The sequence below is a fragment of the Suncus etruscus genome, chromosome 2 (assembly GCF_024139225.1).
Source record: "Suncus etruscus isolate mSunEtr1 chromosome 2, mSunEtr1.pri.cur, whole genome shotgun sequence".
Taxonomy (NCBI): Eukaryota; Metazoa; Chordata; class Mammalia; order Eulipotyphla; family Soricidae; genus Suncus; species Suncus etruscus.
This window is the reverse complement of record NC_064849.1, coordinates 76,771,704-77,039,203: the sequence shown is the minus strand read 5'-3', so window position 1 is coordinate 77,039,203 and position 267,500 is coordinate 76,771,704. Positions and strand designations below refer to the sequence as shown.

Sequence of the window (267,500 nt, the reverse complement as noted above, 5' to 3'; positions counted from 1 at the left end):
ATGAAATAAATGCTTCGCCAAGAATACTGCACCCAGCAAAACTAAGTTTCAGGTTTGAAAGGATGTATACATGGCTTCACAGATAAACAAGCAGCTAAAATCTTTGCAGAGTCAAAACCCGCCTTATAAAGAAAAACTGAAAGATCTACTCTAAAAACAAGACAGAACAAAAAAACACACCAAACTTCTACACAAAGATGGGCAGATAAATCCATGACAATTATTTCTTCTCAATGTCAATGGATTAAAAGCTACCAGTTAAGAGGCACAAAGTGGCGAAATGGATCAAAAAACTGAAGCCAACCTTCTGCTGTCTACAAGAAACACACCTGAATAGTTCAGAATAAACATAGACATCAAAATCAAAGGCTGGAGGTAAATCATCCCAAGCAAACAACACCCTTAAAAAAGTGGGGGTGGCCATACTAATATCAGATGACAACAAACTTTTTACTCAGAAAAGGTTGTAAGGGACAAAGATGGATATTATGTACTAAATCAAGGGATTTGTACAGCAAGAAGAAATCACTCTCCTAAACATATACGCACCGGAATGAGGGTCCAGCAAAGTATTTAATACAATTGTTGACAAATCTGAAGAAGGATATCAATAATAACACAATATATTGTGGGAGACCTCAAACACAGGCTTGTCAACACTTGATAGGTCAAACCAAATGATGGAAACCCAACAAGAAATATACTAGGACCTGAAAAGAGAAATGGTGGATAGAAGAGGGCCTAGTAGATATATATAGGGGCACTCTATCCTCAGAAACAGTGGATACACATTCTTTTCCAATGTACATGGGATCATTCTCCAGGATAGATTCACGTGCTGGCACATAAAACATACCTCCATAAAATAGAAAAAAGAATAGACATTTTGCAGGCTGCCTTTGCTGACCACAAGGCTATGAAGTTTAGATGTGAAACTGCAAAAGGACACCAGAAGAAAAAATTTAACACCTGGAAGTTTAAACAGCCTCATACTCAATAACCAGTGGGGTCCGAGATGAAATCAAGGAGAAATCAAAGAGGTTCCTGGAAACAAATGACAATAAAGACACAAACTATCAGAACTTATGGGGCCACAGCAAAAGCAGTACTGAGAGAAAAATTTATAGCTTTGCAAGCACACATCAAGAAGGAAGAAGGAGCTTACCTTGAGTAGCTTAATGACACAACTAATAGAACTAGAAAGTGCTCAACTAAAGGACCCAAAAATAGGGAGACAGAGGAAATAACAATGCTGAGAGCAGAAATCAACGAAGTGGAGAAACCAAAAAACAATCCGAAAGATCAACGAAGCAGAAGTTGGTTCTTTGAAAAAATAAACAAGATTGATAGACCATTGGCAAAACTCAAGAAGCAAAAGAAAGAGAGAAACTTGATAACGCGTATTAGAAATGAAAAGGGGGAGATCACTACAGATACTGCAGAGATTCAAAGGGTATTCAGAGAATAATTTGAGAAACTCTATGCCACTAAATATGAGAACCTGGAAGAAATGGATAAATTTCTGAACTCATATAACCTTCCACGGTTGAATAAAGGAGAGGTAGCATATCTAAACACCCCCATCACTATTGAGGAAATTAAAACTGTAATCAAAAATTTACCCAAAAACAAAAGCCCAGGCCCTGATGGATTCACGAATGAATTCTTTCAAACCTTTCAAGAGGAACTACTACCAATTCTGGCCAGGCTCTTTTATGAAATCGAAAAAAACAGGAATACTTCTAAATAGCTTTTATGAAGCCAACATCACCTTAATACCAAAACCTGATAGAGATGCTGCCAAAAAAGAAAATTACAGACCAATATCCCTGATGAACACAGATGCAAAGATCCTCAACAAAATCCTGGCGAACAGGATCCAGTGCCTCATCAAGAAGATCATTCACTTTGATCAAGTAGGTTTCATCCCAGGAATGCAAGGCTGGTTTAACATCCATAAATCTATCAATATAATACACAACATAAACAACAACAAAAATAAAAATCACATGGTCATATCAATAGATGCAGAAAAAGCATTTGATAAGGTTCAACACCCATTCTTGATGAAAACTCTCAGCAAGATAGGAATAAAAGGAACCTTTCTCAATATAGTCAAAGCCATCTACCAGAAGCCAGTGGCAAATATTATCCTCCATGGAGAAAAACTAAAATCCTTTCCTCTAAATTCTGGTACAAGACAAGGCTGTCCTCTCTCACCACTCCTATTCAACATAGCACTGGAAGTACTTGCTATAGCGATTAGGCAAGAAAAAGATATCAAGGGAATCCAGATAGGAAAGGAAGAAGTCAAGCTCTCACTGTTTGCAGATGACATGATACTCTACTTAGAAAACCCTAAAGACTCTACCAAAAAAGCTTCTAGAAATAATAGATTTGTATAGCAAAGTGGCAGGCTACAAAATTAACACACAAAAATCAATGGCCTTTTTATACACTAATAATGATAGGGAAGAAATGGACATTAAGAGAACAATCCCATTCACATTAGTTCCACACAAACTCAAATATCTTGGAGTCAACCTGACTAAAGATGTGAAGGATCTATACAAAGAAAACTACAAAACACTGCTCCAAGAAATAAGAGAGGACACGTGGAAATGGAAACACATACCATGCTCATGGATTGGCAGGATCAACATTATTAAAATGGCAATACTTCCAAAAGCATTGTACAGATTTAACGCGATTCCTCTAAAGATACCCATGACATTCTTCAAAGAAGTGGATCAAATACTTCTGAAATTCATCTGGAACAACAAACAACCTTGAATAGCTAAAGCACTCCTTGGGAAAAGGAATATGGGAGGCATTACTTTCCCCAATTTTAAGTTGTATTACAAAGCAACAGTTATAAAAACAGCATGGTATTGGAATAAAAACAGACCCTCAGATCAGTGGAATAGGCTTGAGTACTCAGAGAAGGTTCCTCAGACATATAACCACCTTGTTTTTGATAAAGGAGCAAGAAATCCTAAATGGAGCAGGGAAAGCCTATTCAACAAGTGGTGTTGGCACAACTGGTTAGCCACTTGCAAAAAAAGCGAACTCAGACCCACAGCTAACACCATGTACAAAGGTAAAATCCAAATGGATTAAAGACCTTGATATCAGAACTGAAACTATAAGGTATATAGAACAACATGTAGGTGAAACACTCCAGGACATTGAGACTAAAGGCATCTTTAAGGAGGAGACAGCACTTTCCAAGCAAGTGGAAGCAGAGATAAACAGATGGGACTATATTAAGCTGAAAAGCTTCTGCATCTCAAAGGAAATAGTGCCCAGAATACAAAGGCCACCCACTGAGTGGGAGAAATTATTCACCCAATACACATCAGATAAAGGGCTAATATCCAAAATTTACAAGGTACTGACAGAACTATACAAGAAAAAAACAACTAACCCCATCAAAAAATGGGGAGAAGAAATGAACAGACACTTTGAAAAAGAAGAAAGGCAAATGGCCAAAAGGCACATGAAAAGATGTTCAACATCACTAATCGTCAGGGAGATGCAAATCAAAACTACTATGAGGTACCACCTCATGCCACTGAGATAGGCACACATCACAAAAAAGGAAAACAAGCAGTGCTGGCGGGGATGTGGAGAGAAAGGAACTCTTTTTCACTGCTGGTGGGAATGCCGTCTAGTACAACCTTTATGGAAAGCGATATGGAGATTCCTTCACAAACTGGAAATTGAGCTTCCATACGATCCAGCTATACCAGTCCTAGGAATATACCCAAGAAACACAAAAATACAATACAAAAATTCATTCCTTACTCCTATATTCATTGCAGCGCTATTTACAATAGCCAGACTCTGGAAACAACCAAGATGCCCTTCAACAGATGAGTGGCTGAAGAAACTGTGGTACATATACACAATGGAATACTATGCAGCCATCAGGAGAGATGAAGTCATGAAATTTTCCTATACATGGATGTACATGGAATCTATTATGCTGAGTGAAGTAAGTCAGAGGGAGAGAGAAAGACGCAGAATGGTTTCACTCATCTATGGGCTTTAAGAAAAAAGGACATTTTTAACAGTATCTCAGAGACAAGAGAAATGAGGGCTGGTAGGTGCAGCTCAGGACATGCAGCTCATCACATAGAGTGATGAGTGCAGTTGCAGAGATGACTACACTGAAAACTATCATAAAATGTGAATGAATGAGGGAAGTAGAAAGCCTGTCTCGAGTACAGGTGTAGGGGGGTGGGGAGGAGGGAGATCTGGGAAATTGGTGGTGGGAATGTTGCACCGGTGAAGGGGGGTGCTCTTTACATGACTGTAATCATACAACTATAATCATGTTTGTAATCACGGTGTTTAAATAAAGATAAAAATAAAAATAAAAAAAATTTAAAAAAATTTTTGAAAATAAAATGTAAAATAGCTGTACTAGTATCAATATTAATAATTACACTGTAAATATGTATTGTAAGAGTTAATTTATCCTAAAAGCCTACTTTATCACTAAACTAAATGTTCTTGTGCAGAGGCCAAATTAATTAGTTGACACTATAAAAGGCATGCATTTGACATAACATTTTAGAAAAGGAAAATGCTTCAATTACTAATAAAAGGAAATAAGTTCAAGTGCCTCAAACACAAATTAGTGAGATTAACTGAACTCTCCCTAAATTTGAAAATATAATAAAAATAAGCCTATTCTAAGAATTTTGGAATGAGATTATTTTACTACAGAAATTGTCAATGTATGATTTCTCTTTTCTCTAATTTCTTGATTTAATACTTAATTTTTATATGGAAAATTCTTAGTTACCTTTATGACATTGGTCTTTAAAGATTAAACATTATATGATAACAGTTACCAACATGAACTGTGTTGTTGAGCCTTTTCCTGAAATAAATGTTTTAGAGACATCCCAGAGAATTATTAATAGATACATTTGTAACTGAAATTGTAAGATAATATTCTATGTTGATCATTTTGCTATATCAAAAAACAGCATTTTATAAATACCAAGAGGTATAAAATTAATAACTTATAAAATAAAAGTTAACAACATGAATATTTGGTTTGGACCAGATACATAAAAATAGTATATGCTTTGCACCTTTAATAAAATATTCACGCATTTCTGAGGATGCCTATCCAAGTAACAGTAAATAAAAGAGTGTATATGCATAGTTGTATACATATCTACATATATAGCTCAAAAATAAGCCACAAACTAGAACAAACGATATTTGCAATTTACTACAACAAATATGCTGTGTAAAAAGTGATAGGATTATAGTAACATGTATAATAAGTATTTCTTTAACTCACACACATTTAAAGCAAACTGATATTTTTTGGTCTGCTGATTTTGGTAGGATTTATTCACATGTTGTGACATTTTCCTGTGAAGACTGTGGTCTGCCTTACAAAAGCAGGCAAGTAGAGGTATCTCATCCCAAGACTCACAAAGACAGAATGGAAACAAGAAGTACTTTTCCTAGGCCTCTACATGCCTTCCATATTTCCATGTTCAGAGATGTCAGAAATTATCTGACTGAACTCTGAAACTGAGGTAAAGGTAAATAGATCTAAGTTCTGTAATAAAAGGATCAATTAAGTCATATAGAAAAAAAACGAGAACAAAGCCAAAAATTCATGGATACATGTGAAAGGGATGGAGAGCTAGTCTTATGCAATAGAGTTGCTTTGAAAAAAAAAAAAAAAAGATATTTGTGTTGGTTACAAATGCTCTGTAATCAAGTCACTTGAAAGGCTGTTTTCACTACACCATATAGTTCCATTGCAACTTTAAAGACTATGAAAATCTGACTTATAATGCAGTTAAGTCCATTTTATCTTTTGAAATAGTTGGGGGGGTGTTAAAACCATTGCACCACTTTGGTCTGTGATTTGTATGGTGGAGTACTGAAGTTAAAAAGGGAAAATGTGGGGTAATGATGGTTGGGAGTGAGGGAGTTAAGGAGTAAAACTGAGCTTTGTAGGGGTGTGCGAAAGGGCAGACATTCTGTATATATAAAACATAACTTAAGGATAGGAAATACTATTAATATATACTGTGTGCATAGTTTTGAACATGGAGACTCGTAAGAAGTTGCCAGTGACTGCCTTAGTGCAACCGAGCAACTCTCAGCACCCCCAAATTTAGGACCCACCAAGGACTCGGTAGAGAACCGGAAGCCAGACATCTGCCCGCCCTCCTCCCTGTGCCCTTCCCACCCTAGTGCTGGGGGAGGGTGGGAAAAGCTTGGGGGCCCCTCCAAGAGGGACCACCCTGCATCCACCTTTTCTGGCCGCCTGGGCTGGCACCCAGAATAGGCCTGGAGGCCGGGGTAAGAAGAGGGGGTAGCTGGGGGCCTTCCAAGGCTCCCAACACCCCCAAGCTAGGGAGAAGGCCCTAGACATGGGGTCTCCCCAAACCCCATGCCAACTAGAGCTAGCCTCCAGATCAAGAAAGGATCATAAAATTATATATTTAACAGTAATGAGAAATTAAAACTATCTTTATTGTCATGTGTAATATTAAGTGCTTCTTAAGATGAATCTCTATTCTCTCATTTGAACTATTAAAGGTAGCAAATCTATTTCAATTTTTCTCTATATATAAATAAATTAAGATTCAAAATAATAACATACACATTGGAAAATTATTTTATTCATATACATCTATAGCATCTTGTTATATTTAATAGTAATATTCTTTTAATAACTCACTTTGAAAGCCTGTATTTTCTTAAATATATTTAATTTATGAGATTTTGGGGGGATATATATAGATCAAGAGCAAGCAATCTCAGATTTTATCACCATGTCTACAGAGAAAAGAAATTCTTTACTTAAATAAATAATCCATACTTAAGAGAAAAAGAACTTTGATTTGCTACTATTGCTAATAGAAATGAGACACTTCACAGTTAAGTATCAACAACTGACACATTGCCGAGAATTTTTAATATCTCAAAAGCAGGTGAATGAAATTATAAAAATATTTAATTATATTTTGTTATATATCTATTAACATAGTAGCAAGGCCATTTTAAAATATTATAAAACATGGTAGGACTAAAGTAAATCACTAATAAAATAATATTATAGCTTCAATATTACTCAATTGATATGAGGAAGCAGAGTTCCTGACCTCTTGAAGGAATTTCTCCAGGATATTCACTGGAGCATAAACAAACATTTTCCAAACTGTAAGACTGAAGTTAAATACCTTTTCATTGATTGGCCTGCTTTCTTACAGTGTTTGCATTCACATTCTTAACACCAATTGTTTTTTTTGTGTGTGTGTGATGGTCAAAAGTATTGTTGAAATACTGAGTGTGGTTAGTTCTTCAAAAGAAAGGTATCTCTGTGGCATCCATTCAAATGTATTGTTTCACAGGGGATGTATCTTGAAGAAGGGCAGATGGTAGCATTTCCCAGAACATCTGTTACCCATCATTCTTTCACAGAGCAACCCAGATGCTGTTGACAACTTGTATGTAAATCATGCTGACAATTTGTTCAGTGTCTTTCCTGTTGAGACTGAGGTTGTCCTGGTCATACCATTTATCAGCTTTAGGAGATAGTGCAATCCCACAAGAGGTCCAATTGCTTTTTTTCCCAGGGGAAAAATAACAGCCATTAAATAAATGAAAATATTTATCTCCATATTATAACAAGGAATTCCAATCACAACTTCCCTCTTTCAATCTGAAGGTGCTCATTAGTTATGAAATCTTTTACAGAACAGGAAAATGCCAAACTGTTCCCTCATACTAGTCCTGAACTTCTATTATTATTTGTTAAGGGTAATCATTTCTTTGACCTTGTATTTAAAAATTACTTTCATCTCATGGAAATGACATATAAGAGAAAAATTATGCATGCATTGCTATATAAATGTCAGATTTTTTAGTTTGCAAATGTCTGCTATAAAATATTCACAGTACAGAAGTTGATTTACAATCCATTTCAGCTTGTAATCTATCTTATTCTAATTTTGTACCTTGTATCAGAGTGCATTTTTCACATTGTTGAAAAGAAAACAAAAAAGAAAAACTAAGCATTTCTTTAATCAACAAACCCTTGCAAAGGATAAACTGAAAAATTGAGTTGCATTTATTAAATGATTATGGTATTTCTAAACAAATTAAATTAGACCATAATGGAAGTTATAAAATGGAAAATGCATAGTTTAATTTTAAAATACCTAAATCTATGAAGGCATATTTAATATGAGCTTTCTGATAAAACAATAAAGATTAAAAGTGTTTAATTTAGTAAATCAGCTATCATAACTGTACATAAAATTGTCAATTTAATCTGAGAAGTAGGTTCATTTTACTTCTGCATGTTTATTAATGTTGGTTTGATTGTAATTTATTTTATTTCAAACAATTTTGTTTCATAATTGAAAGTTTAGAATGTTGAGGTCAGACTATGGTACATTAGTTTTCTAGTAGCTTTAAACTGTATGATATGTAAATATATATTTATATATAGTGGACATATCTAAAACTAACCAAAACTAAAAGCAGTAGATCTATTATTATAGGCCAGAGGTTCTAGAAAGAAAATATAATTTCAGCTCTATAAAATGAGATATTGTTTGATGTAGGTTTATTTTCAAGCAATATATTAAATTATAACATTATGCCTTAAATGAAACACAATGATAAATTTTAATCATAGCTAATATTGAGTCTTTTGGTCCCATGATACAGAGAAGGAAAATCTAATCGATATTAAATGTCACTGAATTTTAATTAACTTCTTGAGTGAAAAAAAAAAACTTTTGGTCATTGAAGATAGGAGTGAAAAAATAAATGAATCTATAATTTTAGTTTTAACTGTACCAGAATATGTATAGTACCTGGAATATATTCATTCTTATGTTGTTAATTACTTAACTATAATACTATAAAATATATTTTCTCAAGTACTAATAATTTTAACTAGCAACAACTTTAGCTCATTACTGAAAAAAACTTAAAAATAATATTCTGGCAGCATTCCAGATATTCATTATGTACCTTTTACACATTGTTGTCACTTGGTTTAATTAGTTAAATTACTTCAATCAGAATTAAGAATTTATGAATCTGAAGTTTCATTTAAGTAACTTCTTAACAAGAGAATTTCTGTGTATCACTATATAAGTTTTTACTAATGAATACCTCTGGGCACATCAAAACTACATATATACACACGTGTGTGAGAGAAACAGAGATGTATTTTTTTGACAGTGGTGGGTGATATTCCAAATGCGGCTAAAAGCAGAAAACTGGATTCAGAGACACAAGAGACCCTTCAGGATCAGTTAGTTCAGTGTTACAGCTCAGCTTCACTGCAGAAAGTGTGTTTATTTATATGGTTCTGTGCATGGATAGAAAATATTTCAATCCTTTAATTAGCCTTTTCAAACGAACTATATTATTAATTAGTGTACCCAAATTGAACAAAAACATGATATTTATAAGGTAACTTAATCCCAGCATCATTTTCTCACCAGGTATCAAACTTAATGTTAGCACTAATTAATATAGCTTTACCTATAAGTATAAGATACTTAATGATTTATGCTAATCTTAATAAATGTTTTCCAAATGCAATAATAATTGATTATGAATATCCAAAAGCCATTGGAAATTTATAAAACTGACTTAATGTTTTTATTGAAGAAGGTCTTAAAGGTCTTTAATAAATGCCAGGGGTTATCATTTTTGACCAGATTGGTGTAAAATTGTCTAGCAACTTGTATTTAAATTTACAGAGGGCAGTTTCAAGTTTCCCTTCTAAGAGCATGAGCTCTGGTTTCTAGGCTGTGGTCTTGGGAAGCTGGTGTGCCTTTGGGGGGAAGTTATAGAAAAGAAAGTAGATGCTTGTACAAGAAAGTGAAATCAGTTTATTGTAAATTAGTTTTTTATAAGTATATCTTTCAATTATATCTGCTGAAATGTTCTAATATTTTAGTTTGACAAGTCTATGTAAATGATGCTTAGATGCTTTAAACTGACTCATATTATAATGCTCCAAGAAAATTGGGCCATTGGAAAATACAGGAAATAAGTTTTTTTTCCAAATAAAGCTAAAAGAATCAAGAAATCATGATATTGTTTAAAATGTATATGGCTGAAACACACCAGGAAAGATTAATGATAAAATTCAAATTATTCAACAATTTATTTTATTCAAAAAAAGGATAATGGATAAAAGGATGGGTGAAGTTTTCAAAGAGAGGGTATGGTTATATTTTTACAGAAAAAGATGCCCAACCAGACAAAGATGAAAATAGTGATGAAATGACCTATCGAGCATCATTGTCAACCAGGAAACAAAGAAGTTTTTCAAGGAGTCAGAAAAATATTGATCCAAATTAGTACCAGTAAAACACCAACCACTGTATTTTTAGCTGTGATTGTCATTTTGAAAGTGTTGGTAAATTATGCAAATGAGCATAAATGAGAGGGAGTGAAATATACCACTTATCACATTTATTTATATAACTGTATGAATGCCCAATACATGGGGCCCTAGAAGCCCAGGAAAATTATCTAGAAATCGAATGTACCTCAAATTATGTACCCCAAACTGTTTACACTTTTGGACACAGAACCATCAATAAAGCTGAATTATAACACTGAACTGCTCCCAGAAGGTCTCTCATGGCTCATATACCATTCTCAGATCTTCGCCCATGTGTTTGTTTGCCCATTACCTTCAGATGACAAAAGGGCAAGTAAGCGATTGAGAGAGAGAGACAGACAGACAGACAGACAGACAGACAGACAGACAGTAAGTCAGACAGAGATAGAGACAGAGAGAGGGAGAGGGAGAGGGGGAGAGAGACAGGCAGACAGACAGACAGACAGAGACAGAGAGACAAAGATAGAGACAGTGAAAGAAAGAAAGAGGTAGAGGGGAGGGAGAGAGAGAGAGAGAGAGAGAGAGAGAGAGAGAGAGAGAGAGAGAGACTAGCAGGATGAGATTATCTAAATAAATCTGTACTAAAGTTTGTAAAACTTCGCCAATATCGCCAATATTGATTTTTAACAATATCACATTGTTAAAAAAAAATCTCTGACCTGAAATCCTTGATTGAATGTGTATTTTTTCAAGATCTATTGTCAATAACGAAGGAGGAGGAGGAGGAGGAGGAGGAGGAGGAGGAGGAGGAGGAAAATAAACTATTACTAACAGATTCATGAACTTGTAAACTGAGTGACTAAATATTCTTGCTTTACTAAGCCATTTTCATAGTTCCTCAACAATAAAACAATTCCGTACTCACTCTAAAATATTCACTTATAGATGACAAATGATGTGACCAAATTTTATAATGTAGCATAATAGAGTTAGAATAAATTGCTGTATCACTTCATATCTGAGAACTTGTTAAAAGAGTTTGTTTCTGATTTATACATCCTGATGAATTATACAATCAGTATGTTTGGGTCATATTCCCAAAAATAAATTTTACGTTTCCATGTTTCCAAGATTTGCTTATAAATTCAGTCATGCTAGAGTAAGCATTTTATTTGTAGTTTACTATTCATATTCTGGCAAGCCAGAAGGCCCACTATTATTAGGACCACCCAAAGCATCAGATAACTGGAGTCGTTTTTCATCATCAGCTGACAAAATGACTAGGCTCAAACACAGAATTAGACTTTAAATGTGTTTAAATGCAAAGTACTTGTCTGTTTTTTAATTTATCATAAATTTTCTCTTATAAAGAAGTGATATTCAGGAACCTAAAGAGAACATTGTATAAAAATCAATACAAATTTTCTGATATACATAAAATTTCACCTCATAAAACTTGTCATACTTTTATTTATGAATTTATTAGTTATTGACCATATTTACTAAAGTGATGAAATTTTAGTCATAGTTGCCTTTAAGTTTTGTTTTAAATAATAACAAAAATAAAAGGCCTTTAGAAAACAATCCTTGTTAGTAATTTAGCAACTAACTAATACAGTGTACACTTTTTAATCGTTAACTTCTCTTTTTCTTTCTTTTTTTTTTTTTTTTTAGTCTTTCTGAGAGACATGGGTCTAGGATTTATGGAGAGAGAAAGGAGGAGGGAGAGGAGGAGGGGGGAGGAGAAGGAAGCAGAAGAAGAGGAGAAGGAGGAAGAGGAAGAGGAGGGGGAATGGAGAGGCAAGGAGGAGAGAGAGGGGGGAGAGAGAAGAGAGAGAAGGGAGGTAAGGGGAGGGGAGGAAAGGGGAGGGGAGGAAAGGGGAGGGGAGAGGAGGGGAGAGGAGAGGAGATTGATCAACTTCTCTTTTTCAATTGGTATATTTATGAAGATTAACTACTACATGAAATTCAACTACAAAACTTTATACTAACAAACATACTTCCTCTTATTGTAATCTAGGTGGTTGCTAGTATACAGTATTCCCTGACTTCTTTGCACTTGATGTTTTGAGGCTTCAGTGCTTCGCGGGTTTTTCAAAAAAATTCATCAAAAAGCAAAGATGAAAAAATACAACCATGTCCACATTGCGGAAAGGAGCGTTGTTTCATGTTGATGCGCAAGAAAGAAGAATCCCTACCTGTCAAATAAAGAGATGAATTGACTTAGGGTCCATAACACGGGCTCTCATAAAGGCGTGTAATTGGGTTCTGGTGCGACATCGACCAATGAGAGCACCATAGGATTTACAGTGATCCCTCGTTTTTATTACTATATAAAGTTCTGTAATCAACCTTATTAATTAGGACTGACACGTTTAAGTAAAAACGTATATGTTGTAATTTTTGTCTTAAATGTGTAAAGTATAAATACTGTTACATATTTAAATCATTCTTTTATCTGCAAAAATGAAAATTTCTTGGTGCAAATCCTACTTTGCGTTTCTTCAATTTTTATGTCAGGTTCTGTTTCCCCTTAACCTTGAAAAATGGATCATTGCACTAGCACATGAAGTTGGGAAAAGATGCTTCTGGGAGATCAGATCATGTTTAAAGTTGGATCATAACTATATTATTAGCACATTTATTCTAGGGACCAGAAAGGATAGTACAGTGAGTAGGGTACTTGCCTTTCATGTGGCCAACTCAATTTTTAGCCCTGACACTCCATATATCTAAGCTTATGAACTCTGTGTGCAGAGCCAAAGAATGAGTTCTGAGCAACAGTGAATGTGTCCCCAAAAGACACAAAAAATTAAAAAAAAAAGATATTAATGCACTTAGTCATAGCTTTTGGTATTATAAAATGTTGAAAATAAATATTTCACAGAGTTTTAGTTTCTAATAACAAGCTATAAAACCTTCAAACCAATACAGTTTTTTTGTTTGTTTGTTTAATTTTTGGTTTTTGGGTCACATCCAGCAGCATTCAGGGGTTTCTCCTGGCTCTACTCTCAGAAATCGCTCCTGGCAGGCTCCGGGTACCATATGGGATGCTAGAATTCGAACCACTGTCCTTCTGCATTGCAAGGCAAACGTGCTACCTCCATGCTATCTCTCCGACCGAAAACAATACAGTTTTAAAATATTTCTCTATAATTAAAATAAAAAAGAAAATTTTAGTGATTAGAAACAGATATATTTCCAATCTTTAATGAAAAGAACAATAAAATAAAGATCAATATATTTTGGGAAACATTCAGATATTTAGCAGAGCACAAACAGTATGCCAGTTAATATGCCAGTGAAATTTCTACTGTAAAGTGGTAGCATTTCATCAAAGTTACAGGTTCATCTAAATGAAATATTTAAAGACAAAGCAATCTATAGATTTATTTTATTTTATCTTATATGACAACAATCTTTTTATGGCATTAATTTTGGCTTTGATTTATTATTTTATGGTTGATACATTTATTTACTAATGAAATTGTCCCAATATTTCATTATCACAAATACACATATATTTTGGATTATTTCTTCTCCTATAAGGTGAAGATAGTTTTGGTTAAATTAAATGGATAAATTCCATTAGAACACTTTAATGCCATAAAGATTATCTCTAAACTGGCCAGGATTGATTTCTGAGCAATTAAGCAGGAGTAAACCTTGAGCACCATAAGAAACGGCCCAAAAACAAAACAAAACAAAAGATTGTCTCTAAGGTTGTTCAATACAGTGATTGAAGTTTAAATCTCATAATTTTTGATAAATATAATATAATATTTTTATTTTTATTTTATTAAATTTGATATTATTTTGTTTGTCTGATTTTAAATTAGGAAATGTTCCACTTCTGTAAACATTAAGAAATCAGCAATAGAACCTATATATATAGCATATATATAGCTTTATCCACATTTCTTTTGTGTATAATAACTAGCAGAAGTTCTCCAGAATTAAATACGATTTTCTATTACCAGAAAAAATAATTTTGTATCAGTGGTATAAGTCAATTTGAGAGAAAACCATTTTTCACATTTCCTCAAGAAAGATAATGTTCTTCCTAACAGTATTTGGTTAAACCCTAACCTACAAACATTTATGACATAATATACTTTAAAAAAAGTTTAAATTCTAACTGTATTTCTCCAGAGACCTTTTTTTATACAACTAAATATACTAAATTATATAAATATATTTGTGTAAAGTATAAATACTGTTACATATTTAAATCACTTTTATATTAAAATATAATTTGTTATATCTCAATTGCTGCTACATTGTACACGACCATCACAAAAAAGCAGTATATTTATCTCAATCTTTCCTTCTTTAATTAAAGCAAAGATAAATTAAAAACGAATTAGTAAATAGTACTTTTAGTTTGCATTTTATAATTTCTATATTTGCAAATCAAATATATATGCCAAGGACAGTAAGGACGATGTAGCACTAATATGTCATTCACAAAATAAGTTAATAAGCTACCTTAAAATACCACTATTTGGGGGGCCAGAAAGATAGCATAGAGGTAAGGCATTTGCCTGCATGCAAAAGGACGGCGGTTCGAATCCCTGCATCCCATATGGTTCCCTGAGCTTGCCAGGGGCGATTTCTGAGCGTAGAGCCAGGAAGAACCCTTGAGCGCTGCTGGGTGTGACCCAAAAACCAATAAATAAATAAATAAATAAATAAATAAATAAATAAATAAATAAATAAATAAATAAATAAATAAATAAATAAATAAATACCGGTAATTTAACATTTAGAAGAAATAAGTTACAGAAAGACCACTTTAATCTGGCTATAAAATTTGTGTTCTATGTCTTTTTTTTTTTGTTGTTTTATTTTGGATTCATACCCATCTTGGCTCAATGATTATACTTGGTGGGGCTGGGAGAAAATATTGGATGCTGAGGATAAAACTCAAGTAGCCAACATGAAGGGCAAACAACCTACCCATTACACTATTAAAGAGAGGTTCAGGCCCTCTCTGTTTTTCAGTTTATCTTCTTGTTGGCATTTTAAGATTACACCCAGTGGTGCTGACAGCTTACTCCTGTCTCTGTGCTCAACGATCATTCCTGAAAGTACTTGAAACCTGGGATGGAACCAAGGCAGCCATGTTCAAAGCATTTGCCTTATCAAATTTTTAGCCTTTGTTAGGCTTTAAAAACAAAACGAAACAACAAAAACAGAAACAATCCTTTGGAGTAATGTAGGACAATAGTGCTTCTTCACAAATCATGTAATAATCTGAAATATTTTACATCTATGTATCTTATTTTAGAAATTTTAATGCAATAGCATATAGTTAGATACAGTATAGACTGAAACAAAATACAAAAAGTATGCAAAATGATAGACATGTTCCCTATATTGGAGATATATTCCTTTATCATTATCAAGACAAAATTAATAGCAAAAATGTTTCTAGTGAACTAGCATAAAATATAATGGCTTATATTTGGTTTTAATTCAGTGAAAATTTTCTCAGATATGTGAGTTTTTTGGGCTGGCTGCTAACTAAGTAACTTAAAATAACATAATGTATTGACTCACAGTTTTGAAAACTGTATGCCTCATATGAAAGCATTGACAGGGCCTTGATCCCTTAGTAATCTATAAAAATTTTTCTCTTCTAGTTTCAGATTTGTCAGAACTCTTTGATTTTCTACTTTTGTCACTGTATAATTCCATGTTTATCATCACATGAAATTCTCCTAGGTTTTCCCTGTCTTCATAAGCCATGTTCTATATCACTAGTCATGTTGGGGCCAGAAACTTAATATAGTGGGAATGCATTTGCCTTGATTACACCTGACCTGGGTTATGTTCCCAGCATCAAAATTCATCCACTGAATATTACCAGAACTATTTTGTGAGCAGAGTCTCAGTTATGTGGACACAAAACAAACAAACAGAAGTAAAAAGCAAAATAAAGCAAACAAAAATATTAAAATAATTAGATTTAGGTTCTGTTATTCAGCATCATTTTTATCAATCCAATATATTTATGGTGACCATATTAAAAATAAGATCACATTCAGAAAGTGATTGGACACTCAAATTTTATATAACTTTTTGTGAAATTGAAAGTAAACTCATAATTTTTGTATTTTAAAATATAATTTTAATTAATAATCTTTAGCAAGACAACTTGGACACATTTGACTATGAACATTTTTATCTATCCTGGGTAAATAGCAAAGCATCTATGCCAAAGGGTATATTATTAAATTGTTATAGGTATAAAGAAAATTAATGCTCTAAAATTTTTAAATTAAGTGTTTCACCATAGGCAATAATTGATAATTATGGTACTTCAGTAGAATGTTTGTGATAGTTTGAAGGTTCAAATAAACTACTTCTGCAAGAAAATTGTGATGCTGTCTATTAGCACTAATGCTTTACTTTGATTAGGAGGAGAAAAACTCTACCACTGGGCAGAAAAAGACCAAATTTTCTAGTTTTTACTTCAAAATATAGTGTCTATTTTTCTTCCTTTGGTTTTGGAACATAAAGTAGAACTTGAGACTCAGTTCTGGTGACACCCACAGAAACTCAAAGGTTTCTATCCCATCAATACAAAATGTCTTCATAAACATAAATGTCTCAAGAGAAAGTAAAATCTATACATATAAAATTATCTGTGGACATATTTGATCACAGTAAAAAATAATCAAAGTCAAAGAGCCTGTTTCATTGAACCAGCAAGTGCTCGAGATTACATACTAGAATATATATTAAAACATCTCAATATTTTCAGAGTAACAACTACATTCAAAATTCACAAACAAAATTTAACAATGATTCTTAAAGAACAAAAACTTACATTAATGAAAACGTAAGTTTTTACCGACATGGTCTTTTATTTTTAACCAAAAAAAAAAAAAAACCACGATTTTCATGGTTCATACATATTCATAGGGTTTTAGACTTACAATGTTCCAGTGCCATCATCAACTTTCCTCCACCAAGGATGACTTTTAGAAATACAGTGTACTACACACCAGTGTCAACTTCCTTTCACCAACGTTTCCAGGTCTCTTCCCATATACTTTATACCCCATCATCCACTGTTTCCCCACTCCCCATATTCTGAGGTCAAGAGTGATATAGGGAGCAAAGATTTGTACTATTGAATTTCCTTCTCCAGGTTTTCTACCATGTAGAAGTTATTCCATCCTGTGTTTACCTATCCATCTAGCTTAATTCATTTAACATGACATCTTCCATTTCCATCCATGTTACAGTACATTATTGCATCATTCTTTATAGATGTGTTGTGTGTATATACATATATAAATTAAATCTTTATTATACACTCATTTTGAAAATTGTTCTAAAATTTTTAATTATGGCAAGAGAAACTAAAAGATAGCTAATGAAGTGAAGTATTTTTCATTCAACTGGTTAAATTTGGAGTTGTTACTCATGTTACATAAATTACTCACAGAGATTAAGAAAAAAACGTAGAAACCCCATCAAAAAATGGAAAAGGAAGTGAACAGACATTTCTCCAAAGAAGATCAATAGGTAGCCAACAAAAATGTGAAAAAAAATTTATCATCTCTTTAATAGAAAAATCAAAATTGGGGCCGGCGAGGTGGCGCTAGAGGTAAGGTGCTAGCCTTAGGAAGGACAGCGGTTCGATCCCCCGGCGTCCCATATGGTCCCCCCAAGCCAGGGGCAATTTCTGAGCACTTAGCCAGGAGTAACCCCTGAGCATCAAACTGGTGTGGCCCGAAAAATAAAAAAAAAAAGAAAAAGAAAATACAACAGAAAAGGCCTACTTTTATAACTTTTTATTTAATAATTATTTAATTTTAAAAATAAGTGAGTTCAAACATTTTTGCATGGATTATTCCAAAAACTACTTTTCAGATGTTATCCATTTCTCTCTAAACATTTATAGGCCATTTAAAACTATTCTATTTACAAAATGAAACTTAATATACTTCTACATGTTGTTTCAAGGTGATAATGAACAGAGATGATTGCTTAACTTAATTATCAGTTCTTAAATGATTTCAGAAGCCCACATCTGATCGCTAACCATGATCTTGTCCTGAGTGTCCCAATGTCACCAAAGTGCTAGAAGTGACAATTTCACATGAAAAAATGTCCCTCTGCATCTCTGCAACCTGTCTTTGTGCCTTGATATCCATTTTACTAGTCTACCATCTGTCGCATCACTGAAGTGACCTATAATTAAAAATTTGAAATCAACTCTAAATTATTACTGGAGAAAATCTCTGATGTCCTCAAACTGCAAGAAGTTTTTCCCACCCGTTTAGTCAAGAACTTCCTTGCATGCACAAGAGTAAAAATTGACATGTATGTAGCATAACCTTACTGTCTGAACATCAAATAAGTATGCATTTTGCTTTTCAAAAGGCATTTTGTGACATCTACACAGCTGCTTATTCAAGTCAGAAGAAAAATTATTATATATCTGTTGCCAATATTTTATGATATATCTGTCTTTGGAATATTATAATTTTTGTCTTTTCTCATGAAATCCCCTTTTACCAAGTTCTTTTCTACTTTCTTTTAAAACATTTAATGTAATAATTTAGTTAGTGTTGCATTATAAGATTATTTTTGCATTAGGAAATTCATGCTTGGAATAGAAAATAATGGTTAATTTGAAGATATCTACTAAAATGATCAATTATGCATTGTGAATAATATTGTACAATTTCATGAATTTTATTTTAATATCTATATTCCAAATGCCAGATGTTCCCAGAATGATAAATCCTGTGAGAGGAGGAACTTTTCTCACTTTATTTTTAATGATTTCAAAATTTATTCAACTCACAGATTTGTTAAAAACACTGCAGATATCTTCTTGAATTTCCATATTTTCTGCTTCTTAAGACAACACATTGCCATGTGGAGTACCTTTTATGGCAAATTAAGCTACATAATTTGGAAGTATAATGTGAAGCTTCACTCAGTAAAAAGGAGGTGGAAAAAGTGTTTCGGTTATTAAAAGATGAGTGAAGTATTACTCTTAAAAAGTTTTCTCATCTTGAGATATTGCGTGGTACCTATTTTTTTTTAAATAAACTATCATCTAAATATGTTCATTCATGGGGGTGTTGATTAAAACTCTAGCATCATTCCCAGTACTCCCTTCATTAAATCTTTCATTTGGTAAGAACCTCTAGACTATTTACCAGTAAACCGACCTACTGGTTGATAATTATTGTAGCTAGGATAATCTGACTTAATAGTAAATGCAAGTTCTTATTCCAAAGTTGTATTTTTTTTTACCTTGGGAGATAACATTGCGAAGCAAATCCCCTTTACTCTTCAGTGCAATAAGAAATAAAATATAGGCTTTACACTCCAACATCATAACTGAACTTTTATTTTGAGGTAGCTAGGCACCAGATTTTGCTTTAGATATATTTATTCAATTCTGACTTTATACTCCAGGATCATTCCTAGCAGTAATCACAGGACCATACGTGGTATTCTATATAGAATTCAAGGAAACCACATGCAACATTGGTGTCTGACCTAATACATCATTAATCTGTCCCCTAAACATTTATTTTTTAACAACTTCTGAAATGACAAGGGTATTTAAATATCATTAATGTATGAGCGCTTATTCTAGAATTGCAGCTTTTTGTTTTAATATGCTAAGGATGTATTGTATAATGTCAGTAAATCTTCAAAATTATATACCTTATGAATTCTGAATTTATCAACATAAATGCACCAAAATTCTATGAGTTCACCAATATAAATTCTGTGATTCATCTGAGTTATCAATGTAAAATTATCTGACAAATAAGCATATGGAAGATAAATTTTATGATTGTACATAATACCTCTTAATTCATGTATTAAGAACATAATATCTCTTCATGTTTAAAGAACAAAAGAGATACTAAAATTATGTTAATGGCCAGTAATTATGGCTTACTCTTAAGAACTGTTGACATACATATAATCTTAGTGTATATTTAAGTAAATTGCATACTTAAAATAATGTTTGTATTTATTAAAATAATTTTAATTACTATTGTGGTCAAAGTGAATTACAAATCTTGCACAGTAACATTTGTCACATAGTGACAAAGGGAAGAATGATCATCAATGACAAAAGGAAGTCACAGAAGCAACACCTAGAGCCAGTTTCACGTTTAAAATAATTCTTATATATGTATGCCTGAAGACACATATTCATATTGCATATATTTATTTAATATATATTGATATAAATAAAATGTACTTGCATACATAAATATTATATAAGTATGTATATAAATCAAATACATATTTATATCAAATATGTAAACACATTCAGAGAATGATATGTTTAGTCTATTGACTGAGTTTTGATATATATAGTTCACATATGCGCCAATATAGCTAATTACTGGCTTGAATGAAAAAGGCATTATGTTTGTTTACTGACTGATACATGGAAAAAAAATGGAGGATGCTTCATTCCTTTCCCCAATTGTTTATTCTTCCTCACTCATGTTAACCACTCACTGAGTGAGCATACATGACAGACATATGTGAGACGTGAAGTGAGCTGCATTTGTGGGCACATGGGTATAGATAATGAGTGAAGATCAAGTAAATTTAATTTTACTAAAACATGAATCCTCTTGTAATCTTTATATTCTGTTTCTGAGACAAAATTGAGGTACATTTTTGATTGCTTATTATTAATTGAGAACAGTAAAGGATGGACAGACATATATAACCTAAAAGAAAAAAATGTTTACAATCAGTCAATTTTAAATAATCTCATACCTTTAGTGTTTATTATTTAATAAATATTTAACCTATTTAGAAGCTGTATATGTTTTGCCTTATTTTTATGTAATGCAGAATATTTGAAGTTTAATATACTACCATTACTAGACTTATTTCTAAAAGACTTGCATGTGTGATATTTACTTAACATACTTTGCAACAATTTTTACTGATTTTGCTATTTTTTAATACCTTCCTCTTTGTTTAACTCAGAATCTGCAGCAAAAATATGGACTTTATTTTAGGATACAATAAATAAATATCATATAAAAATTATTAGCCAACTACAGAACATATGTCCTTTATCATATCATATTGGTATTTGGCATTTTAATTTTTCAGATTTTAGAAAACATCAATCTAACTGTTTAAATGAATAAATTAAAAAGAACAAATTGGACTACTTAGTAGAATAAACTGATTAAAGTGAAGGCTCTTTTATTTGGTTAGTAATCAGTTTGTTATTTATTAGACTTTTTCATAGTTGATCTGCCATTTTTTTCTTGAGAATTAACATCAGTTGTGAAAACAAAATAAAAAATGTGGCTCAAAATTTAAAATTACAACAAGGATTGTAATCTCTTTTTGCTGTTGTTTTGTTTTAAGGGGGCAAACCACTGATATTCAGAGCTTATTTCTGACTTCACTCAGAATCACTCTTAGATGGGTGCTTAGGAGAACATATGGGGTATTTGGGATAGAACATTTATTTACCTTCTAAAAAACAAGCACCTCACTGAGTTGTGCTATCTTTTCAGTCCAACAAATACCTTTGTTAAGTATGTGCAAATATAGTGTTGAATAGGTGTATAAAAATTTTATAAAAATATTTTTCTACATGAGCATTATTTTATATATGTACATATTTACATGCTTAAAAATAATTTTTATTGTTTTTGGACCACAACTGCCTGAGCTAAGGAGTTACTCCTGGCTCTGCTCTCAGAAATTACTCCTGGCAGGCTCGGGTGACCATATGGGATACTGGGGATCAAACCTGCCTCAGTAACATGTAAGGCAAATGCCCTACCTGTTATGCTATCATTCCAGCTCCATTTTAACATTTTAAAGTCCACATCAGTATGGACATACATGCCTGAATATATGACTGTTATAAATTTTTTCACAATAATCTCTGAATATTTTTAGTCATTTGTTATATATTTTGAGATGATCCTGGTAATTTTTATATAACAATTTTTTAATTAATACATCTACTAAGCTAAAAGAAAGGAGAATTTCATTAGTTCATAAATTCTACCCAACCTTACCATTAAATTCACTGACATTACTGAGCATTTGTAAGCCTTTCCCTTTTCAAGAATTTTCAACAACACTGTTCAAGCAACCTTTTTTCACTTCTGATAATCAATGTAGACTCTCTGGAAACTTGGTTTGAAATCTCCTGCACTGCATAAGCATGGTGTCATGAGCATTAACTTATATATGAATGTAAACCTGTAACACATCTAAAAAATCAAGATTACTTGATTCTTTATATAACTGAATTCTCCCTTTCCTTAGAAATTTAATATATAATTTTGAATAACAATGAGACTCCAGATGAATGAGTTTTTCTCTCTTTAGGTAAACATTAGGCATTCTTCAAGTCAGGCAAATCACTATGACAGTTTTCAGAAAAGGGTAACATTATTCACATCACATAGAATTCTATCATTCTATTTGATTAGCATTTATATTGTATGGAGTTTCACAGATATTTTTATTATGCACATTAAAGCTTTTATTTGAAAAAATGAATCAAGATTAGAAAAGATTAGAAAGAACTAAGCAGAGATGATTTTTGCTTTATTTGGTTTTTGTTTAGGGATTGTAGTAATCAGGAGACACAAGTGACTCATCCCCTGGGTGGGATGAGGAAGGAGAATGTTATTGCTCCTGGCAGCTTTTGGTGCTCCAAATCTGGGCCTACAGCAGACAAAGCACATATTCCAGCTCTTTGAGCAAACTTCCCTAATCAAAGTTGGTTTATTTATAAACCATATTTTCAGGTGTATTATATACAATTTTTGAAATCATAACATAGATTTAGACTACATGTATGTGAATATAAGAAGAAAATTTTGTCATATGTTAGCATCACGCTAATAAATATGTACTAAAAACAAAACATCAAGCATTTATAGAGATTTTTAATATGTGTGTATTGATGAAAAAAGATAGAAACAGGGTGTTTAGATTTTATATATAGGAACTGATTAAAGCAGAGATGACTTTCTTACATATAAGTTTTCTTAGTGATAACTTTTGTGAAGGAGAGAACAGTTATTCTGTGCATAATAACTCAAATTTATTCAAATAAAAGGAAAAAATGTGAAGTTAACAAGAAAGCTTGATGAGATCCAGGTCATGAATGACACTTTAAATCAAATTATATTTATTGACTTTCTTTTCCAGTTCATGCTGAAGGCAATAGAACTAGTGGGATTTGGAAGGCTGATGTAATATGATCAAAACTACATCTGAGGAAGAAGAGGGTTCTAAGGGATAGATTTGAAACAAATAGTGCCTGAAGACAGAAAATCAGTTAAATATATATCCTCTCTCCATCGTTTTAACTTGAAATGTAACAAGCATTAAAACTTTCCTGTGAAATCATTTTGGTGATCCACAATCACTCAAGCAGTGTTACTCTTAGAATATTCATTGTGACAGTGTTTTCCTACTGCATGTTTATTTCTTTTGGAGCCTATAAACTTCTTCATACATCTTCTTAAAATGGCAATTGGCACTACAAAAATTCTCTTTCATATCTTATTAATATTGCAATAACCATTAAGACCAGGCAACATATATCTCAGTAATATCGCAATAACCATTAGCTTATTTTAATGCTAATAAAATGTATAAAGCTATCAGTATAATATGTATTACTGAGTTCATATACATTCATTTGGTGGTGACTTTAATTGTATAAAGGAAAATCAGAAACATCTTAGAGTGGAAAGCTATGGCCTTTGGAGTCTGTTAGTCCAGGATTTAATTTGTCACCACAATTTTCTAATGAAGAGACTGAATATAGGTTCCCTTCTCTTTAAAACTCAGTTTTTAATCTTATAATAAATATAGATGGTAGTGACAGTCACACAGTATGTTGGAAGGATTCAATGAGTTAACATTTGAGAAATATATAGCCCAGTTACCAATATGTAATGGTTCACAAATAAAATGAGTTGGATCCAGGATCTTCTAATATCATATAGCAGAAAAGAAAGCATGGGTCTGCACATGTGCAAATGTGTGTATGATAGAGAGACATGGATATTGGGGGCTTCTGCAAGACTAATAATATGTTTAATGAAATATCTTAAAATGGAAAAGGAAAGATTAATTATTCATGTCCAATATATTCAAATAATTGAAAGCGTCCCAGTGATTGACAAAAGGTTTTCCCAGCTACTAAGTCATCATTAGTTTCATGGTAGGTTAAGTGAAGTACCTAAAATAGAGTCTAAGAAATTATACAAATCTGGAGAGCTTAAAATTATTCATATCTGTTAAATGGCAATGAAAAACCAGCTCTGTGTAACATCTGCTATTTATGGCTAATACAATACATACTTTTAGAATCACCTTTGTGTAAGTTTCACAGAAACTTTAAGAGCTCCATACATTGGTACTTTTAGCAATGGGTATTTTAATATGTGTGCAAGTTTCACTTCGTAAAATAATTATTAGGTAATAAAGCAAACAAGCAGACTGAAAGAAGTGTCCAGTTCATCCATTTTTTAGAAAACCTGCTAAACCTGCTAATGTACCCCTGGAAGATGACCATATTTACGCAGAACTTAGTTTGGAGCCCCACAATAGAGCACACTGTAGATCAGAACTCCTGGACTCAAATATTTCCTAGTTCTCAGTCATCTGAGTAACTGGGACTATAGAGTGTGCCACATCAGCAATCTTTACATTTTAAGGACAGATTGTCTGCACATACTCCCTCATCATCATAATGAGAAAAATAGGCATCAGGAGGCAAGCAGCCAAGTACATTCCCTGGTACTATACATGTTGTCTCCTGAGTCCATTGTAAAAATGAGGCCACAACTTCTATATACTTCTGGGCTGGTCTTTCTTTTAAGATTCAAGCCTTTTTTCAACTCATTGCAACAAGAAATTGAAAATGCATCAACACTCATTGTTTATAGGCAAGTGGATCATTTTTTATGTTATTTACAGGGCAAGATCCTCTTTGGAGACAGTTCATCAAAATGATCAAGATGGTTTCTGGTTCAGAAGGCACAAAAACTTCAGTAAGTCATTTAAAGATGTTAAACTGACCTTCTGTTTTTAAGTTTTTCTTTCTAAAATCAAATATATTTGTTTCCCATTTCCTTTCCCTTTCTTGTGTTGCTGTCATGACAACAAACTGTGACTAACATTAGTGGCTGTTCACATACATTTGGATATAAGACTTGCCCACTTCTACTGGTGATCACCAATGAGCCACAACCTTGTGTTGTACCCAGGATGCCACATTGAGTTGTGATACTGAGAATACCAAACTTCAGTAACATGGTGATCATATTGATTTTGCGAAGTGAACTGGCACAATTTTTGTGGTCTCTTCACCAAAGAAAGTCACTGGGCAAGCCTCATGGAACTTAGGATCTTCATATTCGTATAGGAGGCACTGGGCCACATTCAAATTTAATGATTCACTACATGAGAACATGTCATTGTTGAAATTTCAGCTATGCCTTTGAACTACTTTTGAATAGTGCTCACATAAAGACCAGTTGTAGTACCCAGGTTCTGAAAGGTGGTTCACCAAAGCAAAACCTATGGTGAATGTAGATAGAGCGTAGCCTGAGTTTTCATATAGTGGTGAAATCATCCATGAAAAACCTCTCTGTCTGTCTGTCTGTCTGTCTGTCTGTCTGTCTGTCTGTCTGTCTGTCTGTCTCTCTCTCTCTCTCTCTCTCTCTCTCTCTCTCAATTCATCTGTCCAGGTCAAAAGAATCCTAACTTAGAAAAATAGTAGATTGTTATTTTTAAGGAAGAGTAGCATAGCAAGTGCTGAGTTTTCTTAGTTCTTATTCTAAAGAGAAACCATTTTTATTTGAGTTCTTCTGCATTTTTGTCATGTGAGTATATATATTTCAGTTTATGAACTTAATTTTTTTTTGTTTTGGGGCCACACTCAGCTGTGCTCAGGGGCTTTTCCTGGCTGTCTGCTCAGAAATAGCTCCTGGCAAGCACAGGGGGACCATATGGGACACCGGGATTCAAACCAACCACCTTTGGTCCTGGATCAGCTGCTTGCAAGGCAAACACCGCTGTGCTATCTCTCCGGGCCCTATGAACTTAATTTTAATTCTTCTTTTTTGGGTCACACTCTGAGGCCCTCAGGCGTTACTCCTGGCTCTGCACTCAGACTTCACTCCTGAAAGGCTCAGGGTGACCATCTGGGATGCAGGGGATCACACTTAGGTGGCCATCATGCAAGTCAAACGCCCTGTACTCTGTGCTATCGCTCTGTCCCATAAACTTAATTTTAGACTGTTCAATTTAGTACAGTTAAAATATAGTCAGTGAAATGTGTGAGAACATGTGTTCATACAAGTACTGAAAAAAGATATAAAGATTTCAAAATTAAGAATGTTGTTTCCAAAATGTATCATTTTTAAGTATTTATCTTTTTTTGTTTAGTATTTGATCTATACAAGTTTTGTCTGGTGCTTTCATTTTGCAGGTGTCAGTTTAGGTGTTTGTTTAATAAAAAACTTAAATATAACGTGAAATCATACTTGGAGCTTCATGTATGTCTTTGAAATGTTGTATTTGTCGTTTCTAATAAAAGAAAATATTCAATTTCAAAAGATGAACAAGCATGCTTAGAAATCTAATATTTGGTACACAAATGAATGTGAGTGCTATCATAGTGTCTAAAGGAGAGTCTACATATATTTTCTCAGAGAAGATTAAATGTAATGGCTAATTATTAGTAATTTTATTAAATTGTTTCTAGAAAAATGTGTGCCTATTTTCCTGGTTTCATAAAGTGAAATTTCACGATAACCTGCATTTAGACATAGCATTTCAAATTCTTCATGTAATTCTCTCTGTTTCCTCATTATGGTTATTTTCAGCTCAAAATATCTAAAAACATTTTTCTTTAAATAATACTTCTTCCATCCAAAGGACTTAATGCATGATGTATGACTGCATACCGGTTTGTTTGCTTAACACTTTACCTTTGAGACTGATGCAAGTTATTTTTTAATGGTGTGTATTATTTATTTCCATTCCTGGAAGGTATCAAATTATGTGAATGTTTACTTGTACTTTTTATAGTTTTTCAACATGGGTTAAAGTCTAGTTTGAACATAGTAATAAAGGTAATTTTTGTTCAAGTTTTTTATTGAATATATGTTTACATTTGGGAAGAGATATGTCTAGAATTAGAACCCCTGAATTGTTAAGTTCTGTTTTTATAGGTACTGCCTGAAGCAATATGGAAGATTTACACCACTTATTCATCATTTAAGCAATGGACTTTTTTCTCTTGTATATATCTAGGCATTGTATTTTATTTACTAGATCGATTTTTTAATCTTTAAAATAAAAAATTTTATTGTTATTTTATTATGAAGAAAAAAATTAGATCTTTGACTATTAGTTTGTACTTCTATTTTATTAAACTACCTTTTATCTCTTTCATTTTTGCTTAGACACTTCTTTACATACCCACATTTTGTTGTATTACATTTTATAATAATGTAGCTCAAATTACTTTTTATTTTTGTGACTTCTTTGATTCAATAGTTATTAATAAATATATTTCAAAAAGAGAAAACATTTGTTAATGAATTTCACAATGACTGAAGATTATTCTATAAATTAGTCTCTATCTTAGTGATACATTGAGTTTCAAACAATATATACTAATCTGGAATATGTTTGTGGCAAACAATTTCTTTATACATGAAAATATTATCTGTCCATCAATGTTGGAAATAAAGATTTATATATTACATGTTACTCAATGTTATTATGTGTAAATCTTCTTCATTATTATTTTATTTGCTAAAACTGTGTATTAATGACCATAATTTTAAGAAAATATTTATAAATTGTTACATACTATTTCTATGTATTTGAAGTAAATATTTATTCAGGAAACTTAATACCAGAACTTAGATTAAAATGTTAAATAGGGCTGGAGCAGTAAGTCCAGCCGTAAGGTGTCTACCTTGTGTACACTAGCCTAGGACGGACTGCAGTTCAATCCCCCAGAATCCCATAGCCAGGAGTGATTTCTGAGTGCATAGCCAGGAGTAAACCCTGAGCATCACCAGGTGTGGCCCAAGAACCAAATCAAACCAAACTAAAACAAAACAAAAAGGTTAAATAGAAGTTTCCGTTTCCTTGTTTCAGATTCCTTTCTCTGTTTTATTCTAGTTTTGTGTTCAAATGAATCTTCTCTTTTTACTATGAGTTCTAGAAAGATTTCCTTATCTAGTCTGTCCTTATGCTTTTGAAAATCATCACCACATATTCAGAAATTAATTACATTTCTACTTAGAATCATAATCTTTATATCTCTTTAATTGTCTCCTCTCTGATGATAACAGCTTGATTCTTCTGTGGAATTTCCAAGGGTTTCGGAACATTTTAACTTACAGTTTTCTCCACTAGGGGCCAGTGAGGTGGCGCTAGAGGTAAGGTGTATGCCTTGCAAGCGCTAGCCAAGGAAGGACCACAGTTCCATCCCCCAGCATCCCATATGGTCCTCCCAAGCCAGGGGCAATTTCTGAGCACTTAGCCAGGATTAACCCCTGAGTGTGGCCAGAGTAACACCCAGTGTGGCCAAAAAACAAAAAACAAAACAAAACAGTTTTCTCCAATAAAACTGGATAGTCTATTCATCCACCAATAAGCCATGTGTTTTCCAAAACCAAGTATTTGTTTTTATGATTATGTGTCCTTGGGATGCTAGTTTAGTTCCATCGTTGTCCAAACTGAAGTATCTATGAAGTGTCTAAGAACACCAACAGGTATTCACATCTATTTCTACATGTGGTTTTAGAGTCACATATTACATTGTTTTGTAATTATTGATGTCCATTTTTTGTACTTGATAGCAATGTTTACATGTGTGTAATTTTACAACATCATATTTAGGAAAATACCATGATTAAAAGCACTTGGAATTTAAATATATTGTAAATGACCAATCTTTATAAAGAAACAAAGGAAAGGACACCTAGTAGTGTACAGGGCTTATTTCTGAATCAGTGCTCAGAAATAATGCCTTATGGTGTTCAGGAGATCATATGTATTTCTAGGGATTTGAACCAGGGTCCCAGGTAACTATACTCAGAACAAGAGTCCTACCTCCTGCTCTGTATCTTTAACACTGCAGTAAGCTTTTTTAGGGGGCGGGAGAACACCAACATGCAGCAAAGAAGTAGAGTATGTCAAGACCTGAAACTCTTCTCTGAATCTTACTAAACAAAACATTCTGGTAGAGGACTGGCAGTGTGAAAGGTAGGTGTGGATTGAGATTTCACTGCACATGGAAATAAAGGTTTGGTACCCAGTAGTCAAAGACATTTAATTCTAATAGCCATAAAACTAAGCCATTAAATTTTGTCCTCCATCCAAAAAAGGGAAGAGTGGGTCTACAAAGATGGGAATTTCTTTACTTTCCCCTGGAGGACATGGAAGAAAATTGTAAACTCTCACAGACTCAAAACCACTGCCTGCCATCCTGCCTAGTTCAGTTACCTTGTAAGTGATAAGTGCAGCATTGGTCTATTTAACTAAGACATCTGTGCACTGACAGAGTTAAAAGATAATTTTACAACACATCAAATTTGGAAATGGCTCAACCTGTATCAAGAGACTGCTTTGCAGGAAGACTCACTGATGTGTGGTTATCCTTAACTCAGCCATACAAAATAATTGATTAAATAAAACATGGGTGAAATTTAACACAAGTATTGGGTATTTTATAATGGATATTAAGAAGTTCAATTTTTATTAAATTCAAAGTTTGTATTATCCTATAATTATAACTATATGTATATTATTTTATATATAACACTGTCATCAGAATACTAGAGTGTATTGAGAAAAACAAACATATTTTTAATTAAGTATTTTACTTAGAAGTCTACATAATTATTTTATAAACCACTGAAAGTGTAACATGTTGAAAATGTTTATGCATGGGGGGATTTGACAAGTTTAAATTTTAAACAATTGTCTTAAATGAAAAAACCTGCCAATAGCTGTGATATATTTTTGACATTTATTTTTGGTTTTAAACATTGAAATTGTTTTCTTATTCTGAGTATCTTAGTTAAATTCTATTTCTCTGCTCCTACTTTTCAGAGATAAAAGTTAAATGTATGAAATATATAAATTATAATGCCTGCTACTATAGGCTTGAAGAACAAGTAAAATGATTATATAATAATAATTGTTCAAATAATTGTTCAAAATTGTCCTTGCTTCAAAAATAGAGAGTAACATTCATTTGTACAACATATACTAAATAGTTTATTATTCTTTTCTAAAGTCTTCATTTTGCATCTCAACTAAGTTTCTTAATCCAATATTGTGAGAGGAAGGTTAAAGTTAATATTGTGATTTTCCACAAATGCCAGTGCATGTCTTATGAGATTTAGATTCTTTATAGACAGATCACAGAAGCATAGGGCTTGGTGAAATATATGATTGTGGTACTGAACTCCTCCAGATGGATGTAAATATATTGGATTAGGCACTTAAAGCAAATTGCTTTCAGTCATCTCAATGATTAGCAGTCACCGATAAGATGTGTGCATTTTAGATGAAAGAGGATGGATAAATTTAAATCACATTCAAAGACTGACATTTACCTCATTTTGGTGGAGAGGAGAGGAATATATATGAAGTTGAAAAACAATTTTAAATACTCTATATGAATTAAAAAGTGTTGGGAATTTAGGCACAGAAATTCATTTAGATTCATTGTAAGCAATTGAAGCAATGTTTGCTTGAACTATTTGTGTTTTGGTAAATAGACTTGTTCATTTATTATGAACTAAAATGCAATGTGTGAGGATAAATTGCAGGGTAATGATTTCTTGTTTCATTATCAAGAAATTAAGAAAGAAGGTCCAATTATAAAAAATACCTATATTTATATAGTTTTCTAGGCTTCTCCAATCTGAATAACACTATATAGAGTACTTAACTTAAAACAAGTCATTAAAATGTTATGAAGTTCTGCTGACTACAATTTTGATTAAAACAGAAGATTCTTCTAATTATAAACCATTGAGAATTTTGACTTTGCAAGATAATATATGATTAGAAATATATAATTTAAAATGTGGAACTTTCAGCATTCAATTGAGTATCATTTAATGGGTAAATCAGAAAATGGTCTGGTTAACAAGACAGAAAAATAAAAATTTTGATATAGTATTTTAAGTGGTATCAATATCTTGATGACCCAGACCCAATTCACAAAAACATTTTTATAGGAATTACAATTCAATGCCAGGTTCTGGGTAAAAAAATGAAGGGTAGAATTTTCTCTCTTATGCATGTGTGAAGAAGGGATTCCAGCTGGCACCCACCTAAATGCTCTATAGCTTCTAAAAGACACATTTTCGGGTTCGAAACATTAAACTAGATGATAATGAATGTGACTGGAGACAGAAAATATTAAAATTCAACAATTTCAACCACCATGGAAAATTCTACTCCAGTCTTTTTAAAAGAAGTCCCTTTTTGACTACAATAATCTTCGAAAATGGTCATTTTAAACTTAATGTAAGATGCTTATGGTAAACACACATAATGATGTCACAACAACAAATGCCATTATTCTATTTTCATTGCCAAAGATTTAATTATCAAGATAATTCTATGGAAGTTAATTTAAAGTAATTCAATGTAATTCAAGTCAATATTAGCTAAAATGCTAAAATTCTCTTAAGCTAATGTAATCAAAAGAAATAAGTAGTTATTTAAAAATAATAAGTTTCCTTAGAAATTTTAAAAACTAAAAAATAAAATAAAATAAAAAGGGGCCAAAGAGATAGCAATGAGGTAAGGTGTTTGCCTTGTATTAGGAAGGACATTGGTTTGAATCCTGGCATCCCATATGGTCCCCCCAGCCTGCCAGTAGCGATTTCTGAGCGTAGAGCCAGGAGTGACCCTGAGCACTGCCAGGTGTGATCCAAAAAACCACAAAAAGAAAAAAAAAAGAAATTTTAAAAACTATAAAATATAGTTTAAAAACTATAGTTTCTAAACTATAGAATAGCTATATTCTTTCAATAACATTTAAATATATTAATTCCATGTTTTACATTGGGTTTCCAATCAAATATAATTTCAATGTGCTTTCTTCTGCCACTCCTCAAATGTTCATGGAATCTGAGCAGAATTAATTTTTTTCATGAGTAGTCAAGAACATAATTTTGTATTTTCTTTAGTAATCATTTATCACTGATATCAGCAGTCCCAGTGAGGAAATCTGTAACTCCAATTATGTACTAGCCATACATGGATATAGGTGCTTGTTGTGGAAAGCCAATTTAAGAAATTTTCATTCTGTCAGGTAGTAACTAACTACAAAACATATGGAGATGTTCCATACAGAGATGCTAATATCCCCAAGGGAGAAGGTATTTCAAATTTTCAATTATTTTTAAAAAATTATTTTACAATCTTTTTTACAAAGAGCATTACAAACAAAATGTATACTAATACATGATACTATATGGGGAATCTTTTTCAACATACCAAAATAACTTTAAGACCTAGATAAGTAAACAGAAAGAAATATTCCAAATTAAAATGTTAAGCAAGACAAGGACTAAAGTGTGTGATTTACATTCAAAAGACAAAAATTGACCAAAAATCCACAGTATCCAAGACTCCTGTGATGAGTCTAGGAGCAACTTCCAAATTATTTTGGGAGTAGGACCAGAATTCCTCTGAATCTTTCTCTGTCTCTCTCTGTCTCTTTCTGTCTCTTTCTCCCTGTCTCTGTCTCTCTCCTTTTTTTCTTCCTTCCCTCACTCTCTTTATCTCTCTCCCTCCCTCCCTCTCTTTATCTCTCTCTAACTCACATAACTCACTCTCTTTTTAACTCACTTTCACACATACAGAGTAGATAAAAACATGTTCAATGTACATGTTCCTTAACTTAGAATGTATTCTTCATAGCATGTAACTTTCTCTTACCTGTTTTTTTTATTTTAAGTGTATATTTATTTTTAATGATTAATTTTCTTAACAATAGAAATCCTATTGGTATTATAGTTGTTATTGGTTTGTATTTTTTGGGAGGTCACACCTGGCAAAGCTTAGGGCTTAGTTCTGACTCTGCTCAGAAATCTCTCTTGGCTGTACCAGGTGGAACTTCTAGGATGCCGGTGATTGAACTCATGTTAGCTAAAAGCAAAGCAAATGTGTTCCTCACTGTACTTTCACTCGGGTACCATGTTATACTTCTTTCTTATATGCAATAATCTTTCCTTTACATCTATGGAAAAGCAATATAAGAAGTTTCTTCTGCACTGCTAAACTTTTAATTATTAAGTCATATTTTCTGCCATATACTATTTATCACTACTGAAGCTTTCTGTGACTAAAACATTCAAACTCGGTAGATATTTTTAAACAAGAAAATGCTAAGCTTAACTATTTTTCAAAGATAAATGGTTTCTCATATTTTTTAAAAACAGAACGTGTTTCTTTTTAAACTGTGTATTAAAGAATATACACAGACAAACACAGATTCAGATACAATAAATACAACAAAAAGCAAATCAAAGATTTCATCACTAAAAAAAACATCTTTACAGGAATCCATAACAGACATTTTTCCCCTTTCAAATCAGAGGCTATACCTGTTTTTATTGGTTTGAGCTTTCTATAAATTTGTAGCCTCCACTGAAAAATATGGTGTGTTTAATCTTCATCAGCTTATTGTAACTTCTCCCCATGGTGTCCCAGAATAGATTTCCTGAAATTTACAGCCACTTTGCTCATGGTGTATTGGATTTGGCACCGTATACAATATCTCAAACAGTAATTCCCATTACCTAACAGTACAGACCTAAAGTGAAACAAATCCATTGCTCCAATCAAGCAAGACCCCTCAGGCAGCTAGGACTAATTGAAACTTCCTCAGGCTTCATGTTTCTCCCCTGTAGGGCCTACGCTTTGTAACAATATTACACTTACCTCAATACTATTTTGTTTGTAACAAAAAGAAAAAATAATTGATTTGTGTTTTATTTCAAAATAGTTCCTGACTGAGCGTTTATAATGCTTTGTGTATTTCAATACTTGGCATTTATATTTTACCAGTAAATTTCAGTGTATCACATTGGGTAAATTTCACTTACTGTTCTTGTTGCTTTAAGTGTTCTTTTCTTTTCTTCTTCTTTTTTTAATTTTAATAATAATTGATTGGCTCTTAATTGTTTTGCCCTTGTTCATTTTTAGGCTTTCATAAAAGTAATTGAATATCATAGTATTTTGTGGGGATCAGAGCTATAGGACAGTGGAGCTGGCATTTGCACATGTCCATCCAGATTCAATTCTTAGCACCCCATATAGTCCCTGAGCACAGCCAGCAGAGAGTCATGAGCACAGAGTCATAAGCAACCCCTGATCACCACCAGGTATGGCCCCCCAAACAAACAAACAAACAAAAAAAGAAGAGTATTTTGTGCTGCAAGTTCTAAAATTCAATATTATTTTTGTGGGTTAATTTATTTTTTTAAACTCAAATTATGTATTGGTTGCCCTGGCATTATAAGCCCAAATATTCTGTTCACCTATCTTATAGAATCAAACAAAAATTGCTACCAAGATTAGGCCTTTCATAGTTTTATTAATACTATGTTTTCTCTAGTCCTTTCCTTTCTTTTATTTTTCATTTATTTAAAAAATATATCACATAGTTGACAAAATTGATCAGACTACATTTGTAGTACTACAGAGGCAAAGTTATTAAGTTATTAAGAAAAATAGAAAGACTAACTAGATGGAAGAGAAAGAATAGGTTCAGTAGCAAGTATATTTTTGAAAATCATTGAATGACCAATTAACTCATTAAAGACCCAGCAGAAGGTTTAATTAGCTTTTCTTCTCTGTCTCTCTATTTTTTAAGGATAAGAGTTAAATAAGTACAGTAAAAACAGTGATAGTGGCAATTTTTGTTAGCATAGGTCCAGCAAAATATGGAGGACATAAAAAGGAAAAGCCTTGGCCTAAAAGCAATAGTTACCCCTGAAGTTTTCTGGCATAAGATCAACTTTAGGCTCCAGGCAAACTAGGTTGTCCAACCCAAGTCATTGTCTGTAGTGCTAATAAACTATATTTGTTCACAGTCACTATTGTTGGTGTCAGGTTTCTGTAATTAAAGATCCTGGAATCTGTGCATATCCTAGATCGAAGTCAGGATGATGTGAAGCGTCCTCTAGTTTCACCTCACAGCCAAGGATGCCCCCAGCCATTTTCCTCTTCTTCCCTCGGACTCCAGGGTCATCCATGGGTGCTGGCCCAGGCAAGCAGAAGGTGGGTGCCAGAGGACTCTAAAGGGGACCACAGGCTTTCCCACCCTCACCCTGAATTAGAGGAAAGGGGCATGGTGAGAAGGCAGGTGGATTTCTGGCTTCCAGTTCTATACTGAATCCTTTTCTGTTCTATTCTGGAGGCTAGCTATTGCAAGCATAGGGTGTGGGGAGGCCCAAGGCGGAAGGCCTTTTCCCTAGTTTGAGTGGTGCTGGAATGCCAGGGATTATCCCACCCAGCACAAGAGTGTTGTGCTGGGACAGTCACTGGCAACATTTTTTCCTCACTGGTCTCTATTTTCAAAACAGTATAAATTAATAGGATTACCTATGATTAATGTATGTTTGCATATGCAGAATGTCCATCTTGTATTCTGCCCTTGCCCACAGCTCTGCAAGCTCATTTCTAGACCTTCACTCCCTCACCCCCCAACCATCATCACCCCACATTTATCCCTTTTTACCTTCAATTCTTGGCTCCTCAAGAAGCAGATCATTAGCCCCACACAAAGCCAGCTGCCCACTGCACCCTAAGTGATAAAATAGACTCTCAGCCTGAGAAGATCCCAATACACTGTGATATTGACCACTCTCAGATGCCTCCTTTCCTCCTTCTTCCTTCATTGTGGACCTTTGCTTGCTAAGAGACTCGGTTTCTGAGAAGTCTCACCTCAAGAATTTTTCCTAATACTGGACTATTTTGAGCCATTTATCAGACTGTGCAGGCCGAATCACAGACCATACTGGCGCACTGGACTTAATATCCCCCAACTACTTTAAAAGACATAAAAAGGATATGTATATATTCTTTATCTTATATGTATTCCCTTAACAGCTATAACCCTTCCTAAATATTCTCTTATACAGTGACGATTTTCTCCACTGTTTTGTCTGTTCTACTCTTTGTGATCTGATCTGTTCAATAAGGAATTCTGGTAGGACTGTCCCTCAGTTTAGAGCTCACGTTAGAACCAAATTACAGGGATTGTTGGACTTGTTTCAGCGGCCCCCATATGCACCAATAATGCCATGTGGCATTGTTTCTCTTTTGCATAGGCACATTAAAATGGGAAAATACTATACATACAAACAAGTTCTTATCTAATGAGATAGAAACACACAAATATTGTGATGCAATACACCTTGAACATTGTCATAATGTCCTGACTCAGGCCTAAGAAGAACAGGCATTGTCCATTCACCCCTGAACCAGGGATGCCAGCTACGAAACAACCATAGTTGTCTATAACATCATCTGGAAGCAATCCTCTACCAAGGAAGACCCTACTACTGCTCCAGCACTGACCTACTTTAAAGAGACTTCCCTTAACACCCAGGAGACTTAACAACAACGACCTGCTTTCATGACAGGGCTCTCCACATAGCCCTCTATTTGTGAGTTTATTTCTATATTTCAAAAATTAATTATGGCTTCAATATTCTATTAATTTATAAGATATTAAGTCTTTAACTTTCTGTTTTTCAGTGAGATTTTAATATTGTTAATGGTTCTTAGAAAATTGTTATGTATTTAATATAACCCTATCTTCTATACATAAACTACCAAGTTCAAAAATATATAGAAAAATAAAATAGACTAACATAACAGTCTGTTTCTTTTATTTTAAATTAATGATAATATGTGTTCCTTATTTCTCTCTATTAATTAATTAATATTAATTGCTTAATCTTCTTTATTAATAAAAATTTAAATTTCTTTGAGTATTCTGGGGCCAGAGAGGTGGTGCAGCTGTAGGGCATTTGCCTTGCACATGGCTGACCTAGGATGGACCATGGTTCTGTCCCCAGCGTCCCAGATGGTCCCCCAAGCCAGTAGTGATTTCTGAGCTCATAGCCAGAAGTAACCCCTGAGCATCATCATGTGTGGCCCCAAAACTAACTAACTAACTAACTAACTAACTAACTAACTAGCTAATAAATCTCTTTTAGTATTCCTAGTGCTCCAAGCAATGTAGTACAGAGTGAGAATTTTTTTTAATAAAATCTTTATTTAAGCACCGTAATTATAAGCATGATGGTAGTTAGGTTTCAGTCATAAACAGAACAATCCCTTCACCAGTGCAACATTCCCACCACCAATGCTCCCCCTCCCTTCTTCCCAACCCTTGCCTGAATTTGAGAGAGGCATTCTACTTCTCTCATATTGAGAATTTAATATTTTAGATGGAGATAAGATCACACATTCTTCTAGTTTATACTAGAAGAAACAGACAATAATTGAAGAAAAAGACAATAATAAAATAGCCAAATGTAATGCAGAGAAATCTGTGATAGTGGGTCAGCCATAACATCTCCCAGTTTATAAAAATCAGAAAATTTCTAGTTTGTATGCTGAAAAAACAAAGAACTTACTTCTTTATACATCTTCTTTCTTATTATCCCATAATCCTCTTATAATATTTACTGCTGTTAGCATAATGTGCATATTTGAGGGTTACAATGTTAATAAAAAATGAGCATAGTTTTAAATTTTATTAAAGTAGAGTTAGTCATGTTCCCTTCATAACCATTAAACTCTTAAGACATTCAGCCACAGGAAAACATATCTATAACTAAAATTGTAATTAGTTTCAAAATAGAAGTAATAATTGTGTTTATTTTCTAGAGTAGAATTTTTTAATAAAATACCTTCATTTAATTTTTGTTTGTGTTTGGAGCCATGGTCAGATTATTCCTGGAACTACATTCAGTAATTACTCCTGTTGAACTTAGTGGAACATACAGGGGTACAGAAAATGGAGCCTGGGTCTGCAAACAAATGCTTCACTCACTGTATTACACTCTTTGACTCAAGGATGCTGCTATATTTAGATGGATATATCATAAATATCTGTGGTCTTATAAAAATAATGAATAATGTTCTAAAACTATGTAATATAGAAATTTTACAATAAAGATAAATAAAATACTTCTGAAGTACTTCTCTTTGCATAAATTTTTTTGAGGGTGGAGGGATTGGAAGGTTGGATCATAACCTGCAGTTCTCAGGACATAATCTTTTTTTTATAATTTTTATTGTGACCAATTTGAATTACAAGTCTTTCATAGTTATATTTAAGGTACAAAGTGACAGTGAATTAGGACCATTCCCACCACCAGTGTTGTCAGGACATATCTTTATTCTGCTCAATATTACTCCTGGCAGTACTCCGGGACTATATTAGATCTAAAGATCAGATCCATGTTGGTTATATGTAAGGCAAATGCATTAACTCCTGTGCCCAAAATGTTCTTTTCTTTCTTTCACTTATTTTTGGAATGTTTTTTAATTAATATCTTTATTTAAACACCTTGATTACAAATATTACTGTAGTTGGATTTAAGTTATGTAAAGAACACCCCCCTTCACCAGTGCAACATTCCCATCACCAATGTCCCAAATCTCCCTCCTCCCCAGCCCACCCCTGCCTATAATCTAAACAGGCTTTCTACGTCCTTCATTTATTTACATTGTTATGATAGTTCTCAATGTAGTTATTTCTCTAACTGCACTCATCACTTTTTGTGGGAGCTTCATGTCATGAGCTGGACCTCCAGCCCTCCTCTCTGTTTCTGAGAATTATTGCAAAAATGTCTTTATTTTTCTTAAAACCCAAAGATGAGTGTGACTACTCTGCATCTATTTCTCTCCTTGTGGCTTATTTCATACAGCATAATATTTTTCATGTGCATCCATGTTTAGGAAAATTTCAAGACTTCATCTCTCCTGATGGCTGCATAATATTCCATTATGTATATGTACTACAGTTTCTCTAACCATTCATCTGTTGAAGGACATCTTGGTTGTTTCCAGAGTCTGGCTATTGTAAATAGTGCTGCAATGAATATAGGTGTGAGGAAGGGATTTTTGTATTGTATTTTTTTTTGTTGTTCCTAGGGTATATTCCTAGAACTGGTATAGCTGGAACATATAGGAGCTCAATTTCCAGTTTTTGGAGGAATCTCCATATCATTTTTCATAAAGGTTGGACTAGATGGCATTCTCAACAGCAGTGAATAAGAGTTCCTTTCTCTCCACATTCCCGCCAGCACTGTTTGTTCTCATTCATTGTGATGTGCGCCAATCTCTGTGGTGTGAGATGATACCTCATAGTTGTTTTTATTTGCATCTCCCTTAGTGATGGGGAGCATTTTTTCATGTGCCTTTTGGATGCAAAATGTTCTTATTTTATTCTATTTGTTTTGTTTTGTTTTTTGGGGCCACACCCGGCAGTACTCAGGGGTTACTCCTGGCTATCTGCTCAGAAATAGCTCCTGGCAGGCATTGGGGACCATATGGGATGCCGGGATTCGAACCATCCACCTTAGTTTCTAGATAGGCTGCTTGCAAGGCAAACACAGTTGTGCTATCTCTCAGGCACCCAAAATATTCTTAATTTAAATGAAGATTTACTCTTAAATATCTGAAATATTTTTTACTCCTATACGTTTGAAACAATATTTTGTTTTATTTTTTAATTATAATACCTTTATTTAAACACTATAATTACAAACATGATTATAGTTGATTTTAATTCATAAACAGTACACCCCCTTCCCCAGTGCAGCATTCCCACCACCATTGGTCCCATGCCTGCCTGTATTTGAGAAAGTCATTCTACTTCTCTGACTCACTAACATTGTCATCATAGTTGTTAGCTATTGTTTTCTCTAAATGCACTCACCACTCTTTGTGAAAAGCTTCATATTGTGGACCAGTCCTTCCAGCCCTCATCTCTATTGTCTCTGGGTATTATTACAATAATGACTTTCATTCTTCTTAAAACCCATAGATGAGTGTGACTATTTTGTGTCTATCTCTCTACCTCTGACTCAAAATAATATTATGTTTTAATCATAGATGTAGTGATTTAAATACTATGAGAAAACTAAAGTGTTTACTGCTAAAAGTCTCAGGCAGATAAACATATTTTTCATAATTTATTTAAGAACTGAGGTTACAGAAATGTTCATAGTTGGGTTTCAATCATAGAATGTACATTGATTGCCTTTACCAATGTAGATAGGCATATTTCATTGACATTTATACTTATCTTTGTATAACAGATTAGAAAACAGAAGTATATCAAAAACAAATGTCTTTAGATCTAGAAATAGTAAAGGATTCAATCAAAGGTTAAAACATTCAGTTTTTTAAATTAACACTTGAAATCGGGGAGGACAAGTCATTTAGTGATTAGGACTTTACATTTAAGTGGCCAAAATTTAAAATGATGCACCACTAAAAGTATCTCCCAAACACAGAAAGAATAGTAAATCTTGAGTACTGCTTGCTGTAGTCCACCAAAAAAAATTTTTAATTAAATAAAACATATTCTTGGTAATGCCCTATATAACTTTCCTTTATTACCAGCTGTTTCACCATTTTAAATATTTTAATTAACCATTGAAGTTAAGAGCAAGTAAATTATTTTTTACTATAGAATTTGCAATCACATGCTCACTTTGCAGCACATATACTAAAATTGGAACAATACAGAGATTAGCATGGTCCCTGAGCAAGGATAACACAAATTCATGAATGGTCCATATTAAAAAAAAAAAAAGAATTTGAAATCACTTGAACATTTATATAAAAATGTCCTATTTTTCATATATAAGAGTATTTTTAAGGTATTATATGAAAAAATAAAAAAATCAGCAGATCCACATACTGTCATTCTTTAACAACTACATTTTAACCATTTTTCATAACTTGCTGAACTTTCCTTTATAGCTTATCAGTACAGTACTACCCCATTTTTCATAATCAGCATAAGGTTTATTATTCTCTGAATGTCATATTCACATCTTATAATTCATAATAACTAGAAGCATGAGTATTTTTTACTAAAATTAGAAAACTTTAATTTCCTTCTCTTTGAAACTTTGTTCAGAAACAAACTAAATATTAAGTTTTATAACATTCTGCATATTATGGAATATACATAATTTGGAATGTTTTACTATTTTTTTATGAAATGGCACTTCTCAATATTTTTCTTTTTTCGGGGGAGAGGTTTTAGCATCACACCCAGTGACACTCAGAGGTTATTCCTGGGTATGAGCTCAGAAATCGCTCCTGGCTTGAGAGACAATATGGGATGCTGTGTAATCTAACAATAGTTTGTCTTAAGCTAGCATGTGCAAGGCAAACACATTACTGCATGCACCGCTGCTCCGGCCCCGATATTTTTCAAAATCTTTACATTTAGAAAAATTTCTTCAGAAATAATTCTATGCAGACATTTTTTTTTTTTTTTTGGTTTTTGGTTTTTGGGCCACACCCAGCAGTGCTCAGGGGTTACTCCTGGCTGTCTGCTCAGAAATAGCTTCTGGCAGGCACGGGGGACCATATGGGACACCGGGATTTGAACCAACCATCTTTGGTCCTGGATCGGCTGCTTGCAAGGCAAACACCGCTGTGCAATCTCTCCGGGCCCTTTATTTCGTTTTTTTTTTTTTTTTTCTTTTTTTTTGGGTCACACCCGGCATTTGGGACACCGGGATTCGAAACAATCACCTTTGGTCCTGGATTGGCCGTTTGCAAGGCAAACACCGCTGTGCTTGTGCTATCTCTCCGGGCCCCTATGCAGACATTTTACTTTATTTTTCTTCACATATAATTATCAACATTTTCAATATATTAAGATATACTTTACAAAATGCTAATACTCTTATCATTTTAAAAGACCTTCTTATTGTATAACACTTTTTCCCAAACTCACTGGTCATGCATTTATATATCAAATATATAGTCTATGTGTTAGATATTCTTCTGGGTAGTTAGATAGGAAAAAATAGAGTATTCCCTTATTCTGGACTTTTTAAATTTATCATATTTTAAAGGATTAGGCAATGCATAGTCACAGAAAACTATAATAATCATATAATAGACATACATGTGTGTTACTCTGGTAACAATGAACAGAAGAGCATTGTATCTTCATGTAGATTGTTTCATGGTGTATCTTTATAAGGAAAGTTGCCTTTTTAACAGAATTCTACGAGTATTTTAAAATTTTTGCAAGATGTGCCAGGATATAGGATATTTAAGAAATGAGAATGTATGTGTGTGTCAGAGAGAGAAAGAGAGAGAAAGAGAGAGAGAGAGAGAGAGAGAGAGAGAGAGACAGAGACAGAGACAGAGAGACAGAGACAGAGAGATAATTTAAGCAATTTAAGGACCTGGCTTCCATATTTTTGAATAAAACTATTTATTTTCTTTTCATATAAAACTGTAAATGTTAATTGCATATTTACAAATATGACTCAATGACTTAATATCCACAGCAATATCTAAACTGAAAGCTGACCGAACAATTAAGACAGGGCACTCTATCCTTAAGAGATCCTTGCAAATAACTAGCATTGCAATGAACAAATAAAAGCAACATTTGAAGTGTTTAGTCATAATTTTGTGAATATATGATGAGAAATAAAGCTAGATTTGCTATTTGAACACTTGGATATTTGCCTCTGTACCCCAACGTTTAATCCCTTTCCATCCCTTCTTTAAACAGAGACAGATGTGAAGGAAAGCACACTGAAGTTAGAACTAAGTCTATATGTGGCACATAGAAAAAAAAAGTACAATATTTTTTCTTATATTTCATTTATAAATGACAAGATGACTGGAAGAGAAATTCTAAAACTAGGAGTTTTTTTTTCCAATAAGAAAGACTAATTTTAATCAGGTAAAATTCTGTTCTATAGGCATGAGGATAGATCAGCTGATCAGGCTTCTAAGAAAGTGCCTATATACATTTTTTTTACTGATTTATATAATTATTAAAACACATATGCAATTCGGATCATCATATCTTATTCTGAATCTCTTCTTGAAAAATGTCTGACTCTCCTACTAGACTGTAGGAGAATGTAGTGGAATAGAGGCAACAGGAAGTGTCTCAGTTACAGCACCATGCACTCTATTTTATCTATCATTATTGGCCTCCTAAGATAGTTTAACGTAATTCACTGACATCATTCATCTTCATTTCTTTCTCATACTTTACTTTAAAATCAAAATTCAACTAGTATTTAGTGAGTGCCCACTAGGTGTCAGACAATCTCCTAATAATTTCAGAAACCGACCTTGCCTAATATTTTTAAAATATGTATATAAAATAAATGATATAAGAAAATCCAGTGTGAGAAAAGGCTCATTTCCTGTCATTTTACCCTTGAAAATGTTGATTAAAAATAGTTCCTAAAAGCATTGCAATTGCAATTCATTTTATAGTTGATTTGATTATAACACCGTTGCTTTTTTAAAATGACTGTGAATGACAAATTAACCCAGGAAGGTCATTACTGTCTCAAAGAGTCATACTTAGAAAAGCATGCATTGATCAGAGAAAATCTTTTTTTTTTTCTTTACTACTAAGTCATTTTATTGTTTGTTTTGCTTTGGGGCTACACTCTGTAGTTTGAGGGTTATTCCTGGCTCTATGCTCAGAAATTACTCCTGGCAGGCTCAGGGAACCGTTTGAGATGCCAGGGGTTGAACCTGGGTTGGAAGCATGCAAAGTAATTTGCCTACCCACTGTGCTATCTTTCCAGCCCTAATTGAATTATTGTGAAATGCCTTGCTACAAAGTTGTTATGATTGAATTCAGTCATAAAATCTCCAACACCTATCACCTTCACCACCACCAATATCCCGTTTCCTCCAATCCTCATCACTGTCCTCCCTCCTGCCTGCCTCTATGGCAGATATTTTTCTTCTCTCTCTCTTTTTCTGTCTTTTTTCTTTCTCTGTCTCTCTGTCTGTCTCTCTCACTATATATATGTGTATATATGTACATACACACATATGTATCTTTTCCTTTTAGATTATGTGGTTTGCAATACCACATATATATGTGGTATATATATATTTCTTTTAGATGATATGTTTGCAATATGGTTACTGTTAGAAGAGTTATATCACTTCCTCCCCTTTCAGTAGCCAGTTCTTGTCCAGAGTGATTATTTTCAGTTATGATTGTCATAGTGGTCCTTTCTCTGCCCTACATGCACTCCCCCACTATTTTTCAAGCTTCTTACCATCAACCAGTCTCCTGGTACTCGTGGCTATATTTTGGGGTATTATTAATATAATATCTGTTTTGTTTTTAATTTTACAAATGAGTGTGATCATTCCATATCTAGACTTCTTCCTCTGACTCATTTAATTTAACATAATATTCTCCATATTCACTCATGCATGAGCAAATTTCATTACTTTATTTTCCTAAAAGTGGTGATGCATTTGTAGTTTTGCCACACTTCTCTATCACCTATCTATTTTATAACACATTGTTTCCAGATTCTGTGATAGACATAGGCGTTCACATGCCATTTTTTCATTTTTCTGCCTGTGCTTTCTTTGGGCCTCCTAGCTTTTATTCCAGAAATGGTGTTGAAAGGTCATATGTGACCTTAATTTTTAATATTGCAAGGCATATCCATATTGTTTTTCAAAAATGCTGGACATCTTGGTTCCCACAAGCAGTGAATGAGAGTACCTTACCCTACATCCACTCCAACACTTATTGTTCTCGGTATTTTTGATGTGTTGCAGACTCTGTGGTATGAGTTGAGATCTCAATGTTTCTATTTTCTTCTCTCAGATCATTAATGATGATAGTAATATTTTCATGTGCTCTTTAGCTATTCGTATTTCTTCTTTGAGAAAAATTTTGTTCATCTTTTTTCCCAATTATTTTAATGAAGTTACATGTTTTATTCATGTTAAGCTCTACCAGTGTATTATATACCTTAGATATTAACTAACCCCTTTTTAGACTGCTATGGGGTGAATAATGTTTCTCAATAAGTGGGTAGTCTTTGTATCTTGGTCACCATTTATTTGGAGGTGCAGAAGCTGTTGAGTTTCACCTTATTTTACCCAAAATAAAGTTTATCCCTGGTTTCATTGTATCTCTTTGTTTACAAACTTGTTTTTATCCCAAACAAAGATTATCTTACTTGTAAACCTGTAGGTTTACTGCCCCACCCAGGGGTAATCTCGGTACTCAATAAAAATGGTAGTTCTGGCAGGCAGCGAGGAGGTCCATATTGCTAGACTACACGTGTTTCACCCTCAGAGTAGTCTGGATTGTTTATTGTGTGATCCTGATTTAGACTCATTCACCTGGGCTTGGAGATATGATGCGTGGGTGATTTTACAACTGGCTTCCAAACCTTTGACTGACTTAAACCCTGGACCCAAGAAGAAAACTGCAACAATGGTGAGTGCTTTGGCCTTATGGTGTCTTGCAATTGATTTCTTAAGCTGGACTGAGAATGGAGAAGCCAGAAAACACATGGCGTCTGTTCTGAACATGGTAGATGCTCCTTTAGGTGGGTCATACACTAGAAATGAAGGGGAGAGAGCAGAAAATTTGGAGCTTCCCCCAGAAGCTAGGCACCCGACCTTTCTCCTACCAGAGGTGCGTTTTCCGACGACCACGGCCTCTCAAACTACAAATAGAGGTCACTGATTGGAAAAAAGCCAGAAAGAAATCTCCTTATAAAGAGACTGGTAGCAGAGAGAGGAGTGGGTTCCCTGCAACCCAGATTCCAGCCCAGAGGACCTTGGTAGCTTAACAGAAGGTGAATATTGAGAAGATGTAGGATCCAAGACCAGCTAAAGACCAATAAAGGAGAAAGTGTTTTTCAGAACTTCCAGCATCTATCTTAACTTTGGTTCAAGTTAAATCTCTTTACTCCATTTGCATGGTAATTGTCTTGCTGATTAATTGCGTTTTATCTATAGGATCTTATTGTTTTGTTCAAAGCAACATTGCAAACAGAAAATTTTCTAACTTTAGTTAGTTCTTTAATATTTGCACAATTACAGGGAAATGCATGTTCGAGTTTTGAAAGTTTTCAGCTATAGTAGTGAGTGTTTCTCATTGGCTACAAAGTTTTATTGTGTATCTTATGTAGCAACTTATTCTCAAAATAAGTCTGCAAAGATGTTCTCATCTCTGTCTACAGAAGTAGATGGAAAAGAAACTTGGATACTATAGACGATTATTAACAGTGCTCCTTATAAGAAGGTTTTAACGAACTATTTTCAAACTGTATATATCCGTGGAAATGTTCTTGTGATTTTTGTTTAATGAAGTTTATGAAAAGAAACTAGGATATTCTAGACTTGTACTAGAGTGCTTGGTGTAAGAATGTTTAAGAATTTTCTAATTAAGTGTATCTGCAGAAAGGTTCTAATGTTTATGTTCAGAGAAGTCTATGAAAAGTGTTGTGAGATGTGACAGATATTTAAAAAACTGATTGTTTTGAAAATGATGTATACAGTTTAAAATTTGATGCTATTAGAGCCAACTTTTACTGTGTCTATGCAAAATAACCTCTTTTGCAAATTCTGATCTGGGGTTCCTGCCTCTCTCAGAGAACAATAGAACATGGCTTATGTACCCTTATATTTTTTGAACAAAAAGGGACAGTTGTTGGATTACACCTAATCTTACCTAAAACAAAGTTTATCCCTGGTTTCATTGTATCTGTTTGTTTACAACTTGGATTCACCCAAAACAAAGATTGTCTTACTTGTAAACCTGGGTAGGTTTACTGCTCCACCCAAGGGTGATCTCTGTACTCAATAAAAACGGTAGTTCTGGCAGGCAGCAAGGTCCATACTAGGTAGAAGACTGCCAAACTGCACGTGTTTCACCCTCAGACTGGTCTGGATTGTTTATTGTGTGACCCTGGTTCATATTCTTTCACCTGGATTTGGAGACATGGTGCATGGGGGTGATTTAATGAAGTTTCTTAATTTAATGCAGATTCATTTATTTATCTTTGCTTCCACTAACTTGGTGATGTTTCATTCTTGAAGATATCATTAAATTCAGTGCCTTATAGAGTTTGATGCATCTTGTGATTTTAGTTCTGACATCAAGTTCTCTAATCCATTTTGATGTTTAAAAATGGTTACATTGTGCACAATGTTAATAAATGGTCTTACTCTATTTTTTCTTTTTTAATCTTTTTTTTTATTTTGCAGTTTTTTCAACACCACATGTGGAAGTTTCTTGCTCTACTTCATATTTTTGCTCCTTTATAAAGGTTAATTGTCCATATACCAAAGCATCTGTCTCAGGCTATCCTGTATGTTTCAGTAATTTGAGGATCTCTCTTTATTGTGATACCTACTGTTTTAATTACTTCCTGTTATAATAAAGTTTTAATTTGAAGAAAGTGAGAAAGTGTTGCTTCTCATCTTCTTTTTCCCCAAGATTAAAACTAAATATTTTAAATAACTGTGTGAATAATATTTTTCTAAATAGTTGAATTTTAGTGGAAGTCAAACAAGAGGAGAGGGAAGAAGCAATAAGTAATCAAATAATTTAATTGGTCATTTTAAATCTCTCCTGGATAATAAATAAGCCAGATAGATAATGCAACTGACTTGCTGTTACCAAGTAGAGCACAGAGCTACAAATGCAGAGGTGGAGAGATAGAAGAAAGAAATCAAACTTCCTCTTTGGCCCCTCATCTGTGTAGGGTAATGACAGGAAACAGAAATTCTCTCTCACTTTCACTTTACCTAAATAATAATAATGATAAGAAAAATCAAAGGGACAAAGTGCAACAAGGCAACAAAATATTAAGAGGGTGACAAGGGAACACCAGGCTTCAGAATAGAACAACTGGAGCACAGGAAATCTAAGAACAAGGGACAATGTTAGTGGTGTCTGGCACTATAAATGGTAAGAAATTAGGGGAGAGGCATGTGAGGTCAGAGATAGGGTATAAGGGGAGAGTACTTGAACATATGATGAAAACTAGAAGATTTCATTTGTGTTGTATAATAAAGTAACTTTAGTATTTAAAATATGTGTATTGCACATTTTAAATTTACAAATATATGTCAAAATTATGAATAGGAATTAAAGCAGTTTCAAGGTAACAACTGAAAATCTACCTTATGCAGTACTTATGTTAAAAGTACAAATAAAAAGTAATTCTCCTCAAGAGACTTAGAAAGAGATAAATTAATATCATAATCTTATTGAAATGCACACTCTGGATTGTGGACTTTATGTACTCAGTCATTAAAAAGGAATTTAGGTGGCCAAATAAAACATATTTTATGCCTGTATATCTGTACAATTTTACAAGCCAGTGGATTACAGTATTCTATTTATTTTAAACTAAAAATACATTGTTTTCCTGTACAATTTTAAATTCAAAAATGTTTAAGTATTATGATCTTATTATGAATTTTTCCCTGTTTCTGATGAACATTGTTTTAAAATATTTAATTAAGCCTAACTAAAAATATGTTTCAGAAGGTTTGAAAGTCAAGATTAAGTGCTTGACCAATAAATTTATGAATTTTCTTCATTAAAAGTATATGTTTATTTAAGACAGCTCAATTCAATTACTCAAATACTTAGAGGAAATTTACATTATTCTGAAAACCAAATTAAAACATGTGTACAATAGCTGCTTTTTTTGTGGGGGGTGGTTTTGTTACTCCTGACTATGTGCTCAAAAATAAATTGCTCCTTGCTAGGAGGACCATATGGAATGACAGAGAATCGAACCAGGTCTTTCCTGGATCAGCGGCATGCAAGGCAAATGTCATACTCTGTTACATTGCTCAGGCCCCAGTTGTTTGTTTTTTCTATATATTTAAGAATAAAGATCGTCTAAGTTGTTTTATTTTCTGCCTCCCTTCTTTTTTAAGTCTTTTAGTAAATATGTTATAGTCACCCTGTAAATTATAACTATTATTAATGTATTTCAGAGCTAATTTACTGAGTTTAGAAATCAAACATGTAAATAATAGAAAGAATGCACTGCTAAAACTGAGAGGAATAAGCTAGAATTCTTTCTTCTGAATATGAGCTGTTCTCTCCCTAATGGATGTAATTAGCAGCCAAGACCATTTCTCTGTCTTTTCAATCTCAGGACTGACACTGCTCCAATTCAAGTGCCACTACTGCCAGTCTGGGCAGAAACAGGAAGAAACAGTTAGTCAAATGGACTAACAGTGCCAAATCTATTTTTCCCATTAGTCGCCTTGACAACAAATGTTTCCAAGTTTATTGTTGAATCTTGCATGCATTGACCCAGCTAGAGAATTTTAGAATAGCTTTTACTTTTGCAGTAATTATTTGCTGTCACATTTTGGGATGTCTTGTTGCTGTTGTTGCTGTTGTTGTTTTGTTTATGTTTGTTTCTGTATTTTATGTGAAATCTGAGAATTCTGCTTGCTAAATTTTAGTATTTCTGTTCAGTGATATCCACTTTCCTGTTTGTTGTTTTGTTAGATTTTTACATATTCATTCTTTCTAGTTTGTTTGGGGGTAACTCCCTGTGGTGCTCAGGGCTTTCCTCCCAGGCTTTGCTTTGCTACCATATGGTGTGCCCCAGATCCAACCAAGTCATTCATGTACAAGGCAAGCACCTTATGGCCACTCATTTTACTTACTATTTTTTAAGTTTATATCTGTTCCATTCATGTAGTGAGAGTGAAAGATAACATGTGTTTCTCCATTTATCATTTTGTTTTAGTACTTTCATTTTCTAAATTCTATTTTTACCCATTTTGGTTGATGTTGGTGGGAGATGTGGAGAGGGAGAAGGGGATATTCTTCTGTTTCTGAAAGATTCTGGTCAGGATCATTGTCGTTAATGTCAGATGAAGGTCACATGTTGATGGCATCTATAAGAAAGAACCCAAGCACCAGATGGATACTTCAAGGGTTAAGTACGAAGCCTGTGTTCAATCCCTGGCAACACATGTTTTGCAAAACAAGGAGATGGAAAGCTCCCATGCACATCTGTGTGTCTCCGCAAAAATAACAAAAACAAACAAACAAAAAACTCAAAATTTAAGCACAAGCCAGAATGTAATAAAAATTTTCACTGAAGGATATTCACTTAAGAATTCTGCTCCAAAAATGAGCAGACTTGTTTCTAAATTAGACAGACCCTAAAAGTCAGAGAACAAATTATGAGACAGAGTGAGCACATATTCTAGAGACTGTTGTGCCATTTCTGTACACAAGTCTAGATAGTATAGGCATATGGACAGGACAAATAAATTAGGTACAAGAAATTGTTAATTTTGGGGGAGGGAATAACCCTCTAGGATTTGAAGGGAAGGTAACTCATGTTATCAGTCTACTTGCAGGTAGACTGCCAAGTTTGATGCTGAGAAACTTCAGGAGTGATCCTTGACCACAGAACTAGGAATAAACTTTGACCATTATGTAGTGTTGTTCAAAGACAAAAAAACGGGGAGGGGTTTATCACTGAACTGGGATATCCTAGAGTCAGATTACCAACCACATTCTGACAATGGTTGATCCATTCTCAGGATTGCCATAGCAAACTGCAAAACTTTCCAGCCATTTGATTTTTGTTTATTTGTTTCTATCTAACAAGATATTTTTACTATATATTTGTATGTATTTCAAGATATAAAATTTACTTTGCAACAAAAGTAATGAGCATATAATGTTTATATGCATATAATGTTTTAAAAGCTAGTTATGTTCCATCTTTCATTTGTTATTCATCTTGAACATTTTTTACTTCTTATCCTATATTCTGATGAATTTTAGTCTTCATTGTTTTTGACTATTCTGTTTAACATCAATAACATAAAGTTTTTTTCTAGAAAAAAATAACATTATTTGATTCATGTTCAAAATGGGTGTGATTTTAAAGAATGATGGTTTGTGTACAGGGAACATTCTTTTTTTTTTTTTTTTTTTTTTTTTTTTTTTTTTTTTGGTTTTTGGGCCACACCCGGCTATGCTCAGGGGTTACTCCTGGCTGTCTGCTCAAAATAGCTCCTGGCAGGCACGGGGGACCATATGGGACACCGGGATTCGAACCAACCACCTTTGGTCCTGGATCAGCTGCTTGCAAGGCAAATGCCGCTGTGCTGTCTCTCCGGGCCCAGGGAACATTCTTATATAAAAAATTCTGACACTTTTTTTCTAACTTTATAAATCAGAACATTTCTACAAAACACTCGCACCAGTAATTTCTCATTCTCACAAGCATCTACTGAAGGACACCAACATGCTTCCAAGTTATGACAGTTAAGCATTAAGTTGTCATAAACATATATATAAACATATATATATAAACAATACATGTATTTTGTATAGATTTTTTTATATTTTTGATAAAAAGAGAAAGGCTTGAGTAAGAATCTAGAGAGTAAAAGTGTAGGGTACTTATCTGAAACCCACCCATTTCTGGGAGGGGTCTTGGGAACCGGATAATAGGTGTGACTTTACCTGCAAAGCCCGGCCCATTCCTGGGAGGGGTCTTGGAATAGGTAGATAAACCCGGAAGCCAAGGGATTAAGGGGTCTTTGCCTCCCCATCCTTAATTATTTAACACTACATAAAAGTACATTCCATGTTGTTAAGATTATTACAAATTATATCCCAAACTTATGTAAACGTTTTTATTTTTATCAAGATATATTCAATTTAGTTGCTTATATGACACTTTCACACTATTCATGAGTTCTAATCCACATTTTCCTAAGAAACCTACAGCATCTTTAAGAAAAGCAGAGATTTTCTTTATTTTATTTCACATTAAATTGTTAAATTAATCTTCATTTATATGTAAGTCATACCCCAAATGAGATCATATGGAGGAATAGAGAGAAGTGTTCTTTGAAAGACCACCTTGACAATGGTCAAATAATTGATTTAACTGATACCTTTCTGGATTCTATCATTGCTCCATAACTGAAGACAGCTGAATTAAATTATAGTTTTTCAGATCCTTTTAGGTCTATCTTAACATGAAACTTCTGTCAAGTTAGCACATTGGCAAGAACATCATTTTCTCCCTTTAACACTGAGTGGATATTTTCAGATAAAATGGTCATGTCCTAACACTTGGTGCTTCTTTTTGGGAACAGAAATGGTAGGAATCATCATTTTGAAAAGGGACTGCCTAATCTCTGTTTTATCTTTTCTTTGAAACCAAACCTCTGAACAAATTTTTTGAGAAAATCAAGCACAACAGTGATATATGGCAATAAGTTTACTTACATAAACTGTCCACTTTTAAGGGTTCTGCTTTGATCAAGTTTATTCATGATATAAAATCAATCACCAGATGGGGGAGAAGTAGGGAAAAAGACCAGACAGAGGTGAAGGTGGTAGAAGAGAACAGGTTTCCTAAGTGTTCCAAAGTAGCATTTTTATATAAATAATATACTTTTATTTATTTATTTTGGGGGTCATATTTGGTGTTGCTCAAGAGAAGTTCTTGACTTTGTACTCAGAAATTTGTCCTGGAAAGCTCAGGGGACCATATGAGATGCCAAGGATTAAATCCAGTGTTCAAGGTAAATGCCAACCTGATACCTAAATAATCTAAACTTTCAGACATTTTTTAAAATATAGAAGAGGCTAAGCTCATATAGCAAATATATATATATATGTATATATACATATATAAGTTTTAGGTATATGTCATAATGCATAAAGTGAGAAATAGATGATGTAATACATTTTATGATTTGCATATTGACTATATGTAAATCATGTTAGGTATGATAATTTACGTATACTTGAAAATAACTAAACAACCTTTTTTGGGGGGTGTCACACCAGTGACACTCATGATTACTTCTGGCTATGTGCTCAGAAATCGCTACTGGCTTGGGGGACCATATGGGACACCAAAGATTTGAACTGTGATCTGTAGTAGACTAGCACATGCAAGGCAGATGCCTTACCATTTGTGCAACCGCTCAGGCACCCTTTTTTAATTTTTGATTTTTTTTTTGAAATAGCCTTTTTTGTAGAAACTGGCAAGTTGATTCTAAAATCAACATGAAAGTGTATAGGCCTAAGATAGAAAAACTATATTACTTGATTTTAGTACTATAGTTACATTGAACTTATAGTAATTAGGAGAGTGTGAGGTTAGAGAAATACTTGAAAGATATAAATAAAAATGAGGAATAAGGATAGTCATGATTAAATAAATATTTTATAAATAATTATTTGGGAAAAGTGCTTCTTCTAAAAGAACATCCTATCTCTCTCCATATGTATGTGTAATATGAAGAAAAAACAAACAAAAATATTAAAATAATTTATAAAATTCAAATTGAAATGATAGTTGAACAAGTATAAAATTCACATCTATAAAGTTAAAATTTTGTATTTTTCCTAATATCTTTTAAGTAGGTAATTTCCTAATATCTTTTAAGTAGGTATCAATGGTTTTAATGTTTTAGAATAAATTAAGATATATTATTCTTAGATAACACATTAAGTTAAGAAATGATAGATACAGTGTTAAAACCGATATTGCTTTCCACAAAGATTGGACTAGATGGCATTCCCACCAGGGGTAAATAAGAGTTCCTTTCTCTCCACATCCCCGCCAGCACTGCTTACTCTCATTCTTTGTGATGTGTGCCAATCTCTGTCGGGTTATTGCTGGCTCTGTGCTCAGAAATTGCTCCTGGTTTGGGAGACCATATGGGGCACTGGGGGATCAAACCACGGTTCATCCTACGCTAGCATGCACAAGGCAGACACCTTAATGCTTCTGCCACTACTCACTGCTCCGGCCCCTATTTTCTCTTATTTCTATAGGTTTATCTCCCAGCATGCACCACACATGAAATGCTCATTTTTTTGGATTTTTTGTTTGTTTGCTTTGATTTTGGGGGGGTGTCACAACTGGCAGTGCTCAAGGGTAACTCCTGGCTCTTCTATCAATAATTGCCCCTCGGGAATGTGGGGAATTGAACGACAGTCTCCTGGGTTGGCAGCGTGCAAGGCAAATGCCCTACGTCTGTGCTATCTCTCAGGACCCATAGGAATGGTTGTTAATAACAAATAATAATAAATTGCAAACTTTACATTGTGATGCCCATAATACAAAATATCAGAAAAGATATTCTGAGTTATGCAAATGCCTGTGAAAGTTATATGGTATGGATCTTCCATGAAAACAAAGTTAGCAGTTCAAATTTCTCAACACTGCTTATATCTGGGTCACAGGATGACTGTAATAACTAACAAGGATTATGAGTGTTTAAATTTGAATAAATCAAAACATCAAGATCCATCCCATAAATATCTATAAGACATAAAATTTATATAAACTCAGCTTAAAATGAATGAAAAAACACATATACATATATGTGTAAAATGATAGTTCTGTTAAGACTTTCATGAATATTGGATTGTTCAGTCATGAAACTTAGAGAACAGACTGGTCAGGGGAATTGGAATTTTTTATTAACATTCAGTAGCATTTATTTAAAAAATACAAGTCTGTGCAACTCTATCAAAGGATATTCTGAAAAAAATTAAAAACAATATATAGCTTTGAAAATAATGTAATTTTAGGTGAATAAACACAGAATAAGATTCTTACCTTTCTCCTTCCTATATTTAGCTAGAGTAAAACCAATATATATAATATGTGTATGTATATACTACATATATATCAAACATATGTACCAGGTGTATAAGAAAGGCAATCACAGATACTAAAGAAGGGAATAAAAACCACTAAGAATAAAGAAGCAAAATAAGAGAAAGAGAGTGTTGTGTCTGTATGTGTATATATGTGTTAACACATATACATTTGTGTAACAGGAAAATAAAACAATGAAAACAGAAAGAAAAATATCAAATTTTGTAATAGTTGATTAAAGATATTGAGCATGAAACTCTCACTATTGACAAAGAGAGCATCAAATTTAAAGTTCTCTTATTCAAAAAGAAAATTAAAATTGGAAACTGCAATAGGAAATGATTGTTTCATGTCTGTACATGATCTTTGGATCATTATATGAAAATATATATTTGCGGCTGCACACCCAGGAAAGAAGGGAGGAAGGAAAGAAAGGAGGAAGGGAGGTGTCACACCGCACCACACAGCACTGCACAGCACCGCACAGCACCACACAGCACCGCACTGCTGGGCCCAGAGCTAACACAGCCTCCAGGCTCTCTCCCTCTCTGCCTGGTCACCCTCTGGGATGATGAGGGGCTCGGGCCGGCTCAGCACCTGCGCCTCTGGCATCTGTAGAGGCTTCTAGTGAAATCGAATTATGCAAGACTGGATTTTCTGAAGATATTTACAGTGCAGTCTTATTGCAGAATGTGCATGAAGGACAGCCTCTCCTCAATGCATTATTGTACCCAGATATAGAAATATTTTTCTTCTTCTGAGAAAACTGAGGACCTAAAGAGAACCCTGTCCTGTGCTCTTCTCTCTTTCCTGAATCCTTCAAGCTCTCCTCAGAGCCCTGGGAAGCGAACCCCCAAAAAACCACATTCTGAAGCTACCCAGCAAACGAGTGAATAAGAAATGGCTGAATGTGGGGACTGTCAGGTGAAGTGCTGATTGCTTCACCTGCGGTGTCTCCGCACTGCTTTGCTTCTTCTGAGGAAACTGAGGACCTAAAGAGAACCCTGTCCTGTGCTCCTCTGTCTTTCCTGAATCCTTCAGTCTCTCCTCAGAGCCCTGGGAAGTGAACCCCCAAAAAACTGCATTCTGAAGCTACCCAGCCAGCAAGTGAGTGAATAAAAAATAGCTGACTTTACAAGCCCAGAAAGGGGAAGCCGCTGAATTCTGATGGAACTCAGATGCCAGCCCCCTTATCTGCCTGTATTCTGTGCTGTGCACCATTTTTGGCCTGATTTCATTCTGTGTGTGGCTCATCTGCTGATGGCTTGCCTTCCCTGGAGCCTTCCCTGGATGTGAGTTTACAATCCCAGAAAGGAGAAGCTGCTGAACTCTGCTGGAACTCAGATGCCAGCTCCCCTATGTGCCTGTCTTCTGTGCTGTGCTCCATTTTTGGCCTGATTTTATCCTTTGTGTGGCTCATCTGCAGATGGCTCGCCTTCCTGCAGATGGCTCGCCTTCCCTGGAGCTTTCCCTGGAGGTGAGTTTACAAGCCAGGATGGGTGGAGCCAGATGAGCATGGCTGCTCCGCTTAGCTTCACGGCCATGCACTACATTTGACCAATGAATACAACCACAACATGTAGAAAAACCCACAATACAAGTGTGACAATGGGGAAACAACGCAGGCCAGCGCCAGACAGAGAATGACGATGGCAACTCTAATGACTTGAACATGACCAACCAACTAGTAAGTCTCTCAGATAAGGAGTTTAGAATCGCAATATGGAAGATGTTCAAAGAACTCAAAGAAAGTATAGAAGAGAACTAAAAAGAATCAAGAGAACATGAAGATAAAATCAGAAAACTCCAAACTGAAATTTTAGGTCAAATAACAGGTCTAAAAAACTCAGTAGATGAATTGAAGAAAAACATGGTTGAACTTTCCCACTGCTTATCCCTCAGCAGCTGAGAATAGAATTAGTACAGTGGAAGATGAGATTTATAACAATTCCATACAGCAGAAGAAATTGGAAAAAAGCCTTAAAGCAAATAATCAAACAATAGAAAAATTACTCAAAGAATGGGAACAGATAAAAATAGAAGTTTATGATAAGCTCAACAGAAACAACTTAAGAATCATTGGAGTCCCAGAGACCCAGGAAGAAAATCTCCATGAAGAATCGTTGGTCAATTACATCATTAAAGAGAAACTACCAGAGCTAATGAATAAATGCTATCAAATCCTGCATGCCCGAAGAGTACCAACTAAAAGAGACCCCAGAAAAAGCACCCCAAGACACATCCTAGTCACAATGATGAATCCCACAGATAAAGACAGAATTCTGAAAGCAGCAAGATCGAAAAGAGAAATTACATTCAAGGGAACATCCTTGAGATTTACTGCAGACCTGTCACTGGAAACACTCAAGGCCAGAAGGCAGTGGTGGGACATAGTGACAAAACTCAATGAAATAAATGTTTCGCCTAAAATACTGCACCCAGCAAAACTCACTTTCAGGTATGAAGGAACAATACATGGTTTCACAGACAAACAAAAGTGCAGAAACTTTAAAGACTCAAAACCATTCTTTTTTTTTTTTTTTTTTTTTTTTTTTGGTTTTTGGGCCACACCCGGTGACGCTCAGGGGTTACTCCTGGCTATGCGCTCAGAAGTCGCTCCTGGCTTGGGGGACCATATGGGACGCCGGGGGATCGAACCGCGGTCCGTCCTAGGCTAGCGCAGGTAAGGCAGGCACCTTACCTTTAGCGCCACAGCCCGGCCCCTCAAAACCATTCTTAAAAGAAAAACTGAATGCCCTACTTTAAGACAAGACTGACCAATAGACACACCAAACTTTGATATAAAGATGGCACTAACTCCCAGGACAATTCTTTCTCTCAATGTCAATGGACTAAACAGAGTGGATAAATGGATCAAAAAAACTCAATTCAACCTTCTGCTGCCTACAAGAAACGTACTTGAATAGTCAGAACAAACATAGACTCAAAATAAAAGGCTGGAGGAAAATCATCCAAGCAAACAACACCCATATAAAAGCTGGAGTGGCCATACTAATATCAAATAATGCAAGTATCCTAGAAATATACCCTAGGAACACAAAAATACAATACAAAATCCCTTCCATACACCTATATTCATTGCAGCACTATTTACCATAGCAAGACTCTGGAAACAGCCAAGATACCCTTCAACAGATGAATGGCTAAAGAAACAGTGGTACATATACTCAATGGAATATTATGCAGCTGTAAGGAGAGATGAAGTCATGAAATTTTCCTATACATGCATGTACATGCTATCTAGTATGCTGAGTAAAATAAGTCAGAGAGAAAGAAAAAGATTCAGAATGGTCTCACTCATCTACGGGTTTTAAGTAAAATGAAAGACAGTCTTACAATAATAACTTTCAGACACAAAAGAGAAAAGAGCTGGAAGTTACAGCTCACCTCATGAAGCTCACCACAAACAGGAATGAGTTTAGTTAGAGAAATAACTAAGTTTGAACTATCCTAATAATGAGAATGTATGAGGGGATAGAAATCCTGTCTAGAGTACAGGCGGGGGTTGATTGGGGAGGAGGGAGATTTGGAACATTGGTGATGGGAATGTTGCACTGGTGATGGGTGGTGTTCTTTACATGACTGAAACCCAAACACAATCATGTATGTAAAATATATATTTGCATTTGGTCTATTAAAGTCCCATTTTGAGGCTTCTGGTAGATTCAATCAAGCAATTTTATTTCATTCTGAAAAAAATTTTATTTGCTAAATAAATTTATATTACTTTTTCTGTAACTCTCTTACATTTTAAAATGTACCTACACATGGATATTCATGGAATCTATCATGCTGAGTGAAATAATTCAGAGAGAGAGACACACACAGAATAGTCTCACTCATCTATGGGTTATAAGAAAAATAAAAGTCATTTTTGCAACAATCCTGAGACAATGAGAGGAGGGCTGGAACTTCCAGCTCACTTCATGAAGCTCACCACAAAGAGTGGTGAGTGCAGCTATAGAAATAACTACACTGAGAACTACCATAACCATGTGAATGAATGAGGGAACTGGAAAGCCTGTCTAGAGTACAGGTGGGGGTGGAGTAGGATGGAGGGAGATTTGGGACATTGATGGTGGGAATGGGGGTGTTCTTTACCTGACTGAAACCTAATCACAATCATATTTGCAATCAAGATGTTTAAATAAAGATATTATAAATAAAATTTTTTTTTAAAAAAGCGTACTTTATCAGGGCCAGTGAGGTGGCGCTAAAGGTAAGGAGTCTGCCTTGCAAGCCCTAGCCAAGGAAGGACCTTGGTTCGATCCCCTGGGGTCCCATATGTTCTCCCCCAAGCCAGGGGCGATTTCTTAGCGCTTAGCTAGGAGTAACCCCTGGGCATCAAATGGGTGTGGCCACAAAAAATAAAACAAACAAAAAGTACTTTATCATTCTAAAAAAATGATGACTGTATAAAAGTCATTATCATTATAGAAAATAATAAACTCCCTGTAAAATTCATTTTATTTATGTTTAGCAGTTTTGAATGAAGACATCCAAAGACAGCACTGTGTTTTGTCTGGATTTATGTACTGGTTGGGATCCTACCCCTTTCCTCATTGAAGGTTGTCTGATTCTTGACCACTAGGCCTGAGAGTCAGACATAGAATTTAGGTTTCTTCAATGTTACCTGTATCCTATTGAAAATATTTCATTGAGTTGGTATAATTTAGCATCTCAACCTTGTCTTTTGTGAGCAGAAACATCCTTGAGGGTCAAGCACAAAGTCTTATCTTCCTGATGTGCTTGCTAGCAAGATTTATGGCTAGTGGGTCTCATGGTGACTTCCTTTCTCCTGAATTATGCCTAGGAGAAAGAATCTGTTTTTATAAAATAGAAGAGACTCTATTTTATAACTGTTGCCCCTTCACCTCTAAATGGAGATCTTGCTATTCAAAACTCATCAGAGAACAGAACTAAGGTGAGATACAAAAAGGTGGAAAAAGATTTTTCTGATGAAGATAAATCAAGAAGAGAAAAAGAAATTGGAGTGGGATAGAGAACTTAAGTGCCAACATAGAGGAGAATTAAAAAGGTCAGGAACCCCTATCACCCACAAAATTATATATTTAAAGGCTTTCATGTCAATAATATAAATTTTATGAATCTGACAAAATAGAAGTTTTAAAACTTGTAACTTTGTGTAAGCAAATGATAATAACTTTGTCATTTCTGACAGCTGTGCAGATATTTTCTTCATACAATTACAATGTAAGAGATTAACTTTAGGGACAAAGGGGTCCTTAGGAAGAAACATCTGCAGTGTTATCAATCTTGTATTTGATAGGGCTTGTATGTTTTATCTGTGAGCAATGGCAGCCGCCGCATTACAGGAAACTCAGTGTCTGGGACAGAGACTTTAGTGGCAGCGCTGATTATCTGTCACATCTCACCATTTACAGATCTGTCACCTGGACACTTCAGAGTTTTGCCATTTGCTATCTCTGCAACTTAATGCTTGCTCAATGTTTGCTTTTCTCCACTAGTTTCTGCCCCTTTGGGTTGTCTCTTCCTCTGTTATATTCTGAATGGTCAATAATGCTGTGGCATTTTATAATATATTATAATATATAACATATATTATATAATTTATTCTATATATATATATAATTAATATGTAATATATGTTATATTATAAATCATATAAATTATATTATAAATCATTTATATTAACATATATATATTGTATATTGGTAGGGTAGGGTCTGGAGTCAAAAGATGACACCACACAATTGTAATAAAAATATTATTCGGTCAGCCACAAGCCCCATACTGACTGGTCAGGGCCATATCCCCAAAGGAGACAACCATGCCCATTGTCACAAATTAGATATTCTAGGAGGGGATATAGGGAACTTTTAGCTTCTGATGATATTTAAAATTATTGACTGCTATTTATGGTACCTTTCTCATTCTCCCTTGTGTTTTTTCCAGATAGGCTACCTGGTATGGCCATATGAGGTGTTTATGAATTGTTAATGGAAACAGTGTTGAGAAGGCCTAATATGTGGCTCACAAAATTTGGTACTTACAAAATGACATTCCTTCTTTTACAAAACCCAGGGTCACACATATGTATATATGCATATATGTATATATAATACATCCCAACTTCTTTGTTGTTGTTGTTTGGGGGCAATACCTGACAGAGCTCATGGGTTACTCCTGGTGCTGTGCTCAGAAATTATTCTTGAATGGCACAGACTATATGGGATGCTAGAGATCAAGCTGGGGTCAGTCCCAGGTAGGCTGTGTCCAAGGCAAACACCCTATTCTTGTGCTATCACTACAGTTACTGTCCCAACTTCTTAATTTCTCCTATAAAAGTACCAAAAGATAGGAAGCAAATAGGAGAGAGGTTGTGTCAATCACCTGACCTTGAAGTTTGAATTTGTCCTTGAAGTTTAGTTGAATCTAGTTGGTTCATGAAACTCAGTAGCAATGGAAGTAAATCTGAGTGTGAGAAGTAGCAAAACAAATAGAGATTCCCATACACAGAAAACTGTTGATGTCTAAAAAAATAAAGTAACCTTTGAAACTTGAAAAGGGCAAATAAATAGATTCTTCCCAAGAGCTGGCATAAAGAAACTGGTCTGGGGAATATTTTGATTTTGCCCAGTGCTACCAGTGTCAGACTTCTAAACTATGAAACTGTAAGATAAGCAATGTGTGTTATTTGAAGCCTCTAACTGTTTGGCGATTTATAACAGTGACAATAGAAAACTAGTGCAAACTCCTACCAAATTTTTCAAGTAAGAAATATTGCAAATTCTACATTCAGAGACATGATGAATGTCAAAATGTGCCAGCGAGTAATCTGTGTACTTGTTACACGTACACTAGTGCCATATGTCAGAAATAATTATTACTGATACTTGAACTGTTTACTCAAAACAGGATTTCTAATATTCTAGAAAATAGAAGATCCTTAAATCAAATATCCAATAATTAAGGAAATATAAGACGAGGAATAAATAAATATTTTATTGGTTCAAAAAGATATAAAATATGAAAGATGGTATCAGCAATTAAAAAGAAATAATCCTCTGAGCACAGCCAGCAGTTATCGCTGAGCCAGGAGAAAGCCCTCAGCAAAACCTATTTGACTCCAATAAAAATCAAACAAAAACCAATTATTTGCAATTGAAATTTAAGACAGGGAAAGGGCCAACATGCAAGTAGTTGGGGTACTAAAGAAAAAAGAATTGCAAATTTATATAAATCTACAAACAATAAATTTTTTAAATTCATTATTTAATATTTAATATAAGAAAGTTATTATTTAATGCATTATTATTAAAATTAACTATTTTAAATCCTAAAAACATGAATTTGCTCATTAATGCTATAGAAAAATTGAGTTAATCCTCAACACCCAAAAAGAAATAAAGCCTGATATTTATTTTAAAAGTTTGGAAGACAGAGAGATGGTGCTAGAGGTAAGGCATCTGCCTTGCAAGTGCTAGCCTAGGACAGATGGCAGTTCAATCCTCCAGCGTCCCATATGGTCCCCCTCAAGTCAGGAACAATTTCTGAGGGCATAGCCAGTAGTAACTCCTGAGCATCAAACAGGTGTGGCAAAAAAAAAAAAAAGGTTTATACTTTAAGACATTTCCACCCTCCAAATAAATTAGCACCATAGGCATAAAACCTGGAAATACAAGAAAATTGAGCAAACTCATACTGAGCTATATTATCCTTCTTTGAGGAAGGAAATCACAAAACTTAAAATGAAGGAACCCAGCCAAATAGTAGTATTGGAACAACAACAACCCTTGTCCCCAAGCCTAGATAAGGGTAGTTGATCCTAATTTACTCTTTTCCCACCCACTTTACTCTATTTTGGTTTGTAGATAAACCTGAATATACCTGAGAACACTAATTCCAGGCAATCTTTGTTTCCCTTTCCCCCTTGGTTTTGGGGCCAGGTCTAGTGGAGCTGGGGGTGTTATTCCTGACTCTGCATTCAGAAATTATTCCTGGCTGTTCCAGGGACCAGGGATGCAGGCCTGGGCTGCAGGGTAATCGAACAAGCTTCCACCTCAGGAAACCACCTTTCCTGTTGTACTAATGCCAGAGCCAGGTGTCTACTAGTCTTGGGTGTAGCTTCGACCACTTTCTTCCAGGCTCTTAACCTGTACAAATTCCTCTCAGATCATGCACATAAGACTGATTTTTGAGAACAGGGAGTCTTCCCTTTATCATTTCAGGATTAAAACTGTTTTATTTCTCAACATTTATCTCTCAAGGAATGCTTCACCAATTCGTTTTCTTTCTCTAAGCAGGAAACAGTCAAGGTTTCTGTTAACAGTAAATTTAATGAATTCCTTTTTCCAAATCAGAAACATTAATTAATTTACTATTGTTCTGTTTTAATAAACTGCTATTGCATAGTTGACTGACTTATTTTGTGGTGTGTGTGTGTGTGTGTGTGTGTGTGTGTGTGTAAGATTTCTTTCCGGAACTCTGAGGACTATTTCTATGACCATAAGATTAAAACTGTTGAAGTTTCTTTTTTGGTTTGAATTAACAAAACTTTTCTTAGCCTGGGAGCTCAAAAATATACTATATATTAAATATAATAAATAAAGCATGCTTTATTTTGTTATTTGTTTGGTTGGTTTTTTTGGGGGGGGCCATACCGGGTACTAGCTTGGGGGACCATATATGACTCTGGGGGATAGAACTGTGCTCCATCCTAGGTCAGCCACGTTCATAACAAATGCCCTACCACTTCGCCATAGCTCCGACAGCCCCCAAATAAAACATGTGCCCCAACATTGGTCTCATTGTCTCTGAAAGAAGCAGCTACAGTCTCAGTTTCCATCCCAGCTGCTTTGAGCAGTCGGTTTGGGTCACACCTTTCCTACATTTTTCACATTCCTGGTAACTTTAAGGCAAAAATGGCCAGACCACTGTAGGAACCTTGCATGTGCCCATACATTCTTGCCAATTGATAGAAATCAAAAAATATCCCTTAAAAGGGTACCTACCCTTTACTTTGGCTAACTCTTCAATAAATTCTTCCGCATAAAGGGAGCTTCTATTTCATTCTCTCCTACTTTTCAATAAATGTTTTTACCTTCTAACTCTGAAGCTGAATACCTTTATATTGAGAAGCACTTCTTGACCTTGTGTGACCTCTGAAGGTGTTCCCAGAAATAAATTTCAGTTTTTCAACTTCCCTTTGTGGCACCTGAGCTCATCATTCCATACCTCAGGGCTTAACTTAACAAATGTAAATTTGACCAAGACCAGCAATTTTCTTTCAGGACAGGGGGATGTTAAGTCAAATTGCAGTCTACCACCAGAATATCTTTTAACTGTAAATCATTTTCTGATTCCCTAGGATGGATAGTTTTATGTAGAATCAGTTTATCATTTAGTGTAGTCAGTTTTTTTCTGTTTTCACTGAAATGAGTTAAATGCCTTTTTACCTTGAGTTTTTATTTCAAGACAATTAAAGACAACTACAGCAACCAGCATTTACCTAAACCTCGGAGTATTGCTCATATGCCCTGGTTTGATGTTTCTGGAATGTTTTCTGTCATTAGAACCCCAGAGAAGCATTATAAATGAAGAGTAAATTTTCACTGGCCAAGATTTCCACAGGGTCCCCTTATGTTATAAACCAGAACAAGAGTGTGATGTTCCAGGTCCAGGATAATTGTGCCAGGTAAGGCCCTTTGAAGCAACAGAGGGATTCCTCTTCCTTACCACCCACCCTGTTTGTTGGCAGTTGCAGGACTAAAGACTTACTTGATATTGCTGCAGGATACTGGCACGAAAAGAGAAGTATAAGATTCTTTTTCAGGAATCAACTGTGCAGAGGGAATATTAGAATGTAAGTTTAGAATTAACTGCTAACAGTTTTGCTTTAGAATGTTAGAAGGAAATATTAGTTTGTAAGTTTAGAATGAACTGCTATTTCTCTTAGCCATGAGGACTACCATGACAGGCTTAGCCTGACGAAAGGGGAACTGGACCTTCAGCAAACAACTAGTTCCTAAAACATAAAAGGTGCATTCCGAGAAATACCGCAATGGCCACAAACTAAATAATTTTTGCTATAAATATTAAATGGTTCTTTGTGTGTTCTACAATCCCCAGAGAAGGAGATGGATCCTTATGCCTCAAGTCTGGTAGGAAAACAGATACAAGTCCAGCAGCCATTCTGACGCACACAGTTAGGAAGAAATAACAACCCAGAAACTCACACCCCAAGCTGTTCACCAGCAAGCCAGTCACTTCATCACATGGAACCACCAGCCAAAATGGCAGCTTCTCCTTCAGGCAGGCCTCCAAAGCAGCTTTTATTGAGAAAAACTAAGCCAACCTCCAATGGGAGGGGAAAAAGCCAGATGAGGAGGCAATGCGGAAACATCTTTTTAATATGTGGAACCAGTTGAGATTCATCTAATTAGAAAGTCAGGGCCGGTGAGGTGTCTCTAGAGGTAAGGTGTCTGCCTTGCAAGCTGTAGCCAAGGAAAGATCGCAACCGTGGTTTGATCCCCCAGCATCCCATATGGTCTCCCCAAGCCAGGGGCAATTTCTGAGCACTTAGCCAGGAGTAACCCCTGAGCATCAAACGGGTGTGGCCCAAAAAAACAAAAACAAAAACCAAAAGTAAAATGAGGACCTCTACTAACAATAAAGTAATATGAGGCCTCTTAGTAACAATAAAGGGTGCATTCCAACAAATATCAGGATGGTCAGATAATTTAAGGAATCTAATTGTACCCAGAGACTGATTACACCCAAAGGCTTGTGGACACCCAAAAGGAATATGAGCCATAAATCTATCTGGCTGCTGCCAAAAGGTCAAAGGGCATAGAGCTGCTCCTCCACTTCTCAAGCTAATCAGTTTAAACCTAGCCAACACATTATGTATGAATATCCTATAGTTTTACCCCTAGCTTGAATCCCACCATAACCCTATAAAAATGGCTTGTTAACTCCCCTTAAGGATCACCACCTTCTAGAGGTGCAGCTCCAGAATCCTGGAATGAACTCCTTTGACCTTTTGCATTATGAACTTGTTTCCTCTAGTCTTTGTGGGAAGGATCTTGAGCCCAGAGCTAGCACAACTTTATTAATTATGACACCTCACAATTTCAGAGAATTATTTTTATTATTTAAAACGCAAAGCGAAAACAAAAAGCTTAAATAACCATCTCTCTTAGAGAATGGACTTGAGTACAGAAGCTGAAAGCAGGTTACACCATATAAGGGCATTCCTTCCCTTCTAGTTGATGAAAGAGCCCTATATCAATATTCGAGGGACACCCTCTTTCCCCAGTTCCCTAACATGTGAGCTTGGCAACATCTCCAGAGCATTATTTTATGGACTCAGTGGCTCTCTGAGGCTTTTTACATCTCACTAAGACAATCACCTTTTTACTACTTTGGTGATCCATAGGGATAAAGGTAATAACTGAGTATTCTTAGCTCTGACACCGGAGCCAAACTGTTTTAGGTAACCTCAATTTTCTAAGGAAGCCTCCTCAAGTCTAAAAGGCATTGTGGATTATGCTATGAAGAAAATGCACATCAAATTCTCTGTCTATTGGCACCAGAGTTCTAAATGAATTTCCAGTGCATTGACCAACCTCTTGGGGTTTCCCTCTTCCTTTTTATAGCTTGTTGGTCTATACGCCTGATGAAGTTCTCAGATTCCGAGTCTTTTCCATAAGAGCTGCCTTGTGGGAAACTCTAATTTCTTTTCGAGTGAAAGTAATGAAATAAGAATTCCTGTTTTCCCCTTAACAGAAGTTCATGTGTGTCCATTGAACTAGCACATACCCCATTCCCAAGGGCCTGGATAATGTTGTAAACATTTTTTACAGGAACAGTCAACCTCAAATTTTAGGCTCACTGAGAGACTAAGATAATAATTAATGCCTCAGAACAAATAGCCAAACCCAAAGGACTCAGACTAGCTAGACAACCTTTAGGATCCTTGTATTCTTTGTAACATTTTTAACAATTGATAAAGAATCAAAGAGCCTTTTAAGGCTTACACAAAGACTCAGTTTCTCTATAAAACCCTTACAAAATGAGCCATATTTAACTTAGTTCTATATTATGTTTCTTCCCTACTTGGGGATTTTCTCTTATTTTTTCTTTACTTGCCAATAAACTTTTCTATATTATAACTCTGAATCTCAGCATCATTAGTACTAAATATGCTCTTTCTTGAAAATATTGGAGAACTTGGAAACCATGAACCTCAGAGACCTGCCAGCATCACTCCTGCCTCAGTAATATATCACAATAATAGCTATTGTCTAGGCTTTAGTAATATACCATTATAAAATCTAGCATCAAAGGGCAGTTCACCTAAGAAAGGTCTAAAAATAATTCTCACGATGAAATATCAACTCACTCTCAAACTTCCCACGTTAGGATGTATGGCAGCATACCTAAATGTTTATTTTTTACCTTTCTATTCTATACTTGCCCATTCTGCTTTACCTTATATTCATTTATTTATTTATTTTTGTATCAGGAAAATTAGCTATGTCTCACTAGGGAGAAACTCAATAAACCTTTATATGACTAACCCAAAATCCATACTATTCTTTATCCCCATTTTTACTTATATATTAACATATTGACAATCTCCTCAGGGAATAACTACAGTAAATATTTCTCTCAATCCATGGAATTTTAGAACAAACTCCTTCAGAATGCAATGTAAGACACACTACTGAAGAACCAAGCTTTGGAAACCTAGAGCTATTTTAGAAAGAGAAGTGTTATCAGGCTCACAGTTTTGCATATAAATTCTGCTTTACAGGCTGGAGAAACAGAGCAGTGTGTAAGGTGATCATCTTGGATATGGCCAACAAGTGAGCTATATATAGATTTCATATGGTCTCCCGAGCTTCACCAGGAGTGATTCCTGAGTGAACAGCCAGGAGTATCCCTAGCTGTGGCTCAGAAAAACAAACCAACCAAACAAAACGTATTCCGTTTTTGTCTACAAGATCCCATTAACTTACCTTACATTAAATATTCAAGATTCAATTCACAAGAGTCTCCCTATGAGTTCCAAAGAAATTAATATGAAATACTGAATATGGTTAAAAAGAAGTGGTACTTTTGAATAATGCTAAAGTGATATTCAGAATCTTTTCAATTGCCTAGAATATGTATAATTACCCTCTTTCCTTCTCAGTATCTTGCATGTCGACCAGCAATGTGCAAGCTATTAGTTTCACTGACATTCATCACATATATTGGGAGCATCTGAGTATAAGGCTCTTTCAAAGTAAAGGGTCAGTGTTTTTCACTGATAGTACCTCATCCTATGTACCCCTTTAAAGCACATCTTCAAATCACAGAGTTAGAGCACATCATTCCTTAGTAAATGCCTGGAGATTAGATTATTAGTTGGCTCCTGAGTAGTTCATAAAATAAGAATTCTAAAAGCACACAATTTTGCTACTCCTTGATTTTTTCAAATGTTCTCAAATTTTTTTGTTTTTGTTTATTTTTCATGAAAAATGTCAAAAGGAATCTTTCAAGATTCAGTAATTTCTCCCAGGGAAGGCTCTGTTGGAAAGAGATAATCAATTCACCTAGGCTGCTTCTAGTAATTGATGTTTCTACTTACACAGGCCAATCAAAACCAGAAAAACATTTGAATAAGATGACAACCTCTGTGCCAATTTGTTTGTTGCTCAAGAATTTACATAAACTTCCTTTCCATTTGTTTTTACAAGGAAAGTCAGAGCATACTTCTCTGTTGTTGTTCTTAACCTTATTACTTATCTTGACCAACAAAGTCAGTTGACATTAAATAAACAAAGTTCAAAGTTTTTTGTAATTTACTTGTAATACACTATCTGCTATGAGAGGGACATGGATTAACTAACCTGAACAAGGATAAGTGAATTCAAACTTTAGCTTGCTGCAGACACACATATTCACACAAGCAATCCATATTAAAGAGATTCTGATTTATTCATGTTTGTTAATAATTACAAACATTACACTTAGAAATGTGGAGACTTTATTGTCTGACCTAAGATTAGGCCTCACTATTTTGGTATTATTAAGAAATTAATATGGCTATTAAAGTTCTCACAAACTTTCTGGAAAGGCAATTCCTAATCTATAGGAAAGGAATTATTTAAAAGAAATACAGAGGAAGGGCTGGAGAGATAGCACAGCAATAGGGTGTTTGCCTTACATGTGATGACTCATAATGAACCTGGCATCCCATGTGGTCCCCAGATCCTGTCAGGAGCAATTTCTGAGCCCAGAGATAGGAGTAACTCCTGAGTGCACCAAGGTGTGAACAAAAACTAACCAACCAAACAGACAAACAAACAAAAAAAAAAAACAAATACAAAGGAGATTCTTCCAACTTCTAATTATATTTAAAATATTTATTATTAATATTTGTTTTTAGTGAAAATTGAATCAAGATCTCTTAAAATTCTTAGAAAGTCAATAGAATAGAATATTATAGTGCTTTTGGCTATGTATACAGTTTAAATACACTACATAATTTGAAGTAATAAGTTCATTTTTAGTCTGAGGAGGTGGCTTAGTGATTGAGCCTCATACATTTAAACTTCTGTATTATGTTTCAGAAGTTGAAACATATGAACTTGCATGTTACTAACACTATTACTTATCCTTGACACCTTATAAGGTTTGCTAAGCACATTTAGAGGTCACTCATAAGTACTGAATCATGAATAGTTACTATACACTGACTGTTATGGGAAAAAAAACCTTAAAGTTCTTTTTTCTTAGCAACATTGTTGATAGCAATTTCTCATCTCAACATTGCAAATGGAGACATGAAGCCTGATTATATAATATTATCAATTATAGGCTTGAGTTTAAAAATACCAACCTTGGAGATGAGTCACTTGTGTTTACCAGTTTCACATGTAATAAAATAAGAGTTTTATTTAGTATCTTGGATTTTCCTCACATGTAAAATGAAGAACTTAGGAAGGCTTCCCTCAAAAAGTTATTGTGAAAATTAAATGTGTTAGTATATAAGACATTGAACAAGCCTTAAAAATGAGATACAGGAATGTAAGCTTCTATTATGTCAATATGAAATATTGTAATTGTAATAATTTCTGTCATTTTAATTATAACTAGTATTTTAAGGTACACAGGAAATAGATGCTTCTTTGTATGGTTACCTAAGTTTATAGACTAAATATATTAATTAGTTCATCTACTTGATTTACTGTCTACATACATCATTAGGCTTTAACTTATTTGAATAATAACCTTTTTGCATTTTCTCATTCTTCCACAATATTTAAAAATCTAATATGACTCTATCAAAGTAAAAACTTTTAAAATTATTTTCATTATTTTACATTAATAGCACCAAGGAAGTGATCTTAAGAAACTGGTGATCTTAAAATAATAACCTATTCACCTTGACAATAAATAAACCAGAAATTGAATATTACTTTTTCATTTCTGTCTTAAAATAAACTTTATCAAAGGGTACATTGATTTTGTGTTTCCTTCCATCCAGTACTCTATATGCTGTCTTCTCAGGCTATCACTTTTGGGAAGATGATCTAAGTAAGTTTCAATATATAGCTGGTGTAATTGTGCTTAGCTGCTGTCAAGAATTCCTAGGCAGAGACTGTCATCTTAAAGGTTACTGTGACATTTCTAAAATATGCTTTTTCAAATATGAATGAAACATGTTGCCTTTTTGGTGGAGGATAGGGAAGGAATAGGACCTGACATTTACCACAGTGCCAAAATTAGAAAACAAAATATTAGAATGCCAAGATTAATCAATCACTTTAGTATTCATGTAAGACCTACTTAAATGTATCCAAAGCCTAGTTTTGAAAATTGTATTTCATCAGGTTTTCTTATTTTACCAAGTGCAACCTAAAAACCAATGATTTATTATGAATTATACACATTTTCCAAAAAAGCAAAAAAAATTACATCTACTGAAACTACAAAGGTATCTACACTTTTTTGAATGGATATTTCACTTATTCAGGCTGTGACAGCTATAGAATAAAATTTTGTCTGAAATATTATTTCGAATTTTTAAAGAATCAAACACATGCAATGTATATAATTGAGCTAAATAAAATATATCAAATCAGAGTATCATCAACCTTAATTTTATACAACAAGATATACATTTCTATCTCAATAAAATAGGAAATATAACCAATAATTTCATACAGAGAAATGATTTTGTAATGTTTTTCCTTATCTAAAAACATAGTATAATTCATATATAGAACCATCACCATGCTTTGCAGATTTTTACAGACATTTATCGACATTAATAGAATAATTTAGAAAGATTTTTTAGGCTACTTGTAATAGTAAGTGTATTAAAAATAAATGTAAACTAACAGTAGGCATAGATTTTTTTCATATTGATTTAAAAACTCATTTGAATTTATCTTGATTGTAAAAAGAAGAGAGACAAAGATCATTACAAGAGTTTCAGGAATGCTTCTAAATATTTCACATCATGTAGGAGGCTTGCCAGATAAATTTGGGAAAGGAATGGCTTTGCTATCTTTCCTGTGGAGTTATAAATGTCATGTTCTAAATTCAGGATAGTTCCACAGCTGGAACAGAGTTTTCATGAACTGTGCAGCGTTTTTATATTATGCTCATATGAATTCTTCATCTTTTCCTACATAAATCATTAAATTTAATGAAGAGTATTTGTTATTCTCCTTTATACATATTTTAAAATGATCTCATTTATAATTATAATAGAAAATAATGTTGAACAAACTTTCTTATCTTTATTGTTTCTTTTGTTGTTCTTTATTAGAATTTTGAAAACTATTTTTCCATTTTTCTGTTGCTATCGATTTCTGCATCTGAAATTGAAATAGCTAATCCAATATGATATAAATTGTATGTTTCTAGCCATAAAGAGCTAATAAAACCAAGGTAATCAGATGCAAATGTTATCATTTACAGTAAATTACTATAAGTTTAAGTTGACTAAAATTACATATATGATATATTTTATACATACATAGATATGTTTAAGGCTTTTGAGAGGGAGGTTGAATATATCTATACTAAACATGCCTTAGCCGTCACTGTCCCTATGGTTTCAAAAACCTTTTCTTATTCTCACTAATTTTATAACCCCATTTCCTTGATCTTCTGTGTATCCTTCCTTTCTTTTGTGTTTGTTTTTGTATTACACCTGAAGGTACTCAAGGCTTACCCTACCTCTTTCCTCCAGGATCACTACTGAAGGGCTTGAGAACCCATGCTTACCAGCAATCAACATGCAAGTCAAGTTCCCTATCCTCTATATTCTCTCTGTGTCTCTCTCTGTTTCTCTCTATCTAATTCTATTTAACTCTTCTCTCTCTCTGGTTTAATTTTGTTGTGGACTCTTGAGTGTTTTTTAATAGACTATCCCTAGATAAGTTTGAACTCAGTCATGTCAATAACTTGAGGACTTTAACAAAGAAACCATGATATAAGTAACAAAGAAGATATAAATCTCTTTATACCAGTAATTATAGCCTGTTTGTAACAATCAAACAAACAAAATATGCTAGGAGCAAAGGCATTAAAGAATAAACTCAAGAAGAATTTAATTTGTTTCTTTGTTCTAATTCCATTTAAACATTCTCTTTTATCATAATATTCATTGAAGTAACCTTGAAAAATTTTTTGTTTCCACTGTTTCTAGAGGATCAATCAGAGACACAGTGTTGGATAAAGAAATAACTTCATTGATAAGAAATTATCAAGCTTGGAAGATGCCCACAAAGTATACACATCTTATATTCATGGCATGGAGGTTTTATTTTTTCAGAAAATCGTATTTATAGATTAATATAAAATTCTCGTTAGGGCCAGAGAGATAGCATGGAGGTAAGGGGTTTGCCTCTCCTGCAGAAGGTTGGTGGTTCGAATCCCGGCGTCCTATATGGTCTCCTGAGCCTGCCAGGAAAGATTTCTGAGCCTAGATCCAGGAGTAACCCCTGAGCACTGCCAGGTATGACCCCAAAAACAAAAACAAACAAACAAACAAAAAATCCTCAAGTCAAACCGGATCCTCAAGTCAAACAGTAACCATTTAACTAAAAACAATGTCACAGCTTTTTGGGAAAGGGTAAACTGAGGACACTGTCTATATTTTTAGACTTTGAGGCAAGTGCTTTCATACTTCGACCTTTAGCCAGTCTTGAAGAATTTCCTTATTTTCAGTTCTTTTATTTGCAACTTTCTGGCACTCTGCTAAGTTCGCAAAATAGTAGCCAGCAATCCAATTCCCTCAGGAAAGAACTTGGAAAGGCAGTTTTCTTTTTCTATCTTAACACTTACTTGTTAGTTCTCACTACAAAAGTTGTTTTGTCATTCACAAATGCTTCAAACACATTTGTAACATAAATTTATATGATTTTCTAGGACTTTTGTAAAATATTTAAGACTATGTTTAGGAATTGGGAGACAGTTCAATGACCATGACAATAGCCTTACAAGCATGAGGCTATTAGTTTGACCCTTAGTGTTACTAGATGCAAAAAGTTTGTTCCTGACATTTCTACTGAGATTTATGGAGTAGTAAGACATTTTTAGTTACACCACATTCACTTGTATTTGAGCTTCTTGACTGACATGTGTCCCCCAGAATAATTTCCATGTCTAATATGTATCACCATTAGGACTGTGACTCCTATGCAAGTTGGGGCATTGTAGTAGTCCACATGAGAAACACTGCTGGGATGTGTGCAGGCATCCCAAGTCAAGGAGTGTGAACACCCAGTGAGGACTTTCATCACTGAGCATTGCTATTTGGTATGGAAATCGTGACTTAAATAAAAGTATGCAAGCACCACAACAAACATATGTGACCCTCATCATCACAATATCTACAGAGGAAATGGAAGAAGAAAAAATAAAAGATCATAAATATTTATGCTTAAGTCCCTAAAACATTAATTTTTATTAAATTTTTACTGAATGATTACACTTCCTAATGATTACACATTCTACCCCCATTTGGTCCTTAATAAATGCATGAAAATCAAAATAATTTCAATAACTTGAGTTGTTCACAATCTATAAATTATACATAATATATGCATAAATATACATATAACATGCATGTTTATCCACATGTAAATTTAAGTATGATAAATGATAAAGCTAAGAAAATAATACTATTTCTTTTAAGAAATGTCCAGGAAAGGAAACTGTAATTTAAGTAACTGTTTCATTTCCTGGACATTTCTGTTAATAAAACTGACAAAAAATATGCTTGCTTTTTTTTTTAGGAAGATGTAATAGTCATAATGAACAATAGGTTACATAATTTTTTTAAAAGGTGAAGGTATAAGAAGAGGAAAAATGTAAGAACAATGATATAGTATAAGGGAATAAGTATTTTAACTTGAAGCAGAGTGGAAACATAGTCCACCACTTTAAAGTAGAATTTGCTGAAGAAATTAAACAAGGTAAGAAAACAAGTTATATAAAGAGTGAAGATCTGTGTAAATACTTATATTAAGGTTGGAAAGAACAGCTTAACCTAGTGACAGGTGCAGAGTAAACAAATAGATGTTTAAGGGGAACAGAATGTATTTTAAGATGTTTTGCTGAATCAATTCTTCTACTTGGTATAAATGAAGAAGGAATAAAGAATTCATAACCTAGGAATAATCAAAGCGGAAATTCAATGAGAATATACTTCACTGCCACTTGTGTAAAGTGGTGAAAAATGTGGCAAGAGAGAAAGACCAGTTAAGAGATTGATTTTGATCATTGAGAAGTGTGGTGATGGTAACTTGGACCAGGGAATAGGAATAATAAGAATAGTGAAATGTCGAGGCCTGAGAGATAGCATGAAGGTCCGTGGTTTGAATCCCAGCATCCCATATGGTCCCCTGAGCCTGCCAGGAGCGATTTCTGAGCATCTGAGCATAGAGCCAGGAGTAACCCATGAGTTCTGCCGGGTGTGACCTAAAAACTAAAAAAAAAAAAAAAAAAAAAAAGAATAGTGAAAAATTTATTTGAGTCTTAAAAATGACATGAATTTCAATGCTTGATGTAGTAATTATAAGACAAGAACAGTCTCTCCAGTAACCAGAGAATCTTGTGAATGAACATTTTACTGGAGAGAAACTATTGTTAATTAGAGATGAGAATCTGTTTAATATTAAATGTTCCTAAGAAGTGGTGATATTCTTAAAACTTAGAAATAAATCCAAAATTTCATATTAAATAAGCAAAAATAGTTGTGAGCTGAGATTTAATGGACTGAATTTTGGTAGGTGTATTCATCTCTAATAAAAGAATCCAAATTAGAGCTGTAGGCAAAAAAGACTTCATTTTCCTTGACAAATAATCTTTATAACAATGTTTTTTTTCTCCAGAAACATATAACATTAAAGTTTCTGTACTTCACTGATCTTTTATTTAGAAACCATGTTCACTATGGAGACATCAATATACTGAAAAACTATGGTCACAATTAATAACGATTTAATGTACACTGCAGAAAAATGAGAGAATAACACTCTGATATGGTAACTGGGAAAAAGAAGGCAAATTAAAACAGATTTGCTTTGGAAAATAGTACAGCAATGAAAGTCTGATATTCATGCTAAAGGAGATAACTGAGTGGAACTAACAAGTCCTAAATTTACTTTCAACAACAGTAATTGAATAAGAGGCAATTGAAAATTTAAAAAAAAAATCTTACGTTGAAAAGCTGTACTTATGTATTAGATTTATTTTCTGATCTGGGGCTGTGTATTTAAAGAAATAGTGGAGAAAAGAAATACATTTTTGAAGATCCTAAGGGATTTTATTATTTCAAATGCTCACATTCCATATTGAATGCTATTTTGCTGTTATTTCACATTTGATCAATATTAAAGGCAAATAATAGTCATCTATTTTGTATCCTCATTTTATAAGACACTATCGTTGATACTTAAAAACACTATGAATAAATATTGGTAATTAAAATGGAAGTTTTGATAAATGCATGATTTTCCTATCCATACATTTTTATATCTAGTGGGTCACTAGGCTTGCAATGAATATATGATTAAACTTTTTGTTAAAATGTATGCTTGTTTAATTTAATGCAGACACATGTATATGAATATCTTTATGTGTATCATAAATAATCTAAAATATCCCTATCATACATCACAATTTATTTGTAAAACAGGCATATGTATGTGTATATAAGTTAGATATATTTATGTAGGTATTTGGGTACAATAATGTGCTAGGTATATACATTCTTTAATTACCAATTATAATATTTTAAAGTTCTTATTTATTTTAGAAAACCCTATGTATAAAATTGCTTAGAATCTATGTATATAAATGAACAAAAACATGCCTAAAACTCTTGCACATGTATGACATTATCTACTTTATAAAGAGGTCAGTGTCAGCCTGAGTATAAGCTCATTATGATATACTTTTATGGTGACTTTTTGTTGTTGTTGTTTTAGTTTTTTGGGCCACACAAGGCAGTTAGTTATCAAGGTTGCTTCTCAGCTCTATGATTGTGGTTCACTACTGGCAGGGCTCCAGGTAGACCTCGTGTTTTGCTAAGGACTGAACTAAGTGAGCTGTGTGCAAGGCAAGCATCTTTCTCATAATACTACTCTCTTTAACTCTTTCATAGATAGATAGATAGATAGATAGATAGATAGATAGATAGATAGATAGATAGATAGATAGATAGATAGATAGATAGATAGATAGACAGACACACAGACAATTATTAATATATTTAATATTTCTAAAATTATTTTGCAATTTTTATAATAAAAAATCCAAATAATGCTTAGACTTGATCAGTTCATTAATAGAGTAATAAAACACATAGAATTTTATAATTGTTGTTCAATTTTTTGTTGAAATAAAGAATAAATCAATATATAAAAGATACAGCACATATGGTACAGTACAGATCTATGTTCTGTCTTTGGTACCTCTTATTTCCTACTGCATTTTCAGGTTTGATCCCTGAGCACAGGGTCAATAATAAGCCCCTGGCCACATCTGGGTATAGCCTCACAAAGCAAATAAAAACACACACAAAAAAATAAATGAATGAAAATAAATGAATGGATAGATGAATGAAGATTTTAGGTTAATCAATAAAATCAACATCGACAAAAATAGGTCCCTTGTTGCTTATTTGTCTATTTATACTTTTGATGTGAAGGAGCACACCTAGTAATACTTGGGCCTTTCTTCTGGTTCTTTTCACAAGAGATCACTTCTGGTGGGCATGGGGGGAGCTTCTCTGGTGCTCAGGAGCAAATTTGGGACTGTTGTATTAAAGGCAAGTGTCTTGCATTTTGTACCATCTCTTTGGCTCCATCCATACCTTAGTTAAAGGAAACTTTGTACATGGAATTACACACACACACACACACACACACACACACACACACACACACACACACACACACATTTTCTTGGTAAAACATCATGCAAAGAAATAATTTAGCAAATCACTATAGCTTTTATTTCTTTTTTATTTTCAGGATCTCTAAAAAATTAAAGACATTGCTTTCATAAATATTAGAATATCTTATATTGAGTGAATTTAAATGTCCTGAAAATTTATCTCTGCCTAGTAAAGTTTTATTTGCCAGAAAAGCCTGCTAATCAAATGCTTTAAGACAATTTTTTTGGAAACCTATTTGGATTTACACCAAAGAGCCTGCCGAAAGTTCCATAAAAAATGAAATTAGAATAAATCATCCAGATGATCATAACTAAAAATAGAGAAGTAGAATTTAAAGTATTGGCAGCTAATATTATGAAGATAAATAATACTAGCAATAATTTAACAAATTTTCAGATAAATATCCAAGTATAAATCCCAAATGTGAAATGTCTATGTGAAACTTTCCTTCCTTCCTACCTCCCTCCCTTCCTCCTCTCCCTCCCTCCCTCCCTCCTTCCTTCCCTCCCTCCCTCCCTCCCTCCCTCCCTCCCTCCTTCCTTCCTTCCTTCCTTCCTTCCTTCCTTCCTTCCTTCCTTCCTTCCTTCCTTCCTTCCTTCCTTCCTTCCTTCCTTCCTTCCTTCCTTCCTTCCTTCCTTCCTTCCTTCCTTCCTTTCTTTTTCTTGGCACACCCAGTTGCATTAAGAGGTTACCCAGCCTTGTACTTAGAAATTGCTCCGGGCAAATATGTAAAACAAAAATAAAATAAATAAAAAGTAAATATATGATTATTAAGAATTCTTTTTCCTGGTAGGCCAAAGAGACCATATGGGAGCCAACCGAGGTTGAAGGTATGCAGGTCAAATGCCCTACTTACTCTGATCGTTCTGGCTCTATGAGATATATCTTTAATATCTTTCATTATTTTTGGATGCTTATTTCACTTGCTTGTTTCTTTTTTTTTTTTCGTTATATTGATGCTATATCTTCTAGACTATGGAAACTTAGGATCACATCTGGTGGTAGTCAAGGTTAAACCCAGGTTTCACATATGCAAAGTATATTCTACCACTTGGGCCAAATCCTCAGACTATTATTTCATTTTTTCTTAATATGTTTTGTTTTTTTTTTAAGCCACTTATGGTGGTGCTTTTGACTTTGAAGTCAGAACACATTCCTGGAAGTGTTCATATGACTATAGGCAATGCTGGGGAACAAACAGGGGTCCACCTTATGCAAAGTATGCATATTAAATTTTGATGACCTCTTTGGCTTATTGATTTAATTTTTAATGAATAATCAATTCTTTAGAAGTTAGGGACTTCTCATCAGTTAAACATATACTATCAATCTATTTTCCCTTTATAATTTATCCATTTGAAGAAATCATAGGTTTTTGTATTATAAGAAGTGGACATAATTTGTTATTATTAAAATATGATAAGGCACTTAGTCCTTGTAAAGATGCTATAATTTAACTAGACCTCATTGATTGTTTTCTTTTGTAATTAGATTACTCTGTAAGTTAAATTGTCTTCGGTCAGAGGAATTTTCAGCCTTTTCAGCCTAGAAACTGGGGCAGGAGATGGCATTATTCATGGAGATTAAAATAATTAAATCTTTATAAAGCATATGTTATGCACTCCCAAAGCATAACATTCTCACTAATTGGAAAGCACACAAAGCTTTGGTATTATTTATGATAAACTCAGCATGGAATGTGATTTCCTAGTGTAGACCCAACAAAGTGCTCTGAATATAAATAAATCATGTTTGGAGCTGGAGAAACAAGGAGTCACTTAAGTAGCAGTTGGTCTCATGATCTAAGTATTTCAAGATAATTAACTGCTAATATCTGTATCTCTGTACATATGTATCTTTATATATGGTAAAATAATTTGTTATAAATATGTAATCATACACTGGAAACTTAACATAAGGTCAAAACTGTGCCTTAATAGAATATTCTGCATTGTTATTGTCATTGTTAGTCATTTTCAAAGTCACAGTAAAGGGTCAGTGTATTTTTCATTAAAGAATTACTGCAATATATTTGAAGTATTATTTCCCATAAACCCACAAGAACAAATTCATAAGACATAAAACTTTTTATTATTTCAGACATTACTTTAGTATGAATAAAATGAAATCAAATTATTGCATTGCTGGTGTTTGGGAATATTTAACTCCAAATAGACATGTCTTGGCAATGTCACTGGTAAAAGTTTAAATTGTCTAAATATGAGAATCTCTTTTTGTGTGAAGAATTTTCACATCTCTCTTCATAGCAAACATCAATGAAAATCAAATTTTTGTCCAAATATTATATGTCTAAAATGCCCTGAAATGAACTCACAATAATGATTCACTATGAGATCTTATGAGATACTTATGAGATCTGCATTTGATGTAGTGTTTTACCAAAATATTTAATTAATGAAGCAACTTTCAGTTCCTAGAGAATAAAGAGGCTGGAGACAATCTAGTTGTAAAAACTGGTTTATTTTTTTTAAAAATAAATACAAAAATATAAATATAAAACATTAGCAGATAGAATTTGATGAAATGAAATTGCACAAACATTTGTATACCAGGTTGCATATCACACCTACTAACACCACATGTACATTTGTTTGTTTTAATTTAATGTACAGAACAGGAAGTACCTTAACATGTCTTCACCTCTTTTAAAAGCTTCATTTGCAAGGGCAAAGGCATGGATTGAACAGAAGTGACAAGTTGGTGAGGTTTTTTTTTTTTAAGGGCCAAGATCCTGCTCATGTTTCTGAAGTTATCTTTTATTTTCTAAGATGGACAACACTGAATTTTCCATAGCTTTGGCTCTTGGAAGTGATTAAATAAAATGTCGTATATATTTCCATGAGACATCCTACAGGAAAGAATTAATGTAATTAATGAACAAATTAAAAAAGGGGGGATGGGAGGGGTGCAGAAATTGTGCCAAGTGGGTGACAGGAACATCTTCCTGGGTCTCAAATAGGGTGAAGTGGAGACGATGGAGGTCAAAGATGCTTTTGCAGGGAACCTGCATCCTAGGTTAGGAGTCCTTGTCGCTCTCCCCACCACCATACATCTCTGCCAGCTTATTGAAGCGAGGACCCCATTCTCGGAGGTAATCATAATTTTGGTCTCCCTCTGTGGTCCCTGATTCCAAAGAACTCAACGACTCTGCAATGGAATCATTCCCCTCGTAGGCATAGGTGGCCAGGGAGTCGTAGGGTGGTGCAGTGGGGTCTAGGTCATGTTCTTTGAGCCTCTCGTTAATGAAATCCCGCACATCTGTGTTATCAGGGGCAGTGGGAGTCCTCCTGGGAATGAATAAAGTTTCAGGCATGATGTCACGACGCAGCTTCTTCTCCTCGATGGCTGCAGGATTTCGCAGGGTGCCAATGTCGAAGGCCTGGGTGTCTTCCTCGCCTCCACCTTCGTCGTTATAACTCACGATGTTGTCTCTGATATCTTCCTTGGACAAGATCAGGGGCTCTTTTTTCCTCTGTCTTTTTAAGGCTGCAAAGAGGACCACTATAACTTGAGAAATAAAAAAGAAGATAATGTTAGAGTTATAACCAGCACATGCAGACCCAAAGGATGCACTCCCGAGAGGTTATTTTAATGAGAATGTCCTTTGTAGGTTCAGATTTAAGCTGGGTTTGGCAGTTTCATGGAATTTTTTGGCTGGGGAAAGAGGGAACTGAGAGGGAATGTGGAAGAATTTAGCCAGGATGGATAATGTTAAGACTTTTTTAAAAATTTTATTTTTAAAGCAATGAATGCAAAATATTTTTTTCAAATCCAGTGTATTTTCTGCTTTCCCCTACCTTTTTTTTTTTAAATAAAGATAGCTCTTTTTGATCATATAAATTATATTTATAATTGGCATTAAAGGTGACATGACATGATGTATTAAAATAGAAATCAACTTAATTTAGGTTCCAATAAAACAAGTGAGGGATAAAAATAGGCAATTTTTACAAGATATGATAATACTGCTTTCTGCTACATAGATTTGCTGAAAGTTTTATCAATTTACTTTTTATATTGTTAAAAATGGACTTTACTTCTGGGAGGAAATGATTATTTTAAACACTAAACATATAAAATTGTCACGAAAATTTATATGATGCAAGAGTTTAAAAATAAATGTAGAATATTATCATGGAAAAGATTGAGTTGAAAATACTATTTAAATTGCCTAAAAATCATACATTACTTTCCTTTAAATGGTATTTAAACAAATTCAAATCCACGCATAAGACATTTTGCTCGGAAAATTTTCTTCCATGGAAAGTGTTTAGAATCATCTCTAATATGTTAAGTACTCATCATAATTATATTAATAATAACAATAGAACATTATTATCAAACCCATCTGATTACATTAGTCTCTTATCATTCATTCTTCTTGTACTTTTTGCTTTTTTAAAAATGTGGACTTGGTAAAACTGGTATGAGTTCAATTTAGATCAGTAAAAGAATGAAAACTGTTTTTAATATATGTGTTACATATATTATATGTATTTGAAGCCTCTTAGACAAATATTTATGGGATTTATCATTGCTATGGACTGAACAACCATAATACTGAAGTATTAAAGTCCCTTTATTATGTTATTTGTGTTGGGACCTTATGGAGGTGATTGCGTAGTGAGGGTGAAGGTCTCATAAATAAGCCCTTATAAAAGCTGACTTAAGAGATGAGTCCGGAGAGGTGGTGTAAGCTGTAGGGCATCTGGCTTGCACACGTTAACCTAGGATAGGCCGTGGTTAGATCCCCCAGCTTCCCATATAGTTCCCCAAGCCAGGAGCGATTTCTGAGTGCATAGCCAAGAGTAACTCCTGAGCATCACCAGATGTGGCCCCCAAAACAAACAACAACAAAAAAACTGACTCAAAAAGATTGCTCCTCTATCTGCACTGATCTATGTGAAGGAGTCATAGAAGAGAGTCATTTTTAAACTAGGGAGTGTATGCTTCATCAATATTGAAAGTCGTGGGACTTGAGCCAGCATAACTAAACTGTGTGCTTTAAGCTAAAAGTTGAAGGGACTAAATCACAGCAATCTCAATAACCCTATTATATATTTACAGGATTGATTACAGTTAATTTTCCTATTCTTTAAATTAACTTATGATAAATCTTTAATTTCAAGCATGCATTAGAGGGCAAATAACTTTTTTAATACAACACAAAAGAAAGTATTCATCTGTTGATAAGTGTCCTTGACCTTTAAAGGGATTTAAAATATGCAGGCCACCACTATTCATTTGTTAAAGAAATGATGACTTTCTCCATAGTCTAATTCCATGTACTCATAAACATACACATTTACTTGTTTGCACAAACTAAGAATGCTGAGTTTAATCCCCCAATCATTAACAAATCTTACCCAGTAAAACTAATAATAAACTAATAATAAAATCAGGATAATAAAAGCTACAATGATTGACTTTAAACTCAATGTTTTTTCTTCTTTTTAAATGTCAGATAATTTTTTTTGTCATTGCACTGCAGTAGTTTTAATATATTGCAACCAAGCTATAAATTTTATATGACTTTCATCCCAAAATATATAAAAACAATTTGCTATAGGTTGTAAATTTAGTCTTCCTTTTGGAGATAAACCTAAACTAGGATGGGGATTCTTTGAAAAATATTTTCTGGAAGAATTGAAATAGTAGACTACATTCAGGCAAAATTAAAAAAGAAAGCAAGTGTAAATCAACTTTAGACTAAGTGAAAAACTCTGTATACGTCAAATAACAGCAAAGTACCTTGTGCTTGTTGGCTTAGCCACTCAGAAATTGTGTGACTTTTTAAAATGGCTGGCCAATTTCTAACTTTTGGTGGTATTATTTCAAAAACTAAAGTCATGCCTCGTTGAGATTGCCAACATTTTGGGATATTTACAGCATCCCAGATTTAATAGGTATCTTTCATTTTAATCATTGCGGTTCATTTGGGAAGAAGTATTTGAAAGCAATGTACCTTATTTACATCTAGGCAATAGCCCCACGTTCCTGACAGTTACTTACCCAGCAGAATAATGATGCAAAGCAGAATAGCTATCAAGGCCCCAGTGCTCAGGCCTGCAGGGAGAAGCAGGGCCTCAGCACTGCATGATTGCATGTTCCCTTGGCTATCACAAGCACACACGCGGATGGTAAGCGTGCCGGTGCTGCTCTGAATCGGGTAATCGTTGTCTGATATCACCACAGGCAAGAGATAGGTACTTATTTCATGTCTATTGAATCCATTTTTTCTTGTTAAAATTCTGGCTGTGTTATCTAAAATAAATTCAAAAGCATTACAAATGGCTTGGGACAGACACTGCATCTCCCAATAATAAACTCTAAAATTGATATCCATTCTCTTATACAAACTTTACAGTGCAATTAATATGTAGATAAGATAAATCAGATATAAGTTGGAGCAATCCAATACAATGATTGTTTAGTTATTAGATTGAAAACCCATTATCAGATGCTTCCCAAATGACAAATCTTATAAGTGACTTTTTCTGATGACTGCATAGTTAATTATACTTTTCAGATTTTTCAGAAAGCAGAATTATTTTTGATACCAAGAAGTTCATCCTTGTATGTGGTAACTGGCAGGCACAATTTGCACATTAATTACATTAATTCAATTTGAACATGTATAGACTAAAACTAAGAATAGTTGCACTTTTAGAATGTAATTAATAAATAATCAACAATTATAAAGACCTAATTTATGAGTAACAATAGGAAGATATTTTCTTAATATGTAAAATTTTTGACTTTCATTAATTAAGATGACTGCAACATATAACTTAAAAGTATTGGTGAAAGACAACTGGTTTTGAAGAGCCAAATAATAAAAAAAAATAAGCACATTAATTAATATTAGCATTCTATTCCTAGATGCTATGCTTATTACTTTATTTTAGGGAGATATGTTTTTTAGACCACATTTGTCTGTGATCTTTCTTCTGGCTTTCTTCTGGCTTTGTGTTCAGAAAGCTTTCTGGTTGAACTTGCGTAATAAATGAGGCAAATTCCTTGCTTCTTGTACAGTTTGTCCTAACAAAAACTTTCTTCTTTCATCTGAAAACTCAACTACTTTCCTTAACTGAAAATTGTGCAGTTTATCCAAACCAAAGATTCTTCTTGTACTTTATAATAAGTATTAAAAATAAAATTAATAATCATAGTCTATTTCGTTCTTTTCATTTAATAAAAAGTATTGTTTGACAAATACAGTCATTTATTAGACTGCCTTTTTGGCATATCTCCATAGTAATAACTCTTATGACAACAGAACCAAATGATCAATATAGAAAATTAGAAAGCAGAACAAAATTTTTGAAAAAGTAAAACATATTTTATGTGTCTATAGTCAATACTATAACATTTGTTCTTATACTACTGAATATTTATATAGGCACACACATTATTATATTGACATCATACAGCAAACACTTTTGTATGACATTTTTTAGCTAATGATTTCTATCCCAATATTACATTCACATTTCTATATTTATGGTTTTGTCGAGAAGTCTCAACTTTGATGTGGACCATTTGTTTATTAGCTATGTTCACTGAATAAAAATGTGCATTTATCAGTTCTAACCTAGAAAATTGTGAAACTTAATAGTGTGTTCCACCAAAATAATTCTAAAATTTTAACTAACATATACTAATAAAACTCTGAATTTTCAGAGATTCTTATACATAGACCTTAATTGGACCTAATTGTGGAATTTTCCTAAAAATGTATCAACTACATACATTCAGAAATTAGAGTAATATATAAAAAATAAGCCCATTTGACATGTAAAGTATAATCCTATTTATTTAAAAATTGTATTTATCTGCCCAAAAGTAAGGTGCTATCATATTTATATTTTCTAAAATATACGAATGTAATCACACATACTGTATATAATTTTAGAATTATATGAATTATTTAAAGTTTCTAAATCTTAGGTTCAACTTTTTGCCTGAACAACTTTGACATAGTAAAGAAGCAAATGAAGCTTATAATTAAAATAAACATAGCTTTCACATTATTTTTATTAAAATTTCTAAACATTTATTTATATATGTTTTTGACCTATTAGGTTTGAGACACAAGGGCATTTCACTGAAAAACTCAAAGTATGATTTTATGTTGAATTTGTGGTTACTTACAGCATATTTTCTTTCTTTTTTTTTTATTGTGGCCAAAGTGAATTAAAAATCTTTCACAGCGGTATTTAAAGTACATAGTGACAATATGAGGGCAATTTCATATTTTCAAAGTTTATCAACATAAGATATCTATGTCTTTAAAATTATTTTTAGAATTTTTTTTCAATAACAGTATATAGTGTGTCATATCAAATATTCTATAAGATTTTAGTGGAATGATCTTATGTGACATAGTCAAGTTTATATTCTAATGATTTAAATTCTTACTTTGAATAATCTACACTACAAGATCAGTAATGCTTCCTAAAATAAAAAAAAAATATACTACATCCCAAAAGATAAGACTAGTCTTGAGCTTTTTCCAGAGTGAGTGTGAAATATACTGATAAGAAATCTCTATTACAAGTTTACATTACTTTTTAAAATTGGGAGCTACCACGTTTGGACACAGGACTCCATTTAACAGAAACAGAAAGGAAATTATAGTTACAAATGCATAATATTGTCAACTTAGTGATAAGACTGTACAATGTAGATTTTATATTTCATTTCCAGGTTCAACAAATTGAAATGGTTAATTGAATTTAAATGATCCAAAATTTAATGTAGCTAGGTTATATCTTATCTACAAACTTTCAAATTTTTCCAATCTCAACCGTTTAGGTATCCAGAGGATAGAAGACATAGACAGTATATAAACTTATATTTAATATATTGAGTTTATTCCTCTAGTCGTTATTCAAAATTTTATACTCTAACAATATCTTAAATAATTGTTAGTTTAATTGAAGCTACCCTTTTATCTTTGACTACCTTCTGTTATCTGTAAGCAACCTTGAGTGAATATAGTAGCCTGACATTTCCAACATAACTACAATATGATTAATTTATTGTAAATATGCCAATGTGCTTAGTAGGTTTATTTTAAAATAACTATCTCTGAACTTTCTTCAAAATAGGCATGCCTTTTTAAATAAAAGCTGGCTGATAAAATTAGTTTCGCAAATGTTTAAGGTAAAAAAAAGTTATAATTAAATGCTTTGTTGAGACTAAAATAATTACCATATTTTCCAAAGAATAAAGCTGTTCAACTTTTTAAAAATAGTCACAATTTTCATATGTTTTTCCTCTAAGATGTTTCTGAATTTTTGAGAATAAAAAATACAATTTCAACGTTCTATTTTTTTTAAGTCTCAATAACATAAAATTCGCATTACTCAGGATAATGGTAAAGTTCCTTTTGTAAAAGGGGTTTGCTCTTAATCTCTTCACAGACTAATATGATTTCTCATTTTTTTCTTCAGTACCTTTCAGTTTTAGAAATATAAAGCTTAATTAAAAATAACACTGAATTTCCCTTAAGTTTCTACCCAATGATTCCTGCTTTTTATTGTAAAAAAATTTCTAGCCTTGCTAGTATTTTCAAGATTCATTCTCCTTGTTAGCACCCAAAATAATATTTCTTGCATATTATTCTTCTAAAATTTAGGAAGCTAAGCACTGTCTATGAAGACACATTCTGATATAACTTTTCTGATAAAAGTTGTAATGCAAACAAATATATAATTATAGTTATGGTAATGATAACAGGAGAAATTTCCTATTAACATAACCTCAAATCATAATGAACAATTTAAGATTACCTTCATTATCTTGTACTGTGAAGTTTGGATTGACAGCAGCTAAACTGAAGAAAAATTTCTGTCCACCTAAAGGATCATCTTTGTCTACTGCACTTATAGTTTGTATTAGCTGCATAAAAGAGAAAAACACATATTTATATAACTTTATGGGTATCATCTATTGTATACTCTGTAATTTTAACATAATTTTGTTTTAAATGTTTGAAAGACAATCGACTTTGATTTTTCTTCATATAACTTCTTTTGAGTTATTCCATTTTTTGGTCTTATTTTGAGGTTTAAACAGGACACAATCCTAGTTTTCTGTAAGGGATCATACACGGAAAGGTGATCAGAGGAATATTTTGGATGATATCGATCAAACTGGGTCAGTTGCCTGCAAGCCAAATTCTGAACTTACTGTATAATCTCTTTGTCCCCAATTCATCATTTTTGAATGTTTTTAATTTAACATTTTCTGACCCCTTTCTTCCATTTTTTTTCTGGTCAAATATGTTCTTTTTTTCTCTCAATTTCTCCTAAAGATCAACTCATTTCTTAAAATATAAAATTATAATATTTACTAACATGTTAGTGAATTTTTAGACAATATTTACTAAAATAGCAAATGGCTATATTTTTTCAGTTTATTAATACAGTTATATAACATTTGTATTTAACATTCCATATGCATTTAAAATTTAATATAGAAGACCTTATAAAATGTAAAACAATTAAAAATCTGTTGTGCTTATTACTGTCCTCCTTATCACACACTAGGTAAAAGTTATTCAAAGAACATAGGATTTTTTAAATTTTTGTTGTGGTCATTTATATTTGTTTTGTTTTGCTTTGTTTCTTTGCGGGGCACACTTATTAGTGCACATGGGGTTATTCCTGGCTTTCTGCTCAGAAACCACTTATGTAGGGTGGCAGTGGGGACCATAAGAGATGCTGAAGATTGAACTCAGGTTGGCCATATGCAAGGCAAAGGCCCTACACATTGTGGTGTCTCTTGGGCCCAGAACATATGGGTCATACTCTGCTGAGGTAGATTAACAGCACAAGGCTACTCTAGGTCATGTTTAGATCTGGAACCACTCAAAATACAGTGAGAGTGCTTATGAATATTGATTTATTGAATTCAGTCTTACACATACTAGGTCTATTTCTTATTATTTTAGCAACAACTCTGACTCAAAAGAATGTAGATATTTTTATAGGAAATAGTTTATATGACTTAAGAATTATAAACATCTTTTAATATTACTTTATTTGAATTTTACATTTAAGAATATTGATGTTCTTTTTTTATAATAATTTTTATTTTGAACAATAGGATTACAAATCATCCACAGTAGTATTTTAGGTACATAGTGGCATTGAATCAGGGACATTCCCACCTCCAATATTGTCTTCCCTCTACCGCTGTTCTCACCATGTATCTCTTTTGCCCCCTGAATTGCTAGTGTAAGTGGTCCCTTCTGTGTCTAGCTTGTTGTAGATTGGGTATCGATTCTGTTGTTGTTGTAGTTGGCTTTGGATTTTGTGTTTAAGTCTGATTATTTTTTATTTCTACTCAATGTTCATACACCTCTTTGGTCTTGGTGACCTCCATTATTTCCCCCTCAATTCTTTAAGTGTAATGTGTGCATGTTCTTTTATAAGAGTCTATTCTTGATTTATTTAAAAATAAACAGAAATAGCATAAAATTAAAATATAAATGTGACACTATAACATAATTCTGTTTGGACATGCTATGTTATTAATATAAATGATAATAAATAAACATAACAAGTAGAATTACTTTTGCATAGATTTATATTTGATGTAGTTTTTTTTTTTTTTTTTTTTTTTTTTTTGGTTTTTGGGCCACACCCGGTGACGCTCAGGGGTTACTCCTGGCTATGCGCTCAGAAGTCGCTCCTGGCTTGGGGGACCATATGGGACGCCGGGGGATCGAACCGCGGTCCGTCTCCTAGGCTAGCGCAGGTAAGGCTTACCTTACCTCCAGCGCCACCGCCCGGCCCCTATTTGATGTAGTTTTGACATGTGATTTCATTAAATGACTTCAAGTTGTTAAATATGTACTTACTTCCTTTAGCTATACTTATTTTTAATTTTAAGTAATATATATTTTACTGCATTAAATTTAAGGTTGTATACACTTAGAAGTATATTATTTTCAACTTTTTTTTTTTGGTTTTTGGGTCACACCTGGCACTGCTTAGGAGTTACTCCTGTCTCTGCTAAGAAATCGCTCCTGGCAGGCTTGGAGGACCGTATGTGATGCTGGTATTCGAACCATTCAATCCATCCTGGATTGGCTACTTGCAAGGCAAATGCCCTACTGCTGTGCTATCACTCTGGCCCCTGGTTTTCAATTCTAAAGAAGTTTTAAATTTAAAAAACTTTATATTTTTTAAATTATGAGTTTGGTTTTAATTATTTTTTATTTTAATGCTTTCTATACCATGTACTTTTTATAAAAAAATTATTATGCTATTATTTTGGGGCCCATATGGCATTCAGGGATTACTCCGGGTTCTGCACTTAAAATTTTTTCCTTGCAGATTGAGGGACCATATGGAATGCCAGGAAATAAATCTAGGTTGGCCAAGTGCAAGGCAAACACCTTATCACTGTGCTATCACTCTAGCTCTACATGAATATTCTTAATTCTAATATTCATTTATTTTTAAGTAATGCAAAAAATGTAACTGAAGCAAGCAGAGAAATATTTACAGTTAGACATAAGTAACATAAGGAAAAATAAAAAGCATAGCTGGTTTAAACATATATATTTTAGAACAAAATATAACATAAATAAAATTAGTTGACAGGCAAATTGAAGCAAAACTATCTAATTGCTTAATAAAAATTTTGGCATAAATATAGCTTAGTCATAATGTAGATTAGAAAGTAAGCAAACATTTATGATTGTGCTTATCCATTTAATAAAGATGTGGTAAAATATTTAAATATACTACATTATATTGTTAATAAACTAAAACAAAAAATCTGAATAAACTAAAGGAAAAAAAAAGAAAAATAATCTGAACAAATGTCCTTTAAGAGTAGCCAATTAAATTATTTTAATATTTTTTGACTCATTCATAATGTTATTCTTGACTCATAAACATAAAGATTTTAATAAAATCGTGATCTACAAGAATTTTGTTGTTGTTGTTTTATGGGCCACACCTAGTGCTGCTCAGAAGTTACTCTTGGCTCAGGAACCATATGGGATTATAGAGATCGAAATGCATCCTTCCTGGGTCAGCCATTTGCAAAGCAAATACCCTCCCACTGTGCTACCAATTTGGGCCCAACAAGAATATTTTGAGAAAAAAGAATGGCATAAACAAAAAAATGGTAAGAAAACGGTAAACTAATAGTTTATTTTTAGATCATATATTATTAAGATAAATAGTTTAAAATTAATATGTAGACACAAAATATCAAGTTTTATAACAGAGTAAGTGATTTTTTAATATCTTATTTGGGGTGAGGAAAATTAAATCAAACCCACCCTACAATGCTCTAAGGATACAATCAGTTTGGGGAATCATGTGATGCCAGAGAAAAATCTAGCATTGGTCACATAAAATTCTGTGATTTAAAAAATAAAAATATCTTGAAAAGATACCTAATTGCAACTGCACTTATCCATTACTATTAAAGTTTCTTTATATAGATAAAAATAAATGAGAAAATGAATGGTATAAATATTCATATATTGGGGAGGCGCGGAAACGGCCTTGTAAGGCCCGTTCCCCCGCGGCTGCCAGGCCGAGCCCCTTCCCTGAGAACCCGGGAGGCGCGGAAACGGCCTTGTAAGGCCTGTGCCAGGCCTAGCCCCTTCCCTGCGAAACCGGGAGGCGCGGAAACGGCCCCGCGGCTGCCAGGCCGAATCCCTTCCCTGCGAACCCGGGAGGCGCGGAATCGGCCAGGTAAGGCCCGGTCCCCCGCGGCTGCCAGGCCGAGCCCCTTCCCCTGCGAACCCGGGAGGCGCGGAAACGGCCTTGTAAGGCCCGTTCCCCCGGGGCTGCCAGGCCAAGCCCCTTCCCATGCGAACCCGGGAGGCGCAGAGTCGGCCAGGTGAGGCCCGGTCCCCCGCGGCTGCCAGGCCGAGCCCCTTCCCCTGCGAACCCGGGAGGCGCGGAAACGGCCTTGTAAGGCCCGTTCCCCCACGGCTGCCAGGCCGAATCCCTTCCCTGCGAACCCAGGAGGCGCGGAATCGGCCAGGTAAGGCCGGTCCCCAGCAGCTGCCAGGCCGAGCCCCTTCCCCTGCGAACCCGGGAGGCGCAGAAACGGCCTTGTAAGGCTCGTTCCCCCGCGGCTGCCAGGCCGAGCCCCTTCCCTGCAAACCCGGGAGGCGCGGAAACGGCCTTGTAAGGCCCGTTCCCCCGCTGCTGCCAGGCCGAGCCCCTTCCCCAGGAACCACAAGCGCTGAGGAGAGTGGCTTGAGGGAAGCCCTTCCTCTGGGTAGGCACTTGGAAGGGCAACTTGAACAACCCGAATAGACAAGGGAGATAGGGCCAGTCGTCTGGCCCCTCAGGTGACCTAGAACAGTCCATCCCCTAGGGCCCTGGAGTGGACCAGGGACTCCCCAAGGACGAGAGCTCTGGGTTGGGCGGAAGGAACACCTTCAACAGAGGCTTGGAGAGGACGGAGCTCCATTGATTCTCGGAGAGAGGAGGGGGGATAGAGAACTAGGCTCAACAGCGCCAGCAAACATTGTGGCCAGGAGCGGAACTGCACCGCTGACAGAACTAAGCAGAAAAGGGACAGGACCCACAGGGAAGGCTGACCCCTAGGCAGCAAAGGGGAGGAGAAAGAGCTAGGTTCAACAAGCTCACCCAACAGGCCCCTCTAGAACCACCTTCAGGAAGGGGAACAAGCAGGCCGAAAAAAGAAGCCACAGCACTCCAAAACACACCATTAAATACAAAAAACCATGCACAAATCAAGGAGATCCCTAATAACTGGAGACACCATGACAAATCCTAGCAAGTTCCCAAGTCCACCAAATCGCACAGATCCAGGGGAAGAAGACTTAAAAACGGTAATGAGGAAGGAAATGCAGGAATTACTAACAGTAATGAAAGAAACCCTAGCTACCGAATATAAGAAAACCATGGAAGAACGGATCAGCCAAATTAAAGAAGAAATGTCAAAGAACATGAGAGAGACCATACAAAAAGAAGTGAAGGACTTAAGAGACAAAGTAACAAGCCTTACGAGCAGAAACACAGAGTTGGAGAAGCACATCGAAGAACTCGAAGGAAAACTACAATCAAAAAAAGATCAAGAAACCAACAAAGAAATAAAAGGCAAAGCACTGGAAGGAAAAATCCAATATCTAATGAACAAAGACAAAAGGAACAATCTAAGAATTGTGGGTATACCAGAAGGGGAGGAAATAGGGAAGGGGGAAGAACAGGTAGTCAGGGAGATAATAACAGAGAACTTCCCCAGCCTCTGGAAAGACACTTCAGGACAAATCCAGGAAATCAAGAGGGTTCCTAATAAAATAGACCCTAATAAGCCAACACCAAGACACATAATAATCCAAATGGCAAAAAACAAAGAGAAAGAGGAACTCCTGAAAGCAATAAGGGAGGAAAAAAACCTCAAGTACAAAGGAAAGGACATAAGAATCAAACCGGATCTCCCATTTGAAATAATTCAAGCAAGAAGACAGTGGAATGACATATTTACACGACTGAATGAAAGAAATTTCCAACCCAGGGTCCAATACCCAGCAAAACTATCATTCATATGGGAGGGCAGAATAAAAACATTCTCAAACATGAACGAACTTGAACTATTTGTGCAAACCAAGCCGATCCTAAACGACTTACTCAGAGATGAATTACACAATCCAAACCCCCGATTGTAACAACAACCACTCCACACAATACAACGGTACAACAGTCCTCTCTATCAATAATTTCCCTAAATGTGAATGGACTGAACTCTCCAATTAAAAGACACATAGTAGAGAACTGGGTTAGGAAAAATAAACCGGACTTCTGCTGTCTGCAAGAAACACACCTACAGTTACAGGATAAGCACAGGCTTAGAATAAAAGGATGGAAAGTAATTATTCAGGCCAATGGAAAACAAAAAAGAGCAGGAACAGCCATTCTTATATCAGATCAAATTGTATTCAACCTCAAGAAAGTGATCAGAGACAAAGAGGGTCACTACTTACTGATCAGGGGAACATTAGATCAAGAAACACTAACCCTGGTCAATATCTATGCACCTAATGTAGAGTCAGCAAAATATGTGAGGCAACTACTGGCAAACGTGGAGAAACACATGAAGAGAAATGTGATAATAGTAGGGGACCTCAATACTCCACTATCACCATTGGACAGATCCACCAAACAGAAAAATAGCAAAGAAATAAGAGCTCTAAATGAAAAATTAGAAGATTTAGGGCTAATAGATTTATATAGAGCCCTCCATCCCCAGAAAGCAGAATACACATTCTTCTCAAACCCACATGGAACCTTCTCCAGAATAGATCATGTCTTAGGATACAAAGCCAACCTATATAAGACCACAAAGGTAAGGATCATAAGAAGTACCCTTTCAGATCACTATGCAACAGAGGTTAAAATTGATGTCAAGAAGAAGCAATGGAGAAAAACTAATACCTGGAGATTAAACAACATGCTGCTCAACAACAGCTGGATCAAAGAACAACTCAAGGAAGAAATAAAAAGATTCCTTGAGACAAATGACAATGAAGAGACAATATTTCAAAACTTATGGGACACAGCAGAAGCAGTAATTAGGGGGAAACTCATAGCAATACAGGCCTATGTCAAGAAACAGAAAAACAACAAAACCAAAGGTTTAAAAGATCACCTCAAAGAACTGGAACAACAGCAACAGAGGAATCCAACCACAACCAGAAGGCAAGAAATAATAAAAACCAGAGCAGAAATAAACAACATCGAAACCAAGAAAACAATACAAAAAATCAACGAGACCAGGAGTTGGTTTTTCGAAAAAATAAACAAGATAGACAAACCATTGGCAAAACTCTCCAAAAAAAAGAGGGAAAACACCCAAATCAGTAGGATCACAAATGAAAGGGGAGAGATTACAACAGAACCCCAAGAAATACAACACATCATGAGATCATATTATGAACAACTATACTCAACTTAGTTAGAGAACCCAGTAGAAATCGACAAATTCTTGGACAAACACCCTATTCCAAGACTGGAAAAGGAGGATCTAGAAAGACTAAACAGACCAATCACCTCAGAGGAAATTGAAGATGTAATTAAAAAACTCCCTAAGAACAAAAGCCCAGGCCCAGATGGATTTACAGGTGAATTCTATCAAACATTTCAAGAAGACTTACTACCACTTTTCCATAGGCTTTTCCAAACCATAGAAAAAACAGGAATCCTCCCCAACTCCTTTTATGAGGCTAATATCACACTCATTCCCAAAGAAGGCAAAGACACCACCAAAAAAGAAAACTACAGACCAATCTCACTAATGAACATAGATGCAAAGATACTTAACAAAATCTTAGCAAACCGAATCCAACACTTCATCAAAAAGATCATACATCACGACCAAGTGGGATTCATACCAGGAATGCAAGGTTGGTTCAACATACGCAAATCAATCAATCTGATACATCACATCAACAACATGAAAGACAAAAACCACATGATCATATCAATCGATGCAGAGAAGGCGTTTGACAAAATCCAACATCCTTTCATGTTAAAGACACTCAGCAAAATAGGGTTAGAAGGAACTTTCCTCAAGATAGTTACAGCTATATATGAAAAGCCTACAGCCAACATTATACTTAATGGCAAGAAACTAGAAGCATTCCCACTAAGGTCAGGAACTAGACAAGGCTGTCCACTTTCTCCACTCTTATTCAATATAACCTTAGAAGTCCTAGCAATAGCAATCCGACAAGAGAAGGGAATCAAAGGAATTCAAATAGGGAAAGAGGAACACAAGCTATCTCTATTTGCCAACGATATGATGATATACATCGAAAACCCTAAAGAGTCCACAGTAAAACTCCTAGAAACAATCAGCCAATACAGCAAAGTGGCTGGATACAAAGTCAATACACAAAAGACAGTTGCGTTTCTATATACAAACAATGAAGCTGAGGAGAGAGAGATTAAAAATGCAATCCCATTTAAGATAGTATCAAAAAATATCAAATATCTAGGAATCAACCTTACAAGAGAAGTGAAAAACCTATACCAGGGAAACTTCAAAACGCTTCAGAAAGAAATTGAAGACGATCTAAAGAAATGGAAGAACATCCCATGCTCATGGATAGGTAGAATTAACATAGTCAAAATGACTATCCTACCCAAACTTCTATATAGATTTAATGCAATCCCTATCCAAATCCAGACACAATTCTTTAAAGAAATAGAACAATCAATCACAAAATTCATCTGGAACCACAAAAGAGCCAGGATAGCCAAACACATACTCAAAAACAAGAAGCTGGGTGGAATCTCCTTACCTAACTTGAAACTATACTATAAAGCCATAGTAATCAAAACAGCATGGTACTGGAACAGAGACAGGACCTCAGACCAGTGGGTTCGAACAGATTTCCCAGACATAAACCCCCAGATATACAGCCAACTAATATTTGATAAAAGAGGCAAGAATCTGAAATGGAACAAAGAAAGCCTATTCAACAAATGGTGTTGGCACAACTGGAAAACCACATGTACGAAAGTGAAAATCAACCCATACCTCACTCCTTATACAAAAGTCAACTCAAAATGGATCAAAGACCTTGAAATCAGACCCGAATCTATAAAATTTATTGAGAATAAAATAGGGAGAACACTTGAAGACCTATATATCAAAAAGGTCTTCGAGAATGGAACACCAATGGCAAGAACCTTAGCAGCAAACATAAACAAATGGGACTACATCAAACTAAAAAGCTTCTGCATGGCGAAAAAAACCTTACTTTATGCAAGAAGACAGTTAACAGAATGGGAAAAAATCTTTTCACTAGACATATCAGATAAAGGGCTGATATCTAGAACTTACAAAGCACTCAGAAAACTGAGCCCCTCAAAACCAAATAAAGCCGTAAAAAATGGGGAGAAGAAATGAATAGACACTTCTCTGAGGAAGACAGAAGGATGGCTAACAAACACATGAAAACATGCTCACCTTCACTCATCATCAGAGAGATCCAAATCAAGACAACAATGAGATACCACCTTACACCAGTGAGGATGGCTCACATCAAAAATACTGAGAACAATCTTTGTTGGCGGGGATGCGGTATGAAGGGAACCCTCATCCACTGCTGGTGGGAATGCCCCCTAGTCCAACATCTATGGAGAACAGTCTGGAGAGTGCTCAAAGAACTCAGAATTGAGCTCCCTTTTGACCCAGCAATTGCACTTCTAGGTATATACCCCCAAGGTGGAAGAACATTCATCCCAAAATACGTGTGCACCCCACTATTTATCGCAGCACTCAGTATAATAGCCAAATCTTGGAACCAACCACGATGTCCAACAACAGATGAATGGATCATTAAGATGTGGTATTTATACACAATGGAATATTACATGGCAGTCAGAAACGATACAATCACAGATTTTGCAGCAACGTGGATGGACCTAGATCATGTTATGTTAAACAAAGTAAGTCAGAAGACAAAAGATAAACACAGAATGGTAGCACTATTCTGAAGCACATAGAACATACATCTTAATCACAACTAATACTTAACAATCAAATAACAGGGTCTAACAGGATAGAAACTCCAAACACTGTAATAGTCAACATATACCTGGGAACAGTGCCCAAAACACATGAAAAACTAACAACACAAACTTTCGACTACACATTATACCACGAAGAAAACAGCAACACCATAACAGCAGCATAGCATAGCTACGTAATCAACCTTCTACAACAAGGGCTCATAATAGTCCTGTAGAGATCGTATACAGGAACACAGGTAAAGAATACCAAGGCAAACCACTGACTCCAATGGAAACATCCCATAACACTACGTATTAATGCCTCTATCTTACTATATGTAAAATAACCTCTCAGCTTCTCTGTCCACAGGCGTTCTTGGATACAAAGGGCGGACAAGCTAAGATGGCAGCTCGGGATACCACACGAGATACCATACCTAGTTTGCACTACGAGATGACCCCGAGAAAACTCTTTTTTTTTTTTTTTTGAGAAATCTCTTTAACATACACTTTATCTCTAGGTTTAACTTCTTTTAGGGTTTCAAGCACGTGACCAGTCAAACCACCGAAGCAGTAACAGCGACGAACAGACTCAAACTACATGCTCTATTCACTGAACACATTCAAGCAAACTAGCATTCCCTTGTTATTCTCTCCTCTCTTCTCACCACTTGCTTTTTGATTTTTTTCTCTTCTATTCTTTTCTTTACTTTCTATCTTTTCTTTTCTCCCTTTCTTTCTAATGTATTTTTCTCTTTTCTCCCTCCCTACCCCTTCCATTCACCTTACCCTTTCCCCCCTCTGGAAACCCAACTATCCCTCCACCCCTCAATCCCATCCAAACCTCCCTCTATATTAAAACACTTCACCCTCAGTCCTTAATCTATTAGACAACAAGATCGACCTCCTACCCCAACGAACCAGTACCCAGCACCCAAGAGAAGGGACACCCAGTCAAACCCACACCTCATCCCGGACAAGAAAAGACAGCCAACTCCCCTGCCAACTCATGCTGCGAGGCCCTCCCTACCAACTCCCCCTAATGTGGACTGTTACTTGAAACCGGACCTAGGTCCAAAAGTATCCCCAATGCAAGAACTCTTCCAAGACCTCCCTGCCGCAAATTTTTACCAACCTGAAGAAGGTCAGGGGGTGGGATAGGAAGATGCCTGAGAACCCACACATTACAACAAAAACCCAAAAGACAATGGGAAAAACTGTACTTCCAACATAGGCATAGGACCTGTAATACACCACCTCGTTACCTGCTCTCCCCCAAATGTAAGGTAGTCTTTTGCACCACTTTGGCCCTTTAAAACCTTCGCGAACTCATTTTTCTTCTTTTCTTAAATTTATGTATTTTTTTTTAAATGTTGGTCCTACATATACATTTGCGAGCACATACATTTTTATTTATTTCTTCTTTCTTTTTTTTTTTTTATTTTTATTTTTATCATTTTTGGGTATGTGACCTGTGTCTGTTATACCCTCTGTCCACCCCCAGCTACACCGACAATATAATGTAGCACCACTTCCCCCTGCAAAGACACACTAAATAAAGGGGAAATCTTACATATATATATATATATATATATATATATATATATATAAAACAAAAAGAGCTCTTATCTACTAGAGATAGGAACTCATAGTTGTTTACAATACAGGGATATCTCCTACCTTGAAAATATGTCATGTGGAATCAGCTTAGACCTTAGGTGATTAGATACCATTCATCCAGCCTTGAAATCTGGATTCCAGACATAGAATCGGCACAGCTCTTCACAACAGCTACAGGAAACAAACTCCATCTGAGCCAGCCTTAATACTGCGGGGTCAACAACAAGGGCCAGCTCTAACATGATATCCTGACAATGAGGAAAATGCGAACAACTTGTCCTGAGAGCAGATTAGCATACCTTACCAGCTAACGACAAGACAAAACCAGAAGACGCGGCACCATTTGGTAGGTCCAAAAGCCAAGATCGTGACTTACAGATGACTGGCTACTAGAACCACGACCAGACAGTATACACCTTGGGCCTAATATAAAAGCCCTAGTTCAGGGTTTGCACTATGACTTGCACAATAATCATGATCCCTAGTCCCAAAGGTCTGACAGAGACAACTGCAACAGAATGGGGCTTCTGGAAGCACAAAGAATGATTCTAGGTGCCATCCTAGGTTCAGTGCAAAGACCAAGATCACCAACCACAGAAGATGGATTAAAACGACACTGAGGCAACAGAACCTCTAGAACCACAAAGACTGACTTCATCATAAGTCCCACCTCAGGATCTGTGCAGATACGGTGACCTCTACACACAGAGCTCTGATTGTATCACCCTGGACAGAGCAGAAGTCTTCCACACACACAAAAAAAACACCACCTGGAGAATAAATGATCCTGAGCAAAGTCTAGAGCTGATCCCATGACAGTATACTCCAAGGACGGAGAAACCCCATATTTCTTAGGCCAAGTGAATTCCTTTCCGAATGACCCCAATATTTACTGTGCCAGGGCAGGAGGGGAAAAAACAAAAATACAAAAACCACAAAACCTTGGTTATTTCATATATACATATATTTTTCCCTTCATTTATTATTGTTATTATTATTTTTATATACCTATCTATTTTGGTCGATTTCTCTGTTTGGGTGTGACTACTGAAATCGTGGTCCCCAATTATACTTATTTTTTTTTCTCTTCTTTTCTCTTCTTTCGTTATGTGCTATGCCATGTTTCTTATTTCAAGACCATGGCGTGTTTTTGGTTTGTTTGTTTGGTTTTTGGTTGTTTGTTTTGTTTTGTTTTGCTTTGTTTTTCATCTTTTTTTTTTTGAGGTGCCTATCGATATAGATGGAGTCCCCACTGGATAATTGACTCTTTTTTTGGTACTGGTGGAGTGTTTCAACTTCTTTTTCTCCTTCATCTCCCAAATCGATGATGAGAGCCTCTAGAAGGATTCCATTCATTTTTGGAGTATTAGACTCTTACCCCAGTTTATTTATCTTCTCTTTTTCAGGCAAAATCATGCAACTTGAATTAGCTAGTCCTGCCTACAGTTAGAGGGGGAGATAAGGGAGGCATTAAGACCAAACAGGGGCAAGACTACTAAGTAGTGGGTTGGATACAGAGGGGACCACATATTCTAGCCTCCCTGGGGGTGAGGGAAGAGGAAATGGGAGGTAGAACAAAAACGGAGGTGTAGGGAGGACAAATTGGTGATGGGAATCCCCCCTGATTTTATGTAAATATGTACCTAAAATGTTATTGTCAACAATATGTAAGACACTATGATCAAAATAAAAATTATATATATTATAAAAAAAATATTCATATATTACATATATCTGCATGACCACTCATATAACTATATTAGGACATGTATACATAAAGTAATATGAACTATATTATTAAAATATGATAATACCTGAATTTCAAGTTAGTGTTTATTTAATATATTTTATTTATATTGCTAGAGGAAATATATCAACATTCAAATATAATAAATTACATATTATACATTTTATCACACTTCAACATATATGAAAAAATTTTTATTTTAGACAGATATTCTTATTACTTTATAAAATTGATCATTTTTTCCAAAATGATCATGTCCTTATCTTACTTCTTCATCTAATCTTTCTGTTTTAAATCAGACTAAAACAAAAAAAAACCTTCATATTACTCTGATTTAGTAAACAGACCATGAAATATTGAAATAGAAACCAGCAGATGGCAAAAGGAGCTAAAACCATTTTTTTTTGTTCTCTGTAGAACCACTCAATGTTTTTCTCCAGCAAACAAATTCACTTTTACTCATTTTCACAGAAAGGACTGACAAAAATATCTAAAATACCTATGATTTAACTTTGAACAAGTAAAGAATATGTATGGCTAATTGTTTATAATTCATATTCTTATCATTTATATGTTTTCTCTACTTTTATTTGATTATTATTTTAAATTAATCTCAAATCAAAAATTTTTAATTTAATTTAAAATCGAGGAAAATTTGGTCATTGCATTAAAATTCAGTATGGAATGACACGTACATTTTTTGTATTTAAAGTTAAAAGCCTGATCTTTAATTTTAATATGCTTTAGCTTTTCCAGTGAAAAGACTAATAATTTTCATTAATAAAGAAAAATAGCAGAGTCCAGAATGATAGTACTGTAGTAGGGGTTTGCTTTGCACTGGGTTTGACCCCTCATATTGTATATGTTACCTTAAGAGTAATTCTGAAATTCAGAGCTAGGAGTAAACCCTAAGAACTTAAACTTGTCCCCATAACTAAAATAAAACAAAAACTTCTCTGTATTCTGATAATATGTAACATTTTGTTTATTAGGAGGTAAACATTATTTTAAAAAAATATATAAAATACTTATTCTGTAAGTTTCTAGAATATAAATACTATTCAGAAGTTGTAGGCCTCCTGGGGAAATACATGACACTGATATGCTATTCCTTAGCTACGTGTATAAACATTATTAAATATATTTTATTGACCCATAGAATGAGTGGGAAGATGGAACAGAGAGAAATTATACGGTTGTCTCCTCCTTTTTTCAAATGTCCTTGACTCTGTGAAAAGGGGAAAAAATGGGAGATCCAATAGTCTTCTTCAGACACAAGGAAAATTACTAATCCTACCTAATTGTAAATTATATCTTTTCAAAAGGGCAACTTTTCCCTACTCCAGACCAGAGAATCAACAAGAACAAGGGATAAAGGAAAAAGAGTGGTGATCACTGTTATTTTTATCTCCACATTTATCTGCCTTACAAAATGAATGGAATTGTGGTCCATGGCCGTCTTGTTCTAACAACTTAAGAACACTTAATTTGGAGGAGTATTGGGTAGAATAAAATGTTCTATAAATAACTAAAGCACATACTGAAAGCCCTTACAAGTGCTTACTTAACTTGGGAGAGGACACCCAGATGAGTAAATTTAAGAAACAATGACACACTTTATCAGCTAACTGTGTTGAAAATGTCTGCTCGTATCATAATTCAGAATTCCCCTCTCAAATCAATAGCAAATCAATTTACTTAGCCATTTTTTAACCCTATGAGACTTTAGGACACCCAATAAACTGATTTACATTAAAATGAATTGTATGGAGGGGCCGGAGGTGTGGTGCTAGAGGTAAGGCATCTGCCTTGCAAGCGCTAGCCTTGGATGGAACGTGGTTCGATCCCCTCCCCCCGAAGCCTGAGTGCATGTCCAGGAGTAACCCCTGAGTGTCAATGGGTGTGACCACAAACAAAACAAACAAACAAATAAAAATTAAAATGAATTTTATGGAAACTATTGCATAAGCAATCTTTAGATGGCTTTGTTAATAAGATTCATTCTCACAAGTTCCTCAAGATAGGGCAACTACTTTAAAAAGTTAGTTTTTTTTGTTTTGTTTTCTGTACTTGTTCTGTAGCAGACCAAAATATAAAATTATTGAGTCATCTTTTAAAAGTGAAAATTGTTATAAGAAAAGATGAACCTAATCCATTGTTTGTATACTTGGAATATATTTGAAAATCACTATTTGTAATAATTCAAATACTCTCTAAAGATAGATTTTAAAAAAAATCAACTAGAATAACAATAGAGAGAGAAATATGCAGCATTTGCAAAGTGGGAATTTTACCTCTTAGAGAAAATATTTGATATTATATCATGCTGAGCCTACCAAACACAGCACTATTTGGAATGGTATTTTTAGGGCATATATTGTATCATTAAAGAGTTGGCTGGAAGCAGCTATGCCATTTAAATATTTCAAATTAAATATTTCCATAAACATTTTCAAACAAAAAATAAATCCAATTGCAATAATATAGCATTTCCACAATAGATAGACTACTAACTTCTTGTTGGATCTTCAGAAGAAAGAATTTGAGCTATTCTGCTATATAATTTGCATAAAATCTAACAGTGACATTGATGCTTTATGAAGAGCAATGCAGTTTTTGCAATGGCTCCTCTTTAATAAAAAAAACATACTCGATTCCCAATTATTATTTATAACATGCAGCTTCCTTCTGTGAAGATAGCACTCAAACCAATTAAGAGCATTTCTTTCAGCTATATACGCTAGAGCTTTTCAAACAACAAAATGAGTCCACTGAGAAAAAGACTTAAAGAGTTATAAACAAAGCTGATGTAGGAAGAATGTTTTAAAGGACCAAAGCTAAGTTATTAAGAATTTTATGTGCTTCTATAATGATGAAATAAAATGTTAAGTTTAAGGAGCATATTTTGGAAGTGATACTTCAAAATCATATTTGCATATGTAGGAATATTAATGAGTATTCAACGCAACCAACCCATTCTATTTTCCTGGTTTTTGCCTCATGGAGCAACAGACATTACTTTCACTTTGCCTTTATAAGAATTTTTACTTTGTAGAATTTTTTTTTTTTTTTTGTATTTTGTTTTTTGGGTCACACTGACAACACTCAGGAGCTATTTCTGGCTCTATGCTCAGAAATCACCTCTGGTAGGCTCGGGGAACCATATGGGATGCTGAGTTTTGAACCACCGTCATTCTGCATGCAATGCAAACGCCTTACCTCCATGCTATTTCTCCAGCCCCTACTTTGTAGAAATTTTAAGTTATTTAATTTTTAACTTTATGTTTAATGGGACAATAACCTTCTCATCCTTTGTACTAGAAATTCACAAACATATATGAAAACCAGTGGACAATAATTTAAAATATTTATTTTATAGACTTTTGCTTTTGTGCCATACATGGCACTGCATAAGGGTTACATCTATTTATGTGCTCAGTGGTCACTTCTGGTGGAGATCTGAGACCAAACAATGCTAGAGATACAACTGGCAATGGTGATTGAACCTTCTTTATGCAAAGCATGCATGCAGGTCAATTGAGCTTTCTCCCTTACACTAAAAGATACTTACTTCTAATATATGGTTTTTTTAAAGGTATATATTAGAATTACACATCTTTTTATTTCATCAAAAGTAAAAAAAATAAAATATTAACAACAATTAAAATTTTCCTGTGATTTTATTTTCTAATTCGTGTTCAAGTTTTTAATTTAATGTCTGAGAATATTAATAATGGCAAGGTTTCATGCAAATAATATCCTTACTTCATGACTATCTCATCAGACCTTCAACCATATGTTTGTATCTATCCCCACTAACTCCTCCATAAACTCTACAGTGATATAATTCCTATTAAGGACCATTTCTTTGTGTTCCCTCTGAGTATTTGTTGTTTCATTAGTATGTTATTTTAGTTACCATATATGAAGAAGATCTTTCAGTGTTGGTCTCTCTTCTTCTGACTAACTTCACTAAGTATGATACTCTACAGATTCATCCATGTAGCAACAAATTGAATGATTTCATCTTTTTCTACTAACTGCACTCACCTGTCCTGGTCTGGCATTTTCACATACAAAAGTATCATAGAAAACAGCAAATTGTGGGGCATTATCATTAACATCCAAAATTCTCACAAAAACAGCTACACGAGTCAGCTCTTTGGGATTGTCTAAACCAGGGAAATAAGAAAGAAATAATTATTTAGAAGGACACATTTGTGGCACCAGTTTTAATTTATACAAGCATCTTGTGGATATTAATGGCTACATACAAACAAACACTGCATTTATTCTACTCACATAATGAGCAAATGTAATAAAGAAAATTACAACAGAGCCTAATTAAGCAGTCATGAATTCACTCATCATTGGACTCAAGAGTACTACTATTATTTTGGAAAATCATTTTTAAAAGCCAACCCAGAGTAATTGTGTTCATATTACATTTGTGTCTTTAGAGTTCAAATACATTAAATAAAAACAAATAGGGTACATATTAATTGTCTTATAAATTATTAAATTATTTAATATTTAATAAGTTTTGGATGAAGAAATAGTTTTAAAAGAATTAATAACATAGGGGCTGGGCGGTGGCGCTAAAGGTAAGGTGCCTGCCTTGCCAGCGCTAGCCTTGGAAGGACCACGGTTCGATCCCCCGGTGTCCCATATGGTCCCCCAAGCCAGGAGCAACTTCTGAGCGCATAGCCAGGAGTAACCCCTGAGCGTTACCAGGTGTGGCCCAAAAACCAAAAAAAAAAAAAAAAAAAAAGAATTAATAACATGTCCAAGGTCAATATCTTCTAAGTGGCAACTATAACATTATAACTTATCATATAGATCATCTTAATACCAGAATGTATTCTATTAGCTACTATTTATTTCTTCACAAAATTTAATTTACAAGTACTAATTTTACAAACTGTAGAAATTTACAATGAAATATAATAGAACAATTAGTTTTAGTATAATATTCTACTATCAGTTTGATAACCAAAGGTCAATTTTGCCTAATAAAATAACCACAAAATATCAAATGTATAGTGACCATGTTTATTTGCTACAGGTAAAAAAATCAAAACTATGAAAGCTTCCTCATAAAATATGTATTTGAAAAGAGTTTTGCTTTAGAAATTGAATTTAAAACACAAATGTTTATTTAGTTTTGCTAACTTAGTCATAATAACTTTTTTAATTATGCCTTGAATTTTTTCTTTGAATTTCTACTGATAGCTGAGAGTGTTTTGACATTTAAATTCAGGTTATGTTCATCAGCTTCCATTCAAAAAATATCTTACTCTTTCCATATGATTCAACTTTTCTGAACATTGACAAAGTTTAATTAAAAATTGTATAAATATAAAAGGAGCTAATTAGCTAAAAAGAAAGAAAATTTTATAAATATAGGAGACTTCCTGTGGATCAGTAGCAATCTTGACAAATAACCTTTAACAACAAGTAGGTATAAAGAAGTAGTTTGGATATGCATGCCATAATTCCAATTTTTCTATTTTTATTAATGCAATTATGTTATTAAAATATGATCAGCATTTAAAGAAAAACAAAATGTAGATATAAAACTTCTCTACAAAGACTTCCCATTGCAGAGCAAGGCATGAATGTACTTACCTTTCTTTAATCTTTCATGAAAGAACATTTAAATTCTTTACCTTTTGAATACACCCAGTCATTATTCCTTTAACTTCTTAATCCCTCTATGTATTCAGTGCTGAACACAGATCTGTTATTATATTGCTAAATAGCATTCACTTTCTAAAGTCCAGGTGGTTAAAAGTTACGATCCTAGCACCTTAAGTTCTGTTTAGAGTTGCATGTTTACCACTTATTTTTTTTCATATTTGTTCCATTGACTATACACCTCTCTAACATTTTAGTTTATTTAATATAAAGCAAAGCAGAACTTTTTGTCTTAAGCAGTTATTTTAAAAAGTCAGGGGTACTAATGTACACCAAGTTCTTTCTTTGTTGATAAGCACTGCATGATAATTAATATATCAGTATATTAATATATACTGTTTTCCTTCAGAGGGAGCATCCATACAAAAAAAATCATTATCAAGATTTCCAATAGATCATGAGGCTGAAGAGGAATATATTTGGAAGATGAGATGAGAAAAAAGTAGAGATGCAATATAATTCCACTCTTCTCACTTCTGTTATTTCTAATCCATTCTCTAATACCCAGTGTGTACCCTTTACATATTAGTGAGACTTTAGCCACAGTAATTTGTTGCTAACAATAAGACTAAGCAGATTGATTTTTCCATATTCTCTATACTTTTCTCTGTAACCACATTTCTAGCTAGTAACCATAAGCAAAATATTTTCTTTCAATATGGAAAGAAACATAAAGTAACTTAAAGGCACTTTTTAACTATGTATCCTTTAGTATAGTTAGAATGGGAGAACTTTCATATCAAAAAAAATGAGAGACCTTTCACATCTAAAAAAATATATTAGTCAGCCTCTTCCCTAACACAATATGGAGATTCACCAGTCCCTTTACAAATAACTCAAGGCCTCTTTAAATCAATAGCTAAATCCACAAGGATAAACAGGCTTTGTAAAGCATCAGGCCTGGAGTCACCTATTCAAAAAATAGTGCTTAAACTAATCTTTTTACTGGCATCTGCTGCTGCCTAAATATAAATAAAAATATAAAGCTTTCAAAGGCACTATCATACTGAAGAGGAGATAGCATATATTTCCCATCTGAGTCTCTCCCAGAGTCATCCATGAAAATTCTTTTATAGAAAATCTGTATCAGCAATAAAGAATCTGAAATTTTTTGTCCTGAGGTGAAACTGTATAAGTATTAACAGCATTTTTTTCTCATCTCCCAGAAGAAAACTTAAATCATTACCTAGAAATCTCAGGTTTTAGAAATACGTATTTTTGGTAGGTGCTTAGGGCAAGAATTTCTACTAATAAGAAACCGGGTATAGACAATGGAGTTCTGTCAGACTTTGATCTATAGTCAGAATGTGTTGGAATGACTCTAGTAAAATTTTCAGATGGGGTGCGAGGAATTCATTGTCTTCTACAACAAATGTGTTCTATTTTCACTCACTGCGACCTTAGCTTTAGCTAGTTTTTCTCCAATGACATTTAAAACTATTATGATAGAGAGAAAGAGAAAAGCAATTCTGTGGTATAAGACATTAAACTTTCTTGCCATAGGAATATACAAAATATATGATCTACTATTTCGAACATAGTATTAAAAGTAAAAGGAAGATATGGAAATATGGTTATTATTGTATTTACACTGTGTTCTATACTAATGATTACTTTATATGTGGCATATACAACATAAAACCAGTGTTTAACATCTAAGGAAAAAAATCCCTCAGTTCTGTGTCTCCCCATTCATTGACTTCTCAGGAACATCATAATGGGCCCCTGACTGTTTGGAGTTTGGCAGGTAGGTATTTCTGATAGTTCCTCTGTGGATTGATTGTACTTAAGGACAAAAAAATTAGCTTTAGTTCTGAAAAAGAATGTAATTGGTTTAGCTTTTAACACAATTGTAATTACTTCAACTAGCTTTCAAAGTTAAGTTTCTCAAAGTATCTGACATGGAAAGTACAAATGCTAGCCTATCTGGCTTAAAAAATGATTGTGAATTACATGCAAACATCCATGATTCTAGAATGACGATTTAACCCTGTTCAGCATATCTAACCATGGTAACATGGAGACCATATTGATATAGTATCAATAGAGACCATATTTCTAAAAAAGAAATATTGAAAAATCTTACATTAGCCATAAAAGGCTAAGCAATGTACACAGTTCAGAAAAAAAAGAGCTTCACCATATGATTGGTAGGATTATTTCAGAGTAGATCGTAGGACAGAACTCATGCTTTACTGATTCTTCAAGCTTTCAATTCATAGCTGACATTTAGTGAAGTTCCATCCTTCTGAGATTAATTAAATGATAATAAAATGCAAAAATTTGACTTTCTAATCTGTGAGTGGTTGGTGCAAATAATGTGACTTTGTCACACTTTAGTGATTGGAATTTAGTACTTCAAATTTAGAATTCATAGGCTTAGTCGTTCACCTTGACTCACTTCCTAGTTAATGTTCCTTTTAAGAACAGTTCAGAATTGTTGTACACAACTACATAATAATAGTACAAGAATTAGAAACTGGGGCCGGGTAGGTGGCGCTGGAGGTAAGGTGTCTGCCTTGCAAGCGCTAGCCAAGGAAAGACCGCGGTTCGATCCCCCGGCGTCCCATATGGTCACCCCAAGCCAGGGGCGATTTCTGAGCACATAGCCAGGAGTAACCCCTGAGCGTCAAACGGGTGTGGCCCAAAAACCAAAAAAAAAAAAAAAAAAAAAAAAGAATTAGAAACTACAAAAGAGTTTTTTGGGGGGCAGAACTAGATTATTAGGTATGTGCACTTGGCTATTGAGAGGTACTCTACAAGTATTCATTGCATGGTTTTTGCCATGCTATTTTTTTTTTTATGACATATTATTAAGAGAAGTCATTTTCACTTTACAATGAGTTTTGCAATTTTGGTAGTCAATGTGGTATGGAAAATTCAGGTTGTTGTTGTTGTTGATTTTTTTATTTGAAATGATTGTGGATTTGTTTTGTTTTCTTATATTTGTTTTTCTTTTGAACCATAACCTATGATTCTCAGGGGTCACACCCCACTCTGTACTCAGAAATTTCTCCTGAGGGTGCTCAGAGAACCATATGGGACGTTGAGAATAGAACCTTTATAGGTTAAATCTAAGGAAAAGAGCCTAACCACTGTCCTAGCTATTACTTGGGCCCCATATGTTAAGAATCCCATCTCTGCTTGTTTTTAGTTGTATGAAATCTTGCAAGTTAAGTAATGTATTAGATAGAAAATGATTTGTTGAAATTCTAGTTTTATTGCTGCTGGCATTTTGATTTTGGACAAGTTAATAAAATCTTCTGAGCTTTATTTCCTACCCATAAAATGGAGTTATTATAAATTTTAATAGGAAAAATAGTTCTTACTTTATTAGCTGACACAGAGTGCTTAATGTTAGCTAGTATTATACTTTACATCTATAAAAAAGAAGTGACACTATCTTCAAACTTATTTCTTAAAAGCAAATAAAACATCTAGCATTTAGCAGTCTAATTCATAATGTGCATGCAACACTTTAATGCATATCTTAATTGGAAATAGCTATGAATTCTAGATCACCATTTTTATTTTATTTTATACTCAGGGATGAGTATATTAAATCATCCACAGTGTAATTACCCTATTGAAATAATTAAGATATTATGATTCCTTTGTGTAGTGATAATTTATTAATTCCATAAAACATACAAGTATATGTTAAATGTATAATAAATTCCTCTTACTAATTTCAGCAGCTATAACTGTAAGATTGTGCCATTGCGACAATTCTCGGTCAAGTGGCTTTGATGTATAAAGAGATCCATTTCCAGAATGTATATTAAAGATCCTGTCAAGATCAGTATGGCGATCCAAGGAAAACCTGAATATTGGGACATAAACACATGGCAGTATTACTGGTGTACAGAAGAAACATAAAATTTAAAGACATCATGATAATTTCAGAGTAATAATACCTTTAATTATCATGGCAGTTTCAATCATCATATCTCACATATACACACAAACACACACTTGTTAAACTAGCTGTCATTTTGTCCTGCACTCAAACACAAGTATCCAGAATATGTACTATTTTGTCTATTACCACATTCATTCAATTCAACTGGATTTATTGTTCCCGCAAATAGTGGCCATTACAAGTACTTGCATTACCAATTGATTTTATCTGCTGATTGAAAATGTTGCTGAGGAATTATTACAAAGACCTAAGGCCAAAGATCATTGCCAGGAGATAAATCTTTTGTCTCAGTGAGAAAATAGAAGACAACTTTAGTTTTATGTTATGATTTTGTGGAATTAGTTTCTTAGCTGCCTATAACATTAGTGAATGTATTTAAGATCTATATATATTATTTAAATATATAAAAAACAAAGGATATGTGTTTGTGTGCATGTGTATGAACATCAATTAAAGCCAGGTATATGTTTACTGAAGAATGCTGCATATAGATCAAAGAAAATGTGCCTAGAAGCATTCAAAGGCCTAATATCAGGGGGCTGGAATGATAGCACAAAGGTAGGGCATTTGCCTTTGATGCTGCCAACCTGGGATGGACCCGAGTTAGATCTCCTGCATCCCATATGTTCTCCCAAGCCTACCAGGAACAATTTCTGAGCACAGAGCCAGGAATAACCACTGAGTGATGCCATATGTGGCCCAAACAAACGAATAAAACCTAATATAAGACTTAATAATCAGTTTGTTAAAATAGTCATTAAATCCTATTATTATGGGCATTTTCACACATGTTTGAAATTGGTATACTCCATTATTTTCTTCTACTTCACAATCCTAAGTTACATGTGTATTATTCTTGAGATAGCAAGAAAAATTACCAAGTTACATGTAATGCTTTGTGTTAAAAATGAATAAAATGGGAGCCAGAGACATAGCACCAGCGGTAGGGTGTTTGCCTTGCATGCAGTCAATCCAGGACAGATGGTGGTTCCAGTTACCCTTATAGTTCCCTGAGCCTGGCAGGAGTGATTCTGAGTGAAGAGCAAGGAGTAACCACTGAGTGCCACTGGGTGTGACCCAAAAACTCAAAAACTCAAAAAAAAAAAAAAAAGAATAACACATGAGGTATTAGTTATGGTGCATTTTTCCTAAATCACTAATATTTATATTTAAATATATCAAATATTTTAGCATTTTATAATAAAAATCATTAAAATGTGCCATATGGGAACAGGAGTGGTGGCACTAGAGGTAAGGCATCTGCCTTGAAAATGCTAGCCTAGGATGGAGTGCAGTTTGATCCCCCGGTATCCCATATGGTCCCTCAAGACAGGAGCAATTTCTGAGCACATAGCCAGGAGTAACCCCTGAGAGTCACCGGTTGTGGCCCAAATAAAAACAAACAAAAAATGTGTCATAAGATACATTTCCTTTTTTTTACTATCCCAATACAATCTTTGAATAATAACATTTGAAATATATGTACTTTATGTCTTGTTTCAAATAAATTGCATTAAACAGTTTATTAAACCAATACAGCTAGTGTTATTTTACTTTTGAGGACAGATTATTTTAAATTTGTTTTATTTTATTTATTATTATTATTATTATTTTGGTTTTTGAGTTACACCCAATAGCGCTCAGGGGTTACTTCTGGCTCTGTGCTCAGAAATCACTCCTGGCAGGCTCGGGGGATTATACGGGATGCCTAAAATGGAACCTGGGTCCATCCTGGGTTGACCACATGCAAGGCAAATCCCCTACAGCTGTGCTATCTCTCTGGCCCATTTTTGTTTTATTTTATATTAATTCAATACAAGTCAGAGAGAAAGAAAAGAAGGTATGGGACATGTCTTACATGTGGCCTATACAGTTAGATCCATGGCACCCCAGATGGTTCTCCAAACAATGCCAAAAATTCTCTGAATATAGAGGTAATATAATCTTCCTTGAACTCTTGAGTTTGACCCTCTCAATAAAAATTTTAAAAAATGCATAGATTTAGAATAGTCAAGTAATATGCAAATTTTAAATTCAAGCTTTTACTATTTAGATAATATATATACAATTTTATATCACATTTTTATAACATGCTTACCATTGATGAGAATTATAATTTTATATAGTTATAAATAAAATAATTTACATATTATTTTTATGTTGACATAATTTAAATAAGTGAGTCATCATAAATTTTACCTTTTTCCTTGAAGTATTTTATTATTGCCTGAATTAAAAATTATTTGTCTTCATTTATCTTTTATAAAATTTAACTTTGCTACTTAGCAGGTTATTAGAAATGTATTTCATCTCCCATCTCAAAAACAAAATCAAATATGAAAACAAAACATTACATTTGGAGTCCAATGGGAACAAATGAATATGATTTCTCAAGTAAAATAGTTCACTACAGAATACTTCAAGAAATATGTTTATATTTGATATGGTGATTCCGAAGTAATTGTTAAATGTAAAAGAAAGTGAGAAATTATTTGTTATTTGGCAATTTATAGGGTTCCTTATTTCTACAGAAAAATTATGTGTAGCTGCAGTATATGTCACTATAAAGCATCCATCGTTGCCAAATTCATTACATACCTTTCCTTAATTAAGTCTTCTCATGTAGTTTGAAGGAATAATGATAAAATTTAGAGTATCATGTAAAATTTCTTGGGGATACATAAAAATACCGGTTCTTTTTCATGTTATTATGCTTCCCAGTTCTCTTTTGGATAACACTGTGAATTAACTTATTTACTTCTAAAAATGTCATCGTATAATATACATTTTAAATTAAACTACAGAGTACATTAATAATTAAGAAACATGATGTAGGTAAAATATGACCTTGCTAATGCAATACCACCCATGAATATATTGCATTATTAAGGCTATTCTATTTTCTTGATAATATATTCATATATATGTATAAACAGATGCAAATTCTCATTTTGTGCTAATTAGCTTTAATAATATTAAGAATATACAAAAATATTTATTTGCTTCTTATAAATCAGGGTAACATAGGTTTAAGTATACACTGCTTTTTAGCATAGATCTTCATTAATAAGTTATAAATTGAATAATTCACTGAATAAAGTTAAATATACATACATGAAATATTTCTTCTTTGTCAGGATTCTTCTTTATTAATGAGATATTTTACTTATTTTGTTACAAAGATCACAGACATTTTCACATGCAATAACTATCAGTCTAACAGAAATTAAAATATGTATATCATTGTGTTGAGTAATGCCTTACATTGCTAATTGAACACATTAAGATTATATATATATATATATATACATATATATATATATATATATATTTTAAAGCAGGTTAAATGTTTCAAACAAACAGTGTAAATAAGGCAACAATTTCAATAAAAGTAAATGGATTGAGGAAAAATCATCTATGAAGCAGAATAAATAAAATCATAGATTGAGAGCCAAGCTGTAGCTCAATGGATTTGCTCATTGGCATTGCATAATGTTTGATGCTGTATGCCACAAAAAGATTTTTGCAGGGCGCATGCTCTAGTCACCAAAGAAAAGAAAAATAACTTAATGAAATGCATAGAGTGCATGAAGCATTATAATAAGTATATTGGTTTTATTGTTACAAATACTCATTTTATAATATTCTAAAAGCAAACATAAAGCAATTTGGTTGCATTGTAAAAGCTGAAACTTTATCTTTTGTTTGTTCATTTTTACCGATGTATAAATAAATATACTTTAATTAATCAAGGGTCTGTAAAAAATAAACCAATCTCTAAATTTTGTAATTTATATCTAGTTCACTTTGAAACATGAACAGTTTACTTTAAGTGGGTATTCAGCAAATGTGTGTAGAATTACTGGAGAACTTCTCTGACATATTTTAGTGCATCAATATTTTTAAATGCACTCATTTGTTTTGTTCTTGGGCCACAGCCTGCTATGTTCATAGTTTACTCCTAATTCTTGCTTAGGAATCACTCCTAGAAAGGCCATATGGGGTTCTGGGAAACGAGATATTTCTGGCCACATGAAAGGCTAGCAAACTTGGTTTGTGTTTTTTTTTTTTTTTCTTACTTTTTTTAGAGAGGGAAGAGAGAGAAAGAGAAAGACCTAGACAGATAGTCAGACGAGTGAAAGAGACACGATCCCTCTATCTTGTACTATCTCTCCAACACTTTAAATGGAGCTTCCTCATGTCTCTATATCAGTTTCATTTCTTGTAATATGAGAAATAGGCATAGTTACCTAATAGGGCTCGAGGTAGAATCAGGATCCCTTGCCATTACGGTTCCTATGATGGTGCCTACTTCAATATCCTCGTGAACCTCAAAGAGATAGGAGGACCTGCTAAAAACAGGAGCTTCATCCACATCTTCGATGGAGATTTTCACAATGGTGGTGTCTTTAAACGGTCCAAGGTAATAAAATCGAGGGTCCACATGGGTGTTTTCTGCTTCAACTTTCAGGGTATAAAGTCTCCGGCTCTCAAAGTCAAGAGGCTGCATAAAGAACCATCGATTTGTGAGAGTAAGAAATTACTTTTTCAAGTTACAATCTGATGTTTGGAGACTGTGGACCAGTGATAATATAGCAGGTAGGGAACTTGCTGTGCACTTGGCATTTCTGGGTAAAACTTCAGGTACACCTATGAAACCCAAAGATCCCTGCAAGGAAATATCCCTGAGCAGAAAGCCAGAAGTAAGTCCTGGGATCTTTTGGTGTGTGGCTCCCAAAATAAGAACATACAGACTAAATTATGTCAAGTTATTAATTGATTAAATAATTTAAGTAATAAAGTTAATATTTACTATCAGAATGCAATTTTTATTTGTTCAATATATATTTAAAACTAAAATTTCAGGGTTTTTATTATTGAGAAAAATAATGGTCTACTAAAACATATCTCAGAATGTGGCAACATTTTATCATAATTGACAGGCTATTAGAGCACATGTATATACACGGCTGCATACATATGTATATATATGTTGGTGTGTTGAATTCTACAACCATTTTTGAAATAAAATTAAAATATGTAACTCTTGCTTTTTTATAAGGGCCCATTTCAGCCTTTTTCTAGGGTTATTACTAGTGGATTTGAGCTCAGGAATCACTCCTGGCCATGCTCAGGGATAGAATGTAGTAGGCTGAATGTAAAACAAATGTACTATAGCTCACTGTACTATAGCTCAACCACCCCCAATTCAGTTATGTTTTTTAATTTGTTTTAATAGTTTCACTTAGTTTATCAGGGTCATGTTACTACATAATACTTATGCAATTTTAAAGATCATTACAGAGTTTTAACAATTTTATGAAACACTGAGGAATAAGAAAATCTTATATAAAGAGAGAAAAATAAGATTGCAAATTGGCAATTATAGGTTTCATTATGAAATAAAAACAAGAAACTTAAAAATACTTCAAGTGTTACAAGATTAAAATTGAAATTTACTGCTCCTCAACCATTTTACAATGTTTTTATTTGTTTATTTGGGGGCCTCACCTTGTGGAACTCAGGGTTTATTTCTGATTCTATATCAGGGCTCTCTCCTACTGAATTCAGGGGTCTGGATAAGCACAGGTCAGCTGAATGTAAGGAATGTAGTTTAGACACTATACTACCACTGCACTATGTATTTTTTATACAGAAAAAAGAGGGTGAATGATTGATTTACAATCTCTCATTTTGTTGTATGAGAAGTTGTCTATTTGCCTTATTCTGTTGTCTTGAAAAACCACAATAAATTGCTATTCCCCTTTGATTCTGCCATTAAATAATGATTAGTTTTGTACTTTGGGTTTTAAAGTGTAATTTCAGGAAAGTTTTATAGTTAACTAGTGCTCCAGGAATTCTGTCAACAGGCAGTGTTCAGGATATTTCATTAGGACCTAAATGTTTGTACCATATTTTTATCTTATAATAATGATCCTTACTCTATAATTAAAGGAAAAAAGAAAAAGAAAAATTAGTTACCTTTTACACTATATTATTGAGCATATGTCACCAGAAATTTTTAATTTATATAGCAGAAGGAAAAATGTGTACAATTAAATTATCTTCTAATTCATGCTGTCTCCTTTTTTATTAGCAATGCTAATTATTGCTTCATACATCTGAATAGGTAACAGATTACATTTTAATGCCTTTAACTCCTAAGATGTATCACCATTATGAGTTTAAAAAATTTTTTTAAAGAAAACACTATTCTATTTAGGCAACAAGGTAACCAAATTAACTCAGAAAATAAATCAGACATATAGCTTGTATTTTAAATATTGTAAAATCTAAATACACTGGTCTCAGAAATTCAATGCTTTAAGGAAATAGTTGGAATATGCCCTTAGAGCTTGCTATTTCAACCCTGGTCAAGATCCTTAATGCTTGAAGAAAAACAGTCTCCATTTCTTTGCTTCTTCTTTGTATTGCATTGACATCCTAACTCTAGTTACATGCCCACAGAACAACATAAATAGCAACATCAGACCACAAAGGTCATGATGAAAAAGCAATGCAGAGCCCCACAATGTTTAGTGAACAAAGGGAGTAGCCTTGAAAACCCAAGTAATTTTAACCAGATATATAACGTCTCTTATAATGATATTAAAAAGGAAATGTTTAGAATGTTTATGTACTCAAAGAAACAATGGAATGGTGAGTCTGTAAACTACACAAGGCTGATAGAAGATATTAGAAAAAAAGTAAAAAAAAAAATAGCAGAACTGGGCCTGGAGAGATAGCACAGCGGCGTTTGCCTTGCAAACAGCCGATCCAGGACCTAAGGTGGTTGGTTCGAATCCCGGTGTCCCATATGGTCCCCTGTGCCTGCCAGGAGCTGTTTCTAAGCAGACAGCCAGGAGTAACTCCTGAGCACCACCGGGTCTGGCCCCAAAACAAAAAACAAAGAAATACAGAACTGAAGAAAAAATAAAAAGAGGGGAGAAGAAACTTCTTCAAAAAATAAATTCATAAAAGGCACATGGGAAAAGGCTCTATATCACTAATTGTCAGGGAAATGCAAATCAAAACAAGATACTGGCACTCAAAGAAATAAAAGAAAAGAAAAGAAAAGAAAAGAAAAGAAAAGAAAAGAAAAGAAAAGAAAAGAAAAGAAAAGAAAAGAAAAGAAAAGAAAAGAAAAGAAAAAAACAAGTTGGGGAAAAAGAGACACCCCCATGTACTGTTACGAGGAATATAGACTGGTTCAACCTTTAAAAAATGGTTATTTTTCAATAATTTGAGTTTCCATACAACTCAGCAATTCTACTTCTGAGAATATTTCCTAATAATCCCAAAACGCAATGTGTGAAAGACATCCAAACATCTATGTTCATTGCAGCACTATTCACATTACCCAAAACCTGGAAACATATCAAGTGCCTCAAACCAAACAATTGGGTAAAGAAAAGATAACATATATACACAATGAAATACTTTGTGTGTATTAGGAAATATGAATTCATGAAATTTTATGGTGCATGGATCGACACAGAGTATCATGCTGAGTGAAATATGTCAGAAGTGAGGGCCATACATAAAGATCACAAACACTCATAAGTTCACACAAGACATAAAAAAAAAAAACAATAGGAGAGTAATACTAAATGACAGTAAAAACAAAAACCAGGAAGGAGTACTGGTTTTTAGGAGAAAGCTTTACAAAATGAGGGAGGGCAGGAGTTACAGATGAAGTCACTATGACAATGAGAGTGCAAGTGAATAATGGACTGGTTGATGAAGTCAGACAGCAAAGAAGGAAGGAAGGAAGGAAGGAAGGAAGGAAGGAAGGAAGGAAGGAAGGAAGGAAGGAAGGAAGGAAGGAAGGAAGGAAGGAAGGAAGGAAGGAAGGAAGGAAGGAAGGAAGGAGGGAGGGAGGGAGGGAGGGAGGGAGGGAGGGAGGGAGGGAGGGAGGGAGGGAGGGAGGGAGGGAGGGAGGGAGGGAGGGAGGGAGGGAGGGAGGAAGGAGGATAAAGAAAGAATGTCTGCCATAGAGGCAGGCTGAGGCAATTGGAAAACTGGGGACATTGTGGACAAAAATAGACACTAGTGAAGTCATGAGTACTCAAAAATTATATAAAACATGAACAATGATTTAATAATTTCCTCATAAATTAAAAAAAATAATCAGAACCTTCCTGTTTGCCTCAACAAAAATATTTGAAGAAGTTCAAGATCGATTTTCTATTCTCATATTTAGATTCAAGGTCATTTACTACTCATTCCAACAAATGCTGTGCACCTTTTTTACAGTTATGATTCCTTCCTGTGTGTCTTTTTCCGTGATGATGTCAAACATATCTGTCCCATCACCATCTATAATTCGGTATTCTACTTCTGCATTTTTCCCGGTGTCAGCATCAGTAGCTTTCACGCTCCCAATGGCTGTGCCAACTGGAGAGGATTCAAGAACTCGAAGATGGACAGTATCTGCAAAGAATAAAATGGTAGAGAAGATGAAAGCATGAAGAAGAAGTGAAAGTCATTTCTCCATAGAATATTCAAATGCAAAAGTTGTATCAAAGAAAATTAATCTCAAACTATACAAAGTCATAGTACTGCAGAAAAGTTGCTTGTCTTATATGCTCTCACCCAGGTTCAATCTTGGCAACCCATGTGGCTCCTCAAGACCTACCAGGAGTGATCCTGAGTGAAAAACAAGGAGAATCTATGATGACGGCTGGGGTGTGACCCTGAAACTAATGAACACTAGCTTTTGACTAACTTGAACACATAGGAAGATAACAAATTCAGAAAAATGTGAAACTTTTAAAAAATATTATGATCTTTACTTATTATTAATTATGAGTATCTTAATCATTCTTCAATTGATAGCATTTTATCATAGTCATCATTGGCATTATTACTATTGTTGTATATAAGATTTAATGTTCAAGGGGACACCAGGGAACCAGTTGAATGTGTTTGGGAGGGCAAGCAGTATGAGGGATTGAGCTCAGACTATCAAAAATATGTGCTTTACCGCATAAGCTATTTTCTCAGCTCCTAACTTTTAGGGTTTTTTGTTTGTTTGGTTGGTTGGTTGCTTTGTTTTGCTCTTTATTGGGGGTGGTCACACCAGGCAGCGCTGAGGGCTTACTCCTGGCTTTGCACTTAGAAGTCGCTCCTGGCAGGCTTGAGGTCCACAGGGGATGCCAGAATATAAACCGGGGTCCACTCTGTGTTGGTCATGTGCAAGGCAAATGCCTTACCACTGTGCTATCGTTCCAGCCCTCTAACTTTCAGTTTTAAAGATAAGCATGTTATCTACTGTTTTTCTTTAAGTGACTAGATGTAGCTTTGAGAGTTGATATGTACCCATGTTTATGTTTGTTTTGTTTGTTTTTCCATCACACTCAGCAGTGCTCAGTCTACTCATAACTATGTACTCAAGATCCACAACTATTGTACTTGGGATATCATATAGGATGCCTGGAATAGAACACTGGTCCACCACATGCAAGGCAAGAGCTGAACCCTCTGTACTATTATTATGACACCAACTCAAGGATAATTATATTTTTTATTGTCTTTAATAAAGAAATTCTTAGTTCATTTCAGTGGCAGGCAGAACATTATAGAATCTGTTAACCAGCTACGAGTCCTATTTCTATTTGTGAGATGACAAAGAAAATAGTCTGTGGGAGAAATACAAAGATGTTCTACATATTATTAATAGAAAACAATAAATATCATACATGAACACCTCTACGGATAATGAGATTTATGTTTTTTGCACCTGCTTATAAACCACATCGTACTGACAAATTAATCGAACTGAAGCACACTTCTGATTATAGCAACCTTCTTGCTCATAAACCTTAAGCAATTTATTTAATATAAATAATAAATTCTAGACCTGTTAGCCAGGCAGGCTCAGGTCAAAATGTATCTCCCTTAATGAATTTGGCCTTTTGTCACATTCATGAAATATTTGTACCAGACTAGATTCAACAGTTTTTTACATATGCACTGTATCTCCATATATATTCTGGATATTTTTTCTTTCTCACAAGATAATTTTACTACTGCTTTATTATCACAACTTGCAAAACTGACATAATAAGCTTCATTTTGGAAGCCTTCTGTTTTTTTCAAATTTATATGTTCAATCTCTAACCCTGCTTTAACAGTATCTTTCAATGAAACTATATATACACAGATACCATTAAAGCACTAAAAATAATTATTTAAGGTTGATTTCTTAAGAGTAGTCCCTAATTCAATTTGACTAGTGTTCTTAAGAGAGAAAAAAGAGAGAAAGATACTTATATGGGAGGTGCCCATGGGAAAAACCATCAAATAGATCTCAGAAGAAAATTAGTCAGATGATTTCTTGACCTCAGAATCCTAGCTTTTAGAATCAGAGAAAATCAATTATGCTATTAAAAACACTAAGTCTGCTGTGCCCTGTTATTACCCTTACAAAACTTGTATCTGTGTCTACATCAGCTCTGTTTGGGAATCATTTACACTTATCTAACCAGGTTGTAATTAAGGTGGAGATTACTGCAGAAGTGAGATCCTTACATCTCCCTGTTCTAAACTCAAAATTAAAGAAAAAGTAATGAAAATTAAAGCTTGATTTCAAGTGTTTTTATTTTGATTAAGTAATTTATATGTCTATGCTGATAGATACAAAGAGAGGAGCTGAAATAATGAAAGTAGCATTAAACATTAAAAACTAGAAAAGAAAGATTTATTTGTCAAAGAATTTGAAGATGGTTGAGATACAAATATTTTATGATGAAGTTTAAAACAAATATGTAATAAAGAGAATTAAAATTCTGAAAGTTAATATTTAAAGGCTCAGGAATAACTGTACATATATATATATAATGATACTGTTCAGATAAATGGAAGAAAAGTCAAACATATTTTTGAAATAATTAATGAAAACATAGGAAATACAAAATATGTTCTTTTGGCTAATATAAAAAGTGATCATTTAGTTAAGTAAAACATATTAAATTATATTTGTGTCCTTGTAATTAAAGATAGATAATTCAGTTCAAAATCATAGCTGAAAAAACATTACTGTCATTGGCAGAGATTTGACATAGAAAAAGTATAAATCTCAAACTGAAGGAAAATGACCAAACTAGAAAATGAATTAGAAAACTCAAGCACAGATATGTGGCCTAAAGATAGTTGGTATTTTCACAAAACTGATCTTTTTCTGCTATGAGATTGAAGTAGGAAGGCATATATCAAATGCCAGGTAGTCCAAAAGTGAATACTCAAGATAAAATAATCTCTACCACAAACTAGTCCTAGCAATGATTCACTCAGGATAAGCGATGTTCAGGCATAAATCCCAGGATTAACATTTAACATCCCCATTATGGGTTCAGGTAACCCTGCAGAGCTATATTTTTTGAAGACACAGATAATTCAAACCCCCAAGGGGCACTGGCACCACAACACCAGCAGAGCCACAATCAAAAGGGAGATGCTAATGACTTCTCGGAAAATCAATGCACATGCAAGAAAACTACTGAACTTGGCTTTCTAAAAGGATTCGTGTTGGCTACTTTTTCTCAAACTATTCACCTCTCAGAAAGACAGAAAGGACAGAATTAATAGTCATATCACATCATAATAAAATATAGTTATAAATAATTGGCTTATGAAATTGTGAGGCAGAAAATTGATGACATTGGGTATTGCAGGATATAAAAAATAGATCAGATTTACGTTTTAGTATACACACAAATATATGTATAAATATATATCTATGTTTATAAATACATGTATTTAATTTATACATAGCATTTATATAAGCATATACATATAATAGAGTATATGTGCATTAAAATAATACAAAATTGTTTATCACTTATAGGCAAAATATTGAAAATCCCAGGAATATTTCTAAGTAATACTATTTAGAAGCTTTTTGAAGTATACATGTTAAATATAAAACAACAACCAAAGATTACCAAGAGAAGCTGTCAATAATTCATCTAGGCAAAAGGTAGCAATTTTGTTCTTTATAGAAGCAGACATCCATAGAATTAAAAGTAAGTGCTCAGAGACTTCAATGACCATTACTGATTACAAATTTTAGAAACAAATATTACACATGTGCACACATCAAATGGAAATTTCTGAGGGGCCAGAGAGATAGTAAAGTGAGTAATATGTTTGTTTTTCATATTGCCAACCTAGTTGTATCCCTGTTAGCTCAAATTGTCTCTGGAGCATACCTGATACTCCTGAGGGTTTCTTGAACATCATAAATTATCCCTGATCTCAGAGCTAGGAGTAAGCCAGAAACCAGTAGGTGTGGCTTGAAAAACAAACAAACAAATAAAAAATATGTGAATCTAAAAGTAAACCTAAAAGCTATAATAAGAAAAATAAAATTAAAATGCAGATATACATATATAATATGCTTTCAGTATTACCGTATGTGTATATGCTAAAATTATTTATAGAAATTTCATGGTGCCAGAGAGAGCATGGAGGTAAGGCGTTTGCCTTCCATGCGGAAGGTCGGTGGTTCAAATCCTGGCATCCCCTATGGTCTCCTGAGCCTGCCAGGAGTGATTTCTGAGCATAAAGCCAAGAGAAGCCCCTAAGCACTGCAGGTGTGACCCAAAACAAGCAATCAAACAAACAAACAAACAAAAATGTAAAAAAAAAGAAAAAAAAGAAAGAATATTCAGTTGGGCATAAAGAATTAACAAAAAAAAGAAAAACTGGATATAATGAGTAAAGTGATGGAATGAAAAACTCATACGCATAAAGCTGTTTTATTTATATTTAAAAATAAGAAATTTTATCTAAAAAGATAAAATACAAAGGGATAAACATAACAAATAAAAACATATACTTTGCAAGCTAGACTGCATTGCTGAACAAAACTGAAGACCTAAAGAAATGTTAAAATATCCTATGTTCCTTGATTGAGTGAATAAACATTATTAAACATTATTATTATTATTATTATTATTATTATTAAGGACACTTTACCTAAAACAATCTGTAGATGTATCCTTATTAAGATATAAATGACAATTTTAAAGTAAACAAAACAAATATTTCTAAAGTTGCTTTGAAATAACAGAAAACTCTAATGAAAGTAATCCTTGGAGAAAAAATAATATAAGAATGTTGAAAGTTCCTGATGTTATATTTCAAAACAGTAGTAATTAGAACTGTACTGAATGAAAACAGAAACAGGCATAAATACCAATAGAACATAATGAAAAATGGAAATAAATTTACATGTATTTGGACAACTATTATGTCGCAATAAATCTAAGATATGAGTGGTGACATTTCTAGGGAAGAAAATAATTTTGTGTTTAGCTAACACCCAAATAATTTCAAGGCTGCCAGGTTTGGCCCAAAATAAATAAATAAATAAATAAATAAATAAATAAATAAATAAATAAAAGTAAACAAAAATAAACAGGGAAAAAGGCAAAATATGTTTTAAAAAAGTAATATCTTTAATTAAGCACCATGATTACAAACATGTGTGTATTTGGGTTTCATTCTTAAAAAGAACACCGTCTTCTCCAGTGCAACATTCCCACCACCAGTGTCCCACAACTCGCTCCTCCCTCACACCCTGCCTGTATTCAAAACAGGCATTCTACTTCTCTCACTTATTAACATTGTCAAGCTAGTCATCAGTGTAGTTATTTATCTAACTGCACTCACACCTCTTTGTGGTGAACTTCATATCATGAGAAGGTCCTTCTAGCCACCATCTCTATTGTCTCTGGGCATTATTACAATATGTCTTTTATTATTCTTAAAACCAATAGATGAGTGAGACTTCTGTGTCTATCTCTGTCCCTCTGACTTATTTCACTCATCATAATAGAGCCCATGATCATCCATATATAGGAAAATTTTATGATTTCATATAATAATAATAATAATAATAATTATAATAATAATGCCAAGAGACAATAGAGATGAGGGCTGGAAGGACAGGCTAACTATATAAAGCTCAACACAAAGAGTGTATATTCATAATAGTTGTTCGTGTAATTATTTTTCTATACTATTTTATTCTATACTATACTATACTAACTATACTATACTATACTATACTATACTATACTATACTATATTATACTATACTATGCTATGCTATGCTATGTTATGCCATGCCACGCCACGCCATACCATGCCACACCATATCTCACCACACCACACCACACCACACCATACCATACCATACCAAACCATACCATACCATACCATACCATACCATACCATACCATACCATACCATACCATACCATACCATACCATACCACACCACACCACACCACACCATACCATACCATACCATACCATACCATACCATACCATACCATACCATATCATACCATACCATACCATACCATACCATACCATACCATACCATACCATACCATACCATACCATACTATACTATATTATACTATACTATACTATGCTATGCTATGCTATGCTATGCTATGCTATGCTATGCTATACTATACTATACTATACTTTACTATAGTGCAGTTATTTCTCTAACTGTACTCACCACTCTTTATTGTACAATAACAAAGATATCTAATTCCACAGGTCTGACTTTGACAATTACAATTGAGCAGAACTTCTGGAACCATAATTACTCTATACTAGGCTTCGTCCTAAGAACTGTCCAAAAACCAAGACCACTAATTACAGAAGATTGATTACTACAACAGTGATGGAACAGAAATTCTAGAACTGTAAAGAAAGAATCTATACTAGGCTTCATTCTATGACCTGTGTAAATACCAAGATCTCTAGGTACAGAGACCTGATTTTATCATCCCCAACTAAGGGGTTATTATTTTATATAACAAATTTAACTATTCCTTTTCATTTAATACACACTTTTCAATGCATTTCAAAATGCACATTTTAACAATATTCTAGAATGATATCTGTTTTCAGGAACTATTGTGTGGCCAAAATAAAGTACAATTTATTTCCAAACTTAAGAATACATTTCTGTACTGTGAGTGTATAAAGAAACTACTCAATCATAATTAAAAAATTTCAATATTAGTTTGTTGAACACAAGTATCCTGGTTCATTCAGCAAACTAAAATATTTTAATTTCGAGCTCCAAGTGTATAAACTGTGTAGTGCAGGGGAGCTGAATTAGGGAATGGAAAGAAAACATGATTGTTATGTGTCTGTGACAAAGGCAAAGCCCAGCTTGTCACCCATCTACATTTCATTTCCCCTTAAAGACATCCATTTGCATGTTCCTCATTTTTTATCTTCCAGATGACAGAGCTTTAATTATGTGGTATGCTTTCCTATCAATTTCAATTTATGGTTGTTTTAAATTCACTCCCAGGTGTCAGATTAAATCATCTGCTTCTCTTTTCATGTTTAAGGAAGATAAATATTTCATCCTGGTGAGTATGTTCTTGGTTTTGTTATCGATATAAGCACAAAAGCATGAATGCTGGGAGGAGAAAGGTAATTGCTATTTCTGTCTCACATACAGAAAATTGCATTTAGCAGTAAAAATCTAAAAGGCAATGTTGCGACAAGTGCTTACTAAAGACCAGGTAAAATATATACGGCTCTTTACATAAGTTCCATTTTAGACCATCTAAAAATATTAAATTACCATCGTCTTGTTTAGTTTTATTTTTGCTCACACTATAGTGTGTTCAGGGACCTTTTCCAACACTGTTCAACACAGGAGACCTTCTGTGCTGCCAGAGTGAACCTAGGTAGAATATATGCAAGTCAAGTAAATGCCTTAGTCCCTGGAGTAACTCTCTAGCCCTCAAGTACATCTTTCATATTTTGAGATTTTTAGATTCAAGGTTAAGTATTACAGATCACTTGTTCTATAAAAATTTGACTAGTGAGACCTTAACACTCAAAATTTAAAATCACAGCTGATTTATGTTCAAGAATCAAAAGTAATTGACAGTTTCTTGCAATAGATGCTAGACAAAAGACATAAACTGTTAAACTAAGGCAGTGATGTCTTGGAAACAAAAGACATGCCCCAAAACAAGGAGACCAAAAAGAGCGGCTTAGGGTTTTGAGATTGTCAAAAGAAATAACATGTTTTGTTTGTTAATAAAAACAGGAAGGTGCTATATAGGGTATAGCTATGAATTGTTTGTGGTTTAGGTTTGTCTCTTAAGAAGGATTCCTATCGCTGTGTGCTCCTGCCCCCATATAAACATATAGAAGTTAGCTTAGGTATATATTAAAGTAGAGAGGTGGGGAGGGCAAGAGATACACTGAATACAGACAGATAGGTAGGTATAGTACTTGTAAGGAAAGGAAATTAATAGATCAACTTTTGGATATGTATAGGTTTTGTGTCTCTAGTACTAACCATTGTGTTAGTGAGGTCTATCTATATAGGTGTTTGCCCTTTGCAGTATTTTCCGCAGCATTCTATATATCAGCTTTCTTTCCTTTCCTATAGAGGAGGTAACCATGTGGTTTTTACTTGACATGGAATGAATTGATGGCAATGAAGAGAAGAAGGTGGAAGAAGAGGGAGACAAGAAGAGAGAAAAGGGAAAACAAAACAGAACAATACAAACCAACAATTAAACAACACCAACACAAATATGAAGTAATGAGAAGGTAAAGCAAGGACATGTTAGTTTGCTTGAATGTGTTCGATGCTTAGGCCCTGTAGTAAAAATCTGTAGGTCACGGTTCTGCTTCGGTGGTCTGGCTGGTCATGCACTTCCTAAAAGAAGACATAATCTAGAGATAAAGGGTATGTTAAAGAGTTATATCTGGACATTTTCATGATGCAAGATGAGTATGGTGCCTCGTGTGACTCAGCATCAAGGTACCACCGTAGGAATTTCACCCTTTGTATTCAGGAACCCCTATGGGCAGAAAAACTGAGAGGTTATTTTAAATGTGGTAAGGTTAAGGCATTCAACCATAATGTTTTGAAATGTTTCCATTGGAGTCAATAATTTCCCATCATAACATTTACCTGTATTCCTGTATAAGATTCCTAGTAAATTATTATGGGCCTTTGTAGTAAAATGATAATTACATACCTGTTCTCTCTATGCTGCTGTTTCTGCTGTTGCTGGTTTCTTTATGATATAATGTATAGTCGGGCTTCGTGTTGTTTCTCTTCCCTTTGTTTTGATATCTACTTCCCAGTATATGGTGATTATTACAGTGTTTGAGGTTTCTATCCTGTTACACCCTGTTATTTAATTGTGGGGTTTTGTTTATATATCTGGTACCTATATAACCCCTCCCATGTATTATCCCCTCTCCCCAACTCAGAAACCTGACTATCCCTTCACCCCTTAATCCAATCCCCGATATCCCCACCATGTTATAACTCTTCACCCTCAGTTCTTAACCCATTAGGCATCAAGACCAACCTCCTACCTACACCAACGAACCAGTACCCAGTTCCCAAGTGAAGAGACACCCACTCAAACTCACACCTCATTCCTGGCAAGAAAATACAACCAACACTCCAACTGACTCATGCAGTGTGGCCCTCCTAACCACCTCTCCCTATTGTGGACTGTGGCTTAATACCAGATTAGCTCCAAAAGGACTCCCATTGCTAGAACTCTACCTAAGACCTCCCTGCCTGGAGCCCACATCTCACGAGGAAATCTCAAAAGACAATGGGGAAGCCCATACTATCATCATTATAGACCTATATAACACTAATTCTTATACTGTTTCTCCCCAAATGTAAAGTAATCTCCTGTATCACTTTCTCCCTTTTTCTTTGTTTTCTTTTTCTTCCCCCCCTTGTTCGTTTTTTTTTTTTTTATTATTATTATTTGTTTTGTTCTACTTTTTGTTTTTTTGATTTGATTTGTTTTGTGCTTCTTTCGGGTCACAGCTGGCACAGCTGGCGGTGCTCGCAGGGTGCTCCTGGCTCTGTGCTCGGAAGTTGTCCCTGGTGGGCATGGGGGACCATGTGGGATGCTGGGATGTGAACCACTGTCCTTCTGCGGGAAGGACAGACGCCTTGCCTCCATGCTATCCCTCCCGGCCCCACTTTATTCTTTTAATTATGTCCTTTATTTAATCCTTTTATTTTCTTTTAAGAAACTTTTTTCTTTAGATATGTCTGAGCATATATAATTTTAGTTTCTGTCATGGGTCTGTTTTCTTCTCTCTCCACCCCCAAATCGACCAGCAATATAATGTAGCACCACTTCTTCCTGCAAAAGCATATTGAAAATAGGGGAAATTTTACGAGTATAAACAAGCTCTTATCTACTAGGGATAAGAATTTATACTTTTTTACAATACAGGGACATCTCCCATCCTGAATGTATGTCATGGGGAACCAACCTAGACTCCAGGGAAATAGGCACCGACCGTCCAACCTTGACTCCTGGATCCCAGACATAGAAACGACAGAGTTCTCCACAACAGCTCCAGGAACCAAGTCCCCTCCAGGGCATTCATAATGCTGCTCTGATGCCAATATACACCAGTTCTAAATTGATAAGCTGACAAAGAGGAAATGGTAACAACTAGATCTAAGAGCAAGTTATCCTTCCTCACCAGCCAATGATAAGACAAAATCAGAAGAATTGTTATCCTTTGATCTGTGCAAAAACTAAGATTGCTATATACAGATGACTGGTTGTTACAACCAGGACTAGACAGTATGCATCCCGGGACCACCTCCAACAACAACAAGAAGCTATAACCTAGCTTTTGGTCTACAATTGTTCAACACACAAGATCTCCAATTCCAGAGTTCTGACTGAGACAACCGCAAGTGAACTGGTCTTCCAGAAACATAACGAAAGACTCTGTCCCAGGCTCCATCCTAGGAGCAACATAATGACCAAGAACACCAACTACAGAATATGAATTAAAACGACACGGGCGGTGGCGCTAAAGGTAAGGTGCCTGCCTTGCCAGCGCTAGCCTTGGACGGACCGCGGTTCGATCCCCCGGTGTCCCATATGGTCCCCCAAGCCAGGAGCAACTTCTGAGCGCATAGTCAGGAGTAACCCCTGAGCGTTACCGGGTGTGGCCCAAAAACCAAAAAACCAAAAAACAAAAACACGACACTGAAGAAGCAGAACTGCTAGAACCACAAAGAAAGCCTTCATCATTAGCTCCATTCCTTGAGCTGCACAGTCACCAAGATCTCTAGATATAGAGGACTAATTTTACCATCCATGACAAAGCAAAAGTCTTCCATACACCACAAAAGCACCGAGAGGAGAGTAAATGATCATGCAAGGAGTCTATAGTTAATCCCATGACAGTATACTTCAGGGATGGAGAAACCCTGTGTCTCCTAGGCCAAGGAAATTCCCTCTATAATATCCCCAATAGTTACTGTGCCTATGCAGGGGAAAAAAGAAAAAAAGGCACAAAATAATCATTTTTCCACATATATATCTATCAATTGATTGTTTTTTTTTTTTGATGTCCTTATTTTGAAGTTGATGTCTCCTTTTTATTTTATATTATTTAATCTTATCTTTCTCTTTCTTTTTGCACTCTGGCATGATTTGAATTCAGAACCAAGACTAATGTGTGGTGCTTCTCTTTATTGCTGTAGGGCTCAGTGGATATTTAATTTGACATATATTTTCGTATTGTTATGGTGTTTCAATTACCTTTTTCAAGTCCTCTCTTAAACTGAGGTTGATAGCCACTAGAAGGACTCCGCCCATTTTCAGGATATTTTTATTATTTTTTAAATTTTTTTTTTGCTTAATCTTTATCCCATTCTATTGCTTTTCTTTTCCTCAAACAAAACCACATAACTCGATTTATCTAGCTTAGCCTCTCAAATAGAGGGAGAAACAAGGGAGGGTACCAGGACCAAACAGATGTATGATCACTGATAGTAAGCTAGACAAATAGGGGACCACCTACTCTAGCAGCCCGGGGAGTAATGGTGGGGGATATGGGTTGCAGAAAGGGAACAGGGAAGCGGGAAGGACAAATTTGGTGATGGGTATTCCCCTGATCCAATGTTAATATGTACCTAAAATACTAATGTGAAAGATATGTAAGCCACTATGATCAAAATAAAAAATAAAAAAAATAAAAAAAATAAAAAAATAAAAACAGGGAGGTGCAATCAAATGTCACTTGTCTTTTCCTTTTGTTCTCTGTCCTTATTTCAATTCACATTTATAGAAGCACTCTATTTTTTTCAAAGATGAAAGAAAAATTCATGACATATATGAATGAACAAAATAATTTCACATTAGTTTATTTTATTTGCTTTGTATGTAATCTCATTGTTATATCTCTATGCTGCCTAATAATCTCAAACAATACTTGCTTCAAGAAAAATGGCACAATTATGCGCGTTTATAAAACATTCCATTGTATAATGTTTAAAAGATGTTTTTTAATGAGCTTAACAGGAAGAAATTAAAAACAAGATAAGGCTCCTTGGAGAAAACTGCAGAGTAGTTAAGGAAATTATGCAATGCTAAATGGGCATTTAGGAGAAAGGAGAGGATAGTTGAAAGTCACACTAGAGACTGAAACAGAAATTCAGGCTCTGGAAAGACAGGAACCTATGTTTGTGAGCACTGGAGACAGAATCACTGACTTAGCTTTGGGCATTTCAGTTAAATCAGAGCAAAGTGAAAACGTTGGGCCAGGGCTGGGTTTCCTGTTCCTACTGCTGAAGAAAGCAACAAAGAAAAAAGTCTTTTAGACAAATCCTGACATTCGTTTCCAAAGAAGAAAACATATCTAGATGCAGATCTTGGAAATGGACTTTATGCAATTTGGAATTGAAAGATACACACTATTACAGCTACTTGAAATAATTAAAAATTTCAATGACTAGAAACATGTGAACATTTTCCCACTAAGAGAGGTTAAAATTGTCTGAAATTACACTTGCAATAGAGGAAAAGATAAGTATTCTGCAATGTGCCCAATATAAATCTGTATATTACCAATATTTCCAACAGAAGCACAATGAATTTTAATGTATATACATATAGTTAGATTTAGATTTTATTTTTCATAAGTCAACCTGCTATTTTCATTTTTGTAGAGGAGAGCATAATATAGCTCTCTAAATCTCAGAATGCTGAATGTCAAGTAATTTGACTAAAACCAACTTACTTTGGTTTAAATTTTATTTGGTGTCATTTCTAGGTGTGCAAATAACAACATTAGAATATCATACATTGTTCACTCTTGGAAAATTGTATATGTCCACAGTGATGTCTGTTTCCTATAAATCACATTGTGAGCTTCATCCATACCTTCAATTATCTACTATATATTTATAATCAATTTTCTTATTCATGAACCCCAGAACCAAAGGAACAGATGAATCTAAAATCTCTCACTTTCTTCAATAATAAATTCTGTGATAAAAAAATCTAAAAAGTATCTTTTGTTATCCTTTTTTCCATTTTATTATCCTAATTTGCAAAAATTCTGTGTGTATTTCAATTTATTTAAATATATCTTGAAATCTTCCTTCTCCTCAAAATCACTTCACAGCCTCTCATCAACTCTCGCTCTTCTGGTTCATAAAATGGGCTTTATTGTTGTCAGGAAAATGAGTGATCTCATAAAGAGTACTCCCTTAGAAAATATATGTGGCAGTTCATTTCTCAGTTCAAAATTTTTATGTTGATGACACTGTCAGTATTTCCATTCTCATTGCTTACAGCCCATATATGAAATGCTGATTTCAGACATACCAATTCACACTCATTTCCCTGAACAGCACCTTTTGACAGTCAGCCCCACCTAGCAAATATAGTCTACAGAATTCTTGTTTATCTGCCTGTAAAAACAACTTTCTCTTTTTCCCCCTACACTGAAGAATTCTCATTTTATGACATGGAGTTCCATCAAGACTAAAGTGTTGATTAATTAAATACATATATATGCTCATAAATACACACATATAAAATACATGAATTTATACAACATATACAGACCACCAATATCCAAAGTATGAAAAAAAATTTGTGTTTAACAGAACATGTGAAAGAAAGCAAAAAAGGAAGGAAGGAAGGAGGAGAGAAGGGAGGAAATGAAGGAAAAAGGAAGGAAGAAGGGAGGGAATAAAGGAAGAAAAGAATGGGGATGGAAGGAAAGTGTGAAGGAAGGAGGAAGAAAAGAAAGGTGGGAGGAAAGAGGATAGAATAAAGAAAGAAAGAATGGAAGGAAGATGGGAGGAAAGTGGATAAGATGAAGGGAGAAAGGAGGGAAGGAAGAAAGGAAGAAGGAATGAAAGAAGAAAGAAAGGCAGGAAGGAAGTAGGAAAGGAAGGAGAAAAGGATGGATGGTGGGAAGGAGGGGAGGAAAGAAAGAGGGAAGGAAGGAAAGAGGTAGAGAAAGAAGAAAGGAAGGAAAGAAGAAAGTATGGAAGGAAAGAAGGGGGAAGAAGAAAGGAAGGAAAGAAGGAACTATAGAAGGAAGGAGGGGGGAGAAAGAAAAGGAAGGGGAGGGAGAAAAAGAAAGAAGAAAGAAGGAAAGGAAGAAAAGAGAGAAGGAAGGAAGTTAGGAAAGGAGGGAGGGAAGGAAAAGGGAGGGAAGGAATGTGTGAGAGAAGGAAGATAGGAATGAGGGAGAGAAAGAAGGAAAGTAGAAAGGAAAGAGGGAGGGAAGTAAAGAAAGGAGGAAATATAATGGAAGTGGTGAGGGAAAATAAAAGAAGGAAGGAGGGATGGAAGTAAAGAAAGAAGAAAGGAGGGAGGGAAGAAAGGAAAGAGAGAATGAAGATAGGAGAGAAGGAAGGAAGGTAAGAAAGAAGGAGGGAGGAAAAGAATGAAGTAGGGAGGGAAAGAAGGAAGGATGGTAAGAAAGAAGGAGGGAGGAAAAGAAGGAAGTAGGGAGGGAAGTAAGTAAAGAAAGACGGAAGGTAGGTAGGAAGGAAGGTGAGAGGGAAGGAAGGAAAGAAGGAAAGATGGAGGGAAGAAAGGAAAGAAGCAGGAAAGGAGGGTGGAAAAGCAGGAAAGAAGGATTTTAGTTTAGTATAACCTAGCAAAGTTTCTGATTCATAGTATGGTTTCATTTGGAGTTTTATAAATTAGGCAAATTTTTGATGTTTTTGGGTCATACGCATTGATGTTCAGGGTTCTACTCTCAGTAATCACTCCTGTTGGTGCTCAGGGGACAATTTGGGATGCTAGTGACTGAAAAGGGCCATACAATCACAGAACATTCATCCTATGCACGGTACCATGTCTTTTCTTCCAAATCAACTAATTTTAAAAACTTGATGTCTTTGTAATTTTTGCCACAGATAGGCATTGATCGCATGTAAAAAAAAATCTAGCAAAAATCTGAATTTTGGTGAACAGCAGATATCAGAGTTCTATGTAACTAGCACAAATAGTTTCCAGATATAAGGATATTTGTTTCTCTAAATAATAAAAATAAAAAAGGAGGGAATGAAAGAGACATTTAAAAAAATTCATTTCTTCTTCTCAGCCCTTAAAGCATCCTCCTTGGGACAAACTTGACTATTGCTCTAGTGAAAATGTGCTTGGTAATTTAAAAATATGCAGATTAGCCTGGGGCCTACATTACCTTAGAATCCCCAGCAGAGGAGAGCTTGATTCTATTTACAAAGCAGAAATCAGCACTTATTAAATCAAATCTCTCTTGTATGGGGCAGGGATTATGGGAGTCTCACAGCTCACTGAAAGTACGTGTCTTAAATCCCTATGTGTATCATACAGACATTTCCTTGAAAGACCTTGTCTTCTGTAAACCTGTTTATTTATTGCTGAAGCAGTAAAAAAAAAAAAAAAAAAAAGCCTGTGAATTTGTCATTCGTGTTTCATTCCTTGAAGTTGCAGAAGCAACAGCTAATAAAAGTTTTATTTCCCTGTATTTGCATTAAAATGTGTAGACATTTAAAAGTCCAATCGTTAATCATGAAATTAGCCAAAGGTAGATTACATTGGGAAAAATAAGATATATTTCATGCAACCATTTATTTTTGGGTTAAGCAATTAGAAGAAAGTACAGTTCTGAGTCATAGAACCTGGATTTTTAATCCGGCTCATATTTTCTGGCTCTAGAATCATGAATAGATGATTTGTTCTTATTATATCTTTATTTAAGCACCATGATTACACACATGTTTGTAGTTGGGTTTCAGTTATAAAAAAGAACACCTCACTTTACCAGTGCAACCTTCCCACCACCAATGCCCTATCTTCCTCCTCCCTACCCCTTGCTGGTATTCGAGACAGTTATTCAAATATTTCTCTCACTCACTACCATTGTCATGATAGTTGTCAGTGTAGTTCTTTCTCTAACTTCACCCAACACTCTTGTGGGAAGCTTCATATCTTGGGAAGGTCCTTCCAGCCCTCATCTCTATTGTCTCTGGGTATTATTACAATAATATATTTTATCTTGCTTAAATAATTAAATACCATATATTTTATCTCCCTTAATACCATAGTGAGACTATTATGTGTCTATTTCTCTCCTTCTGACTTATTTTACTCAGCATAATAGTTTCAAGTCCATCCAGGTATGGGGATATTTTTGACTTCATTTTTTCTGATGGCTGCATAGTATTCCATTGTGTTTGTACCACAGTTTCTAGAACCACTCATCTGTTATCTGTGTTTATAGATTCTGGCTATTGTAAATAGCACTGCAATGAATTACAGGTGTGCAGAAGTATTTTTGTATTGTGTTTTCATGTTCCTAGACTATATACTTAGGTGTGGTATAGCTGAATCATATGGAAGAAACCATAAGGTATATAGGAGAACACGTAGTTAAAACTCTTCATAACATTGAGTCTAAAGGCATCTTCAATGAAAAAGCACCATTATCTAAACAAGTGGAAGCAGAGATCAAACAAACAAGACTACATTAAACTATGAAGCTTCTGTACCTCAAAGAAAATAGTGAATAGGATACAAAGGCTACCACAGAATGGGAGAAACTATTCATCTAATACTCACCAGATAAGGGGGCTATAATCTAAGATAGTAAAGTAATGTCAGAAACTTAACTAGAAAAATTAATTTATACTGTCAAAAAATGGAGAGAAGATATGAACAGATACTCAAAGAAGAAATAGGAAAACTGCCTAAAAGGCACATAAAAAAATTCTCCACATTTCTAATCATCCGGAAAATGCAAATCAAACAACAAGGTACCATCTTGCCACAAACAATCTTTACAGATTGATATTGGACTCTGTAGAAATTTTACCTTTTGTATTTTTCTTATAATTGTAATCCTTTGAATTTATATTTGGTACTACACTTTTTTGACTATCGTAATTAATGTTTTTTCTATTTTAGTTTTTAATCTTAGGAGTTGATGTTGTATTACATTAGGGTTTTGCTTTCTTGACTTTAGGTTAGTAGGTTAGATATTGTTGTCTATAATTTCCTAAATGATATTTTTGTCTGGTCTCAGGGCTTTTTGGGTGGGCACATCATAGGCAAAATACTAGGTTTATAGGAGGTTCCATCCATTTTGGATGTATCTTCAAGTTGTTTATTTACACAGGGAGGGTCTCTGCCTTAAACATTTTGTTTTGGTTTGTGAATTAAGCCCCCATCTATAAATAATCGACCTTATTGGTACATCAATTTCGGATATCATATGGACTTCAGCCTGGATTAAGAACTTGGATTAAGTTCAGAAGCCTATTGATCATCATTGCAGTGGCCCCCACTGTGCAGGGGGTATATGCTTCTTTCTCCAAAATAAGGGCCTAATTCAATGACCTCAAAGATGGGCTGTCTGGTCTACCTGGACTTGAATGAAAATGGGGCCGGAGAGATAGCATGGAGGTAAGGCGTTTGCCTTTCATGCAGAAGGTCATTGGTTCAAATGCCGGTATCTGCCAGGAGCGATTTCTGAGCGTGGAGCCAGGAGTAACTCCTGAGCAATGCCAGGTGTGACCCAAAAAACCACCACCATCAACAACAACAAATAAAGAAAAGGTGCTTCTTCTTGTCTGCTACACAACCTTTCTGGCGTCTCTTCGAAGGATCTATGTATGTCTTAGATTTATCTTCTCAGGAGCTTGTAGTTGATTCCTTGATACATGTTTCTGGTATTAGACACCCTGTGTTTAGGTTAGAAGTTTTTTCTTTACATTTTCCTGTGATGCGCTTATGCAAACAGCCACTCTTTTATTATTGACTAGTTTTTCCTTTAATAATTGTAGACAATATTGTTCGTTTACTAAAAACAAATGGGGTAATTGTGTACGTAAATATTTTAGGGGATTATTATGTTACTGACCCTACCCTGAACTTTGATTTTGCCCTACCCTAGGGTGTGACCTGGCATTCTGCTCCCACCCTATGGTGGTATCTGATTCTACTTCCACCATTGGATGGTACCTGATTCTGGGGGATAAAAACAAGGGTCTGTGGAAGGCAAGAGGCTTTTGGCTGGAACTTATGCTGAGTCTTTGGACTTCAGTCTTGTCCACCGAATAAAGCTAATATTTCCACAAGCCTGACTGTCTGCGAGCTGTTTACCCGCTGTTTCACCTCAGAACCGTCCGAGCTGGAGGGGAAAGACCTCATCCCCTAACCCTCCATCAGTCATCCTCTTCAGGGGCTGACTTGCAACATAATAGGGGGGATTTGGGGAGAAAAAAGTCTAATTCATTGCTGCTGGTTATGCTGTCTTGTCCAGCCTTTATGGAAAACAATATGGAGTTTTCCTCAGACATCATAGTTTTTAGAATTGGATATGACTATTTAAGGGACACTGTTAGCCTTCCACACATAGATCAAATGCTCCAAACATTTAGGCTACTGACTAGAACACAATTTTTATGGTGGTGTTTGCTGCTTTTAGTCAACTATGCACCTCAAAAACTCTTATTAAGATTACTATATTAATACTTGATTTATATTCACAAACATTTTGTATTGATATAATATTGTTCCTATTACTATTATTTTTTGGAGAAATCTTTATTTAAATTTAAGCAATCCATACAAAATTTTTAAAGTAATTTAATGAACTAAAAAACAAGCTCATTCATTTATATCAATATATAATACCTTAGAGAGTGCAAATGCGGGATTGATTCTATTACTTTCAATTAGCAGCAGTTTTGTATAAATTTTAGAGATATTTTGATGGGAAAGTACATATATGTAATATCAAATACTCAAGTAATTAGAATCTCATTTAAGTTATTGTACAAATACTAAATTATTTTCTACATTTTATTTTATTAAAAATTTTCCTGAAAATAATAACTTGGATTTTAGACATCCTGATAAACAAACAGATGGTGAAGTATTGTCTTCATTATAATTCTTTATTGTTATGGCAAAACATAATAGATAACAATAAATTTACTCTGAAAATCTAAGCATAGATAACATGCATATACAATTACCTTAATTTTATTTTTTATTTTATTCTATTTTTTTAAGATTGTTCTTTGGCAAAGTAAAAATGCAAAAATGCTAGTAATGTAGAGCATAAAGCCTAAAAAGACTGAAAAAGTTCTCCCTAACAGAACATAAAGTCAAATTTATACCAGTTTTATTATAAAATTTTACAGCTTTATTTGAAAAAATAAATCTAATGTCAATTCTGCTTTTTCATTTAGTTATTTAATATAACAGGCATTTTCTTACTAGCTGACAATATGTATCTTTTATAATTTTATAGGAATCCTTCAATTTAGGATCCTTTAGTTTGTATAAATTATAAAACAGTTGATTTTGATATTTCAGAAAAGAAGTAGGTATGTCTTAAATTCTTTTTAGAGCTAATTTGATAGTTTCTGAATTTCACTTTATTTTATACTATATTATATTCCCATTTTTTCTTTTTTTTTAATCCATATCCTGCTTTTGAATTAGCAGGATTAATATCATTAAAATGGCAATACTCCCCAAAGCGTTGTACAGATTTAATGTGATGTCTCTACAGATACCCATGACATTTTTCAAAGAAGTGGATCAGACATTTCTGAAATTCATTTGGAATAATAAACACCCACAAATAGCTAAAGAAATACTTGGGAAAAAGAATATGGGAGATATTACTTTCCCCAATTTTAAATTGTATTACAAAGCAACAGTTATCAAAACAACATGGTATTGGAAAAAAGACAGACCGTCAGATCAGTGGAATAAGGCTTGAGTACTCGGAGAATATTCCCCAGACATACTTTCACCTAATTTTTGATAAATGGGACAGGAAAGGCCTCTTAAATAAGTGGTGTTGATACAACCGGTTAGCCACTTGTAAAAAAAACAAATTTAGACCTCCAGCTTACACCATGTACAAAGGTAAAATCCAAATGGATTAAAGACCTAGATATCAGACCAACATATAGGTGAAACGCTCCATGACATTGAGACTAAAGGCATCTTTAAGGAGGAAATGGCACTCTCCAAACAAATGAAAGCAGAAATAAAAAGAAGGGACCATATTAAGCTGAGAAGCTTCTCCACCTCAAAGGAAATAATGCCCAGAATACAAGAGCCACCCACTGAGTGGGAAAATCTATTCACCCAACACCCACCAGATAAGGGGCTAATATCCAAAATATACAAGGCACTGACAGAACTTTACAAGAAAAAAAATCATCTAACCCCATCAAAAATGGGGAGAAAAAATGCCACTGACACACACCATGGATGCTCCACACCACTAATGATCAGGGAGATGCAAATCAAAACAACTATGAGGTACCACCTCACACCACAGAGATTGTCACACATCACAAAGAATGAGAACAAGCAGTACTGGCGGGGATGTGGAGAGAAAGAAACTCTTATCCACTGCTGGTAGGAATGCCCTCTAGTCCCACCTTTATGGAAAGTAATATGGAGATTCCTTCAAAAGCTGGAAGTTGAACTCCCATATGATCCAGCTATACCACTCCTAGGTATACCCTAGGAACACAAAAATACGATACAAAAATCCCTTCCTCGCACCTATATTCATTGCAGTGCTGTTTACAATAGCCAAATCTGGAAACAGCCTAGATGCCCCTCAATAGATGAATGGCTAAAAAAACTGTGGTACATATATACAATGGAATATTATTCAGTCATCAGAAGAGATGAAGTAATGAAATGTTCCTATACATGGATGTATATGGAATCTATTATGCTGAGTAAAATAAGTCAGAGAGAGAGATAAACACAAAATGGTCTCACTCATCTATGGGTTTTGAGAAAAATAAAAGACATTTGTGTAATGATTCTCAGAGACAAAATAGAGGAGGACTGGAAGGTCCAGCTCACGACATGAAGCTCACCATAGAGAGTGATGTGTGCAGTCACAGAAATAATTATACTGAGAACCATCATAACAAAATGTGACTGAATGAGAGAAGTAGAAAGCCTGTCTAGAATACAGCTTGATGTGGGGTGGGAGAAGGAACACTTGGGACATTGGTGATGTGAATGTTGCACTGGTGAAAAAAAATTATCGTAATTTTATATTATTATATCATCTGGAAACTTTAAAAAAATTATAATCATAGGCCAAGTGATTGTGCATTGGGCAGGGTGCTTGTCTTGGAATTAGTCAGCCTAGATTCAATCCTTGGAACCCCTATGGTATCCAGTGCTTGCCCGGAGTGATCTTAAACAGTGAGCCAGAGTTCATCTTGAACACCACTAGTTGTGGCCCAAACACCCATCCAAATCCAAATAAACTACCATCATTTTACATCTGATATTTTCCTTACAGTTCATTAATTCTGCCTAAAGACTTAGTTTAATGACATTGTTTAATTTAATGACATGTAATTTATGTGTTCCCTGTACAACCAGTGTAAAATATGCCTGGTGTTTAAGACATCTGTATGACTCTCTGAGAGCTTGAGTATTCAGGACTCAACATAATTAGGTGTTCATTGTGAGCATATTTTTTTATTTTGAGTTTTGTTTTAGGAATATTTTTAGCTGTGCTCAGGAATCACTCCTTGCAGCACTCAGAAAACTATTGTGCTAAGGTTGTGCTAAGGATCAATTTGGGTCAGTAACATAGAAAGCACACACTACTGTAGTGCTCTCTCTTCAGACCTGAAACCCAAGGTTAAATAACATATGAAAATAATCTTATTTTTTGTTGTTCCCTTTGTTTTTTGGGTTTATGATATAATAAGTGAAAAATCACTAACTTGTGAGTAATAAACTATTATTAAGTATATTCTAGAGGTGTCTTTATCTGTGTACTTTTTGCCTGAGTCCCAGATACTGAAATTCTCACCAACTTTCCAAGTCCTAATAAGTTGCAGCTTCTTGCAATAATTAGAGAGTAGTCCTTTGTATATATCCACTGGCTGGGTCCCTGGCCATCTGTAACACTTATTTGGTAAATATTTTGTCCTGCTGGGCCTGGCCCTTGCATCTGATGCTTATTATACTTTAATATCTTTGAGGGGTTCTTTTTTTTTCTTTCACAATATTAGTCTCTGCTATATTAAAGCTGTATTAAGGAAGTCAAAGATGCCTAAAGTAGACTGGCCAGTATAAATAAGATATTCTTTAATCATAGGTTCTGGTGTAGAAGAAAATCAATACCTAAATATTTTCTCAGAGATACTGTAGAAAAGACCAATTAAGCAAAAGTATTGTTGTCCCAGTTGTTGGATTCACCAATTCCATACAATGTAAAGGTTCCTGCAATGTAATTTGTATAACTCTTATCCCTGAAGTCTGGTTTTTTCCTAACTAAAGAGAAAAAAGTGAGATAATAAGCAAATGTGGATTTAACTATTAAGTGGAATTGCCAGGTGTTTAGATTTTTGGTAAATACTTGTAATATCTTCTTTTTCCTATGTGAATACAAAGAGACTTTTCAAAAATTACTTCAAGTTTGACTATTTGAAGAGAAAAAAAATTACACTAAAGCTCGCCTTCATAAGATCATCTGTTCATAAGAAATTAAGTCAATTTATTTTATTGTCATTGACAATGTAATAAGCATCTGCAGGCATATGGTTTGATTTTTGTTTGTACATAAAAGAACTATTTGAGGAGTAAATGGCCATGGAAGATAATCCATGTAGACTAAAATATATTAGACTTATGATTGGATATATTTTAAATATGACTTATTTCTCAATTGTATTACTGCAAGTATTTTACAGTAGTGGTCTATCAAAGAAATTAAATTGTCCAATTTTGTAAATTTTTAAATTTTTGACTATTTAGCATTAGGTAAACCTTTCCTAAAAATTCTTCCTAAAACTGAATGAATCTCATCATTTGTCTGATTGCTACTGATCTTTATGTTTTCACAGTGTTGTGTTAGCAGATACTATTGCCTGTGTCCATGTAGTCATTGCTTTACTCTCTGTACCTTCAACCAGTAATGCAGTATCTATGTCAATCATCCAGCAAAAAAGGATGAGTAGGTTCCTGAAATGAGAACCTACTTACAATCATAATTATCTATGTACTTTGCATAATCCAGGATTTCTTATTACTGCAGTGTATTCCTTTTTTTAAGTTAAGATATATAAATATATCTTACATATATAAAATATAATATATATTATATATAATATATGTCACTGGGCACACCCGGTGACACTCAGGGGTTACTCCTGGCTATGCACTCAGATATCACTCCTGGCTCTAGGGACCATATGGGACACCAGGGGATCAAACCATGGTCTATCGTAGGTTAGTGTGTATAAGGCAAATGCCCTGCTGCTTGTGCCACCGCTCCAGCCCCAAGCAAGATATATTTTTATGAATAAAATTTTCTTAAAAAATTTTGAGAGATGAGATAGAGGGAAATTTTTTGTTAAAGAAAGAACACAGGCTTATCCAGAGTGGATAGGCAAGCAAAGAAACAAGAGACAAACAAGTATGAAAGGAAGAACATGACTTGGAGAGCAAGCCTTTGTTTTATTTTCCTGTTCATCTTAGCAGTATTTCTTTGATTCTCTCTCTGCCTTTATTTTATTCCCAAAATGTTAGCCTCCAGCTTTTTCCAAAAACAATTACTACTCTAAAACCTTATTAGGATATATAGTGTACAATTACTCCCAATCATTTCAATTTCAATAGTTTCTATCCAGAGTTCATTTTATTGAACTTCCTCAAAGAAAGCATCACTTTCACCCTTTTCATCCGTGGACAATCTGCTTTTCAAAATATGATCAGGTCACAAAACATAAAAAATAAAAAATTTGGCAAAGCAAACATTAAAAGCAATGATTATGCCTTAAAAATTATTTTCACTTTGAAACATTATTAGCCATTCTGTCTTCCACAAAACTTTGTGAAACTTTGTTTTTTAATAATTTTTTTTTCCGTTTTCTAACCTAATAGATTCTCTTTTCCTAACTTTATGGCTTATAATAGCTTAGTGACATTTTTTAGAAAAGTTAATTTCTTTAAAAAGTGTTTCTACTGACTCCACATGCCAGGATTTCTTGTGCCTTTGACTGGTATGATGGGGGCTCTGGGCAGAACAGCTAGCCATAGGACCCCTGGGCTGACCACTTAGTCCAGGCGAACAAGATTCCCCCACACCAGGCGGGTCTTCAGGGCCATGCCTGGTTAATCGGGCCCTGGGGGGAGGGGGTGAGAAATTCCTCCCTAGGCATCCAAAAACTACAGAGGCTCGGCTGGGCTCAGAACACTCCACATGCCAGGATTTCGTGTGCCTTTGACTGGTACTTCATGTATCAAGAGTATTTCTTTTGTTATGTTTTGCATATACAGAATGTTCATTTTGCATTCTGCCCTTTCCCACACCCCTATGAAGCTCTTTTTTACTCCTTAACTCTCTAACCCCCTCCCAAACGTCACTAACCTACATTACTCTTTTTAACTTTAGTAGTGTACAATCCTAATCACAGTCCAAAACTGTGCATTGTGTATGACAACCCCAAACTGTTTCAAGATACATATAATGGACACATATTTCTTTAGAATATTTTGTGTTTCTTCTCTGACAGCTATAATCTTACTAAATGTTGTCTTATACAGTGACGATCCTAACCACTTTATATCTTCTTTTTTTGAGCTGTTTAATGAGGAATTTTGGTGAAAGAGTCCCCCAGTTTAATGCTTATGATTGAACCATATCATGGGAATAATTGGAATTGTTCTTATGGCCCCCATATGCGACAATAACACCCCGTGGCATTGCTTCTTATTTGCATAGGCACATTAAAATGGGAAATTACTATACATACAAATAAGAGCCTATCTAATAGAGATTGGAACACACAAATCTTGTAGTGCAAAGGGACCTTACACCCTGAACATTGACATAACGACCTGGCACAGACCTCAGAAGAAAGAGCATTTTCCCATTCTCCCCTGAACCAGGGAAGCCATCCACAAAACATCCAGGCTGGTCTATAACATCACCTGGAAGCAGTCCTCTACCACGGAAGACCCTACACTGCTCAGACATTGACCTGCTCAAAAGAGACTTCCCTTAAAACTGAGAAGACTTAACAACAACAACGACCTGCTTACAGGACAGGGCTCCCTGCATTGCCCTTTGATTGTGAGGTGAAAGGAGAGGACGCTCCACATCCTGACTTCAATGTAGGATATGCCTATTCCAGGATCTTTAATACAGAAACATAATACCAACAACAGAGACTGTGTGAAAAATAAAAGTGTGTTGGCACTACAGACAATGTCTTGGATTGGACGATCTAGCTTGCCTGGAGACTAGAGTTGGTCTTGTGCGAGGAAACTTCAGGGGTCGGGTCTCTTTGTATTTAGGCCAAGGTTATTTCTTTCCATGTCCCTCGTATTTTGGTGGGCCTATGCAAACAACAATTGCCACTCTAACACCATTTTTACTGTGCTCCTTTGACTCTAATTCTTAAAAAGAACTCACTTAAAATTTGAGGTTAACTTAAGCTAATATGCATGTATATGGAAATGTAAGAAAATACTATGCCTGTAATGTTTAAGGAGTTACGTAAGTTTTATGGCTTTGGATTGCCTTGTGTGCTGTTAAGAAATATTATAATGTGTTACAATCTGGGGACTTGAGGAACAAAGTAATTTTACATGGATTCTGTCTTATTTATCTTAATGTTCTTTGGCTGAAATTTCAAAGTTAAGATATCAGCAAGGGGACTTCTGAGAATTATGTTATGGGTGATTGTCCTTCCACTGTAACTTTACCTTGTCCTCTTTCTTTGCATCCTTGTTCTCATAATTAAAAATAAAAATTAAAAAAAAAAGTGTTTCTACTGGGTCAGTGGGATAGCACAGAGGTGAGGCATTTGCCTTGCATGCAGCTGATTCAAGATTGAAGGTGGTTCGAACCTCAGCATAACATAAGGTTCCAAAAGTCTGCCAGGGGCAATTTTTGAGTGCAGAGCCAGGAGTAGTAACCCCTGAGCTCTGCTGGATGTGACCTTTCCCCTGAAAAAAGTGTTTCTACTAAAAAACAGTGCTTATTTTCTCATGCCTCATATTTGGATCAGTGAGGCTCAATATTTATTACATTTCTATTGGATAATTCTCTTATTATCCTTATATTTTATATCAGAATTTCCTGTGGTGCTAGACAATTAGCCACTTGTAAACAGAAATTGAGACATATTTTTTATGAGCTTAATTTTATTTTATTTTTTTTGTTTATTTTATATTTTTGCTTTAGGGCCACACCCAGTGATGCTCAGGGGTTTCTCCTGGCCACTGCTCTAGCCTCAATGAGCAGTGGTTCTTTGAAGAAGATAAACAAGAATCAATTTACTATTTGTATGAAATTTAACCATTTATATTAACTGCATTTTAAAATAATTTCAAAGAGGTATTTTTAAAATGAAAAGTACAAATTCATTTCTAAAATGAAAGAACAGGATTTATTTTTGATAACTTTATTAGAAGGTAAAGTGTAAACTGAATCTATGTCTAACCATGCAAATATGCACATTATATTTAATTTTTCTAGTGAAATATGGTTATTAGATGATGCTAATTTAAATCAGACACTCAGTTATGTATTATCATTTTATTTGTTATTGACAGAATATTACTAGTATATGTCAGTTTAGAGCCCATTTATTATCATTTAATATCTCACTAACTTTGTTAAACAGGTACATTATTCAACCTACAACTTGCATTATTCTCAAGTGGTTTGCTCTTGCTTGGAAGGTTTACTCACCGTGATTAACAGGGTTTATTCTATTATATACTTTTCAGGTGATATAGCCTATCTTGAATATGACCTTCACCTTTATTTACCCAATAAGGAACCACCATCTTCACACATACATATCCCATCTTTTATCCAGAACTCAATACACACAAATATAACTGAACACACATGCATACATATTTAATATTTATACATTTAAATGGGTAAAATATATAGATATATAAATAGTATAGAAAAATTGTAGAGGTAGTGAACATTATATATTAATTATATGTCATATGATCACACTTCTCTGATTTAATGAAAGAACATATGTGAAAAGCATGCATTTTATTTCAAAATTTATTTATCTTGTGCCCAAACTAGTATTCATGACAAGAGTGTTCTGAACTAGAATTTTTAGGTAAATATACATATAATTTTATTTGAAATGTTCTTCATATAACAAATTAGTTATTCAGCCTTGGCAACATTCATACTTTTAGCCAACCTATATTTTATTATATTAATTTTAATGTTTAGCAGAATCCCTAATTAACTTCCAACATGTTCAAGATATCTCTAGTTGAGTCAAATAAAAATACCTCAGGGCAATGCCAAGTATTCACTAAGGTGTATGAGTGACCATGAAGATTACTGTTATTGATCCACAAAATAATATAAGATAACCAATTAAAAGAATCTGAGTTTTTATTTTTTCTTGTCCAAACAATTCATTGAAATTCATTCTTCCATATATGCAATACCTGCAAGTTTCTGATATGACCCCTATAAATGACAATATAATAAGACTAAGAGAACATCATTTGTACAAATCGACATTGTTGAATACACCAATTCATTAGTGCCAGCCACTGTATCGAGGGCTGCATAGAGGCTAATGACTTGGTCTTACACGACTTCATTCCATTTTAATGTATGACTCTCACAAATGGAGAATTAAGTTAAATTTATCAAGGTTTAAAGCTATTAAACAAAAAAGAATTAACTTCACAATTAGCTCTTTAGCCATTTGGCATTCATTATTAACTATAATGTAGATATTAGTGTAATCATAATTAGTCTGAATCTTTTTTTTTCTTTACTTTTTTGGGGGGTTTTGGGTAATACCCAGTGAGCTCAGGGGGTACTCCTGGCTATGTGCTCAGAAATTGCTCCTGGGGGCTGGGCGGTGGCGCTGGAGGTAAGGTTCCTGCCTTGCCTGCGCTAACCTAGGACGGACCGCGGTTCGATCCCCCGGCGTCCCATATGGTCCCCCAAGAAGCCAGGAGCAACTTCTGAGCGCATAGCCAGGAGTAACCCCTGAGCGTCACAGGGTGTGGCCCAAAAACCAAAAAAAAAAAAAAAAAAAAAGAAATTGCTCCTGACTTGGAGAACATATGGCATGCTGGAGATAGAAGCCAGGTCCATTCTGGTTCAGCTGCTTGCAAGGCAAACTTCCTAACCTTGTGCTATCACTCCAGCACTTGAGTCAAGTTCTTCAACTGGAAAATACTTGATATATGTGGACATTGTAAAGAATCATAAGAAAAGAAGGTAAATATACAAAAAGCTTTTATGATTGTGTCTAAAATATAATAAATTTAAAGAAATATATGAATAAAACAATTGGCACCCAGCCAACACAGGATGAACCATGGTTTGAATCCCAGCATCCTGCTAAGGAGCGAATTCTGAGTGCAGAGCCAGGAGTAATCCCTGGGTTACTTTTAGGGTGTGACCCAAAAACCAATAAAAAAGGTGATAAATATTTCATATATTTTAGATTTGTGTTATATTTCTATTAGTAGCATTTTTATTACCCACATCATTTCTTTTCTAAAATCTTGTTTACTCCTACCAAACACTAGATATTAATAAAATATAGTTGAGTTGTAAGGTTTTACTATTTATGTTAAGGAAGTATATGAAAGATTATGGAAGTCTTCAAAAACTCTAGAGATCTCTCTAAACGTTGGCGATTATTGTAAGATGTTATTAAACATAAGTGTTTTTGAGTTATCAGTCTATCTGTTAACATTTTAATAGCCCTGAGAGATTCCAAGATTAAGAGACAAATAATTGCCTTGGCAAAAATATAGTTGTCTTAGTGAAAGTATAATTTGTAAAATAAAAGTCTATAAAGTATGTTTTAATCTATTAACTAAAAATAATAAATGCACAGAAGTCGTAAAATTCTACTTTATGTGTTGAACATCTTGGGTCTGAAGCAGTGGTCAGGATGCTTGCCTGGATTTTTGCTAATCCAGGTTCAATCCCTAGCAACCCATATATAGTCTCCTCAAAGAGTGATCACTGAATGCAATCAGAATGAATACTGAACACATCTGGGTGTGACTCAAAAATAAAACAGAAAAAAAAAAAAGACTAAAACACATAGCATGAAGGTCGGTAAGCACCAGAGCTGCTCTTTCAATACTCCAGCCAACCAGTTTAAACCGAGTTAATAAAAAATATACTAAAAACCTATAGTTTTACCCCTATCTTGAAGCTCTAGCAACAATATAAAAATGGCTTGTGAACTCCCTTTTGGTTGTCACCTGTGAAAAGTGCAGCAAAGCATACTTGTATCTGAATAAACTCCTTTGTTTTTGCATTACTGAAAAAAGTATATAATAAGGGGTCCAGATTATTATTCACAATGATTTATGCTTATGATTAAAATATGATATTAATAGTAACATTAATATTATTACTAATACTATTATATGATTGGGGTTATATGAAGTTATATGAAGTTCCTACCAAATACTAATAACAAATTCTGACTTAACAGTGATATTATGGGGCCAGCAGCAATGTAGCTGATAGAGTATTGGCCTTGTAGGCAGCTCAATCACCAGCACCCATAAAAATAAAAAATGGTCTACCCAAAAATTAAATCTCCCCCAAAAACAGCAAAACAAAATAAAGAAAATAATTTTAGCTTATTAGTAAAAGCACTGAATTAAATAATTTAAATCATTTTATGCATAATTGTTTTGTTTTGGGGGTTTTGGGGGGGGGCTGTATCTGGTGATGCTCAGGGGCTACTCCTAACTACGCACTCAGAAATCACTCCTTACTTGAGGACCATATGGGACCCTTGGGATTGAACCCAGGTCCGGGTCAGCCACTTGCAAGGCAAATGCCCCACCGCTGTGCTATATGCATACATTTTAACTAAGACTATACACTTCCCTTTTATTTTATTTTATTTTATTTCATTTTATTTTATTTTATTTTATTTTATTTTATTGAAACCATTGTGATTTACAATGTCCTCATAGTTGGTTTCAGATGTACAATGACTCAGGGCCAATATCGTTGTCGACCTTGGTCCACCAATTTTCCCAGAGTGAATCCCACACCACAATCCTGTTCCCCTCACTCCCAGCCTGCCAGTATAACAGGACCATTTTAAGTTTAGATTGTTAGAATTTGGATTTCTTGATTCCATTATTGTTGTCTTTGGCTTGGATATTTAGTGCTATCATTTTAAACACCACCAACACATTAAGAGGTTAAATTTATTGCATTGTGTGAGGCTGCTTATTAAAGTTTAAAATCTATCGCATTTTATGAGGTTGCAAGTAGGTTTCTGTTCTTGCAAGTGACCAGCCAGTGCTTTTATCCCTGATGCTTGCCCCAGAGATGCCAGGAGTTACTTCTGAGAAAAAATGCACAAGTCATTCTGAGTACAAATGCAAGAGTGAAAATTGGTCACAAATCAAAGACGATTGTATTTAAAAATGCATGCAGGTATATTATAGATTATCTAAAAGATAATATTCCAAACTTGTCACTTATTATAAAATAACCATATATTAATGTATTAACCAAAGATATTTGAACATAGTTGATTCTGCAGTTAACTTACATTAAATCTTTGATTTATATGTTTGCTATCTGGTACAGAAATACATATAAAATGTGAAATTTAAATGTTACTAAAGGTACCCCAGTTTTTATTTAAAATTAAAACAATAAGAAATAATAATTATTTTTTCTACTAATGACAAAGTAATTTGGAGCTGAATTGTATCTAATTAAAAACAGTTCAAGTAAGGGAATTTCTGGGGTATAGTAGTACAAAACATGTTCCAAGATCAAGTAACAAAAGAATTATCACAATATATATATATATATACATATTACTGTGCTCAAAAATTATATCTTAATTCCAATATTTCAAACATATGAAAAATTGAATTTATGTTACATCCTATAAAATCTCATTTAAAAGAGGTAAAGTACTGTTAGAGCAGCAAAATAGTTCTGTGAATTCTTAAACCATAATTTTTTTGAATATTTGATTTAAGTATGGTGTTTTGTATTTTAATGCTCCATCACATAAGTATTTAAACTAAAACATAGGTAAATGAACAGCAAAACTGAAAAATTAGATAACATTCTATCTTGGAGGATAGGGGTCTTTAGAGGAGCAGAACATTGGCTGAGATTACAGTATGACTCAATCAAATTTTTTCTAATTGCATATCTAAAAATCTGCACAAAATATAAACACATGTATTACAGAATCTTATGTAAATCATTTATATATGCAATTTATTAGTTATAACTAATATACAAATATATAATCTATATTATATGCTATGTGTATACATTTATTTTACATATATTTATGTATATATACATATATAACATGCACATACATATTTTTGGTTTGGGGTCACACTCAGCTGTGCTGAAGATTTACTCCTGGCTCTGCACTCAGGTATCACTCTTGATTTACTGGGGACCATATGGCATGTTTGGGTACCATATGGGGTACCAGGATTAAATCTGGGTCAGTTAGATAATTTACCCTCTATCCTACCTTGTTGGTCCCAGATATAATATTTCTTAGACCTTGATTCTTGATTTCTTGTAAATTAGAACATTTATTCTCTAACAAATGATATCTACAAATGTATGAAAAATAGACATATTGGTATGTTTGCTATGACAAACAGGAATATTTAATGAAAGCATGACTCAGAGGTTTCAATGCATATTGCATTCAATTATAAGATTCATCCTATGCTATATTTTATGACTTAGTTATTGTAATTTGTCAAATTCAATTTTCATTAAAAAGTTACCCTCAAGTCAACATGTTTTTTCTTAAATATGAAATGAATATTAAAAATGCTCACTGTTGGGACCTGAGTGATAGCACATTGGGTAGGGCATTTGTTTTTCACGAGGCCTAACCAGGTTGGATCCCCAGCATCCCATATGGTCCCTCAATTCCTCCAGGAGCAATTTTTTGAGTATAGAGTCAGGAGTAACCCCTAAATATCACTGGGTGTGGCCTAAAAGCAAACAAACAAAAATTATTGTAGAAAGATCTCTTTACCTCCCTCCATAAAGCCTCAGTTTATTTAGCTAAATGAAAGAGTTCTGAGATTAGAATTGTATTTTGTACTCTTATGGAGAATTTTGGGATTGTAATTCATCCTGTATCTGAATGAAATATGGTTATTTTTTGTTTTATTTTGTTTGCTTTGGGGCCACACTTGGCAGCCTCAGAGGTTACCACTGGCTATTGCTCAGAAATCACCTTGATTGGTTTAGGTGACCATACGGGGTGCCTGGGCTGAAACCTGGGTTGATGCATATTATTTTATTCTTATAGAATAATAAATTTAGCAATCTAGATAATTTGCAACTTTTTACAATTGTCTTTCTTTTATAAGTGGTTTTGGGGGCTGTCCACAAGTTCTGGTGCCCAATACTTACTTTGGCTTTGTGCTCAACAATCACTCCTGGAGATGCTCTGAGGACCACATGTTGAGCTGTGGACCATTTGGGGCATGATGTATTTATTGTCTGCAAGCACTTTAACCCCTGTATCATTTCCATGACCACACCATTTTTTTACAACTTTTAATGCATTTTTGATAAAACTATTACCAGTTTCACTTACTTATTTTTTTTAAACTCGTATGTTTTGCCTGTAGAAAGACATTAAAGATCACTTACTCTGGGAGAAACGGGGAGGATTGTCATTGACATCCGTCAGCGTGATGTTCACGGTGGTGGTCCCTGATAAACCTCCCATCTGGCCGCCCATATCCTTGGCTTGAATCACTACTTGATATTGCTCCCTGTTTTCTCTGTTCATGTTGGGTAAAGCAGTCCTGATAATTCCTTATAGAAAATGAAAGAAGGAGAAAAGCAAAGAAAATCTTTGTTATTGTTATTAAGTTCACAGTTATTCGCAGAACAAAACTATACATTGGCTATCTAAGAACAGTGACTTTCGAATGACAACTGATTTTGGTTAAATCTATTCACAGGTATTGATTAGAAAGTGTGAAAGTGATTCAGTACAAATGTCCTCCAGAGTATAAAGTTGTTTTTCTTTATTCTATTTCCTGGAGATTTTATTACTAGTTTATTATGCTATAAACCCTTCTGTAAAATGTCTAAGTATATGTTTTCCTAAACCTATTTCATCATTTACCTGAGATTTTAAAAAAATTCAGGTTGTCATCAACACTGTTCTAAAAGTCTAATGTTTGGTTTGTGTTCTTGTTTTTTTTTCTGTTTAGTTTGTTCTCAAAAAGATTACATAGTAAAGATTACAGAAAAGTCTGTAAGTTTTTATTTTATGTGGGGGGGGGGTGGTGTCATACCAGCTGTGCTCAGGAGGTTCTCCTGGCTCTGCGCTCTAAATTGCTCCTGACATGCTCAGGGAACCATATGAGATCCCTGGATTTGGATCACCATCCATACTGGGTCAACTGGTGCAAGGCAAACACCCTACTGCTGTGCTTTATCTCTAGCCCCCAAAGTCTGTAAGTTAATAAGTAGAAAGACTTGGTTCCTGACCTGTTTCAGGCTCCACAGAGAAATATGGCTGCCCTTGAAGAATGCTGTAAATGATTCTGGCACTGTTCCCATAGGAAGGGTCGTCAGCATCTGTAGCTGTGACTTGCACCACAGAAGTACCTGAAGTATCCAAATTCAGCTTAGTTCTGCACAGTACCAGAAGGAGGAGCAAAAGTACTGGTTTTCATGGAAGACTTAATGAGTTTTGGCTTAATTAATGACCTCTTAAAGAAACATATATACATAATTTAGATAGCAATCATATAACCAGTGACTACATGAAGTTCTCCAATGCAGCTACCCATTGTTTAGACAACATCTATTTTTGGAAATGTAACAGTGTACCATGTTCTGGTAAATGCAGCAGCTACTAATGTTCGTTTTTGATGTTTGAATTCATTTTTACATGCTATATCATCAATAATACATTTGTAAAGGGCATATCTAATCACAAAGGAGTAAGTAGGCTCTTCTTTGCCCCTCTGTACTAATTAACTTTAAAACAATTAACATCTGCTCTGAAATACAATTTTATGAATAGATTACATTTTAAATTTAGAAACAATCCAAGATGATCCCAAGTTCCATAAACTATTAAAAGCTGCTTAATAAAGTCCGAGACATTTAAAAGGGCTTTGTAGTAAGATGATTGCAAAAAGTACTTGGGATTTAGTGAAGCAAATATTAAAAACTAATCTGAGACCAATGGTTTTGAGCAACACAGATCTGAAAAATGATATTATTGCTGTGGTAATAATAAAAAAGTATCATCATATTTATCATAGGTTTATTCATTTTCTCCTTACATTTGTGAAATGAAACAGTTCTATTAATCCAAATATACAGTTCAAATATTAACAATCTTTTCATGCAATATAATGTTAAAAAATCTTGATTCAGTCTTTTTTGTTTTTGTTTTTAGGGTCACACCCATTTGATGCTTAGGGGTTACTCCTGGTTAAGTGCTCAGAAATTGCCCCTGGCTTGGGGGGACCATATGGGACGCCGGGGGATTGAACCATGGTCCTTCCTTGGCTAGCTCTTGCAAGGCAGACAGCTTATCTCTAGCGCCACCTCACTGGCCCCTTGATTCAGTCTTATTTTAATTTGTTTTTAAGCAAAATTGCAATTTATTTGCTTTGAAAAAAGTTTCCCCTAATACTATACTTCCATTACTTACTTTTTCCTATATTTTACAAACCTGAATGTGTAATTCTATATCAAATATGATCAAATGTGGATTTTCAACTGAGTAGCTTAAATTTATAATCTATTCATGTATACTAAAATGATATTTAAATGTTATACAAGCATAACTTAGTTAATATAATTAATATCACTATTTTTTAATATTATATGATTCAGAAAAATGTAAAAAAATTATGACAATGTATAAAAATACATGGATGTTACTCTAAATGTTCTTATATATGGGACCTGTATTTCCAAAAGCTATTAATCAAATAATGTGACAAATGTGACAAAATTAAGCATTTATTCAGAAGAGAATAAACTGATTTAAATCAATGTATAATAATGTTACTCTTTATAGTAATATTTGTATTCTTAAAATAATAAGCTCTGTAAATGACTCACCTACAACAGACATCTCAGGAACAGTAGCTGTATAAATTTCCTCTGGAAATGTGGGTTCATTATCATTGATATCATGGATTTTAATCACAAATTCAGACTCAGGTTCAACTGGTCTCAAAGTTCTTCTGTTAATAGCTTGTGCACGTAGCGTATAAAAAGCCTTTTCTTCTCTGTCAATTCTTCTTGTGGCATGAATGTCACCTGTTTTTTCATCAATAATAAAAAGTGTTCCAGCTCCATCTCCAGATAAAATATATTTGAGTGATCCATCTCCTTTATCTTGGTCTGAATGAAGCTTGAGTAAAGAAAATAAGAGCATATCTATGATAGCTTCTAAGAATCCATAATACTGGAACTATTCAATAAAGTTCTTTGCAATCTCAACTTTAAAAAGTGGGGCCAGTTTTCTCTGGTCTTAAAATAAGTGTTAAATATGTTCAATCATACTCATCTATATAATTTAAATAATCATACTAGACTTTTACAAAGCTGTGCTACTTTATATTAATGAACAATAAAATAGAGACCCAGCTTCCTCTCCTCTTTGCTAATCATGATAAATAATAATGTCCTATTAAATAACTCCTGAAAAAAGCATGCAAGTCATCTGCCTTGCTATACAGTATCATAAATATTGCTTTTATCATATCATTCTGGGAGTGAAGACTTCTTTTATATATGGGAAATTTATCTCCTGAAAAGTTACTACTGACTGTGATTTTTTTTAGAATTTAATAAAATTGTAATGTACTAAAAGTCAGACAATAGTAGATGAGATATGAGCCAGATCAGTAATAAAATAAGTAGAACGTATGCCTTGCATGAGGCTGACCTTGGTTCCATCACCAACATCCTATATGCTCCATTAAGCTTTACAAGCTTTGAACTTTAAATTCTGAGGCAGGACTAAGCCCTGTAATTTTCAGGTTTAGAACAAAAACAATATAGATGTCTATTTATTTCAACTACTCTAGAAATATTATGCATCATTCTTGGGTTTGAACAAAAGAATTTATTGGGCTCACAGATATTTGTGGATCTCAGACTAAGTGCACATATTTTGTTAATACGTTTCTCTATATTTTAGTGTCATGAAATTAATAAACTATAATTGTACTCAAATCAGCTATCTGATTTAAATCCATCAACGTATTTACTTATGGTTTTCATCAGAATATACCTGTCACCAAGATTAATGTGCAACCTTGCAGTGCCAGGCTAAATGCCAGTAGGTATCATTGGCATAGCCCATGAGAGCATGTAGTACTAGGGCATGGCCTTTGCACCACCTGTGTACAAAGCATGTGCTCCAAAACTTTGAGACTTATACACATATCTCTAATCTATATCTTATTTTAAAATCAATATTTAATCTCTCACAATCTCAAACATGTTCTGTATGTGTATAAGTAGCAAAAATAAAGAAAATCTGTTTCTGGTTCCTTTGTGCATGTTTGCAACCATTTCCAGAATTATGTCATTATGTCAAAAGTTTTCTTGTTGTGATGAAGCAATAGAACAGTGCGTAGGTACTTGCAGTTCATACAATTCATCTGGGTTTGTTTTTGTTTTTGTTTTGTTTGTTTTTGTTTTGTTTGTTTTTGTTTCTGGGCCACACCCAGCGGTGCTCAGGGGTTACTCCTGGCTCTACGCTCAGAAATAGCTCCTGGCAGGCCCAGGGGACCATATGGGACACCGGGATTCGAACCAACCACCTTTGGTCCTGGATCGGCTGCTTGCAAGGCAAACACCGGTGTGCTATCTCTCCGGGCCCTCATCTGGGTTTGTTACTTGATACTACATATGGTTCATCCAGCATAAGAGATCCCTAAACATAGAACCCTGAGCAAAGTCTTATATGTACCCAAAACAAAACAGCCAACAATTTTTCCACATTTATATGAAAGTTTCTAGTCAATACAGATTTTATTCCACTCCAAATATATGCCTATACAATATATATGTGTGTGTAGGTTTATGAATTTCACTAGCATAATTAGAATAATATGTATAATATATGTATAATATGTATAATATTATGTATAATAATAATACATATATAATAATATGTATAATCATTATTCTAAGCCCCAGGATCACACATAACAGTAGGTGAAGCTGCAATTTTGGTTTACTGACATGAGGAAGAGACTCCATCCTAGCTCTTACAAGATTCAAAGAAAATAATAGGGTATACATATATGTGGAAAGCCTGAGAATGAATGTATCACTTCCAGATGTAGATACTCCAAGATATTTTAATCCAAAGGAAGAGAATGATATAGACGAAAAGACAAGGCTTCATAAGACACGAGTTTATATTATACTGTAAGAGTCCTACTTTGTACTATTACTCTGGCCTTTCAACAAATTTTTTTTTTGGTTTTAGACCACACCGGCTCTGCTCAGGGGTTACTCCTGGCTCTGAACTCAGAAGTCTCTACTGGCAGGCTCAGGGGACCATACGGGATTCTGAGGATTGAACCCAGGTCGGTCCAGGGTTGACAGCATGCAAGACAAATGCCCTACCACTGTGCTATTACTCCAGGCACCCCAAAAAACCCTTTTTTTAATGTTAGGATCACTGTCTTGCTATTGGCAGTAAGATATTATCTTTAATCTTTCTATTCAAAGTGGAGTAGAAATAAATATATATAGTTTTTTTAAACTATAAAAATTTTAGTTATTTTACTATAAATCATTTATAACCTAGACATATTCATGATTGTTTTTTCCTTTTACTATTCAAAAAGTTAGTTATAAAATACATATAAAAACAATCTAGTCTAAAGAATTAAAATTTGTATAGCACCCATCAATCTGAAAAATAATATTTATCTAGATTAGCTTGAAAATTTCTCTTTAAATAACTTGCATCAACAAATTTTAATCTAATTAAACCTAACAGGGTAAAAGTGCTTTTGTTGGGGCCAGAGTGATAGCACACCGGTAGGGCATTGCCTTACACACAGACAAATGTGATGGACCAGAGTTCAAGTCCTGGCATCCCATATGGTCACCCCAGCCTTCTAAGCGTGATTTCTGAGTGCAGAGTCAAGAATAACTCCTGAGCTCCACAGGGTGTGGCTCCAAATCCAAATATATATATATATATATATATATATATATATATATATATATATATATATAACTTTTGTTTAAAGTAGAATTTTGTTTATTTTTCTTTTTAGGAGAATCCCTGACTATAAAAAGTTTTATATTAAAATAAAATTGCTTAAATTAAAAAGTATTCAGACACACAAATACTATTATATTATTTCTTAACTTGATTTTATAAAAGTCATCTAATTTATTTCCAATTATTTATAATAAATTAACATGTATTTATCTTTGTCAAACTCATATTTATTTCTGGAAAATAATTTATTACTAAAAATTCTCTAACAGATTTTATTTTTAAAACACAAATGAATATACCTTTTTAGAAAACTTTTGTTTGTTAGAGTTTTAAAAACTTATGAATCATTCTAAAAAATAGTCACAAGACTGATTTTTTTCAGAAACTCAAAATTGAGTATATTGTTGCTGGGAATATTTTAAACATATAAATGATAAATATGGTGGTGATTTTTAAAACGGGAAAAGTAAGAATTTAATATTTTTTGCTATCTGGAAGTCAAAATATTGATATCAAAATATTGATTTGATGTTTTTATTGCTTATACTATTATTTATATTGTCTAGTAATACAATAATTTTAATAGAGGAAATCTTCATTTACTCACATAAATTAGGTATCTGTAAAAGTAAAACAGCAATTCCATTCTAATGTTATGGAATACTCAAACAGTTTATAGGATATTCACAAGTCAACCGTAATTAGACCATAGAAATAAGTAAAGATTTCCTTCAATATATATCTAAGGTGTTCAATATAGAGCAGGTTTTTCCCCCTTTGGCTCTGTTTTTTTTTTTTCATATTTAACAATTTTATAATTCATTAAGAACTTTGGATCAGTATTGATTGTAGCTAGGAATGAAGACTATAGACAAAATGGAAATTATTAAACCAGTTCTGCTTATATAATTAATAAATTAAAAATAATAGCTTGGTAATATTTTAACTTGTATAAAACTAGCTTTAACTATGTACACAGTAGGATTTACCTTCAATTTTTCTATAAATAGCAAAAAAAAAACAATTTTACAAATCGAATCACAAGCTATGTAAGTTTGTATAGGGTTAGAATGATCAACATAGTCATAGGACATTGAAAAAATGAGGGTTTAATGTACCCGTTTTAGTTCTGAGAATCAAAAAATAAAATGATTTTAATCTTCTCCAAAGGAAATAGAATTCAAAGAAAAATTAACTCTACAGGCTTAAAATTTTAAATCTTAAGAAGTCAAAATTAAAAATAAGAACACATGTTGTATGATGACACTTATTTGTGGCACATAACAGACAAGAGAATAGATCATATAAAATGATAACAAAACTTTGGTCCTTAATTACAAAATCGAGTTTTCCAAGCAGGGAAGATGGAGTGGGGAGGAAGAATTGGACCAGAGAAACAGAAGGACACTGGTGGAAAGTCAGACAATTTGGAGGTGGTGCAATGAAATAATGTGGACTGCAAAATAGCAAACAACAACACTATTGTAAATCTGTCAACAGCAGTAAAATAATTTAAAAAAAATAGTCAAACTTACAACATTTTCCCCTTGCCTTTCTTAAGAAAGGAAAAAATAGGCACTTTAAAAAATAACCAAAAGGAAGATATTTGAAAGCTTAATATTAATTAATGCTTATTGAAAGTTAGGGGCCAACCAATAAAAGAAAATGTCAATTTCTGATATAGATTTGTAAGTCTTCTAAAAATTGAAAAATTGTTTACTTTCTTAAGTGAAGTTGCATGATTATAAAAGATAGAATATAACAGGCATGTTAGTGATGATGATGTTCAAAGAGTTCAGAAAAAGAACAGTAAATTAAATTATTTTCATTTTTGGTCTCCAGGGTAAGCTCTTCCTGTCCTATTTGCTTGAATTGTCTCTTAAATTCAGAAATGTTTTTACTCTTGCCTTGGGTATCCTCTACATTCATTTGTGTAGAAGTGGTAGTATTTTACTTCAAATTCAACTTGTTTACAAACAATGGTCACACAATGGTTTATACTGAAAACTTTGGTTTTTTCATTAATCTTCCCTTGATTATTGAATAGTAGTTCCAAAACTTAGAGTTCGCAAACTTAGTTGAATAAAATCAGCTGATTTTCTTAATGAGAAGTGGAATTATAGATGATGTGTCAAATAACTTACAACATCTACTTTGAAATAACTTTTATATTGATTTGACCTTGTGCTATTTTATTACATGAGACATAAAGTTTTCTTTAAACATATAAAAAAATATCAGATTATTTTGGCTTTAGTTCTTGGGTAACACCTGTTCTCCGGTGTGAAACATTTGTGCCACAAATCTTTAAGAAGAATTTTATGCTAATACTGACCTTTTCTTTCCTTGAGGAAATCCTATTAAAAATTCACAACCTGCTGTGTTCCTTGTAAACTCACAAGCAGATAAAGGACATGGCAAGATACATGACAATTAATGAAACTAGAACAACTGGTACTGTGCTGCACATTTAAAAGTCATTTTTCTATTACTCAACTTTTTTCTTTAGATTTGGTTAATCATAGAGTATTACCTTATTCAGAGTAGCAAAAAGTAAGCGGTGCAGTGAATTAAAATTGTTCTTAATCATGAATATTAATTACAGTTCTATAATATAAAGTTTATACTAATATAGATATACTTTAATAATTTGTAAATTTTTATATAAAGAATTTATTTGAACATATTGCACAACTAAGGTGACTACAATGCTTATCTAATTTAAAGAAACTGACAAATGCTTTTTGTGTTAAGCAAAAGGTTACATTTTGGAAAGGTGCTATTTTAATAGAAAATGAACCTATAAAAAGTTTATTTTTAATCTTTCAGTTCCTCCCTTTAAATTATAATATATTATACACAGTTATTTTATTTCTCATGAACAGGGAACTTAACTTGCTAACCAAAGAATATCTAATGACAGATTGTACTTAACAATTTGCTATTGGCTAGAGGAGAAAGAACACATAAAATAAAAACTCCTGCTTGCCAATGTCTAATTATTAGAAAAAATTACATTATTTGAGATTCTTGACACATGTTTTAATATTTTTAATTATTAACATTGGCTTCTATCCCTAAACCTATGAAAGAAAGTAGAGAAAATTAGCATTATGTTTATTGATTTATATAATAATAAAATTATTGAACAAATGCTAAAGGATATACATTAACTACATAATTTTAGCAATTTTTCATTGTTAAATACTTGATATTATTAAGTGCACTATATAGTCTAATTAATATACATGCCAATTTTATGCTTACTGGTATTTCATTCAGCCCCAAATTTTTTTTATTTATTTCTTGTTTTCTTTTTAATCCAGAAAGTAGAAAAAACTCTGATATCATCATCATAAGTACTTTGCTCTATGTCCTACAGGAAGCAACATAAAAGCAAAATGGAAATGAAGCATTCAATCAAATCACTTGAAATTTGTAACCAATAAAATATGTATCAGTGAAGATGGCCTCTCATTAATTAGAGTACAGCTGATGGAAGTTAAGCCAGCAAACATAGCACAAATTTAATAAAGAACTTTCTTATTTTGTTGATATTAGTAGACAATTGTTGAGGCTAAGTGACAAATTATATGGAAAAGTAATATGCTTCCAGATTCTGATTCAGTATAATTGAAAAATTAATAACAGGAAATATAGATAAATTTTATGAATCTCAATAAAGCACTTTTTAAATAATTTTTTATTGTGAACAAAGTGAATAACAAATCTTTCACAGTAATATTTAAGGTACATAGTGACAATGAATCAGAGTGCTAACTATCATAGTCTGACTTTGACAACCATGACTGGGCAGAACTTATTCTGGGTCCTAGAAGAAAGACATTAGTCTAGGCTTCAGCCTAGACTTGTGCAAAAATCAAGATCTCTAATTCCAGAAGTCCAACTCTGACAACTGAGACTGAGCAGTATTTCTGATACTATAATGAAAGACTCTATCCAAGGCTTTGTCCCACTTATTATAGAAGACTGATTACAACAACAACAATGATGGAACAGAACTTCTAGAACTGTAAAGAAAGATTCTTTCCTAGACTTTGTCCTATGACCTGTGCAAATACCAAGATTTCTAGCTACAGAGGCCTGATTTTATCATCCACAACTGTATGAAAAGATTCCTGGCACCATAAAAAGACCTTGGGGTGTGATATTAATTGTTCATGGAGCCAGTAGTTGTTCCCATGGCAGTATGCTTCAAGGGTTAAGAAACCCTGAATATCTTAGGCCAAAGATATTCCCTTTCTTATTTCCCAAAAGTAACTGTGCCTATGCAAAAAAAAAAAAAAAAAAAAAAAAAAAGCAAAAAAAACATGAAGCACAAAACCTTGCCACACCAGTACTCCTTCCTTTGTTTGTTTGTTTTTTTTTTTTTGCTTTCTTTTCTTTCTTTTTAACTCTTGTGGTTATTATTTGGTGATTTTTTTTAATGCTGGGTGCTTCTTGCTTCTTCTTCTTCTTCTTCTTTTTTTTTTTTTTTGGTTAGTTATTGTCATTTTTTTTACTTTATTTCCCAATGGAGCATTTTTCTTTAAAATTTGAAAGGGGGGGAAGCCATAATGTTATTTGTAGAATAGATTGTAAAGAAATTATGACTATGTAAAGACATTTCATACAATGAGGCTGGAGAGATCATACTGTTGGTGAGACATTTGCCTTTAAGTGAAAATATCTTGGTGTAATTCCTAACATGGCACATGGTCCTATGAGTACCATCATAGGTCACTTCCTAAGTACAGATCCAGGAATATTCCTAAGCAATGTAAGACCATTTGTTCCACACAAATACTATTTATTACAATAAAGGTATATATTTTAAGTATTTTGCAATCATGTCATTTAGGGCATTTTCTGCTTCAAGACACTAAAGAGTGTGTGTGTGTGTGTGTGTGTGTGTGTGTGTGTGTGTGTGTGTGTGTGTGTGTGTGTGTGTATGTGTGTGTGTATGTGTCCCTGTGTGTCTGTTGGCTTTCGGGCCACACCCGTTGACTTTCAGGGGTTACTCCTGGCTATGCGCTCAAAAATTGTTCCTGGCTTGGGGAACCAAATGGGATGCCGGGGAATCAAACAACAGTCCTTTCTAGATCAGATACTTGCAAGGCAAAGGCCCTACCGCTGTGCCACTACTCCAGCTTTGAAGAATATGTTTGATATATAGCAGAATTATTATTTTAATGCATTAATTTTTTCTTAGCTGGTGAAATATTTGCAGTGGTCATAAACTTTTATATATCAAGCATATAGCTATTATATAATTTTAACAGTTTTAATGATTTATAAATCATGATAAGCATTTTATTGTGGTATCATTATAACATCTGAACTGAATAGACAAAGCACAAACACATTTTGAATGGAAATCCACTCTAAATAAAATATAGTAATTTATTGGGCCAGAGTGATAGTCAAGGGAGTAGGACAGTTGCTTTGAATGCTGTGGACACAGTTTGATTCCCAGATCCATATGTGGCCATCAGAGCCCAGCTAATAATGATACTTCTAAATGAAGAGGCAGGAGTAAGCCTCATGGTATGGTTCAAAAAAAGAACGTAAATAAAATAATAATTATAAATTACTAATATTATTAATAAAAATTGATAATATCTGAAAAGGTTCCTTCTACTAATATGTGGATTAGTGTTTTACCAAACAATGAGGCATCAATAGCTAAAATAGGTATAAATAAAACAATGTAATAAGAAAAATCTAAATAATTAATGAAGTATTTAGTGTTTTTGGTAATAAATGACTCATATATTAAGTTGCAAAGGTAACATGACATTCAAGACTAGAGAGATTTTTGCTGTCTATACTACAGAAAGTGAGGATGTCTGAAATATTATAGTTGCAAACAAAATTGAAAGATTTAAAATCTCTATATCAAAAGTATAAAAATGATGGGAAATTAACAATACATATAAAAATGACACAAATGAAGACAAAAAATAAAATATTCTACAAGCAAATATATAACATCAAGCATTAACAAAGTACCACATAAATCTATTTTATAACTCATTAGATGAAAAATATGATGAGTATTATGGAAAATCACAAAGTTTCTCAATATGGAGTAAAATATGCAAAAATATGTAGTGCAACATAAAACATAACATAATAATTAGATGTTCATAAAACTTATAAGTGAGGTATAAAACTTATAAATGCATGACCTTGGACATTTAGTAAGATATATTTGAAGGTAAATGAACTAAACTTAACTTAGTGAAAGATATCAATCAACACATTTAGTAATATGTGACTTAGAATGAATCAAACTAATGTCGCACTGCTGAAAAGAAAAATATGGAGCAAACTATAAAATTATCAAGAAATAAAGTACCAAGAAAAAAGAACCAAGAGAATAACAAATTCTTTAACTTTCAATGTTTAACCATTGATTAAACTAAAAACTGAATGAGGTTTTCTTAACAACTGCCTAGTGTGATATTGGCACTAATTCAAGATAGTGCTTGACCAAAATTAGCTGACCATCAAAATCAAAGAAAAAAAATACACTCTCCAATAATTTTAATTCTTGATTTTTATATGACCCATATATTCAATATTTTGTAAGTTGAAAGAATAATTTTCACTAATTTCTGAAATTAAAGTTTTTGTTAGGCGTTTGTGTATTTTTATTAAAGTTTTAGGACATTCACCAAACACTTTACCAATAATGCCATGCAGTTCTATGTTGGCTTTTCTACTGATTTTGAATATTCTCTACCCTTTCATTTTTTTTTTTTTGACTCTGGATCATCTATTGTTCAGATGTCAGCTCATTGTTTTTATTACTAATTTCAATGTAATTTTGCTCTTATTTTCTATTGATTATTTTATTTTTCTTCTTAATTCTAAAAATACCTGGTTGTATTTAGTTACTTTTTTTATGAGGGGGCTGCACACTCTTGAGTGCTCAGGGCTTACTATTGCTGGAGGACTATGTAGGACCCTGTGGATCAAACAAAGGTCAGCCAAGTGCAACACAAGTGCCCCACCCACTGTACTGTTGCTCTGAACACTAGCTTTATTTTTAGATTGTATTCCTATTGCTCTTCCCCATACAATTAATTAAAATTATAGGGGCGGCGAGGTGGCGCTAGAGGTAAGCTGTCTGCCTTGCAAGCACTAGCCAAGGAAGGACCGCAATTCCATCCCCCGGCATCCCATATGGTTCCCCCAAGCCAGGGGCAATTTCTGAGCGCTTAGCCAGGAGTAATCCCTGAGCATCAAATGGGTGTGGTCCAAAAAAACAAACAAACAAACAAATAAATAAATATAAAATTGTTATATATTACTTATAGAATATCTTTACAATTATTTCTTTTGGGTATACATTGTTTAGATATAGATGTATGAATTTTAAGTATTATATTATGCAATATACTATATAACAAATTATTTTACAGATCATACTATATACTTTCAATAAATTTATATTTCCTCTGATTACCTAATATTCTTTAATTAAAAGATATCTAAATAGTCCTTCTTTAAATGATCAATAAATGATGGATTCCATTCCTTTTCTTGAATGAATTGTAATAGATAAAATGCAGCCAATATGTTATGGCATTGTTTTTGTGATAGATCAGAAATAAAGTAGATATTTTTTCTATCTTTCCTCACTTCCCATGTCTTTTCCATTTCCGTGTCTCTCCTTTCTCTCTCTCCTTTCTCTCTCTCTCTCTCACACACACACACACACTCACACTCCAAGTCTTTCCATTCCTCTCTTTTCTTTTTCATGACTCTATTCTTTTTTTCCATGACTCTTTCTCTGTCTTCTATTAAATTTCAGTCTTTCTTCTATTAGAAACAGTAGATATTCTACATTTATCCACTTCTTTTTTATGTTGAATCAACCTTTTAAAATTTTCTTGACCTTTGAAATAAAGATCTGCTTATCTCAATGATCTGCCCTTCCACTTCCCCAATCTCTTAGAAGTTATACCTCAATCATTGTAAAATCCTTTACTGTTTTCAGACTTATTTCATATTGTCTCCAGAGAATAGTGTTACTTTCAACAAAGTTCTTTTGCTAGAACTTAAAGATTTTCTTAATGTATCAGTGACATTTCCTTGTTCATTTGAATATTTAATAAAATATGTTCACTTGAGGTGTCAATGGTCGTTCTTCTTCCACACAAGTCTGAACATTAGGTGAGGTGACATTTTGCCCTGGCCAAATGGATGATCCAGCTGCCAAGCTGTTTCTAAATAATGAATGGAAGCAGAGCTTGCCTTGTTACATTTCTGTAGATGTGGCCATTAATATTACATTAATCTTTGATAACGTTAGATTGTTTATTGCTCTAAGTAGAACAGATGGTATATTTCTTTTTTTATGTTTCATGCTTGCACTGGATCTGAGCGTCAAGGTGGTGCCATCAGAGATTTACTATATAACTGGAAGGATTGTCACCCCTGAAACAGGCCCGGGAAGTACCCATGTCTAACATAGCCTTTGTTTCTTTGTAGCTAACCTTACATTGAAATGGGATATAGATATGTCTTACTATTCTGGACTATCACTGAGTCAGAAAATATTTTATCTTTGTAGTGTCTTGAATGCTAACTAATCTATAAAAACTTGTCCTTAACTGTAAATTAAGAAATGTAAAAACTATATGAAAATATGTTTCCTAATAAAGTTCTAAAGTACCAGATAGGTACTATATAGGTGCCATATCAGTCTTATTTAGTTCTCCAGTCCTGCCAGGAATGATTTCTGAATGCAAAGCCATTAGTAAAGCCTGAACATTTAGGAGTGTGTACCCTCTCAAAAAAATTACCATGTATTGTTAGAATTAGGAAAAGAAATAAAAAAAAAAACGGAAAGTTAGAACAAATTTACTATGTAAATAGTATTGATTATCATATTGCTGAACTCTAATATTGGCTGCCAAGTGAAAATATTGTGGATCAACAACAACCAAATTATTGACATATCTACTTTTAGGAAGATACTTAATTAAATTTGTTCTTTTGCTTTAACTATAAGAAAATTTTTTGAAGATAGCAAGAGCTTGTCCTCTTCACCAACCAACATAGCTGTTAGTTGAAGAAGAGTAAATAAACTTAATGAGCAATGAGCTCAAATCAAAAAGAACAGTTTAGCAGTTTCTATACTTTAATCACATAAATGTCTAATTTTTTAGTGTTTGGTATTATTATCCTACTAATCCAATAAATATTTAATCACTCCTAAATTTTTCATACTTTCAAACTATTATAAATTTTTTCATAAATAATTATTTTTCTTTCTTGGGTGGAAACACCTGTCAGATAACTCCTGGTTCACTATTAGCTCCTGGGCTCACTACGAAAGATACTGAGATCAAATCAGGATTGGCTGTGTGAATGCCAAGCACCTAAATACCTCTGTTATCTCTAGCCTCATCAGTTGGTCTCTTATATAGCCCGTTGTTATCTTGCTTATAACCAGTGTCATTTCATTTCCTTTTTATGAGGGGAGTCATGAAGTAATTAAAAATATTCAACTGATATGATGAAAAGACTCTAAGAAAGATAATATTTGTAATTTTCTTTTCATAATCCTAAGGCTATTTGTTAAGTCTTCTTAGGTATATTTTTCTGTTCATCTTCTCCAAGCTTCATATGGAGCTCAATATTTTGTTATTGTTATTCAGTTTTACTAGATCAGGTTTACCCTCTGTTGTTGGATGTAACTTTATAATCTGGTTATGGTTTATTTTGGTGTTTGGGTCACACCCGGCAGCGCTCAGGGTTCACTCCTGGCTCTATGATCAGAAATCGCTCCTGACAGGCTCTGGGGACCATATGTGATGGCGGCATTTGAACCACCGTCCTTCTGCATGAAAGGCAAACACCCTACTTCCATGCTATCTCTCCAGCCCCCTGGTTACAGTTTATTTTGTAGTGTAGAAGTTCTTAATTTATGATCCTATTTATTTTCTTAGCTAACATTTGCAAACATATTCTCAAAAAGACTAAGAATCAAAGTTTCCTATAACTCAACAATTCTCCTTGGCATTTACCTCAATGACCACAAAATTCTATTCAGAAAAGCCACTTTTATTAATAGTTGAAAATGTGCTAAGAGGGGCCGGGTAGGTGGCGCTGGAGGTAAGGTGTCTGCCTTGCAAGCGCTAGCCAAGGAAGGACCGCGGTTCGATCCCCCGGCGTCCCATATGTTCCCCCCAAGCCAGGGGCGATTTCTGAGCACATAGCCAGGAGTAACCCCTGAGCGTCAAACGGGTGTGGCCCAAAAACCAAAAAAAAAAAAAAAAGAAAAAAAAAGAAAAGAAAATGTGCTAAGAATATTGCTTCTTAAATTAATAAGACTAGGAAGCAGGCTATCCACAATATGGAAAAAACTATTACTAAATACCCATATGATAGGAAAAAGAAATAAAAAGACATTTCCTCAAAGAAAAGACACAGATGGCTAAAAGGCACATGGAAAACTGTTCCACAAAACTATGCCTGCTCAGTGGGGCCCGACTGTGAAAATTGTGAGTGCTGCCTGTGTGTGTCTGTCTCCTGTCCTGTCGAATGAAACTCTTGGGAATGGGTCGAAAAAAGGCTCCAGAAAACTGGCTCTCCCAGAAGCTCATTCTAGGGTGGGAATGCCAAGGAGCTGCTTCATAAAGTGAAAACCAGCTATAAGCAGTACTTTGCAGAAGCCAGGTCCCTGTTTGTGACGTCAGGCTGGGAAAATCTACGAAACTACACCTGCCCATTGGGGTCTGACTGTGAAAAATTGTGAGTGCTGCCTGTGTGTGTCTGCTTCTGTCCTGTCTCGTGAAACTCTTGGGAGTGGGCTGAAAAGAGGCTCCAGAAGAGCTTTGCTACACTACCATGCACTCTTTCTAAGGAAAGAACACGATCTCAACAAGAAGAAAAAAATCACACTAAGAACTGTGCTGGATCGCTGAAGCCCAGCATTTCTCTCCGGACTGTCTTCTCTGCTACGTGCTCAGGCCTAAGTTTTGATCATGTGAGAGGCTTCATCCATGGAGGACTCCCCTCCCTTGGAGGCAAATAGACCCGCCCAGAAAGGGTGGAGCCAGAAGAGTGTGGCTGCGTACATCAGTTAGCCAATGAATACCACCACAACACGTAGAAAAACCCACAATAAAAGTGTGACAATGGGTAAACAACACAGGCCAGCATCAAACATAGAAAATGAAGATGACAATTCTGATGACCAGATAATGACCAACCAACTAATCAAGCTCTCAGATAAGGACTTTAGACAACCAATATGGAAGATGCTCAAAGAACTCAAAGAAATCATGGATCGAGTTGAAAAGAACACTAATAAGAACCAAAAAAATATGAAGACAGAAATCACAAAACTCCAAACTGAAATAACATGTCAATTAACAGACCTAAAAAACTCAGTAAACAAAGTGAAAGACAAAATGGATAAACTCGGGGACAGGGTAACAGAAGCTGAGAATAGAATTGGTGCTGTAGAAGATGAACAGACAATGGAAAAATTAGACAAAAAATGGAAAAAGATGAAAATAGAAGTCTATGATAAGCTCAACAGAAACAACTTAAGAATCATTGGAGTCCCAGAGACCCAGAAAGAAAATTTCCAGGAAAAATTAATGGTCAAGAACATGAATAAAGAGAAACTTCAAAAGCTAAACAATATATGTGATCAAATCTTGCATGCTCAAAAAGTACCAACCAAAAGAGACCCCAGAAAAAATACCACAAGACACATCCTAGTCACAATGAAGAATTCCACATATAGAGAAAGAATTCTGAAAACAGCAAGATCAAAAAGGAAAATTACATTCAAGGGAGCATCCTTGAGATTTACAGCAAGGCCAGAAAGCAGTGGTGGGATATTGTGACAAGACTGAATGAAATGAAGGCTTCACCTAGAATACTGTACACAGCAAAACTTACTTTCCGGTTTGATGGAAGAATACATGGTTTCACAAAGAAAAAACAGCTCAGAAACTTTACAGACTGAAAACCAGTCTTAAGAGAAAAACCGAAAGACCTAATTTAAGACAAGATTAACGAAATGACACACCAAATTTCAATATAACGATGGCATTAAATCCCAGGACATTTCATTCTCTCAATGTCAATGGACTAAATGCACCAGTTAAGAGACACAGAGTGGCTAAATGGATCAAAAAACTCAATCCAACCTTCTGCTGCCTACAAGAAATGCACATGAATAGTCAGAACAAACATAGACTCAAAATAAAAGGCTGGAGAAAAATTATCCAAGCAAACAACACCCATAAAAAAACTGGAGTGGCCATACTAATATCAGATAATGCAAACATTATACTCAGGAAGATTGTAAGGTACAAAGATGGACATTTTATATTAATCAAGGGGTATGTAGAGCAGGAAGAAATCACTCTCCTAAACATATATGCACTGAATGAGGGGCCAGCAAAATATTTAACACAATTGTTGACAAATCTGAAAAATAATATCAATAACAACACAATAATTTTGGGGGACCTCAACATGGCTTTGTCAACACTGGATAGGTCAACCAGACTGAAACCCAACAAGAATATACTAGACCTGAGGAGAGAAATGGAAGAAAGAGGCCTAGTGGATATATATAAGACACTCCATCCCCAGAAACCTGGATACACATACTTCTCCAATGTACATGGGACATTCTCCAGGATAGACTACATGCTGGCACATAAAACATACCTCCATAATATCAAGAGGATAGAAATTTTGCAGGCTACCTTCACTGACTACAAGGCTCTGAAATTATTTGTGAATTCCAAAGGGACACAGAAGAAAACATTTAACACCTGGAAGTTAAACAGCCTCATACTGAATAACCAGTGGGTCCAAGATAAAATCAAGGAGAAAATAAAAAGGTTCCTGGAAACAAATGATAATAAAGACACAAACTATCAGAACTTATGGGACACAGCAAAGGCAGTACTGAGAGGAAAATTTATAGCTTTGCGAGGACACATCAGGAAGGAAGAAGGGGCTTACCTGAATAGTTTAATGATGCAGCTCATAGAACTAGAAAGTGCTCAACAAAAGGACCCAAAAATAGGGAGACAGAAGGAAATAACAAAGCTGAGAGCAGAAATAAACGAAGTGGAAACCCAAAAAAACAATCCAAAAGATCAACAAAAGCAGAAGTTGGTTCTTTGAAAAAATAAACAAGATTGATAGACCATTGGCAAAACTAACAAAGAAGGAGAGAGAGAGAAACTTGATAACTCGTATTAGGAATGAAAAAGGAGAGATCACTACTGATATGACAGAGATTCAAAGGGTAATCAGAAACTACTTTGAGAAACTCTACGCCACTAAAAATGAGAACCTGGAAGAAATGGATAAATTCTTGGACTCTAATAATCTTCCACTGTTGAAGGAAGAGGATGTAGCATATCTAAACACCCCATCACTATTGATGAAATTAAAATGGTAATCAAATGTCTGCCCAAAAACAAAAGCCCAGGCCCAGATCGATTCATTAATGAATTTTTTCAAACTTTCCAAGAGGAACTACTACCAATCCTGGCAAGATTCTTTCATGAAATTGAACAAATGGAAACACTTCCAAATAGCTTTTATGAAACCAACATGACCTTGATACCTAAACCAGACAGAGATGCTATGAAAAAAGAAAATTACAGACCAATATTGCTGATGAATGCAGATGCAAAGATCCTCAACAAAATCCTGGCAAATAGGATTCAGTGCCTCATCAAGATGATTATCCAATGAAAGTTTGGTTTAACATCTATAAATCTATCAACATAATACAAAACATCAACAACAAGAAAAATAAAAATCACATGATCATATCAATAGATGCAGAGAAAGCATTTGATAAGGTCCAACACCCATTCTTGATCAAAACTCTCAGCAAGATGGGAATGGAAGGAACATTTTTCAATATAGTTAAGGCCATCTACACAAGCCAGAGGCAAATATTGTCCTCAATGGAGAAAAACTGAAAGCTTTTCCTCGAAATTTTGGCACAAGACAAGGCTGTCCTCTCTCACCACTCCTATTCAATATAGCACTGAAAGTACTTGCTATAGCGATTAGGCAAGAAAAAGATATCAAGTGAATCCAGATAGAAAAGGAAGAAGTCAAGCTCTCGCTGTTTGCTGATGACATGATACTCTACTTTGAAAACTCTAAAGACTCTACCAAAAAGCTTCTAGAAACAATAGAGTCATATAGCAAGGTGACAGGCTACAAAATTAACACACAAAAATCAATGGCCTTTCTATACACCAATAGTAATAAGGAAGAAATGGACATTAAGAAAACAACCCCGGGCCCAGAGAGATAGCACAGAGGTGTTTGCCTTACAAGCAGCCGATCCAGGACCAAAGGTGGTTGGTTCGAATCCCGGTGTCCCATATGGTCCCCCGTGCCTGCCAGGAGCTATTTCTGAGCAGACAGCCAGGAGTAACCCCTGAGCGCAGCCGGGTGTGACCCAAAAACCAAAAAAAAAAAAAAAAGAAAACAACCCCATTCACAATAGTGCCACACAAACTCAAATATCTTGGAATCAACTTGACTAAAAATGTGAAGGACCTATACAAAGAAAACTATAAAACTCTGTTCCAAGAAATAAGAGAGGACATGTGGAAATGGAAGTACATACCCTGCTCATGGATTGGCAGGATTAACATCATTAAAATGGCAATACTCCCCAAAGCATTGTACAGACTTAATGCTATCCTTCTAAAGATACCGATGAGATTTTCAAAGAAGTGGATCAGGCACTTTTGAAATTCATTTGGAACAATAAACACTCTCGAATAGCTAAAGCAATCATTGGGAAAAAGAATATGGGAGGAATTACTTTCCCCAACTTTAAACTGTACTACAAAGCAATAGTTATAAAAACAACATGGTATTGGAATAAGGACAGGCCCTCAGATCAGTGGAATAGGCTTGAATACTCAGAAAATGTTCCCCAGACATACAATCACCTAATTTTTGATAAAGGAGCAGGAAACCCTAAATGGAGCAGGGAAAGCCTCTTCAACAAGTGGTGTTGGCACAATTGGATAGCTGCTTGCAAAAAATTGAACTTAGACCCCCAGCTAACATCATGTACGAAGGTAAAATCCAAATGGATTAAAGACCTCAATATCAGCCCCAAAACCATAAGATATATAGAACAACACATAGGCAAGACAGTCCAGGACATTACAGGCATCTTCAAAGAGGAAACTGCACTCTCCAAGCAAGTGAAAGCAGAGATTAACAGATGGGAATATATTAAGCTAAGAAGCTTCTAAGGAAATAGTGCCCAGAATACAAGAGCCACCCACTGAGTGGGAGAAACTATTCACCAAATACCCATCAGATAAGGGGCTATTCTCCAAAATATACAAGGCACTGACAGAACTTTACAAGAAAAAAACATCTAATCCCATCAAAAAATGGGGAGAAGAAATGAACAGACACTTTGACAAAGAAGAAATACAGATGGCCAAAAGACACATGAAAAAGTGCTCCACATCACTAATCATCAGGGAGATGCAAATCAAAACAACGATGAGATACCACCTCACACCACAGAGAATGGCACACATCACAAAGAATGAGAATAAACAGTTTTGGCGGGGATGTGGAGAGAAAGGAACCCTTATCCACCGCTGGTGGGAATGCCGTCTAGTTCAACCTTTATGGAAAGCGATATGGAGATTCCTCCAAAAACTTGAAATCGAGCTCCCATATGATCCAGCTATACCACTCCTAGGAATATACCATAGGAACACCAAAATACAATACAAAAACTCCTTCCTTACACCTATATTCATTGCAGCACTATTTACCATAGCAAGACTCTGGAAACAACCAAGATGCCCTTCAACAGACGAATGGCTAAAGAAACTGTGGTACATATACACAATGGAATATTATGCAGCTATAAGGAGAGATGAAGTCATCAAATTTTCCTATACATGGATGTACACGGATTCTATTATGCTGAGTGAAATAAGTCAGAGAGAGAGAGAGAAAAACGCAGAATGGTCTCACTCATCTATGGGTTTTAAGAAAAATGAAAGACATTCTTGCAATAACAATTTCAGACACAAAAAATAAATGAACTGGAAGTTCCAGCTCACTACAGGAAGCTCACCACAAAGAGTGATGAGTTTAGTTAGAGAAATAACTACATTTTGAACTTTCCTAATAATGAGAATGTATGAGAGAAATGGAGAGCCTGTTTAGAGTACAGGCGGGGGTCGGGTGGGGAGGAGGGAGACTTGGGACATTGGTGATGGGAATGTTGCACTGGTGATGGGTGGTGTTCTTTACATGACTGAAACCCAAACACAATCATGTATGTAAGCAAGGTGTTTAAATAAAAAAAAAAGAAAAAAAAAGAAAATGCTACAAAGGTTCCCAACATCATCTGGATTGTTGAACCAAGGAAATTCAAATATTCAAATTCTGGGAATTTGTAATTCTATGTTTATGTCAGTATGAAATGTATTTTTATGTACCTTTAAACTTTATAAGGAAAATCGTGACTAGAGTTTCATCAAAGATGTATTTAAAATTAGTTTTAATTTAAATATTAAAATGGAATATAAATTTGTTCTAAAAAATAGCTAAAGCAATTATTGAAAAAAAGAATATTGGAGGAATTACTTTTCCCAACTTTAAACAGTACTACAAAGCAATAGTTATCAAAACAGCATGTATTGGAATAAAGACAGGCCCTCAGATCAGTGGAATAGGCTTGAATACTCAGAGAATGTTCCCTAGACATACAATCACCTAATTTTTGATAAAGAAGCAAGAAATCCTAAATGGAGCAAAGAAAGCCTCTGCAACAAGTGGTGTTGGCCCAATTGGCTAGCCATTTGCAAAAAAATTGAACTTAGACCCCCAGCTAACATCATGTATGAAGGATAAATCCAAATGGATGAAAGACCTCTATATTAGACCTGAAACCATAAGATATATAGAACAACACATAGGTAAAACACTCCAGGACATTGAGACTAAAGGCATCTTCAAAGAGGAAACTGCACTCTCCAAGCAAGTTATTGCAGAGATTAACAGATGGGAATATATTAAATTGAGAAGCTTCTGCATCTCAGCAGAAATAGAGCCCAGGATACAAAAGCCCCCCACTGAGTGGGAGAAACTATTCACCCAATACCCATCAGATTAGGCGCTATTCTCCAAAATATACAAGTCACTGACGGAACTTTTCAAGAAAAAAAAAACATCAAAAACTGGTTAGAAGAAATGGACAGACAATTTGACAAAGAAGAAATACAAATGGCCAAAAGACACATGATAAATTGCTCCACATCACTAATCATCAGGGAGATGCAAATCAAATCAACTATGAGGTACCACCTCACACCGCAGTGATTGGCACACATCACAAAGAATGAGAACAAACAGTGTTGGCAAGGATGTGGAGAGAAAGGATCTTTATCCACTGCTGGTGGGAATGCCGTTTAGTTCAACCTTTATGGAAAGCAATATGGAGATTCCTCCAAAAACTGAAAATCGAGCTCCCTTACGACCCAGCTATACCACTCCTAGGAATATACCCTAGGAACAAATAAATACAATACAAAAATCCCTTCCTTACACCTATATTCATTGCAGCACTATTTACCATAGCAAGACTCTGGAATCAGCCAAGATACCCTTCAACAGATGAATGGCTAAAGAAACAGTGGTACATATACACAATGGAATATTATGCAGCTGTCAGGAGAGATGAAGTCATTTTTTCCTATACATGGATGTACATGGAATTTATTATGCTGAGTGACATAAGTCATAGAGAGAGAGAGAAAGACGCAGAATGATCACTCATCTATGGGTTTTAAGAAAAATTAAAGAGATTCTTGCAATAATAACTTTCAGACACAAAAGAGAAAAGAGCTAGAAGTTACAGTTCACCTTATGAAGCTCACAGGAATGAGTTTAGTTAGAGAAATAACTACGTTTTGAACTATCCTAATAATGAGAATGTACGAGGAAAATAGAAAGCCTGTCTAGAGTATAGTCGGGGGTCGGGTGGGGAGGAGGGAGATTTGGACATCGGTGATGGGAATGTTGCACTGGTGTTGGGTGGTGTTCTTTAGATGACTGAAACCCAAACAAAATCATGTATGTAATAAAGTTGTTTAAAAAAAGAAAGAAAAAATATTCCACATCACTAATTATCAGGGATATGCAAACCAAAGCAACACTAATGTATCATTTTATGTTAGAGACCCTGGCACACATAACAAAAAACAGGAACAACCAGTGCTGGTTTGGCTGTGGGGAAAAAGGAACTCTCCTTTACTACTGGTTTGAATGACTTCTAGTCTAGCCTTAATGGAAGACAATATGGATATTCTTTGAAAAACTAGAAATTGAGGGGCCGGCAAGGTGGCGCTAGAGGTAAGGTGTCTGCCTTGCAAGCGCTAGCCAAGGAAAGGACCACGGTTCGATCCCCGATCCCCGGCGTCCCATATGGTCCTCCCAAGCCAGGGGCAATTTCTGAGCTCATAGCCAGGAGTAACCCCTGAGCATCTAAGGGGTGTGGCCCGAAAAACCAAAAAAAAAAAAAAAAAAAAAACCTAGAAATTGAATTCCCATATGATATGTCATCCAGAAATATCACTTTTTAGTACATACCCTAGAAACAAAAACGCACAATATAAAATGCCCTCTGCACTCCTATGTTCATCACAGCATTATTTACAATAGCCAGAAATAGCCCAGGTGCCCAACAACAGATGAGTGGCTAAACAAACTGTTGTACATCTACAAAATAGACTACTATGAAGTCATTAGAAAAAAATAAAAAGGAGTCATGAAGTTTGTCTACACATTGATGGACATGAAGATAATTATGCTCAGTAAAATGAGTTAGTGGGAGAGGTAAAGACATAGAATAATCGCACTCATCTGGGATATAAGAAAACTAAAATACCTTAGGGTAAATATATCCAGAGACAATAAGATGAGGTCCAGAAGGACCAGTCAATGATACAAAGTTTTCCACAAAGAGTCCTGAGTGAAATTTGATTAGAGAAGGGTCTACTGTGACAATGTTAGTTGGAACTGATCACTCTGAACAAGAACTGGGTTCTGAAAGAAGATAAAGTAATACACCTGGGCCACTCATTAATTTTAGTGCAAACCACAGTGTCATAATAGAAAGAGAGAGAGAGTGTGTGTGTCAGAGAAGCAAAATGGCTGCTCCAGAGATGAGGGTGGGGTGGTTAACAGGGGACAATCGTGGCAGAAAAGTTGCACTGGTGAAAAGCAGAGTACATTCTATGACTGAAACTCAACTTTGGCCATTCCTGTAACCACAGTGTTTAATAAATTATTGCAATTAAATAAACCTAAATTTTATTAAATTTTAGGTAGCCTTGTTACATTAATAGGACATGTATGTTACTTTTTAAATTTCTTTTATAACTTTATGTATTTATTTATTTAGTTGTATTTGGGCCACACCTTGTGGCGTTCAGGGGTTACTCCTTGCTCTATACTTAAAAATTGACCCTGGCAGGTGGGGTCCAATATCGGACACCAGGAATTCAACAGATTTCCTCCCCGGTCAGCAGCATGCAAGGAAAATGCTCTACTGTTGTGCTATCTCTTGGTCCAGGACATATATATTATTGATGTGCAAAGTTATTGCACTCTACCATTTTAAAGGGCTGAAGTCCTTCCACCTACTTTATCTAACATCTACGAATTCACTCTCCATCTTTCCATCTATTGCTTGGGAATATGAATTCTGTAATCCAATGGTGTGTCATAGTTTGAGGTTGTGTATTCCTTTGTTCTTCTATTTATACAACTTATAAATGAGACCATCTAGCATAAGTCCTTACTCTGTCTTATTTTGTTTAACATATTATACTCTAATCCCATCATGTTGAGGCATGCTGAACAATAGCATCAATTTGTATGTCTGCATAATATTCAATATTCAATATATACCACAGCTTCTTTATCCAGTAATCTCACATTGACATTTGGCTTTTTTTATATCTACGTTCTTATATTAAATGCTACAATAAACATAAGTGTATAGTTTTTAAAATTAATTATTTTACAGTAAAGCCCACTGGATAGGATAGCCCACATGGAAACCTATGAGAGTGTGAGGTACCTATATATTGTTCAGTCATAAAGGCTGAACAGAATATTTTAACCAACAATGAGTGAGGCTTCCTTTGTGACCACATTTCAATTAATACTGATTGTTTCAGTCTTATTGATAAATTACATTCTCATTGGTGTAAGATCATATATCATTTTGGTTTACATTTTCCTGAAGATCAGACAGGATCTTTTGCTTGTCCCCCAAAAACATACTAAATTTAGTGGACATTAAAAAACTGCCCATTTTTATTTACTATTTAAGTTATTTGTCTTTATCTACTTCACTGCAGATTATTCCTACTTTTGATAACCTAATATGATGTTTTAAGTTGAATTTTTGTGCTTTTCATTTTTAATGTCATTTAAGGCTAAGAAAAACTTGATGCTTCTGTTTTAAAATCTTAAATAATAGATCTTTTTTTAATGTTCTGCCATTTTTCATTTAATTCCATTCTGTTCTTAGTAAACTAGAAATGATTACTAGTAGGAAATTTCCATATAATTTCATGCTTAATTTCTTTTGTCATCTTCTCCACATAGAAATGAAGACAACAGATCATTAAAATTCCATAGCTAAAACTCATTTTTCAGTTAAGTTGTTTGCTTATTGCCTTAGTCAAGGGAAAACAAGATGAATTCACAGAGCTTATATCCAGTCATTGCCAATGCCAGTTGCCAATATACATCACTGTTTACCATAACATGTTATTTTTCAGTTTCTCCAGAAGCTGATTTTCCAAAAAACACTTCCTGATGATTTGAACAATTACTTAAATCAGTATAGTCATGAAACAAAAACATAATTAGAATGGCTAGATATGTTATAGATATTATGTTATGCATATACATATATACATATATTACATATGTATGTCATACATATATTAGATATGTAACTCCAATGGTGCATTATCAATTTTTTAAGCATGAATTAAATTTAACTTTTTTGAGAAACCATTGTGAATATTTATATTTTACTTTAAACAATTAACCATTCTTAGAATCCAAGTATTTTTAGACAAGAGATATTATGAAAATAAAATGGTTTTATGTATTATTATTTAATTTTGAGCAACAATAATATAAAAAAAGAAATTATATTCTCAAACCTAATAATTTAAAAAGTACAAGATAAATCAAAACAGTGTTATTAATACTGAAAATTTTTAATACCTCTGAAAATAATTTTTATTTTAAGGTGAAAAATATATATACATATTTCAAGTATATTTGAAAGATATATGCAAATATATGCACCTTTTAAGTATATTTTATTATATAGAAAGATAAATTATATGAAATTTTATTTATCACTGTTAAATGTTATATTTATACTATGATCAGGATTTTTAATTTGGAATAACATTAACAATATCAAATATTATTAAAAATTATTGTTAATGCTAAGTTCTGTCAGTACCTTTTATATTTTCGATATTAGCCTCATATCTGATAGGTATTGGGTAAGTAGTTTTTCTCGTTCTGTGGGTGGCTTTTGTATCATAGGAACAATTTCATTTGAGGTGCAGAAGCTTCTCAGTTTAATATATTCCAGTCTGTTTATCTCTGCTTTTACTATTTTGGAGAGTGGTGTTTCCTCCTTAAAGATGTCTTTAGTCTCAATGTCATGGAGTGTTTTACCTACATGTTGTTCTATATACCTTATGGTATTGGGTCTGATATTGAGGTCTTTAATTCATTTGAATTTTATCTTCTTTGTACATGATGTTAGCTGGGGGTCTAAGTTCAATTTTTGGCAAATGGCTAACCAGTTGTGTCAATACTACTTGTTGAAGAGGCTTTTTTTGCTCCATTTAGAATTTCTTGTCCCTTTATCAAAAATTAGGTGATTGTATGTCTGGGGAACATTCTCTGAATACTCAAGTACTTAACAAGAAAAAAACATCTAACCTCATCAAAAAATGGGGAGAAGAAATGAACAGATACTTCCTCAAAGAAAAAATACAAATTGCCAAAAGACACATGAAAAAATGTTCCACATCACTAATCATTAGGAAGATTCAAGTCAAAATAACGACCAGGTACCATCTCACATCACAGAGACTGGCACACATCACAAAGAACAAGAGCGATCAATGCTGGCGGGCTGTGGAGAGAAAGGAACTTTCCCACTGTTGGTGGGAATGCCATCTAGTCCAGGCTTTATGAAAAACAATATGGAAATTTCTCCCAAAACTGGAAATTGAGCTCCCATATGATCCAGCTATACCACTCCTAGGGATATCCTCTAGGAACAGAAAAATACAATTTAAAAAATCCCTTCCTCACACCTTTATTTATTGCAGCACTATTTAAAAAAGCCAGACTCTGGAAACAACCAAGATGTCCTTCAACAGATGAATGGCTAGATAAACTGTACAATTAAATGGAATCTATTATGCGAGTGAAATAAATTAGAGGGAGAGAGACACAGAATAGTTTCACTCATATATAGGTTTTAAGAAAAATTAAGGATATTATTGTAATAATGTCCAGAAACAATAGAGTTGAAGGCCAGAAGGACTGGCTCACAATATGAAGCTCACCACAAAGAGTGGTGAATGAAGTTAGGAAAATAATTACACTAATGACTATCATGACAATCTTAATGAGTGAGAAAAGTAAAAATGCCTGTCTCAAATACAGGCAGGTGTTGGCAAGGAGGTGGGGGATATTGGTGGTGGGAATGTTGCACTGGTAAGGGTGAGTGTTCTGTTTATGACTGAAATATAAATACAACCATGCTTGTAATTAATTGTAATTAAGCTTGTAATGCTTAAATTAAGATTTATATATTAAAATTATTGTTAATGTTTAAAAATCTAGTATCCAATGAGAATAATTTTAGGACAAACATAAAGTAACAAAAATCTACTGGAATAAATATTTTAAAACCACGGGGATGGATTGAAAGTACAGAAAGTAGGGCCCGGAGAGATAGCACAGCGGTGTTTGCCTTGCAAGCAGCTGATCCAGGACCTAACGTAGTTGGTTCGAATCCCGGTGTCCCATATGGTCCCCCGTGCCTGCCACGAGCTATTTCTGAGCAGACAGCCAGGAGTAACCCCTAAGCACTGCCGGGTGTGACCCAAAAACCAAAAAAAAAAAAAAAAAAAAAACGAAAGTACAGAAAGTAGCAAATTTGCCTTAAAAGTGATTGAGTCAATTTCAATTCCTTGCAACATATTTTTCTCTTGATCTGCAAAAACTGACCCCCTGAACAGCGAGAGAGGAATAAGTCCTGATCAATACCTAGAATGGCCACAAGTGGAAATTTTTAGTCTAAAGCATTAATTTAGAAAGTTGTATTTTTATATGCCAAAATTTTATATCAGAAACACATATCTCAAAAAATAAAAACAATATATTTTAAGACTTGGCAAATTAAATTTAGTGAAATTTTTTTGGTATGCTTTGGACAACAAAAAGTGAATGAGTGATACTTCCAAAAAAATGGAAAGGCCAAAAGAACAAAGCAGAAAAAACACAGAAATAGGGACTTTATAAATAGGAGAGGTAGTAGATACATTTTTTGCATATGGCCAACCTGAATTTAGTATCTGACACACCTCCTGGTCCCGAATGCCCTCCTAGTAATGATTTATGTTTGTAAAGCCAGAAGTAAGCCTTGAACCCCACTAGGTATGGTCCAACAACCCCTATATATATTCATATGTAGCCATAATCTCTCTGAATATGTAATTGGAAAAGATATATAGATGTTTAACATTCACATAAATTGGGCATGGTATCAAAGAATGTATCAGATATTAGAATCAGTATGCTCAAGAATGGACAAGCCTTTTTGAAATAGTTATATTAATGAATCTCAAGATCGAGCATCTTTTCTCTGGAGCCTAGACAAATTTCAGTATGTGTCCATTGTCTCTAATTGTTTAAATCCTTAGAAGCTGTCTTTACTTTTATTTTTTTCCCAGTCTTTTCTTTTTAAAGCAATTTTTTTTGAGTGGAATGGAATGGGTTATATGAGTTCAAGGTGTCTAGGAGTGGTATGCTTAGTGTAAATTACTTCTTATAATTGCTCTCTTTAGGGTGATTTTTCTTATAAAATCATACATTTGATTCCCTATTTTGTTTTATTATTGCAGAGAAATAAATATCCTGCTAGGAAATAGGTATCCAAGGAACTATTTTTCCCTTGTTTAGAAGAAATAAACAAGAAAAGAAAATGGGCTCTGGCCATTTTGTTCTTCAGGCAAATTATCTTACCAATCTGTTTTAGACACATTGCATATAATAATCAATTTTAGTAATGAATATATACTGTTGAAATTTTTTATTTGGTTGTGATGTGTTTAGCTATTTATTTGCGAGTACAATCTTTGTCTGAGGATTTAAAAGCAACATTCTCAGTGAATTACCTTTTTTATAACCAAAGAATGCATAGCTGTGATGTGCATAAATTGATCCTAGATCAATATCCAATCAACAAAACTTCCTTCAGACATTTCACTCCAGCACTGATTCACTGTGTACTATACCTTTGATCTTGGGAAATATACATATTGGAAAAGTAGTCTCAAATGAGTTTCTGCAGACTTAAGAACATTATGGACAGAAAAGAGAAGCATTCTCTTCTGTAGCAAAAGCATTTATAGTCAGAGAATTACCAAAAACGATGTATCTAACAATGGAGTGAGCAGCAACAGTTATTAGAGAGTTTTAGAGAAGATAAAGATTCACTGTAAAATAATGCTTTGATAACACATCTCAAGTTTTCTTAAGAGAGAATTCTTTCAACATTTTAAAACTGAAAATAATATATCAAATTTAATTTGTTTGTTTGTTTGGTTTTGGGCCACCCCAGAAATGCTTAATACTTAGCTTGGATTTGTATTCCGGGATCACTATTAGTGTGATTCAGCAGATAATATGGGCTGCTGAGAATCAAACCCAAGCCAGTTGTGTGCAAGGTAAATAACCTAGCTGCTCCATACAATTTTCTTGTCTTCCCCAGCTTCCTTAATTTTTGCAAGCCTGTTTCACACATTATATTAATTTTGACAAGAAAACAAAGCAAATGAGTGCTTTGTTTAATATTTTAAAATATACCTTTTTTTGTTAGTTCCAGAGTACTGTCCTTAAAATAACTTAATGGTTTCATCATTGAAGTTCCAATATTTTGAAGATTTTTCTCAGAGATAACTCCTGTCTTTGTGTTCAGGGATCACTCTTGGTAGTGCCAATTCAACCTCCAATTTTTAACATCTATTTCTAATTTATCTTAATATTGCTGGGCATGTTGAGTACAGAAATTACTGATTTGAGCTATTCAATTACATTTTTCCTCTTATTTAGAATAAGAATAAAATATAAAGGTTTTCTTTGTTAATATCAACAATATTCACTGTATATTTAATATTCTACATAATTGCCTTGACTTGTATATTTTTGCATATTATATAGATAAATATGTATACTGGAATATTATTCACCTAGCAGAGTATAATAGATAGAACATTGCAAGTATGTCTTTATTAATCATTCTGCCACTTCCTTTTAAGTATTTCATTTATATTCCTTTTTATATTTATACAATTAAAATTACAATGAACTGACTATAATAATCATTATGAATTATATTGTTATTTTTGATGTATGACCTTAGTTGTAACAATGTTGCACATTGAAAAAGACCCTGGTACATTTGAGGGACTTGCATATTTATTACCCAGTTTTCATTTACAAATTAGGGCTTGAATAAATAGATTTATAAAAACTTGGAGTCTGAGATTAGGTCATGTTACCAAGGAATATTTGTTGTTAATAAATGCTGAAATGGAAATTTCAGGTAAAGGTCATAAGTATCTGATTGTAAAGTAAATCTAGGTTAAAAAATGATTGCTAATAGAGTTAAATATTTAAAAAAATTCATATCAGAATTAGCTAAATAATTAGATATAACATCTAAATAAATGATTCCCCAAGCCTGGAGCAATTTCTGAGCTCATAGCCAGGAGTAACCCCTGAGAGTCACCTAGTCACCAAAAGCAAAAAGAAAAAAGAAAAGAAAACAAAAAATGCAAGGCAAAGTGAAAGGCAAAATTACAATCAGAAGAAACTGAACAACAAAAGCAGGGATTGGGGCATTACGAAACAAAAAGTTGATATGTTAGGCATATGATAATTAGAAGTTGATTGACACTATGATTGATGCCTATGGTTAGGCATCTATAATAGTGGATGAAATAGAAAGCATGAAAAAAACAGATGGAAACTCTACGTGAATATATTAATATCTTAAGAAACACTAAAAAATCTGATTGGGAATATAAAAAAATAATCACTGCAGTACAGCAAGAATGCCTTGAATAGACTGATAGACTGGAGAAATTTAATGTGTGGAAAGCACAGGGAAAGACACTGGTCACCTCCCAGAAGTTAGACACTCCCTGGCCCCCTACACACCAACCCAACTTCAGGGTAGTAATAAAGAATTAGTCTTGGTTGCTGGCCTGCCACGACAGCTCCCAGATGAGAACAGAAACATAACTAAAAGTGCTAGCACTATCTTATTGGCTCATCACAGTTTTGGTCAATCTCAATCTCCCCCTACTTTCATTGAGTCTTGCCTTGTGTTAAGATCATTTTTTGTTCTGCCTTTCATCTTGAAAAACTCTTGGTACAATTAAAGTACCCAGATAAGCACAGTTAAGGTACCAAAACTAGGCCACCACCACTACTTTCATACTCTGGATGGGTATGAGTTTCTCAGTTTATTCTAGCCCAACTAATTTTGTTTGAGTGTGAGAGATATTACAGTAGATATTTGTCTTGCATTCTACAGACCGAGGTTCAATCTTTGCATCCCATATCATCCCTCAGATGGACTGAAGTGATTCCTGAGCACAAAGCCTGGAGAAAGTCCTAAGTGCATTGAGTGTAGCCAAAACAAAATAAAAACAAACCAATTAATTTTTCTTGCTACATGTTATTTGAAGATCCCATAAGCACACAACATTGTCTTGGAATTGGTTATTTTATTCATAAATGCAAATATAATACAATTAAGGAAATAATCACTGAAGCAAATTAAAAGAAACTTAAATGCTTAAAAGCTGAAAAGAATCTGTGGCTGGTTAGAGAGATAGTTGAGCAGGTAAAATTCTTGGTATTGTTTGCAAGGGTCAATATATTCCATATATTTTGCCTATATATTTCACCAGCCTAAGAAGGAGTGAGATCTGAGCTTGGTACTAGAAGTAAGCCTGAACACAACTTGGGTGTGGTCCCCAAAACAAGAGATAAACAAAACAAAAAAGAACTGAGAAACAAATCTTTAAGAAAAAATTTAGAAAACTGAGTGTCAACTATAAAATACTTACTATATGCTTAAGGAAAATATCAAAGAAGAGATAAGGAAAGTAAACAGGAAAGAATAAAGGAGAAAGAAATGAAATAAAAATAAAATTATGAAATGCTTAAAATAATAATGATGCATATTTTCCTTAAATTAATAAAACTAAAATAAAAACACCAGAGTCTCAAAGAGCAACTGGGATCAACTATATACATACAGATACACTTGATCAATAGATATATCAATTTTAAACTAGAGATTGTCAATGATAATGAAGAAATTCTAAAAGAAATCAACGGAAAAAATATTTGCCCGCAGTAAAGGAACAATAAAAATAAGTAGATACACATTTTTCTCAGATACATGGAAAAATATTTTAAATCTTGATCAATACATTTATAAAATTGATATTTTATACCCTATAGAATTATCTCTAGATTATGAAAGAGAAATCACATTTTACATGAAAACAATATATGTACTCTAAAACTATGTTCAGGTAGAATAATAAAAATAATTAAATGAAAATAAGTGAAAAGCAAATTAACAAGTTTAAATATTAGGGATGGTGTCAAAAACCTCATTATTATAACTGTAACTAGTTTATTTCAACATAGAACTACAATATTTAATATTGGCTTTAATTACGTCAGCTTCTCTGATTCTATGATAAAACAGATTTCAATAAATTTAGTAATGTTCCTAATTGTACAAATGACAGAATATATAATTCAATATAGCTTGATAGAAAAATACCTGAAAATCACCTTTAATTGTGTTTTTGCCTTTAATTTCTATAAGCAACTTCAAGACTATATTATCTATTAATGTTAGTACAACCTGTTGTAAAAAAAATTGTAGAATGGTTTAAACCTAAGGACAATACTTTACATTCTTTAGTGCATTTGATATTGAGAATCATAGTAAAATTAGATGGTTGGAGAGGCGAATGGAAAAATATCCAGACTGAATAGAAACAGGATGTAAGTATAATAGGAAGAATTTTAATTAAGCCAAGGAGAGATTGATATTATTAAAAAGTCAGTAGATTCTGCAGTAATAACATACATCAGAGAAAGAAATAATTGAGTAATTGAAAGACCAGGAAATGAAGCAATTCTGAGGCCAAGTAAAGTATTATTTTTCAGTTCAAGTGGAGGTCGGCTTGAGAACCAAATAATGTTCTCAAGAAATTCATGTGTTCTAAAAGAAAATAATTGTTAGAAAATAGGAAATAGCTATGTTTCTAATACCTATTGAGATTTTACAATATTTCATAAAGCATACTTAGCATATTTTATAAATTATAATTAATATTATTTTTAAAATTAATGATAGATACAATACATCGGTTACTTGGAATAAATAAATATTTTATCTAAACTACCATTATGGCATCAACTGGAATGGAAAACATTTTTAAAAAAAATTAGTAATAAAAACTTTCAAACATGCTTCTTTGTCCTGCAGCAAACCACCACGCTATATCTAGTACAAAAGTAAAGACAGTCATACAAATTCACAGCAGAATCAACTCAAAATTACCAAAGATATTTAGTTCAAAATTCATGGTGCGCTTACTAAACTGATCTTTAGAGAAAAAAAAAATTCAAAACAATGCATATGACATTCTGGACTACTATAAAAATCTCATTATTGGTCTAATGCTTGGGCTAGAGTAATAAAGAAACTCAAATAGCAATGTATTTTTCTGCCTCAGGGGATATTTTGAAACCTGCCTTATAACTATGGGGGAATGAATATAAATATGTGTATACACACACACACACACACACACACACACATATATATATATATATATATATATATATATACAAATATATATACAAATAATACTCTTCTAGACTTCTTTTTATTATCCAAAAGTAGAACATGTTAATTTGGTATTATTTATTAGGTTTGTTTGTTTGTTTGGGACTGGGAACACTGGAAAATAAATTAAAAGTAGTAGCATTCTCAGACAAACAAAAATAGGCTCCCAAGAAAAACTTACTCCTTTCAAATATATTGCGACTAAGAAAGAGGATTTTCCTTTTCCTTATCTTTAAAAGGCCTAAAGGAATAAGAAAATCCAGAATAAAATGCTAGCCTACACATGAATAAATCAAGTGATATCCTAAGGGTACCCATATCCATACATTTTAAAGCAGCAGGGGGAAAAAAGTTCCCAAAAAGAGGATACCTAGGGCTGAGGATCTAAAGAAAAAGTGGCAGAGTTCAATTGGAAAAGTATTTGCTATTACATGGCAAGAAAATGGAATATTCCTCTCTGAAAAAAAATTAAGTAGATGTTATATAGGATTGTGGCAAGAATAACTAGAACTCAATTCCACAGACAGGCAGGGTAAAATGAATCACTACTAAAAGCCATACTTGCTACAAACTATTTTAGAAAGTGATGGAAAGAGAACAGAAGTCTGTGTTTCAGAATGTCCGACAGCCATCTCTTCAAGTTGGCTACAAAAAAGAAAAATCAAACAAACTGAAATCCTGCCTCCTGGACACACCATCTTTGCATCTAGAACACAATATATTCACATCTGCAAAAAGAGTAAGTTCAGTGCTTTTGCCTTTGCAAATAACTGGATTAGAAGAAGTATGTATTCAGTGATAGAAAATAAACTGTATGTGTGTGTGTGTGTGTGTGTGTGTGTGTTTTAAAGGTCGGTGTAGGGATGGAAGGATGGTGCAGCAGATCTGCAGTCGCTGGCACCATCCAGGAATGATTTCTTGGTGCAGATATAGGCGAAAGTAAGTAAATACAACTAGTGTGGTCCAAAAACAAACAAATAAATGAAAAGTAAAAGAAGTTACAGTTCAGTGAGAGGAAAGTTCCAAAGGTTGAAAGCATTTTTCTTCTTTTGGTCTACACTGGTGACTCTGTGCACAGAAATCACCCCTAGCAGACTCCCGAGTCTCCTAGGAGGTACCTCTGGAATCCAACCTGGTTCAGCTGATGCTTGGTAATATCCCTAACCGCTGTACTATTCTCTGGAGCCCAGAAAACATTCTTGGCAGGCATAGGCCAAAGCTTCAATGTCTGGCACCTCCACATCATGAGTAAACCCATTCAACAGCAACAGCATAGCACAATTAAACAAAGTAATGGGGATAGAGGGAGCAAAAGAAGAACCAAACGCTATATACACAAAACCTCATAAAAAAATTGATGAATTACAAATGGCCTTCCTTCAATTTTATTCTGATTTACAGTGCAATTCAACTTAAGTGGAATCTCAAAATACCATATGCATGTTGATTTATTTTGTAATTTTTTAAAAAGCAACTCATAAATTAACTTGATTTACATAATATTCAGTATAGCATTTATTCTTAAAAAACAGAAGTGATGGTCTCCATTTCAAAAAACCGTGCGGAGGCTAGCGCCCCCATGCATACCATATATATTTAAAATAAAAATGGGACGATGGACTCTTAGGCTGAGAGGAAACCAGTTCGGGTGGGGGTACTATATTTTAATATTGTAGATATATTCCCTCAAGCGCTATAACTGTTATTGAATATCCGCTTAAACGGTGACAGATGTGTCCACTGTCTTAAGTTAGATTGTTTATTTTCCCCACTTCTTATCATTTTTTTTCTATTTGTGAAATGTTCAATAAGGAATTTTGGTGAAAGAGACCCTCAGTTTAATGCTTATGTTTGAACTAGGTCACAGGGATTGTTGAGCTTGTTCTAGCAGCCCCCTTATGCACTGATAACGCCAGGTAGCATTATTCCTTGTTTGCATGGGCACATTAAAATGGAAAATACTATACATACAAATAAGTTCTTATCTAAGAGAGATAGGAACACACAAATCCTGTGGTGCAATGGGACCTTACACCCTGAACATTGACATGATGACCTGGCACAGGCCTCAGAGGTTTGGGTATTCTCCATTCACCTCTGATTCAGGGAAGCCATCTATGAAACATCTAAAGTTGTCTATGACATCACCTGTAAGCAATCCTCTACCAGGGAAGACCCTATTGCTGCTCTGACATCGATATACTCAAAAGAGTCTTCCCTTAACACTGAGAAGATTTAAACAACAACAACCTGCATACTGGACAGGGCTTTCTGCATTACCCTTTAATTCTGAGTTGAAATTAGATGCCGCTTGGCACCATCCTGACTTCAAAATAGGATATACAGATTCCAGGATCTTCAATACAGAAACATGATACCAACAACAGAGACTGTGTGAAAAATAAAGCTGTATTGGCACTACAGACAATGACCTGGATTGGACAACCTAGTTTGTCTGGAGCCTAGAATTGGACTTATGTCAGGAAACTTCAGGGGTAAGGTCTCCTTGTATTTAGGCCAATGTTTTTCCTTTCCATGTCCCCCATACTTTGGTGGGCCTATGCAAATGATAATTGCCACTCTAACACTGTTTTTACAGTGCTCCTTTGACTCTAAACCTTTAAGAAACCACTTGTAAAACCACCTGGAACTGCACTTCTGTTTTTGTTTAGTTTCAATTTCCATTCTTGAATATGTCTGTTGGTGTTTTTGCTATTTGTTCCATTAAGTCTTCAATGGCTGTGAGATTCTAAAACTATGTTTATTTCCTCTGGATGATTCAATTTAGTTATATAAAATTGTGCACACTAATCTAAAAAAAAAGAAAAAGATTGCTCAATGAAAAGCAGCAAACAGCCTGTCTCCTATTTCCCCAGTTGTTTTCCATTCCTGTTTTTCAGATGGGTCTTCTGCAGTACAGAGGGGAAAATAGTATGGTATTTCTGTTCTGTGGTGATGAGGCTGAAGTCTAGGAAGTGGTTTCCTCATAAAAGTTAGTCCAGACATTCTGGATGGGGGGAAAGGGAGGCAGAAGAGGGAGAAGGGGAGAGGAGAGAGTAGGGGAGTGTAGGAGAGGAGAGAAAAGAAAAAAATATATGTCCCAGAGACAGGCAGGGGAGAAGGCATAAGGGAGGATGGGAGGGAAATTGGAGACATCAGTGGTGGGAAATGTGCATTGGTAAAGGGTATTGTATATTATATGACTTTAACTGTGGAATAAACAACAAATGTATTATGAACAATCTTATAGCCATGGTGTTTAAATAAAGTAATTAATAAAAAAAGGAAAAAAAAAACAGAAGCTACAGAAACCATGATTCCATGCATACAGAAATCCATGGTGGACATGACAGATGATAGAAAATATGTCAGTAACATAGAAGGAGACTAAGAATGTAAAGAGGCCAGAGAAATAGCAAGCAGGTAAGATGCTTGCTGACCTAAGTTTCTATCCCTAGAATCTACATAGTGTTTTGAAACAAACAAAAATAAGTGGGGTAACAGATTAAAATGAAACCATAAATACAATAATTGAAATGATAAAAGACAAGAAATTTCTATAAACATATAAAATAAATCAGACTAGTCCAAGATAAGTAAGGAAAATTAATTAGAAAGATAGAAAATTGTCACTTTTATGCCACACACAGAGGTGCCAAGACTTACTCCTAACTCTACTCAAGGATCATTTCTGGCAGTTCTCAGAGAACTATATTAAGTTCTGAGATTGAAACTGAGTCAGCCATGTGTGAGGCAAATACCCAATCCTCTGTATTATCACTCTAACTCTAGCTCATGAAATATCAAATAATAATAATAAAAATAAAATATGATACAATAATTAATAAATAAATAAGAATAAAAAATTTGAATTTTTGAAGTGTGAGGACACACCAGAAGGTACCCAGGGCTTATTCCTGGCTATACTTATTCCTGGCAAGGCAACTCTATGGGATATTAGGAATCAAACTCGGGTGTATGACTTTATGGGATGCTGGTGACTGATCCCAGGTTAGTTGTATGCAATTGTCTTACCTGTTGAATTATTTCGCTGGCCTTTTAAGGGTGTCTTTTTTTATGGGGGGGGGTCACACCCGGCAGTGCTCAGGGGTTGCTCCTGGGTCTATGCTTAGAAATCGCCCCTGGCAGGCACAGGGACCACATGGGATGCCGGGATTCGAACCACCAGCATTCTGCATGAAAGGCAAATGCCTTACCTCCATGCTATCTCTCCGGCCCCTTAAGGGTGTCTTAAAAGTCAGTTATTTTCAACTTATAAAGGTTCCTTTGAATCACAATGCACAAAATTAAAATATAAAATATAAAATATACATTTTAAAATTTTTTTAAAAATAATTAAGTATGAAATTTTGTAGTACATATGCATGCATCTTTTGAGCTAGTTTTCCTTTAATGTATCAATATGCTGAATTAATTAAAACTATTTTATTCTTTGATTTGAAAACACATTTTCTGTATGTGTTGATATAGTAATGTTAACTTTCATATTATAACATTTTTCACTTAGAGAAATAACCTTGTGTGTATTATATATTATTGAAATTTATTTGTATTTATTATATATGACATATTTTATTAAATTTTAATTATTTAAATTTAATAAAATAAAATAAAATAAAATTAAAATTTAATTAATTTTTTAAAAACAATTTGTTATAGAATGATTGCAGTGGCACAAGTGGTAGGACATTTGACTTGCACACACTAATCTAGGATGGACTGGAGTTCAATTTCCTGGCATCCCATATGGTCCCCCAAACTAGGAGAAATTTCTGAGCACATAGCAAGGAGTAGCTCCAAGTGTCACAGGGTGTGGCCCCCAAACCAAAAACAAATAAAAAGAGGTAAGAGAAGAATTACAGGCAGAGGAGATTTGGAGGGAAGTGAAACTATTTGTATGATTCCATAGAAGTTCATCCATGCCACTAAACATCACCCAAATCTGCTAGATGCACGAAAGGAAAGAGGTACAATATCTTTATTAATATGATGCACTAAAATAGGTTATTACAAACTGAACAAAGATATAAAGTGTCTACCACAGAGGCAGACTGAAAGCAAGAGTCAGATATTGATGGAGAAAAGGAAAGAAGGGTAAAGAGATAGGTATTGGAACATTCTACATCTGAAATTTAATCATAATGTCTTTGTAACTCATGGTGATTCAATATGATTATATTTATATATTCATATGTAAATATACAAATAATCATATAATATATAGTATTATAGTATAAATTGTTAATTTGAGGAAACTAATCATGTGTGAAAGAAGGTATATAAGAAACATCATACCTTTATCATAATTTTATTGAACCTAAATCATCTCCAAAAACAAAATGAAATGAGAAAACTAAATAACAAGAGTAACGTTATCATATAAATCTTATTTTAATCTATAACCATAATTATTGTCAGTACTGGAAAAATTGAACTCTTTTGTGACCAAATAGGAAAGAATAATAGAAACATTGTTGTGTGTATTTGCTGGCAATATAATGAATCTAAAACTAATCATAGAAAATCATCAAACATTCACAGATTTATAGATTTTCTACAAATTAAGAGATGTGTTGTCTTCACAATTGTCAAAGTCAGGAACATAAAGAAAAAATCAAGAAGTTCATTAAATGAGCGAAAGAAACCAAAAACCTATGACAATTAAATGTGACTTATAATTGTGACATAAATTCTTTTGCCTTAATACATGTTATTAAAATGATTGGAAAAATTTGATTGGCATATGAGATATATGTTTGTAATACTTTGATGTTGTTTTCCTATCTTTGATGGTGGATTGTGCTAATGAAAGAGAATGTTATTCTTTGAAGAAAATATGCAATAAAATATTATTATGTCAAGGAAAATTAAGAGAATGAAGAAAGTTGTTTCAAAAATAGAATCTATATGTAGAGAAAGATAAGAAAATAACTAAACTTCATGAAATAATAAAAATATTTGCTTATAAATACATATATAGAATAATAAAATAAACATAAAATAAATTAGGAAAATATATCTTGATACAATAAAATTATTCAAGAGACTTCTAATTTTAGACAGATTTCTTTTTCTGGAACTGGAAAATAAAACTTTATCATAAACAGTATTTAAAAAGCATATGTTACTAAAGGTAAATATAAAATATTTGTCAAGAAAAGTTGCCAAGACTGACCCACAGTGATATTTTAAACTTCAGATGTAAAAACAAATCAGAAAAAAATTACAAAGATTTCAGTCAGGAGATACAGAAAAACTAATTATTTTCAAAGGAAAGGGGATTTTCTGCTGATTTCTCAACAGCAACACTGATAAATAATTTAAGAGAAATGTTACTAATGCAAATATCATTTCTAAATTATAAGCCAGCCTGCACAAATCAACTTCCTACTGCAATATCAAAAATTTCTTCAGCTAAACAAAGTAGAATATAATCACAGCATGCCTAATAAATATATTTTATTCCTAACAAAAGCAAATGATTCCTGATTGAATTTGAGGCATAAGAAGGAATAAAGTATTCAGAGATTATAAAATATGGAGTAAGCCTATATAAACAGGGTTCATGAAACTAGTAGTATCAGTCACACAAAAATGATTAGTGATAAGTACAAAAATGAATAATGCTAATATATTCTGGTTTCACTTAAAATCTATCATCCAAATAAAATCATAGATTAAAGAAACTCTTCAAAGATATTTCTAACTTACAAAGGAACAATAAAATGTCTCAAGGTGGGGTTCAGAGATAGCACATCAATAAGGTATTTGCCTTGCACGCAGCCAAACCTGGGAAAACCCAAATTTGATTCCAGGTATCCCATATGCTCCCCTGAGCCTGTCAGGAACGATCTCTGAGCACAGAGCCAGTAATAACCCCTGAGCACTGCAGGGTGAGGCCCCAAAACAAACAAACAAACAAACAAAATAAATAAATAAATAAATAAATAAAAACTATATAAAACAACAAAAACTCCTCAAGGTGTAGAGAATAGGTAAAAATATATAGATAACTATCAATCTAAGCTTAACCTATAAATAAAATTATAGCAAACAGAAACTCAAAAAATATTAATTTTATATTTATACTTCCTACACAATTATGGCAAATATTATATCAGAAGGCTTGCAAAACGATCTAAATTAATGGAATGGTTCTAGTTAATTTCCCCAGTTATTGTCAAGATAATTGTTTTAATATTTTCAGGCAATATTTCATCCCTTACTGGCATCATTTGCAAAGAAATCATAAAAAATTGCCAGTATATTTTGTGTATAAGGTAAACATATTTTACTTTGTTGGCAACATACAGTCTCTGACCTTTATGTATTTTCTTTATTTTTAATTGTAACTAATCTTAAAACAAAACGCTAAAATAATTTTGGGGAGCTGAAGAAATATTAACAGTGAGAAGGGTATGTTCTTTGAATGTGACTAACCTGAGTTCAATTTTTGGCACCCAACTGGATCCCCTAGCTCTACCAAAAATGAAGCCAGATTCTGGATTAAGTCATGAGCCCAGCCAGGCATGGCCCAAATACAGAAACAATGAAACAAAAACAAAATAAAACAAAAATACATGCACATTAAAAATGCTGAGATAGCCAAAACAAAAGCCAACTTGAAACTCTTCCCTAATTCAATGGGACCTATGAATACATAATGGATTGTGTGCTGGTGGGATATTGTAAGAGAAAAAGTATGTTTCTAAAATAATAAAAAAATTTTTATAAAATTTGTATTTAAGTTATTCAATCTGTATACCAATTATTCATTTTTGTGACAACGGTAATATAGTAATATAACAAGTTAATAGCCAAAGTAGGGTCAAGAGATAAAATAGAATTCTACACTTTGGGAACTCTTTTGTAAAAAGCAAGATGATTCCACAGTTGCAAAATAAATCTTTTAAAGGTTCGTTGGGGTTCTTTGTTCATTGTGTTTTTTTTTTTCATAAATTATTTAAAGAGTATTGAATATTTTAATCATGCAAAAATGTAATTTAAAAAACTAAACAAGATGGGGAAACTCTAAATATATCAGTAAAGAAAATAATACCCATATACTTTTATATTAATAAATAATATAATAAAAATAAAATAAATAAAATAATACCCATAATATATACTAAGACTAGTGTGACAGAGGGTGTTTTTTGTATATATGTACAATATATATATATATATATATATTACTCAGAGAATACTTGGCAATCTAGAATGATGGATGGTTCAGTCTTAGGGCTAAAGAATAGGGTATTTCTTCAGAAATACTGTAGTATCAGTCATCACTAAGGCTATGACCATGGTACCTTGTGGAATCCTGTATTTTGAGCTGTGCTAACATTTTTTAATATGAGAGACTAATTTCCCAACTCATTGTAAGCGGCTATCATAAATTTTAAATCTAACATTATAAAAAAAGTTGCCAAGTGATATAGTTTATAAAAATAAAATAATGTTTTGAGACCTGCAATATAGCTCAATTGGTAGAGCTGAAGAGAACATGCCTAAGGTGTTCAGGGTACAGAGTTGAATTCTTGCAACTCATGGTGTCATTACACTGCTGGGGTTACCCCAGTTTTAAAAAAATTAATAAAATATGCCATATATATAATGAATACAAATAAATTTCTATAATATATAATACACACAAGCTTATTTCTCTAAGTGACAAATGTTATAATATGAAAGTTAACATTACTATATCAACACAAATAGAAAATGTGTTTTCAAATCAAAGAATAAGTTTTAATTAATTCATCACATTGATACATTAAAGAAAAACTAGCTCAAAAGATGCATGCATATGTATTAACAAAATTTCATACTTAATTATTTTTAAAAAATTTCTAAAATGTATAGTTTATATTTTAATTTTGTGCATTGTGATTCAAAGGAACCTTTATAAGTTGAAAATAACTGACTTTTAAGACACCCTTAAGGGGTCGGAGAGATAGCATGGAGGTAAGGCATTTGCCTTTCATGCAGAATGCTGGTGGTTCGAATCCCGGTATCCCATGTGGTCCCCTGTGCCTGCCAGGGGCGATTTCTAAGCATAGAGCCAGGAGCAACCCCTAAGCACTGCCGGGTGTGACCCCCCAAAAAAAACAAAAATAAAAGACACACTTAAAAGGCCAGCGAAATAATTCAACAGGTAAGACAATTGCATACAACTAACCTGGGATCAGTCACCAGCACCCCGTAAAGTCCACTGAGCTCTCAAATAATTATTCATGAGTACACACTTCAGAATAAACCTCAATACGGCTGAGTTTGTTCCCCTAAGATATAATCTTAAAGCATTTACAATTAACATTAAAATTTTCATGTTATCACAAAACACTTAATTGGGCCAGAGTAATAATTTGCTGTCTAAGGCACTTGTCTTGCAACCAACCCAACCAGAGTTCAGCTCTCAGTATCCTACATGGACAGATTTTCAACAAATTTCTCCAAAACTGAATGGGTGGAAGTAGAGAAGTTGAATTGAACAGTAAATAACAAGCAAGGAAAATGAAACAATAATTAATAATAATAAATGATAATTAAAACAATATTCTGGCCCAGATTAGTTTACAGGTGAGTTTTATCAAACTTTCAGAGAAGATACTTACACTCTTTTGATATTTAAGATCTTCCAAAATAGCAAAAGAACAGGAACCTTAACTAACAGTTTCAATGAAACTAACATTGTACTAGTAGCTAAACCTGACAGATATACTACAAATAAAAGACAATTTCTGATCAATCTCCTTGATTAGCATCAATGCAAAAATCATCTACAAAATCATAGCAAACCAAATCTAACAATACATAAAAACCATGATTAAATGCATTCATCCCAAATATAAAAGGATTATTCAGATATGCAACACAATATCAATGAACGAAACGATACAATCATATGATCATATCAATTTATGCTTAGACCTGGAATAAGATAAAATGAGTTTTTTAGTCATGAAATTTCAGGAAAAATATTTGAGATGTGTCCTATTTAAAATGTGCAGCATAAAGATTACATTTTCAATAATGGGAATAGATAATGTGAAGATAACGAGCATAGCAAAAAAAAAAAAAAAAAAAAGCAAGATATTCTCAAGTACTCACTCTTTTGACTTGACTGTGGAGGAGTAGGGTAGGGGTAACCGGAGAAATACCTGATGTTTATAGCTTCAGTCAATTGAGGCTGCAATTTTAATTTAATTTATTACAGAAATACTAGACTATAAGAGTGTAAACACTTGTTTTTTATTTTTGTACCATATCACACACTATCAAAGTGCCTTTTATCCCTTTTACCCCGTTCCTCTGATCCCCGGTCTCCAATTCTTTCTCTCTTATGTATTTTTAGTAGTATCAATTAGGTGGTCAGTAAAATATTTTCCCCCATTAGACTTTACCTGTTTTCTTTATTTATTTTAATGCTAAATGTGAATTGAGATTTGTCTTATTTATTTATTTATTTCACTAAACATGACACTAGAGTTCTTTTTTTTTTTTTTTTTTTTTTTTGTGGTTTTTGGGTCACACCCGGCAGTGCTCAGGGGTTACTCCTGGCTCCATGCTCAGAAATTGCTCCTGGCAGGCACAGGGGACCATATGGGACGCTGGGATTCGAACCGATGACCTCTTGCATGAAAGGCAAATGCTTTACCTCCATGCTATCTCTCCAGCCCCTGACACTAGAGTTCTATCCATGTGGCAGCCATATGCACTTCCTCTTTTCTTCAATCAGAGTAATATTCCTTCCATATCAAATCTTTATCATTAATCTGTCTTTGGGTAATTGAGTAGTTTTCAGGTCTTAGACTATAATAACTAGTGCCTCAAAAAACATAGGTTTTTTTTGTTGTTTATTTGCTTTTTAAATTTTGCATTACCGTTATGAGTTCTTGAAATACAGTGAGGTATCATATGGTAGTACTATTTTAAATTTAAGACATTTCCATATTTCTATAAAGGAAATACGTTAACAGTTTTAAAGAATGAAGGCTTCTTTTTTTCTCTAATTCCTACTTACCCTTGTTTCTGGTACTTTTTGTTAGGAGATAGTCTGAATGATGTGAGATGGCATATCACTCGTATTTTAGCTTTCTTTACTCTGATAATCATGATACCAAACTTCTTTTTAATTGAATTTAAAAGAGAATGGAGATAGAAAAATTGGAGGAATCAGGTGCAGACAATTATAAACAATTATGCCACAAATGACAACAAATAAATGTGGTGATTCTGGGTGAGGAGAATATTAGTAGTGTAAATGAATTTTTTTGAGGATTAAAGAGATAATATAGTAAGAAGAGTGCTTTCTTTATACATAGCCAGTCTGAATTTGATACCTACTGCCCATATGTTACATTGAGTCTGTCAGGAATGTTCCTGAGCACAAAGTTAAGAGTAATCCTTGAGTCTCCTCACATGTGGCCTCAAACATCTAACCAATTATTTTCTATCCTCATTAATTAAAAACTAAAATAGATGTTTAATAAACTACATAAGAAAGGAAATAATTTTCCCCTTCATTTTTAATTTTTTTTAATTCTGCTTTTGTTTTTATTATTGATCCAAACCTATCTGTGCTCATGAGATAGTCTTGTATCTTTACTGATATTATGTCTACAGGATATACATAGTGATTCCAGCAGCATGTTGAAATATCCAACAACTATTATTTTTCCATTCGTGTTTCTTTCTAGGTTAGAGATAAAAAGTATACAAACTTTACTAACTCAGCATCTGATGCATATATATTGATTTAAGTTACTATTTCTTGGTCTATTTTCCCTTAATCAATAAATAGTGTTCAATCCTATCTCTAAATAATGTAATTTAGTTGGTCAGATAAAAGTATTCCTGTCCCAAATAATATTTTTCTTGAGTTATATAATTGTTTTCTATTTTTTAGACTATGAACCCTTGTTTATCCTATGGATTTAGATGTGTGTGTGTGTGTGTTTTTTTTTTTTTTCTGTAAGGAGAAAATGGACAGATGTGCTTCCTTATCCATCCTGCCATTCTGTGACTTCTTTTATTTGTTTTTGGACCACACTCAGCAGTACACAGGGGTTACTCCTAGCTCTGCATTCAGAAATCACTCCTGGCAGGTTCTGGAGATCATATGAGATGCCTGTGATCAAACCCGGGCCTGTCCTTGGTTGGCAGCAGCGTGCAAGGCAAATACCTACTGCTGTGCTATTGATCGGTTCCCACTCTGTGACTTTTGTCCATTGTCATTCAGGGATATTATTGATATAATGTCTTTTACCATTTTACTGTCTAAGGTTATTGATTTTACAATTGGCTATTAGTTCCTATAATTCCTCTTTCAGTACTTCATCATGGTTTGTATTCTTTTTTTTTTTTTTTTTTTTTTTTTTTTTGAGGATTTTGGGTCACACCCGGCAGAGCTCAGGGGAAACTCCTGGCTCCATACTCAGAAATTGCTCCTGGCAGGCACGGGGGACCATATGGGAAGCCGGATTCGAACTGATGACCTGCTTGAAATGCAAAGGCCTTACCGCCATGCTATTCCTCCAGCCCCGCATGGTTTGTCTTTTTACTTTTTTTGTTTTTTTGGACCACATCCAATGACGCTCAGGGGTCACTCCTGGCTATGCGCTCAGAAATCTCCCCTGGCTTGGGAGGACAGATAGGACTCCTTGGGATCAAACCACGGACTTTCTTAGGCTAGCTGGCAAGGCAGACATCTTCCCTCTCCACACCACAGCTCCATTCCCCATGATTTGTATTTTAAACCATAAATTTGACAACCATCGTTGGTGTGTGAATGCTTTTTTAACTTTCCCTCCTATCAAAACGAGATCTTTGAAGGATAGTGTTCTCTAGGTTAAAAATTTTAAATTTTAAATTTTATTATTTTTTTTGCATTCTGGGCAACACCCAGTGACGCTCAGGGGTTACTCCTAACTAGGCGCTCAGAAATCGCTCCTGGCTTGGAGACCATAAGGGACACCAGGGGATCGAACCACTGTCCATCCTAGGTTAGCATGTGCAAGGTAAACGCCTTACCACTTCTGCCACTGCTCCAGCCCCTGAAAATTTGGTTCATTCATAATTTAAGTTTGCCATTCCACTCTTTTATTCCCTGCACATTTTCATATGGATATATTATGGTTCTTATGTTATTCTCCTTATATTTAAGTTTTTTCTGCTTTCTGCTCTAAGAAGTGTGATTTACTTTTTAGTTTTTGCCATTTGGATTAGTATGTGTCTTCGTGTTTTAATTGATTCTACTTTGCTTGGTTCTCTATTGGCCTCTGAATTTGGGAATTAAAGCTGCCTCCCTCCAGAGAATGAAGTTCTCAGCTATTATCTTTCCCACGACTCCTTTGTAATTTTTTTTTTAATTTTACTTAATTTTTGGTATATCTAAAAACCAGAGATTATCCTTTTTCCTTTGTTAATTATTTTGTACTTTCTCCCAGTCTTTTGTTTCTCTCTCCTTTCTTTCTTTTTGTTTTTTTTTTTGTTTGCTTGTTTGTTTGCTTTTGTATTTGGGGGGGGGTCACACCTAGCAGCATTCAGAGATTAATCCTGGCTCTTTGCTCAGAAATTGCTCCTGGCAGGCTCAGGTGATTCCAGGATTTGAACCACCGACCTTCTGCATGTAAGGCAAACCCCTACCTCCATGCTATCTCTCTGGTCCTCTCTCCTTTCTTTTTTGACTTCCATATTAATGCTGTTTCTATATTCTATTCAAGTTCATCTTGAAAAATTTCAAGTATATAAATGATTCCAAATTTTCATGAGCATGAAATGGGGCCTACTATTTAGATATAATGTAAAATAAGATGGGGCCTAGTAGTATGCTGTGATGGTATAAGACAGAAGAATAAATTACCCATGCTTGCAGGTATGTGGCTATGTGGAGTGTCAGTGGGTGGCTCTTAACAAATTAATTTTGAGCATAAAAACACCTGTTTCCTTACCTACAAGTTATTTTTTAATAAAAATTCCTTACTAAATTATTTAAATACTATAATATAATAAATAAATTATTAGAGGAAGAATTTTCAAAATGAGTCAAACTATGTCACACTTATATAGAAAATAAGAAGGGCAAAGTCCTTGGACTCCAGCATAGAACAAGCAGAAGTACTGCTGTTACTGCCAAGAGTGCACCTTGGAGACCCAATTACCAGTTGAGTAGTTGTTCTTGCAGTCACACTTTTGAGTGATATTATATCTATTTATAATTGTATGTTTGAAGTGTATTAAATTTTTATATAACTTTTTACTTAAGCATTGTGGTCACAGAATGTCTACCAGCCTTCACCAGTGCACTTCCCAGCCACGATTTCCCCAGTTCTCCTCCTACCCAACACCACCCACCTGTCTCTGGGGCAGGCATTTTGTTTCTCTCTATCTCTCTCACTCTTATTCTCTCAGTACTAAAATTTGTAATAATGCATTTTTAATAATTTTAGCCATTTTAATTAGAATTAAAATAGAGTTTTCTTATTTAAGAATTATATTATGCCAGCTATTAATTTAATAGAACTGTGCTACCTTTGGATGAGAAAAGGGAGTTCACCTATTGTGAATATTTCCATCATTTATTTCTTTTCTTTTCTTTTTTTTTTTTTTTTTTGGGCCACACCCGGCGGTGCTCAGGGGTCACTCCTGGCTGTCTGCTCAGAAATAGCTCCTGGCAGGCACGGGGGGCCATATGGGACACAGGGATTCGAACCAACCACCTTTGGTCCTGGATCAGCTGCTTGCAAGGCAAACGCCACTGTGCTATCTCTCCAGGCCCTCCATCATTTATTTCTGTACACAAGGTATTTTATCGTGAACTCTTCCTCACTCTTTATACCATTCACTTATAATTTTCTCTTCTTTTTTCTCACTTACTTAGCCTACAACAAATGGGTGTGTTGTCTTTGTGAGAAATCCAAGTAATTTGACTCCTGCTTGCTGTATTTTAATGAAATATCTTTCTTTTGGGGGGCTGGAGAGATAGCATGGAGGTAAGGCATTTGCCTTGCATGCAGAAGGTCGGTGATTCGAATTCCGGCATCCCATATGGTCCTCTGAGTTTGCCAGGAATGATTTCTGAGCATAGAGCCAGAAGAAACCCCTGAGCACTCCTTATATAGTGTCCTTTTCCATTTTTACATTAAACTTCTAAGAGAATCAAGCGTTTGCATGTTGTAGCACTTAAAATGATTGTCCAAAAACTAAACCAAAAAACAAAGGAAAAAGAAAAGAAAATAAATATCTGTCTTTTGGCCACTCTAATCTCTTAATTGACGTAAGTTTTGGATCAATCAAGTCAATTTAATTGCTTTAAGTGTATCTTCATTTCTATAGTATTTCTTACCTTAATATTTAGCCACCCCTCCAGTTTCTTGTGTTTGCTGTCTTCCTACGTTGTTCTTTGTTCTGACTGTAATCTAAAGTCACACCTCTAATCTTTTTTAATTTGTTTTATCAATTTATTGTCCTTGTTCAGAGATTCAACAATTAAGAATGCAGGAGTTCAGTCAGTTCATGATCCAAAACTCTGTCCCTTTGGGTTATGGGAATAATGGAATACACACAACACACAACCTAAAATTAGTGATGTATTTATGAACATATTTTGTTTATAGCAACAAATTGGCATCATGAAAACATTTTAAAAGGGGCTTCAGAATTTTCAGATAGTTCTTTTAAATACTCAACATTGGATTGAAATGCACACTAATGGAATTTAAGCTAAAAGCACCCAAAATAAGAGATGCTTTATTTATTTAAAAACATCTAAAATAGTATAGTTTCTTATAGTGCCATTTATATTTGGTAAAACTAATTTAATGCTGGATTAAAATTTAAAATCTTATTTTACTTTTTTGGGGGGAGGGGGATTTGGGCAATACCCTGTGAAGCTCAGAGGTTATGCCTGTCTTTGAGCTCAGAAATCGCTCTTGGCTCAAATCATATTGGACGCCTGGGGATCGAACAGCTGTCTGTCCTAGGTCAGACATGTGCAAGGCAAATGCCTTACTGCTGCGCCACTGCTCCAGCCCCTAAAATCTTTTTTTTTTTTTTTTTTTTTTTTGGTTTTTGGACCACACCCGGTGTTGCTCAGGGGTTACTCCTGGCTGTCTGCTCAGAAATAGCTCCTGGCAGGCACGAGGGACCATATGGGACACCAGGATTCGAACCAACCACCTTTGGTCCTGGATCATCTGCTTGCAAGGCAAACACCGCTGTGCTATCTCTCCGGGCCCATAAAATCTTATTTTAAATTGCTAAATCCTTTTATGTAATCTGTAAATTTATGTTACAATATTGTTTGATGTTACAGAAAGAAATTTCCCAAAATGAATTTTTGTTGTTTATATAGTGTCCTTTTCCTTTTTTACATTAAGCTACTAAGAGAATCAAATGTTTGCATGTATAGCACTTAAAATGATTGTCCAAAATCTAAAATCAGTCTACTTACCTGGGGCCTCAACAAAAGTACAATGGGTAGGAATTTTCCCTTGCACACAGACCCAGATTCAATCCTGGAACCTGATGTGGCCCCAGTAATGCCCTGTGAAAAGTAATATTTGAGCACAGCACCAGGAGTAGGCCCTGAGCATAGGTGAGTTTGGCCTAATAAAACAAATAATTTAAAGTTAAAGTGATTAAGAGAAAAATAATAGAGTGAAAGAAAATAGAGTAATTAGGTACTGAATAGCAACTTGAATAGAAAAGTAATAATATTTCCAAGTATAAAATAATTAAAAAGAGTAATAGGATAGACACCTACAAATACTTGGAGAAATGACAGCTTGGTATATAAAAAATATCTTTATGTAGTATTTTTATATACTTTATTTATATTTTCTTTGACATTTGCCACGCCAGATTTTGCTTGAAAAATATCACCATGAGCTTCACTACCATTATTTATAACATATATATTTTAACATATATATATGCATATATATAAAGTTCTCACAAGATGTACTCAAATTTAAAAATATATCTTATAAAGAACAATTAAATTAGTAAAACTCTCTAAATGATTAACATGTCAGAATGTTAGAATGTTATGTGCTTAAACCAGTGCTAATTCATGACTCAAAGATTCATTCAAATTACTATAGCTTCATTAAGTGCTTTTAGATGTACACTCTTTTTGATAGCTCTGTTCCATTCATGGGTGGTGTTGATATTCTAACAACTATATCTGGAATGTAGTTTTAATCTTCCTGAATATTACTTTGTTAAAGTGTTACAATGAATTTTGAGGATGTAAGCATATTTTTCCTATGTATTTACTGGCAATCAATCTCTCTCTCTCCCACACTTTCTTTCAAGAGTTTAGAGTTAAAATCCAGAGGAGTTCTGCCAGGAAATCCTCAAGGAGCTTCAGGACATGCTTTGAAAGAAAATGTTTGTTTTGTTTTGTGAGCCACAACTGGAAGTGCTCAGAAAAAGTGCTCATACCAGGTTCTGAATTGAAAGATTATTTCCTTCTGGAGATTGGGAAGTGCTGGGGGTTTAATCCAGATTGAATATTCCAAGCAAGCACTTTATCCATGCTACTATCTCCAATACACAATTGTTTTTTAATTCTTCTCACTTTTTAGTGTAAGGATTAGTATAAAATATATTCACTGACTCTAATTCAGGTTCATCATCTTTTGTTGATGTTGCACTTCAGAGAAATAATGTCAATTTTTTTCCAAAAGTCTGAATATACCCCTTGGAAAGATGCTAAGGGTAGGGATATCAGAGACCATCACAATATATATTGACAGTACCAAGGAGCCATGTATCTCACTGGAGATAGAGCTGGGGACAAGCACACAGACACATTCTCCACTATTTTGACCATTTCTCTGGTTCTGTCTTTTATAAATTAAAAACAAACAGTCAATTGGAAATTTTCAGTTTCAAGTTCTGACTCAAAACATGTTTGATAGTATTTGCAACTCTTTGAACACTCAAAATATAGTTATTTTATGTGCTCACTTGAGATGCACTTTAGACAGTGCTGGTTGTAGTGGAGTGGTTTAAGAGAACTTATCATCATTAGTTTGGGCTTTTCCTTTGCTATAGAGAGTTGAAATGATGTTACTGTATTACAAACATTGAAAAGGATACAATGATAAATGAATGTGATATTTCTGGGATTGCTGATGCTTTCAGTTGGGCTATTCTCTTATGGATAACAATCATTCTGTGAACTCTATTTCGGAAATTTTCAGCTACCAAGCACTGCATTGAAAGTTTCTTTCAATGATATAAATAGATAAATAAAAAAGTAAAAGTGTATGTCTTTAATCTCCACTGTCAACATCTAATATCAATAGTTCAGGTAATGCAAATATCAAAGCTGACACTACTGTAGTTACAAGAGTATAAGATGAAACATGGAAGTATCTGACATGTAGGAGGATTGTGCTTATTTGCTTGTTATTTTGTTTATTTTGTTTTGGCTTTTGAAGCCTATGCTGTATCTATGATGAATTATCACAATAATTTCCTCTTTCCTGTGTTTATTATCTCATTATTTATTATATTAAAGGAAGACACTCTGGAAGCAGAGAATGAATATTTTCAACATTGTATATACTTAATATTATAGAACTACCTGGAAAAGTATCTAGATGCCTATTAAGAAAATTAATCAATATTAAAATCATAGCAGTTGTATAGATGATTATAGAATATATGATGTGAAAGCTGGAACAATAGCACAGCAAGAAGAGCATTTGTTTTGTGTTTGGCTGACCTGGATTTGATCCCTGGCATACCATAAGTTCCCACAAGCCTGCCAGGAATGAGTTCTGAGTGCAGATCCTAGAACAACCCCTGAGAACTGCCTGAGAACAAAAACCAAAAAAGAAAAAAAAATGAAGTAAAGAGTTAACTATACACCTTATGTACTTAATCTGTAAATGAATTAAAGAAAAAAAATCATACATAAAATCTAAAGGAAAATACTGATAGGGGTTAGGAAAGGAAGAATGTTACATAATCAAAAGCATATTCATATGTCAAAATTCTAAAAGAAAATTCTAAAAAAAATTTCAAGTGTTTTAGATCAAAGCAGTTGGCTCTGACCAACTAAGCAGACACATGTGTGCAATAAATAAAATAAACAATTAACTTAAACATGTATTGGTTTCAAATATTGAGATTCCATTGTCACTGTTTTATTTAATTTATTCCAGTGTTACTGTTTTATTTAAATGAAATGAAGAACAGAAATTTGAATTTTTTTTTGTTTTTCTTCTTCGTAAAAATGCCTTATTCAATACTCAGATGGCTGAGAGATGCTCCCAGCACTTACTGCCAATTTATAGGCAATCAGAATATTTGATTAGAAGCTTAAAAATAATGTAAAGGTATAATGTAAGCACAAAATAATGTAAGTGCCTATCACAAAGAGTCTCAAAATTATGTTGCAAAGTGTTGCTGTTTATAGAAAGTTGTAATATAAAATCAATAGAGCCTTAAAGTCTATTACCTGAGGCTCAAGTTTTAATCCCCTTAGAAAGCTAGTGAAAGGTATTGTTAATATGAGAAAGTTCTTAAAAATCTATATTTTGAGTATTTCACTCAAAATAAAAAATATATTGCACAATCATATATTTTGAGTCTATATTTGACTGACTTAGAGAACAATATGTTTTGGTCATTAAATGTTGATCCAAGGACAGCTGTGACTATTTTTATTTATTTATTTATTTATTTTTTGCAGTTGTCAAAATGACAATTTAGCCACTCAGCTGTATATTTTTTTTATCGCTCTTCCTCATTTTTTTCAAAATAGGTCTTATTGTTGTCAGAGGTTTTATATTTATAATAGAATTCAATTTACAATAAAAATATAAATATATTATGTAGTGTTCGGTTGCCAGCAATAGACATATGCATACATATGATATGATACCATCAATTAATAAATATATACTTTTATATCACTGCTGCTAAAAATAAAGCTAATACAAACAGAATTTAACTAAGAGCAATTAGTGTGGAAAAATCTTTCTGATTAGAGATTAAATATTCTTCCAGTGTTCCCTGGTTTGGCATAATGAAAAGGAATGAAGTTTCACTTCTAAAAATGCCATCCGTTTTATATACACTTAGTCAACTAAAGATTATGTCCTTTAAAATCAGCCTCTCTCTGCACACCTGAGCCACTTACTTTTGTTCCTGTTACACCAACATAAGTCACTTTATTGTTTCTATTTTAAGTCTGAAAACATTTCTAAATGTCATTAATCACAGATTTTCCCTGTGTCAAAAATGTGGTGATATATATTTCTCCTATACCTAAATTAATATGGAGATACTGAAATATGTAGAATTAATATGGCATGATCCCATGCCTATTATGAAAATATGAAAACATCCTAAAAATCACATTATCGTAATTTCTATGATGTAATGTTGGAGTTGACTCCAATGGCAAAGAAATAGGAACTAAAATAAAAAAGTGTGATAAATAATGTAAAATTCCTTTGCATTATCAAGAAACCTATCATTAAAACCTTAAGGTATCCTACTTAATGAGAAAAAAAAATTTGTAAACCATACATCTATGAAACATAAAATTCGACCAAAAATGTTCAAAACACCCCAAGACTAAACCTGAGCTGGTATGCAGGTGTCACAGCATAAGAAAAAAGCATGAATTACAAATCAAATTAAGGAGATATCTACTCAACTCTTTAAGGAAATAAAAGTGGAGATTCAGAATGCAAACTCCAAGATGCTGAATTAAATACATAAAAATTTCAGTTTCTGTAGAAAACAATATAGAGATTTCTCAGAATCTTAAAAAGATCTCTCTTGCTTTGTACAGAATTTCTACTCTAGATATCAATTTGAAGTTATAATTTGAAAATATAATGTGTTCTTAGGTACATTACATAGTTATCTACAATATCAAAGATCTGGAATAATATCCAACTGTCCAGTCAGTAATAGATATATACATTAAGAAAACTCTGAATTACTCCTAAGCTTTAAGAAAATATTTTATCTAGACTTGTGTGACAACATGGATGGAAAGGATAATATAATATAAAAGTGGGATCAAGTTTCAGTCATACAACATACACTTCCCTTCACCAGTACACATTTCATGCCACCACTCTCCAAAGTTTGCCTCCCACCCCCACCTGCTACTTGGACAGACATTTTATTTATCTCTCTTTCTCACTTTTCTCTTTCTTTTTCTCATGATTTTTTTCTCCCTTTTTGACACTGTGATTTGTGCTATTGTTAATGGAGTACCATGCACATTATTTTATCCCATCCATCACCCAGTTCTGGTCCAGAGTGATCAGTTCCAAGTATCATTGCCGTAGTGGTGTAGTGGTTCTTTTCTAACCTAACTAAAATCACAACTATTTGTGACAAGTTTCCTACTATAAGGGTTCTTCTGGACCACATCTCTATTATCTCTGGATATTTTTACAATACTATATTTTAATTTTTCTTATATTTTACAAGTGAGTAGGATTATTTTATGTCTATTCCTCTCTCTATGGCTCATTCCACTCAGCATAATATTCTCCGTATCCATCATGTTTAAACAAATTTCATTACTTTATTTCTTTTGACAGCTATTTTTTCCTGGCAAAAAAGTGGGATAAAATCTTACCCTGAAAATATATTTGGTCATGTATACCAATATTTAGTAATAAAATAACAAAACATTAAATAAAAATAAAACTATAAATAACATTTATGACATGATAATTGTGCATTACATTCATAATAGTAATATTGGTAATGGTAAAAAAGTATAAAATGGGCCAAAGAGATAGCATGGAGGCAGGGTGTTAGCCTTGTATGCAGAAGGACGGTGGTTTGAATCCCAGCATCCCATATGGTCCCCCGAGCCTGTCAGGAGTGATTTCTGAGCATAGAGCCAAGAGTAACCCCTGAGTGCTGCCGGGTATGACCCAAAAACAAAACAAGGGGTCGGTGAGTTGGCGCTACAGGTAAGGCGTCTGCCTTGCAAGCGTTAGCCAAGGAAAGACCGAGGTTCAATCCCCTGAGGTCCCATATGGTCCCCCCAAGCCAGGGGCGATTTCTGAGCACTTAGCCAGGAGTAACCCCTGAGCATCAAACGGGTTTGGTCTCAAAAAAAAAAAAAAAACACAAACAAAAAAAAAAGTATAAAATAAGGCTACTTGTCTTGCCTAACACCAACCTACATTTAACCTCGACTCAACATCAAGGTTATGTTGCGTCTCTACAGCACCACAACACCAGGAATGATCTCTGATAGAACTAGAGTAACCTAGAACATAGCTTAGACTGGGCCACCAAAAAATTATGATAATTATTAAATTTTTGTGTTTGGTTTTGGGGGCCACACCCAGTGACACTCAGAGATTAATCCTGAGTTTGCACTCAGAAATCACTCCTGGAAGGGACTATATGGAATACCTGGGATCAGAGCTTGGTAGGTCACAGTTAGGCAAATGCCCTACCAGCTGTGCTACCACTCGGGACCCGATAATTATAAAATTTTAAATAGTATATAAACTGCATGGTTTCATATAGAATAAAAGACCCTAATTGTATAAAATGTGTAAAATTTATTAAATATATTAACATATATTATTAAATATATGTTAAATACTTTAGACTTGGCATTTTAAATAAGCCATTCAAGTTTTTTTTTTCATGCTCATTTTCTTTTCTTTCTTTCTTCTTTTTTTTTGTTTTTTTTGTTTGTTTGTTTGTTTGTTTTTGGGCCACACCCGGCGGTGCTCAGGGGTTACTCCTGGCTGTCTGCTCAGAAATAGCTCCTGGCAGGCACGGGGGACCATATGTGAAACCAGGATTCGAACCAACCACCTTAGGTCCTGGATCGGCTGATTGCAAGGCAAACGCCGCTGTGCTATCTCTCTGGTCCCTCATTTTCTTTTCTATTTAAATTCTTATTTTATTTTATTTTTTTATTTCTTTATTTAAAAACTGTGATTACAAACATGGCTGTAGTTGGGTTTCAGTCACAAAAACAACAACCCCCTTCACCAGTGCATATTCCCACCACCAATGCACCACATCTTCAAATTTAAGATGAGTATTGATAGAACTAAAATATAGGCCTAAAATATGATTAAACTATAAAAAACTGAACATGGGAACTAAACTTAAAACTAGAGAACCAAGAGGCATGGTCTATAGCAGGAAGTTTGCCACAAAGGGGTGAGGGCTGCAGTTGGGTAAAAGAAGGCACAAATAAGGGATGCCTATGAGAATGATATTTAGAAATAATTACTATGAATAAAAACTGGATGCTGAAAGAAAGTAATGTGATATGAATGATAGCCATTCAGTAACAGTAAACCACCATGTCTCAAAAAAGAATAGGAAGAGACAGATAGAGAGAGAAAGAAAGGGAAAAGGAGAGGAGAGGATAGAAGAGGAGAGGAGAGGAAAAAGGAAAGGAAAGGAAAGGAAAAGGGAAAGGAAAAAGGAAAGGAAAGGAAAGGAAAGGAAAGGAAAGGAAAGGAAAGGAAAGGAAAGGAAAGGAAAGGAAAGGAAAGGAAAGGAAAGGAAAGGAAAGGAAAGGAAAGGAAAGGAAAGGAAAGGAAAGGAAAGGAAAGGAAAGGAAAGGAAAGGAAAGGAAAGGAAAGGAAAGGAAAGGAAAGAAGGAAAGGAAAGGAAAGGAAAGGAAAGGAAAGGAAAGGAAAGGAAAGGAAAGGAAAGGAAAGGAAAGGAAAGGAAAGGAAAGGAAAGGAAAGGAAAGGAAAGGAAAGGAAAGGAAAGGAAAGGAAAGGAAAGGAAAGGAAAGGAAAGGAAAGGAAAGGAAAGGAAAGGAAAGGAAAGGAAAGGAAAGGAAAGGAAAGGAAAGGAAAGGAAAGGAAAGGAAAGGAAAGGAAAGGAAAGGAAAGGAAAGGAAAAAAATAAAGTAAAGAAAAAAGAAAAAATAAGCAGAGTGGGACTAGTTCTGGAGGAAAAATAGGGATATATGTGGTGGAAAATATGCATTGAAGTGATGGGTATTGTAACATTTAAGACTAATTCAGTTATGAAAATCTTTATAACTGTATACCTCATGTTGATTCAGTTAAAAAAATGTGAAGGTTGTTGTACATTGTGAGACCAAAATTAAATCCTGAACAACTTTGTAACCATGACACTTAAATAAAAGGAAAAATTAAAATTATGTTTTAAAAAATAAAACTTTATGTTAAACTAAAAATGAAAAACATTCTGTGAACAAAGTCAGTGGTAAATGTATTCTTAAATTCCATATGCTTTTCCTCATTAAGAAACTTTAGGGCCCAGAGAGATAGCACAGTGGCATTTGCCTCACTATCAGCCGATCAGGACCTAAGGTGGTTGGTTCGAATCCCCGTGTCCCATATGATCCCCCGTGCCTGCCAGGAGCTGTTTCTGAGCAGACAGCCAGGAGTAACTCCTGAGCACCGCCGGGTGTGGCCCAAAAACCAAAAAAAAAAAAAAAAAAAAAAAGAAAGATACTTTAATAGTATTTTATAAAGAATAATAAAATGGTCACCTTTAATTAACTTTAGGGTTTTATAATTGCATAGAGAGTTCCCCATAGAAAAGCCAATTGGTAGCTGATAATTCTGAAAATACAGTTTAGTACAAAGAAAATTAATTTAAGCAATTCAATACTAAATACATTGCAAGAGATTATCAGAGATGAAATATATATATTTTTGTTTATAACATGTCCATACTCATCTATAATAGAACAAAATTAAGTACATGAAAAATAGTTACACTATTTTTAAAAGTATAAATGGAATGATATTGCATTTCTTCAGAATATTATCTTGAAGGGACATATTAAATAAACAAATAAATAAACAAGCCAGATAAAAATTATGTTTAAAAAGAAACCAAGAAAACTATTTTAAAATTTTTAGGCCTCATCCTCCTGTTATTATATTTTCACATAATGAAACTAATCATGTTTCACAAATTAAATGTTGCCCATTGAAAAACACATAAAATGCATCCTAATCCTCCAAACTAAGGCTTGTACCCAGACACAATCTGCTTTAAGTCTATTACTGTGAGGTTTCTGGGACTAGTGCTTAGAATTGCATTCTAGTAAATATGACATTTTCTTTTAATGGCATCTTTCACATATTGCCAAATATTCTTAAAGTAATAAAATAGCAAACCAACGTGTTTAAAAAAATCAATGAGCATATATTTACTCAGAAACGATCTTTATAAAGGGCATGGTGACCATTTTTAGAACAAACTCAATTATTTTGATTTTTGTTTTATTTGTTTTTGAAGGATGGGTTAAGCTGGTGTTTATCAGAGCTTCCTCCTGACAGGCTCGTAGGAAGAAATGGGGTTCAGGGATTGAACTCTGGGAGATGAAAATCAAGTGTACAATTCTGTAATTTGTAGAAAGTCTATAAGGCCTCAAAATTTTAGTATTTCAATAAAAATGCTGTGGATTACATAAATGCAATAGTCAACCAAAACCTATCTATAATAATTTAGACTATGTTCATGATTTTTTTTCAGAAACGAGTTTTTTTTTATTGAAGTAACCTTGCTTATAGAGACATAAGAGACATAATAGAATGAAATAATTGGTCTTTTGAGTATGCATTTTTGTTTTTGAAAGAAATGGTCTTTTGAACATGCATTTTTGTCCTAGGGCACAGTTTAAAAATACTTGCTTTCTTATCTCACATTAAATAACTTGCATAGATCTTTTTTGACAAAGTCAATATTTATATGATCTATATGTAATATATATTAAATAAGTAAAGTGATTTGAATGAATATATTTACATATTGTTCTTTAACCTATTTCAGTAATAGAAAATTAAATATATTACTGATACTCTTGATGACTTTCCAAAATTTATTGTTAAGACACGAATAAATAACTACCCAATGATGAAAAAACGATACAATTTTTATGTCATCTCTATACAGACTTACCTTCCCTACATATTGATAATCAGATCCTGTATATTCTTCCAGTAAGAAAAATTGATTCCACATCCAACCACGTTTTTGACGATGTAGAACTTTGCCATCATTTTTAGGCACACGTGCACCTAAAATTCTTTGCTGGGGCACAGGAGTCCTTCGAAACATCATCTCAGGAGAACAGAAATGTGGCAGGCATACCCAGAGTAGAAACAGTAGCAAAACTTGATAGATTGTCATAGTTCACGTCTTGACAATTCTGTTATAGATTTAGAAAAAGCTATTTAATTGAGTAGGATGTTACTGTTTTTCAACTGGTTTCCAGCATTTCACCAAAGTTTTAGGCATGTTTCCAATAGCTTCAAACTAAAAAGAAAAAAAAAAAGAAACTAGTTAGTTTACACCATGATGAATATTACAGACTGACAAAAATACATTAGTCATAGTAGTCAAAATACTTGATTTCACTCATCTACATAAATAACAGCCTTAATTTTTGGAAACAATACTTGTCTTAGACAGATGAAGTCAATTTTGCAAGTCAACTGTTCCAGAGTAATTTAATATAAATTACATTTTGAAAAACAAATGTTTTTTTTCTGACGTACAGGCAAGAAATATCTGTTGGCCAGTGCAATGTTATATTTATTTTTTTTACTTATTTATTTGGTTTTTGGGTCACATCCGACAGTGCTCAGGGGTTACTCCTGACTCTATGCTCACAAATCGCTCCTGGCAGGCTCAGGGGACCATATGGGATGCCAGGATTCAAACCACCATCCTTTTGCATGAAAGGCAAACGCCCTACCTCCATGCTACCTCTCTGGCCCCATCTTATTTTAAATACAGTATAATTTCTCTCATTTTAATCTTCTCAAAGATACAAATAAAATGAACAAAACAAAAGTGCCTCTGGTAGAATCTCTCTTTCTCAGGTTAGTCTGTAGAAGACCTATCATTTCCTAGACTAAAAATAATTCACAACTATAATCAGTATGTTATATATTTAATATTACTGTGTCAAAGAGTTTAAACATGATTGATAAACATAAGTCAGAGGGAGAGAGATAAACACAGAATGGTCTCACTCATCTATGAGTTTTAAGAAAAATAAAAGACATTTGTGTAATGATCCTTAGAGACAAAATAGAGAAGGACTGAAGGTCTAGCTCAAGACATGAAACTCACCACAGAGAGTAATGGGTGCAGTCACCAAAATAATTACACTGAGAACCATCATAAAAAATGTGATTGAATGAGGGAAGTAGAAAGCCTGTCTAGAATATAGGCCGGTGTGGGGTGGGGAGGAGGGACACTTGGGACATTGGTGATGGGAATGTTGCACTGGTGAAAGGTTTTTTTTATATACATATAAAATGCTAAACAAAAAAAAATGTTGATTTGATATATGAGCACAATGTCTACCAATACCATGTCACTGTATCTGTTATTCCTTTATCATTTTTCCTCAACAAAAGATAACAAATAATCACATGAAAATATAAATCAAAATGTGTCAATTCTACACAAAAAACATGCAATATTGATATTGAATAAGGATAAAGATATTCTATGTTGATTAAAATCCAGAGTCTCACAAAGGCTTTATTCATATACAATTAAAATTTACTCCTCATTTCTCTGACTTCATGAGTTATATAATTCGCCAACCACTTCCGATTTTCTATTCCTCTCACCTACTAATCCTAGGAGCTGCCTGTAGCACACTTCACATATTCCTATCCTCTTTGACAACCCTTTGCCACATTCCCTCTCTCTCTCTCTCTCTCTCTCTCTCTCTCTCTCTCTCTCTCTCTCTCTCTGTCAGAAATAGTATAATGACTCTATTGCAAATTCTCAAGCCAAAGGTAATTTTTATATGTAGGAATATATTACCTATTCTTTATTGTCAACCTTCTATATTCCCATAAAGCAAGGAAATTTGTGTGTTATGTTTGGGGAATTTTCTGGCACTTTCCAGGGTCTACTTCCAGTACTGTACTCAAGGGTCATTACTTGTGGTGTTTGAGACTACAACTGACACTCATTCATGCAAAGCTTAGCACTATTTTAGTGCTAAGAACAGAAACTTTACAAGTAGCAGATGCTCAGTAAATCAACAAACTTCTTCCCCTTCTCCTCCTTTTCCTTCCTCCTTTTCTACTTGGCTTGTGTTATTTCATGAAGCACTTTAAATGACAAAAGACCAAATCAAATAATAAAAAAATATAATTTGAGTAATTTTATTAAAAATATCTTAAGAAATTCGGCTTTTGATGCTATACCTGCAAATCTTCTTTTCTTAGTTTTTGGATCACTTCTGGCAGCACTCAGGGGAACTCCCAGCTCTGTGCTCAGAAATAACTACTGGAAAGCTCAGAGAACCATATGGGATGCCTGGGATCTAACCCAGGTCAGCTGCGTTCACAGCAAAAGCCCTAATCCAGGGGTCTCAAACTCGCTGCCCGCGGGCCGTTTGCAGCCCTTCCTACTACATTTTGTGGCCCGCGGCCAGCCTTCAAATATTGCAGTATTCACGATTATTCACTTAATGATAATTGCAATAAAAACGGCATTAGTAAGAAAAAAATCACAATAAACATTCACATACCCCAAGCAATTCCTTTCTGGGTACGCAAATGTTTAATGCAATTTTTTTGCAATTTTTTCCTACTAATGTGATTTTTTATTGTGAATAATAGATAATATTTTGCGCCTAGTGCAGATGTCATTTCCGCTGCTCCTGCCCGCTATCCCTTGCATTATCGGAGGCCTAAGGGAGAGAAGTTTATTACAGAATTAGATTTTGTCATACCTTCATTATGACTTCATCAAAGCCTGCAGTGAAGAGAAAGATGGATGACAAGCACAGACAATTTCAGGAAAAGTGGGAGACGCAGTATTACTTTGTTGAGTACAGGGCATCCCCACATGTCTTATTTGCTCAGAGAAAGTTGCAGTGCACAAGGAATACAACTTGAAACGCCACTATTCAACTAAACATGCTGAGGAATGTGCAAAATATCAAGGAAATGAGAGAGCCAAGTGGGTTGCCAGTCTTAAAGCATATCTAATGAGGCAACAAGATTTCTTCAAGAAAGCAACCAAAGAGTATGTTGCATCAGTTGAAGCTAGTTACATGGTTAGTGAGTGAGATGATTGCTAAGGGAGGGAAACCATTCACAAAAGGAGAGTTTGTTGAAAAATGCATGTTCCAGACTGCAAGTTTTATCTGTCCAGAAAAGAAAGGTCAGTTTAGCAAAATCAGCCTTTCTGCAAACACTGTGGCAGAGCGCATTTCTGACATGTCAAGTGACATTTATCATCAACTGTGTGTAGAAAGCCAAATGTTTTGATGCATACTCAGTTGCTCTTTATGAGGGCATGGATAGAACAGACACTGTGCAGCTCACAATTTATGTCCATGGTGTTGATTGCAATTTCAATTGACAGAGGAGCTGCTCACAATAATTCCAATGTATGGCTAGACCACCACTAATGAGATATTTCGGCATCTGTATAATGCCATTGAGAATGCAGGTATGCCATGGAAGAGGTTTGTTGGAATAATAACCGATGGAGCACCATCAATGACAGGGAGGGAAAATGGACTGGTGGCAATTGTTAAAAATAAAAAACTTGAAGAGAAGGGTGTAGAGAAGGCCATTGCTCTTCACTGCATAATCCATCAGCAGTCTCTTAAATGCCTGCTGTGTGACAATGTCATGTCTGTTGTTGTGAAATTCATCAACCAAAACAGATCCAGGGGCTTAAAGCACAGGAGGTTCTGTGCTTTTTTTAGAGAAAATGGAGTCAGAATATGGAGATGTGCTCTATTTCACCGAGGTATGTTGGCTCAGCAGGGGAAATGTCCTGAAAAGATTTTTTGAGTTGAGAGAAGTGAAAGCCATCATGGAGAAGGATGGGAATGCTGTTTCTGAGTTGAGTGATCACAAATGGCTCATGGACTTAGCTTTTTTTGTTGACATCAGACATAAGCTGAATGTACGAAACAAGATGTTTCAAGGCCTGGGGAAGCTTATCAGTGCTGCCTATGACAATGTGAAAGCATTCTCCACAAAACTTGTGTTATGGAAATCCCAGATCTCTCAGACAAACCTTTGCCATTTCCCAGCATGCAAGGAACTTGTGGATGCAGGCATACCATTCAGTGGTGAGAAATATGTTGATGCTATTTTTAAGCTAGAGAAGGAATTTGATCACAGATTTGCAGACTTCAAAAAGCACAGAGCCACTTTCCAAATTTTGTGGACCCCTTTTCCTTTGATGTGCAAGATGCCCCTCCTGTGCTTCAAATGAAGCTCATTGACCTGCAATGCAACTCTGATCTCAAAGCCAAGTTCAGGGAGATTAGTGGAAAAGCAGACATGCATGGGTAATTTTTGAGAGAATTGCCCCCCCAGCTTCCCTGAGCTTTCCTGAATGTTCAAGCACACCATGTGCCTTTTTGGGAGCACATATTTTTGTGAAAAGTTATTCTCCGCATTGAACTTCAACAAGTCAAAATACAGTTTTAGACTTAATGATGATCATCTTCAAGCCATACTGAGGGTCTCAACTGCTGCCTCTCTAATGCCAAATGTGGTTTAGTTTTGTGAGAAGAAGCACTGTCAAGTGTCTGGCAGCAAGGAATAGGCAAAAGATGCCATGTTCAGAAGAACTGTTCATGATCTTCACTCAATGTTCTAGTCATGTTCAGAAGAAATAATTAAAACTGTTAATAATGAAGTTTGAGGACTTTTTTTTTTTTTGGTGAAATCCCTTATGCAGCCCTGCCTCACCCCGACTTTGCCTCCTGCGCCCCCAGGCAAATTGAGTTTGAGACCCCTGCCCTACTCACTGTGCTATTGCTTCACCTATACCTAAAAATCTTAAAATATTTCCTCATGTCTTATCTTAAATCATTACATTTAAGTCTAGTGTTCAATTTGTTTCCAGTTTTATATATGTCTCATTACAATCAGCAAAACTACTTGTCTTAAAATACAGAATGTCTTGACACATCAAATTAACTAGTATATTTATGTATGTCCGGCACAAATGCCTACTCTTGCTTTATTTCGCTTCTTTAGATTTTTCTAAGAATTATTCCCTATTCATTGTTACCCCCACACTAATTTAAATAAATTTATATAAAAGTGTAAGAGATAGTTAAATATAGTTCTAAAAATGTTTCTTTTGACCTTAATGCTTATTATATTAAATATATTTTTGGATACTAACTAAATTAATTTACAAAAACTTTATTTATTAAGGCCCAAATTATTTTTTAAAATGTATTTACTACTAGAAAGATTACATCTGAACATTTTTATTTATTATTATATTTAGAACAAAAATATCTAATATTTTATAGTACACTAATATGTTTTTAATTTGTCTGACCTTACCTTCTACCTGTATAAATTTGTCACACTAAAATATAAATTAAAATTATGTGTAGATCAATCTTCCCCTTGGAAGACCATATTTCATATGTACACATTTGCAGTAAATATCAGCAACATTGACAAGTAGCAGTAAACAATTTTTGAGTTTTGAATTTAGTATTTAATTCATCTTCAGGAAAATAAAGAAACTACTATCTTTTTTTTTTTTTTTTTTTTTTGGCCACACCCGGCAGTGCTCAGGGGTTACTCCTGGCTATCTGCTCAGAAATAGCTCCTGGCAATCATGGGGGACCATATGGGACACCGGGATTTGAACCAACCACCTTTGGTCCTGGATTGGCTGCTTGCAAGGGAAACGCCGCTGTGCTATCACTTAGGGCCCTCATTTTCATACTTTATATAAATAATTATTGGAGAAAATAGATCAGAGTATGTCTCATCTAGGTTCAGTTTCATTTTTGGAGGCCAAAACTACTATCTTAATAGGATGGATTACAAATGTAAAAAACAAAATGTAAAATATAGAATATGAAAATATTACATCAAGAAGATTTACTTATTTGAACTTACAAATAGTTTCAGAATAAAGAGAAATGAAGTTGAGAAAATAATGAGATTGTGTGCTAAAATACCAATTCTATGAATCAGTGCAATTTTGTAAATCATGTATATCATTTACAGTTAACAAAATTGGAGGGAAATGGGGTGTTCAGGTAGTAATTGGAAAAAGCTAGATTAATTCTAAAAAACCTGTAACACTAATAAACGTAACCTTTAATAAACTTCTTAAAAATCAAATTCCATAATTTTATTTAAAAATAAAGTGGAAATATTATCTCATGATGTCTAAGTTGTTTTTATTGTTGTTTTGTGTTGTTTTTGTTTTGTTATTGTTGTGTTTTTTGGTTTTGGGACACACCAGGCAGCATTTAGGGTTACTTCTGGCTTTATTATTAGATGGCAGGTTCCGGGACCATACTGGATGCAGGGAATCAAATCTTGGATGGCCATTTTAAGACAAATGCCCTACCCACTGTGCTATTGCTCCGACCTCATGATGTATAAGAATTACTAACTCTTTTTCTTATTCTACTTTCTTTTCGGTATTTTTTAAAATAATACATTTATTTAATTACTATGAGTACATATATATATTTATAATTGAGAAAAATCTTCTAAAATTAAAAAAAAATTCTTAACCTGTCTTCTGTAATTCTACTCACTTTAATTTATACCATTTCCCAAAATATTTGATTAAAAAATTAATACTCATTTAACATTGCCAATTATATTAGGGGAACAGACTATACATTCCTTAAAAGCTCCCTTGTCTAGCAACAGCAGGCTGGACCATATTTGACCAGTAGAGCTGCAGAGCCATGGGGTCACTCTTGCAGTGCTCAGGGAACCAAGGAACTGAATCTGGGCCTTCAGCACAAAACACCTATAATTAAGTCCACTAAATTTTCTCCTCTAACCCAATTACGATGATGGCAAATAAAATATAAATCTATATTATGGGAGATCAAATCACTATTATTCAAAAATCAGTATTATTTTTAACTAGAAGCCTCTGTTTGATCCGTCAAGTCAGCACACACTATAGCATTTACTTTCTTTTTTTTTTATTTAAACAACTTTATTACATACATGATTGTGTTTGGGTTTCAGTCATGTAAAGTACACCACCCATCACCAGTACAACATTCCCATCAATAATGTCCCAAATCTCCCTCCACCCCACCCAACCCCCACCTGTACTCTAGACAGGCTTTCTATTTTCCTCGTACATTCTCTTTATTAGGATAATTCAAAACGTAGTTATTTCTCTAACTAAACTCATCCCTGTTTGTGGTGAGCTTCATGAGGTGAGCTGTAACTTCCAGCTCTTTTCTCTTTTGTGTCTGAAAGTTATTATTGCAAGAATGTCTTTCATTTTTCTTAAAACCCATAGATGAGTGAGACCATTCTGCATCTTTCTCTCTCTCTGACTTATTTCACTCAGCATAATAGATTCCATGTACATTTACTTTCTTGATTATACTACAGACTGTTTTTATTCAAATACAAATAATTTGCCTCTGATGTATATTTAATTTTTAAAAACATAATTTACATTATTCTTCTATATGTCTATATTTCCTATCATTTGCTAATCCAATCAACCAAAAATAGCAGACAATGGTATATATAAGCATTTTGTCACACCTCAGTTATTAATTAAATCTTACCACTTCACAGGTGATCATTTAAGCTGTAAGTTTATAAAAGAAATTAGTCTTTAGTCAGTTATCATGTTTATTAGGATATTAATTAACCAGATTTTAAAATTTAATTCTACCACTTGTAATTGATACCACTAGCAATTGTAATAAAAATGCTAATTTTAACACCACACAGAAATCTCTAAAACGAATTTTAATTGCTTTAGAGTTTTATAGTACAAATATAGTCTAATGAAATTTTGACATTGGGAAATAAGTGCTATTTTTGGATGTCTACACGTGATTAAATTAAGGAATTTCATATCAGATTTCTTTTATGTAACTGATGCCATTTTATGCACCCAGTATTAATGCAAGATGCAAGTATTAATGTAAGATGGTTGAAACAGGTAATTATATTGGGACTCAAATAATATGAGTCCATATGCTTTATCATATATTTATGGGATATAAAATATAGTTTGGTAATAATACCCAGAGACAATAGAGATCAGGGCCAGAAATACTGGTTTATGGTAGGAAGCTTGCCACAAAGAGCAAGGACCTGTAGTTGAGGATAAAGAAGGGACCACTATGACTATGATAGCTGAAGTGATGCTGAAATGTGGTAAAGTTATATATATATATATACATACATATATATATATATATATGTATGTATATATATATATAATAGTTTGGTAACAAAACTGAAAACCACAGTGTTTAAAATAAAAAGAAGTAAAGAGAGAGAGGTAAAGAGAGTCAGAGTGAATCAGAGAGATAGAGAGAAAAAATAAACTTTGTCATAGTGGAAGGCAGAGGAAAGAGTGAGAGAAATAAGACATTTCATTGGTGCATCGGTGGTAGGAAATGTTCTCTGGTGAAGTGTAATTGACATAGTATGACTGAGAGTCAGACATGAATGAATTTGTAACTTTATTTTATGGTGATCAACTAAATATTTTATTGAAAATAAAACTAAATGAAAATAATATGAACAAAATACTTTAAAATAATAAAAATAATAAAAAAAATAAAAAAATAAAATAAAAATATTATGTCTAACGTGTTGTTAGTCATAAAGTATATCATTCTACTTTGTTGGTTTATAATTATCGTAAGTATATGTTTTTATATAAAGAAGCTTAGACTAAATTCAAAATGATTTATGTGTTACACCTAAAAATATTTAAACAAGTATTTTTCAATTTTTCAGTGTTCAACAATTTTTAAATTATGTTGAATATATTGTATACATATATTTAGATATATTGGTTATATATGTTAGATATTTTGTATATATATTTATATCCATATATTCATATTCATTTATATATAAATATGTATCAGTAATATATATTGAGTATTTTATTAATATTAACAACTTCTTAATATTAATATTAAACAACTTGATTACACATTTGACTGTAATTGGGTTTCAGTCATATAAAGAACACCTCCCTTCACCAGTAATATATAATGAGTAGTAATACTTTTTTTTGTTTTGGCACCTCACCCAAAAGTGCTCCAGACTTATTCTAGCCCTACTCTCAGTGAGGACTCCTGGAAGGGAGGGAGGAGCTTATGGGTGGGGCAGGGGAGAACTCTGCTATGTTGCTTGCCAGGCAAACATCTTACCCACTATACTTTAAATCAGGCACTACATATTATTCTTTTAAAATATATCTGTGAGAGAACTTTGGGATATTGCTCCACCATTTCAGGTTTGAGATCATTGGCACTCCATGGAGGAGGAGGCACTTTCCCTCTCTGAGAGCTTCACTCCAGCACCTGACTTCCACCATATTAATAGGTTTACCTATGCAATCATGTGATAGATCTCCTCAGTAAATTAAACTTTTCTCACAGTTTTACTTTTTGTTATTCTGTAAAGATGAACAGACAAGAGAAACCCTGTTCTATTCCCTCAGAGATTTCCAGAAAACGTAACTAGAAGGATTCACCTTGAGCACAGCAAGAATACTAGGAAACCAGTGGAGGGAAAGCCATAGAGACTCACCATTTTTTCAATGAAAAAACATAAACAATAGCACATAAGCTCTATAAATCTTCAGGAAAATATTTGACACCAGTTGAGGATATTTAATTCGCTGAGTAATGTTGCTTTCCATAGGAATAAGCAAGAACAATAAACTATGATTACTTAAATTAGACAACTACAAATAGAAATGAAGATTATGGTAAGTTATATTGAAAAGACATTAGAATACCTAGCATCATAGTTAAAGTAATTGAAAGACTGAAGAGTCCAAAGAGGAAACATTTAGAAAACAACATATTGTAGAATAGTCTAGAAAAAAATGAGCAGCATACCATAGAACTAGCAGATGAGCTCAGCAGGGGCAATATAAGAATCATTTGACTACCTCAGGACAAGGCATAAAATTTGATGAAGAACCAATAGTTAAAGATATCAAAGTAAAAAATTTTAAAGAGAGATGAAATTCCAGTAATCAAATATGAAATGCCCTAAGGGTCCCAGCAAAAGAAATGACTCTAGTAAGAAAACTCTAATACATGTTAGTCTCACAATGACAAAAAATAAAGATATACTTTTGCTAAATCAAAAAAGAAATTTATATCTAAAGGAAAGTTCATTTGCTGAGTCACAGCAAATATATCAAATAAAACCCTAAGGGCAAAAAGAGAATGGAGAAATATAGTACAAAACTCAACAAAATTAACCATAACCCAAAAAGCTTTATCCAGATAGATTACTATTAAGATATAAAGGGATGGTAAGGGCTCATGGGGCAGAAGTTTGGAAATTCAAAGCCTTGAAACCAAATTATCAAGAAGTGATAAGATATATTCTTTACTGAAAGCTCAAACTTCCAGGATCACAGCATAGAGTCGACACTTACTATGCTTATGATCATCTTCCACTGAATTAAGAAAGGTATGTTTAGTTGTGGCTAACTGAGATTTTATATACTCTTCATAATAAATTAGCAACTTATTTATATGGATATTTTAAGTTTGAGCACTATGTTTCACATTCGTATATATAAAATCTAAAATAATATATTTTATATTCCAGAATCAGAAATTTACCTAGATAAATTGACAAATATATATTGTATTACATAATTTAATTTATTTACTTATATAAGCTAAAAGCATACAATAATCATCACAAATTAATTTAATTTATTTTTTTTTAATTTTTTTTTATTTAAACACCTTGATTACATACATGATTGTGTTTGGGTTTCAGTCATAAAAGGAACACTACCCATCACCAGTGCAACATTCCCATCACCCAAGTCCCAAATCTCCCTCCTCCCCACCCAATCCCCGCCTGTACCCTAAACAGGCTCTACATTTCCCTCATACATTCTCAATATTAGGACAGTTCAAAATGTAGTTATTTCTCTAACTAAACTCATCACTCTTTGTGGTGAGCTTCCTGAGGTGAGCTGGAACTTCCAGCTCTTTTCTCTTTTGTGTCTGAAAATTATTATTACAAGGGTGTCTTTCATTTTTCTTAAAACCCATAGATGAGTGAGACCATTCTGCGTTTTTCTCTCTCTCTGATTTATTTCATTCAGCATAATAGATTCCATGTACATCCATGTATAGGAAAATTTCATGACTTCATCTCTCCTGACAGCTGCATAATATTCCATTGTGTATATGTACCACAGTTTCTTTAGCCATTCGTCTGTTGAAGGGCATCTTGGTTGTTTCCAGAGTCTTGCTATGGTAAATAGAGCTGCAATGAATATAGGTGTAAGGAAGGGGTTTTTGTATTGTATTTTTGTGTTCCTAGGGTATATTCCTAGGAGTGGTATAGCTGGATCGTATGGGAGCTCGATTTCCAGTTTTTGGAGGAATCTCCATATCGCTTTCCATAAAGGTTGAACTAGACAGCATTCCCACCAGCAGTGGATAAGAGTTCCTTTCTCTCCACATCCCCGCCAACACTGTTTATTCTCATTCTTTGTGATGTGTGCCATTCTCTGGGGTGTGAGGTGGTATCTCATCGTTGTTTTGATTTGCATCTCCCTGATGATTAGTGATGTGGAACATTTTTTCATGTGTCTTTTGGCCATGCGTATTTCTTCTTTGTCAAAGTGTCTGTTCATTTCTTCTCCCCATTTTTTGATGGGGTTAGATGTTTTTTTCTTGTAAAGTTCTGTCAGTGCCTTGTATATTTTGGAGATTAGCCCCTTATCTGATGGGTATTGGGTGAATAGTTTCTCCCACTCAGTGGGTGGCTCTTGTATCCTGGGCACTATTTCCTTTGAGGTGCAGAAGCTTCTCAGCTTAATATATTCCCATCTGTTAATCTCTGCTTTCACTTGCTTGGAGAGTGCAGTTTCCTCCTTGAAGATGCCTGTAATGTCCTGGAGTGTTTTGCCTATGTGCTGTTCTATATATCTTATGGTTTTGGGGCTAATATTGAGGTCTTTAATCCATTTGGATTTTACCTTTGTACATGATGTTAGCTGGGGGTCTAAGTTTAATTTTTTGCAAGTGGCTATCCAATTGTGCCAACACCACTTGTTGAAGAGGCTTTCCCTGCTCCATTTAGGATTTCCTGCTCCTTTATCAAAAATTAGATGGTTGTATCTCTGGGGAACATTTTCTGAGTATTCAAGCCTATTCCACTGATCTGAGGACCTATCCTTATTCCAATACCATGCTGTTTTGATAACTGTTGCTTTGTAGTACAGTTTAAAGTTGGGAAAAGTAATTCCTCCCATATTCTTTTTCCCAATGATTGCTTTAGCTATTCGAGGGTGTTTATTGTTCCAAATGAATTTCAAAAGTGTCTGATCCACTTCTTTGAAGAATGTCATGGGTATCTTTAGAGGGATGGCATTAAATCTGTATAATGCCTTGGGGAGTATTGACATTTTGATGATGTTAATCCTGCCAATCCATGAGCAGGGTATGTGTTTCCATTTCCGTGTGCCCTCTCTTATTTCTTGGAGCAGAGTTTTATAGTTTTCTTTGTATAGGTCCTTCACATATTTAGTCAAGTTGATTCCAAGATATTTGAGTTTGTGTGGTACTATTGTGAATGGGGTTGTTTTCTTAATGTCCAAAGCTATTTGGAAGTGTTTCTGTTTGTTCAATTTCATGAAAGAGTCTTGCCAAGATTGGCAGTAGTTCCTCTTGGAAAGTTTGATAGAATTCATTAGTGAATCCATCTGGACCTGGGCTTTTGTTTTTCAGCAGACATTTGATTACTGTTTTAATTTCATCAATGGTGATGGGGGTGTTTAGATATGCTACATCCTCTTCCTTCAACCGTGGAAGATTATAAGAGTCCAAGAATTTATCCATTTCTTCCAGGTTCTCATTTTTAGTGGCGTAGAGTTTTTCAAAGTAGTTTCTGATTACCCTTTGAATCTCTGTCATATCAGTAGTGATCTCTCCATTTTCATTCCTGATACGAGTTATCAAGTTTCTCTCTCTCTCTTTCTTTGTTAGGTTTGCAGTGGTCTATCAATCTTGTTTATTTTTTCAAAGAACCAACTTCTGCTTTTGTTGATCTTTCGGATTGTTTTTTGAGTTTCCACTTCGTTGATTTCTGCTCTCAGCTTTGTTATTTCCTTCTGTCTTCCTATTCTTGGGTCCTTTTGTTGAGCATTTTCTAGTTCTATTAGCTGTGTCATTAAGCTACTCAGGTAAGCTCCTTCTTCCTTCCTGATGTGTGCTTGCAAAGCTATAAATTTTCCTCTCAGTACTGCTTTTGCTGTGTCCCATAAGTTCTGAGAGTTTGTGTCTTTATTGTCATTTGTTTCCAGGAACCTTTTGATTTCCTCCTTGATTTCATCTCGGACCCACTGGTTATTGAGCATGAGGCTGTTTAACTTCCAGGTGTTAAAGTGTTTCTTCTGAGTCCCTTTGGAGTTCACAAATAATTTCAGAGCCTTGTGGTCAGCGAAGGTAGTCTGCAGAATTTCTATCCTCTTGATCTTATGGAGGTATGTTTTATGTGCCAGCATGTAGTCTATCCTGGAGAATGTCCCATGTACATTGGAGAAGAATGTGTATCCAGGTTTCTGGGGATGGAGTGTCCTATATATATCCACTAGGCCTCTTTCTTCCATTTCTCTCCTCAGGTCTAGTATATTCTTGTTGGGTTTCAGTCTGGTTGACCTGTCCAGTGTTGACAAAGCCGTGTTAAGGTCCCCCACAATTATTGTGTTGTTGTTGATATTATTTTTCAGATTTGTCAACAGTTGTATTAAATATTTTGCTGGCCCCTCATTCGGTGCATATATGTTTAGGAGAGTGAATTCTTCCTGCTCTATGTACCCCTTGATTAATATAAAATGTCCGTCTTTGTCCCTTACAACCTTCCTGAGTATAAAGTTTGCATTATCTGATATTAGTATGGCCACTCCAGCTTTTTTATGGGTGTTGTTTGCTTGGATAACTTTTCTCCAGCCTTTTATTTTGAGTCTATGTTTGTTCTGACTATTCAGGTGCGTTTCTTGTAGGTAGCAGAAGGTTGGATTGAGTTTTTTGATCCATTTAGCCACTCTGTGTCTCTTAACTGGTGCATTTAGTCCATTGACGTTGAGAGAAAGAATTGTCCTGGGATTTAACGCCATCTTTATTTCAAAATTTGGTGTGTCTTTTGGGTAGTCTTGTCTTAGATTAGGTCTTTCAGTTTTTCTCTTAAGACTGGTTTTGTGTCTGTGAAGTTTCTGAGCTGTTTTTTGTCTGTGAAACCATGTATTCTTCCATCAAACCGGAAAGTGAGTTTTGCTGGGTATAGTATTCTGGGTGAAGCATTCATTTCATTCAGTCTTGTCACAATATCCCACCACTGCTTTCTGGCATTGAGCGTTTCTGGTGACAGGTCTGCTGTAAATCTCAGGGAAGCTTGCTTGAACATGATTTCCCCTTTTGATCTTGCTGTTTTCAGAATTCTGTCTCTATCTGTGGGATTTGTCATTGTGACTAGGATGTGTCTTGGGGTGGTTTTTCTGGGGTCTCTTTTGGTTGGTACTCTTCGGGCATGCAGGATTTGATCACATATATTCTTTAGCTCTGGAAGTTTCTCTTTAATGATGTTCTTGACCATTGATTCTTCCTGGAAATTTTCTTCCTGGGTCTCTGGGACTCCAATGATTCTTAAGTTGTTTCTGTTGATCTTATCATAGACTTCTATTTTCGTCTGTTCCCATTCTTTGACTAATTTTTCCATTGTCTGCTCATTTGCTTTAAGTTTTTTGTCCAATCTCTCCTGCTGTATGGAATTGTTATGTATCTCATCTTCCACAGCACCAAGTCTATTCTCAGCTTCTGATACCCTGTCCCAGAGCTTATCCATTTTGTCATTCACTTCGTTTACTGACTTTTTCAGTCCTGTTAGTTGACATGTTATTTCAGTTTGGAGTTTTGTCATTTCTGCCTTCATATTTTCTTGGTTCTTATTAGTGTTCTGTTCAACTCGATCCATGGTTTCTTGGAGTCTGTTGAGCACCTTCCATATTGCTAGTCTAAAGTCCTTATCTGAGAGGTTGATTAGTTGTTCAGTCATTATCTGGTCCTCAGAATTGTCATCTTCATTCTCTATGTCTGATGCTGGCCTGCGTTGTTTCCCCATTGTCACACTTGTATTGTGGGTTTTTCTACGTGTTGTAGTGGTATTCATTGTCTATATGATGTAGGCAGCACACTCCTCTGGCTCCTCCCTTTCTGGATGGGCTGACTTGCCTCTAAGGGAGGGGAGTCCTCCGTGGATGAAGCCTCACACTGGGTCAAATCTTAGGCCCGAGCATGCAACAGAGAAGACAGTCCAGAGAGAAATGTTTGCTTCTGTGATATAGCGCCATTCTTAGTGTGATTTTTCCTTCTTGTTGCAATGGAGTTCTTTCCTTAGAAAGAGTGCACGGCCGCGTAGCGAAGCGGAGCGGCCCTGCTCCGCTGGAGCCTCTTTTTGCCCCACTCGCAAGAGTTTCACGCAAGAGGACAGTAGACAGACATAGACAGGTCACACTCACAGTCTTTCACAGCTGAGCCCCACTGGGCCGGTGTACTTTCGCGGATTTTCCCCGCCTGGTGTCACACACAGGGAGCCAGCTTTTGCAAAGGTTAGCCGGTTTTTATGCTCTGAAGTCCCTCCCTGAAAATGGCGTCTGGGCGAGCGAGGTTTCTGGAGGCTCTTTTTGCCCCACTCGCAAGAGTTTCACGCAAGAGGACAGTAGACAGACATAGACAGGTCACACTCACAGTCTTTCACAGCTGAGCCCCACTGGGCCGGTGTACTTTCGCGGATTTTCCCCGCCTGGTGTCACACACAGGGAGCCAGCTTTTGCCGATTTAATTTATTTTTTGATTATTCCATTTGCCATGTCTTTAAGTTTTGTTAGAACAAGCATTAATAAATAAATTTGTCATATGCCTCTCATGAATGAATGCTGAACCATGGAAGGAAACTTGGGAACATTGGTGGAAGAAAGTCCAGAAAGAACATTTGTAAATCATTATGTCATAATTAAAATATTTTTAAAAATTTTTATGAGAATAAATACTTTATTGCTGTTAAGAAATTGCATCAATACATTACGAACACCCTTTAATGCCCCTATCATATTTATATGTGAAAACTGACAAAAATCAGTATAATATGTAATCAATGCATTGATACTGAGTAAAACTTCAAATAGCACATATGCTAGTCTTACTTAAGTCATAGATGTTGCTAGAACTGTTTTCAATGCAAAAAAGATTTCCAAGATGCCTTGATCCTTGTTATTATTCTCAAATTAGAATCTGCTTTCAAGCAAGACCATTTACAATTAATTTTATTCTTTAAAAATGTGACCCGCACACAAATGTATACTACACTTCTCCAACTGTACTATGTATCATAATATTAACATGACAATTTACAGAACCATATCCTAATGTCTAGAATCTTCGGGCAATGAGAGGGTAAAGCAGACAAAGTTAAAGAGAAGCGTTAGTGAGTGAATGCTATGTTGTATTGTAGCCATAATCTCTAAGTTTCCTACTAGTCAAGAGTTACTGCTACTTTCAGAAAATTTTTTACCTCAGCAGTGAGTGTGACAGTCACAGATGTAACTAGAACCACAATCAAGTTAGCAGCGCTAAAACAGCTGTGGCATTACATCTGCTGCTTCCTGGAAGTCTCACGCTCCTACAGCTTGGAGTTATTTCATTATGTGGAAATTGGTGACAAGAATGCTCTCAGGGTAGCATAAAGATATTAGGATAAAATCCATCTGGACCCAAATTTTCTCTTAAATGGTATGTGAGCTGCTTCTTCTAAGCAGAGTGAAAAGATGGAAGAGAGAGCCTGGCAGTTTGATTAGGAATCAGACCCAATATGTTATTTTATTCTTTGTTAGATGCATAATTAGTAGATTATATAAAGCTATCCTTTGTTGGAAAAAAGGAATGAGTCTAAAGCAGGTCCACTCATTTCTTTCATGAATAAAATGTATGCATATCTATAGTCTATAAACAATCACTCTAAATTCTAGAAATTTCAACTATGAGAATGTATTAAGATGTGCAAAAGTGGGCTAATGCTACAAAATATATTTCTGTGCACTGTTCATACACTAACATGCACAAAAACAAACCCAACTCACTCATTATCATTATTATTTGTGATCATTAAATAAATGTATAAATGAGAAAGTAAATTGCTAACCTATAAATATCTATTTGATATTACAAGCAGGGTTATCCCACAAAAACAAATGCTATAATCATGAGTCAGGTCTTCTTGGTATGCATTTAAAAGATGTTCAGGCTTACATTTAAAAAACCCAGACAATTTTATCAGTGTTAATTTGTACAAATAATAAAACAGCCATTTTCTGATAGCTTATCTTATCTCTATGTACAGGCTCATGCATTAAAAAGGATTATTTTTTTTAAAATATATCTGTAATGACATAAAACGTTGGAGAGGCATGGTGTTAGTTAAACTCCAGCTTCTTAAAGGCAAAAGGGTACAGTTTTTTTTTTTTCAAGTTTTTGTTTTTCATCATGTTCGGTTCAATTATAAATAATTTGTCATATTTTTCCTCTGAGCAAAAAAAAAGGCAATACCATATTTATTTCTTATTTTCTACTATTTACTTTATATTATTTTTTATCATCCCCTCTTTTTCTGGTTTAAGTTTTCTCCTGGCTCTATTTTCATAGATCCCTCTTTGGAGTGCTGCCATGGATCAAACTAGAGTTGGTCTGATGCAAAGTAATTGTGTTACTACCTGTACTATCATTTTTGTACACCCCCTGTCTTCATTTTTATTGAAGTTTATAATTTACAATACTTTTTAATGATCAAATCCTTGCATATCTAGGTCCAATATTGTATCCACCAATAGCACATTCTTTCCTTTCACTTTTGTTATAAGGACACAAGTTATGGCTCCTTCCTAGTTAAGCTCAATTCTATAAACCAATGGTAAGGTTTGATTGTTTTTGACCATTAATTGTTTACTTTTCTTCTTTTTCTTTAGCTTGTAGGTCATACTTGGCTATGCTGAGAGATTAGTCTTGTCCCTGTGCTTAGGAATTTCTCTTGCCAGTGCACAGTAGATCTTTTGCAATGCAAGGGATCAACTCACAACTGTGAACAGGTCCAGTGCCTTAGCTGTTGTACTATTTCTCCAGTTCCTCCTTTGTTATATTTTTTAGTGTACCAAGCCTAAGTATAGACTCTAGACTAAAATATGCTGTCACTTAACTATTAAAAGTGAAAATTTGAAACAAATTTATAATACAATGGGGTAGAATTGTGTCTTATCAATAGAGGTAATAGATTATGTTTTATTTAATTAATCATAAATAAGGAAACAAAATTGCCTAAACCTCAGAAAGGAAGATTAATTGGCTTTAATTTGTTCAACAGAAATTAACAATTACTAAGAGAAAACCTTAATGTAGGTCCATGTATCATACAATATGTGTGAAGTCCAAATTGTCTAGCTCTTTAGTCATAAGTTTTACCACTTTATAAATGCTGTTATAATATTCAGAAGACTATGACTTTTTTTATTCTTAGGCCTTTTTTCTCGAAAAAATAGAAATGCATACTCTAACCATAAGTATAAAGATATATACATATATAAATAGTATATTTATTAAACAATGTATGGCCTAAAATTCCCATTTTTCCCATGATAAAAAATTGAAACCATTCTGTGTGCCTCTACCAAACTTATTGATTGTCCTAAGCATGGTTCTTATTCTCTCTAATGAAATAATTCATAGTAGGCCTTATTAGCAAATATATAATGTTGGAACTGGGATCCAAGGATACATGTTTTATATTATAACATATGTTTGGAAATATAAGAAAATTTTCAAGAGCAATGTTTTGTGATGTGTTAAGTCCCAAAGATTTAGTATAGAAAATAGCTCGTCACAGATTCCTTATAATTTTCTGAATAATATAATAATAAATTATGTCATTATTATGAAAAAATACACTTTAACACTGTTTTCTGAAAAACAGAGTGGTCAACTTTCGCACAAATAAGGTGGACTCATGGGAGTTGGGCATTAGATTTTACCTCTAAGGAAAGTGCAGGAACTAAAAGGACATGAAAATATTTGAATGCTGGTAGTAAGCTTCAGAGTAAAGACTATTTCTTAAGAACATTAAAGAAAACCATTTAATATAAAAAGTTCACAGACTACTTTTGGATTGAAATGTATCATTGGATGTTGAATTTTAAGTATAAGTTTGCTATTGCAGTCCCTGTATAAGCTTCTTTGATGCAGTTCCTGTATAATCTTCTTTGAAAGTTCTAGAAGGGAGAGCAGCTACTCATAACTCCTCGATGGAAGAACAAGGCCAGAAATTCTTTGGGGAAGAGTGTCCTCCCACTTTGATCATGTAGCTTTCAGAGGGCTCCACATGCAATGATTGGTGAGGAAGGGGCAGCTGCCTAGCTTGAGATCAATAAAGCAGTCCTGTGATTAATAGGTTAACACATATTTCATCCAGATTGCTCTCGTGTCCTAGAGTCACTTTGAGGTGAGAGGTTCAAGTAACTAATTTATTCTTTTTTGAAATAGTTCCCAGAGATAAAAGAGAGAAGGGCTGGAAGGTCCAGTTCACGACATGAAGCGCATCACAAAGAGTGATGAGTGCAGGTAGAGAAATAACTACTTTGAGAACTATCATAGCAATGGGAAAGGATGAGGGAAGTAGAAAGCCTGTCTAGAGTACAGGCGGGGGTGGGGTGGGGAGGAGGGAGATTTGGGAAATTGGTGGTGGGAATGTTGCACTCTTGAAGGGGGTGTTCTTTACATGACTGAACCCCAACTACTATCATGTTTGTAATCAAGTTGTTAAATAAAGATATTAATAAAAAATAAGAATGGTGGCCTTATTTGGAGAAGTGAAGATACTGAAGTGTCAAGATACTTGCCTTAAAGCTTGAGTTCAATTCCTACTATCATATATGGTTCCTATATAAAGAGTCATTTGTGATCATAAAGCCCTGAATACAGCTGGTTGTGCCTCCCACCCCAAAAAATATTACAGAAAGTTTAAAATGTTTTAAATTTTAAAATAAAAAGGTTACATTTGGAAGGTATATGAAATAGCTTGAGTAGTAAATGTTTAATTTAATTATCATTTAAAATGACTTTAAGTATAACTGCATATAGTGGCTTATGTTTTAAACCCTCAAATATTTAAAGCACTCCCATCAAGCCATTTATGCCTTTTGGATTTCTGACTAAAACATAGCTTGAAAACATTGATACAAAATTACATTGTCACTTACTTAAATAAACATTGGCTTCATGTATGCCTGTAACATATCTTATACTACAGATACCAGAAGAAAAATCCCAATTAGGACTTAATTTTACCATTAGAAGATATCTGAATTTATAGCTTTGTGTCACAGGATCATTTTATAACAGAGCCCATTGGTAAATGGAGAAAAATCACTGTATTTAGACCCTGCATTTATGGAACACAGTGAAACTTGTAAGTTTCAGACATGGAGAGATCATGCCTTTGCCACTCAGACAATTATATAGTTGGCTCATTTTCAGTCACAAAAACTGTAGGAAACAGAAAAAAATAATTATTTCAGTATGAATTCAGTGTGTACAGATCAATGTTCAAAAAATTAAAAGGGCCTGTTATACCAGCAGGCCAGGAGGCAAAGGGTGGTAGTATAGAATGTACTCTGGGTCCATTGATGGAAGGAGGTTGACACTGGTGGTGGGAATGACTCTGACTCATTGTGTACCTGAAATTCAACATGAAGGACTCTGTAGATTGTTTCAATAAAATAAAATTAAAAAATAATCTCTTCATTTAAGTTTGGACCATTACAGAATGTATCAAATAATTTTCATTTAACAATGACAAACTTCTATTTTAAACAGTGTTTCTCAGTATTTTCCAGATTCTTTAGTCATGACTTGTGGCTGTCTGTCTCCTTATAATATAATAATTTTTTTATTTCTATATGAGGATACTCTCATTACATTATAGCATTTTCTATCTCTTTCTCTACTAATTCATTTTAAATAGGCATTTTTGAGAAAGACAACTTTCTATTGTGTTGAATGGGGAGTATATGTATGGATGTGTATGTGTTTGCTGTGTATGTTCTGAAATATTTTAAGTACTTTTAATGGAGCTCAGTAATAAAATTAATATAATGGTATATGTATTTCCATTCAGCCAGTTGAACTTATTTCTACCTCTTACAATCACCTATGAAGATGAAATCCTAGATACCTGGATGTAAAGGAGGATTCACAATACTTTATGTACATTGAGTCTTTAATTTTTATTTTGGAAGCAGAATATGATTAAGGCAATGAAAACAAGGAGTATGTGCAAAATTTTAATATTATAGAAAGCAATTTCTAGGATTTATCATTCATTACAATTTTTTTTTACTGTTCATTCATACTTTCACTATAGACATTATTCACCTCCATCATCCACCTCACTTTGCAGCAGATAACAGATCATGAAGTTAGAATTCCTAGATAGCTTCAGTTTTGTTAAAAAAAAGCAGGGCAGGGGCCGGGCGGTGGCGCTGGAGGTAAGGTGCCTGTCTTGCCTGCGCTAGCCTAGGACGGACCACGGTTCGATCCCCCGGTGTCCCATATGGTCCCCCAAGCCAGGAGCGACTTCTGAGCGCATAACCAGGGGTAACCTCTGAGCGTCACAGGGTGTGACCCAAAAACCAAAAAAAAAAAAAAAAAGCAGGGCAACTCTCAGTTATAAATAAAATACTTGAGTTATATCTAAAGAAACAGAAATACAATAATTAAAGTACAAGGATTGAATAACTAACCATTACAATTCTGCCACTGCACTTCTGTAAAGCTTAGTTAACATGTACTTCTTGTCCTCAGACTATAATGCAAACTAAACAAGCTATGAAAAATGTAGCAGGCAGTTGGTTGTGACCTCTAGTAATGTATTTACCTTCAGGATTTGAAAATTTAAATCTGTAATAAAGAGAAAAAAAATCACTAATGCAAAATATAATTCAGTACCATAAAATATATAGCTATTCTTTTAAAGTTTTCACCAAAACATTGAGTATTGCTGATTTTTAAGTGTGATTATTAAATAACAGGAAAAGACACTAATTTCAAGGTCAAAGTAATTTTACAATACTTTTTATGGTCAGACATGTGCCAAATATATAAATGTCCAAGGTACAGTAGCAAAATTTCTTTTTAACTACATTACTCTAGTAATAGAAAGTAATGTTCAAGAACAATGTGTTAAATTAAAAAAGACTATAATAAACAGCATTATTTTTGAGGGTTAATTTTAGAAATACATATCTTAAAAATAATTAGAAGTTTATATATCAGTTTGTGGGCTGCTAACAAGTATAACCTGATTTAAAACTGATAAGAGTAACCCAGTAAAAACAGACTATATATTAAATTAAAAAAAATTGAGTGACAAGACAGAAACAATATAAATGTAAGATAATGGATAGTTTTTACCATCCAAACACTAATTAAAAGGTACTTGAGTTAACTAAATTAGTGAAAGAAAAAGTAAATTTTGGAACAAGGACTATCATAGACAAAGGCGATATGTAATAAAAAATTCCAGTTCATATAAATGCAAAAATCATCAGCTAGTAGGCAACACATAAAATGTATCTGGCAATAATTGATATACTTCAAAGAAAAAACAGTACCCAGCTAAAGAGATCTTAAATATCTCCCCAACAATATTAAAATATGCTTTCTTTTAAAATTCATATTAGTACACAAGCTCAAAGATAAGTACATATATTCAAATCTTTGATGGAAACCTGATATTTATGATTAAAATAATTTGTGACTATAACTGATTTAAATTTTGACTACCAATAGTAATCTAAAATTCTTACATTGTTTTTCATTAGTATATTTATTTAAGCACCATGATTACAAACATGTTTGTAGTTGGGTTTGAATCATAAAAATGTACACTCCACTCACCAGTGCAAACTATGAATGCTCCCCCATCTCTCTCCTCCCCACCCCCTGCCTGTCTCCGAGACAGACATTCTATTTTTCTTACTCTCAACCATTATCATGATAGTTGTTGGTGTAGTTATTTCTCTAACTACACTCACAAATATTTGTGGTAAGTTTCATATTGTGGGTTGGTCCTTTAGAACCTCACCTCGGTTGTCTGTGGGTATTGTTACCACACTATGTTTTACTTTTCTTAAATCCCAAAGATGAGTGACACTATTTTGTGTGTGTCTCTCTCACTCTGACTCATTTCACCCAGTGTAATAGTTTCCATGTTCATCCATGCATAAGAAGATTTCATGATACTATATTTAGGAAAACCTAAAGACTATCAAGAAGCTTGTAAAAACTATCGATTTGTATAGCAAAATTAACACTCAAAAATCAATGGCCTTCTTATAAACAAGTAATAATAGAGAAGAAATGAACTTAAAAAAAAAAACAATCCAATTCACAACAGTGCCATAGAAACTCAAATACGGTGGAATCAAAGTAACTAAAGAGGTAAAAGATCTATACAAAGAAAACTACAAAACACTGCTTCATGAAAGAAAAGTGGACACAAGGAAGTGGAGAGACACACCCTGTTCATGGATTGGTAAGATTAACATCATAAAAGTGCTTAGATGGTTTAAGTGAACAACACTTTTAGGGGGTGGATCTTCCTGTTTATTTTCAGCAAACCAGATCCTTAGCTCAGTCCAGGAGCAGCACCACACCACCATAATAATGCTTGGATCTTCTAAGGACGGGTCCATTGGTGCATAGAAGACCAATTCATCTGGGGGTTACTGGAACTATGGCAGGCATGATCCTTATCACATAAACTATCGCTAATCTCCACCCCAATTTATAAAAGAAAACAATTTTTAAAGTATTTGTAAATCACATAAATAGGAAAGAAAATCAGAAAATTATTTGAATTGAATACATAAAGTATGGTACAAATACAATATATTCTATATGTGATAAAATATTAATTTCTGTAAAGAGAATAGTATCAAACAATTATGTCCTCAAAATAGGCATTTATAAAAAAGATACTCATCTCAAAAAATAGGGGAATAAATTTATTCATGAAATAAATTATTTCATATAATAATGTCTTATACTTTTCTTTAATATAATTTTTATCATGAGTGCTTACATATATTAAAATTTAGTATGTTATATTAGTATAAATGCATATTCCTCTTTATGCTATTCTAGATAATTTTTTTTATTTTGGGGGCCACACCTGTTTGATGCTCAGGGGCTACTCCTGGCTAAGCGCTCAGAAATTGCCCCTGGCTTGGGGGGACCATATGGGACGCCAGGGGATTGAACCACGGTCCTTCCTTGGCTAGCGCTTGCAAGGCAGACACTATACCTCTAGCGCCACCTCTCCGGCCCCTATTCTAAAAAATTTTGTATTTAGGAAAACAATATAATGCAAATTAAATCTTAAAAACCTCACAAAAATAATTTCAAACATATTTAGAAGAGTATTCATATTACATTAAAATTAGCAAACTCCTTTTTAATAGATCATTTGGAAAACAAACTTAATTTTATTGCAACTATAACATAACCACTTTTTCTTTGAAGTAATGTGATCCTGACTATCTAGAGGAAATATTTCTTTTTCATAAAACCATATGTGTAGATCTGCTTTATATATAATCATCAGTAACAGGAAACAAAGCAAAATTGATATAATAAGTGGATAAATCCATAAAAGGGGTACAACTTAAATATTATAAGCTATGGGTACATAACTAATTTATGATTCATACATCATGTATAAATTACTAATAATTTATACCAAGTTGAATAACCAAAACTTAAAAATTAATACAGAGAATATAATTTCAATGATAGTTTTAAAGTACTAACGGTATTGTGATACATGATTAAGATAGTTGTGGCCAGACCCTAATTTCGTACAGAAACATTTGGAGAATTTTAGACTGGTGGAGATGTTTTTACTTTTGTCGTTATGCTGATTATGAGTGGATATGTTTGTCACAATTCAGTTTTTATTAGAAAGGATCAGTTTTCCTCAATGCAATTTTACACACTACTAAACTCTTCACTAATTTAAAACATGGGAAATGTCTACTTTAATTATTCATAAAATTACTACATGCTAATTTTAGATATAAATAGGAAGCATCCAATAAATATTGGGAGTATGGAAAAGTTTATTTTTATAAATGAATCTTTTATTCTACTCTGAGACACAGTTGTTTTTCCAAATAAGACTCTTTTGTATACCCTATCTGTTTCCCTGTTTTTTTTTTTAATTCTAGTTAGTTATTAGTTGTCTAAACAAGTAGGACTTGATTAAATACTGTGACAAATATCTTCTACAAATATCTCCATAATTCCAGGAGGACTTTATCTGCCCAGCTTGGCCTGGACACTCACAGCTTCAGAAAGCAAGGAGTCTGTGCACCAGTGCATAAAACATTGGGGCTCTGAAAGCTCAGGCCTGCTTAGGGAAGTGTATAATTTAATAAAGTGTTCATTGATGTCAGCACAATGGCTCATCTCGCTCGCACTGATGTAGGAGCCTGCGGCACAGGGAAGCCTATTGCTAATTAGATGACTGAAACAAGATTACATTTTCCTTTAGAGACAGGCACAAAAGTGGGAAGAGTTATTCTCAAAGGTACTGAGACTTACACTCATCTGAGGGAGCTAAGAGAAAAATAGGAAGATCAACTTGAAAAATAAACTCTATCGACTGGCATTATTTATTGATTAGAAAAAAGATTCCAAAACAGTACCAGGCGTCTATTGATCCCACTTTATTCATGGGCATATTTCTAACATTAATGATAAATAAGGAATAATATTTTAATGACTTCGTATGCTCAGCTTTTAACAAGTCCTTGTAATATTCTAAGAGATGCAAGAAGCTATGTGTTAGAATTCCATATGGTATTTTAAATCATTTTAGATAAGAATGCTCATTAGTTACAGCTTTTAAAATGATATCTGTAAAAAGAATCATCAAATAAATTATTTTTGAAAAGAAACCTGAATCATTATAAACCACTCACTATGCTAGAAAAACAATTTTATTGGAGATCATTCAAATGAAAGTTTTATTCATATTGAAGAGAGACATATATTCAGCTAAACTTTATTGTGTTTTAGTAGTATATTAACTAATACATTTCTTAGAGATACAAGTTTAAATTTTACTTTGTAGTTTAAAAATATTAAAATGTAGTAAGAATTTTTTAAAAAAATCCTTCTTTTATTTTTTTTGTTTTGTTTTTGGGCCACACCTGGTTTTAGTATATAATAAAATATCAGAATGAACGAGTCATATCAAAATCTGCGTTAGGACATATTTGAAATATATTGTGATGATACACAGTCAAAATCCACTCTTCGTTAAGCTCTTTCAGTAAAAAAAAAAAAGTCTTCCTAACTAAACTTTTTAAAATTTAATTAAGAATAAAGTTGAAAATATGGGGCCAGAGCAATGATGTAGTAGTAGCGTATTTGCTTGCACACAGCTGACAGAGGTTTGATCCCTCGGGGCCCTTATGGTCTCCAAGCCAGAAGCAATTTTTGAGCCCATTCCCAGGAGTAACTCCTGATCGTCACCAAGTGTGGCCCCAAAACAAACAAACAAACAAACAAAAACATCAAGTCTACAGCTAAGAGCCAAATGTATTCACAAATTTCCCTTTTGCCATTACTTCCTTCTTTCCTTTCTTCTGCCCTTTATTCTTTTTCCTCCTTCCTTCCTTCCTTCCTTCCTTCCTTCCTTCCCTCCTTCCTTCCTTCCTTCCCTCCTTCCTTCCTTCCTTCCCTCCTTCCTTCCTTCCTTCCCTCCTTCCTTCCTTCCTTCCTTCCTTCCTTCCTTTCTTCCTTCCTTCCTTTCTTCCTTCCTTCCTTCCTTCCTTCCTCCCTTCCTTCCTTCATTCCCTCCTTCCTTCATTCCCTCCTTCCTTCCTTCCTTCCTTCCTTCCTTCCTTCCTTCCTTCCTTCCTTCCTTCCTTCCTTCCTTCCTTTTTTCTTTCTTCCTTCCTCTCTCTTTCCTTTCATTCTTATTGCATTCCTTCCTTCCTCCCATTCCTAGAGTATAGCAATAAAAAAACCTATGTTGTGAAAAATTCTGCAGTACATATAATTTCAAAATTTTTATTTTTAATGTGGTCACACACCTGTAGTGTTGGGAGCCAGTTAGATGAGTGGGTGGAACCAGGCATTGCATATATAAAGCATAGGCTCTGGTCCTCTGAGGTTTTTCTTGCCCACCTAAACTTTCAAATAGTACTGAAAGTTATAAAATTTGGGCTTTTAAATTTTTCCCAGAGCAGGATTTTACTGCAATTAATTCAAAATTAATATTTTGACAAGATGTTTTAGGTGTTATGCTTCAAGTTGTGGATAGAATAAAGTTGTGATCACTGAACACTCAGTTTTAAATGGACTGTTCTTTGTATTTGCAGAATAAAATCTTGCAAGTTAAGACAGGTTTTTCATACCACTTCAAATTTAATTATTTCTGAAATCTTTCTTAAGAGAAATAGCACAATGAGAAGCAATTACCACTACTTATATGGAAAACTTTGAGTAATATGGATTCCGAAAACCAATTACAAAACCACATAAAATCTAAAATAAAACTAATTGAAGGGCTGGGAAAGAGTGCAGTTAGACCTTACTCAGTACCAACCAAACTTTGACCTACAGCACAGCAACTAGGCCCTGAGAACAACCAACAGTGACACTTGAGGATAGAGGCCTGACTATAGCAGGGGTGTGACCAGAATAAAACAAAACACACAATAAATAACTTCAATCTTTGAATTTGAGATAGAGCTGTGATTTTTTTGTCACTTTACTAGAAAAATATTAAAACTTAAAGAAAATGCACCAGTATTTCTGCCCAATATTAAGGGGGAAGCCATTATATACTTTTTTAAAAAAAAGACTTTCAGGAAAATAATGGTATATCTAGTGGTAAGAAGTCAATCTCTGACTCCTAACATTCTTTTCTCTCTCCTCTTAACATCACTGAAACTTGTTTAAGGTGTAGAGAGGAAAAATTAAGAGCACAGACAGGTGAATGCATCCCATCATACATGAGTGGGTACCACACAGTGTTTCTTGTTCTTTGAAGCAATTCATTAACCAGAAAAATAAACACACACACACACACACACACACACACACACACACACACACTAGAAGAAAGGAAAAGGAAACAGAAACTTTGATTCTATACAGAGCTATAGAAACTTTTGTGACAGGAATATAGCAGGACCTGGAGAAAATATAATACACTAACATTTCAGAACATAGCTACCCAAAATATGACATTTTAAAATGACTTTGTGTACATTATTAAGGAGTATTCACGTTCCAAAATACCACTTGTCATCACCACGAAGCTAAGTTGAGCTTCCCTGCAATGTTTGGTTTCTTTTCTTCCCTTCCATCTGCACATCTCCTAAGCTACCTTGAGTAGCTGACAGGCTTCTCAGTTCCCAAATAGCTTCCTTTGCCTCTGTGATCAAGCACCCATCAGAACTGCTGAACATACCGCTCAGTCTGTCGACCATCCATTTGCCAATTGCCCTACCAGTCCCAGAATTCTGACAACAGCATTTTTCTTTTCATTACCCTGCAGGAGATAGGTGGAGAGTAGAGGAGCAGGGAGAAGAATCCAGTTAGTTACTCATCAGCAACTCTTAATGGACTCCAATACCAGAAATATTTTATACTAATAGGAATACTGTAAACATTTTAGCCAGTTGAGTTTTAGCTAGTTTGCAGGGCCCAATTTTATCTAACCTCACTTTTAGAAAAAGATCTTTCATAAATGACCAATTATGAGGTGACAATCACTAAGCAAGTTACTAATACTAATGCTAAATTGATCTTGAAATTACTGAAAATTAGATTTCTAATGACATAAGTGGAGAAAAGATGGAAAGGAATCCTCAAGATGATAGATGTGTTGACTGTAGAAAACATCATATTAAGTAGCTTCTTAAATGTAAATTGAATTCTTTCATCTTAATTTCAATAAACAGTAGCTTTATAATCCATTTAAAAATTGTATTGACTAAGGTCATCTGTATTTTTACTTCCATTATGCTAATTGTATTTGACTAAATTTAGAATAGATATTTAAATATTAATGTGTTTTTTTCATATTATAAATATGAATGTTTGGCCTCTACTTCAGAAAAACACTTATGAATAAAACATCAAGTTTCCTCTGAATGGCAATGTTAAATAGCTCTACTAAATGGAATTATGATCCCTGAATACAGGGATTATATATTGATTTAATATATTTCTGGTTAAATCTTTATACTAACATCAATAAATATTTCCTGGCAATATTTTCATCCCAGTATTTTACTTTTCTCAGTCCTCAAGAATAATTTAAGTGCCTCAAGAATAATTTAAGTGACTATACTTATCAGCACTTAGTGGCTAGGGAAGACAGATGGGAAACGATGAAGAGAAGAATGAAAACTAACAGTAAGTAGAAAGTACTGGAATAATATGGGAGTGCTGCGCTGTTAATTGTTGCCCTAACTGTATTAAGCAAGTGTTCCAGTGCTGATGCTGAAGGAGAGATGGAAATGTTAATCTTGAAGCTCAAACCAATGTTTCTACAGGGAGAACATTGGCAGAAGGACTATTAGAAGCCAGAGACATCTCTCAAAACTTCAGCTATTGTACTTGAATGGTACATGTCTATTTTTGATCATACAGTGAGTAGGATGCTTGACTTCCATGCTGCTTGCCTGGATTCAATCACCAATGGCCTTTATGGTCCCCTCAACCCACCAGGATTAATTCCTGAGTATAAAACCAGGAGAAAGCACTGAGCACCATGAAATGATATACCCAAATTGAAAAATAAACAAATAAGTATACTGTAAATGTTTCTAAGATATAATTGCATGTATCATTCTGCTTGTAATATTTATGAAGGTGTGCACATTAAATTTTATTTTATTTCTCTTATTAATAATGTATATATTACATAAACAGGGCTTTTCTGGTTTAGACAAAATAATTTGTCTTGCAAAAAGGTGATGTACATTATAGTATTGTTAAATATGATACAGTCTTTTAAATTTATTACTAATTTCTTATAATATTTTAATAACTTTTTAAACTTTGAATATTTAATTATATATAATGTAAAATAGTCCAACTTGTATATATGCATATATAGCCATATATATGTTCTTGGTATAGTTTTGGAAAAGCATGAAGGGGCCGGCATGGTGGCGCTAGAGGTAAGGTGTCTGCCTTGCCAGCGCTAGACTAGAACAGACCGTGGTTCGATCCCCGGCATTCCATATGGTCCCCCAAACCAGGAGCGACTTCTGAGCGCATAGCCAGGAGTAACCTCTGAGCATAACCGGGTGTGGCCCAAAAACCAAAATAAATAAATAATAAATAGCATGCAGACTTTCATCCCATGGAGGCAGCCTCCTTAATTCCCATGTTGTTCAACAGTTGCTAATATTAGATTTTTTCCAGCTCTGATTTCTATTCTAGGGTAAAAAGTGTATCCTTGTACATACAGCTACACAATATATTCTTAGAAGTAAAATGTTATTTTCCTTGAAAAAATATCTACAACTATCATAAAAAACAAAATTACAAAAACTGAGTTTGGAGAGTGTATCAGCTTTTGCTTCTCTCCAAAAAAAAAAAAAAACGCCTGTGATAATTGTATGTGATGATGCATGTGATAAAGGAACATTACACTTATGATTTTGAAATTTTCTTTGAAGGGTAATTGAATTTCTTCATCATCATTTTGCAGTTTTCCTATTTGAAATTCATGTGAACTCACACTTCTGAGAGCAGTGACTCACATCTACTCTCTGTACTAATCCTCACATATATCTGATTGTGGCTATCATTGTCATCTAAGAATAATCACAGAACACTCAGAGACAGAAAAAAATAAATGTTAGAGTGAAATGTAATGATTTTCAGATTTTCATTCTGTCCTTACTGGAAGTCTCTCTTTCTTAACACTGAAAATAGATCATTGAAGTACAAAACAGCAGTTAAGAATGGAGGAGAGTACTTTAAGTATCAGAATCGAACCATCACCCTTTTATGTTTTGTTAGACTAGAGTTGTAAGTAACAGGACTTAAAAAAATTACAAAGTGCCGGAATCACAGGGAAATTGTGCTTTTTGCTGTTATATTGATGTACAAAGTAACGAAAAAAACCTGAATTTTCAAAAATAACTTATTTTCATGGCAATATGATTCAACCTACTAGCAGAGACTTCATCCTCATTTTCTATACATGTTCTTTTTCTTTCTTGTACATAGTTTTCAAAGATTTCTTCTTTGTTTTTATTTTATTTCTTTGCTTTATTGTTTGATTCAAGAGCATCCTCTTCAAGATGAAAAGAAAATAACAGCTTTGATTTAGCATAAAATAAATGAATGTCTCTGGAAGTATTGGAGGCAGCTGGTGAAGATATTCGTAGTATGAGGAAGAAGAATGACATTGCTGTGGAGAACTTCTTAGCACTTTAACCTTAGAGAAAAACTAATTTTGGAGAATATAATTTATTGCTCATTAAAGAATCAGGGATGTGTTAAGATATATTGTGCATTTTAGATAAATTATTTCTACTATTCTTCAAAATTATAGAAAAATGTTCCTTTATGAACTAGATTTTCATGGTATTTCCTCTTCCAATGTAGATTATTTTGAATTAACCATTTGATATTTAGAGATTGTGTGAGGCATTGATTGTACACAGAGAAATGAGAAATGCAACTTTGAGTCAGAGGAGATATTCTTTTTGGAAAGAGAAACTTGTAGTAAAAAATACTTATTGTGGGAGCAGAGCAATAGCACATTGGGTAGAGCATTTGTTTTGCACACGGCTGACCTAGGTTCAATACCTGGAATCACATATAATTCTCTGAGCCTGCCAGTAGTAACTTCTGAGTGAAGAGCCCTGAGCATTACTTGATGTAGCCCCAAAACAAAACAAAACAAAAAACAAACAAAAAAAAATAAAACCAACACCTTATTCTAAAAGGTTTTCATTAAAGTAAGATCATGTAAATAAGGAATATAATAACATGATATTACAATAATTTTGATAAGGGTGTTCTCTAGCCTTATGTGTTAAGAATATATACATGTAATACATAAATAACTTTCTCAAATTTTAGATTATTAAAACATATTTTCCAATTCATAGAACAAACTGTGAAGAAATATAGTATCTATACAATGAAAATTTATGAAGTAGGAAAAAACTATATAAAGCATATTTGATTATTGAAAAATAATATAATAAAATATATTTGACTGAAGATGCATTTATAATAGAAAAAATATTTGTTAAAATTATAAAATTAATTTCATAACTCACATACCTTCCATGGTTACCATTGCTTTCAACCTTTGGTATAGAACTTGGACACTAATAATTTGAAATAGGAAGATTAAAATTCATTAAAACATATAAGTTATTTTCACCATAGTTCTTTCTGTGCATATGAAACTTATATTATATAATAAACTTTATGTAGTAAATCATATTTAAGAAATATTAAATAATATTTGATAAAACATATTCATTCATATAAAATACTGTGAAGTATTTTGTCCTGCATGTAGCATGAGATTGAGAAATAAACTAGTGAGATATGAATTCCATCATAGACCTTGTCATTCTTACTTTTAGGGCCACTATCTGATGAAGCTAGAAATCAGGTTTTATTTAAAGATAAGATAAACACAGAATCTGGCAGAACACTGATTTCTAAAATAACTTTTCTGCAAAATAGACTAACATTAATATTCGGTATGAATCTTCTTCACCTATTTAAACTAAGACATACCAGAAACTTCTTAGATTTGGCTTTCATCTTGCTTTTCCACATACTAATTTTGTGACTACTTAAGTGTGTCTGAGTCATTTAAAATAATTTTTCTGTATCTTTCTAATTTCCAATTGTGTATAACTAGAACTAATAAAAAGCCTAGATAAAAATCATAGAAGTAAGGCAGTTGCCTTGCATGCAGCTGATCCCAGACCCCAGTTCCATACCTGGTAATGCCAGGGATTATCTCTTACAACTGAAACAGAAGAAAGGCCATAGGATGTGTACCATCCCTCCATGCAAAATCAAAATATAAAGGCAAACTAGGGCCAGAGATATAGCAAAAATGGTAGAGTGTCTGCCTTGCATGCAGCCAATCAATGACAGACAGTACTTCAAATCCTGACATCCCATATGGTCTCCCTTGCCTGCCAGGAGCAGTTTCTAAAAGCAGAGCCAGGAGTAATACCTGAGCACAGCTAGGTGTGACCCCAAACCAAAAAAAAATATATATATAAATATATATGCACATATATGTATATATATGTAAATTAACTGTAGCAATATAACTAATAGTTGCTTTGATATAGACAGAATTGAGCCTGTTCCATTCAAGATAGTCACATGGTGTGATATTGCTAGGATTGGGTCACCTCCTTAACCCAATACTATGCTCTCCAAAACTTGTGAACTTTTAAATGTCTTAATCGTATTTGTGGACTGAAAAATACATAAAAATATTATGCGCATATTTTGTTATTTTATTTATATAAGCACCATGCAAACAAAAATGTTCATGATTGAGTTTCAGTGATATAAATTATAATACCCTTTTTTCAGTGCACATTTTCCCATCAGCAATGTCCCCAGTTTCCCTCCAAACTTCCCATCTGCCTGCCTCTGGAGCAGATATTTTACTTCTTTCTCACACTCTTTCTTCTTTCTTTTCCCCTTTTTGACACTGTGGTTTGCACTATTATTGCCCCCCAAAATCTATAAAAATAATCTTAGTCAGCCATCCATGCTGAGAAAAGACTTCTCAGTGGGCCTTACTTGAAATGTATCTATTCATCAGGTCTACATACCACATAAAGCCAGATGAATGGTTTTTGTAGATCAAACTATGTATACTGATAAAGCCTCCATTTACAAGAGAGATGTGTTGTATTTTCTATAGAAACAAATGTGAGCATTCTTTTCAGACCTGTGACTGCAAAATCCCCCATAATACCCCTGATTCTCTGCATTAAAATCAGAACACCTTGTTCTCCCACATAAACTTCTGTGGTCCCTCATTTCTTCTTATTTTGCTGTTTAGACTCCCACTTTCCTGGAGAGAATTCAAAGTTCTTTAATTTAATGAGACCAAAGAGAGAAAAGCACACTATTGTTTATCAAATGGTACCATGCATATCACTTTATCCCCTTTCCTCACCCACTTCCTGACCAGAGTTATCAGTTCCAACTATTGTCTGAGTAGACCTTTCTCTACTCTAACTTCACTGTTCCATTATATGTGTAAGCCTCTCACCATCTTGACCCTCATCTCTATTGTCTGGAGGGAGAAATGAATCAGAGGGAGAAAATAGGCATAACATAATCTCTCTCATTTGTGGGGATAAAAAGAAAAATAAAAGAAAATACGATGATAATGTGTATATTTTAATAAGTGCAAATAAAATATGCATAAGCATAACTCTAAGATTATTTTAAAGATTACTATTTTTAATTGTCTATTATGAAGGATGCTAGTGGTAATAACACAGTCCCGGTTTGAGACAGTACACAAGATTTATCAGAGTGGGGAAAAGGAAGCAAATAAGATACGTGTTTAAGGGAGCACATGATATTAAAGAGAAAGTCTGAGTGATTTTTTTTTTTATTCAATGGCCTTCAGATATTTTCTCAATGCAGCAACCTTTTTTTCTAAATATGGGTCTGTACACTTGATGTTCCTCCTACATGGAAAAATTGTCCTCTGACATTTCACATAGTTCACATCCCAACTGAAAATACTGCCTCCACATAACTTTCTGATCATCTTACTTAAGCTAGTCTATTCTCATTTACTTCATGTCCTTCACTTATTCGATAGAGTCTAGGATACAATAATATCATTGCTATTAAAAATCTGTCATTTGACTGTATCATTGATATATTTTTACTGATACTTTAAGCTACTATTATTTTTTTATTCTTGTGGTAACCTAAAGAGTGGTGGTTAGAGTTAAAAAAAAAATTTATTGCAACAGATAAAATAGAACAAACAATGACTAAATGACAAGTCCACTCTGAGACTATGGAAGGAATCTGTCTAGAACTGACTATGTGGTAGATAGTATATATTTTTTTCTGGTCAGAGTATATTTCTAATTAAAATAAACCATACAAACACTGTGACAGTAAGCTGGTCTCATAAATTAGCTAATATATATAATTTGGAGACATGGTTGGACTTTAATATACCAATAATTTTTTTTAAATTATCCTTTAAAACATGAAGAAGTCTCCATCCTAAGTATTGTCCTAGGATCTGAGTAAAAACCCATAACACAAATTACAGAAGTATCGATTCCAACAACAGTGATGGAACAGATTTCTAGAACCTTAAAGACCCTATTCTAGCCCTCGTACTATTACTGGCACAAATATCAAGATCTCTAGCTACAGAAGTCTGATGTTAACATCCAAAACTGAGCAGAAAATTTCCTACCACCATAAAAAGACCATGGGGGTGTGAAAATGAGCATTTATGGAGCCTGTAGTTGTCCCCATGGCAGTATGCTTCAAGGGCAGAGAAACCCTGTATCTCTTAAACCAAGGAAATTCCCTTTCTAATTTCCCCAATACTTACTGTGCCTATGCAAAAAAAAAAAAAAAGTGCACAAAACCTTACCACACCAGCCCTCCTTCCTTTCTTTTATCTCTTTTGTCTTACTTCTTATTCTTTTTTCTTTCCTTTTCTATTTTTCTTTTCTTTCTTCCTTTTTATTTTTTTATGTTTTTCTTTTTATTTCTTTTTCCTCTTGTGCTTAATATATGTGGTGGTTGTTTTTAGTAGATGGGTGCCTTTTTTGTAGTTGCTGGTTTTTTATTTCATTTGTTTCATTTTTATTCTTTTTCTTCTTTTAAATTAATATTTATAACCTCTAGATGGAATTTTCCCAGTTTGTTTTTTTTTCTTTTGTTTGCTTGTTTTATTATTCTTTTCCAACAGAATCACATAACTTGAATCATCTTGTTTCTGTCTCATGAATTTAGGGGAATAAAAATTAAGAGGGTACCAGGACCAAACAATCTTATGAACATTGAGTGGAAATAAAAAATAATCAGACTCAAACACCAAACCCAAAGTCAACAACAACAGAACTGATACAACAAGCCATACACAGAGGGGAGCAGCTACACTAGGTTATACACCAGGGTTATGTTGGGGGGACAATGAGGGAGATATGGGATGCATGCTGGGAAAAAGGGTAGAGGGAGGACAACGCTGGTTGTGAGAATGGGCCTGATTCATTGTCACTATGTATCTTAAATAATACTGTGAAAGATTCGCAATTTACTTTGCATAATAAAAATTATTTAAAAAAGAAAAAAAATGAAGTTCTTATGAACAGAACAATAAATATTAATTATTCAAATCTCTTGCCAACTGGAGGACATTATTTTAATATAATTTTTTTTTGCTAATTCATGTTGCAAAAATGATTTACTTATTCTAAATCTGCTATGCCAACCGAGTTTTTTGATATAAAAAGTAGCTTTAATTATTTTATCAGTTATGTTTTTCTTCATCAAGATCACATCCTGTAATACTAAAATGTTTTTTTTTAATTTTAGAAGTCATCCTAAATTTTATGAACATAACCACACTATTGTGTTTTTGGCTACAAATTTAAGTCTTTTTTCTTTACATTTATTGATTTTTTTAATTTTTAAATGAAATCACAAGCATTTTAACATACACTTAAATTTACAGGGTTTAATCCTGGCTATGAGCTCAGAAACAGATCCTGGCTTGGGGGACCATACAGGACTCCGGGGGATCAAAATGAGGTCCACCCTAGGATAGCACATGCAAGGCAAACACCCTATCCTTGCTCCACCTCTCCGGCACCCTCAAGTTGTTGCATGATTTAAAGAATAACGTACTATGTATTCTCCACTAGTGATTTCTCAAAGTTGAAATAAAAAGAAGTAATGTAAAAGTAAACAGACGTTAAAAATACAAACACTATAATGTAAATGTCAGTAAAAACTAAGGGTCACTATATAATTAATTATTTTGAAAATTATTGGCTTTTCTAATGTTTTCTAAATTAAAATGTATTAATATGATTTAAGGAAGAATATCTTTTTTGTGAGAATCTTAGATAAGGACCAACACTTTCTACTTCAAATATCTTGCTCACTCATAAGACTATCAAACCATTTCAATCAGCTCAGATAAGTATTATCAATTTATATCTATTACATATTGAAACTAAGGATAAAATCTTGTGTTTTTCAGTCATGTAAATGTATTTTTGCTAGCATATCTTATGAACACGTTATAGTTTCAAAAAGAAAGAAATCAATGACTTGTTAAAAGAATCTATTCAACAATAATAATACAATAATAATATCATAATAATATCAAGTATTGTTTGGCCATTATATAAATTTTTTATTAATAATGATGTAAATTTGGAGCATCTGATAATTATTTGTTGTGGGGAGCTATCTATCACAATGTTGGATTTTCTTTCTCTTTTCATCCAATGTTATTATTCATCCAATGCATACCCAACATGAGTCTCCTGTTATTCATCATTCAGTTTTTCTGTTGTGACAGATCTTCAAATATTAACAACTATTCCCTGGAGAAAGGGGAAAAACTGCTCCCAGTCAAGAAATTCAAAATTGTAAATAACTTGAATATTTACTTATGCTTAAAGGTGAAGTTCTTTCAGCACTTTCTAAACAAAACATGCAGGTTTCAAGAAAGATACTGAAAATAGGTCCTATTAAAGTCCTGAAAAGAAGTAGGTATTAAACAGATAGTTACTAATTAAGTTATCTAAAAATCTGATAAGTAAGATAGTATACATTTTATTGAACATCACTCTTTTTATCACTTTTAAATTATTTTCATAAATGCTGAAGTTCTAAATGGCCTCAAAATTAACCTAATTTCAACCAGTAATTTTAGAAATGAAAAAAAGAGTACTCATAAGATTAATTGATTTAATCATATGTTAATGCTATTGTAGATGATCTGAAAATCCAAACACAAAAATTTTTCTTACTGAAAGTTATAAGAAATTTTTTTTCTATACTGTCAGTCACATAAAGGATGCATGTAATACCCCATCTTGCATGGAAAAAATGATAAATCTCTAATATTAACATATGATTTTTGACTAGTCATTTCTTTTTGTAATAACTGACCTAGAGATGAAATGAAAAATTTGACACTTAAAATATGTGGGAGAAGGTAACGGTGAGAAAGGTTAGTGGATTTCAAAAAGTCATTTTCTATGTGAAATAGTGTGCAGTGTATCGTAGTAAAGATTTTATTCTAAAACTGTTTTGACCATCAATCACTCTTTGCAACTATGTTTCAATTAGAATTTATTAATTCACTATAACCTCATAAAAGTCTGAAATAATGATTTATGGAATTATGACAGTAACATTTTGTGTCATTTTTAACAGTTTAGGAGTCATGATTTTTGAAGATTAGTTCTCTCTCTCCTCTCTCTCTCTCTCTCTCTCTCTCTCTCTCTCTCTCTCTCTCTCAAACACATGCTCTTTTGCAACCCTACAGCCTTATTTAGGGCTGCCTGATTCAGCAAACAATACTTTCTTACATTAGAAAAGAGAGGTAAGTGAAAAGGATTTAAATATCTCTAAAGGATAATTTCAGAAATTAATATTAAAATATAATTTTATATGTTGTATTTACTAAAGGACAAATATAATTAATATATGTTCAAAGTAAAGATAGAAAACCATATATTCATGATATTTTTTTTGATTAAGCCATCTTAGTAGTGCTTAGAATGGGACATCATATGTGATAACAAGGATTGAACAAAGTCCACTGAAAAGTACCTGACCTCCTGTAGTATCTCTCTAGCTCTAAATTGATTATTTTTTACTGTCCAGACAATTAATATAGATTTCAAGATTGGATGACTCCACAGGAATAATTTCCACATATAAGTTCTTGGCTACTTCAGAATTTATGAAATAATCCTGTGAATTTGGTTTATAAATTAAACTATGAAAGTCCCACATGATATAAATGGGTTAGGTTAGTTTTCAGGAAATTGTATTATGAGCAATAAACTAAACATTGACTATAATAGTATTTAATATAATAATAAAACATAATGTAATATTAAGTCTGCTAATAATGATAGTCCACAAAATATCCTCCTGCAATTAAAAATAAATAATTTGATATCTCATGGTTTATATTTGCAAAATATCCAAAATATAGCCTATTGGCCTATTGTAACTTCTAGTGAAATGCCCAAATGGTGCAAATCTTTGAGAGATCAGGAGGGAATTTTCAATGAGGACAATATAACAGGTATTAGGAACCTGGGAGCTGCTAAGTTGTGTTGGTTGTTTTAATGATTGGGGACAAAAGAAAGAATGAAGAACAAGTCAAAAGCCCTTGACCCAAGGCAATGAGGATAAACCAATGAGGACATCTTATGATTGTTGAAATAAACCTACATCATCTATAAGCAAAGACCTAAGGCAAAGCACTATGTTCAAAAGTTTTATCCTGCCAATTATAATATTAAAATTTAGTTGCATAGATTTTCTTAACACTGCAGTATGAAAGTTAAAGATTTTATCTCAAAATAAGGATGATTTTTAATTATGGAGCAAGGATCTGTGTTAGGAAGTGGATAATTATGTTCCCTCTTTACAACAAGCAAGCTTTGACTTTTTTCCAAGTTCACAATGGTCTTTTTTGGGGGGTGTTGGTTTTGGGGACACACCCGGTGACACTCAGGGCTGGCTAATGCTGGCTATGCATTCAGAAATCGCTCCTGGCTTGGGGGACCATATGGGACGCCGAGATCCAACCCAGGTAAGTCCCGAGTCAGCCACGTGCAAGATAAAAATCTGCCCTATCACTCTGGTCCTCACAATAGTCCTTTTTTAAATCTTGTGTTTGAAATCCAATATAGCCTCATCTGAGTTTTATTTTACAAGAGAAAGCTATTCTTTCTCTTTGTGTGCTTTTTGTGGGGCCACATCTGACAGTGCTCAGGACTTACTCCTGGCTTGGTACTGAGGAATTTCTCCTAGCAGTGATTGAGAGACCATGTTGAACCCAGGTCAGTTAGATACAAAGAAAACACCTTCCCCACTGCACTATAACTCCAGCCCCAAAAGCTATTCTTATTCTTTCCATCCTCAATCACTTCTAATTATACCTTGGCTTATCTCAGCATTTAAAATAATGTGCCAAGAAAACAATTAAAAGCAAATTCACGTTTATACCAAGTTACGGGAAATATTGGACTTTATTCATTGGCCCCCAGTTGCACCAACAATATCTTGTGGCATTGATTCTCTTTTGCATAGGCACACTAAAATGGGAAAATAATACATATGCAAACAAGTTCTTATCTAAAGAGATGGGAACACAAATTTGGTTGCCTTTTACCCTGAACATTGGCATAATGATTTGGCTCAGGCCTCAGAAGAATGGGCATTGCCCACACACACCTGAACAATGGATACCATCTATGGAAACAACCACAATTGTCTTTAACATTACCAGAATCCAAGCCTCTACCAGGGAAGACCTACCACTGCTTTGGCATTGACTTATTCCAAAGAGTGCTCCTAACACCCAGGCGACTCAGCAACAGTCTGCATGCCGGGCAGATCGCTCCGCATTTAATGATATGCTGAAACTAGAGGATGCTCCACATCAGCCTGACATTGATGAAAGAAATGCACAGAATCCAGAGTTTTTAAGTATAAGAGTCTGATACCAACAATAACTAAAGTGTGAAAAAGTTTCACCGGGACCTTGAGAATGATTGGAGTTAGATAGACTGGTATGCCTGGAACCCAGAGTCTGTCTCATGCCAATAAACTTCTGGGGTGAGGCCTTTTTGTAATCAGGTCAAGGATTTTTTTTCCATTTTCTCCATTTTTCTGGACCTATGCAAACATTGGCGATTGCCACTATCACACCTTTACTATATTTTTTTACTCTTATCCTTTAAGGAAAAAAATACAGCTTACTGAACTTAAAAACAAATTACTGTCTCGAATACAGGCAGGGGATGGGAAGGGGGTAATGTTGCACTGGTGAAGGGGGGTGTTCTGGTTATGACTGTAACCCAAATATGATCATGTTACTTAAATAAAAATATACTTAAAAATAAAAATAAAAAATCAGAAAAAAATAAAATAAAATAAAATTTCCTTATACTTATAAAAAAACTCAAATTCTATTAGAGATGATTAAAAATAAAAATCACTGCAAAATACTTAATTTTACATAGCAAAAAAAGTGTATATATAAAATATGTATATATTTTAATGTATAAACACATTTTGAATGCACTAATCTGAATGTTACAGGATATAACTTTGCAAAACAAAATTTATTAATAGCTATGCTCTAGCCATAAAGTTTGAAATATTCTGCTTACTTCAGCACATGATAATAGGTTTTGTTTTGTAGCTTGGTTAAGTACATGCCATAGGAAGCAAAATACCTAAACTAAAATATTAATGTAATGAAGATCTTGAAGGTCCCATAATCTTTTGATATGCTTTGTTTAAAAAGATTTATTTAACTAAGGAAATGCACTGTTTTATCGCATGCAATTCATACAGACTATTCTTGACTTCTTCTAAGAGAATGAAAAATGCTTACCCAACTGGTATTAAGAAATAAAAGCACTCTGGTACATCATTGTCCTGAAATGTTATTATTGAAACTGTTCTCGGCTAGCGAAATAGTAAGTGATTTCACGATTTATATATTCTCCCTAATTTCCAAAGGCAGGATAAGATTCATGGTTGTTAAGACCAAATATCAATGGATAATCAGACCCCAAAAGTAAGTCTGTAATTAATTATAATATTACAAGAGAGTAGCTTTCAGTGGCTAATTAATCATTGTGTCCTTAAAACAGAAAGAAATGTACAGCACACTAAAGTTTACACATAGTTGGCATCAAAAATACGCTGGTAAGTCAGAAAGAAAAACAATGCTCCAACAACAGAGATTTATGACTATTATGATTGTCTAGCCCTTAGTGACTGAAAAATTTTTGAACATGTGAGCACTCCTGAGTGATTAGCATTAAAACAGCAACAAGGTCTTCTATTTTTTATATGTCGAAAGATAATTTTTTTGTTAATTACTGGTCAAAACAGGAATGAATGATAATTCGAATGAACTTTTGACAGCATTTCAGATCATGATTAGATCAAAGAGCCTTCTGATCTATCTCATACCTTTGTATAAATTTTAGAACCATGAAATTGTTAAACAAGCTCAAACAAGATAAAAACCTTATAATTTGTTCTTTTATTTTCTCCTTAATCATCTTTGATTAATGGGGTCAGAGCAATAGCATCTTAGGTAGAGTGTTTGCCATCCATTCAGTCAACCCAGGTTTGGTCCTCACATCTCAGCATCTTTTTGTTTGTTTGTTTGTTTGTTTTGTTTTTGGGTCACACCTGGTGATGCTCGGGGGTTATCCTGACAATGAGCTCAGAAATTGTCCTTGGCTTTGGGTGACCGTATGGGACACCAGGGATGGAACGGAGGTCCTTCCTAGGTCAGCCAAATGCAAGGAAAATGCCTCACCATTGTGCTGTCGGACTGGCTCTTATCTCAGCATCTTCTATGATCCCCCAAGTACCATCAGAAATAATTCCTTAGTGCAGAACCAGGAGTAATCCCTGAGGACCACTGGTGTGGCCCCAAGCCAAAAAATTCTTAGATTAATAGTGTATATTATGCATCTATATTAGCAATGTCATAATCTGGATGGGAATAACCATATTAAACATTGTAAATTTCAATAATGTCATCCCTTTATTCCTTATTCATTGATTCATAAAACCTATTGCTGTTACAGAATATGTTGTTCTACCTAGAGGAGCTATGTCATTGGAGTAATTCAAATTTATAAGCAGAAGAAACTGATAGAATCTGGATCCTAGAAAAAAATCAAAGATCTTATTTTGGGTAGTTATCAGAGTAATAATCTGGATGTTCTCTTCAAGTTAATAGGCTTTCTGAGAGATCTAACTAGATTCACAAAACTGTTCAAACAAAGTCATCTTAATTTCCTGCCACAATCTATGGATGTAGAATTGGAAATAAAGTATTTGCTGCTGTAGCTCCATATATAATGCATTAGTCAGGAAGAATTTTCCTCACAGAGGAAATAGATTTTTATATGAGAAAACAGAGTTCATTAAACATGAAAACACAGTCCATCTTAATAGGATATTAACTGTAAAAAGAGTTTGCATTATTTCTAATTTGTCAAATATGATTTATAAGATAAATTTCTAGCTATAAATATACTTAATGATAATGTCAGTGTTATTTATACATTCTGTAAATTGTCTACTTAAATCTGTGTTTCAAGGGGTAGTATTTTGAATTAAACTTTGTTTCCAGGATATTTAGTACGACAATTCAATTTATCAAAGGACTTAGTCATCAATATTAATTTCTGATTTTAAATCTGTGTTTCAAGGGGTAGTATTTTGAATTCAACTTTGTTTCCAGGATATTTAGTACAACAATTCAATTTATCAAAGGACTTAGTCATCAATATTAATTTCTGATTTTATCATATGTGAAGTTTGACATTGATTTTACTTAGTTATAAATAACACAATGAACCTTTCTAGAGAATCTTAAATTCACCACAACATTTGTCCAGTGAAGAGTTTAAATCCTAGGCTGCACTTTCATTATACAAGTTATCTGGCAGATAACACCAAATATTTTAGTTTAAATGATTTATGTCTGCATTTGTTCCCAGAACAAAGATGCTCACACATAATTTATATTCAGTTTCATGCATGTGAATCTAATTCCTCTCTTGCTAAAATGTCTAAAAGAATACTTATAGTTATCTTTCCTGAGCTTTGCACTTTCCAATGAAGGGTACATGTTTACTCTTGTAAAACAGTTAAGGATTAGTGCATTTCACTACTATTGCATGTATTTGGTTAGCCAATTCAGAAACAAATACACGTTTTAAAGAATTTATTTTCTTTATTTTTGCTCAAATGGGGAGGGACTTCAGGTAATTCATGGGAAACAGGCACAATGCCAGGGATCATACCTTGGTTGGCTGCCTACAAGATAGGCACTTAAATCTTTGCAGTATTTCTCAGGCCCCATGCATTGTTTATAACTGTCTCATTGTTACACAACAATCCTACACATGACACTAATATAATCAAAAATAAAAATTTGAAAAATTGAAACTGAAGCCATAATTTTAAAAAAATTTCAAAAATAGAAAGTATATGGGAAGGAGGTGCATTACACTGGCAAAGGGGTGTGTTCTGTTTATGACTGAAACCCAACTACAATCATGTTTGTAACCATGGTGCTTAAATAAAGATTAAAAAATATAATAACAAAATAAATTTCAATTTTCTAGTTTTTATTTCATAAAGAATACAAACATTTCTACTTAGTACTTGTGCATAAAAGTCACTTTTGGCTTTAGCAGTTCTATTAAAACTCTTAAATTGATGTATTAATTGAAAGTACCAGAAAAAGTACTAATGAACCACTTAACAATGAGCTCTCCAGAATTTGTTTTATCACAAATTATTCTGTGTCAGTTATCAACAAAACTAATTTAAATTTTGCTTCAAAACTTTTAAGCCTTCAGTGACATTCTTAACACTATAGTTTCCAGAGATTCATCATCATCATGCCCATGCCATGTGATGCCACTTTAACTTCATTATATCCAAATTTATGATGAAAATAATAGTATAGTCTTTTTATATGGCTGCCATGTCTTACTTATTTCTTCCCTGTGTATTGTGGGATTCACCTGGAAGTACAGAGAAAAATCTAGGAAACATGCTATTCTCCTGAGAGAACCCAGGACCTCCTACTTGAGTCATATTCCCATCCCAGAGACTTACTTTGAATGAACACATGATGTGTCATGGTCTACATAAAGGTAGGTGGAGACTGAGGATGCCTACCAAAGGTTGACATAAGCAATGAACTGCACTGAGGGTTAACATTGAATGATCTGTAGAAGATACAAGTAAAATTACAAATCATCAATGACAATGATAAATAATGATAAATAGATAAATAATGATAAAGGAACACTTCTAAACTGAGGTTATAGTCTTGAAGAGCCATAACTTTCTTTTTTAAATATATAGAAATTACTTTTATTTTTCTTATATCACACAGTTGAGTGAGATTATTCTATGGTTATCCCTCTCCTCTGACTCATTTTGCTCAGCAAAATAATCTCCATATCTCTTCATGTATAAGTAAATTTTATGAGTACATTTTTCTAATACAATGCAATGCATAATATTTCATAGCATAGATGTATCACCATGATTTTAGACAATCCTGTTTCTAACTTTCTTCTTCCTAGAGTCTTCTGTATCAACTAAGTTTCTCAGAGATGATAATAAATGACATGGTGAGTTACTCAGCTCTTATGATTATTGTCTATATAAGGAGTACATGTTATTAATAAACATTTCTTTATGTTTTCCTCTAAAATCAAAATAAGCCTCATTTTGATTTTAAGACAAAAATGCTCTTATAAAATGGTGTGCACAACTGTATACTTTTCTCAAAATGCATCTATACAGAAACAACATAAAATTTTATCTTTGTTGTTTTTATATCAAAAGTACTACACTGGATTTATCATATAAGGGAGAGGAGGTATTATCTGTCAATTCTCAGATTTTACTCCTGGCTCTAGGCTCAGGGATTAATCTTGGCAGAACTTAGGGAAGCATATGAGATGCCGAGGATCAAACTAGTGTCAGCCATGTGCAGAACAAGCACGTTCACCTCTGTGCTACCTATCTGACCCCTATTTCAAAACACCATTATTATGGACTTTTATATTTTTATTCATGAATAAGAAATACCATAAAATGAATGATATATAAGCAAAGATATTTCTAGAAAAATGCAGTATAAGTTATTTTTGGTTCAACCTTCCTGACCTCAATCTTCAAGATATAAATCTGCATATATAAGTGTGACATTTTAATACAATTCCATATTGTTTCAAAATAGAAGTTATTTTCCTTGACAATAAGCCTCTAAATATATTTAGAAATAGTGGTATGAAATAACAAAGTTCCGAGAGGACCTCCCTTGCAAATGTAAAGACTCAAAAGTTCAATGTGTGACTTGCACGTATTCTATAATTATGGTGCATTTGACTCTGTTGTCTGAGACTCCTGCACTTCCCTGGAGAGCACAAATTCAGAATACCATAGCCAGTTGTACATGAACATCACAATTAAGTCATGTGATCCCAGCACATAAGAGAATTAAACATGTACAATCCTCAATGAGCAATGTGAACACAACAGCATCTACCCTTGGGAAATATACACCAACAAAAATGTACATGAGTCCTATTATTTCAGAAGTGTTCTCCCAGGTTAGCCCCTTCGCAGAGTCAGTGACATGCAATCTTCACCAAAAGCACCCTAATCACACGTGATCACTGTGAACAGATGTGCAAACTCTAGAGAGCCTAACCATAAGGTGTGCAGATGTCAGAATTGAATCTGGCTATATCAAAAAAGTGCAAAAGGAAGAGAAGGGAGGGCATCATTTTTCCATTTTGTCGAAATGAAACTGGTTTTTTATTGGTCAATGAACATACAGGAAAATAATCTCGCATGAGACACATACATGAGATGTGTGCTGTTTCCTTTCAAAATCTGGCATAAGAATAAAGGAAGGACTCAGATAAAGGAGGAAGTACATCAACACAGCATTTAATTTAAAATCCTATCAATCCAATGATTTTTCCAGGCATGCAGTCAGGGCAATTCTGACCAAGGACATATACCTGTTGAAGTTGGGCTTTTCAGACCCTTCCATATTGTTTACAATCACTCTAGGAAGTGAACTCTGAGTGCGCTGTTATATATGACCACAGTTAAGAGACAAAACTGGTTTTTACCTCCTTCTTTCATTGCCACAGTTTGTAAGTGCTGCCTGTACCAGTCAGTATTCATATGAGGCATAAAGAATGTTGACAGAAAAGGACAGGCAAAATATACTAATCCCATAAAGCAGCAATGAATTTAACTGACTGACTAGCACTTGACAGTTTATTTCAACTTTTGAAGGTTTATGGAAAATACTTTTTAGTTTCATTTTATCACCAAGGTCTACCTGCCTGCATAATCTACAAGAGATTTGAATCTATCAGCATTTGGCTTAATATTTTGAGGTTGAACCTGGGTACTATCTGTTAATATCTAGCAAATATTAGTAGCTCTGATGCAATTTAATTCTGGAAGGTGCTTCTGTGGTAAATTGATTACTCAAGGATTGAGTAATCCTTACAATTGGGAGAGCATTCTTCGAGTATGTCCAGTGCCTTAACCTCTTACCTCTCACTCATGATACAAACCAAAGGGGGGGGGGTCAGAGTTGTAATTAAGGAAAGAAAACTAAAGAAGTAACCTAGTACCCTAACTTATAGTCCTTGGTTTATTTGTCATCAAGACACATAAGTAAGTCCCATCTTCATTAATTTATAAATTTAACCATTAGTCAAGGCCAAAGATACAGTACAGAGAGAATCTATTTTATAAGGTTGATGCAGATGTAATGCCCATCATCTCATATGTTGGTGAGACTGATCCCTCTACACTGAGGCAGGAGTAAACACTGAGAACTGCCGGTGTGGCCCCAACCAATAAGAGAAAACAAAAGATAGCTATTGATTAATTGTAAGCTTGTAATTAACTACTTAATCAATGTGAACAAAAAGGGGGAAAAATGAATTCTCAGACTGCACTGAACAATGAGTTTACATTTCTCTGGAAGAATTCAAAAATACACACACAAAAAAAATAAGTCATACAGAGGAAACAAAGCAAATAAATTCATTGTCATCAGAAAGCTTGGTTTCATGGGAATGACTTGGAACCACAATAAACAAATAAAAGAAGAACAATCATTAGTATATTATGTAGGAAAATTAATTATGAAAGGGAACCTGTGAGAAAAGAATGCGAAACATTTTAGGATTTACATTTTATAATGGAAAAGCAGGGAAAACCTTCCTGAAGGGGTTATGTTTGATCGAAGTCTGGCAGGCAAATCTATCTATATCATTATCAATATCTAAACATTGATTATAATTTATTTAAATGCAACATTTTGTTGTTTGAATAAATACATACTAAATATGTAATTAAATATAATATAAATTAATATATAAATATATATTGAAGTGTATATGTATATGGAAGGAGTGACACCATAATGAAAAGCTCAGAGAGAAAAGCAAATCCAACATAACTTGATTCACTAGAAAGCACAATGCATGCGGTGGGAGAACTCCAGAGAACAAGAGATGAGGTTTAAAAAAAAAATGTGGACAAGACCAAAGAGAGATCCTTTCTTTTCCCAATAAATTTTTAGTTATAGCACCATAAAATACACAAGTACAAGTTGTTCATTATTATCAGTCATAAAATGTCCAACAACAACCATCCCTTTACTAGTTCACATTACTTGCCACCAATGTCTCCAGTTTCTCTTCTGTGCCCCCCAACTGCATCTATGAAAGACATTTTTCTTCTTCTCTATCTCTCTCTCTCTTTCTTTCTCCCTCTCCTCTCCCTCTCTTTCTCTCTTTTTATTACATTTTTCTAGACTCTGTGGTTTGCAATATTCACACATAACTCTTGATTCTGCCTTCTCTCTTTCCCTATGTAGGCTTTTAATCTTTTTTCCATTCAGATAATGACACTATTAGCTTTTAAGGATAAAAATTCAAAGTCATTTTTAATTTCTTACTGTTTCTTTCCCTAAGATAATCAAACTCTTGAAGATTCTTCAGCTGTTCTACAACATGGAATACGGGCCCTGAAGACTGACATTCTCTCACTTTGTGGGTTCAGGATCGGTGAGGTAGGGCAAGCAGAGCAACAGTATGACCTATCTGGAGATTACTCAGTGCAGTCAGGATGAGACTCCCGCAAATGTCAGCCTAACCTCAATCTCGCAAGTCACAGCTGACCTTTAACGAAATATATTCATGGGGTATGGTAAATGATTGTTTACCAAATGTTTGCAGCTTCTAAATGTTGTGGTCAAGAGTATGAAAAATGGATCAGTCTATCACCATAGACTGGACTGTGAAATTGGCCAGAAGAGAAAAGACAGGAGTTTGTAAGGGAAAAATGCATCTTCTTAGCTCTGTTGACACTAAAGCAGAAACTGCAGAATTTGAAGTCCCTTTGTATGAATGAGAAAATGAAAATCAGAACTGTGTTCTTGGTCAGTCTCTCTCCATTTTGACAGAGGAATGGATTTCCCTCCCACATCCCTATCAGTTTGGGGCCCAAACAATTGAAAACTGATAATGTCAATGACTTCGGTTACATACTTTGTTCTCTTTAAGTCTCTGATATGTAAAAATTCAGGGACAGAGGAGTTATTTATTGGCTGCAGTAGTATTGAGGCTCTTGGTATTCAATAGGCCTACCCATGTTTATATTTGACCCACATATTTAAAAGAAACACTTTTGTTTCTTGAACCACCCTAGGGTACTTAGGCTAATTCCTGGCTTTATGTTCAGGGGTTTATCTTGTTGGGGTTCAGGAGACCATATGTGGTGGTGGGCTTAGAAAATTGGTTTGCTCTGTGCAAGACAAGTGCTCACTGTATGTACTATTGCTTCATCCAAAGAATTGTATAAAGTTTTCAAAATGGAGAGAGTGATTAGAAACCACTCAAATCAATTACTTTATTTCCGAAAAGAGGATTCTGAGACCAAATCAAGAGAGGTGATTTTCATACTTGATCTTTTTGACACATTTTAAGACATATAATACAGAAGATTGTTTCAAAGGAAGCTCGAGTTTTCCAGGTTAAATATATGAAATCAAAGAAAAATTAAAAATTAAGCATGTCTGGGGCCAAAGTGATAACACTGCATGTAGGGTATGATGCTGACTCAGGACAGACCTGGATTCTATCAATGGAGTTCCATATGGTCTCCAAGCCAGGAGCGATTTCTGAGCACATAACCAGGAGTAACCCCTGAGCATTAAGAGGTATGGCCTAAAAACCAAAAAACAAACAAACAACAACAACAAAAAGCATGTCTGATGCAAAACTGAACATTATTTCACCTTTTCCTTGTGTCATACAGGCAGTAGACGCAGTTCTGAGAGAGTTACTCAATCAAGCGATCTCCCTGTGCCTTTTGCAAACTGATTCAACCACTGCAAAAATGCAGGAAGGCTAGGCAGGCACTCCCGATGGGGGTACTGGTTTTATTTAAAAGTCCTGAACAGCTGGAAAGCGCACAGCTAACGACCACTTGAGCATGAAAGTGCCTGATGATTGCATATAAAATACGACATGTGATGAGGAAAAAGGTAATAACAATATACAACAGAACAAACGTACAGCCACGGTCCAAAACGGGTAAATTGCATAACAAATTTTAAAAGGGAACTGTCTCTGTAATGTGCATTCATAGAGCAGATTATTCCTTTTAAATCTGAAATGATTTAAACAATCAGAGACATTCTGTCGTTTTAATCAACTCAAAGCTCAGGGAATGGAAAATGATGCGAAGCTAGCGATGAGGAATAGGAAAGATTTGGAGGTTGGGCAGTAGTTTTTCTATAGCATTTAAACAATATGGGAACAAAAATATGTATGAAATGAAACAGCCCTCTCTGGTCAGGGTATCTCTTAGCTTGCAGAAAAGAAAAGCTATAGAAAACAAAGCCTGCAGAAGGTAATTCTGAATTCCAAATGCAATGGCAGGGTGAGTGTTGCTTTTAAGTAACCACATATGTGTTTTGGGGATATGTCTCATGGCATGTCTTTTTTATTTTTCTTAACATAACTGTCAACTACATCAGTGATGAAAATGAAGAATGTATCACTCCAAACTATTTTTTGCATGTTTCTCAACTGTACCTTATCAAGTGAGAAATCAAAGTTGGCTTCTTTTTTTCTGACAAAATACATTTCGGTAACATTTCTCTACTAGTAAAATATAAGAGCATGTAAAGGGAAAAAATAAACAATAGGATCTAGCCTGAAAACCAGATGGCAGAATTTTACTTTTTTAAGCACTTTACTAGATTGTACACTGTACAATAGGGGAGAATAAGCTGAGCCATCCAAAAAGAGGGAGAAGGAACTATTTTTTGTTTGTTTGTTTGTTTGTTTGTTTTTTGGCCACACCTGGCAGTGCTCAGGGGTTACACCTGGATCTGTGCTCAAAAAATGCTCCTGGACGGCTCAGGGACAATATGGAATGCCAGGGACTGCACTCTGGTCAACTGTATGCAAGGCAGATACCCTACCCACTGTGCTTTTGCTCTAGCCCAAAGGAATCACGTTTAAGTAAATAGTATCCTCTTCTCTGGATTTTTCCAATTGATCTTACAATCAATCATATATAAGTATTTTAATCTATATTGAGATTGCTTAACATTTTTAAAAAGTATTATCTCTATAGACTTCTGTTTTATTTTATAAAAAATTTTCTTTTCTTAATGAATATGTAAAAATAAATAAAAAATACAAAATCTTACTAGAAAATGAGTATTTTTTAGTTATTATTTAGTTTAGTTGTCCAAGAGTGACAAATGTGTTTTCTATGAGGCATAACATATAGTCAAAATTTGGCTGAAGAGACTTTTCACTGTTAATGAAATGGGTGGACTATAAACATAATAGAATATAAGAGTGTATGTTATAAAAAAAAAGAATGTAGGTTATAGTTTTTGCATAATTATATCTAATACTATAGCTATTTTCTTAGTATAGGTGTGAAGTAAATCATTTCATTGTATTCTTTCTCTCATTATCCTCCTCCATAGATATTTTTCATCATTTTTATTTCTTTTTTGCCCATATTTTGGGAGGTGTAGGAGGCACATCGGACAACTCTGAGCCCAGAATCACTCCCTGGAATTGATCACATGGCTCTCATCTGATAAGATTGTACCCTCCGGATTTACTCTGATCCCAATTTCTATTTTATATATATATATATATATATATATATATATATATATATATATATTCAAAACATATTTTGAATATATTTTTGTTTCATTCCTTAACTTCTAGATTTGGAAAGGACCATAGATGTCTCCTCTTCTAAAGGGCAAATTTTTGATAAGGCAAAAATAAATTCAAGAGTTATTCAAACAAATAGGAAATATTCCTTCATTAAAGAAAAGGGCAGGCATGGTTGTTATAATGCAAATGGCTGACTCTTCTGTAAGCATTTATGAACCACATGACTGATGGTTCTCATCTAATATTAACTAACTGCTGCAACCTTAAAAAAAACACACTGGCACTAGAATACACTCCCAAAAAGACAACTAAACTATCCTAAAAGAAACAGGAGCAGTTTTGTATAGAGAGAACTTAAAGATGAGAATCTTTTAATCTAGAAGCTCTGACACCTATTAAATCATGAAGAACTTGGAGAGTGTGAAAGCCAAGTTATCCACAAACTTCAATTATACAAGGTCGAAGGGCCTCTTTGAAGTTTAAAAGAGATAAATTTAGGACAAATAATGGGAAGTGACATACTACTTTATTTATTAGGTAGAGTGCTCATGGAAGTATCATAAGCTGGAAATATAATAGGTTCATAAAAGGTTCAGATAAAAAAACCTTACAATAAATCAATCCAAATCTATTTAAGGGAATTGGCACAATATACCATGAATACTTCTTTTATCTTTGTAAAACAAAGGGTTCTCATTTTTCAGTTACATTTGAAGAGGTCAAATTTCAACATTTCACATTTAAAGAATCAGGAGTCAGTAGCATAAACTAAGAAAAAAAATAAAACTTTGGATACAATATTTTGCATACAATTTCTACACAGTTAATTCTTGCAGCTATTTAGTTCTTATGGGCATAGTCAAGTTTTTAAATAGTTTTCATGAAAATGTGACAAAACATTTCTAACTTTCCCTAAGAATTATTTTGCTTTGTGTTTCAATTAAACTTCTACTTTCCAATATATTTGTTTCTAAAGTGTGAGAACTGGAGATAGCACAGTGGATAGAGTGTTTGTCTTGTGCAAGGCTGACTTGGGTTAGGTCTCTGGCATACCCTATGATCCTGAAACTGCACGGAGTGATTTCTGAGAGTAGAGCCAGAAGTCATCCCTGAGTGCCTGTAGCTGTGGCCCAAAACCAAATAAATAAAAATGTGCATGCATACACTCATATTCACATAATTACAAACACAAAGACATTTCAAAGGCTATTGTTTACTTACTAGAATTACACCAAACTCGGCTATATAATGGAAAACATTATATTGAAACTCTCTCTTTGGCTCTTGGTATTTAGAGGTGGTATGTATTGCTGTTCTCTGGTTGATAAAAGTTTGAACTGAGGGTGAGATGTGGTAAGGTAAAAACTTGACATTTAGAGGAATTATGACCATCTGGTAGTGGGAAGAGTGTAGCAGTACTGCAAATATAAAATCATATATTATTAATGGTGTTCAACGTGATATCACAATATAGACTTATTTGTGGGAAAAAGAGTGTGGTTGATTTAAACTATCTAAAATAATTAAAATACTTCTTTATATCATATATATAATGAATCTATAACATATGGTATATATATAAATTATATTTTATATTATATGTGAATAATATATAATATAGATGATTTAATTTATATTTATATGTACATTGTATTTATATATTATATGTATAAATGATATATAATGATAGATTACTTAAATTATATTTATATAGTATATATAATTCATATACATACTGTATCTATTATATGTAAGTTTATATATAATTTTATATATAATGTATGTATCATACATAATTTAATATATTATTAATAAAATGAAGTATTACTATAAATATTATATTGACATTTATTGATTAATTAAGATATGCATTAGTATTAGGTGGTATTAATATCAATATTATATTTGTATTATATAAAATTAATATATTTTATATCATAGAGCTTATCACATTTAAAAATTAAATCTTAGATGTACAACATTTTACACTACTCACACTAGCAATTTTGTTCTACTGAGTAGTTAAGTATGGGGGAAAATTCCAAGTTTATTTTTAAGTGTTGAATCATGTTCTCTTATCATTATATTTTCTGCTGTCTTATTGAATACTAACTGACAAAACAGTATAAATTGCTGAGAATTACCTATTTTTACAATGCAATATAAAAAAGTGAAAATAGTAGCAAGATTCCTAAGTCTAAAATCATTGAAATACACATTAATTATCTATAATACTTTTAGACTCACTAAATTAAGTGGCAAATGAACATGGACATGGTACTGAGAGAATAAGCTAATAATTCTCTAAAGAATGATAGAAAACAAATGCAAAAGAGCAAAAGTTGACTGTGGATTGACTTTCTTCTATTGAAAACATTTAAATCATTTATATAATTTTTCATTACTCTGCTGCCTTATCAAAAAGATAATGTAGGAATAAAATGATCAATAATAACAATTGAAGGTGGGTTCTGAAGTTGCAGGAGATTAATCTGTTTCAAGACAGTCATCCCCTTGAGCATATAATTATAAGAAATATTTAATTTATCTCATAAGCACCTAGAATCTCAAAATTCAACTCATCTCAACACTAATTCATGACGAAAATGTCACATTATTTTTTTGACAGTGACGTTTTAATTACATAAGCCTTATTGTTTTAATTACATAAGCCTTATGGTTAGAAAATAGTGGGATAAAAGAAATCAATAATAAAATTTCTTGGTAAGTCAGTTTGCAAAATTTCAATAAAACTTTGCATATGCATCTATTAAATTATTAGTTACACAGTTTATTTAGTCATTAGGATATATATTTACATTATAAGAAATTTAAGAGTTTAAAGTCTTTAATTTAATTTAATTTAAGTCTTTAATTTTTAATATGAATAATAGAATTATTAATGGTTGACAAGTTTTTTTAAAAAATAAATAGCCTTCATTTAAAAAATTCAATCCCTATTTGTAATAACACTTTATAACAAAAATATGTATAGATATTAAAAATGGTAAACAAAGAAAAACCTAACATCTAAATTAAACATACATATTGTATGTACTTCAAAGACTCTTTTTATAGTATATATATATGAACTTACAGAAATATAACATACTTTATTTACCAAGTGGAAACATTTAAAATTAAATTTTAGA

At 34.0% G+C, this 267,500-nt stretch overlaps 1 protein-coding gene and 1 pseudogene across 2 annotated transcripts; one reads left to right on the top strand and one right to left on the bottom strand.

The window, feature by feature from the left end:
• The first annotated feature begins 41,172 nt into the window (after positions 1–41,172).
• LOC126002354 (uncharacterized) lies at positions 41,173–41,272 on the top strand (annotated as a pseudogene).
• Positions 41,273–80,100: 38,828 nt separating this feature from the next.
• Positions 80,101–212,408, bottom strand: CDH10 (cadherin 10). 2 transcript variants are annotated; one of them, XM_049768379.1, is made up of 11 exons: positions 212,056–212,408; positions 153,665–153,959; positions 152,069–152,188; positions 151,217–151,384; positions 118,423–118,610; positions 114,428–114,681; positions 109,942–110,078; positions 104,609–104,730; positions 87,457–87,565; positions 83,672–83,923; positions 80,101–81,166 (listed from the first exon to the last, which is right to left on the bottom strand). In XM_049768379.1, exons 1-11 carry the CDS (start codon positions 212,284–212,286, stop codon positions 80,676–80,678), a joined length of 2,367 nt encoding a protein of 788 aa, XP_049624336.1. In that variant the 5' UTR covers positions 212,287–212,408; the 3' UTR covers positions 80,101–80,675. The 2 variants fall into 2 exon arrangements, with proteins under 2 accessions (XP_049624336.1, XP_049624337.1); XM_049768380.1 differs by lacking the exons at positions 153,665–153,959; positions 212,056–212,408 and having other exon boundaries at positions 151,217–151,374.
• Positions 212,409–267,500: the final 55,092 nt, after the last annotated feature.

What these genes read in the sequence shown, in the direction of transcription:
- CDH10 (XM_049768379.1), bottom strand. Translation starts at nt 212,286, where the DNA reads ATGACAATCTATCAAGTTTTGCTACTGTTTCTACTCTGGGTATGCCTG. An exon ending in GAATCATAACTGTAAAAAAG is followed by an intron (nt 114,682 to 118,422) that starts GTGCACAGCATT and finishes TTCTTTATGCAG; the next exon opens with CCTCTTGACTTTGAGAGCCG. An exon ending in TTGCATCATTATTCTGCTGG is followed by an intron (nt 81,167 to 83,671) that starts GTAAGTAACTGT and finishes TTATTTCTCAAG; the next exon opens with TTATAGTGGTCCTCTTTGCA.